At 44.4% G+C, this 288358-nt stretch overlaps 6 protein-coding genes, 1 non-coding gene and 2 pseudogenes across 12 annotated transcripts; 5 read left to right on the forward strand and 4 right to left on the reverse strand.

Moving 5' to 3' along the window:
• Positions 1-9899: 9899 nt before the first annotated feature.
• TRIM67 (tripartite motif containing 67) lies at positions 9900-54231 on the forward strand. Of its 2 annotated transcripts, none has more exons than XM_032313664.1 (10): positions 9900-11810; positions 34693-34788; positions 35886-36008; positions 36980-37090; positions 38228-38387; positions 40431-40576; positions 42837-42975; positions 44295-44598; positions 47149-47311; positions 48313-54231. In XM_032313664.1, the coding sequence occupies exons 1-10, from the start codon at positions 10773-10775 to the stop codon at positions 48376-48378; spliced, it is 2346 nt and encodes a 781-aa protein (XP_032169555.1). In that variant the 5' UTR covers positions 9900-10772; the 3' UTR covers positions 48379-54231. The 2 variants fall into 2 exon arrangements, with proteins under 2 accessions (XP_032169555.1, XP_032169557.1); XM_032313666.1 differs by having other exon boundaries at positions 38228-38381.
• Positions 54232-58316: 4085 nt separating this feature from the next.
• Positions 58317-74210, reverse strand: C14H1orf131 (chromosome 14 C1orf131 homolog). Of its 2 annotated transcripts, none has more exons than XM_032313672.1 (7): positions 74018-74210; positions 71440-71792; positions 61523-61579; positions 60717-60812; positions 60480-60566; positions 59670-59722; positions 58317-58616 (listed from the first exon to the last, which is right to left on the reverse strand). In XM_032313672.1, the coding sequence occupies exons 1-7, from the start codon at positions 74103-74105 to the stop codon at positions 58478-58480; spliced, it is 873 nt and encodes a 290-aa protein (XP_032169563.1). In that variant the 5' UTR covers positions 74106-74210; the 3' UTR covers positions 58317-58477. The 2 variants fall into 2 exon arrangements, with proteins under 2 accessions (XP_032169563.1, XP_032169562.1); XM_032313671.1 differs by having other exon boundaries at positions 71440-71798.
• A 13-nt stretch (positions 74211-74223) lies between these two features.
• Positions 74224-110088, forward strand: GNPAT (glyceronephosphate O-acyltransferase). Of its 2 annotated transcripts, none has more exons than XM_032313669.1 (16): positions 74224-74467; positions 84212-84394; positions 91862-92038; positions 94374-94503; positions 97163-97290; positions 97540-97615; positions 97854-98005; positions 98126-98256; positions 99912-100135; positions 102969-103211; positions 104605-104684; positions 105533-105673; positions 106758-106854; positions 106931-107024; positions 107965-108026; positions 109349-110088. In XM_032313669.1, exons 1-16 carry the CDS (start codon positions 74390-74392, stop codon positions 109390-109392), a joined length of 2040 nt encoding a protein of 679 aa, XP_032169560.1. In that variant the 5' UTR covers positions 74224-74389; the 3' UTR covers positions 109393-110088. The 2 variants fall into 2 exon arrangements, with proteins under 2 accessions (XP_032169560.1, XP_032169559.1); XM_032313668.1 differs by lacking the exon at positions 74224-74467 and adding an exon at positions 74503-74934.
• Positions 110089-127352: 17264 nt separating this feature from the next.
• On the reverse strand, positions 127353-131185 carry EXOC8 (exocyst complex component 8). The gene has a single exon (XM_032313667.1). The coding sequence runs from the start codon at positions 131058-131060 to the stop codon at positions 128883-128885; it is 2178 nt and encodes a 725-aa protein (XP_032169558.1). The 5' UTR covers positions 131061-131185; the 3' UTR covers positions 127353-128882.
• Positions 131186-131321: 136 nt separating this feature from the next.
• SPRTN (SprT-like N-terminal domain) lies at positions 131322-144873 on the forward strand. The gene is made up of 5 exons (XM_032313670.1): positions 131322-131901; positions 132898-132997; positions 138479-138607; positions 141325-141589; positions 142516-144873. Exons 1-5 carry the CDS (start codon positions 131681-131683, stop codon positions 143262-143264), a joined length of 1464 nt encoding a protein of 487 aa, XP_032169561.1. The 5' UTR covers positions 131322-131680; the 3' UTR covers positions 143265-144873.
• Positions 135569-136108, forward strand: LOC116573517 (annotated as a pseudogene).
• LOC116573806 lies at positions 135574-135683 on the forward strand (annotated as a pseudogene).
• A 10738-nt stretch (positions 144874-155611) lies between the features above and the next one.
• On the reverse strand, positions 155612-212034 carry EGLN1 (egl-9 family hypoxia inducible factor 1). 3 transcript variants are annotated; one of them, XM_032312265.1, is made up of 5 exons: positions 211138-212034; positions 162721-162840; positions 159603-159739; positions 156916-156983; positions 155612-155766 (listed from the first exon to the last, which is right to left on the reverse strand). In XM_032312265.1, exons 1-5 carry the CDS (start codon positions 212032-212034, stop codon positions 155702-155704), a joined length of 1287 nt encoding a protein of 428 aa, XP_032168156.1. In that variant the 3' UTR covers positions 155612-155701. The 3 variants fall into 3 exon arrangements, with proteins under 3 accessions (XP_032168156.1, XP_032168158.1, XP_032168157.1); XM_032312267.1 differs by lacking the exon at positions 159603-159739; XM_032312266.1 differs by lacking the exon at positions 156916-156983.
• Positions 177180-177264, reverse strand: LOC116573808. The gene has a single exon (XR_004279014.1). It is a non-coding gene; the product is annotated as a small nucleolar RNA SNORD35 (small nucleolar RNA).
• Positions 212035-288358: the final 76324 nt, after the last annotated feature.

The raw sequence follows: 288358 nt of genomic DNA on the forward strand, positions 1-288358 counted from the left end.
AGGGCTGGGGGACCTGGGGGAGGGGCATGAAGAAGGGCACAGGAAGTCATGAGCACCGGGTGTCACATGCCACTGATGGATCACTAAACTCTACCTCTGAAACTAGTAATACACTATGTTAAATCATTGAATTTAAGTTAAATTTAAAACATAAAAATAAACTTAAAAAACAAAATTTCTATCTCTTCTACATGGCCCAGAAGTTCTATGAAGATAGCAATCATATCTGTCTTTTTCACCAACAGTGCCTGACACAAAGGAGGTACACAAATACCTTCAAATGGAAGATGATATGAAATCAGGAAGTGTGTGTTAAATTTCAGTCCCACCACTGAATGGTCAAGCACATTTGAGTAATTAATGTTTTCCATTTTTTACATTCCCTTCTATAATGTAGAGTAAGCGTAATCCCATTTTATAGGAGTTTTGCAATGATTAAATTGGGGGATATTTGACTAGTATATGATTCTCATGGCAAACACTTAGGGGGACGAGAATGTGACTTTTTGTTGTCTCTGTAAGTGAATTCAGTTTCTATTTCAGCCCCCATTCTGCTGGATAATAGAAATTTATTATCTACTAGCTAAGTGTTTTTTCAGTCATTTCCAGACAAATACCCCTACCCCTCCCTCCTCACCTCCCTGGAGGTAACCTGAGTTCCACAGGGCTTTGCTCTATGAGAACATGTGTCTGTGAAAGGGCACTAAGCCTCTACTCTCATGTAACCATCATCTTCACACACACTGGCATCTACTGACATATCTAGTTTCCAGTCTAACTTCTGGTCATATGGTTCTTGTAGATTCTGACTAAAAGCTTTAAGTTTGCCAGCTTTCTGGGGGTAGATCTGAGCCACACAAAAAAACATTCTGGTGCTTCTGGACCACTTGTGGGGAGCTCAGGGGCCCAGCTGGGCTGCCTTGCCTTGTCCATCTGGACACCACATGTAGCTCTTTCAGCTCTCCTGCGTTTTCACCCATCTGGAACCTCCATGAAGCTCATGGCTTCTCAGGCGACTCCTGAAAATTAAAGCTCTGATTCTCTCTGCTTTCAGATCCTCTGATCTCCACGAAGGGTCTGTTCTTCCCATCCCTTCCTGCGGGACCGGTGTGGGGACAGCAGTCTGCAATACCTTCCTAGTGACAAGCCACACTCAACTCTCCAGCTCTCCTGATTCAGTGTTGTCTTCTTCTAAGGACACTTCTGTTGTTTGGTTATTGTTTCTTCCTAAAGCAGGAGAAACTGATTCCAACTGATCTTATAGTCTTATGACTATAAGACTGCTTATGACATAAATTAGGCACAATGAGTTATTTCAAGCTCAAAACTTTCTTACTCTCAAAGTTTGAAAATTATTCTTTTTCTCTTAAAATATTGTCTTTGCCTTGAATTCAAAACATTACTTGGAAGTCACAAGCCAAGACTTCACTCCCTTTTTTCTCGGTTCTACCACGACTACCATCCCTTTAAGATGGGTATGGAATTTCAATGAAAGGATCTTAAGATAAAGAGAAATAACTGAAAAGAAATTATTAAAAATATTGAGACTATTTGACTAATGTATCAAAATATCACCCAGTTAAACGTACATAAAAGATGTGTATGAGTTGGTCACAATTTCTTTATTTAGCACTGTTTCACTAAAAGCTTTGAAATCAATGCTCTTAAACTTTAATCAACGCACAGTGTAAGCACTTAAAAGTCTCTCTTTGCTCCCTTTGTTTAAAGAAAAAATAAAAACCCTGTTCTCTATTTTTAGTAAGTCCATTACTTCTGTGTTGGTTTTTTTTTTTTTTTTTTGGTTTTTGTGTTTTTTTTTTTTTTTTTTTTTTGCTCTGACTGTGATACCTGCCTTAGATATTAAGTTCCTCTGGAGCAGAGATAGTATTTTTCCTAAATACTACATCCATTTCCTGAGAGATTGGTTCTGATAGCTCTTCCATCCTCCTTTGTCACTCACACAAAGACATGTGGCTCACTTTCCCTACTATTCTCATATACAGTCCTATATTTGAGCCCAAACAGACTACTTTCAGTTCACTTATTACCAGTATCTGTTGAGACGTTAACATATAACACATGTTGGGGCGGCAGGAAATCGAGAGTAATAATACCTAATGTTTGTTGAACACTACATACTGCACACTGTTCTTAATGTTTTAGGTGTTTTGCTTCACGAACTTGTCCCAACTGTTTGAGGTTATGCTGTTATTATCTCCACCTACAGCTGAGGAATCTGAGTCTCTGAGAGATTAATTATCTTGTCAAAAATTTCCCAGCCGCAACCAGGATTCCAACCTGTATCATCTAGCTCCAAAGCCCATACTTACAATATCTGCACTGCCTCAAAACTCAGAAGGCTTGTCAAATTTCTCTTAAAACTTGAGGGATCCTTAGGTAGAAATAAGTCCACATATGATTGACATTAAGAAGCTACAGTCCGGGGGCACCTAGGTGGCTCTGTGGGTTAAAGCCTCTGCCTTCGGCTCAGGTCATGATCCCAGGGTCCTGGGATCGAGCCCCCACATCTGGCTCTCTGCTCAGCGGGGAGCCTGCTTCCTCCTCTCTCTCTGCCTGCCTCTCTGCCTACTTGTGATCTCTCTCTGTCAAATAAATAAATAAATCTTAAAAAAAAAGAAAAAAGAAGAAGCAGCAGCAGCAGCTACAGTCCGCTTAAGTGTATGGTGACTTCCTGCTCTAAGTGGATTGGACAGGTGACATGGTTTTGAGTTATCTCCAGCACTCTGCCATACAGAAGACTCCCTGCCTGGTGGCCTATGTGTTCTCTTCCCTTGTGGTATATCTTTGCTGGGGAGATGGGTGAATAAAGCTGAATTTGAAAGCACTTTCACATAATGGTCTACAACTTCTTCTCTGATCTTTCTTATTCCTACCAATTAACCAACTTGTTTACAAACCTTGAGGGTTGGCCCTTTGTATTATTATGGGAGACTGTTAGACTTTGAGGCACTACGAAGTACATTCTAGCATCCCATTGATTTCCTGTCTGAAAGAATATTGACTGCAGAAAATAAGGACACCATGGAGCCATGACTTCTGCTGTGGTCAAACAGAGGAAGCACAGAGCCCAGCAAAGGAAGTCAGTGGCCCATTCATGTTGGTGGTAAGGGTGAGAGCAAAGGGAGAGGTGAAATTTGAGAGGTCAAGCTATGGGCAGAAAACAGACTCCGAGAATTAAAAGAGCAAAAATAAAGAGTAGTCAAGGCTATTATTCAATAAAAACAGCTTGAAACCAGAAATATGTCAACATCCAGACAGAGTTGACTGAAGTCTCCAACTAAACAAGGGCATTACCTTAATCACTTGAATAAGCAGATGGGTCAACCCAATCTTGTCTTTTTGAACTCTTTTCTGAATGCCTACCTTTTCTGAAAGGAAAAGAAGGACATCATAATGTCATAAAGGCAGAGGGTATTTCATGCAACCTATAGATAGGAGCGTAGCTGGGTCTCAGAAATACAAAAGGTTGCGGGCCCCTGAGAAGACCCTCTTTGTTTTCTGTCTCTGCATTTCTGCTGGACTCACCACTTGTCTGCTTCTTTTGCTTTCTCTATGATCACAACAGCTCATTAACTTTGGTGTTGGAGGCCCAGCTCATCTGGATTCTTTCTCTGGATTCCAGTGCTACATTCCGGGAAGAGAAGATTCTGATCGACGCAGCCTGTTCAGGTGACTACCCTTGGACTAAACAATTGTGCCTAGGTTTGGGGTCAAGTTGTGTCAGCATTGCTGATGAGACTCCACCACACAGGCCAGCGCCTATCCTTCAGTCTCACCATCTCCCAGGCCACTCTGCGCTGCGGTGAGGGTAAGATTAGATCGTATATATGAAAGGGTGCCATGAAAATGTAAAGCACTATTACAATTTTCGTGGCTGAAATTTGTAACCGTGGGGAAATATTTGAAGTTGTTTTTATGGTAATAATATTAGTTTCCACGCAGTATAAAGATACTCTGGATATATATATATATATAAAGAGCCCTGTAAGCTGGAGTCAATTTGTTTCATCTGACATTTTGTTCTGAACCTTTTTGCTTGCAAAGGATGCAGTGAGAGAAGGTGGGGCTTTCCAAGACCATCCTGATCTGTAGAGAAGAGACTCAGCCTTGGAGGAGGGGTGAGGCAATCACCATGTAATCACCACGTGGTACTCACTTGAAACAGAGACTGTTAAGCACCAGTCAAGGGTATCTGAAGAGGGAAGTGGCTGGATTTTTAGATTCCTGTATAGAATCCGTCTTCTGGAGAAGAGGCCAATTGTATGCCCTGGAGAGATGCCTTATGTTGCTAGTGGTAATTGTTCCTCATTAACTTTGCCACAAAGCAGCTTTGGTGCACCGTGCATAGCAGTGGATGTGGCTGCTTTTTTTCTAGTTAAATTCAAACTACTTTACACCATATGGTTCCTGGGCTGTAGATTTTTATTAAATTTCCTGAATCATCCTGCACTGTAAAAAACAAACAAATACTTAAAAGAAAAATATCGTGTTTTTTTTTTCATTTAAAAATTTCAGAGATTCTTATGCTTGAGAACACAGCACCTATTTTTAATTGATAAAGCCTTAAATACCCTTCTATCTCATACTTGAAATTCAAAGGACAAAGAAGATTGTTTTACTTGTAACTTGCTGTGTTACTTTGAGTAAATTACTTTTTTGGGTGGAGAGGCAACACCATCCTGCCTCCAGAGTGTTCTGGGGACACTTAAGCATAAAAACCGTCTGGGAGGAGTGAATCAGTTAAGCATCTGAATCTTGATTTTGGCTCAGGTCAGGATCTTAAGGTCCTGAGATTGAGCCCTGTGTCCAGCCCTGCTCTCAGAGCAGAGTCCACTTGTCCCTCTCCCTCTGCTCCTACCCCACTTGTGTTCTCTCTCTCTAAAATAAATAAATAAAATCTTTACCAAAAAATCCTGGAGCACAAAGAAACTCATGGCAGAATGTTTTCCTCTGCCTTGATGACAGTGCATTGTGGAATTTTAATTATTAATGTGCTGCTCCAATGTGTCCAAATGTTTATTTATTTATTTATTTATTTAAGAAACGAGGCTATGGAAAATAGAGTACTTAGGATGACACTAGAGGGATTCATGTTCATAACGAGGAATTAAATATGGAGCCATCTTTTTAAAAATCCATAATTAGTTTTAAAAAAATGTTGGAGATGAACAAAGGAAAGAGAACCACATAGAAATAATTAAACACTAAGATGATCAGAAGTAGGGCACCTGGGTGGCTCAGTGGGTTAAGCCACTGCCTTCGGCTCGGATCATGATCCCAGGGTCCTGGGATCGAGCCCCCACATCTGGCTCTCTGCTCAGCGGGGAGCCTGCTTCCTCCTCTCTCTCTCTCTGCCTGCCTCTCTGCCTACTTGTGATCTCTCTCTGTCAAATAAATAAGTAAATTCTTAAAAAAAAAAAAAGTTCAGAAGTAAAGGACATTAAGAGAAGATATGCATTCCTAAAAAACAAAATTCAACTGAGTAAATTTTAAAAATCTTATTGGTTTTATTCAGTGATTTATGAATAGGGCAGTATCTCATCAAGCAGATAGAAAGGAGTTCTTTGGAGCTATGCAAAATGAAAGATTTAATAGGCAGAAGGGAGTGGGAACAAGGAAGTTATATTTGGACAAAACAATGGGTTGGTTATTACAAGGTGACTTTCTCTAGGGGATGACAAGTCTCCATTAGGCAGATTACCTAATGAGTGCTAATCAGGCAATTTCTGATTGGTTCCAGACTCAATTTCTAGGACAGCCAAAATTGTAACGAAGTCTAAGTTTGGTGATGTGGGTCTTAGCATAAGTGACTTTATTTGGGCCTATTGTCTTTAACAGCATGTGCACACACAGACACACACACACAAGAACAAAATGAAAATAACCTACCTGAACCTGAGACTTAAAAGGAGAAAATTTCCATATGGATCTGTGGATACCTTCTGCAGGAAAAAAAAAAAGAAAGATTTCCACTAGAGCTATACTATAGGTTATGGGGATGGATAATCTTGAACCTACAGCTAGTCAGTTGGTCCACAAAGACAGAAAACTTAGTAGGAGCCAGCCAATGGTGGAGAAAACACAATGCAGGGGACAAGACAGACATGATTACATCTTTGAGGAGCTTCTTATCTAGAGGAGAGAGATACACGAATAAAATGGCAGATGATGATAGCGCTACAGAGAAATAATACAGGGTGTTTCCAGGAACATATTAGAGGCACACACAACCTGGAGAGTGGCAGTAGCCTGGACAGCCTCCTGTTCAACAGTGCTGAGTGAGAACAGAGAGCATAGCTTGTCTGCATTCCTGGCCTCCCCTCTACCAACCACCAATCACTCAAAGCTCAGAGGGAAGTTGGCAACTGTGGCTTAAAGAAAATGCTTGAATTTGAAGTCAAACCAGCTCTAGGTCCATCATCGCAAGTTGCAAGACCTCGAGCTTCCTCATCTCAGTTTCCTTGCTTATAAAATGGGAATAGTAAAATATGTCCAAGATTCTAAGTGATTATAAGATGCCTATTAATTTAATAAAAAATTTTCAAGGACTGGGTAAGGAGAGGGAGAAATTTCTCTCAATTATAGGGACTTCCTGATTTCAGCCACATCAATATGTAAAAATATGCCCATCATAAGTTTGAGGAATTATGGTGACCCAAGATTGTTTGTGAAGATTATAAGAGATTGGGGCGCCTGGGCGGCTCAGAGGGTTAAGCCTCTGCCTTTGACCTTAGGGTCCTGGGGTCAAGCTCCACATTGGGCTCTCTGCTCAGTGGGGAGGCTGCTTCTCCCTCTCTCTGCCTACTTGTGGTTTCTGTCAAATAAATAAATAAAATCTTTGAAAAAAGAAGAAAAAAGATTAAATGAGATTATATGTGAGACTATACTTCCACACTGTGCTATGAACTGAGCATCTGTGTCCCCCCCCCCACATACAATTCATATATTGAAATTCTACTCTCAATGTGGTGGTGTTAGGAGGCAGGAACTTCAGGAGGTAATTTGGTCTTGAGGGTGGAACCCTCATGAGTGGGATCAGTACCCTTAGAAGAAAAGACATGATCGCTTGCTCTCCTCACTCTCCTTCCCCATCCGTGTAAGGACACAAGATGAGAAGTCTGCAGATGAGTAAATGGTGTCAGCAGACACCAGGTCTGCCAGTGCCTTGATCTTAGACCTGCCAGCCTTACTCGCCTCACCCTCTGCATGGCCCCACCTTCAATAATATACAAGTGACTTGAAAAAAATGGATAGGACATTCGATCCTGGGATCAAATTTCTTCATGAGCCACTCTTATTAAGTATGACATATTGCTATTAATTACCAATACACAGAGTCTTTTAGAACCAAAAGGAAATGTAAAGTTCAATGAGTTCTTTCCTTAAATTTTATCACACAAAAAACTGAGAAACAAGACTTTTCTACCCCTATGGCATATGGCAAATTTGGGACAGAAAGAGGGCTTTTTTTTTTTTTTAAGATTTTTATTTATTTATTTAACAGAGAGATCACAAGTAGGCAGAGAGGCAGACAGAGAGAGAGGGAGAGAGGGAGAAGCAGGTTCCCCGCTGAGCGGGGCTCGATCCCAGGACCCTGAGATCATGACCTGAGCTGAAGGCAGAGGCCCAACCCACTGAGCCACCCAGGTGCCCCGGAAAGAGGGCTTTTTATAGGCAATGTTGACAATTGTTAGTAATTATGGTTCTATACAGTGAAATGGTGGATCTAGCTGGGTAACCTCAGCTCATATAAAGCAGCTGTAGAATACCAATCCCCCAAGTGAGCAATGCCTTAGCAACAGTGCAGCATGAGACTAAGCTGATAGGTTGTGGAACTGGGGTGGTGGGGATGGAGGATGTGTGAGAAATGCCGAGGTGTTCAACTCTGGTGTATCAGATGAGCTTCCTCCCCAAGGGAAACAAAATCATGCTCAGCCTGAGTGACAGGGTTATTGGAATTGTAGGTCCTCTGTAGAGGGAAAGATTTACGTACCCCTCCAGAAGCCCTCCTAATGTCCCTAAGCAGTTTACCTTGGTCTGAAAATGACAAAGAGTGGGCCTCAGGTTTATGACTGCTTGGGGAAGGGGTCTGTTTACATTGGAATTGTAAGAGGTTATTTCTTTCTTTGTAGTCACCAGGAGGCTGGGCTGCACCGAGCAATCACAATGCGGAAATCACAAGAAATGCATCTTCAAGTGCATTCAGTCATAGACCCACCTATACTCATGCCAGGCTTCCACAACTTGATACTGTAGCCACTTTACTGAAGGCTTATCAAAGCGCTGCAGGCAGGATCCAGCTCATTATGGCTTTATCTATAGACGGTGGATTAGGACAGGCTTGTCACCATCTCCCACCTTGGGACTTGATACCTGGTTAAATAATTATTCTAAGCTCTCTGTAGCTGAAGGGAAGTCAAGTCAGGTCTCTTATCCTCCGTGGGGCTCTATCTGGCAGGAGACTGACCTGCCTGCGCTTCAACCTTAAGACAACCTGAGGCCAGGCGGCTCCATGCAAAACCACACGTTAGAGTCGCAGGATGTTGAAGCCGGAAGTAGGCGATACAATTTGTATTCAGGATTACTTCATTTAGTTCACATACATAATTTGACTCGCTTAACAGATGCAAGATCAGAGACTAGGAAAGCGTAAGCAAGTTGCTCCGTGTGGGGCGACAGGTCAGTAAAGGACCTGGCAGTCCCAAAGGTGGGGGCCACCCCTCTCCCCCAGTGGTCTACCTGTGAGGGATCCCTGTCCTTAGACACGGAGCCGGAGTCAGGGCTGCAGCCTTTTCCTGCTATACCCCGCCAGCCAGAGCAGCCTCCTCGCCGGGTGACTAGCAGATGCCTAGTCTCCACGCCTTGCTCGGTGGCGCCTATCTTGTCTTTGTTTGGAGTAATGGAAAATCTGAGAACGGGGGAGGCGTGACTTCAATATTCATATCATTTTTAAACAAACGATTTCCTAATTTGTGTGTTTCGTCCCTGGTGACTCTTCCGTAGGCAGAGCCTGCCGCGCCGCGAGCCCTTCCTTCTGCCTATCCCCACCCACCGAGCCCGCGGCCTCCCCCCGCCATCCTTCCCTCCGCAGCTGAGAGAGAACAGCGGAGAGCAGACGAAACAGCTAGGGCCGCGGGTGGGAGGCTGTTCCCGGAGCTCGCGGCTGGCATGGAGAGTTCCCCATTCATAAAATTAACACCTCTGCTCGCTGACTTCCCGCCGGCCCCAAGCAGCCCCATCCGCCGCGGGCTAGGACTGGGTCCCGGGTGCTCTGTTCCAAGGGCCAAGGGGCCTAAACTGACGCGTTTCCGCGTTTCTCCAGGGAGTCCCGTTTTAGAAATCCTATCTTGTCCTCAGTCTGTATGGACGACTGGAATCGACCGCGGATGAGAACTCGGGGTTGAAACCAAGACCGAAAATGGCTTGTGGTTCCATCCGTAAATAAAACCTCACCCTTTGACTTCAGGCTGTCCGACATTTTGTGACTTGCATTTTTTGCTCCATCGTAGATTCAGGAAGCGCCTGTCAAACCATGCCACCTATCCATTTGTAAACAACTGGCTTTTTAGGGCCCCTTCTACCCTTGTATGGTGATGGGTGGGAGCGCGGGAGCAGGCACCGGAGAGGACGGCAGGGTTGGGGCGGGGCAGGGCGTTGCACTAATTCGAGGTGCAATCTCCATCCAAATAATACATTAGTATTAACAATGATCCTCTCCACGAAACCCTTAAAATTGGCCCTTGACTCCCGTCGCAGCAAAAGGCGAGCCCTATTCGCTGAGCTGACGCCTCCTCGACTCCCCCCGCCCCCCACTACTCGCTGCTCTGGAAATTACAACTCCTCAGCACGCCGCGCAGGGAGGCGGCGGCGGCGGCGGGAGGGAGGCGGGGAGGGGATTCCCGAGCCAGCCGGGCACTCGCCCTCCGCCCGCCGGCTGCAGCGTCGCGCGGCCAAGGTCAGAGGCGCCGCAGGAGCGGCAGCAGCGAACCAAGGAAGCGGGTCAATCCTTGCGGAGAGGAAAAAGCCCCAGGGCGCATTTGCCCCGCACCAGCAGCCGCCGGAGAGGGCGGCGAGCGAAGGTCCCCGAGCCGGCCGGGCTCCGCCGAGACAGTCGCTGGAGCTGCGACCCCGCACGCCAGGTGGCGGCCCCTCGGTCCGCGCCCGGGGAACCGGGGCTCCACCGCCCGCTCTGGGCGCTGTCCGTCGCCTCGTGGTGCTGAACCCAGCCCCACGGCCGAGCGGCCTGCTCACCCGCCTTCTCGCCTACGGATCGCTCTGATTGGGGCGGGGCAGGGGCAAAAGGGAGCCCTTGAGCAGCTGCCCACTGGAGACGAGGGGCTGAAACAGAACAGCTAGAAACGGCAGCCCGGCCGCTGGTCCTGATGTGCAGAGGAGACGCGCGCTGCAGCCGGCGGCGGCGCTAGTGCTGATTCATCACCTCGAGCGCCTCACAGGCCATCGCGAGGGCAGCCGACTGGCTCTGGACTCTGCCCGCAGGTTGAAGCCGCTGGCGCAGGAGCCTCGCAGGCAGGAGGTGAGGACCCCCTCCCGTCTCTTGCCCCCAGTGGTCCTAGGCGGTGGCCCCAGGACAGAGAGAGGGGCGTGCCCCCGGGCTGTGAAGTGGTCATGTCTGTGTAATGCCCTCGCTTGCAGTCTCTCCGGTGCTAACCACGCTTGGTCCCCTCCGCCTGTCTCTGGAGCTCGGGTCGTTCCACATCCCACCCTGAGCAGCTCGGTCTGCCCGCGCCGCGATGGAGGAGGAGCTGAAGTGCCCTGTGTGCGGCTCCCTGTTTCGGGAGCCCATCATCTTGCCCTGTTCCCACAACGTCTGCCTTCCTTGCGCTCGTACCATCGCTGTGCAGACACCGGACGGTGAGCAGCACCTGCCCCAGCCACTCCTGCACTCCCGGGGCTCTGGGCTACCGGCCGGCGCCGCTGCGGCGCCCCCTCTGGACCACGACGCTGCGGCTGGCCCAGCCTGCGGCGGCGCGAGCGGGAGCGCAGCTGGCGGCCTGGGCGGCGGTGCGGGAGGTGGTGGGGACCACGCGGACAAGCTGAGCTTGTACAGTGAGACAGACAGTGGTTATGGTTCCTACACCCCGAGCCTCAAGTCCCCCAACGGGGTTCGCGTGCTGCCCATGGTGCCTGCACCGCCTGGCTCCTCGGCCGCAGCGGCCCGGGGTGCCGCCTGCTCCTCGCTGTCTTCCTCCTCCTCAAGCTCCATCACGTGTCCGCAGTGCCACCGCAGCGCGTCCCTGGACCACCGAGGCCTGCGCGGCTTCCAGCGCAATCGGCTGCTCGAGGCCATCGTGCAACGGTACCAGCAGGGCCGCGGGGCAGTGCACGGGGCGTCCGCAGCCGCTGCAGTGGCCATCTGCCAGTTGTGCGACCGCACCCCGCCTGAACCGGCCGCCACGCTATGCGAGCAGTGCGACGTGCTCTACTGCGCTGCCTGCCAGCTCAAATGCCATCCATCCCGCGGACCCTTCGCTAAGCATCGCCTGGTGCAGCCGCCGCCGCCGCCCGCGCCTGCTGAGGCCGCCTCAGCATCCCCAGGCGCGGCCCAGGGCGCCCCCAGCGGAGGCGGCGGCTGCAAGAGCCCGGGGGGCGCCGGAGCGGCGGGGGGCAGCGTGGCCCGCAAGTTCCCTACGTGCCCCGAACACGAAATGGAGAACTACAGCATGTACTGCGTGAGCTGCCGAACCCCGGTGTGCTATCTGTGCCTGGAGGAGGGACGTCACGGCAAGCACGAGGTGAAGCCGCTGGGAGCCATGTGGAAACAGCACAAGGTGAGCACAGGCTGGGCGGGGCGGGGGCGCACAGGTGCAAAGAAGAAGGTGCGAGAAGGGTGCCTGGCCTCTTCCCTGGAGAGATGGCAGAAGGCAGGATTTACTTCATTCATTCATTCCCTCATCATTTATTTGACAAACGCTGAAATGAATCCAGATACTCTGAACCAGGTGTGGGGAAGGAGAAGATCATGGAAAGATGACTTAGGCGATCCCCTTCCCCCTGACAGTGTATGATTCTGCACAGAGGGCACCCAGAATGCAGAAGCAGAGCTTTTTCACTCCCAAAGTTGACTTATAAATTACCCTGACAGCCCTTCCGGAATTATGATATTCAGGGCCCCCTTCCTCAGTGGAAAAAGATTTTTTAAATGCAAGTGTTCCCACCCACTTGCAGGAAAATGTCTGATGTTTCCCCACTCTTGGTTCATCTTCCCTGAAGGCAGCAAGGATTCTATCCTAGCCGTCAGTGAGAGGACACACTAATTCCTACAGAGCAGAATTCCCCTCAGCTTCCAGAGCAGAAACTTGCCTACTTTCTCAAGAAGTCTCCAGCACTTTCTAGCCCCAGAACACCTCTGGGGAAGACATAATTCCTTGTGGGCCTTATTTGAGAATTTGGGTGTGTGCCCTTTTAAGAAGGGAACATCATTTCCCCCCAGAGACTTTGCCTTGCTGGGACTCTGCCCCTAATGGCAGCAGAAGTATGGGGGCCCTGCAGAGCAAGCCATACTTTCCTCTGCAGGCTGCTGCACACCTTCTTCCCCAGTGACTTGCCTGGGGCTGCCACCTCCCTAGTGAAAAAGGAACAGACTCTAAGTGCCAACTCTTGCCTGTCAGTGTGTCCTCGGTACCTGTCCTTGGGAGGGAGAATCCTCAATATCAGGTCACATCCTTGTTCAGGTTCCCAGGCAAGAGTGGGGTCAGTTCTCCTAATGAATTTTCACCTTAATTTTCTATCCAAAGGCCAAGCCATACAACTGGACTCACAGTACCCAAGGTCAATGATTCTGGCCTAACAGAGTTAGAGTCCCTTGTCTGATGAACACAACTATATCTGAAAATTTGTACACTTGTCATTCAATATCCTCTTTCCAGTAAACTCTCACCCCCCAAAGAGGCAGAGGTCTCTGAATGGCCCATCAGGAACTATGTATTCTGCTTGAGGAGGAAAGACATGGGAAAATAAGCAATTTGCCATGCTTACCTTGCATCATCCAACTGGAAATGGACAAAAAAGGTAGCATAGATGAGAAGAGAAGGAACTAAGCATTCCTCTCATAGATCTGCTATATTTAGTTACTATATCATTTCATCTGCTACAATGTGTGTGCTATTATTATAATTTAACATTTTCAAATAAAAAATCAGAAAAGAAATGGGGAAAAAATCAGACATCCACCTTGGAGTAGGAAATTTGCAGAAGAGATATCATTTCACAAATAAAATCTTTTGCAAAAAGGCTGTGATCAAGACAAGAGGTGTGGGTTCACATTCAGATTTCACGAGCTCTTACATTTTCACAGCCTAGAGGCCAGAATTAACTCTAGGTGTTGCCATCTAAATCTTTAGGCTTAGTGGAGAGTGGAAACCAACATGAATTGAGAGGAGCATGCAATCTTAAGAGACTAAGATTCTTGCCAGGAAAAGTAAGTTGGATAATGATCTATGGTTTCGAGAACCAAGATTATGCAGGAAAAAAAAATCACTGGTCATCCCTCCCTTGGCATCCATAGCACTTTTAGAATATTTCTATCCTCAACCAACAATGCAAAGTTATGAGGAAATATTTTAAGCACAGGTGATATTTGCTCAACAGAGTGGGAAAGTTATCTGTGGGAAACAGGACTACGCAGAGTCTGGTGTCTCAATTTTATATGCAATGCCACAGCTTCAAGGAACTAAGACATCCTCCCAAATCCAGAAGGAATGATGTGAGATACTTTTCAAGAATGAATAGAAGTTCTCCTGTTATCTTTTAGCAGGTGCCATTCTTCTACAGAAAGGACAGTCATTGAATGCTCACTATGAGGAGCTCGATGAGAGGCCAGGGAGCGCAAGTGGAATGTTTGGTCTGGTTTTGTGGACAGGCTTCTAGACCTCCACTGTGAGGGTAGCTACTTTTGAAAGAGAAACTGGAACACTCAATTTCACAGGCCCACCGGGACAGTTTAAGTTCAGTGAAACTTAAAGCCTCTGTTTTTATCATCCAAAAATCCCAGCAGCCATGACAAAGCCTTGTGGTACTATCAGAACTAGATTTGGGACAAAAATACTTCCCTAACATGCCTGTGACTTCAGAAGCCTTCATTAAGGCTCTGCTCTAATTCCTCACAAGCGTGACCAGAGTTTGTCATCTAATTAGTGATTTTTTAGCAAAGAGACCTCTAAGTGACACTGAAATCTATTTTAAAACAAGGTTGATTATCACCTTTTGAAAACAGTGTAAAAACTTTAGGTTTAGGGCCACCTGGGTGGCTCAGTGGGTTAAGCCTCCACCTTCAGCTCAGGTCATGGTCTCAGGGTCCTGGGATCAAGCTCCGCATCGGGCTCTCTGCTCAGTGGGGAGCCTGCTTCCTCCTCTCTCTCTGCCTGCTTCTCTGCCCACTTGTGGTATCTGTCAAATAAATAAAATCTTAAAAAAAAACTTTAGGTTTGGGCTAAACACATTTTTACGAATTTAATTTCTTATTGAAGTATAATTGGCATATGATATTCTATTAGCTTCACATGATTTGACATTTATATACATTGTGAAATAACCACAACACATCTAAATTACCATCTGTCCCCATACAAAGTTAATAAAATACTATTGACTGTATTGCCCCAGCATGTACATTATATCCTCATGATTTAGTTAATTTATAACTGAAAGTTTGTATCTCTTGATTCCCTTCACTCATTTCACACACACCCAAACCCCTTCCTCTCTGGCAACCACCCCTCTGTTCTCTGCATCTGTAAGTCTGAGTTTTCTTTTATTTGTTTTTTAGAATCCACTTTTAATTAAATCATGTGGTAGTAGTCTTTCTCTGACTTTTCTTTTTTCTTTTTTTTTTTGAAGATTTTATTTATTTGACAGGGAGAGAGAGAGATCAGAAGTAGACAGAGAGGCAGGCAGAGAGGGGGAAGCGAGCTCCCTGCTGAGCAGAGAGCCCGATGTGGGGCTCGATCCCAGGACCCTGAGATCATGACCTGAGCTGAAGGCAGAGGCTTATCCCACTGAGCCACCCAGAAACTCCTCTCTGACTTATTTCACTGAGCATAATACCCTCAAGGTCCATCCACGTTGGCAAAAGTGGCAAAGTCTCATTCTTTTTATGGCTGAGTAATATTCGCATGCGTGTGTGTGTGTACACATGCATGTACCGTATCTTCTTTATCCATTCATCTATTGATGGACCCTTGGGTTGCTTCTATATGTTGGTTATTGTAACACATTTTTAGATGGTTCTTCTGGAAAAGTATTAATCATTTCAAAGAACTTCTGATGTGAAGAAACATGTTGTGAAAGATAGGACACAGAGGGGAAGCTTTCAGGAGAGCTTCTTTTTGCCTATTCATGATGGAACTCTAATTGTCCTGAAGCAGGGGGAAAGGATCATTGTGAGCTCTTTCTCTCCCATAGAGTGACATGTCACAGAATGTCAACCAAGTCTTCCGTAACATCTGCTGGGTGCAAATGGTTAACCCTGAAATTAAAATGAGTAGAAACTGGGGCACCTGGGTGGCTCAGTCCTTAAGCATTTGCCTTTGGCTCAGGTCAAGCATCTGCCTTCAGCTCAGGTCACGATCTCAGGGTCCTGGGATCAACCGCATCAGGCTCCCTGCTCAGCGGGAAGCCTGCTTCTCCCTCTCCCACTCCCCTGTTTGTGTTCCCTTTCTCGCTGTCTCTCTCTGTCAAATAAATAAAATCTAAAATAAATAAATAACTAAATAAATAAAATGTAAAATGGGTAGAAATTGATTCCTGAACTGAGGTATAAAATGCAGGATAAATCCTTCTTTAGAAACCTTTGGAGAACCCTGGAAAATAAGACAGTATTAAAACGAAATCTTGTAGGGTGCCTGGGTGGCTCAGTGGGTTAAAGCCTCTGCCTTTGGTTCAGGTCATGATTCCAGGGTTCTGGGATCAAGCCCCACATCGGGCTCTCTGCTCGGCAGGGAGCCTGCTTCCTCCTCTCTCTCTCTGCCTGCCTCTCTGCCTACTTGGTATCTCTGTCAAATAAATAAATAAAATCTTAAAAAAAAAAATCACCCTGAATAAGGTCCAGTACATGAAAAAAAAATAATAAAAATTAAAAATAAACGAAATCTCGTTGATACCCTAGGATTACCGTTCCTAATGAGTCATCACAAGAGCAAAGGAGGTGATAAGGTCTGGAAATCTCAGGGAAAACAAGATGTCAGGCTCCTCTCATGTCCTGAGGTTCTGCCAAATGGCACGTGGCTTCTCAGCACTGTATAACTACCTTGTTTTATAAAAGGGATAAGGAAAGGCATTTCCCCTTTAGCGCCTGCGAGGAAAGATTCCTCCATTAAAAGAAAAAACACAAAAATAAGAAAGGCAGAACATGTAATCATGGCTGAACTATGATCAGAAGTACACTTACTTGAATACTGGTCGTACATTCTAATTTGGAGACGAAAAAAATTGGTTTAACTTTTTCTTGTAGAATTCTATCATACATTTGTATCTTCTTTTTCTTTAATAATACGATATAAATATATTTCCTGTCAGTTAATGTACATCATTTCTGATGACTGCATGCCATTCCTTCATAAGGATTTAATATTTTATTTGATCAAAGAGTCAGTGCCGGACTTTAGGTTGTTTTCAGTCTTTTGCCGCTATAAACATCTTTCTAATCAAATCTATGCCTATGCTCTTAATTATTTCCTCAGGTTAAATTTCTAAATATGGAGATGCTATGTGAAAAGATTGCTGGCCTTAAGATATTTAATGTTGCCAAATTGCCTTCCATAAAGTTTATACCTATTTTCTCCCAATAGAAAAACTATGTAAGTAATAAAAAATCCATGTAGAAGGAACCATGGGGAGTGAAAATAAGGTGGATTACCTTGTTTCTCATAATTAGTTTCCTATTTTCATCACATTATTGTTAGATCGATTTTTAAATCTAGATCTAGATTTTTATATTTTTAACTACTAGTTGGCAATCTGCCTTCTCTCAAAAGTTGGTTTGATCTGAGCAGCTATTGCCCAAGTACCCCTCTTGATTTGAAGGCCTATGAAAAGACTAAGCCTTCAGGGCTGACCTGAGGGCATTTTAGGGTGGGGTTGGATGGGGGATAGAGAGTTCCGTAGAAAGAAGTACTTGGTAAAACTCTTTGGGGAGGTCTGAGTCCTACCACTCTATGGCTGATTGCTGTACACTAGCTGCCGATTCTAAGACCAGTGCTTTGGAAGGGCAATGCATCAGGGTCCTCAAAGCACGTGGCATGGAAATATGCACAATCTGAGGGAAAACCTAGATTTTTGAGAGGTTGAATCTTTGACCACCTCCGAAGTTCTCAGAAATGAAGGCTAAGGTTTAAATGGCTTCCATTCCACCTGCCCCAGGTTGGAAGAACCAATGGGTAATCTGCTTCAACTTCTGGAAACATGAGCTTATTCTTATAACTAAAGTCTACCACATCCTCTCAAACCACCCTCTATGCTAACATCACCATGTTTTCAAAGCCACCTGGGCTATAGCCCAGCCCCACGTTTGATTTAATTCCAAGCAGGTTGGGAATTCCGGAAGAATTATTAAAAAGAATCCTTATGTTAACAGCCTTTGGAAGGTATGCCTCCCTCAGCATTCCACACATTTGGAAAACAGAAAGTGGGTTTCAGAGAAGAAGGCAAAAACCCATAAACTTGAACTGCTTTTACCTTCTTTTTGAAGACTGTTCGTAGACATAGAAGGGTTTAGAATTTAGGAAAACCTTGAGGAATGTGAAAGGACATTACCAGTGGTAGATCTACTTCCTACTGTCATACCGTGGTGTCATTCCATGGTTGAGGTTTCGTATTTTAGGTATCCTTTGCGTGGATAGATATTCATGGTGATGAGACTTTAGCTGTGGATGTTAACCATGTGGAGTGTTCCAGAGGGGAGCTTTCTCTTCCTCTCTGAGACAAATCAGGGAAAGGGTTGACAAACTATCGCCCACCATCTGTTTTTGTAAATAAAGTTCTATTGGCACACAACAATGCTCATTTGTTTATATATTGCCGAGGGTTGCCTTTGCCAGCAGTGGCAGTTGGAAGAGGGGAGTAGCTTCAACAGGGCTCTGTGGACTGCAGAGCCGAGAATATTTACCATCTGGTCCTCTGTAGGGAAACAGTGTTCTGACCTCTTGACTAGGACCTGTGACCACAGTGTGGTCCACTGAGCAGCAGCACCCAGGAGCTTGTTGGAAATGTAGACTCATGAGACCTGCTGCAGTCATAATCATGGACTCAGGATTTGCATGTCAGCAAGATCACATGTTGACTCGTACGTACTTTAGTATTTGAAAAACCCTGATGGGGATGCTTTCTGGGGCCCAGGGCACTGGGCCCACCATTCTAACTGTGCAAGTCATCTGAGAAATGGGGTGCCCCCTCAAGCCTGAAGATACTCGACACATGGACCCTAAGGAGTCTGCATAGACTGAACCAGAGAGTCTTACTTATAATTACTCTGGCACTAAACAGAATCTTTGGTTCAGCAAATTCTGCATGCGGGTAGACAAGGCAGTGTTCAAGGACCCAGAGGAGCAGGAATCTCTGAGAAGTCGAAGTGTGTGCAGAGCCATCTGGGCCCTCCTGGGCTCCAGCATGGGTGTCTTGGGAGAAAGAAACGCTGGACAACTGATCTTTGCTGCTTTCCTGGATTGAAGAGAAACCCACTGACTGTTGGCATCTCTGCATTTCCCTTTGGTTTGCTAATTAGTTGTTCTATAAAGAAGCAAAGAGAGTGCTTTATCCACTCTTGAGCCAGTTCTGAAGGGCCTGCCTAAGGAGTGGTAGAGGTTGGAAGTATCAAAACCATGGAACCTCAAGGGGCAAGGGAGAATCCAGGTGACATTGGAGAGGAGGTGGGGGGGGTGTGAATTTGCCCCTCCCCACTTGGAACTTCCTCTTAGAAAGCAAGAACTGTGCAGGGTTTACAATTTTTAATTCCTGGAATAGGCTGTTTTCCAGCAGACATCATAAATTCCAGCCTCCTCATTGTGCAGATGAGGAAATCCAGGCACAGGGGCTTGCTAAAGTTGCACCGCAAGTTGTGAAATGATCCTGGAAAAAAGATGATCCTTTAAATTTCTTCACTGTACATTTTGATTAACTATAAAAATGTAATAGAATGCTGTGTACGTATCTGAACAAAAGCACATGTGTACAGCATCATCTAAAGAGTAATTATGAATGAAAGAAATATTTTTAAAGGTACAGAGAGTGGGACACAACCCCTCTTTCATTCAACTGTAATGGAGCAGCAGAAAACGGAAATTAACGGGTGAGGAAGAGACAAACATCCTGTTTAGAATAAAAAGCATAAAAGAGTTTGAGGAGTGCCTGGGTGGCTCAGTTGTTGAGCGTCTGCCTTTGGCTCAGGTCCTGATCCCAGGGGCCTGGGCTCCTTGCGCAGTGGGAAGCCTGCTTCTCCCTCTCTTACTCCCCCTGCTTGTGTTCCCTCTCTCACTGTGTGTCTCTCTCTGACAAATAAACAAAATCCTTTAAAAAAAAAAAGAGAGAGAGAGAGAGAGAGAGAGAGACAGAGTTTGAGGGCTGGAGAGAACAGAACAGATCACATAGCACCCCTTCTTCATTCTCCAGGTGGCTCTAGAGGGGTTAAGTGGTTTGGAGGTGAGAGTAGGGAATGGTCCAGAAGGGACAAAGACAGGTGAGGTGGGGCTAGTGAGCTCGACAGTGTGGAAGAGGTCTAAATGACAGACATAGCAGACAGGAACCCTGGCACCTGCCAGCAGGGGCCTTGGTCACATGTCATTTGAAAAATCTGTTCAGATGGTACATAGTTTTTTAAAATGAGGTCAAGGTTGTGCTAGGAGAGTAGGCAAATATTTGTACAAATATTGTCCAAACTCTCAATCCTTGTTAATAATTTGATTCTAGGTGGCAGTAGTAAAATAGGAAATCCAATAAAACATGAATAATCAGAAATGAGAGACCTCTTAAAATGAAAACTGTGGCTTATCATCACTCAATAAAATATGTGTTGCCATATGGCTAGCAATACCCATCAGCTGAGTGGTATACCCACATAACTAAAAGTAATTTCTAGTACTTAACTATGGGTAACTAAAAAGCTGATGGTGCCTTTTGACCTTTAAGTCCTTTTTCTGAACTTATGCTTCTAATGAGCATTTATTCTTCAATTCAACTAATTATTTATTCAATCAACATGTAAATCTTGAAGGTCTATACCATACCAGGTACCATTCTAAACACTGAGGCCACGGAAGGATGTGTTCTCTTCCCACAAAGAGCATAAACATAGTTCCAAGAGAAAGACGATCAACAAATGCACAAATAAATAAATTGGGCAATTTTTTATATTGCATGATTTCTTAGTGGATATTGGATAATTTCTGATATCCATTAAGATGGGAGTAAAATAATGTGATTAGAAGGACTTCTTTGGGGGAGGAAGGTTGAAAAAGCAAGACTTGAAAACTAGATGAGAATTGGCCAGGCCTGCCCAGTTCTAAAGGCAGTGTGTGTCACAAGGTAAAGAAGAAACAAGAACCAGAGATGGAAGATGCCTGATGTGTTTATAGAACAAAAATGGGCCCCTGTGTTTGCAGTGTAATTTTTAAAAAGATGAATAAGTAGCAAGAGCAGAGAGATAGGCAGGGTGAAGAGGACTCAGGTCCTGGCAGGCCACAGGGAACAGGTTGGATTTTATGGTAAATGCAGGGAGACAGCTGGAGGCTCTTAAGCTGGGGAGTGATGTTTATTTAAGTTATTCTAATTGCTGTTTACAAACTGCATAGTAGGGGGACAAGAGTGGAGGCAGGAAGACCAACTGGAGGGCTGGGCTATAAAGATGGGGATTTGAATTAGGAGACAGCAGTAATGGAAAAAAGTTTACATGATCATATCCTGCTTGGGATTCTCTGAGCTACTTAGATTTATGGGTGGATGTCTTTTATTGTTTTTGAAAAATTCCCTTATATTAAATCTCTAGATAATTCCTTTGCTCTGTTCTCTCTCTCTCGTCCTTCTGGAATTCCAAGTACACTTATGTTACACTGATATTGTTCTATAGATCTTGGATCATCTGTTCTTTTTTCTTTAATCATTCCTCTTCTCTGTGTTACATTTTCAACAATTTCTATGGACCATTCTTAGAGCTCACTGATTCTTTCCTAGGCTGTGCCATGTCAATTGATTAGCCCCTTTCCAGATTTCCTGGGCATTTTCCAGTTGTCCTCGCCTTCTCCGGCAGTAGGGAGCTTCAGACCATTTGGATCTATGACTGTTTTCTCCATCTCCCCCAGAAAGATAGGTATTTTCTCTTTTCTCTTTCTCTAGCTACATGGTGTCTTCACCTTGCTCAGAGTAATGGGGTAGATGGATGGGAGTTGCTGCTTGTCCCTAGTGGCTTAGGATTTTTTCATGGAAGGGAGAAGGGTCCTCATGGGGCTTTGTACTTCCTTGCAGTGACTGTCACATTCCTCTTGCAAGTCAACTTCTGGGGTGCAAATGTTTCCCTTTTTTAATCTGACGGTCTCTTTAGATTGTGTAACTAATCAGGTTTCACTTTTCTCTTCAGCTGCTAAAAATGCTTAGAGCCAAATATTGGTGCCTACATAACAGCTTTAATTATGTTACAGATTCCAAGACTTGTTTCTGGCTTCCTTTTATGTCCCCACCCTTCTCTTTCTCTCTTCTAAGGTAGGCACTATTGAATTCTACAGACCCTTGCAAACTGCCTTAAATACCCTTTTGAAACAGACTCATAAAGAAGCAAACAGTGGCCTGCTTGAATAAATGAAAGAGAATAACAAACCTCTGGAAAATCTCATTAAGATAGTACCCTACTTCTGAGCAGTAGGCAGTCACTGCTCAAGAAATGCTGCTTGAAAACATTCAGATCAATGAACGGGGACCTTGCCAGTCGTTGGGACATGTGACTGCTCCCTTTCAGTCCCATAGAACAGACCCCAAATGACTGTACCTGCTCTGGACCATAGGATCATTCACCCTATTTCACATCTTCCGTGGGGACATCACCACATACCAATAGCTTGTTGGAGGGTGTGATAATTACCCCCAAATCGGTTTCCTTTACAAGTATTTGCAGCTTATCACTGATGAGTGTTTGTCTTCCTCACAGAGGGGCAAGTCAGGACACATTAAAGGCAAGAAATCCTGGTGGGGGTGATAGTGTCAGGAGCTGTGAGAGGTGTGACATTTTTGCCTCTGTACAACTATCAAATTCCCTTACTGCAAGTTCGTGGATGCACACAGAGGCCGTGAGACTCCCAGGTCCGACAAGAAGAACAATCTGTCACTCATAGCAATAGCAGTAGTCAGAGTGTCAGCGTGCTTACTCTAAGCCCCTGCCGACACTGGGGTCGTATGATAGGGCCAGATGCCACCTGCACGCACAGTAGGTTGTATCACAGGAGAGGAACTCTGAACCTGTGGAGCCTGAATCCTTTATAAAGGGTGGTCAGTGTGGGGCACCTTGCTCCAGAGCGGGACGGCATCTCTAGCTTCCAAGAGGGCTGTCTATACAAGCATTCCTGGAAAGACTTTCCAGAAAAAAGGGTAAGCTGTGCCTCACTGGTCAGACTTACAGAAATGAGAGACCCATGGAGAAGTCTCTTCCAATAGTATTAAATCAAAACTGAAATTTTCCTTGAATGATTTCTGCTTCATGTACATCCTGGGTGACACAGGCCCTCTGGCTCCCAAAGCTGCTTCTTTCCGTTGGGGGACACAGGCTTCAGAGCCATCTGGGCAAAACAGGCAGGACTCATGCTATCATCTGCCACGTTTGGGGTTTGCTGGGTGTCATGAGGAGGATGGCAGTGGTGGTGGCGATGGTGATAATGATGGAATCTCTGTGTGGTCCCCTGCGCTGTTAAGGTACCTTCATTCCTGAGTCTATTTATGTTTTCTCTAGCACATGAAGGACAAATGTCATCTCATGGCTCTCTGTACTATCCAATCAAAACATTCCATTGGAAAAGCATTTCTTGGGCACCTTTACAACTCACAGGCTGTGATGGGGGCTGTGGATACATATAAAATAGGCCACAGGACAGCTCACAGCCAACTGGAGGAGGAGGATCATTTTATAACCCATCCAGTGTACATTAAACCAACACTAAAAGTGGAATGAGTGCCATATTTGAAACATGAATGAACCAGGGAGGGAACAGAGAGGAGAAGGCAGTTAATGCTGCCTAAAGTTTCAGGAGGGGAAGAGGAAAAGAGTAGTGAGGGGAGATTGAAGAGAAGATGATGCTTGAGCTGGTGTCTTGAACAATGAGGAGTTGTATTAGTCAAGAAAGAAAGAAGGAACCTAAATATATAGCAATGTGTGAGGTGTTAAGATGTTTAAAATCTAGTTCCTACTTTCAAGCAGCTTATTATCCGCTGATTGAGTGCCGGGGATTAACATATATTCACTTGAGGCAGAGGGACATTGAGAAATATGATGTCATTTCTGATTTTGGGTTTTTTTTAAAGGGATCTTCAATTACCTATTTTTTAGTATCCAGGACTTACTGAAAACATCGTAGATATGGAGTGGTAAAAATAATGATGTGATACATGGATTCCAGAAGCCACATTAAAGGGGATATCTAGCCTGAAAGGCTAAGAAAGACTGAATGTTAGCTAGCTTTATTTCAATTTCAATGGAGAGCAGGAGTAGACTGGCTATATTCCTTTGGAAGATTCTAGTAAATTTTTATCATTTTTTCAGATTGTTATATTTACCCTGTTTGCCAGTAAAACCTGGTAGTAAAAACCTCTGACCATTTCAGCTTGTTTTGCTCAGTGATAAGGGTGGGAAGAGAGGAGACCAGAAAAAAAAAAAGTGAGACAGCTAGATGAGAAAAGAGGAAGAAGGAGGCCATGAAAAGGAACAGACGGAAAGGTGGATGAAGAGGGTGATCTGGAATTGGTCCTCAGCTCCACTCATTAGATAGACGGAGGGTCATGTCTCCACTGATGCATAAGAAATAAAGAACAACGTCAGAGCACAAGTCACCAGTGCTGAAAGCGTATGGAACCAACCACAAGTACGAAGGAGCACAGAGTAGGGGGTCATACCAACACAAGGGACGACTGCGAGAAAAGAGGGGAGTTGAGGCGGGTTTAGACAACTGGAAGAATTTGGAGAGGTGAAAAGGAAGGAGGTGTCCCACCGAAAAGGCAAATGTACTTTTCTGTAATGTGACCATGGAAAGGAAACTCTAAGGCCAGTCAATTCTTGTCAGATATGATTTTCCCAGAGACAATTCTATTATGGTGACCGGTAACTGCAGTTGACCTGATCCTAAAAAAGCAGTCTGGGCTACTGGGTGATAGTAAAGGTGACAGTCACCTGCCTTTGCTCAGCGAATGGTTTTTGTTCATTGGCAAAGATAGGATTCTAGTCCCAGGGCTTTGTGGACCTGACATCCTACCTCAGCCTTGTTAGGTACCATCCACGCATGATCAGAATTACTCTCTTGTCTCTGGGCTGTCTTCATGCAAGCATGGTCTTGGCCATGTCAAATTTTACCAACTGAGTCTTCCCAGTCTTTATAGCCACTCATTTTAATACTTCAGACAGCTTTAAAACTAAAATCCCATCTCAATTAGCTTTTTCTTATTTATACCTATCAGTGGTGTCTTGCAGCTTACAGACCTACCAGGTGTCTGTCTTTATTTAAACAACTTTATACATCACACGCATAAATAGCACTACGCTGAACATCCTGATGGCAAGAACTGTGTCTTATTTATCTTTGCATTTGCAGTACCGAGCAGAGCAGCTGGCACCCAACAGGCCATAAGAAACATTTATTTCATAAAGGAATAATGATAACACCAAAATGTAACACCAGCAATGATAACACCAGCAATGCCACAAATGACTATTTTGGTGCAGTCCCTATTAACTCATGGTGAATCAAGAAAGGAGTGATTCATGAAGGGGAGAGCACTCCAGCCAATGGCATGGAAAATGAGGGGAGGAGGGATTTTGCATTTTTCTGGGCCCCTGATGGAAAAGAGCCATCCACACTCATTAGCATGGCAACCACCACCTCCACCTGCTTCCTTATATGTGGAAGTGGTATCAGAAGAGGGAGCTGATCTCATAGCACGAAAAAAGCTAGCTGGAAATGTTGGTGTGACTTTTCCCAGATGTTAGCATTGCGATGTCTTTTTTTTTTTTCCACTAAGTTCTTAAATTGTAATTCCAGTATAGCTGGCATACAGTGCTGTATTAGCTGCAGGTGTAGAGTCTAGTGATTGAACAATTCTAGATGTAATTCTACACATCACTTTAGCACTGCTGTATCTCATCCCGAGACTAGACCGGGCAGAAGTTGCCTAAAGTGACATTACTGAAATATTTGGTGCTGTGGAATGTGAATGCGGGGAATAAGAACATTCATTTTAGAGACAACAGTCCTAAAACTCTATCTCTTGCCATGGAATGACCCTGTACTAAATGTGATAATGCACTTGAAGAACTTAAGGCAGTGCACACCTCGTAGTGCACACCTCGTAGTAAGTGTTCAAAGGCAGAAAGCCACCCTTGCCATCATTGTCATGATTATCAGTGTGAGGGTCAAGGCCAAGGGTGGTGTGGCAGGGCACCAGGGCAGAGGCCATGCCCAGGAGTCCTCCTGTGGTAGGGCTGAAAGGCAGCACCATCCTTGGTTGGGACCATCTCATACCATCACATTAAATGGGTGCCCCAAAAGAGCCATCCCAGAATTGCCTACACCAGCCATTTAGTTCCTCACTGGCTGAAGTAATGGGGAAGACAGGAATTGAAATCAAAGTGTCTAGGATGGGCTTGTAGCTCTGTCTTTGGATCAGTTTCTGATGCCTCTGTGCATCAGTTTCCTCATACTGGAAAGGCTGATGTAGGACGAAGTGAGATGAAGTAAGTAAAGGTATATACCGTACCTTCAAGACACTCCTTCGTTACAGACCCTGACTCCTTTCCTGAAGGTACCAGGAAGTTGACCTGCTTCCCTTTAACCCATCACCCATATTTATGATGTGAGACAGACTGTGTGTGAAATGATTCCATGTCGTGAATATGTATGAAAGGGTATGTGGCTGTATAGGGGTGTATACAGAATTGTATGTGCTTGCTAGGGTTGCTGAAACAAATGGTCACAAATGGGTGGCCTAAAACAGCCACAGTTTACCAGCCCTGCTGACACCTTGATTTTAGCCAAGACTCCAGAACTGTAAGAGAATAAACCCAGTACTGATCTAAGCCTCTAAGTTTATGGTAATTTGTCATAGCAGCAACAAGAAACTAATACACCCTAAGGACTCACAACCAGGGCAATTGAATAAGTCTGAGAAAACAGGGAAAGGGAGATCCCCTCAGAGGATTCTTTTACTTTGCATTAGCCCTGGATGGGGGCAGTAAGGGGGAGTGGAGTCTTCACAGATACAGTTCTTCAGTGCGGACACGGTCATGGCAGCAGCCTCCATCTAGAGGTTTCAGGTTTGGATGATCACAGAACAGAGCACTGGATCAATATCTAGAGCCCCATTCAAATACCATGTCTCCTCCTTAGTGGCCCAATGGCCAGAAACACAGGATTTGGTCAGTGGGGACAGAGCATATCCTCTACACTGTCTTGCCTCAGGGGATCCCCCTCCAAATCTGGGCCACATCCTCTGGAAAGAAGCTGCCTAGTAAAGTAAACCAAAGATATTTTCTGCTACTGGCGGGGGGGGGGGGGGGGGCGGATGCAGGGGTCCCCTTAGCCTGTGACCCACAGTAGACACAGAAGAGGCCTGACACCCAGCCTTGCTCCCCTCACAGAAAATACTGGTCTAATCTTCCCCTAAGCAGACTTCTAGCTAAGGGTCCTGACTCCTTGGCATCAATCCTTCACACCCTGTGGAACAAAGTCTCTATGACCTAGCCCCTTGGGAGTGGGCATTGGGTCCTGGGAGCCAACCGGGAAGGATAGATCTTACAGGATCAATGAATCTGGGAGGTCTGGCTGCCACTACCTCATTAGGGAGAAGGGGTGTTCCCATTACCATCTTAGCACCCTGTGTGGGTCAAGCTCTCCCATCTCCCAGGACCTCCATGCCCTTGCCTGTCCCTATGAGTTGTGCCCTGGGAGAGGAGTGCTAGATTTTCCAATCTCTGGCTCTGTCCCTACATCTGTTTTAATAGTTAAGGCCCACCACTGGGTTTCTAAGCCTCAATTCAGGCTGACCACTAGGACAATTTTGTTTGTTTGGCTACTAAGCTCTTAAAGCCTGTGGCTAGTTTTGGAGGAGACTGGGAAACAGAGCTGCTCTCTGACAGCTGGAGAGGGGATGCTGCTATGGGACAGGACTTCCCCAGCTGTTGACAGGTCACTCAGAAAAGGGAGTGAGCAAGGTAAGGTGGAAGAACGCTTCATCTTCAAGCAGAAGCCAGGCATAGAAGGGCATCAGTATGTCCCACCTAGTATGATGACATCTGGTGGGTCAGTAGTGGAAGAGTTAATACCCAGAAGTCATGAAAACCATCTCAATCAGCAGGGTAGGATCAGACCACCAGTGCCCAGTACCATATGGGGCTCTGTGCCCTAGAAAGCAAACGGTGGGTTTAGAGTGGCCACATGGCCATTTTAATTATGCCCAGCATGTGGGAGAATTGAATCTTGCATAGCTCAAGGGAGCTAGTCAGACAAAATCTAGAACAAAATCAACTCACTGACACAGATATTCATGCAGCACATTCTAGGTGCAAGAGATGGTACTGCCCACACAACAGGCACAGAACAAGCTTTTCAGGCATCAGCCAACAGAACAGGAAAGCTAAGGCACTTCTGGGCCATGTGTCTCAAAGGCAGTGAGCTATGCCCTAGAAGCTAGCCCTGTTTGAGATCAAAGGGCATACTTCATTTGGGGAGGGTAGCAAAATCTTCAGAGGGAGGTGGCATTTGGAAAGGGTCTTTACAGATGGATGGGATATTAGCAGGCAACAGCAAGCAAAATGTGAGCGAGAGAGCTTATGAGACAGAGGGCACAGCAGGAGCCTAGGTGGGGAGGACAGAAGCTCAGGGGTGGCAGAGCTCAGTTTGACCAAAGGTGGGGAACCACATGGGCAGCCCTGGGAGGTGATGCTACAAGGAAACAACATCCAGAGCCTTGGATATTGAGCCAAGGGCTGGACCTTGACTCACTGCAGGGTAGAGAATGTTGGTGGGAAGGGAAATGACATGGTCAGAGGTGCATTTGAGAGACAATGGTCAGGAGGTTACTTGGATATGCGGGATTCAGTTTTCTGGCATGACCTTTAAGTGGTGATCTTCAGCATGTAATCAGACTTTGCCCCCATCATTGCATGTGAGCAGCACTGAACTCAAAGGCCCACCTTACTCCCCAGTAGTTGGGCACTAATAATTCTTCTGGGGGCCTTACCTTTTCTCATTTAGCAGTGGGGTCTACAGTGCTAAAAGGAAGGATCCCCTAGCTCATGGGGAAAATGTTCTTCAAATTTGTGATGATGTTACATGCACACAATTAGATGTAGTGATAAGATGGGTCTGGGGGCATGTGGGTGGCTTAGTTAAGTGTCTGACTCTTGATTTCTGCTCAGGTCATGATCTCAGAGTCATGGGATCTAACTCCCTGTTGGGCTTAATTAGTGCTCAGTGCGGAGTCTGCTTGAAATCGTCTCTCTCCCTCTGCCTCTGCCTCTTCCCCTGCTTGTGCTCTCTACATAAATAAATAACTAAATGAATAAAGAAATAATAGATAAATAAAATCTTTTTAAAAAAATAATAACATGGGTCTTATTCCTCCAATCTCTTCAAACCCTTGGACGATACGTCCTTGAGAGGGGCATCAAGTTTCTAGAGCTTTTACATTCAAACAAGAATGGCTTCTAGTAATCGGTATGACCTTGGGCAACATTCAGTAAGCGTCCACTGTGTGTAAGACATGCCACTTTCTACCATCTAAAGGTATGCACTAATCCATGTGTGCACTCCTTTACAGTCGCCTTTTACTGGAAGCTCGGTTTCTCCCTGTGTGAAATGAGAGGCTGGAATGAGCCATGTCTAGATCCTTGGTTCTAACCTCCTGCCCTCCTGCCAGGTAACTGGATATGAGACAACAAAGACCAGGTTGGAAAGGAAGCAGTTTAGGAGCCCATGCACAGACACCATAACAAACATAGGAGAATTATCTCTGAGGCCATTTGAACCCTAACTTTAATAGATCCCAGTTAAAGATGCTATGTATTTATCTGAGAGAGAGAGGGAGAGAGAGAAAAAAAATAAGCAGGGGTGAGGGGCAAACAGAGAGGGAGAAGCAGACTCCCTGAGCAAGGAGCCTGATGTGGGGCTCCATCCCAGGACCCTGAGACCAAGACCCAAGCTGAAATCAAGAGTCGGACACCTAACCGACTGAGCTATCCAGGCATCCGCAGTTACGCAATTTAGATAAATGCATGCCTTCAGCTGTTCAGGCTGCTAAACAAAAGGCTTCAACAACAGATTCAACTCTTCCTATTCTGGAGGCTGTGAGTCCAAGATCCAGGTGCTGGCTGAGTCAGTTCCCACGGAGACCTCTCCTCCTGCCTTGCCGACGGATGGCCAGCCACCCCCCGACTGTGTCCTTACATGGCCTTTCCTTGGTACATGTGCAAGAAGAGAGAGGGAGTTAAGATTTCTCCTGTCTGTCCCTCTGAGAACATGAATGCCATCATGGGAGCTCCAGCTCATGACCTAGCTACTTCCCAAAGGCCCATGTCCAGATATTGTCACATTGGGGGCTTAGGCCTCAACATATGGATTCTGGGGGAACAAAAACCTTCAGTCAGCAACAATTCATATATAACAGGCCCAGGTTGAACAATTAAAGAGGATTTCGGAAATGCTTGGGTTACATTACAAAGCATAATCATGAGACATCTTTGGAGGGAGGTGTTACGACCATCCTTCCTATCTTACAGGGGAGGACAGTGTAGAACAAAGAGATGAAGATAACCCAGCTACCCAGTGACAGAGCCAGGATTTGAACCATACTAGCCCAGAGTCCTTGTGCCTTGTGCGTTATAAGGCCCTGTGCCGCCATCCAGAATGGAAGACGTGGGCCCTGTGTTCCCAGAAGCTGCTCCTTGGAGAACTGCTGCTTAAGATGTGATGCTGGGCCAGACAGGCTGTTGCTCTGACCCAGCTAGGAAATGCTTATATTAAGCTGTCTGTATGCACAGGCTTTACAGGAACGTAATTCTAACCTTAAAAGAATAGGATAAAATGCAACTTTTCAATTCAGATTAAAACCATTCAATCATGGGGTACATGGGTGGCTCTGTCAGTTGGCTTTCCGACTCTTGATTTCAACTCAAGTCTTGGTCTCAGGGTTGTGAGTTTGAGCCCCACATTGGGCTCCACCGGGCGTGGAGCTTACTTAAAAAAAAAGAAAGAAAACCCATTCAGCCATGAATCACTATATTGTACACCTAAAACTAATAGAACATTGGCTGTTAACCATCCTGGAATTAAAATACTTTCCAAATCCATTCAGTCATAAAAAAACATTCATCTTCTGCCCAGGTATTTCCTCTCTTTTCAAGAGTTTGGTATAGTCACCATATGAAGAGACAACACAATCCATTCTCATTTCTCAGACCACAGGCTCTTCTCTCAGACCAGAAAGGGACAATTTTCAGTGTCCACTACTAGTACTCCAAACAGTCCCCGTGGAAAAGGAGAAGCACGTCTTAAAAAAACAAAAAAAGGAAACAAAATACAATATGCTGTAAATCCTTAATACACAGCCAACAAATAAACCACTTGCCTCTTAAGAAATGATCTCCACATTCACCCCAAAAACCTTTGTTCTTTTTCCACTAGAACACCCAGGTCCAGCTTCCATAATGCTGTCCCCTGCAGAGGTAGAGGTACAGAGGTGACTTGTGCCCATTTCACACATGGAACAATCAGGGTCAAGACAAGTAAAAGTGTGTGCTTATAGGGCATCCCCTAATGCCCACCCCTGACCCTGGCACTCATATTGTCATCAGAGGTTCTTCCACACTACTGGGCCCTGGGCTGGTTTGCGCTCAGGTAACCCCTCCAGAGGACATTGAGAAAAAAGGGCAGGAAAGATAAGACAGCAAGGCTGGTGGGCCTGGCAGCAGTGTCTATGGGCTGTGAGATTATTCCCTTTTGAGCTGGATATTGGCCTGAGGTCACTGGTGTCCTTCAAAACCACTCTGTTCTTGGGCTCCCTGCCAGGCTCCTTGGTCTACTTGCCAAGGAGGAAGCAGGTGGACGGGCCCTGCGGTGGGTTAGGCTGCTGGGAGGCTGGCACTGGCTGGCCAGAGCAGGGACAGAGTGGAGCTGGTGCCAAGGGCCAGCTGGAGGGTGGACAGCCCTCACTGAGGCAGCCTCTCAGGGCTTCTCATTGGCGAAGGGTGAGAGCAGTAATGACGGAGCTAGCAGGGCCTGTCCTACGTTAGCATGTACCTCCTATCAGGCCATCACTCTGCTTTTCTTAATCAGCCAATGAGCATTTTCTGAGCCCCAAGTTTGTGGTGGCACCACTGGCTAGACAAAAGACAAGCTCCCCAGCATCAAGGACTATATTGGTTCACGGGAGATGGGCCCCTCCCTGGGGAAGGAGCTGGTGAAGCCCCTGTGGGCCCCACGCTTTGGGAGACTGGAACGGGGAAGGAAGTGCTATGCTTTTCTAGACACTGATAAACTTCTATTAAAAAGACTTGTTGTTGGGGCGCCTGGGTGGCTCAGTCGGTTAAGGGTCCAACTCTTGATTCCAGCTCAGGTCATGGTCAGAGTCATGAGACTGATGCCCTCATCTGGCTCTGCGTTCAGTGGGGAGTATGCTGGAGAGTCCCTCTCCCTCTGCCCCTCTGCCCACTCTCATGCAATCTCTTTCTCTCTCTCTCTCTCAAGTAAATAAATAATTTTTTTCTAAAAAATAAAAAAATAGGGGCACCTGAGTGGCTCAGTCATTAAGCATCCACCCATGGTTCAGGTCGTGATCCCAGGGTCCTGGGACTGAGCCCCACATCAGGCTCCCTGCTTGGTGGGAAGCCTGCTTCTCCCTCTCCCACTCCCTGTGCTTGTGTTCCCTCTCTTGCTGTGTCTCTCTGTCAAATAAATAAATAAAATCTTTAAAAAATTAAAAATAAAAAATAGGAGTGCTTGGGTGGCTCAGTCGATTAATATCTCTGCCTTCAGCTCAGGTCATGATCCCAGGGTCCTGGCATCAAGACCCACATCGGGCTCTGCTCAGCAGGAAGCCTGCTTCCTCTTCTCTCTGCCTGCCTCTCTGCCTACTTATGATCTCTGTCAAATAAATAAAATCTTTAAAATAAATAAATAAATAAAATAGAAAATAAATAAAATCCCTGTTAAAGATCCCATGGGGGCCCATGAATGATGCTGACTTCTCTGTCTCCTTTGTGGGTGCAGCTATCTGGGAACGAGCTGAGTCGTCCTGGGACCTGTGCCCCTCCCAGGCCGGGTGGAGAGACCTGGCTGGTCCAGAACAGTAGTGAGGGGCCACCTGGGGGGCTTGAAGCTTGCACTAAATAAAATGTAAAATGAGGCTCCTCAGTTACATTCGTGGCCTTTCAGTGCTCAGTACCACCCATGGCTGGGGGCTGCCGGCTGCCGAATTGGACAGAGCGGACAGAACTCTTTTCTCATCCCTGTAAGTCTCATTGGCTCATCTCTGTGCATCAATCCTTGCAGCAGAGAAGGGCACACACTCGGGATGGGGATTAAGGAGGGTGTGTATTGTGATGAGCACTGGGTGTTGTACGTAAACGAGGAATCACCGAATTTTACTCCAAAAAACAATATTGCACTCTCTGTTCACTACCTAAAATTTAAACTAAAAAAAGGAAAGAAAGAAAGAAAGAAAAGGGCATACCCTGGGTGAGCCGTGGGGGGAGGAGCCTAAGCCACTTGGGGCAGGGGTAGGGATGGGGAAGGCAGTGGAGAATGCAGAAGCTTCTCCGAGCAGGACTGAGCCCAAATCTCACCTTGACCTCACCTTGAGTGTTGGTGCTCCCTACATCTGAGGCCTCCTGCTTCTCTTTCCACATGTCTCCCTGAGTCATCTCCTCCACTCCATGGCCTCACTGCCTAGTCCTCAGAGATGCTCAGGCAGACTGTCTGTACAGTTCAGTGGACCTCAAAGTACATGAGATCCCCTTTGAGAGTTTCATAAAAGACAGGCTCATGGCCCTTCCCTTCCAGTTTCTGATCAGCAAGCCCGGGGATGGGGCCAGAGAAGTTGCATTTCAAACAAACCCCAGGTGACAGGTGCCCCTGAGGCTGCTGGTCCAAAAACCACACTTGGAGGATCTTGGTATGGTCTAAAGATCCTGTTCATTGATTCATTCCACAAGTATCCACGCAATGCTACCATGCACCAAGGGCTCCTTCTAGATGTGAGCAAACCAGGCAAGTTCCCTGTGCTAGGGGGCTTACATTTGAGTGAGGGGAGACAGCCAGTAAACAAAGCTGTGTGGAGGGGTGATGAACGTTATGAAGAACAAACCACAGCAAGGGAAAAAAGCTGTTTTATAGGATCATCAGGAAAGGCCTCGCTGATCAGGTGACATTTGAGCAAAGACCTCAAGAAAGCAAGGGAGGTGCAAAGATATGACCCTGGCCTTTCTGCCCATCTTCAGCTTTTTAATCAGAACAATGTGACTCATGGTTAATATGCTTAACAATCAAGGTCATCAGTCTCTGTGACAGCTAGGTTTGAAGGCAAATTCGATGGTGTATGTGTGTGCATTTTGTTAAAAAGAAGCCTGATGCTAAAGGCCTTACATTTCATCTGGGCGGGGTACCTGGGTGGCTCAGTCATTAAGCATCTGCCTTTGGCTCTGGTCATGATCCCAGCTTCAGGCTCCTCCCTCCGAAGGAAGGCTGCTTCTCCGCCTCTCACTCCCCTTCCCCCTGCTTGTGTTCTCTCTCGCTGTGTCTCTCTCTCACTCTCTCTCTCTGTCAAATAAATAAATAATCTTTAAAAAAAAAAAAAAAGATTGCATCCGGGCTGGCAGTTCCACCTCTGGGCCCCATCTGTCCACACCCCTCTCTGTGAGGTGAGAGGTCCCAAAGGTGATAAGGGGACTGCCGCAGAGCCGGTTTCCCACTTCTAGACGAGGCCTTAGGGTTCCCAGGGCAGATGGCTCCAGCCCATTTCTAGGGCCTTCAGGCTTCTTCCCTGCCCACCCCCACCCCAGGCAAAAAGGCGACTGAATAGCAGTGGGGCAGCCTGGGACCTGGGATGTCCTTACACAACCGCCCCAGGTCCGACCGACGAGACACAGAACGGCCACGGGAGGAGAGGCTCGGTGTGCCTTGCCGTCCCGGTTCCGCGAACGTCTGCGGCAGGCCGGCCAGCCTCAACCGACGAGCCGAACGCTCCATACCTACCTGCAGCTCTGGGGTCCAGACAGGAGAGGGTGGGTCAGTCACATGTGTCCACCGTTGCCGGAGGAATAAGCAGTGTTTAGGGCCACGACTCAGGAGCCTCTCCACCCGCACGAGGAACGCGGGCTCGCGGGTGGCCCCGGCCCCTCCGGCTGCCCCGGCCCCTCGCCCACGCGCAAGCTTCGCCGGAAGCGCCACCCCTCACTCTCCTTTTCAACACGTGGTATCTTTTTAGGCCCAACTGTCCCAGGCCTTAAACGGGGTTTCGGATAAGGCGAAGGAAGCAAAAGAGTTTCTGGTCCAGCTGAAGAACATCCTGCAGCAGATCCAGGTGAGCCGAGCCCAGCCCCGGGCCGGGCGGGCAGGGCAGGACGCAGGCGGCAAGGGGGAAGGGGGAAGGGACGGTCCCTGCGGCGAGCATGTGGTCGGTGAGGAACATAGAGGGTTTAACTGTACTACCGCGTAGCCGCAAAATATTTGTGTGTCACTTACAAAATCCATGCGTGTGCGGAGCACCCACGCTGGGTCACACACGGAGCCGAGCACAGGTCACGCAAGCACCGTCCCCGGCCTCAGCGGCCCGTGGGCAAGAGTGCGCATGCGCCTGCGGTACGTGAGTGCGCATGCGTGGAGGGCCTGTTCACAGCTTTGAGGAACTCGGAAGGTATTTCCTTGTCTGCACGGAGAGGGGAGACCCAGGGCACTGCGTTCTTAATCTTAGATTAGGTCCACACTCGTGACTGCCTTTTAGTTTAAGCAGCTCTCTAAAGGCCGTATGTGCCAACACAGCCACACTGTGGGGTGCGGGGAGTGAGAGCCGCAGCGCAGGTCACCGCGCGAGGTCAGAATCTGTGCTGGTCTCAGAGACCCCGAAGGATCCTAAGACGGAGACAGATCCTGCAGCCAGAGCTCTGTATTGGGGGTTGTTTTCCCGTCTTCCGATTACAGAAAGCAAAAGTATATATTGTACAAATTTTGGAACGTAGAGAACAATAGACAGGACTAAGGAGTAGTTCACCATCATCTCCTCACCGTAAAAGAGTGCTTCATGCTTTTGATAGGTTCCTCGTGACTGACACACATGTGCGTGCAAGCAGTGTGGAATTGTGCCGTACGTGTGCGTGCAAGCGGTGTGGAATTGTGCCGTACGTGTGCGTGCACGCGGTGTGGAATTGTGCTGTACTTCACTTACAGCCTCCCTTTTTCCCCTTTCCAGTCTTTCATGAACATTTTGCACGGCTCCAATGAACAACGTTTGAACTATGTGCCAAGATTCGTAGTACCCCTGCCCTGACTCACATTAACATTGTTTCCAGTGTAATAATGTGACAGATGTCTCTGCCAAGAACTTCTCTGAAATACTTCTCTGTGTCTCGCTCTGGGCACAATTCTGCGTGTCTTCTCCCTAAAGCTCTCTGCCTCCCCCAGGAGAACGGACTGGACTATGAAGCCTGCCTGGTTGCTCAATGTGACGCTCTGGTCGACGCTTTAACTCGGCAGAAAGCCAAGCTGCTCACCAAGGTCACCAAAGAGAGGGAGCACAAGCTGAAGGTAGGTACCTGGGTGATGACAACCTGGCCCTCCTCACAGCCTCTGTACCGCACTTGCGGATGCACCCAGTAGGTGCTGGGTCAGTATTAGGTGAGTGAAAGAATGGATGAATGAACGAATGAATGAATGAGGCGAAGAGGGAATGAGCAAGCTGACCCCGCACCTGCTCACACTCACGTGACTTTCCCCAAAGCCATGCTCTCCCTGCAAAGCTGCATTCAGGTGCCCTGACTCCTGCTCAGATCAGAAGTACCCTCTCCCATCTTCTCTGAGGTCCTGTTGTTTGTCTAAGGGACTCTGCTTCTCACCTTGTAGAGCAGAAGGGACCAGTGATGGTGGCGAGGCCATGCTTTGCTCAGGTCATCAGCTCAGCCATCTTCTTCAGGCCCTCTCTAATATCTCACACCCTCAGTAACGAGCAGTAATAATATGACCAGTGTCCCCCTCACAGGACACTGGGCTCCTGGTGTGAGCAGGTTCACGAACACTGCATCATTGGAGGACTGCTTCATTGTCTTGCGGGGGGGGCGTTCAACCTATTTTGTAGATATTTCCCAAATGAATTAGGAAACAATACTTCAAGGAAAGAAGGAAGGAGTGTTGGGGATGGTCTGTGTGTTCAAGTGAAGCAGCTGAACCGATCCAATTATCCATGACCACCAACAGGAGAGAAGAAAGACAAGAAGTTGGTCACTGGTTCCACAGGCAGTTTCAGACTGTGTACTTTCTCGGCTATCCAGAGCTCAGGAGCAGAGTTCATTCTGTTGGGCATTGGGTCAGCTTCTTGGGAAGTGAGTCCATTTATCCCCCAGGAGAGAGGGCCCATGGAGCTCAGGAGCCAGCACCCAGAGGAGAGGACACAAGGTGGTCCCCTCTCCCGGGGCTTTCTCCGTGCGACTTCTCCAACCCCCACTACAGCCTGGCTCTTCCTCCTCTGAAGAAATGATTACTGGGGGTCCTTTTCATCGCAGATGGTCTGGGACCAGATCAACCACTGCACGTTGAAGCTGCGCCAGTCGACAGGGCTGATGGAGTACTGCCTGGAGGTGATCAAGGAGAACGACCCCTCCGGCTTCCTGCAGGTGAGGCTGGGCTCGGAGAACAGAGACAGGCTTGGCTTCCCACCTCCAAGTCCGCCACCACTCCCCAAACTAGCTGAAGTTTGGGGAGAATCCCTTCCAGTGAATTGAGCAGATACTCCTTTGCTCAGAGATTCCGGAAGACCCAGGTTCTCATCTTGGCTCTGACTCTCACTAGCCGTGACCATGGTTCTGGGTCGTTGTTAAAAGAGGGAGTCAGATGTCATCATTTCTAGGGCCAGAATGTTATGAGTTTGTGCTTTGGCTTCCAGAGACCCCTGCTCAACATTTTCCCCACAAATGGGAGAGGACAGTCTTTGCCAGACAAGCTGGAAAGACTGTAATGGAGGAAGTGAGTTAGCAGAATCCTCATGGCCCATTATCTCAATGGGCAGATGTAGACGGATGGCCACTGCCCACAGAGCCCATGCAGCCTTGCTGGGGCATCCCCCCAACAGCCAGGCTGACTCAGGGCCACGAGCATCTCTCAGGAACATGACAGTGATTCAGATGGTGGCTCAGTCCTCTGTCTGTGGGAAAAATGATGAATCCCCTTGGCTAGTCCCCAGAAAGGGCACACGGGATCATGGCTCCTCAGGGGCACGTGCAAGTGTCAGAATGAGCAGGACTTTCCAGCAGAGGAGAGCAGAGCTGGGAGCTTGATGGGGAGTTTGAAACAGAGCAGCTTGGAGAGAACATTCTGTGGAGAATGAGCTTCAACATTCTGGGGCTATAGGAAGCACTTCCTTCAGACCCCGGAACAAATCACTTTTATGTTTCACTTTGCAAAGTACTAGATCTAACAAAAGCAGTACAGTGAAGAAGGCTTTTACATATTTAAAAAAAGTATCATTGGCTTCCCAAAACGGCTTGGCCTGATATCTTTCAACAGCAAGTTCTTCACATGTCGATGATCACTTTTTCAGAATACGATTCAAACAGTAACAGTGCATTTTTATTTGCCCAGTGTCATGCTGGCGGGGATCCTATCTTCTCCACTGTGGCCTGAGAGCCCATGGCCAGTGCAGCCCCTTCCCTGTCCCCAAGCCACAGACACCAAGCGCCTCCTCCTTTCCCACCACTTACTGCATGATTTTTCCTCTGCAAATCAAAACCCTGAACTCTGTGCTCCCCTTCAAGATCTCAGATGCTCTGATCAAGCGTGTCCAGGTGTCTCAGGAGCAGTGGGTCAAAGGTGCCCTGGAGCCAAAAGTGTCTGCGGAGTTCGACTTGACCTTGGACAGCGAGCCGCTGCTGCAGGCCATCCACCAGCTGGACTTCATCCAGATGAAATGTAGGGGTGAGCCGTGGTTGGCCCAGTTCAGGCCACGCTTCTTTCAGAAGAGGCATCCACTCTGAGGGGCAGCTCAGTGTCACTGGTGACAGGCAGAGGGAGCAGAGGGGGAGGGGAGGGGATGCCAAAGTCACAGGGCCAGGTTCAAGTCCCAGCTCAGCCACCCACTAGCTAGGTGGCCTAGGGTGGGGAGCACCCCAGTCTGAGCCTCAGTTTTCCCATTTGCAAAAGAGGATTCGTTATTTATTCAGACACTTAGTGAGTGTGCCATGTGTCAGTCGCTATTCTAGGTGTAGGACACAGCTTTGGACAAGTCAACAAACTCCTTCGTAAGATTGAGCTGATATTCTAAAAAAGGAAATAGACAGTACCCAAATATATCATACAATGTCCAATGGAGAGAGACGCAGTACAGGAGAAGAATATTCCAGGTGGCAGAGGGATGGCAAATGCAAAGGTCCTGAGGCAGGAGTCCGTTTTCTGGGTTCCAAGAAGAGCAAAAAGGTCAGAGGTGAGAGCAGAATGAGTAAGACGGAGGGTGCTAGGAGGTGGAGGAGAGCCATGGGAGACACAGGCTAAGGGTCAAATATTGCGTGACTTGCACCATGTCGCAAGATTAGCAAGTAATGGCCAGAACCAAAGCCAGAGTCCTATTCAAAAGGCTCTCTCTCCGGGGACATCAAAGGTACATTCCAGAGAGGCCATAAAGCTGTTTGGTTTTTTAAAACCAAAATATCAAAGGACAGGGTGCCGCTCCCACAGAATCTATGAGGTCAGGAAATCCTTACCTGCAAAATATGTAGCCATTTTTACACTAAGGACGATACAAGTGTCTTGCACATCTCCGTGCCCACTCCCACACTCGGTTTGCACCTCAGGCAAAGTTTGGAAATGCCGCCTGCGAATGGGATGTTGTGCGGAGGAACGGGGAGCCTGGCAGAGTGTAGGGAGGTGCGGCAGAAGAAGGGGTGGCCCTGGAAAGGGCGGTGTGAAAGGAGGAGACTTTGAGCCGCTCCCAAGGCTCAGATGCTGCTCTGGGATTGGGTGGTGGGTTCACACGGGAACTGGGAGAGGCAACAGCAGAGTCTAGGACGGAGAGAGGACCCCTCCATGCTTGTAAACTGAGGCCCGGGGAGTTGGCTCCTCTCAGCCAGCCCTGAGACCAAGTCTGTAAACAAGACAGGGCTGCACCCAGCTAAACTACCAGTGCCACTTGGAAGACGGCCCCAATCACAGGAGCCAAACCGAAATCTCTGGTGTTTAGAAATCCGGTGTTGTGATTTTCCCTTTGGCAGCTGTCGGTGTGGACTGGATTTATCTCTAAAATCTCTTGAGCCTGAACAAAGCTAGAATATAAACACTTTCTCCCAATCTTACCATGATAGAACTTAGGATACATTTGATTCACATCCCTAATTCCAAGGGTTGGCTGTTGGCTACTCCAGGTTGCCTCTCCCTCCCGCATCTGGATCCCTGGGCCTTTAACGTTTAAATGTGTCTCTGGGCCAGATGTTTAAATGTGTCTTCAAATTCTGCATGCCCCCCCACCGCAAGGGCACCTTCCCAAGCTGCAGTATAAGCCGCCCGTTGGCCCCACAGAGAGGGTCCACACAGGCCTTTGCGTTGCCAGGAGGCATGCGGGGACATGTAGAAACTGGGTCTGTGGGAATCCCTCGTGGGTCCCTTGTGGATCTGAGAATCAAAACCAGGGGTTCTCAGTGGGCACATGGGGAGGAGGTCAGCCCTTCCTTAGGGCTCCAGACACAGAGGCGCAGAGGCCTCTACCATGCCTTTCCCATCCCCCAACCCGACTCCAGGACACGCTGGGAATATGCGGTCACCAGTCACCTGTGCTTGCCCTCGCCCCCACCCGCCTTGAGACAGAGACTCCCGGGCCTGAGGTGTGCCTACGAGAGGTTGGGAGGGACCGCAGGGTGGCCACCATTCTTTCTGAGGCCTGGGGGCTGCTGCCTTGGGGGAGGAGAGTCGACATAAGTGTCCAGTGCCCTGCGAGGGATCTGGGCACTGAACCAGCGGTTCCTGTCACAGTGCCGCCCAGCCCCCTGCTACAGCTAGAGAAGTGCTGTACCCACAACAACAGCGTCACGCTGGCCTGGAGGATGCCACCCTTCACCCACAGCCCTGTGGACGGCTACATCCTGGAGCTGGACGACGGCGACGGGGGCCAGTTCCGGGTGAGGCCCTGCTGCTTGTTTGGAGGGTTCCTAACTCTGAGGTCTCTGGACTAGCCTGTGGGGCTGCCCTCAACTCCAGTGCTGCCCCCAGAGGGCACTGGCCCAAAAGCAGAGGGCTGGTGGGTCTGGACCCTTGGGAGCTGGTGCCATTCCAACAAGGGCTAGGTCTGGGCAGCCCCCGCAGGCAGAGGTGGCAGCCACAAAACATTTAGGACAGCTTTCCTGTGAAGACTGACACAGGTCTGAGGCCAAGGAGGAACTCAGAGAAGCTGTCACCTGCGCGATTAACTTCCCAGTTCACCCCACCAGTGTAGTCTTACCTGTTATTCCATGTCCTCCCAGATACCCCCATTCGCGCAGGTCCCCACTCCCTCAATGCCCTGTCACTCCCTGCTCTGTCTGCCTCGTGGATTGTTCTACCTGGCGAAGTGCTCTGCGTGTACAGACAGATACTTGGTAAACGGTGGTTGGGTTGGAATGACCTATGCTCATGTTCCCTGTGATGAAATACCATGGGGTTAATAAAGGCTCTTTGTGAGCCGGAGATGGTCTTCTACTCCCCCATCTGGTAGAGACCCCAGCCCAGAACCCCTAATAGAGCTCTACCTTGAGATTTCACACAGTGAAGCTCAGGTCACTGCCAAGGTGCTTTGTGGGCAGGAGACCAGGGAGCACAAACTCTGAGTCTTCTGAGAGTTGCCCCTTTTCCTTCCTGAGGACACTAAGACACACTAGAGCAAACCAGTGCCACCACGATAGTTGTTCTGTCCTCGGGAGCTGTGCCATCTAACAAGTCTTGCCGAAGACCAATACTCCTTTTGTTTCTCTCAAAGGAATTAAGCATTTGTTGTTTCATTTTGTTTGTTTGTTTGTTTGAAAGGTCGCCTACAAGAACATAAGACTTGGGGAAAGAACAACAGCATTCCCTTGGGAATTGTTGGGTCCCCTGTGGCTCTGGGCATTTTAGGGAAGAGAGGAACAGAGGTCGGGTCAGCAAGGAATGGCAGCAGATCACTCACTGGGCTCAGAACCTCAGAGGTCTGGCTGTGCAAAGGAGCAAAGACCGGAAAGAGCTCCTGGACCGGGAATAGGGAAAAGAGCCCCTGTTTCTGAAATGGGAAGAGAAGACTGTTTTAGGCTGTGCAAAGAAGCAGCCACAAATACTGATGGCCTCTCTGCTGTGAGACATGACCAATAACGAAGGCTAGATACAGGGGCTAGAATTGATGAGGAGTCACACGTTATAGGAGGGAGAGTGTTGGCTTTGAATGCAGATAGGCGTGGACTTGAACCCTGGCTTCCACAGTGGTTCACTCTGATGCTGGGCAGGTTTCCTACCTTGTCCGTGTCTCCTCATATATAAAATATAAAAAAAAACCAATAACACCTTTCAAGGATTGTGTGAGGATTAAAATGCCTGATACAGAGCATTGCACACAGCGATTATTATTAATAACTTGGAATAACAAAGGGAGCGCCAACCCCCATAGGAAATATGTTCAGACAAAGTAGAAACAGTGGCACAGGAGGAGGGCCAGGCTGTGCATTGGGGGAAGTTAGGTGGACAAAGGTGAGTTTGAAGTGAATGGGGAGCAAAGTAAGTCCCTACTGAAGGCTCTTTGGGGTCCCGTTCAGAAATGTGTCACCCTCTCAGGAGGCTGTGAGCAACGCAGTTCTGGGGGGAGGGGTGGCAGAAGAGGGGGAGGGGGCGTGCAATGCCCCTTTCAGTCCAAATCAACTTGAACCCACCTGTGCTTGGTCACACGCTTCTGCTGTCCGCTTCTTCCCATTGAATGTACTGACCCTTCTAAAAATATTGGTGATTTAGTCTAGTTAGATGCCTAGCACATGTTTCCTAGCTTAAATTCCCAGAAAAACCCAAAAATCTTCTCTTGCTCCAACCAAGAAGGAAGTGAGGTTTCTGTACCTCCACCCCCTTGGGGAGTCCTGTCTGACTGGCTAGCCTCAACAGGGCCAGGACATCCTCAGGCACCATGCTGGCTGGCTGCAGACCCGCTGTCCCTCCCTGCCTCCCTAGGACCCCCTCACACCTCCGCTCCACACAGGCAGAGGGGCTGGCCGGCCAGGGGTCAGACTCTGTGCCCGACTTGGACACGGTCTGCAACCCTGCAGCCCTCATCCAAATTCCTCTGATTCAAGAGCTCTGTGGGGGCACTAGCTCTTTGAATGTCAGTATGTCGCTAAGAGAAATGTTCCCACTAACTGAGGCATCTCCTGAGTACTCTTGGCTGTCTTTTAGGAAGTGTATGTTGGCAAAGAGACCCTGTGCACCATCGACGGTCTGCATTTCAACAGCACCTACAACGCCAGGGTCAAGGCGTTCAACTCCTCTGGCGTCGGGCCTTACAGTAAAACTGTCGTCCTGCAGACGTCTGATGGTAAGCACTCAGGGCTCAGGGTAGGATCAGATTCAGGCACTGGGGACAAGCTTCAGAAGGAGAACAGGTGGGAACACTCAGCTGCGTAGGACAGAGGAATGGAGGGATGGAGGGAATGTGGCAGCAGAAGTGTGTGTCTCCTCTGGCTCCATCCCTGCCCTGCTCACTGTGGCCCCTTGCCTGCACGTCCCCTCCCCCGACAAGCCACCAAAAAAGAGCCGGTTCTTCACCCCACTTGCTGGACTGGGAAGGGGAACAAGCAACTGAGAAGCTCAGGGTGATCCAGGGGCTGAGAATGGGTAAGCAGTCCTGGAGAAAAGGCCACTGGTCCCTGGGCATGATGATCCCTTGAATACCTAGTGTGAGAGCCCAGATCTGAGGCTTTACACACCTCACCGCAACCTTTCAGGTCTCTGGCAACGAGAGCGCATGGGCATTCACGGGATTTTGGTCATCTGAGTCCTTAGCAGGGAGTGATGACTTAAATAAAGAACATGTTCCAAAAGCGTCCTTCCCACTCACCCAGACATGCCCCAGCTTCAGCTGCAGCGTCCTGGCATGGTGCCAGTCCTGTTTATTGTCATCGTGCATCCCAGCGTATCCTCTGGGTGCCCTGAGGGAAATGTGACACGCCTGGTTAGTCTCCCAAGGACGGAGGGGAGAGAGGGCAGCAGCAGATGCTCTCGTCAAGGGCACAACTGGAGATGCTTTTCTGAAAGTGGTGCAGCCCGCAGGCTCATTTTAGAAATCATGAAGAGGTCACCAGCTCTCTGCCCTCGGGGGCCCCCTAGCCTGGAGAGCAGCGGTTCTTGCCCCACGCACTGTGGTCGTAATCTTAGAGCAAGTGCCTCATTTCCCCCAGTTTGAGGGCTTGGAGAATGGAGGAGGCCACTCGATGGGCTGCGGAACAGGAGGATGGAGCTTGGTGACTTTGGTTACATCGCTTCACTTCTCTGGATGTCATATCTCACACCCACCGTCTTTAACTTAAAACCGTGTGGCGCATAAGGGAACAGTGTCCAAGACCCGGACTGCACAAGATGCATTTAGGTCTGGTCTCTGACGCCCCAATGTCTGCATTCCTTGGCAAGGTTGGGCTCATGGGATTGAGACGCTGGATGAACACAGATCTGAGAGAGAGAGAGACAGAGAGAGAGTGTGTATGTGTGTGTACATGTGTGCCCAGGTGTTACTCCTACAGGGAAGAACATTCAACACAGGATGCCAACTTTCTGAGAGATGCAAATGAGGCTTTCTCCGAGCCCAGGGTAGAGACCGCTAGAGATTTCCATCCCTGACTCTGCTTCCCTCCTCTCCAGTGGCCTGGTTCACCTTTGACCCCAACTCTGGGCACCGGGACATCATTTTATCCAATGACAACCAGACGGCCACGTGTAGCAGCTACGACGACCGGGTGGTGCTGGGTACAGCAGCTTTCTCCAAGGGCGTGCACTACTGGGAGCTGCACGTGGACCGGTACGACAACCACCCGGACCCCGCATTCGGGGTGGCCCGGGCCAGCGTGGTCAAGGACATGATGCTGGGCAAAGACGACAAGGCCTGGGCTATGTACGTGGACAACAACCGCAGCTGGTTCATGCACTGCAACTCCCACACCAACAGGTGCGCCGTGGTGGGGCATGCAGGGGCGAGGGCCCTGCCAGCAGCGCGTCCCTGCAGCCATCCCCGAGGTCAGGCATCGGCGGGAGGTTGGAGGGGAGAGGTGTTGCAGCTACTTGGCTGTCCAGTGTCCCTGTGGAAGTGAGTGTTTGCCTGCAGAGACTAGAGCAGCCCCAGGGCACGTGGCTTTATGGGACACTCAGCAAACCCCACAACCAGGTTTTGCCAGGCCCCTAGGCTGTCCTTCCCTTCCCAGTTCTGCTCCCCTTTCCTTTATGCACTGTTAGCTGGGGCCCAAGTCCCCGCGCAGCCGGCGCCCTCGAGGCTGTGACCAGGTCTCTGCAATGGGAGCAGGTGCCATTAGCCAGCTGCCTATTCACAAACCACAGAGGGGCCCGGTCCAGACCCCCCAGCTCTGTCTCTACCTGCGTAAACCAAACAGGGCCCAGATACACTGCCCACGGGAGGAATAACAGGAAGCACTTTTTATTTTATTTTATTTATTCAGTGTTCAAGATTGTTTATGCACCACACTCAGTGCTCCATGCAATACGTGCCCTCCTTAATACCCACCACCAGGCTCACCCAACCTCCCACCCACCGCCCCTCCAAAACCCTCAGTTTGTTTCTCAGAGTCCACAGTCTCTCATGGTTCATCTTCCTCTCCGATTTCCCCCAACTCACTTCTCCTTCCCTTCTCCTAATGTCCTCCGTACTATTCCTTATGCTCCACAAGTAAGTGAAACCATATGATAATTGACTCTCTCTGCTTGACTTATTTCACTCAGCATAATCTCTTCCAGTCCCGTCCATGTTGATACAAAAGTTGGGTATTCATCCTTTCTGATGGAGGCATAATATTCCATAGTGTATATGGATCACATCTTCCTTATGCATTTGTCCGTTGAAGGGCATCTTGTTTCTTTCCACAGTTTGGCATCTGTGGCCATTGCTGCTATGAACACTGGGGAACAGATGGCCCTTCTTTTCACTACATCTGTATCTTCGGGGTAAATACCCAGGAGTGCAATTGCAGGGTCATAGGGAAGTTCTATTTTTAATTTCCTAAGGAATCACCACACTGTTCTCCAAAGCGGCTGCACCAACTTGCATTCCCACCAACAGTGGAAGGGGGTTCCCCTTTCTCCACATCCCCTCCAACACATGTTGCTTCTTGCCTTGTTAATTTTGGCCATTCTAACTGGCGTAAGGTGGTACCTCCCTGTGGTTTTGGTTTGAATCTCATGGCTAGTGACAATGAACTTTTTTCATGTGTCTGTTAGCCATTTGTATACATGGCGCCTGAGGCTTACAGTATCTCATTCAGTTCTCACCAGTATACAAAAGTCCTTTTACAGATTCTAGGTTAAACAAGTGTCCCAAGTCACAGCACTACCTCGAGGCGCTGTCAGAGCCCCGCCAGAGTCCCGCCTCTGCTTCTCTGTGGGGTTGGGGAGCAGGTGGGACCCTGGGTAGGGGGCTGCGATAGCGGAGCCCTGCACCGCCCCAGGGCAGAGGCCCCACTTGGATGGGAAGCCCGTGTGCGCACCTCGGACCGGTCTCTACCGCCACCCGGTGGTCAGTGTCTGAATAGCACCAGGGGCCGGCTCCAGTTCCTTTTCTCCACCCTGGGCTCAGCACACCCTGGGGGAACCTGCCCTCTTGGGAAGCCCTTTTCCAGTCAGCGCCCCAGGTTTTTCCCACGACCTTCCTCATGACCTTGCTCTCTGCCCTGCCTGCAGCTGGTGAGCTTCTGCCCCATCAGGAAGAGGGTAAAAATGGGTTTTTTTGTCAGCGTGGAGCCTCTGAGCTGTGGGTAGAGACCTCAGCCCTCAGCTGAGGGAAGGGCGTCTGGTGGACCTGCTTCTAACACGGAGAGGAGGCAGGTCGGCCAGGGCCCCCGCAGCACAGTGCAGCTCACCGATGCTTCTCGCAGAGCGGACGTGAACTCCCACCGTGGCCAAATGTGGGATCAGGGATGCTTATCAGAGCGTCACAACTTAGCCTCAGGCTCCACCACTGGTGCCCACAGGATGGCGACTCCAACAGGGGACTTGGTCGCAGGTGTCTGGGCCGTTTCTGAGATGAGCTGAAGCCCCATGGACCTTCTGAAATCTCCTGGAGGCCTGGCTGTCTGTCTCTTTGTGGCTCTCAACTTCTCACGGGTTAAAGCTGTCTAGGGCACCAAGTTCGTTCCTTTCCTTGGCAGATAAAGGAGCCTTCCCTCCCCACTCCAGGTTTCTAAGTGGGACCTGCTCATCAAAACCCGAAAACTCCCTGGGGGTTCAAGTCTCAGGAACTGTGAGGGTAAACGGGACAGAATAAGCTGGTTCCCCCAGGGTAAGGAAGCAAACATGAGAGGTAAGGCCTTCCTGTGTGGCCCTTAACTGGTGAGTGCGCTTCAGGAAAAGTCTCAGAAGAGCTCCCTGCATGGCCAGGGGGCTGTGTGTCGGGGAGGATATTCCGAGCATCCTTTAAGTGACTCAGAGCCATCACCTCCATCCCAAGCTCGGTGTGGTTGGTGATGGGGCTTCCTGGGGCTTCTCTTCCCAGGACGGAAGGTGGCGTGTGCAAGGGGGCCACTGTTGGCGTGCTCCTGGACCTGAATAAGCACACTCTGACCTTCTTCATCAACGGGCAGCAGCAAGGCCCCACCGCCTTCAGCCACGTGGAGGGGGTCTTCATGCCGGCCCTCAGCCTCAACCGTAACGTGCAGGTAACTGTGTATCCTCGAGGCAGGAGCCCATCTGGTGGCTCCCCTCGGGGCTCGGGGGCTTCCAGAGGGCACTTGGATGACGTGGGCTGTAAGGCAGCTGACTGTCGTGTGCCCAGGCAGAGAGCCACCTCCCCTCAGCCCACCTTCCCTGGAGACGGTCTCTCCGGCGTGATCAAGTCTCACTTACTCACTTGAAATAAGCAGAGGCTCTAAGCCGGTGGCCAGGTGTGTGCTGGGCCTTCTGGGTGAGGCTCTCCCCTGAGAGGAAAAACACACAAGTGGGCTGGAAGAGACTCGTCCGAGGGGCTGTGAGTTTCCTTCTGCTCCCTCTCGCCCTTCTCTGCTCCCTCTGGCTCCCATATGAAGTAGGCAAGAAAGATGTCCTTTTAGATCTCAGGGCTGGGCCGTCCCCAGGGAGGGCTCAGGAGGCTGCAAAAGGATAGAGACAGACTGGGAGCCCGGATGGGTGTGTGTCGGGGGGAGAGTAAAGTGGAGGCAGCACCCTTGGCCTCTGGCAGAGCCCTCCTCCCACGGGGGTCCTGCTTTGTGGTGCCCACTGGCTCTGAGTACTGACAGGGCTGCGTCCATCACTGATGGATTGATTTGTACCCCCGCTTGCTCACGGGAGGGCTTTGAGGCAGCCTGAAACGTGGGCTGTCCTCCCACCTGGTTAATAGAACAGGTGCCCGAAAGGCACGGGGGCCACGGAAAGAAAGCAGAAACAAATACATAACTGCGAGGGCCATACGCCTGCTGCAACAGAGCCTCGGCCTTGTCTGGGCTCCTGGCTGCCAGGACAAAGTGGGCTGTCCGGGCACAAACCAGCTCCTCGGGGCAAACTGGTGGACACTGCAGGAGTGAAATTGAGCCACACAGCAAACAGTGTAGCCTACGAGAGAGAGAGAAGCCCTTGGGATGCTGCCTGTGGCCACCCACTGTGCTCTGTGAGGGATTCTCATGGTGGCCTCCCCAACCCTCACTCAGCCCGCCTTCTTTTTCAGGTCACTCTGCACACAGGACTGGAAGTGCCGACAAACCTGGGACGGCCCAAGCTGTCCGGCAACTAGCCTCCCAGCTCCAACTGCTCACCGGCATCTGGGAAGAGCCCCTCCGCCCCTCACTACGTTCAAAGAACCCACAAGGGTAGGACGATCGTGTCACAGGTGCAGCCCCAGCAGCCACTGAGTAACTTAGAGAAAAGTTTTCTTTGGGAGATGCGGAAGAGGTCTGCGAGCCATGCCTGTTGGGGCGACTGGTTAAACTGGCCACTTGTGAAAGTAACCACTGGTTGATGGTGAACGTGGGTATGTGTCCCTATCATATCTCCTGGACGTTGCAAATACTCCCAAAGAAGGACCTTTCTCATGTTTCCTGCCATCTGTTTTCAAAGCTTGTCTTTTGGGGGAAGGAGGCACCAGGAGGGCAGACCGGCACCCCGAGAGCAGGAGGCAGGAAGACAGTTTGGATTCCTATGCTCCAAGTGTTGACCCTTCGCCGGGACACCACTCAGTCCCGAGGCTACAGGTTCTCACCTTCGCCAGGAAATGTGATCCTTTTGCTTGTAGGTCCTGGAGGTTCCACTCGGTTATGCCCTTGCAAACCTCATCCAAGGTCGATAGAAAGGGGCACTGATTTGGACCTTCACCACTCCCACTGAACTGCTGAGAACCTTTTAAAATGGTTTTCTTTGGTCCTTCATTAATCAACCAGTCTCTCTCTCTGTCTCTCTCTGTCTCTCTCTCTTTCTTTCTCTTGCACGCATGCGCGCACACACACCACGCACGTAGTTTGCTAAAATTCATTCACGCGGTTGTTCGTTCTTAAACACAAAGGAAAACACGGACATCGGAATGATAATGTGAGGAGTCGTCACCTGGTGGCTCTTTCTGGAACTGCAAGCCTGTCTGAGTTGCTCTCTTCCAGACCGGGGGTCCCCCCTCCCCGACTCAGAGCAGGAAAGGTGGGAGGCCCTGGGGAAGCCGCTTAGAGCCGCCGCCCCTTGCTTGGAGACCCACCCTACTGTCATCCTGGAAGCAGGAGGTGGCCCCAGGGGCAGGCGTGGTTCTGCTCTGGGGTGGGGGGTGCAGTTCCTCGAAGAAGGCAGGAAACAGCAATATCAGCGAGTTCCTCGCCCCTCAGTCTCCTGGGAGGAGCTTGGGTGTCCAGATCTCTAGAGGCCCAGGTGGTGCCTCCTTGCTGGGAACACAGACCTTCTCCCAGGAGACGCGCAGGAGTGATTTGTGTCTCTGGGAAAGAGAGCTCGCTTTAGGGGCTCTGAGCCTGGAGCCTGCCTTGCTCCTGTCCCTAGAGCACCTTCCCGTCCTCTTCTTTTCCTCCTTGTCACCTGCCACCTCCACTTTCCATCTGGTAGTGAAACGTTCTGTCTCCTTTTTAAAAGAATCTATTTTATCAAGCATTTTATTTTGTCCACTTGTTGGTTCGGATTTTTATAAAACTCAGCTCGTAAACCGGCAGCAACTGTGTTGACTCAGTTCTACCTGCTTGTTGAGACGCTGCCCTTGCTTTCTGAGTCTCCCCGGCCGATGCTGTGTAGACCCTGCCCCTAGCAGCAGATCCGACAATCCTACCTCAGAGCCCACGCCCTTGGACTGCAAGCCTGCCTTGTCTCCGCCTTGCGGGCAGGTGTGGCCAGCTAGGCCAGCCACCGGCGTCTTCAGGAGCTGCCTGGTGCTGTCTCAGCCTCCGTGCCCGGTCCTGGTAGCCACCTGCCAGGGATGCTGAGGTCCTGCCTCTTCATTCTCTGCCTGCTACGTGGTTCCTTGGGTGCACGGAGGCACTCCTTGTCCTGTCCCGGAGCTCTGCCAGATGCCCCCCGCTGGGGATGTCCCTCCAGGACCCCAGGCTACCGCCTGTCCTCCCAGCAACTGCCTCTCTCCTCTTTGCTTCCACTTGCCTTTGGTTCGCTCCTTAGCCATAGCTCCGGGTGGACTCAGCTTGGAAGACGGAGAGGATTCCTAAAGATTGGAGGACACAGAGGAGCCATGGCCTTCCTGGGGCTGATGAAGCTTGGCTGATGGGCCCAGACGTATCGGCTGTGGGAGAAGAACCACCAGTGCCCTGGGAGTGACATCAGGAGTGAGTGTGGCTGGGAAGGCGGTGGTGGCTCTCCGTAGCAGGGTCCCAGTGTGAGGCTGGGGAGCATCCAGAGTGCCTGAAGCTGGCCCCGGCTCTGCCTCATTGGAGAGGAGCTGCTCCAGGTCAGTCAGCTGGACTTGGTACCACACTCAGGACAGCCAGCGCCTCGGTCAGAGGGAGATAGGAACAAGGAGAAGGGAAAGTCCCACAATGGCAGGGGGTCTCTTTGGGATATAAAAGGTGGTTTTCCAGAGGGAAGCTTCCAGAATCCCTCACTCCTGTGAGGGCCCAGAGCAGGCACCTTGCTACCTTTGCCAACTCTTCCAGGAGCCCAGCAGCAATACGGCCGATGCCAGGCCCCCTGTCAGGCTGTCCTACAGCCACCTCTCCTGTCTTCAGCACAATACACCTTTCAGGGACAAGAACGGACCGAAGAGAGAAGGCAGGTCCATGCCACACACCTGTGTTTTTGAGCGACCAGCAAAACGAAGAATGAATCATCAACAGCTCGGGGCTTTATGTCACCCTCCCAGGAGGGCCCTGGTATGTGGAGTCGAGATGACCAGTCATGGGTTTCTTATCTGCCATCAAATTCCCTGGCCCTTTACAATGAACGTGGTGGCATTTTTGTACATAAAATTATATTAGGACGATGCTTGTTTGTTGGCTAGCCAAGGGATAACTTGGTGTTTGTCGTTGAGCAGTTTCGGTGAGAAAGGAGTTCAGAGTAACTTAGATCGTCAAGTTCCACTGCGTTGTAAATAATGGCTAACATAGTTCTGCGGTTTGTTCTTTGCTGGTGAGCAGGTTTGGTCGAAGTGTATGCCTTCCCTTCTAGAACTAATCCTTTTTAAAAAGTGTTCCCATAGCAAGTCACTGCATAGCATCCTAGCTCCCAATTCAAAGCAAGGTACGACAGCACATGCAGCCCTGCCTCCCCCTCTCTGTCCTGTTTAGGAAAATAATGATTTTAATTAAAGTGGACATCAGTAATCCTGACCCACAAAGCAAATGACCTAAAAGCTATAAAACTGTATATAGTTCTAGGCTGAATCCTCAGCCATATATGAACTCCATGGTTGTGACAGCACTGTCAAGCGCCCCGTGGCCCGCTGACAGGGAGGAGGCTGGGGAGTGAGGCTGGGGATGGGAACAGGCCCGTCCTCCTTGGTCTGGGTGCCCAGGAATGCCCCACCTTTCTCTGCCCACCAGAGCACTCCCCGGACAGGATGAGGACGCAGGTCCTGTGTGTCATCCTTCCGGGGATATTTGCATTTTAGCCTTAATTCTGACTGCAAGTGAAAGGCTTGCCCCACAGCCCTTGAAGGTGTGTTTCAGCAGAGGGGTGGGCAGCTCTTACACAAAGCTGTTGCGGGTTCGACCCCGTGGCCTCCTGCTCATGGTGAGGTAGTGAGGATAGGGAAGAGCCCTGGGCAAGGCGGGATTCAGCATGGTAATGCTGGGAAATGCTGTCACAAGGCCCGTCGATGATGCCGGGTTTCTCGGTGTCAGCAGTAGTGACATTTTGGGGTGGGTAACTCTCTTACTGTGGGCGGTCCTGTGCGCTGTAGGATGGTTAACTGCATCCTTGGCCTCCACCCACAAGAGGCCAGTAGCGCCCCCCCTCCCAAGTTTGCTGCGATGACTACGCGTCTACAGACATTGCCAGCCGTCCCCTGCGGGACATCCTGGGCCGAGAGCCACTGGTTTGTCCTGTGTCCACATGTAGAGTGACGGGTGAGGCTTCACCCCAGTGTTAGACAGAAAGCCTGTATCACTGGGCTGTGGGCCTTCCTCCTAACCCCCAAGCCCAGGATGCGCCAGAGGGCTGCAGCATTCTGCCGGCGGGGGAAGGTGGGGAAGATGGCGTGAGCCGCAAAAAGAAGCCGAGGGGTCAGGTCTCACTTCGTACATCCTGCGGATGCCCCCCCCCCGCTCCGCAGCCCCACTCCTAGAAGGCAAACACTTGTTACCTTCTTTTTCCTTGGCCACGTTTGACCAGAAGCAACAGGAAATTCTTAATGGATTTGTGGCCTTTCTCTGGTTTTAAAAATCAAATCCAATCTCCTTAAAAGGTATTTAAGGTCTGCGCTGATTCCAGGACATCTCCACTTCTGTTTCTCAAGTAAGCCGTGTTCAAGGGATCGCATGCCTTGGCAGTCCTCCCTGGAGAGAACAGGATCCTGGTGGCTTTAACTTTGAATGGACTGGAAAATCATGGCATGGGTGTGGGCAAATGTCTTAAATCTTTCTGTGCCTCTGTATCCCCACCCGAAAATGGAACGAGTCATACTAACCTACCTCCTCTGATGTATTGTGAGGATTATAGAATAACACTTTTTAAAGGAAAAAAAATAATAGTCTTTCATCTATTGAGTCTAGGCTAATGGTTCCCATTCAGTGAATCAAGCCTGTGTGGTGACTTTTCAGAATGTTCTCTGACCACAGACAGTGTCTTCCATCCCAGCCTAGTAGGACCAGGAGCATGTGTTTATTACACTGTTGCCTGGCCTTGAGGAGGGGAAATTTCGACATGTAAAATAGGCTTCACATGACCATACAAAGCAACAAAACACCCCAAATGTTCCCATTGCCAGTGAGGCCTGTTTTAATGGTACTTTTTGTACAAAGTGCCGTAAACAGGCTGTGTATCAGCATCTCATTGTTCGTCCCAAAGGCATCTGAGTGCAGAAGCCCACATAAGACCTGGAAAGAGGTTAACCTGCCTTTCCGGCCACCTCGGTCACCTTAAGTTCTAGTATCTAAGGTGTCCCCCACCCGTTGTGTAACTCCATTGTCTCCCAAGATGTCAGGCAGGGGAGCAGCTCTGAGAACCAATGTCTAAGAGTAAGGCGGGAGGCCCCTGCTGGGCGGTCATCCGGCCCTGGGACTCCCCTTGTTCTACCTGCTAAGGGGGGTCTGGGCAGGGGGTACTCCAGGCTCTCTCAGTGAACGAGGCTGACTTCAGCCAGGGTTTGGGAGTCGAGACCTTACAGGGGAGTCTCGTCTGGAGGCGTCACTATTCTCTCAGAGTGCTGCTCCTGGAGGGAACAGGCTGCCCACCCCAGTCCTGGGGAAGACCTGGGCAAGGCAGACACCGCTCATCAGGCCAGGCCCTCAGGCAGGCAGGCTCCGAGGAGAGCCCAGAAACAGACTTCGGGTTTGAAAAGTGACTGCCGCGGCTGTGGGGAGTGGGAACATGACTGGCGTCTGCTGGGTGAGAGCCCAGCATGGGGCCAAGCTGGACCTTTCCAGTTCCTCCCATACCCGGTGACTGGGCGTCCCTCGCTCCCAGCTTCCTCGGCACCTAGAGGACGCACAGAGGGAGCAAGGCAGAAGATGTTAAATGCATGAGGTAGAATTGCTGCTTTCCCACTAAACTGTGTATTAAGCATGAGAGATTTGTTTAACGTTGGCAAAGGAATTTTAAAAAGTAACAAACTTTGTGTCCTTGTTTTGACTGCCCAGAGAACATCCCGTGCCTGCCTTTCTTTACCTGTTTTCTCCCTGCTCCCTGCCCTCGCATCCACTTCCCGTGAGAGTTGGTATCCGGAGGCAGCTCTTGGTCCGGTTCGTGTTCACGTCCCACTGGAAACACAGGGAGTGGCGGCGGGCGGGAGGGAGGAGGCGGGGGAAGGGGTGGGGAGGAAAGCAACTTTTTTCTAATTTTTGTATTGGTACCCACAAGCGTTTGTATTTTTTGAATTGCAAACACTGTGTTTTCTGGTCTTTGGGGGTCGGTTGAACTTTGTGTATTGCCTTTTGGAAAACCTGAGTTTTATCACAGTCTTACGCAGATTTGAAATAAATTCTTTTGACACTGCCAACACCTGAAAGACGAGGCACAGTCTGTAACCCGCGCTCAGCCACCAGGTGCGCTTCTGGCCGCCACGGGCCCTGCGTGCAGGGTGGAGGCTGTGGGAGGGGAGGCCACAGGAGGGGAGGTGGCGGGAGGGGAGGCCACCTCTCCCCCAGAGGCCCCAGGCCTTCCACGGCGCCAGAGTCAATCCTGCCGCCGCTGCGCGCAGACCAGGTGTTGGGGCGGTTCATGGCACAGATGATAGGGTCCATCTGAAAGCACAGGGCGCTCACGAATCCATTCCTACAAGAGGTGACAGGGCTGGCGTTGATAGCAGGGAACATCACGGTGAAGATACAGCCATGAATAAAATACTGATCAGGGCTTACAAGACACTGGGAGTTGGGGGAAGACATCCTCATCTCTGAGCTCCTAGAAGACTGGCCAGCCCCTTCAACCACACAGACTGCGCCCAGGGGGGTCCACCCTAAAAGTTCCCTCCCTGCGGCCTGCCTCAAAGTGTGATCCCCAGGAACACCCGCCCCGCATGCCTCCTGCCAGCCCCTTCGGCCGGGCCTCAGGGCTCAGTCACCTGCCGGATCCCGGGACTGCTGACCGCAGGGGCCGTTGCAGACTGAGACGGGGCAGCATGGCATTCACTCGCAGGGGCCCTGCAGGGCACCCCCCTTGAAAGCAAAGGAAGCAAGACCGGCCACGGAGAGGTCGAGCTGTGACACAGACCCAGTGAAGGACCCAGCCGGGCTTTGATGGCCTCATGTCAATCCAGCACGGACTGTGCACCCCACCCCACCCCACCCGGCGAGGGAGGTGACACGATCCCTGCTCAGAACAATGAAGTGACAAGCACTTGTTCCTAAAAGGGGATCTGAGTGAGAGGCATCACAGCGCCCACCACCACCATCCTGGTGCCACAGACCCACCCTCCATTCAAGCCTGGGGAGAAGCTCTTCCAGAATGCCAGTGAGGGAGGCTTAGGGAAGGCCAGGGACTCAAACTACATTCCCCGTCACTGCAGCTGGCCTTGGAGCTGCACGGGACGCTCACGGTCTGTCAGTCCCGACTCCACTCGCCCTCACCTAGTCCCCCTCTCTTATTTGTGATCCAGACCCTCATCCCAGGGTTCCAAGCCTCGGGTCACCAGGCCCTTTTCCCCCCGGGTTGCTGCGTTTGTCTATTTGCCATCAAAATCAGGCAAAAAGAGTATGAAGAGATGCCTGAGGGGACGGCGGCCTGGGTGCAGCTTCCTGCCTGCCCCACTGGTGATAGCAGCCCTGACAGTCAGGGTCACCCCTGCCAGTGCGACTCTTCTTATAGGGACAACCACCTTGGTTCAGTGGGACATGTGCTGTGCTGTTTCTTCTGGGAAGCAGGGGCTCCAGGTCCATGGGGCCAAGAGCTGTGGGGACAGGAATCTCAAGGTCCTTAAGTGGGTCACTGGGAATAACGGTAGGCGGGGTGTCGTGTGGAGCGACACTGATCCACCAGACAGTGTCCAGGACGGGAAGAAACCCCCGCGAAGGAGAAACAGCAGTGTGCAGGCTGTAAGGGAACACGGATGCAGTCACTGGTCTATTCCGTTCTGAACTGGTCTGAACTGGTCCGTTCCCTTTGTGGCTTCTAGTTAGAATCTTCCTCTTCCTTTGGATGGCTGTTTTTCTTTCTTCCTTTTTTTTTTTTTTTCTTTTTAAGATTTTTATTTATTTATCTGAGAGAAAAAAACATAAGAGAGCTTGCACGAGCAGGGGAAGGGGCAGAGGGAGAAGCAGGCTGGGAGCCTGACAACCCGGGACTTGATCCCAGGTCCCTGGGATCATAACCTAAGTAAGCCAAAGGCCGACACTCAACCACTGAGCCACAGTCACCCCTGGATGACTGTTTTTCCTGGGGGCTTCTCTCTGCTGCTCATCTTGCTGGAAGAAACCTTCTCAACAGGGAAATAAAAAGCATGGTCTTAAGCCGGATCTCCAACCCTTAAAATACAGGTTTCTTTTAGCCTCTAAACGTTTTAGAGCTCCCAATGGTAACAAAGCCACTCTTTAAGTATTAATTCAGTAAATTACAAAGTGAAACCCAAACAAGGTGAGTAGTTTATACATGAACTTTTCCAGAACTGAGCAGCCTGTGGGTCCAGAGTCTTGGCTAAGGGCTCAGCTGTCTAAGCCAAACGGTTCCTGGAGGTGGGGGTGAGGCGGGGCTGCCTCGGAGCCTGATCTCTCTGTAGAGAAGGAAAGAACTGACAGGTCACTCCGACATAAATTAAAATCCTCTGTTGTGTTAAAAGTCACAGCTACATATACCACAAAATTGTGTTTTATTTACATAACTTTTTCTTTTAAAGAGTTTATTCATTTATTCGACAGAGAGAGAAATCACAAGTAGGCAGAAAGGCAGGCAAAGAGAAAGGGAGAAGCAGGTTCCCCACTGAGCAGAGAGCCTGATGCGGGGCTCGATCCCAGGCTGCTGGGATCATGACCTGAGCTGAAGGCAGAGGCCCAACCGAGCCACCCAGGTGTCCCCTATTTATATAACTTCTAACGAAGGACCTTTTGTATACTTAGGATAAAAATTACAACTGCTTTTCCCACAAGTCAGCTGCCAAATTTGCACACTGTTGGTTCTTTCATCATACAGTAACATTACACAACTTTTATTTTTTTGTCATTGCTAGTCCCCATACAGTACATTAGTTTTTGATACAGTGTTCCATAATTGTTTGCGTGTAACACCCAGTACTCCATGCAATCTGTACCTTTAATACCATCATGGGGCTCACCCATGTCTCTGCCCCTCTCCCCTCTAAAACCCTGTTTGTTTCCTGGAGTCCATAGTCTCTCATGGTTCGTCTCCTCCTCTGATTCCCCACCTTCATTTTTCCCTTCCTTCTCCTAATGTCCTCCATGCTATTCCTTATGTTCCACAAATAAGTGAAACCATAGGAAAACTGACTTTCTCTGACTTATTTCACTCAGCACAATCTCCTCCAGTCCCACCCATGCTGATGCAAAAGTTGGGTATTCATCCTAATGGCTGAGTAATATTCCATTGTACATATGGACCCCATCTTTACCTGTTCGTCTGTTGAAGGGCAGCTCAGTGATTTCCAGTTTGCCTGTTGTAGCCATTGCTGCCATGAACATTGGGGCACATATGGCCCTTCTTTTCCCATCTGTCTCTTTGGGGTAAATACCCAGTACTGCAATTGCAGGGTCATAGGGTAGCTCTGTTTTTAACTTTTTGAGGAAATCTCCACACTTTCTTCCAAACTGGCTGCACCAACTTGCATTCCCACCAACAGTGTAAGAGGGTTCCCCTTTCTCCACATCCTCTCCAACACATTGTTTCCTGCCTTAATTTTTGCCAGTCTAACTGCTGTAGGTGGTATCCCCATGTGGTTTTGATTTTTATTTCCCTGATGCTGAACATTTTTTCATGTGTCTGTTAGCCATTTGTATGTCTTCTTTGGAGAAGTGTCTGTTCACGACTTCTGCCCATTTTTTGACTTGGTTATTTGTTTTCTGGGCATTGAGTTGAGAAGTTCTTTATAGATCTTGGACACCAGCCCTCTGTAGCGACATTTGCGAATATCTTCTCCCATTCTGTGCATTGCCTCTTTGTTTCGTTGACTGTTTCCTTTGCTACTAAACCATTTTTAGAAAATAAAAGGCAATCTGGGGGCACCTGAGTTGCTCAGCTGGTGAAGCGTCCGACTCCTGATTTTGGCTCAGGTCACGATCTCAGCGTTGTGAGACAGGGCCCTGCATTAGGCTTTGTGCTCAGTGGGGAGTCTGCTTGGGATTCACTTGCCCCCTTTCCCGGCCCCTCTCCCTGCTCATGTGCTCACTCTGTCTCGCTAAAATAAGTAAGTCTTTAAAAAAGAAAAGGCAATTTAAAGCTATTAGCATTTACATATCAATAAATTATTAAGTTTACAAAAAATCACATTACAAGCAAATGCCCAAAACACCAGGGAAAGCAAATCTAGTGCAAATCTCAACGGACAGGATTAAGCATCCTTTTCAATAGGTTTGCTTTCTACGCCCAGTGCAGCTGGCCCTTCCCACCACACACTCATTGCCGTGAAACAGACACTTTAGGAACGACACATTTTATTATTCCTGAAATTTCTTCTCTAAAAACAGAAAAGCGGCCTATGAAATATAAAATAAATAAGAAGAATCTGGAAGTCTTATAGGGGTCCAGTTTCAGTGCAGCAGCATTTTGCTGTTCCTCTCTTTATTTTATAAAGGACTTCACTTCGCCACTCGGGAGGAATTTATTTTCTTGATATCAACCTGACTCAGAATCAGCGTCCCATTTTTGAATTTTCCAATCTGCCCAATCCGTCCGCTGGACAAAATACTGGGAGCTGATTTCTTCTTTTTGGATTTCCTGCAGTTAAAGGGAGAGAAAAGTACCAGAGTTAAGCTTATGAAGAAGGACAAGAGGATGGCAACACCAGCAACCAAGTGACCACGGTCCGTTCCTGCAAACTCCTGGGGTCATCCTGTGCACACCACCCTCCACCACCACCCACCTTCCTGTGGTCCCTGAAACATGCCAGCCGCCTTCCTGTCTCGGGGCCCTTGCACTGGCTTCTTCTGCGGAGAATGTTCTGCTACTGATCTTTCTAGGCTGTCCCCTCCTCTTCACTCAGTTTTCAACTCAGAGGTCACCCCCCTGCCGAATGACATCCCAGCCCTCCCACCCCCAGTGATATTCTTTTATAATGCTTTACTGCAACCTCCTCATAGAACCTGACATTCCCATGCTTACCTGTTCGTAGGTTTTGAGGTGTTTCCCTCACTACAATGTAAGCTCCCCAAAGGCAGGTATACTGCCCCCCACCCCGGGCGATCATGGCTGAATTCCTGACACCTGACACCTAAGACACCTACGTGCCTGGCGACAGAGGCACGTGGCCAGGACAAACGACCACCCATGCACAAGCTCACTAAAGAGTCCAAGAAAAGGGTTAAGACAAAAGAAGTCAATTTTGAAACGGTAATTCAGGGAGCAAGGAAAGGCATGTTTGGACCAAAGCTAAGACACCAGCAAGAAGAGACTCAATGATCTGTTCCTCAGGTCACGGCGCTCTGCCTCCTGCGGTACGGCAGAGAACAGGACACGGCCCTGGACCCCGGCGCCACACAGGCAGGCTTTTAGCGCGGGCTGGGAATGTCAACCTCAGTTTCTCCATGAGTCACCTGAGCTGTCTGATCTTTGCAAATGGGAGCCTGGAGGAGATTCCTGATTCAGTTCTGAGGCAGCTGTTCAATCTGGGACACTGTCTTCCCCCTACCCGGGACTTGCTCGGAACGCATGAGGGGCAGTGAAGCACTCTACCGGGCTAGAAACACCAGGTAAACTCCAGGCGTTAGTTTCAGAACTCATCAATAGGTTTACCCAGATCATTCCTCCCCAGTACCTGAGGATGTCACTCACCTGTCTTCCTGCCCTCTCCTCTTCTTTTTCTTGAAGATATCTGTGTCCTGGGCCTGATTTCAGAATTTAGGATAATATACGGGTCAATGGTGGATAATGGAGATTCAAAAACAGATAAGAAGTGTGTGATCAAAAGCCAGTGAGGTGGGTGCCTGGGTGGCTCAGTGGGTTAAGCCTCTGCCTTTGGCTCAGGTCATGATCTCAGGGTCTTGGGATCGAGCCCCGAATCGGGCTCTCTGCTCAGCAGGAGGCCTGCTTCTCTTTCTCTCTCTCTCTCTCTCTCTCTCTCTCTGCCTACATGTGATCTCTGTCAAATAAATTTTAAAAATCTTAAAAAAAAAAAAGCCAGTGAGGCACCATTTACTTTTCATCTTTTTCTCAAGCAGGCATATTAAACATATACTCAGTTTCATCCTAAAGCTCTTTCAAGAGTGTCAAAGGTCATTCCAAAAAAAACTGACAGGAGAAACATTCCATCTTTCACTAAAGGGGAAAAGGAGGGTGCACAGCATCTACCCCTCTGTCATCTATCATGAGCCCTTGTGTTCTGTACACTGTAAAACGCAACACAGGAGAAAGACCACAATAGCTGATGGGATCTGAGCAGGAACTCGCTATTTCAGAGCAAACCCTTCACATGAATATGCCGGCTTCCCTGGCTAGTGTTAGAGAACAAAGCTGACTTGAACAGGGGAAGGAACGATCATGTCACTCTCTACCCTACTGTGGCCACTGCCTCCCGACTCCACTGCAGCCAACTGCGGTCACCTCCTCGTTCTAGCTTGGTAACAAAATGGCTTTTACTCGTACCATTCTCTTTTCTTCTTCCTTGGCTGCCTTCTTTTCTTTGATTTGCTCCTGCAATACCTTGTAATTCACGTAACTGTTTTTGGGAGGCTGAAATGCAACAGGAAAAATAAAACCTAGAGATACCATTTTTTTATTTTGCAAGGATCTCCCAGTGACCTCACCTCCCCCGCCTTGCCCTGGGTTCTCCCCTTTCCTGTAGGTATCCCGTCTGCTGATGAGACAGAAGCAGCCCCTCACCTGCGCACCCAGCATGATGGCGCGTTCCCGTTCCAGGAGTCGTTCCTTCCCTTTTCCATAACCCGTGATCCCGAACCGGTGCACTTCCAAGCGAGCCTGTGGACGCAGAGTGGAATGAACCCCAAGTGCATTCCAGAGAACCCCGGGAAGAGATCTACCTCTGGGGTAGCCCACGTCAGACACGATGTGCTGGAGCGGGAACTCTGTCGTGCTGTGGTTTACAGAGCTCTGTGGCGGTCTTACGTAATTTCTTACCATAACCTCCCAACACTCGTTTTCCCGTGTTGAATTTTGGGCAGGTGAAGCAACAGACCTAGGATTAAATGCTGAGCTCTGCATACTAGGATTCTCTCTGAAACAAGCTACTGCCCCTCCAGACAGGAATTTCCACTTAAAAGCCCCTCTGTACACTCGCTCCCTCTGAGAAACCACTTCTCATAGGTGCTTCGAACACAGATTTGTGTTTGTTTGTTTAAAGATGCTGCAGAGGAAGAGAAATGCCCCTTCTCAGCAGTTGAATTACCTCCTCCTATCTTTTTTCTCATGCATTTTAAAAACGTAGTTACAACTGCAGAATACACACTTCCCTCCCTGCTTCTCGACTTACCTCTGCATCATGGGCCCTGCAGCCACAAACCAGTGTGTTTTAAGTGACAGCCTAGTATTCACCACCGGAAGGCAGGGGATTTGCTTAACCATTATTTCAACCACTGGACATGGAAATATATATATATGCATATATAAACATATATATTTGGGGGGGGCACTCCAAAACTGAAAAAAATGAACAGTTTCAAAACACATACCTTCTCTAAGTTAAATTCTTGTCTCTCCACACCTTTCTCAGGGATACTAGTTTTGGTCTGAAAAGAAAAAAAATTCTTATTAAGATCCTCTGTGACTGTATCATGGGAGCATTTGTCACCAACAGAGCAGTCATGTTTTAAAAAGCCTTGAAACTGGCCCAGATGCCCAAATACCAAATGATAACACAAGCATGTTGCATGGAAGTCTTCATCAAAGAAAAATAGAGGAAAAAAATGTTAAGGTATCAAAGCTTAAGAAAGGATGAGAATTTTTTTAAAAATACAAAACTAGACAAACCATAAGTAACTCTTAATCTCAGAAAACAAACTGAGGGTTGCTGGGGGGAGGGGAGTCGGGAGAGGGGGGTGGGGTTATGGACATGGGGGAGGGTATTGCTATGGTGAGTGCTGTGAAGTGTGTAAACCTGGCGATTCACAGACCTATACCCCTGGGGATAAAAATATATTGTATGTTTATAAAAAATAAAAAATTAAAAAAAAAAACAAAAATTAAAAAGATGATGAGAGAGACCAACGCCTCTCATAAACCACATGCAGAAGATTCTGTTCAGTGGGGGTTTAGAAGAGGGTTAGTGAGCAGGGATTCTGGAGGATAAACATTGTATATCTTTTTATTATTTATTTTTTTAGAGGAGAGAGTGTGTTTGCATGAGCGGGGGTGGGGCAGAAGGCAGGGGAGAGAGCGTCTTGGGCAGGCTCCATGCCCAGCACGGAGCCCACTGTGGGGCTCTATGTCATGACCTAGATCATGTCCTGAGCTGATATCGAGAGTCGGACACTTAACCGACTGCACTGCTCAGGCGCCCCTTAAACATTGTATTTAAATAACTCACTCCCTCTTTCTTCCCATTCACCCATTAAAATAATGGCTAACAAAACTCTCTTAACTAAATATTTTTACAGGAACACCACATTTCTAGAAATGGAGATTTGGTTTATAAGTCTCAATACAAAATAAAGGTGCTGCAAATGCCTTCAAAGCATGTGACTCTTCACACCGACACAGCCACTAGCTATGGTTACCAGCCCACAGAACTGACCAGAAGCTTGAGATCTGAAGGAAATGTACTGTCACATCTGGCTAACAGCAGTGGTCACCACTCTACCCCAGCCACCAAGTCTGGGCCAACAGAAAGCAGGGTCTGAAAGCTGGGGAGCCTCCAGACGAAGGACCCTTGCAGCCGACCGCCCACCAGGGCAGCACCTCCCGCCCATCCTGCTCAGCAGGGGGCGCTGTGGAGGGCCGCAGCAATGCTCTGCACCACACCCTGCTGAGACAGGGGCCTCTATCACAGCTGTCTGCAGGTCTCCAGGTCCCTCCTACCAACGGAAGCTGGACTCTGGCAGATCCTGGTTGTATTGTGGGTGTGTGGGCCGATCACTGAACGCTTCCCCAGGTGACAGGCTCTCTCCGTGAGGCCATGTCCTGACTTCCCAGAGGGGTTCTTACGAAGTGGAAACAGCGCTCACTGCTAAACGTTATCGGGGTCCGGGAAACGGGAAGACGTGGCCAGTACTCTCAGTGTTGACTGATCCACTACGAACGACGGCCCCGCTGGGCAGTCACCACAGTGCTGCTCACCCACTGGCACGCTGCACAGTGACTCCTGGCAGGACAGACAGAACACGGCACTACGAGGAGGTCTGCCACGCTCCAAGCGTGTGGCCCCGGTCTGTGCTTACAGTCACAGTAAATGCATCTTCCACGTTACTTTACCAAGATTCCTGACTTTGATGATGCTTACGATTTTCCTCACTCCTGTGTTTTCACAGAATCAGATGCCTTAATTAAGACCACGGGCACACAAAGGATGCCAGGTGCTTCCGTTCCTCTTCCCCAGAAAGTCTTATTTCCTGTTCCGTGCCTGGAAAAAAAATGTCTTTACCCTGAAGTTAAAAATCCTTTTCTGCTGGCATGCACACCCAATCTATTTACTATGATAAACAGTACTACTTCTTCTGGCTTAAGTCTTAATGACTTCGGGATCACCCAGATCCTCAAACACAAAAGGTAAGTTAAAGAAGAGAAACTGTGTGCGGTTCACAGACCTCCAAAATCCTAGGGAACATTTACCTCCTTTTCTAAAACTTCAAGTAGTTCTCTCTATTCTTCCCGCCCGTCCATCCAACGAGGCACCGGCTAACCAAAGTTTTCTGAGTTGAAAATTTCGTTCAGGAGCATGAGATTCCCGGCGTTACTGGAGATGGCACAGGTTCCCTTGGCTGCCCCATTTCCAGAACACCGGCGTGAGGAAGGAACATCTAGGAGGACCTAAGCGCTGTAATAAAATACCTGGCTACCTGCGTGACTGTCACCGTGGGGCTGAAAGCCTTGGGTCTGGGGACGAGAGTGGCCCACAGAGGAGAGGGCCATGGCTTCCGATGTCCCTGCTTTCCCCAACACCAACCCCACAGAACACCCCAGACGCCGCACGCAGGCCTCAGTTCACCCCGGCCATGGGGACACCGGGCCGAGGGCCTGTGCAGGCCTGGGTCGCAGGTCTGGTGGGACATAGATACCTTGCCATTTTCAAGCCCTCTGTTTACATTTTGCCAGAAATATCTCCGCTTTGCAGCTCTCAATTTGTCTGAGAAAAGGTCTGGATTCTAGATCCTTGTTTACCATAAAGGCGAGCATTCTTAGCTCACTATTTGCTCAGTTCATAGGCATGACCCTGTCAATGTCTAACTTTTATTCACAGTTTTAAAGAACTTTCAGTCCATTACTTAGCATGTATTACCTGATTTAGAAACCACCAGGGCTCCTCCCTGTCAGCTCTCCCCTGGTGCTCACTGCAGCAGGCAACACTGGGTCTCCCCTGCTTCTAGGCTTCCCTGCCTACCTGAAGTTAGGTAGGGCTATGTGAGTTTCTTTGGCCAAAGACACGTGAGCAGAGGGGAAGGATGCCCCTTCCATAAGGAACCTCTAAGAGCCAACCATCGACTCCCCTTCTCCGCCAGAGCAACTGAGAGCCTTCCAGCTGGCAGAGTTCCTATTATCCTGGGCCCCTAGACAACGACAGTGTGTGACAGCACACTGTCCTTGCCAACCCTGATGGACATGTAAAAATAATTAACTTTTGCCTTCAAACCACTAAGATGTAGGGACTAAACTATCGAACCACAGACTTATCTATCCTGACCACTAGAGCTATAGGGTCCCACACACAGGAAAGAGAAAGCTTTGCACATTTTGAGAACTTGCATGTCAGGCTCTGAAGACAGAAGAAAGCTACAAAACGAAGGAAGAGTCTGGGGTGCGAGATGAAGGCCGGCAGGCCCCTGGGGCTCGGTGAACGTGTCCATGGGCTGACTGGCTGCACTGGTAAGATTCTTTTCTTCTACTAGTTACTGCCCAACCTTTGTCCAGAGAGAGAGAAGCTGGGTAAGTAAACACTTTCTTTTTTACCAGCCCTGGATTTGCTAAAGAACAGGGATGTGGAGCAAAGTTACAGGGTGCCCTGGAGGGTAGAGGATTTCAGGGTTGAGCCGCAGGGAGGGATCAAGATATTGCAGAGGTCATGAGAACAGTAAGCACTGCGGCGGTAACATGGGGGACAGGTCTTTCTTCCTGGTGAAGATTCCCAGTCCACGCGCTTCTGTTACTCAAAGGACAAGGAGCCTAACCTAATCTGCTCGCTCTCCACTCGCTTGCTCTCTCTCTCTCTCTCTCTCTAGCGGAACAGCTTTCAACTCAGAAAGCCTGGGGTCTGAACCTGAGCTCTGGTTCTTACTTCACATCCACAGTCCCTTCTGTGGAATCCTTAGAAAATTCAGAGGCTTTCACATTTTAGGAAGGTCACGCTGCCAACGCACTGAAGACAAAATACCACTTGGAGCGGGGGCCGCGGCAGAAGCCCGTCATTAAGGACATCTGTATCTCTGCCGCACGATCTGTGGATATTCAAGCCAAATGGAACAGACAAAAATAATGCCTAAGCCTCGTATGAGTTCAGGTCAGGTTTTGCTGCCAAATAAACCTGCACCAAGCTTCCAAACAAAATCAAACCAAGGCTGTGCCTTCCAAAGCTCTGGGCTTCTGTAACTGCAGAGAGGGGGCAGCTGACTGTTGAAACGTGGGGCAAGTATCTTAGCATCTTAGCCTCTCTAGGCAGCGATGAAGACAGGGAAACTTGTCAGGATTCAGGGAGATAAGGAATTAGCGACCAGACTAAGTAATCACTCGAGCGACGGACAAGCCCCATAAATGTCAGGTATTAACAATGATCTGCTACGTGCTTGGGAGCGGTCTGCACGCACCTGTGTGCGGGCCACAGGTGGCAAGAGGCCCTTCGGATCTAGAGTCCACTGTCCTCGGATTTCTAGGATGTCTTTTTTTTTTTTTTTTTTTAAGATTTTACTTATTTATTTGACAGAGAGAGGTATCACAAGTAGGCAGAGAGGCAGGCAGAGAGAGAGGGGGGAAGCAGGTTCCCTGGCAAGCAGAGAGCCCGATGTGGGGCTCGATCCCAGGTTCCCAAGATCATGATCTGAGCTGAAGGCAGAGGCTTTAACCCACTGAGCCACCCAGGCGCCCCTAGGATGTCTTTCTTATCTCTTTCTATGGAGGCTACAAAGGAGGCTAAGGTTCAGGACACAGATGATGCTAAGGGCGAAGAAAATACCGAGAAGACACATCAGCCAAGCAACTCTCGGCTCTTTTCTAGCCACTAACCTGGGGCTTTCACTCCCCCTCACAGGCAGCCTCGCACTCGGTCCTTAAATCCCAAGTCCAGGTCGGCCCCGGCCTGGCCCTGCACCACAGCTCATCTTCTCTCCCCTCTGTCCTATACCGCTACGCTTCCAGCTCCCAGACCCCCTCAGGCCTTCTCACCCCCCGGGCACTCTTCCAGTGTGTTGGCTCTTCCGGCTCCTCAGGGGCCAGCGTTAGCAGAGTGTCACCTCGTCCTGAGACTGCCTGCCCACTCCACCGAAAGGACGCTCTGTCTCTTACTCTCAAGACCCTATTTCTTTCCCTTAGAGGGTTCAAAACTTTTTTTTTAAAGAGTTTATTAATTTGAGAGAGAGAGGGAGGGAGGGAGAGCGAGCAAGCTAGCATGAGGGGCAGAGAGAGCGGAGAGGCTGACTCCTGGCTGAGCAGGGAGTCTGAATATGGGCCTCGATCCCAGGACCCTGGGATCATGACCTGAGCTGAGAGCAGACACTTAATCGACTGAGCCACCCAGGTGCCCTTTAAAACTCTTTTTAATTATATTATTAATTGACTTGGGATCTGACTCTAGCAGTAGACTGTATACTCCACAAGGGCAGAGGACTGTATCTCGTTCACTGTTCACTGCTGGATCTAGTGGGTCTGGCAAGTAGTGGGCACCCAATTATTTGTGAATAAATGAGTTAAGTGCATAAATGATCTGTTACCTACTATTTCCTACCAAACTACTTCTATAGTCACTGCTTTATAAAAGGGATAGGATCAGGAAGTCCATTTATAGGTTAGACAGTTGGAATGGGTAAAATGTTCTATAAATGGTGGCCAAGTTCTCTGATTAATCCATGAAATGGAGTGATGTTGGGGATGGGTTTCCCCACAGAGCCAACAAGCAAATGCTCCCACACCAGCTACAATTCAACTCAACTGTGACACGCTCCACCTGGAAATGGCATCAGATTGCACAGGTTATGGGCTCAGTCCTACAAGACTGCCGCCCACATCACTCAGCAGCGACAAGCCCACCCACAAATCCCCTCCTTGGGTTCGATTAGTTTGCTAGAGTGGCTCACAGAACTCAGGAAAGCCATCCACCTTACAGCGCACTGGCTGACTGTAAAAGGATGTAACTCAGGAACAGGCAGATGAGGGGACGCACAGGGCAAGGTATGTGGGACAGAACGAGGCACTTCCATGTCCTCTCTGAACGTGTCACTCTCCAAGCACCTCCACACGGTCACCAACCTAGCTCTCCCAACCGTTTGGGTTTCTACGGAGGCTTCATTACTTAACTATGCCAGATTAAATCACTGGTCACAGGCAGTCAATTCAACCTCCAACCCATTACTTCTCCCCAGAGGTCAGGGAGATGGCACTGAAAATTTCTAAACCTCTAATTGTGCAACTGATTCTCCTAGCAACCTGCTCCCACCTTTAAAGCATTTCCACATCACTTGCTAACAAAAGACACCTTTACATCCCCTAGGGAATTACAGGGGTTACAGGAGTTCTGTGCCAGAAATGAGGCACAAAAACCAAATATAAATATATTTCTCATTATAAATCTCCATAGTACACCATGGACCCTGTTTCAATACACAATGATGTTTAATCACAGTATATAGGTCACAGGTCCAAGTTCTAGGGAAAGAAGGTCACTTCCAGGGTTCAGGCAGGGCCAGCTGGGTTGTCCAACTTGTATCTCTCAAGTATTCTCCAAAGACAACCAGCGGACTCCATGTGGGCTGTTATTACCTTACTAGCTATTTGGGCAGATTCCATGTCTGTCTGAACTGTCCTACAATGACCCGAAGCTTTCAGAGAACAGGGACCACAACTATTATTTACTACGTTATACAAACCCTTGGCATAGCATGACTTATCCTAATTACTCCCAGCTGACATCCTTAGCTGACATCCCCTTTACCAGGATATGCCATTAATACCCAGCGTTCTCTTCCTCTGTATTTGTTTACAAGTCACAATACGACATCGAGTCTTTTATAGGCGTATGTGTTTTTATTGTGTTCGTTTTTGGTCTCCTTATCCAGACACATTCATGTGTTCAAAAGATACATTTTAAAAAGAAGGAAAGGGCAGGATTGCCTGGGTGGCTCAGTGGGTTAAAGCCTCTGCCTTCGGCTTAGGTCGTGATCCCAGGGTCCTGGGATCAAGCCCCACATCAGGCTCTCTGCTCAGCAGGGAGCCTGCTTCTCCCGTCTCTCTGCCTACTTGTGATCTCTGTCAAATAAATAAATAAAATCTTAAAAAAAAAAAAAAAAGAAGAAGAAGAAGGAAAGGGCAGAATGCCAAGAGCAACTGAAAATTTTCATTAAGGTCAGAAAATCCAAAATGTTGGATAAGCCGAGGTTCCCAAGAAAAGCCAATGAAAAAGGGGTCAATCAGAAGAGGATGAAAAAGGATCTAACAGCTGGAAGCAGATGTTCTGTTACTAAGAGATAGAGAAATGCACTCATTCAATGCCAACGTTTTTGTGCTATGAGAAAACTTTCCATTCTAGAAAGAACCCAACGAGTGTAAGAGGAAAGAGAAGACCGAGACACCTGAAGAAATGAGAGAGGTACACAGATGTTTGTTTGTTAAATTCCCCAAACCAGAATTATATATGATGCAGTGTTCAACCTTTTTCACTGCATGGCACACACAGAAAATACTATGGTACACAAGGTTTGGTGCACAAGGGTTTGCTGTCGTAATACTGACCACTGTAAGCTTCCCCGGCTGGCCAATGTGGTGACTCTGACCAGCTAAATGGCCAAGGAAATCCACTTCCTGGCCTACCTGTGACAGCTCCCAGTGTTCCAGTATTTGGAGTTGGAAACTGACCTAGAATCCTAAAATAAAGGTAGATGATTACAAAAAGCACTATTAGTCTTTGAGGAAGACAAGCTGGTGAACCTGACATGAAGAGCTACCTGAACGCTAGGAAAGATACCACAGCTGGGTTTTTTAAACCACAAACAAGATGCGGTAAGCACTAGATGCTAGCACGTGCTCACACACGTTCACCAAGAATGATGCAAGCCTGACTATCTTTGCAGTGGGTTGAATTGTGGTCTCCAAAAAGAGATGTGACCATGTTCTAATCCCCAGAATCAGCGAATGGATCTTATTTCTAAAAAGGGTCTTTACAAGGGCACCTGGGTGGCTCTCAGGTGGTTAAGGAACTAACTGCCTTCGGCTCAGGTCATGATCCTGGAGTCTCGGGATCGAGTCCCGCATCAAGCTCCCAGCTTGGTGGGGAGTCTGCTTCTCCCTCTGACCTCTTGCCTCTCATGTTCTCTCTCCCTCAAATAAAATAAAATCTTCAAAAAAAAACAAAAACAGAAAAGGGTCTTCACAGTATAATTAAGAATCTCATGACGGGACCCGTCCTAGGTTTCGGGTGGGCCCTAATCCCAATGATAGCTGTTCTTCTAGGAGAAAGGTAGAGGGAGATTTGAGACTCCGATGAGGAGTTGACGGTGATGCAGCCACGAGCCAAGCCTAGAGCCACAGGTGGAAGAAGGAAGGATTCCCTTTCGGAGGCGAGTGTGCCCAACCAACACCTTGATGTTGGCCTTTCTGGCCTGCAGAACTGTAAGAGAACAAACATCTGCCCAGCAGCCCTAGAAAACCAATACAGTCCCCTTTTCCTCTGATGATAGACAAAAGTTTATAGGACATGAGGAATGCAACAGAAATAGAATGCCTGGATTTTTGCACGGATCCTTAATACCCTTGTGGGGAAAGTTGGATAGGCAACTACACCTCTCTCCTGGACTGAATTTTGCGTGAGACTTAACACATTCAGTCTGGGATAGATTACTGCTCAGTGAAATCTAGCTGCTTTCCACCGGAATGCAAGTTCCTTGAGAAAAAGCAGTTTTGTCTCTTTTGTTCAATGCTGTATCCCCATGACTTGAGGCCAGAAATAGTTGACTGACTTTTCTGAGCACCATCAGGCAGAAGGCTTATCAGCATGGAAGGGTACATTCAGCAGGCTTATGTTCCTCAAACTCAGTACATGCCTAAGGAAGTCTTGTCTTCAGAACTGGCCCTCCTGGTTCCTGGGAGCTGACCAATTGGGTGATAAGAGTGTTTTTGCATCCCCACGGCCCTGAGCCAAGCTGTACTAAGTTTGCCCAGATTATTTATAGCAACAATGTGATTGATGGTTAATATCTACTTGTTTCCTGGGTGCCTAGAGCTTCAGTAACTACTGTCAGTCTGTATGTCTACGTAACGCATTTCTCAGTGAAAACTGTGGACACCCAGGCTGGGGTGAAATTCCATGGCTGGCCAACACCCCACAAGCTGTCACATGTTGCCACTGGGGGAATGAAACACATCCCATGCAATTCCACTGGGAGGGGACATCTACACACTGACACCTGGTTTCCTCCAGGCCTCCCTCCCTGCACTTTTTTCCTTCACTGCTTTTACTCTGTATCCTTTTGCTGTGGTAATTGGTAACCATCATGGTGACTTCATGCTGAGTGTTGAGGCCTGTGAGTGCTTTTCGCAAACCATCAAGCCAAGGGGTGGTCTTGGGGATCCCTGACATGGTCTAAAAAGACAGTCATCTAAGGGAGTCTGGCAGGCTCAGTTGGTACAGCCTGCAACTCTTGATCTTGGGGTCATGAGTTCAAGCCCCATGTCAGGTAAGAGTGCTTAAATGAATAAAACCTTTTATATGTTTTTTTATTAAAAAAAACTTTTTTTTTTTTTAAAGATTTTATTTATTTATTTGACAGAGAGAAATTACAAGTACACTGAGAGGCAGGCAGAGAGAGAGAGAGAGAGAGAGAAGGAAGCAGGCTCCCTGCCGAGCATAGAGCCCGATGCGGGACTCGATCCCAGGACCCTGAGATCATGACCTGAGCCGAAGGCAGCGGCTTAACCCACTGAGCCACCCAGGCGCCCCTAAAAAAAACTTTTTGAAAAACAATTTATTTATTTGAGAGCGAAAGAGAGAGAGACAGAGAAAGCACTAGCAGAGGGAGAAGGAGAAGGAGACTCCCCGCTGAGCAGAAAGCCTAGCTCCCAGCACCCTGAGGTCACAATCTGAGCTGAAGGCAGCCGCTTAGCAGACAGAATCACCCAAGCACCCAAACCCTTTAAAAAAAAAAGAAAATGGAAAAAGAGAGAACAAAGAAAAGATGCCTCTCTAAAACTGCGATATCACGGTTTTCACCATATACACAGGAACTAACCAACTCATTACCTGTGTATTTTCATCTCGATCCAGCTTCTCTTTTCTTTTCTTATTTCTGCTGTGAAATTCTATCACTTCTACTGGCCCTCTGGGGTTCTTCAGGGTTGGGGGAGATACCGCAGCATTAGGGGCTTCTGGTCCTGAAGGGGAACCAGTGGGGGTCACAGCAGGGGAACACCGCAGCTCTTCTTGGAGTTCCTTGAAGAAGCTGGAGGCACTCTTCCTTTGACCTCTTCCAAAGGAACCAGGTAGGGGAGCTGGCTCTGCTGCCGCCACCGGCGAGACCGGCGTTTCGGCACCTCTCTTCTTGGTTTCTCCTCTCTTCCTGATCCTTTTCTGTTCTGGTTCATCTTCTGTCTCCTCTGTTTCTTCAAACACAGAGCAGGAAAATAAATAGCTTTGGCTTTATCAAATTGTCAAATCATGTGAATGTGTCTGTATGTACACCACGGCTATCAATATCCAGAAATACAAAGAAACAAAAGATTTCTTTTTCTTCAAATGGGGGGATTTTTGCACAATTCTGGGGCAGGGGTATTTTTATTTTCTTTTTTAATTTTAATTCAATTAATTAACATATAAGTATTATTGGTTTCAGAAGTACAGGTCTGTGATTCATCAGTCTCATATAATACCCAGTGCTCATTATATCACATGCCCTCCTTAACACTCATCACCCACTTACCCCATTCCCCATGCCCCTCCAGAAACCCTGTTTGTTTTCTATGATTCTCTTACGGTTTGTTGTATTTGCACAATATGTAGAATCCAAGACACAACATCTTTTGCTAGGTAACTAACTATGGTCATGTCTCTGACCCACGGCGCAATTACTTCAGCCCTGACCTCAGTCCATACTAAGAGCAACCTCAAGGCAACAGTCTCCAGGGAACTGGTAATCCCCATTGGCTCACACTTTGTGCGAAAAATGTCTGCCACTACAGCTGACGTTTTATTTTTTGATACTCTCTAGGGTTGCGGGTGGGTATTACAGTCTTCCCATTTTTTTTTCAGTTATGCATTAGGATGAACCTACGACAAGTGGTTCAATGTGAACACATTTATTTTCTACGAAATCCCTGTATTGCCTCTATGTTTCACCTGTTCAATTCTGACCAGCCACCTGAAGGCTCTGACATCAAGTGCTCACCTGCACCGCAAGTATCACAGCGCTTTCTAAATACCGACTGATCATTTCTGTTTACTTATATAAAAGGTACCTAAACTTTGGCATTGGGCACCTAAAAATGGGTAGTTACGGCCCAAGCCTTCAGAGCTCCTTGAATAATTTCAAGCCTGTGCTAACATAAACTATATTTAGGATTTGGCAGAATTTTCTTTTCCTCTAGTTTTTAAACCTCTCAAGGCCAGAGACTAAGTCTTCTCTGTCCTCTGATATATTCCCAAGGGGGTAGAAACGTCGTGTCCACAGGCCAAGTCAATACAAGGCGAGGGGCAGGGGCTGGACAGTCTGGAGACTGGAACCCACGCTCTGCAAATTAACAGCTAGGTGAATTTCGGTAAGCATTTTAACCCCTACGGCTTGTTTCTACATTTGTAATAAATGGGATTAATGACTATGTATTTCACCAGAAGTGAAGATTAAATGAGTAAATACATGAAAGACGGGAACTAGATGGCAAATTCTCCATACTTTTTAGCAATTATTTTTACTGTGTAAGTGAGCTTAGAATCTTTTTTTTTAAAGCGTTTATTTATTTATTTGACAGAGATCACAAGTAGGCAAAGAGGCAGGCAAAGAGAGAGAGGAGGAAGCAGGTTCCCCACTGAGCAGAGAGCCCGGTGTCGGGCTCCATCCCATGACCTGAGCTGAAGGCAGAGGCTTTAACCCCAAGAGCCACCCAGGCCTCCCTCCCCCACCAGCTTAGAATCTTGAGCAATGGCTCCCAACTACAATAGCTTTCGCAACAGCACGTTACAAATTGAAGAAATGTTTGCTCCTTAAAGACACCAATGCCCAGGCTATCTCTTGCCTGAACAAGGGATGTCACCTAACCTGGACCAAATTCTCCAGAATGTGTGGAACTGTCCTTTCCTACTAACGTGCCAGGCGGTGGCCAATCTCAAATAACCGTTTTTCTTTCCTTCTCCCCAAACAAAAAGAGAGGACGGCCAACTTAGTGGAAGGAAGTCCGCGGGGGAGGAACGCACTGAAGGTTGGGGAACTACCGAGACAAGGTGGCACCAGGGCGGAGTGGGGCAAGCGGGCTTCCCAGACGGCCGGGAAATGTCCACGGGGTGGGGTGGGGGGCTGTGCTCGGGAGCCCAAGGTCCTGCGCGCATCACACGCTGCAAGCCTGAAAGCCTCGGCGCTTCCGACGAGCAGCCACGCCGTTGCCCACACCCAGGGACGGCTCGGGAGGCTCGGTCCAAGAAGAGCCACGACCGTGGGGCGCGGGGAAGGGGACCTCTGTCGGAGGCGTGTGCTGCACCCACCCCGGGAACCAGGTCGAAAAGCTGAGGGGTGCTCCACGTGCAAGGGCCGAGGACGGCCCAGTCTCGAAGGTACAGCAGACCCTCAGCGGCCAGTCCGCCTCCCACGTGGGCCCCGAGTTCCCGCACTCACCCAAATCGTAGAGGTTCCGGAGCAGGGCGTCCAGCAGCGTCTGCGAGCCGGGAAGCGCGCGGTCCCCCAGCCCCTGCTCCTGAGCCATCCGGGGCGGAGGGTGGGGTGGGGGGCGCCGCCGCGGTGCCGCCCACAGCCCGCGGGGCACCCACACTTCCGAGTTCCGACGCGCTGCGCGCGCGCGTCGCAGGTCCCGGCGCGGCTTCCGTCCTGGTTAAGATGGCGGCGCCCGGGGTCCTGTGGAGCGGCCGCAGAGGGTGCCGCCGCCCTAGGCGAGGTCGGGCCGCCCAGCGCGGAAGAACCGCCCCCAGCAGCAGCACCACCACCGCCTAGCAAACATTTTCAGGCCCCGCCCGGGACGGCCGCCGCACCATGGATTCTTCCAGTTCATCCAACTCTTGTTTCTCCGTCGGCTCCGCCAGTCCCGGCGCTGTCGTGCTCCTCTACTCGGTAGGCGCCCGGGGGAACGAGGCCCGGGGCGGGGCCGCGAGAGAGGACACCCCCACCCCCAACCCCGCTCGGTCCCGGCCTCCCACGGACCACGACCCCTGGCCCGAAAGAGTGGGTGCCGGGGCCGCCGAGGAGGGGTTAGGTGGTTGACTTGGTTTCCAAGGCAACGGTGTCTCGCCGCGCGTGTAAATGCGTGTGTGCTTTTAGAAGTTTCTGCGGGCGATGGTTCCTCCGGTTCCTTTCCACTCGCTGCTCCTCGTTTCCTCTGCCACGCACGGGGCCTTCGGAAAGCCCGTGGTACAGGAATGAGGCGTGCGAGTTGGCTCTCCGTCTCCGGCGTGGGCTGCCTTTTGGTTAAACCTGAGAAACCTGCGGGTCTGACCTGGCCTGAGCTGCATAAGCGTGCGGCTCCCCACCCCGCCCTTTTGTTGCTGCCGTTAGGTTCCTGGGAGAAGAGTCTTTGGCTGGTATGTGGGCATAGAGTTTGTAAGACGTGAAGTGTTTAATCTAGAAAGATTGGGAACTTCTGGAAATTTTTATTGCGTTTTTGTCTTCATCCGTACTTTTCGCGAAAGTCATTCTGGAAGACACTTGAGGCCACCCAGCCTCTCCCAGCTTGCCCTACAACCCCCAGCCCCGTCCTCCCTCTCCTGATTTTAACTGATCTTTTTTGCCGCCGCAGTGTTGGTCACTCACAATTTATGTGAAGAAATTATGAGGTGAGCCCTTTGTAGTTCTCAGGGTGGTACAATTATGGGGGAACTGATCTTTTTCTTTTTAACCACTAAATTAATTTTTATCTACTTTACAAGGAAATAAAAGAATGCATTTTCAAAGCATGTTACTGTGTCCTGCAGGTTAGTGCCAGTTTCTGACTTTAATGTTAATGTGTGTAAGAAGGTCATAACAGGGAGAAGATGAAACAAGATAGACGAAAAACTTGGTCTCAGAAGAGAGCCAATATATACCGCTGTATATCAGGGAAACAGAAGTTTCTCCATGTTCCAAAGAATACTGGTGTCTCTGTTTCCGTGATGTAGAGAGCTCTGGGCCTATAATTGCTGTTAACTGTCCACTTCTGTAGGGTTAGTACTTTAACCTGTCTTCTCATCCACCTTCTTACCCCACACCTCTGTAGTAGAACTATTTTGACCTCGTTTTCTGACTCTGGTGGTATTCCAGAGCCAAGGTGCAGGGACGCAGCTTGCTGTGTACATCCGCTAGCTTTTTCTGCCCTAAACCGGTTTGTGAGTTGACTGCAACTTTGCACCTGTGTGTTAAAGGAAAGAACTGGTTTTTTACTTCCCCATTTACCCCTGGTTCTTTCATGATAACACTTTTGCCAACTTTCTCACATGAAAAGTTAAAGCAATTGTATGTGAGCTTTTTCTGCTTCTGAAGCTGGACAGAACCCTCACTACTGCCTAGTCTACTTTGATGATGACCTGAACTTTTTCTTACTATTTCAGGCAGGCCTTCCTTCCTCAGCCACAGGTACTGTACAATACTCTAATATGAGAGTAGTGCTCAGAGATATTTAAGATACTCCTGATTGCAGCAAACATTACTGCACTCCTTACCTGTAGCATCCTGCTCATTCTCCACTCCCAAGATGTGGACGTGAAAGATCCACCCCATGTGTCCTTGGACTTGAAGTCACAGCAATAAACAGTTAGAGTTGAGATAAGGGCAATGACCGAATCTCGCACAGTATGTTGTTGGAGGAAAGAGAAGGAGCACCGGACCTGTTCCAGGCTTCAGAGAAGGCTTTTAGAAGAAGGTGATACCGGAGCTGAGTTTCTGAGGTGTGACTGGGAGATGAGGGAGGAGAAAAAGACTGGCCCAGGCATCCCTGTAAGAAAGCCAGTTCTTTGCATGTTTGGGAGAACCAAGAAGTTAGGTAGGGGTCAAATAAAGGAGACGTGAAAAACAAAACTAAGGAAGTAGGCAGAAGGTACTTCCTAAGGGAGTTTTATATACCAGGTTTATACCCCTTAAGGATAAAGTCTTCACTTTCTGAGGGAGCATTTCAGGATGATCAGATTTGTATTTTTGAAAGTGTAAGACTAGGTTTCCAGAGTGGTTGTTTGTGTGGATAACCTTTACTTGAGCACAGACTGTAGAAGGAGAATCTGATTGGAGAAAGGAATCGGATGCCAAAAGCGTGGAGATCAGCAGAACACTACTGCAGTAATTCCAAGAAGTGATGAAAGCCTGAGGCAATGGCAGTGAGCCTGGGGAGAGGGGAGATGGGCGAGTGTGTGTGATATTTAGGACAGGGGAAGTGCCGTGACTAAGGAAGAGGAGGTTTCTGTGATTTGGCCTCTGGGTGGATGTTGATGCCTTTTGCTGATAGGAAATCTGGGGAGAGGAACAGGTTTAGTCGGGGTAATATAATAATTTCAGTTTGGGATGTGTTCAGTGTGAGACGCCAGTGGTAAAATGAATGACTTTTAACTAATGGATTATTATTATGGACCTGAGAACTCACAAAATGTAGGGGGAGACATCCAGATAGAGTTAGAAATATGGTACCCGAGCAAACAAGGTCTGGCCTAAATCTATGGATTCGTCAGACATCAGCCAGTAGATTGTATGAGAAGCCATAGGTCTGCCAGAAATCAATCTTTCCTCAGAATGAAAAAGAAGAGTGGGGAATTACTGGTATATCCAGAACCCAAACTATGATTTCCTGTTAAAGTCTGAATGAAAAATCTGGACTCCTTACAACATCTTACAAGACTATGTAATTGCTACCTCCCTGATTTTACCTATCTTGTGCACTGGGCTTCAACCACGCTGGCCTTCCCGTTTCTCAGACAGTAAGCCTGCTCTCTCAGGAGGGCACGCCGTTCCCTCTGTGTGGCATGCTCTTTTCCCAGAAATTGGCATTGCTGCTTTCCCCTCTACCTCCCCACCCCAATGTTTTTTTGAGGTCGCAGCTCAAATATCACCTCTCGAAGAGGCCTTACCCAATCATTCGGTCTAAAGTAGCTCTCCAGTCACTCCTTCTCCTTACTCTATTTTCTTCATATTCCTTTTCCAGGGTTGTGCTGCTCTCAAAGCTCATTGTTAATTTTCCATGACGTTTATGAGCCCATTGTTGGAACACAGCCGCCATTAAAAATTAAAGATTAAGTTTTACAAATTTACAGTTAAAGAAATTGTTAAAAACAAAAGTAACAAATACTAAAAACTCAGCACTTCCTAATTATTTTACTAGATTTTACTGTTATGTATGCTTTTAGGTTATTTATGTCCGAGACGCTGGGAGATGGCTATCCTATGTAATCATGGCTACTACACAGCTCTGCCCAGCTCCTTGTTCACTGAGGTCATGTTGGTAGCTTGAAATCTGCCATGGTGGGAGTGTAAATGCCACCGAAATTGGCAAGTGCTATAAATCAGAGCTCTCATGTAGTTAAACACTCACCGGCATGCTACCGCTAGTACGCCTAAGTAAACTTGTTTATTTGTTGTCTGTCTTTCCTTAAGGGAGTGTAGGCTCCTTCAATACACATTCTTTATTTTTTCTTTAAGTTTTTTTTTTTTTTAAGATATTATTTATTTATTTGGCAAACAGAGGTCACAAGTAGGCAGAGAGGCAGGCAGAGAGAGAGGGAGAAGCAAACTCCCGCTGAGCAGAGAACCCGATGCAGAGATCGATCCCAGGACCCTGGGATCATGACCTGAGCCGAAGGCAGAGGCTTTAACCCATTGAGCCACCCAGGCGCCCCTTCAGTACACATTCTTTGTCTGCTTTGTTCATGCTTTATTCACAGCCTGTGGAACAGTGCCTGGTACATTGTGGGCTCTTCGTAACTCTGTTGAATGAATGGAGCCTCCAGAGCTTCAAAAGAAAGGTATGAGGGGCGCCTGGGTGGCTCAGTGGGTTAAGCCTCTGCCTTCAGCTCAGGTCAAGATCTCAGTGTCCTGGGATCGAGCCTGGCATCGGCTCGCTGCTCAGTGGGGAGCCTGCTTCCCTTCTCTCTCTCTGCCTGCCTCTCTGCCTATTTGTGATCTCTTTCTGTCAAATAAATAAATAAATCTTTAAAAAAAAAAAAAAAAAAACGAGAGGTACGAGGAGAAGCCTGTTTACTCGCAAATAAGGAGGGGGCTGCTGTAAAAAGTAAGAGAGAAACAAAGTGGAGAAATAACCTAGACCTTTTTTTGGGCTCCTCTTTGTATTGTGCTCCTGGGTAAGTAGCCTTGTAAATATATATATCTTATGATGGTAAATACTTCTCCATCATGGTTTTGGGAAGGCCAACGAATGAGTAGTTAACACTCAACCCTAGCTGCATGTAAGAGTCACTGGGAGTACTTTTAAAAATCATTCTGATGCCCAGGTACCATTCACAGACCAAATTAATCAAGAATCTCTAGGGACACCCGGATGGCTCAATCATTTCAGCGTTTGACTCTTTATCTCAGGGGTTGGTCTCAGGGTGTGGAGCCTACTTAAAAAAAGAAAAAAAAAATCTCAAGGCGCCTGGGTGGCTCAGTCATTAAGCATCCGCCTTTGGCTCAGGTCATGATCCCAGGATCCTGGGATGGAGCCCACATCGGGCTCCCAGCTCGACCAGGAGCCTGCTTCCCCCTCTCCCACTCCCCATGCTTGTGTTCCCTCCCTCGCTGTGTCTCTCTCTGTCAAATACATAAATAAAATCTTTAAAAAAATAAAAATAAAATCTCTAGGGGGGCCTGGGCATCAGTACATTTTTTAAGTGCCTAGGTTATTCTCATGTGCAGCCTGGGTTAGAAACTGCTGGATTAGACGTCAGCTGGGCCAGAGTGGGAGAAGTGGGAGCGTTAGCCTGGGAGTACTAGGGAGCCCTCATCTGCAGGGTCCAGGAGGTGGCTTCATTCAGTAATTTATTTTTTTCATTCTACAGTGATTGAGTGCTTACTAAGAAGTGAGAAGACAAAGCATATAAGACACATTACCTACACAGACAAGAAGTTTATAGGCATGTAGGGGAGATACCAATCCAGGCTAATGAAGTATTTTAGATGCTGTTACGAAAGGCTCAGTCAGGACTCAAAGAAGATGATCAATTCAGTCTCGGTTGAGGGGGGAATTGGGAAATGGTACACAGAGGTAAACATGAGCCATGTTTGATGGCTGAGTATTCCCAGGTGAACAGTGCAGAAAGGGTCTCTCCCTGTTTCTCTGTCTCTCTCCTCTCTCCCCCTCCCCCTCTGTATATATGTATATACACACGTATACTTGTATTTTATGTATTTTGTATGTATTTTACATATTTGTAAACATATGTAACCTGTTTATAAATGCCTGTATGTTAATATATATAGTATATATTTGTCTCCCCAGCTGATTCTGATCCTTTTCTCTTTCCACCCCCAGGACCACTAAGTGGAAAGTCTCTGAGTCCCCTTTTATCTCTAAAATTATATAATTTATGATAGCTTGTTGCATTGTACCAAGTTTGAGTCTATATATAAACTGCCTTTTGTTTTTCTAATGAGAAATGTGAAGTTTGAGAAGGTTCTTGAAACTTAGAATCAAGAGCATAGTATAGGGGCGCCGGGGGGGCTCAGAGGGTTAAGCCTCTGCCTTCAGCTCAGGTCATGATCTCAGGGTCCTGGGATCGAGCCCCACATTGGGCTCTCTGCTCGGCAGTGAGCCTGCTTCCTCCTCTCCCTGCCTGCCTCTCTGCCTACTTGTGATCTCTCTCTCTCTTTGTCAAATAAATAAATAAAATCTTTAAAAAAAAAAAAGCATAGTATGTTACAGGGAGTTGCTGTTTTCCACCAGAATTCTAGCAGTTAGATTTTTCCCATGTATATTTTCCATATATGTGTTGATGTTTGCATATTCATATGTTTTACGTGCTACCCTTTTTATGTTGAAACTCACAAATGGTCTTCTGTTTATATTCTTATTAACCTGGTCGTGTTCTCAGTTTAACATTCTGTATCTTTTTCATTACTTCAACATGTAGTTGTTCGATTATGCTATATTCCAAATGCAGCTTGGTGTTGGGAAATACACGTGTTTCCCACCTTCAAGATAATTGCATCTTAGGGAGACAGACATGCAAATGATTGCAGGGTTATGACTACATACCCTAAAATATGTAGGTAGTAAGCAAAGACATTGTAATGAGAAAGGCAGAGTGCATCCTTGTGGGCAGCTCACAGAGGGTTTTCATAGCAGGGATGCTTGAGCAAGAATGACAGAGGAACAAAAAGGCCTTCAGGGCCCAGAGATGAGCAGGGACCAAGGCCCAGAAGCATGTCCACAATGGATTGTATTAGGGAAAGGTGAATCACTTGCTATCGAGTAGACCTTGAGCATGGTGGGCGGTGAGTCTAGAGAGGGAAAGGACAAGCACAAGTTCATAGAGTTTCTTGTATGATACCAGAAGTGCCGTAGGCCATAATTCTGAAGGAGGTGGGGAGTCATTGAAGTATTTTAACCAGGGAATAATTTGGTCAGAATTGTGTTTTGAAAAGAGCACATGGCAGCATGGAGGGTTGATTCAAAGGGGCAAGGAGTGAGGGGGTTAGAGTGATAAAGTGCACAGGCTAGACCTGGGACCGAGGAGTAGTCCTGCTACATCCTGAAAGGCCACCTGGACAGGATTAGATGGATCATGTGTAAGGGTGACGGAAGAGGGTCTGGATAAGGCAAAGGGATGTATGTGGCATGGCCGTTGTTGAGATTTCTGGGAAATAATCAGGTTATAGGATCGTACTGAGGAGAAATGAGATCAGTTTGGGAAAGACCAAAGGTGAAGTGTTTGCAACTAAATGTGTCTGTCAGGAGCTCACATGGGTGAAGAGAACAGAGCAGGAAATTCAACAGCGTGTATAATTAGGATCTAAAGCCAGCTGAGTAGGTGTGAGGACTCAGCACCGTGTATGAAGATAGGAGGGTTGGAGATGTTAACATTAAGGGAAGTGGGAAGAAAGAAGACATATTTTAGTTTGGGGGGGGTGGTTTTCCCTTCAGGTTGAGAACCACTGGGGTAGATCTTCTGCTGTGACAAGAGTAGTGAACTAAAAACCAAAGTAGGAAAATTTCAGGATGGTTGGAGATGGGGAAAGGAAGGAGCCTTTGAGAATGGCGTCAGGCTGGAGGGAGGTCTAGGAAGTTGAAGACTAGAAAGAGACCAGGGTTGAATGATTAAATTTGAAAGAAGTAATAATGTGTGTTGCATTTTCTTCTAATAGCAACGCATGAAAAATAATTCACATGTCCATTTAAAAAAAAATGTGGTGGAAGGAACTTAAAAGAGAGGGAAGCATTTATAACATAAGGTGGAAAAATTAACGTGGGCAAATCAAAATGTATGTGTGTCAGGGGAGGGAGTGTGTCTACATGCCCAGAAAAAAAAAAAGCATCCTCTAAAATGGACCCTGGGTCATTGGACAACAGGTGATTTTAATTTTCTTCTGTGTGTTTTACTGTATCTTCCAGATTTTTATAAGCGCTTTGGTAATTAGGAGAATTTTTTTTTTTTTTTTATGAAACCGTCTACCTGTTTGAGATAAAGTAAAGAAGTAAAAGTGACCTGATTGCTAAGCATATTTTCTCCAGTAAGTTGACAGCTGCCCCATAGGTTAGTGCAGGATAGATGTTAAGTTCCTAGGGTCTACCCAGCCCCAGATGGAAGACAGCCTTGTGTCAGCAAAACCCATAGTAGCCAGGGAGAAGGGATATGGCTCTTGGCTTCCCATCACAGCCCCATAGATGGAAGTGGCAGGAGCCATGCATGACCAGGCGTCTCCACCATCTCAACAGCACTTCTCCAGGAGGGTAAAGGCCAAACCCCAGCCCTTCCGTCACCAGGGAAAAAAGTATTTGAAGAAGTTGAAGTTGCCTCCACTAAAATGCTTTAAAACAATAGTTAATACAGGAAAATGTGCATACCATATTTGAAAAGGCAAGATAAAACTATATTTGGTATGTCCACATTTTGAATAAAAACTGTGTATTTGTGTAGCTGTGAATGAAAAAAAAAAAAGGAAAAGTAGGAAGTGGTAAAGAGTTGTTATTCCTGGGGTATAAAATTGTGGGCAATATATGTTTACCTATATGTTTCCATGTTTCCAAACTTTCCATAGTTAATATGGTGAGTAGTGTGGGATAGAGGTTAGGAGCAAGGTCTGTGAAGCCATAAGGCTCAAGTTTGAATCATGTCTCTGCCCTTTGCGAGCTGTAGAACGAAGTAAGTTATTTGGGTTCTTTGTGCCTTGGTTTTCCCATTTTTGTGAGGATCATGCCAGTATTTAGGAATAATGCCTTAGAATAGGGCATGACATTTAGCAAACAACTGCACACGTTAGCTAAAATTATCATTATTACTATTATTAATTTTATAATCATAAAAACAGAATTTTAAGAATTAACAATTCAGAAGTCATAGGTAACCTGATAAATAGCGGTTTCAGGGGCTGGTTGGATGGAAGCTAAACTGTCCGGAGTCAAAAGGGGATAAGAAAGTAGTCCTAGCAAGAACCGAGTGCTCGCCAGTAGCTTCTCTGGCAGCACTTTTTCTTTTCTTTTTTTTTAATATTTTTTTAATTTTTTTATAAACATATACTGTGTTATTAGCCCTAGGAGTCCAGGTCTGTGAGTCGCCAGGTTTACCCACTTCCCAGCACTCACCATAGCACATGCCCTCCCCAATGTCCATAAGCCCACCACGCTCTCCCTACCCCCGCCCCAGTTTGTTTTGTGAGATTAGGAGTCTCTTACGGTTTGTCTCCCTCCCGATGTTTCGTTTATTCTTTTCCTAGCCCCCAAACCCCCCACGTTGCCTCTCAACTTCCTCATATCAGGGAGACCATATGATAGTTGGGAGCACTTTTTTCTTAAGTGAAATTTTCTTTTATTTGCACCCATATATTTTTATTCGGTTTAACATATTTTTGAATTTCTGTTGTATGCTCTTATTTTTTTTTTAAAGATTTTATGTATTTATTTGACAGAGAGAAATCACAAGTAGATGGAGAGGCAGGCAGAGAGAGAGAGAGAGAGGGAAGCAGGCTCCCTGCTGAGCAGAGAGCCCGATGCGGGACTTGATCCCAGGACCCTGAGATCATGACCTGAGCCGAAGGCAGCGGCTTAACCCACTGAGCCACCCAGGTGCCCTGTATGCTCTTATTTTAAAGCTAAATAGAAGAGACAAACAAATTTCATCAATGTGTTTGATAAAATTGATGAAATAAAATTGATTGTAAAGTTAATCAGATTATTCTCGAGCTTAAAGTCTCAGTCTTTGCTCTCTTTCTTAACTTCCCTGGAGGGATCCTGGATTTACAAAGACAACAAGCAGAAATAATAAAATATTATACTCAATATCCATTTTGTGACCCAAACTATCATTACATTTCCTTTTCTTTTTTTTCTTTTCTTTTAAGATTTTATTTATTTATTTGACACAGAGAGACACAGTGAGAGAGGGAATACAAGCAAGGGGAGCGGGAGAGGGAGAAGCAGGCCTCCCGCCAAGCAGGGAGCCAGATGTGATACAGGGCTTGATCCCAGGATGCTGGGATCATGACCTAAGCCAAAGGCAGATGTTTAACGACTGAGCCACCAGGCGCCCTTATATTTCCTTTCCTTAGTATAGAAAGACGTGTTATCAGTGTATTCATATGTCATAGCATAAGAATGTGGGCAAAGATGAAACCTTACCAATGTAGTCTCTAATCTATCCTGATTTACTTTACATTGTAAGCTTTACTTTCTCTCATTTGCCTTACCCACAGAAGGAGCTCAAAAAATGGGATGAATTTGAAGACATTTTAGAGGAGAGGAGGCATGTCAGTGACTTGAAATTTGCAATGAAGTGTTACACACCTCTTGTCTATAAGGGAATTACTCCTTGCAAGCCAAGTGATATTAAATCTAGTGTTCTCAGTTCCGAAGAGGTTCATTATGTCATTAAACAGGTAAGTGATTCCGTCTTCAACCACAGCCGGACTTGTTCATTGTCAGGAAGGAATAACACAGGTTTGAACCGCACAGGTCCACTTATACATAGTTTTGTTTTGGTTTGGGGTTTTTTTTAGTGTTTTTTTTTTAAATACAGTACAGTACTGTAAATGTGTTTTCCTTATAGTTTTCTTAAAAACACTTTTCTTTAAAAACAGTCTATAATGCATGTAACATCAAAAATATTTGTAAATCCACTGTTGATATTATCGGTAAGGCTGTCAGTCAAGAGTAGGCTATTAGTCACGTTTTGGGGGAGTCAAAAGTTACACGTGGATTTTCAACGCACATGGGGGATGGGCACCCAGCCCCCATGTTCTTCAAGGGTCAACTGTAGTCTGACAGGGAAGGAGACTCCGCTGCTGAGCAGAGACCCTGATGTCAGTTGTACAATTACAATGAAATATGATACAAGACACGCCAGTGGGAGCCCAGTGTACAGGGGCAGTAATTATAGGGCAAATGATTTTGTGTAAGGAATTAGAAAAGTGATTTTTTTTTTTTAAATGATGCCTAAAAGATGGTTAGTGGTTTTCCAGATGAAGTGGGTGAAGAAGTATTCCTAGCAGAGCAAATAACTTTTTCCCCATGGTTAAATCTCACTGCACATTAAAATTGCTGGAAAAAGTGTCAAGAATCCCTGTGCATAGATCTCACCCCCATATGAATTAAATCAGAATGTTGGGGAAGGAGCCAGACATCCTAGTAGTAGTTTTTAAAGAAGTCCAGTCAAGGGGTACCTGGGTGGCTCTTTTGGTTAAGTGTCTGACTCTTGGTTTTAGCTCCGGTAAGGATCTCAGGGTCGTGAGATGGAGCCCCTCGTTGGGCTTCATGCTGGGCGTGGCACCTGCTTAAGATTCTGTTTCTTCCTCCCTCTCTCTCTCAAAAAAAAAAAAAAAAAGAGAGAGAGAGAGAAGAAGGAGGAGGAGAAGCCCTGTTGGTTCCAAAATATAGCAGAGCTTGGGAACCACCAGCACATTTTAGCAACTAGAGAACATGCATACGCAGAGTCCTAGAAGCAGTTTGGTATGACCGGACCGAAGAGAGCGAAGACAGGGTACAATGGAAAGAATGTAGAGAGCCAAACGGGGGCCACATCACAGAGGGTTTTATAAACTACCCAGAGCAGAGGGAGCAGCTGGGTATCTCAGTCAGTTAAGTGTCTGACTTCAGCTTGGGTCAGGATCTCAGGGTCTTGAGATCAAGCCCCACGTTCTGCTCCTGCTCAGTGGGGAGTCTGCTGGAAATTCTCTCTTCTCCACTCTCTCTCCCTCTGCCCTCCCCCTACTTGTGTGCGCACGCCCTCTCTCTCTCTCTAAAAATAAATAATAAATCTTATAAACCATCCAGAGGAGTTATATTGAACCCACATACAGTGCCAAGCCAATGAAAGGTTCCAGGTTGGAGTGTGGCCTGATCAGTTAATGTTTTAGAAACACCAACGAATGGAGACAGGAAGTCAGGTTATGATGCTCTTCCAGTAATCCCTTTGTAGGATCACAGTTGCCTAGACTGCGGTTGTAGAAACAGAGATGGACAGATTTAAGAAATTTAAGAGGTAGGGTTGCCTGGGTAGCTCAGTTGGTTAAGTGTCCGTGTCTGGATTTTGGCTCAGGTCATGATCTCAGGGTCGTGAGCTAGAGCCCTGCGTCAGGCTCTGTGCTGAGCATGCGACCTGCATAAGATCCTCCCTCTGCCCCTTCCTCCTCCTCTCTCGCTCCATCTCTTAAGAAAAAAGAAGAAAGAAAAATTTCAGAGGTGGGGTAGACCTTATTTATGATCAACTGGATGAATGATGGGAAGGAAAAGAGAGACAGGATGACAGAAGCAGTCACTGAGATAGGGAACTTAGGATAGGGATTGGGCTTGGGAGAAAAGCTAGGTCTGTTTTGGGCATGTCATTTGAAGACATCAGATAGAAGTATTCAGGGGGCGCGATTACAGCTTCCTCATGGCCGGCCCTCTCTGTCACATTGTCCAGGTGCTCCCAGGCTTTGAGGTTTACCTGTAGAGACTGTGCTCCATTGACTTTGTTTGTTTGTGTGTTTAAGATTTATTTATTTGAGATAGTGAGAGAGAGTACACGAGCAGGGGCTGAGGGAGAAGGAGAAGCAGACTCCGCTGCTGAGCAGAGACCCTGATGTCAAGCTCGATCCCAGGACCCCCAGATCATGATCTGAACTGAGGGCAGATGCTTAACCTGAGTCACCCAGGTGCCCCTCCACTGATTTTTTTTTTTAAGATTATTTATTTATTTATTTGACAGAGATAAGAGAGAGAGATCACAAGTAGGCAGAGAGGCAGGCAGGCAGAGAGGGGGAAGCAGGCTCCCTGCTGAGCAGAGAATCTGATGTGGGACTCGATCCCAGGACCCTGAGATTAAGTGGGTTAAGGCAGAGGCTTAACCCACTGAGCCACCCACCAAAGTGCCCCCTCTATTGATTTTTAAGTGGAATTTAGTCAGGCCTACAACCTCAGAGAAATTCTTTATCTCTGCTGTCTGTTTTCTTCTTTTTAAAAACATTTTTTAAAAGATTTTATTTATTTATTTATTTATTTATTTATTTGAGAGAGAGAGAGAGAGAGAGAGAGAATGAGTAGCATGAGGAGCAGAGGGAGAAGCAGGAGCCTGACCTGGGGCTCAAGCCCAGGACTTCCAGATCATGACCTGAGCTGAGGGCACACTCTTAGCCAACCGAGCCACCCAAGCACCTCTGTCTGCTTTTTTATGATTTGAACGTATGACCTGTGCTCCTAATCCTTTTGGTTTAATCTGCCTGTCGTGATTTGTCTTGGGAGAAACTACTAGTCCTGTCTGACTCAGGCTATTTCATAAGTGAAGTTAAGTTTCCTTATCAGTTAAAACCTAAAGACAGTGGTTCTCAATACGGCTCTTTGTTAGAATTACCTGGAGGGAAAAAAAAAAAAATTACCGCAGAACTTTCATAGGAAGGTTAGCTATTATTTTCTACTAGTACGTAAACTCCATGAAGGCAAAAATTTTTATCTCCCTTATGACTCCCTTTTTTTTTTCTGTATTCTATATATTTATCTCTGTCTCCCTCTCTCTCTTTTTGCTGTATTATAGTGCCTAGCACATAGTACACTTCCAATAAATATTTCTTAAATGAATGAATGAAAAAAAATGCTTTTGTCCTTTCCACAGTGATTCTGATATAAATTGGTCTGGAATAGGATCCAGGTATCTCTTTCTTCTTTTCCTTTTTTAAAAGTTCCCCGAGGAATTCTCATATGCAGGCAGGTTAAGCCTGACTGATATAGACCAGTGTTTCTCAGACTTGGCTGTTCTACTGCGGAAAAAAAAAATAAATCACTCAATGTAGGTAGATTGGAATTGCTATAAATTCAGGATCATGCAGCACAGCTGGGCCTTCTGTGTTACCCAAGAATTCCTTGTTTCCCCAGGGAACCCTCTCCCGTTCTCCGAACTGGAGTGTCAGTGTCAGTCCTCCAACCGAGGACTTTCTGAACCTCCAGCCTCCGCCCCTTACCCTCAACAGGTGACATTTCTTCCTACTTCCCAAAGAAAATGTATACCATTATATGACCACTCTCAGCTTCATGCGATCAAGCGACGAATTTACCTGCATCCGATACCCTCATTCTCTTCTTCCCTCCAGGGAAAACAGGACAGGATGCTCTCTCTCCTGTTGGAGTTCAACCCCTCCCCTCTTGCTGAGCTCTGAACTTGACCGGCTCCGTCCTCCTCAGGGACTTTGCTTATGGTCTCTTCCCTCAAATGTCTTCAACCTCTTCCTTTTCATTGGCTCTTTACCATCATCCCTGAACTCAAGCAGTCCTCTTCCTGCCGAGATCAGCCTCATTTGAGCAGATTCCTTCTCTCCTTGTGACTTGGCTCTTCCTTTCCCGCTTCTCTACTCCGGGAAGAAGTCGGCTGTGTTTGCCATACTTGGGGCTCTACTCTCTCACCCTCCTTGTACACGCAGCTCCCAGGCATCCGGTTTCTAACCCACTGTAATTGCTCTTTCCAAGACTGAGAATGATTCCTTCCTGATTTCTAAAATCAACCTTGTTGACACCCTTTGTAGCCCTTGGCACACTCTCCCTCCTTTCTTTCTGTGATACCATATTCTCCCCCTTACCACCAAAATTTTTTTTTAAGATTTTATTTTTAAGTAATTTTTACACCCGCTGCAGGGCTCGAACCCACAATCCTGAGATCAAGAGACACAGGCTTCAACGGAACCAGCCAGGTGCCCCCCACCACCACCAAATCTTTTTCATCATTCCTCAGTTGTCTTTGTGGGCTTCTTTCCCTTTGCCTGTCTCTTTAAATGCTGCTGCTCCTCAAGGTTCTGTTCTAATCCCTTCTTATTCTGCCTACTTACTGGGCTGTTTCATGTATTACCAGAATTGTAAATACCTTCCTTATGCTGATGTCTCCCTATTATATTATTATATTATTATAAATAACAATATGTAGTAAATAATAACTGGTATCTATTGCTTCAGCCCAGATCTCTTTTGAGTTTCATACATGTATTTTTATGTCCACCGGAATCCCTACTTGGAAAATCCAAAAGCATCTCACATGCGGGATATCTGAGTCAAAGTCTTCGACCCTCCCACACGCACCACTATACCATGTACATCCCCTACACCCACTTCTGTATATCTCCAAGAATGGCCCTTCCATATGCCTGCTGCTCCTACCAAAAATCTCCACGCCGTCTTCGGCTTCTCGCTTTTCCCTTCCTGTGCTGTGGGTCACTAAGAGCTGCTGCCAGTTTGCTCTCCTCAATAGCTCTTGTCTGTTTCTTTTCATCTCTGCTGCCAACTCAGGCTGCCTCTGTCTCACAGAATGCCATACAGCCGTTGAAGGGCTTTCAGCCCAGGAAAGATGAGATTACTTCTGCATTTAAGATATGATCGCCGGGGGCGAAGGGCTGGCTCGGTGGGTTGAGCATCTGCCTTTGGCTGAGGTCATAACCCCGGGGTCCTAGGATGGAGCCCCATGTCAGGCTCTCTGCTCAGCAGGGGAGTCGTCTTCTCCCTCTCTCTCTGCCTGCCTCTGTTCCTGCTCATGCTATCTCAAATAAATAAAAATCTTAGAAAAAAAAAGAAACCACTCTGGTTTGTGATGTGGAGAACAGACTGAGAAGGGACAGTGCTGGGCGGGGAGTTACAGAGCTAATGCTCATCTTTTAATCTTATCTTAGGTTTCCAGGAAGAAGGATCTGGAAGGGGAGACATATCTGTTGCGTGAATGAGAAGCCCGATTGCACAAAATAAGAGAATAGGTCATTCTCTGCTTCTGTGCTTTCCTCCATTCCTGGAGAAGGCCATTCCTTCTGAACTGACCAACCTGCTCACCTATGTTCTTCCATCTGTCCGTTTCCTTTAGATCCCCTGAAGACTTGTCTGTCCTCCTCTTCAGCCTTCTGCATGGGCCCAGCACTTCCTGGTGGGGGGAGGGGTGGGCAGGAAGCCCCTTTCAGCCATGTATTTTTTTTTTTTAATGCTCCATTTCTCTTTCCCTTCTCATCCCACCTCCTCAAAGGTGTCGTGCTTCCTTCCCGTGCACCTTCCACGTTCAGCAGGTCGCTGCCCTTGATTCCCGTAAAGGTTGCTATGCATCTCCAAGTGGCCCGGTCCAGGGGGTCCTTTTAGTCTGCACTGTGTTTCTACTGTGTCCAGTTTTGTTGGACACTCTCCTGCAGGACCTCTCTTACCTTCACATCATGGTATCACACAGTACAGTTCTCTTGCCATTTTCCTTGTTAGTCTCTTTACAAGTTCTTCTATCCGACGGGTAAGTGTTTTTCAAGGTTGAACCCTCAGCCTTCTTATCTTATCTTCATCCTGCAGCCTCCCTGGTCCATTTTATCCACTCCCGTCATTTCCATTTTTATCTGTAGTCTGCTGATTCACAAAGAGGACCTCTAGCCTTGGCTAGATAATCGGGGTTCAGACTCTTATCTCCCACTGTCTTCCCCTCTGCAGTTACTGTATACGTCTCCAAACACATCAAAATCAGTATAGCCACCTTCTCAACCCCTGCACAACACTGTCTTCTACACCTGCTCTCCATCCCCAATTTCAGGACGGCCCCACCATCCATTCTGTTGCCCGAAACAACCGAGCATCTCACTGCCCTTCCCCTTCCCTTCAGCCTATTATTGCCTTTTGGGGGCCTTTTCTGTTTCTCCCCTGAACTGTCGTGATGGCTTTCCAACTGTATTCCCTTTTCCTACGCTTGTTTCCTGAAATCCATCCTTACCACCAATCCATTGATTCCTCTGTTCCCCTGAAAAAAGATAAAATACGAAGCTAGGGAGAGGTTGATTATCCGTTTGTGAAGGTACCAAGCGCCACAGAATTTACCTTGAAATGGCTAATTTTATGTGTGTTAATTTCACCTCAATTATTTTTAAAAAAAGAAGCTATTTCTCCACTGCATGTAATTGAGGTAACTGGGACTCCAGCATCCTACCCTCTCATCTTCTGGCCCACATCCTGGAACATTCTCCTCTGTGAAGGATAAATACAGTTTATCACATAGACACCGTTCTATCTCAGCGTGCTCGCTTAAGGGGTCAAATTGGAGTTCCTGAAGACAGAAGCTGCCTTACTTATCCCCGTCCCCAGGCCTAGTATACAGCCAACATGTTGTTCTCTTTAGAAAAAGATGTGGTGCCCTTCGGAGTAAAGAGAGTTCTAGTGTGAGGGCACTGGCTTCACTAGTTACGTGGATACTTTGGAAAGATTTGTCCCAGTGACCTGTAGATCTGATACAGTCTGAATGGTTACTTCAACCTGATCTTCTATTTACTTTGTGTATTACCTTGTACGTTTACCTTGTGGTAGCAAGGGGCAGGACGATGAGCGGCAGCAATCCGCTAAACGCACACTGGTTCATGGGCAGCAGCTTACTTCAGAGAATTTGGCTGTCAGCTTCTTTTTTTTTTTTTTTTTTTTTTAAAGATTTTATTTATTTATTTGACAGACAGAGATCACAAGTAGGCAGAGAGGCAGGCAGAGAGAGAGGAAGGGAAGGAAGCAGGCTCCCTGCTGAGCAGAGAGCCCGATGCGGGACTCGATCCCAGGACCCTGAGATCATGACCTGAGCCAAAGGCAGAGGCTTAACCCTCTGAGCCACCCAGCTTCTGGCTGTTAGCTTCTTAACAAATCAGATGGAAAGGTGAGATGCTTTCCTCGAGGGCCTGTTCTCTTTGAATTACCATTTTTGAAGTTGTCTAAATAGGATCATTTATCTACTTGAGTTATGTTGGAAAGTAAATTGCGCCGGTTGAAATGAAAGCAAATGTAGCATTTTTGAGCTATGTAATAAGGGTCGGTTTGGAACTAGTTGTAGCGGTTTGAGTGAACACGAGTTCTGGCTTTTCTTCAAAGACACATCCCTGCTTTCCCTTTCTTTCTAGCTTTCCAAGGAATCCCTTCAATCCATCGATGTCCTCCGAGAGGAAGTCTGTGAGATTTTGGATGAGATGAGCCACAAACTGCGTCTGGGAGCCATCCGGTTTTTTGCCTTTGCCCTGAGCAAAATATTTAAACAAATTTTCTCAAAAGTGTGTGTAAATGAAGAAGGTATTCAGAAAGTAAGTATTGCTTGTTTAAAAAGAAACCTCTTCCCCCTCATGATTTAGTCAACTTTAAGACCTCTCACATTGCACGAAACAAGCAGGCCCTCGCCAGCTGGCTTCCTGGCTGGGCGGAGGAGGCTTTGTTTCTCTGGAGAGTGGTACTTGTTTACTTTCGGACCTACAGACTTCAGACTAACTCACTTGGTCCAGTAAGACTTCCAGACTAACCTCATGTTAGGTATCTGCAAAGCTACAGAAGTAATACCAAGAATTTCTGTATACGACCCACCTGGATCCCCTTACAACATTTCCTTTATCCTCTCCTCAATACTCTGCTATGTTTTTCCCATAAGCAAGGACATTCCCTTATGGTGCAGTTATCAGAATAAGCAAAATGACATTGATACAACACTAGTACACAGTATTATACAGCACTGATACAACACTAGTATACAGCAGTACAGACCTCATTCATATCTCATGGATCACCAGTTTTATCTTGTATAGTGCAAGAAATCCTACATGGGATTAACATTCAGCGTCTGTATCTCTTTCGACTCCTTTAATGTAGAACAATTCCTTAGTCTTTGTGTTTAGTTTAGAAAAAAAAAAAAAAAAGACGGGTTATTTTGTAGCATGTCTTGATTTGGATTTGAGTGATGTTTTCTCAGGATTAGACTCACTCTGTAGAGCTTGGGCGGGACACAACATTGTATCCTTCTTCTTCAAGGAGTGCGTGGTGGCTGTCTGTCCCCTTACTGGTAGTGTTCACTTTCGTCATCTTGTATCAGCCGCTGTGAAGGTACCCTGTTTCCCTTGGCAATGAACAAGAATCATGTGAAGAGAGACTCTAAGGATGGTGAGGGGTCCTGGTTTCCAGCAGAGTCTCTGCCACAGGTTTCACACTGATGATTTTTCCTGATTGCCAGATGGCGATTTTTCTAATTGCATCACTCCAGAGTGATTTAACAGGCACGGTGTAGTCTTTTTTCTTCTGGAAAGAAGAGCTTTTCCTATTTTTATTCATTTATGATTTTTAATGTTTTGCCTCTTATTAAGAAGCTTTTACCTCTGTTGGCCTTCTTCCATATGTCTTTTAATGTTTTTTTCAGTCATTTACTTTCATGTATTTCTTGTTTTCCCCTCTAATGACTATTCTGTAGTTTGCTGGGTTAGTCTCTGGCTCTGTCTCAGGGAATGTTTGGGGGGCACGTGGCTGGCTCAGTCGGTTGAGTATCCAGCTCTTGGTTTCGACTGGGGTCATGACCTCATGTGTCATGAGATCGAGCCCTGCGTCTCTGTGCTCGGCAGGGAGAGTCTGCTTGAGATTTTTCCCCTCTGCGCCCCACTGCACGTGCTCCTGCACTCTCTCACTCTCTCAAAGAAATAAATAAATCTTAAAAAAAAAAAAAAAAGTGTTTGATACAGCCATCCAGAGAATGTTGACTGGCCACGTCTTCTTAACTGATCTGACCTTGCCTTGGTGAATTTTATCTAGATTTTTAAAAAAACAGATAACACACTGATCCCAGTGAATATTTTTGAGGCTCAGAGCCTATGGAACGTATCTGGAAGTTCAAATTCCTTCTAACTAAGGGCACCCATTCTTCCTGGTGGAAAGTCCGGTATATAAATAGAGAAATACCATACCACTCATTTGTTCTACCAATGCAGATTTGTTTTTATTAATCTACCTGAGAGACAGTTTGTTCTCTCTTACTGCAACTCAACCGGTCTAGCACACTGCGTAACAGCTGACTTGTTTTTTTTAAAGATTTTGTTTATTTATTTGACAGAGAGATCACAAGTAGGCAGAGAGGCAGGCAGAGGTGGGGCGGGAAGCAGGCTCCCTGCTGAGCAGAGAGCTCAACACGGGGCTTGATCCCAGGACCCTGAGATCATGACCTGAGCCGAAGGCAGAGGCTTAACCCACTGAGCCACCCAGGCGCCCCAACAGCTGATTTTTTAATTCAGACTCACTTCAGTTCCACTTGCAGCTTGGCCATTGATGAGATGCGTGACCATGTCACAAATGGGGAACCTAGTGCTTAGGCCTTATTTACAAATATGTGATATTAAACAGTGCATGTAAAATGCTTAATATGGTGCCCAATTAATATGTTAGTGATCATCTCTCTTATGATGATCTATAAAATGTACATTTTTAATGTTCTTGCAGTATGTGAGGTAATTTAACTAGAACTCTGACATAAGTTTTCTGTATGTATTAGGGAGGCATGGGTAGTATTCTGTCTGCCCATATATACCCGTTCTTCCGTTTGCTGATGTGACATGTGATTTTAATAATAGGAAAACTGAGAGTATTCGAACTGTAACTTTTCTTTTAAAGCTACAACGAGCCATCCAGGAGCACCCAGTCGTCCTGCTGCCCAGTCATCGAAGTTACATTGACTTTCTGATGTTGTCTTTTCTCTTATACAACTATGATTTACCGGTACCCGTCATAGCTGCGGGAATGGGTGCGTATTGTTTTTCTCCTCTTCTGCTTTCATTATTAGAATGAAAATAGTCACTGAAATGATTTTACTGGTGATTGAGAATGAGGATGCAGATCCCCTCTCCCTTCTGCCGTCTGACCCCATGTCACAAATATAATAAATATATTATAAATATTATAATAGATAATTAATATAATATAATAGATATATTGTAAATATAACCCCAGATAGTCAGGATTAGGTCTCTCTGTGCTGTGCTTCATTACAGACAGAAACAAGGACAAGTGCACACGGGGGTTTTGGTTTAGATTTGTAAATGAGATACCACTTGTATATATGACCTGCCTTTGCTTTTTTTATTTGTTAATTTATACGTGGTTATCTCTAAGGTCAGGAAATCTAATTTTTTTCTTTTACATATTTTTAATTATGGTAAAATACACAAAATGTTATGTCTGCCACCATAACCATCTTAAAACATATAGTTTGGTGGTATTAAGTACATTCACGCTGTGAATCCACACACGGATCTCCACCTACTTTTCATCTTGCAGACCTGAAATTCTGTCCCCAGTCAGCACTGACTCCTTCTGCTCTCCCCCCAGCTGCTGGCCACCACCATTCTACTTTCTGTCCCTAGGAATTTGACTGCTCTAGATACCACATACGAGTGGAACTTACAGGATTTGTCCTTTCGTGGCTGGTTTCTCTCACTCAGGGCATGTACTCAGGGTCTACTCATGTTTCACCATGTTTCAGAATTTTCTTCCTAAAGGCTGAGTCCTGTTTGGCTGGACTTCAGAGCACATGTTGTTTATCCGTTGTTCTGCCCGTGGATGCTTGGGTGGCTTCCACATTTTGGCTATTATGAATAACGCTGCTATGAACATAGATGGGCAAATGTCTCTTTGAGTCTCTGCTTTAACTCTTTTAGGTATATACCCAGAAGTAGAATTGCTAGCTTATGTGCTGGTTTTATTTTTAATTTTTTCCTTTTTTCTTTCCTTTTTTTTTTAATTTTTGATTTTCTTGAGGATCACCGTATTGTTTTCCATAGTGACTGTACCATTTCACATCCCACCAATGCAGTGCCCGAGGGTCCAGTTTCTCTGCATCCAACACTTAATTTCTTGTGGTTTTTGTGTTTTTGTTTTTTGGTTTTTTTAAGAGGAGAGAGAGAATGCAAGCAGGGAGAGGGACAGGCAGAGAGGGAGAAACAGGTTCCCTGCTCTGCAGGATTCAATCCCAGGACCCTGAGATTGTGACCTGAGCCGAAGGCAGACACCTAACCAACTGAGCCACACAGGAGTCCCTGTTTCTTGTTTTGTTTTGTTTTGTTTTGTTTTAATCACAGTCATCCTAATGGGTAGGACATGGTACTCAGTGTAATTTTGATTTACATTTCCCTGATGACAAGCAGTGTTGATCATCTTTTCATGTACTTTTGGCCATTTCTGTATCTTTTTTGGAACAGTTATCTATTCAGGTCCTTTGCCCATTTTTGAATTGGGTTGTTTCTGTTATTGTTGTTCTTGAGTTGTAGGAGTTCTTTAGGTATTCTAGAGAATAATCCCTTATTAGGTACATGATCTGCAAACATTTTTTCCCTTCACCCATCGAATCTCTCCCAAAGTTGACTCTGCAGTCTGTCAGTGGATCCTCTGATGCACAGAAGCTTTTCATGGTGATGTAGCCCAGTTTCTTTGTCAGTGTCTTTTGTCCTCTGTGCTTTTGGTGTGCTGTCCAAGAAATCATTGCCACATTTAACACCATGAAGTTTTCCCTCTATGCTTTCTTCTAAGAATTTTATACTTTTAGGTCTTACATTTAGGCCTTTGATCCATTTCAAGTTAATTTTACATGCAGTGTAAGATCAAGGCCTAAATTCATGTCTAACATTATAACATTCAGCAGCATAGATGTACTGTGGTTGCAGTTCTACAGTATATTCTCATATCGGTACTTTTATTTCTGGAGGACTGATTCCTAAAAGCAGGATTGCTCATGCAAACATTATTTATCTTCTCCCTTTGGAGGGAGCCAGGAAAGTTGGGATTCAGGCATACACCTTGGTTAATAAATGCAGTCAACAGTAAGGTAAAAATTGCCAGGGACTTAAGTACTTTAAAAGCATTTTCATCCATACAGACACGTGAGGAAGTTCTTTGAAAGTTAGGGAAAATGGGAAAAAGGAGGGTTTTAAAATCGATGGTAGATGCTTTATTTAATCTGTGCCACTAAAAGAAGGCTGATATTTTTACCTCCTGGGTTAAAAACAAAAAAAAGGAAAGTGGGAGCTAATCTGTCCAGCTGTCAAGCTTGGAAGACACAGGCTGCTCTGTCATCAAGCAGAAGCAGTAGCTAAAGAACTCGATTATGGTGACGTCACCGAGCTTGTCAGGTTGCCTGTCGTGGCCCCCATCTCAGGTCGGTTGGGTTGTAAACACGGAGGTGTGTGGGGGCACATGAGGTAGCCTCCCAGTAGGCCTGCCCCCACTGTCCCTTCTCTCCCATGATTCTATTAGATACTTCTTTGGACAGATATTCAGCTCAGGAAGTATAAGTAGTGATATCATCGTGTGGTCTTCTGCTATTTCTTTACAGAATGTGGGTTTAGGTATTTATAGAAAGTTTCAGGATCTGCAAATACCGATGAACCCCTTCTCTGTGTTTTGTTTAGACTTCCTGGGAATGAAGATGGTCGGGGAACTGCTGCGGATGTCGGGTGCCTTCTTCATGCGGCGCACCTTTGGTGGCAATAAACTCTACTGGGCAGTGTTCTCTGAATACGTGAAAACCATGTTGCGGGTAAAGGCAGATAATATCCCAGTACCTTCGAGCCACATTTCCTTTTCACTCAAGCTTGAGCTTGCCATAGGATCTTACTTAAATTCTTCACTCCCGAATGGCCCACTTGGCTGCTTGTCCCCCACAGTGTGTTTCAGGCTAGGGGTGGGGGACAGCTTGGGGAAAGGAATCAAAAGAACCTTTTCTCACTTTGAGAGTAGGCAAAGGGTTTTGTGTTTTGTTTTGTTTGTTTGTGTTTTCTCTTTAAAGAATGGTTATGCTCCTGTTGAATTTTTCCTCGAAGGGACAAGAAGTCGCTCTGCCAAGACATTGACTCCGAAATTTGGTAGGTCCTTTAGAGATCGAAAGAATACACGTCCAGGTGTGGGGTCATCATAGCTGCTAAGTATGGCTGGACACTTTTTTTATGGCAAGATCATTTTTTTCTTTATAAGTGTAACTGTTTCTTTAAGTTGTAACTGTTTCTATTGTATGAGCTGGATATAATGTACACTTCCTGTTTACGGACCCTCATTCGCTCCACATTTCACTACATACAGAAAACCATTTCTCCCTGTTGACAGGTCTTCTGAATATTGTGATGGAACCATTTTTTAAAAGGGAAGTTTTTGATACCTACCTTGTTCCAGTCAGCATCAGTTATGATAAAGTATTGGAAGAAACTCTTTACGTGTACGAGCTTCTAGGGGTTCCAAAACCAAAAGAATCTACAACTGTACGTAAAGGAAAGCGAAACTTGATTTTCCTTGAATTTAGAGAAAATGCTAGTTTGTACACCAGCTTCTTTCTGAACTTACTCTTCTTTGTTCCATTCCCTCTGTTTTGATACTATTAGGGATTGTTGAAAGCCAGGAAGATCCTCTCTGAAAATTTTGGAAATATCCATGTGTACTTTGGAGACCCGGTGTCACTTCGATCTCTGGCAGCTGGGAGGATGAGTCGGAGCCCTTATAATTTGGTTCCAAGGTGCAAGACCTGTGTTTTCATAACTGATGTAGAAATAAGAATGAGCATCTGGAAGTGTGGTTGGGCTTCTTGAGTTGACCCCTCCTAGGACTGAACCTGGTTATCTGAGATCACATAGCAGGGAAGTGGAAAGCTCCAGTTAAAGAACTATGTTTGCGGGGCGCCCGGCCACTCGGCGGGTGGAGCTTGTGACTCTTGATCTTGGGGTTGTGAGTCTGAGCCCCACACTGGGTATGGAGAATTACATAAAAGGTAAAAAAAAATTTTTTAAGAAAAGAATTGTATTTGCCAATTATACAGCCAGCCGCAGGATATATATGTCGAATACCCAAAGTCAGACGGTGCTGCTTGTTCTTCTCAGGAGAACCGGTACCCTCCTGCCTATACTATACTCCGCCACTTAGTACCCTGCCCATTCTGTGGGCAGGGCAGTGGCTGAGCACTACTAGTAGGTCAGCCAAAGTATATGGTAAGTATTATTTTTGATCCTAGAAGGGATTACATGATAACGAATGAGGGTGATTCCCTACCCTCAAGGTTACAGTTTTGTTTTGTTTTGTTGTTTAAGATTTTATTTATTTATTTGGGTGGGGGATAGTGGGAAGGTGGGGGAGGAGAGCAAAGGGAGAGGGATAAGCAGACTGTGCACTGAGCACAGAGCCGGACACAGGCTCGTGACCTGAGCCGAAACCAGGAGTCAGATGCTTAACCAACTGGGCCACCCAGGGGCCCCCAGAAGGTTGTAGGTTCGTGGGCACAGATACGTGTTAGGTTCTTTCAGGCTGCAGGTACAGATACACACCTGGGTTTTCTTAACCTGGAGAAGCACACCTGGGGAAGTAAGGAGACAGAACCCCTCTGCTCAGCCAGGCTGACTGTGACGACAGCATCACTCATCGTTTATCTGTCATGCCGGGGGCCCATGGCCACCGGCGTACGTCACTAGCAGCTTCCTCTGCTCTCAAGCAGATGTTAGCTTTCCCTCTCAAGCTCTCAGATTGGGTCCGCCAGGTGTTCTCTAGGACCGGGCGCCCTCATTGGTCCTAGATTTCACGTGAAGCCACCTTATTGTGGGGCTGCTTTAGGTCCTGTGCCTATCCCTGCTTCATCCCGCTCTGCACAGGCTCCGGAGAGCGTCTGATTCCAAGGTTGCTGACACAGGCCTGAAGAATCTGTCAGGCGAGGATGGTGGCAGTACGTGGCATGCGACCTTGTGCTTTTTAGAAGGGTAGGGCGGCTGCCAGGCAAACTGGATGGCCTGTGCAGCGCAGACATGACTGGTCACATGTTCCCTGGCACGCGTGTTCTGGGAGACAGGTGTTCAGAGCACAGAGGATTCCAGGGACCCTGTCGTTCAGTCTACTGGCGGAGGCCTTCGTTCTCACAGGGGAACTGATGGATCCATTTATACAGCAGCAACAGTTGTGGTTTTTGTGGGTTTGTTTGGTTTTTTTGCCTGGAACCCAAAAGAATAGGACTCTGTCCCGTTGGGCAGGCTACACTGTAGTGAAGTCAGGGTGTAGTCTCGCATTGTGACCTGAGAGAATTCGGTTGGCAGAAAGTCGGAGAAGCCTTCCCAAGGGTCTGTCTCCGCGCCCCCCACCCCCCGGCACTCACACCGCAGAGCGGTGACTCGGTCTTTGCTGTTCTCGTAGGTATATTCCTCAGAAGCAGCCGGAGGACGTGCACGCCTTCGTCACAGAAGTGGCCTATAAGATGCAGCTGCTGCAGATCCAGAACCTGGTCCTGAGCCCCTGGGCCCTAACGGCCGCCGTTCTACTCCAGAACCGGCCAGCCATGGACTTCGACGCCCTGGTGGAGAAGACTTTATGGCTCAAAGGCTTAACCCAGGCCTTCGGGGGCTTTCTCTCTTGGCCTGGTATGTATGTGGGGTGCATGTCCTGAGAGTGCTTTTTGTTTCCTACTCTAGAAGAATCCTTGCCCAGGCATGAAAAAGCCTATATGGGACACGGAGCAAAGCTTTGCTCCAAGAGAAAGAAAACTTTACTTGTCTGTATCACTCTGGAACATTGTGCAGCACAGTGATCCCTCAAGAATGAATAGTAGTTCACATGCCATGTCCTCCTGGAGACTCAGTACCTGGAGAGGGAGAACACGGTCTCCTCGGCACCCAGCGGCCCGGAGAGTAAGTGGATCTTCTCGTCCTCCACGCATTCCTGCCTCCATGCCACCTCTTTATTTTCATTTTTTCTAAATTTTTGTTACCGAAACACGGCATAGCACGTCCCACTTGTTTCTGGTGTGCAGCGCTGGTGTGACAGTTCCGTGCACGACTCGGTGCTTGCCACGACCGGGGTGCTACGCCCTCCTTTTAAACCTTCTTGTATTCGCAACCCATTTGCCTCACTGCGTCCTAAGGACTAAAGGGCCAGTCGTATAGAACTTTATACAATTCTCTGAAAACAATAGCTTTGTAAAAGCCTCATTAGAGTTATAAATACTATGCTGGAAGTTTGGGATGTTATATGACAAGTGTTAGCTTTAGTCCCATTTTCAGTCTCTCTGGGTTAAAATTGCAGAGACCGCCATCAGAAGTGGGATCTATTTATACGCAGCTCCCTGCTGTTCAGTCATTAAACCTCTTGAGTCTGGTCGGTGCTGGGAATGGCCAGGGATACAAAGGGGACAAGCTGCAGCCTCTTTGAGGTTCTCCTGGCTTGTGGAATTCAGGGCTGGGTGACCTAGAGACAAGGTCCAGGGAAGTAAACAGAGCTATGGATCTGGGCACCTGGGTGGCGCAGTTGGTTAAGCGTCTGCCTTTGGCTCAGGTTGTGATCTCAGGGACCTGGGATCGAGCCTCAGGTCAGGCTCCCTGTTTATCAAGAAGTCTTCTTGTCCCTCTCCCTCTGCTGCTCCCCGTATTCATGTGTACTTTTTCTCTCTTTCTCTCTAATAAATAAGAAAATATTAAAAAAAAAAAAAAAAAAAGAGCTATGGACGGACCACAGACAGTTGCTGAGAATACTCTGTAGGGAAGGGTCCCCGCTCTGGGAAGGTTTCATAGAAGTGACTTTTGATGTCAGGTTTCACCTTGATGGAAAAGTGGGAGCCGTTCAGGAAGACGAGTGGGTGAAGGATTGCTCACACAGGAGCAAATTTTAAGCAGGGAAGCATGACTGAAAACAGCTATAGCAAACAGCCCATGTCAGCTTTAAAGGTGGGCCACGGTGTTGGGGGTGGGGACGGGAGGCTGCTCGGCCGTGGTGAGAAGGACAGGAGCCTGACCCAGCTGCGGCAGAGCCAGGGACGAGCTACCAGATGTGTAGGCGGAACTGCTCACAGAAGGGACATAAAACTGGACGGCGGTCACTAATGAGGAAATGAAGATGAGTCAGACACGTGTCCCAGTATTTTCATGGTCTCCTGGGAGTGTGATTCAGGTGGGAGATCCTGGAAAAGAACTGGTAAAGTGCTGACTCCTGCCGGCCCGGGAGCCCATGAGAACACAAACGCCTCCTTCCAAGTACTTTGCTCTTGCAGGGTGGGGTCGATGCGTGGCCAGTCCATGGCTGAGAGTCTCTGTTGAGCAGCTAAAGTAACTCCAGCTACCATGTGGGTATTAAGTAGCCGTCATGGAGAGTGATTGGGCACATTTCCTAATTCAGTTCCTTTTTTCTTCTTACTCCACTCATCTCCCCTGCGATCTCAGGGCTGGAGCTCTTTGCTGTATCCTATTGTCCTGGCATACTGTTCCATGCTCTGTGATGTGTGTAACAGTATCATAGGTTGTATCGTTACCTCGAACAAGCTGGCCCAAGGCCTGTGAGCCTAGAACGGTGTGGTGGAGCTCAGAAGGAAAGCCACACCCCTCGGTCGACCTCGTTGGCCAGCTGGAGTGGTCCCTATGGTTACGTAGCCTGGCAGCCTGCTGTGTGGCCCAGGGTAACAGGAAAATGATCTCCCTTGCCAAGAAGGCTGACTGTCACCATGTCTCCTTGTGCTTTGGTAGTTCTAACTCCTTGGCTATCTCCAGGCTAGTGAAGTGTCAGTGGAGTGAGTTACCAGGATCTGAACGGGCCCCGTGTTTTGTTTTCTCAGGTGTGGGAAAACCAGAAGATCTCACCAGGGAGGCCTGTGCTAGGGGAGTGCCTCTTGGGTTGCTCTTTGGTTCACCAGCAAAGTTGCAAAGCGATATTCTTGCAGTCTTGGAATTAATTGGTCTAAGCAGGGAGTGTGTGTGTGAGCGAATGAAGCACATTCTAAGCGTGAACCTTCTGGTATGTGATTTTCTTGTCCTGTAACTTGCTTTTACAGTCCTTGGGACACACTTGGTTCCTGCGGAAGTGTTGGTTTTCAGAGTGGGGATCGATATGTATTTCAGAAGAGCGGACAGATTGGGAGTAGATAAGAAGGCGTGTTAAATGTCTTTAGAGAGAGAGTTACAGTACTTTCATAGTCTCTTTCACAGGGCGCCCAGCTGGCTCCGTTGGAAGAACATGTGACTCTTGAGCTCAGGGTCATCAGTTTGAGCCCCACATTGGGCACAGAGATTACTTAAATGAATAAATAAATAAATAAACAGGGAAAAAAACGTGTCTTTCCCATGGGGTCTCATTACTTCGATTGGTAGAGCCCAGAGCTCGAACCTGGCACTGGAAAGTGAATGTGCCAGGCCACTAGCATTGCTGGACACCCAGCAGAGGCCCGTCCTGTCCCCGCCGCCTGCCTGAATGCCTTGTCTCTGTGTGTAGATAATGAGCCTGCTGAGGAAGTTATCCAGTCCAACATTCTCCTGCACTCCAACATCGCTAGCCTCGTCAAAGACCAGGTGGTTCTGAATATGGACTCTGGAGACTCCGAAGTGGTCGATGGACTTATTTTCCAGCATATCACCCTCCTCATGTGCTCGGCCTACAGGAACCAGTTGCTCAACATTTTCGTCCGCCCTTCCTTAGTAGCTATGGCACTGCAGATGACCCCCGGGTTCCGGAAAGGTAACTCGTGGGAAAGTGGTCTTGAACTTTGGAAGAGACCTGGCCTTCCAGTTCCACCTAGGGAGCAGCATTTGAAGCCTTACAGTGCTCAGCCACATGTGTGCACCTCAGACAGCAGCAAAAGTGGGGCCTGTATACTCAGAAGCAGTTAGGTTTGTGCCCCCAGTACATGGCCCTCTGCTTCAAATTTGGGAATGAAAAGGGACGGAAGAAATTAACCTAGGCCTCTCCTTTTATAAATATGGAAAGTGAGGCTTAGCAAGTTATGTAATTCCCTGAGCCTGGCTGTGAGATTAGAGCACAGCTCTCCCTCTCCTGGCCTGAGGCCCTTTCTCCCTTACCTGACAGAAGGTGGGGGGGTGGGGGAGTGGGTAAACAGTCCAGCAGTGCAGGAGTGCCATGTGGATACGCAGGCGTGTTCTAGTGGCACTGAGGAGCGGAACCATGAATAACACCCTTTTGTTCCCAGGAACCTCTCGTCAAGGTCCAGGGTGTTCTACCCAGGCTCCCCTGGAGTTACTGGAGGGTGAGCCCCACCTTTCGATTGGTCCAGAGTGGGGTCAGATGCTGATGTTCTCATTTTTGGTTTTCAACGCTCCATAGATCATTCTAAGGAAGAGTCAGACTTTGACCTTTAGCCTCAGAAGGAACTTCAGGTCCTGTGTCCATGCCCTCATTCGTGAATGAGGAAACGGGCCAGAGAAGTCAGCTTAGTTCAAGACACAGAAAACTTAAATCTTGGTCTTAGTTCTGAGGTTTCTTACATCGGAGTTTGTTCACAGCTGCGGGGATGGTACCTGCGTGGTCTTCTAGAATGTTGGGACCACCCTGAACATGGAGACAGCACTTCGTGTCCAGATGTCTACATACTCTTCTAATGAGAGTGTTCATAGCATGTGTCAGAAAGACGAAGAAACCTCTGTTCTTCATTAACTAATGGGCAGGGAGACCTATGTTTCTGGAGAATGAAACAGTATTTTCTGTTGTGTGCTGGTGTATTCTAGTGCTAAAGATATGGGAAAGACAACAGGAAAAAGGACTAGAGAAGGAATCGAAGTAATTCATTCCTTTCCTTCTCTACTCGGGAGCCATGGGCAGGGGAACGTGAGGCACCCTAGCTTCTGAGAAATGTAGCCTCTCACACGTCAGCACACTGACTGGGTAGAGGCCTGGCTGTGACTCAGGTCTAGCTCTTGGCACTGCTACACTATAGTGCGCTCTGTAGGTAAAATTTGGATTGGCTCTATAACTTCCTTTGGGGGCCTGCATTCTCGTCCTTGGCATTGAATAATATGCCTTTGGAGTGCTGCACTTTGAAGAATTGTAGACTTCTTGGTACTTCCTGAAAGTTTAAAACCAGCATTGTAATTGGATGTAATTTATTTATTTCCAGAGGATGTCTACAGTTGCTTTCACTTCCTGCTCAGTGTTTTTTCAGATGAGTTCATCTTCCTTCCAGGAAACACACTAAAGGTAAATCTTTACAGCCAAAGAGCACGAGTGTGTTCACAGTGTGAGTTCTAGAAGTGGTAGGCTTGGATTCACACGTGCGACTTCCCTTTCCCCAAGGCTGTATGCAGCAGAAATAACAAAACTCTTGGAAACTCACATTTCATGAGCTCTGTTTTGATTCTTGGTCAAGGTTAATCAGTAACGTAGGGATTATTTGGTGAAAAGAAAGTCTTAAACCTTAAACCTTGAGTGTAGCCACTGTAAGTCCACACTGTTTGGTTAAAAAATTTATCAGCCAGTACACATTTTCCTGTTAACAACTTGTTGCAATGTACGGGGCCCTTTGCTTTGAGATTAGAGAGCAGTGGTCTTGCCTGACAATATAGACAGCTCGTGAGGGATTGGACCCTTGGAGCTGGTGTGCTAGGGCGGGGAATATACCAGGATAGACAGAAGGTGGTCAGGTTTCTGTACACTGTGCCGAGGAGCCCAGGTTTTACTCTGTTGAGAACGAAGTCAGCAGTTTTTTGAGCATAAGCATAATTCCACATATTTTTAGGACCAGTTATATGCTCTATTTAAATTTAAGGAATGTGGCTGTGCAAAGTGAGAAAAAGCCATCACCCAGGTCATGGTTTCTAAGGCTCCTAAATCTCTTGTATGTTTGCTGTGTTTGGGGTTCAGCATTTTGAGTGTTCGAACACATGCTTCTCTGGCTGCTATCTAATAAGCAGAACCTTTTGGATGGGTTGTGGAATTAGCTGGTGTTCTCTAGTTCTGAAGACCCATGGCTGTGTTTACTGAGACCAGCAGAGTTCCTGTTAACCTAAATTAGTCGATGCTCCCTGTCTTCTCCCCTCCCTTCCTAGGACTTTGAAGAAGGCTGTTACCTCCTCTGTAAAAATGAGACGATACAAGTGACGACAAGAGACATCCTAGTTACAGAGAAAGGAGATACCGTGCTAGAATTTTTAATAGGTCTCTTTAAACCTTTTGTGGAATGTTATCAGGTATGTATCTCCTTTGCAAGTTCTCCTTCATTCCCCCGTATCCAGTATAACTAAGACCTCCCACCCTGTGGTCCGGAGGGCAAGTGCCTTCCCCAGGTGAATGGTGGAACTAGAGATTGCTCAGCAGGTTGGAAGAGTCACTTTTCAGGTGGAGACCTTGCTCCCCTAAAGGAGTCCCTTACAGACCCCAGGATGCCCAGAACCACACCTAGACCCGAGTGCCATCATACTGTCCCTTCGAGGCTTTTCTCGGAGCTCGGTGCTTGCTACATTGCAGGCACTCAGTCAGTGCAAGACTGGAATGATTCGTCATGTCAGCGATTGTATCACTAAAGGCTAATGGAAAGGGAAGTCAAGGTTCAAGTGCAAGTGTCCAGAAGAGCTTGTCAGAGCTCTAAGGAGTGGTTAAACAGAGGGGGAGGGTAGAGATGCCGGGCAGGAATGGTGCCAGGATTCCAAGGGCAAGGGGAGTTTGCAGCAGAGCCCCTCACAGGGCCTGTGTGTATTCACCAGAAGCAGACCCTGGCTCTGAGCTCTGAGCGCTCAGCACTGGTCAGTGGCCCCCGGGACTGACATTCTGGCAGGGGGTGCTCTGACCCCTGACCGAGTGAGCCCTTGCACCAAGTCCCGCACTGAGCGGGCAGCTGAGAGATGCTCCTTCTACCCGTAAGCACTTTCTGCAGTGTAAGTCTTCATGCATCTGGGGGCCCGACAGGCTCTTAGGTGTTTTTAGGGAAAAAACAGTTACACAGAATCTGGCCACTTTCTTCCTAAGCAGTGTAAGACCTGTTCAGCTGATGGTAATTCACTCAACTCGTAACCATTCAAGTGAGGAAGTATATTTTAAACAATGTCAGTACAAGTTCACGCTCTTTGTTTTCCAACTATAAGCAGTGCTACCAGCTCCAGGGCGACCTCCTAAGAATTCTGTAGCTTCTCTGTGCTCCAGCATTAGAGAGGCTTTATTCTGCTCCCACACGACGTAGCTTTCTATCATGGGGGCCACGGCACAGCCGTCGCCAGTGCAGGGTGTTTGGCTGCCTTTTTCTCTTTCATTTCCCCTCACCCTTTCTGTTAAAATCAGATAATTTGCAAATACCTCCTGAATGAAGAAGACTACTTCACTGAGAAACAGTACTTGGCTGGAGTCCGAAAGTTCGCGGGTCAGCTTCTGGATCAAGGTTAGTCACACTACCGTGCATGGCGACTTCTTGCAGTTGAGAACAAAAGGGTCCACTGACTCTTTCTCCCTCGCAGGTGCCTCGCAGTGTTACGATGTCTTGTCCTGCGACGTGCAGAAAAATGCCTTAGCAGCTTTTGTGAGGCTAGGTGTGGTAGAGAAGAAGAAAGTGTAAGTACCGCACACGGGACCCGGTGAACGGTGGCGGCTAACGGCCACTGAGCACGGAATGCAGAGCAAGTCCTCGAAACAGGATATCCTGCTTCCCTCCCCTGCCTCCCGATGAGTTATGTCAGTATGGGTTACTGTGCAAGTTTTATGTGGTTATGAATGAAGACAGTATTGAAGCAAAGACAGAGTATTCTAGGCCAGCATTTTGGCCTTGACCTACTATTGAAATGTATAGATGAACTATATAAGAGAGATTTTTGGGGAGTGTAGTAGAGAGAAAGAGTGTGTGTGTGTGTGCGCGCGCACACTTATATGCACACAAACATGCATGTATAGTACATAAAGACACACCTGTATGTGCAGATAGTTCGCGGTTTCCTCTCTGAGTGAAGGAATTGAAGAGTGACCCAGCTTCGCGGGGAGGGTCTCGTAGTATATCTCTCCTGCCATCAGGGGATGAAGCGTGAAGCCGGCGAGTAGGGCAGAAGCGACCGGATTGTCGGCTACTGAAAGACTTGGCCTTCGAGAAGTAGTCTTAGAGAACCTGGCTGGCTCAGTTGGTAGAACCTATGATTCTTGATCTTGGAGTCATGAGTTAGACCCGACATGGGATGTAGAGATTTTAAAAAAATAAATAAAAATAATAAACTTGAAAAGTAGTCTTGGTACGCCTGGGTGGCTCAGTCAGTTTAAGCATCTGCCTTCGGCTCAGGTCATGGTCCCAAGGCCTGGGATCAAGCCCCGCATCGGGCCTCTTGCTCAGCGGGGAGCCTGCTTCTCCTCCTGCCTGTCACTCCCCCTGTTTATCTTCTCTCTGTGTGTCTCTGTCAAATAAATAAAATCTTAAGAAGAAAAGAAGTCTTACTATATAAGATAATAATGAATGTCGACTTCCCCCACCCCAGTTTATGTAATAAGAGCTTTTTGCCTTTTTCCCCAGAAATAGTGACACTGTATTTAATGTGAACGAACCTGCCCTGACAAAATTAGAAGAAATGCTCGGTAAGTACAGTTCAGGGACCCATGGTGGGTTTTCACTTGTATTTATGACCATCCAGTAAGACGAGAAAGTAGACTGTGGCACTGGATACTTTATCAAAATGAACCAACAGAGTTTTAATACAAACAGAATTATTTATATCATCTGGGTTTTTCTCAAGGGAAGTAAGGAGAAAGTGCAGAGGAAACACAACAGGCAGAACATGGTCGATCTTCTGCAACATAACTGTCAGCATCTACCATAACTAATGAGGGTCTGAGATCCGGACCCTCACATCCCGTCTCGGTGGACATGGAGAAAATACCTCTTGTCTGAGTCCTTGGATTTATTCTCCTCCTCTCGACTCTTGGATCCCTTCTTTCCCTGGCAAAGGGTTGGGATCAGTGTTTACGGCATATAGACTTCCTGAACTCAGAATTGGAGCTGATAGCGTATCCTTAGGAGAATAATCCAACCCTTACTCTTTTCCAGACACCATCAGCTTATCAATAGGTAGTTCAGTCCAGAAAGGCAAGGTCATTTGTTTGCAGTACGAAGAGAGAGTCAAGAGTGTGGATGTAAGGAAAGAGATCTAAGAGGTCAGAGGAAGTAGCGAACATTTCTCTTAGGAATGATGGGGTAGTTTTGGAATGGGAGGGTATCAGTATTTGAAAGAAAAAAAATACTATCTGCTGACTGTATTGAATAAGCACGACATTTTTGAATGGATATTCTTGTAAGTAATATTCTTGTACCTAACCCAAATGCAGTACGTTTGTTAAGCCTGCATGGAAGAGCTTCAGGTCGACGTCCAGTGGGATGAGTGAAAAACGTATGGTAAAGCAGAATGGCTGAAGAGAAAGGGTAGAAGGCAAAGAAATGGTTGACATCAGTGGGGAAGATTGGAAATACTAGTTTCTTGTTGAAGAAAATGTGAAGGTTGAAATCTCCGTCTTCTGTTTATATTATGTCTGAATTCTGAGAATATGTACCCTTGAAATTCGATTTTGAGTTTGGTGAGAGGAGCATCTAGCTTTGAAACAACCTCCAAAGCCCTCATTCTGTGAGGATGACAGAACTGATTTCTTAATCACAGGTGGCAGATATGACATGGGTATGAATGTGCTAGAACATACTAGAACAAAAGTCCCGAAGGCAAACTGTTCTGATTCTGGCTCTGCTCCTGGCTGTAGGCCCGTGGGTGGGGGCCCCTGCTGCTTCCCCCGCAGAGGGGCGGGTGTTCTCCCTCGCTGCTTGGTCAGCCTCTGAAACCATAAGGCTTAAACAGCTTGGTGAGGAAGGGCAAACTCAAGGTCATTTCATGGGCTTTTTTTTTTTTCCTTAGGTTGTAAGACACCAGTAGGAAAGCCAGTGACTGCAAAACTTTAATATTGCCAAACAGTTACAGGAAATTTGGTCACATAATTGCTGTCATCCAAGGACTCACTCCAGCAAGCAGGGACATGAAGGAAGAGAGCCATCTGCTCGTGCTTCTTAGGACATCCTCGGGCTCAGCGGAGAGGAAGAGGTGACCGGTAGAAGGGCAGTCCGTGTAATGCTCTCCACGACACTTAAAAAGGCTTTCGTGTCCAACTCTGTGTGTGTTTTAAAATAAAATAGCCTTTGGAAACATGTTTGGAAAAACAAATCCCAGTCCTATTTCACTAACAGTTTTTATCTTACCATCACGTGTATTAAACTTGTTGTGCCGACTTGTGAATTACACTGTGACATGGACACTGGTGGCGCGGCGGTCAGGAGAAAACCACCGGGAAGGGCACAGCTCCGTCTCTCGTGGCTGCCCTTCCGTGCAGAGGCCTCAGTCCTGTCCAGGTTGGGCAGAGCTGTGTAATCACTTCGCTAGCTTCCGTAAAAGTTTGCCACCCAAGGGCCTCATCACTAAAAGTGCTTCAGAGGAAGTACGTGCGACAAAGAGAAGTTGGTGATGTAGCAGGAATAGGCTTAAGGGGAAAAAATGGGCCTAAGAATTTGGGGGGGGGGGGTGTCTGGCTGGCTCAGTAGAGCGTGTGACTCTTGCTCTTGCTGTCGTGAATTCAAGCCCGATGTTGGGTGCAGAGATTACTTAAACTGTCGGGCGCCTGAGTGGCTTAGTCGTTAAGCATCTGCCTCTGGCTCAGGTCATGATCCCAGGGTCCTGGGATCGAGCCCCACATCGGGCTCCCTGCTCAGTGGGGAGTCTGCTTGTCCTTCTCCTCTGCCCATCCCCCTGCTTGTGCTCACTCGCTTGCTCTCTCAAATAATCTTTAATAAAAAGTAAACTTTAAAAAAAATTTGGAAAAATTTGAAATAAGATGGGTGAATACCAAACGCTGTGACAGCCACCTCTGGGAGTGACATTGAAGTCGAGCACTGAGATGAGCCAGTGCCAGCCCTGTGTGGGATTAGGAGTCCGGGGGTGAGCTGTGCAGAGAGAAGAGAGATCAGAGTATCCCGGGGCGGCTTCTGGAGCACCTGAAAGACCAGCGTGGCCGACACAGGAAAGGCAGGGGTGGTAATGGGCTTGGGCTGCCACAATGAGCTACCAGATGGGAGGAGGGTGGCTTACACGGCAGAAGTTTCTTTTCCTCCCAGTGTCCGAGGCTACAAGTCCTCAGATCAAGGTGCCAGCAAGGTGGGATTCCTTCTCAGGCCTCTCTCTGGGCTCACGGGAGGCCCCACCTTGCTCGTGCCCCCACGGCGCCGCCGGCCTCACTACTTGGCACAGTCCCAGCTACTCCCCAGAGGCTCCATCTCCGCAGTGATGTGGGGGTGGGGTGGTTAGGGCTCCAAGATCAGAATTTGGGGGGCCACAAGTCAGTCTGTAGCAACAGGGTCAACACAGATGAGGGCTTAGGGACTCGTAAAACATCGGAACGGGAATATAAGTGCTTCGGAAAATGTTGCAGAGTTTCGGCATGTGGCGCCGGGGCTGGCAGTGTCCAGAGCCCTGGAATGGGCACTGGTTTTGCAAAGGCCAGGCTGTCTCTGCTGCCCACACAGATTGTGGAAAGCCTCCGGGCCAGTCTGTGCGCCAGCATCAGGGATGTCCTCTGTGTCGCTCTGCTTGTTTGGGAAGTTGGAGATTCATGTGTGTTGATACTAAGGTGGCAATTAAGCAATGTTCCCTGGCAAAGGATTTCATGGCACGCCAGCTCGACGGGCAGGGGCACCCAGCTGCTGCCGCCCAGGTTGAGAGTGTGAGTCCAGACAGCTGAGAGCCTGGGAGCCGGGCAGGTCGTTGCTGACCAAGTGCACCTTAGACTGAATCCCCATTCACCCAGCTCTGGTTATTTGGTTTTCTCCGTGACAGTCATACTGTGCATCTAAGGGCTGAAGGCAGGGTAAGATGACTTGTTTACACTAAACACATTTCAGGTCTGGGTGGCAAATCCTGGAGCTCCGGGAGCCAGCCCCTGTCAGCTTGCTCCTGGCCAGCAGCTAAGCAGGTAGTGGAGGAGCAGGAAGACGGGGTGCGACCAAAACCAAAGGTGGCCTCGGTTGCTGTGAGAGACGGACCTCTGTCTCTTCCGACCCTCTCAAGCAACTTAAGGAAACCTAACATCTTAGAGGCTAGCAGGCGTCCTCTGCTAATGTACTTTCAAAGCACATATCCCGGGCCCTACCCCACACACACACCCGTACACAGCCATAGTTCTAAGCCATATGCTGTCCCTCAGCTCTTCTGCTCCCACCGGTCTACAGATTGTGAAGCTACCACTGCTTTGAAAGAAATAAAAAGACCCACAGCAGGGCACCTGGGTGGCTCAGTGGGTTAAGTCTCTGCCTTTGGCTCAGGTCATGATCCCAGGGTCCTGGGATGGAGCCCTGCATCGGGCTCTCTGCTCAGCGGGGAGCCTGCTTCCTCTTCTCTCTCTCTGCCTGCCTCTCTGCCTACTTGTGATCTCTGTCTGTCAAATAAATAAAATCTTCAAAAAGAAAAAAGAAAAAAGACCCATACCATGTGGCTTTCCAAGAAAGTCTCCTCACCAAACACAATATTATGAAGCACCTGAAAATGCAAGGTCCGGAGCCCAGCTGGGGTTGAAATCCAACTCTGCCATGCACTAGTCCTGTGTTCTGGTGTGATTTACTCATACTCAAAGCCTCAGGCTCCTCATCCGTAAGCTAAGGATGATGCTACTCCCTCTTGGGCTGTGAGAAATGGGAACGCGAAGGGGCTCGTGGCTGGCTCAGTCTGTAATGCAGGTGACCCTGAATCTCGGGGTCCCGAGTTCAGGCCCCATGTTGGGCATAAAGCTTATGTAGAAAAGAAAAAAGGAAAGAGGGGTGTCGGTCAAATATTTGAAACCGTCTTTGGCAATAAGTGTCATCTGTTGCTACCATGGCTGATGGGGACCCTCGCTGGCTTCTCTGACAAGATCGGGTGCTGTCCAGAGGACGCTCAGGCTGGAGGTGCTCGTGTCCCTGACCTTGAGGGCCTGCCTCAGCCCAACGGCGTTACCCTCTGTGCATCGCTCAGTACCTCACGCAGACACACCTGCCACATCCCAAGTTCAGCGCAGCCATGATAGAAATCACATAGTTTCCTTACATCTCAACGTCCACTAACAGAATAGAAACGTTCATCTTGAGGTAGAAAATAGATTCTGATGCCTTGTTTGACTTTGTTTATTTCTTTCTTTTCCTCAATTAAAATTACCAACTTTGACAGAAGTACAAATCTCCCGTCGATAGATTCAAATGTCGTTTTTTTCTAGAACCCACTCTGGGCCTGCTGGGCTCTCAACCTGGGGTTTCCCATCACTGCCCCTCTTGGTAATTCCTTTTACCTTTCTGTGTTGGATTCTCCTCTTTTGGTCCCATTTCTTCCTTTTTGATTGTTTTTCAATTCTAGTGGAGGCCTGTCTTTCAGCTGTATGAGGGATTCATGTTTTAGACCTCACCTGTTTAAACATGTCTTTTTCCTACTCTCATAATTGTCTGACGACTCAGCTGGGTGAATTCTAGGTCATTTTGAAAATTCTTTCTCCATTGTCTTCTAGTTTCTAAAGTTATTCTTCTCAAGTCCAAAGAGCATTCTGATTCCTGAACACAAACTATTTTCCTTTTCAGAAATCTTGAGGATCTCTTTTCCTCGCTTTTTGGAATTTTGGATGACATGTTTGTTGTCGGTGTTGCAGGTTTTGTTTTCTGTGGCTTCGATAAATTGATGATCTTACCGTTGAGGAGGTCAAAGCCTAAAAGGAATCTCCCTGGGCTAAAATCGGGGTGTCAGCTTGACCAGGAGGCTCGAGTGGGAGAATCTTTCCTTGCCCTTCCCAGCAACTCGACGCAGCCCGCCTTGGCTCCCGGCTCCCTCAAATGCCGAAGCGTTGGGTGGCGTCCTCATTCTGGATCTTCCCAGTTTTCTCCTCCATCTTCCCCTCCCACTTTTTTTTTTTTAGGTGAGCTATAACTGACACATTAAACTAGTTTCAGGAGTACAACATAAGGATTTGACATCTGTATATACTGCAAAATGATCACAACAAATCCAGTTAATCTGTCACCATAAAGGTAAAAAAATTGTTTTTCTTGTGATGAGAACTTTCAAGATGTGACTTGTCTACTTTTTAAAAAATGTTTTTAATTTCTTTTAAAGATTTTATTTATTTAGTTATTTTGAACATTTTATTTATTTGACAGACAGAGATCACAAGTAGGCAGAGAAGCAGACAGAGAGGTGGTGGGGGTGGGTGGGGGGAAGCAGGCCCCCTGCTGAGCAGAGAGCCGGATGCCGGGCTTGATCCCAGGACCCTGAGATCATGACCTGAGCTGCAGGCAGAGGCTTAACCCCCAGAGCCACCCAGGCTTGTCTACTTTAAAATATGTGATGCAGCAGTAAATATAGTTACCGTGGTGTGCATTACCTCTTCATGACTTTATTTTGTAACTGGAAATGGGTACCTTTTAACTGCTTTCAACAATTTTGTCCATTGCCAAGCCCTCTTGAGGCAACCCCCAATCTCTTCTCTAGGTCTGTGAACTTGGTTTTTTTTGGTTTTCTTGGGGGGGTTGGTATTTCCTTCGATTCCACCTGTTAGGGAGATCATGGAGAATTTATCTTTTTTCTGTCTGCCTTATTTCACTTAGCGTAACACCCTCAAGTTCTATCCATATGGTTGCAAATGGCAAGGTTTCCTTTTTAACGGCCGAATAATGTGTGTGTGTGTGTGTGTGTGTGTGTGTGTGTGTGTGTGTGTTAGAACGTTGTTATCTGGGCCATGGCAAATCACGTTGCAGTGAACATGGGGCTGCAGATGTCTTTTCAGGCTACTGTGTCCATTTCCTTCAGGTAAATCCCCGTAAGTGGAATTATTAGGTGATATGGTAGTTTTCTTGTTAATATTTTGAGGAAGCTCCACACGGTTTCCCACAGCGGCTGCACCAGTGACACTCCCACCGACAGCCCACAAGGGTCCCTTTTCCATATCCCCGCCAGCACGCATTCTTTCTCGGATTTTGAGGCAGCCGTTCTACTTGATGTGAGGGCGTCTGTCACTGTGGTTTTAACTTACATTTCCCTGATGATGAGTGACACTGAGCCTCTTTTCATGTACTTGTTGACCTTTTTGGGGAAAAAATGTTCAGTTTCTCTGCTCATTTTTTAATTGGATTGGTTTTTTGCTATTGAGTTGTGGGAGTTCTTCATGTATTTTGGAGAGTAACCCTTTTATCAGAAATGTGATCTGCAAACATTCTCTCCTATTCAATAGGTTGCCTTTTCATTCTGTTGGTTGGTTGTCTGTGTTTTTAAATCCTTTATTCTGGGGGCATCTGGGTGACTCCGTGAGTTGAGCATCAGACTCTTGACTTTGGCTCAGGTCATGATCTCAGGGCTATGAGATCGAGCCCCACATCGGGCTCTGTGCCCAGTGAGGAGTCTGCTTGAGATTCTCTCCCTCTCCCCCTGTCCCTCCCCCCGCTTCCTCTCTCTCTCATAAATAAATAACGTCTTTAAATCCTTTATTCTGGGGTGCCTGGGTGGCTCAGTGGGTTAAGCCGCTGCCTTCGGCTCAGGTCATGATCTCAGGGTCCTGGGATCGAGTCCCGCATCGGGCTCTCTGCTCAGCGGGGAGCCTGCTTCCCTCACCCTCTCTCTCCATCTACTTGTGATCTCTCTCTGTCAAATAAATAAATAAAATCTTTAAAATAAATAAATAAATAAATCCTTTATTCTGGGCCTTCAGTGGGTTCTTAACAGATGCGTGTTCTTCAGTTCTTCAAGAATGTTCTTGTGGGGACACCTGGGTGGCTCAGTTGGTTGGACAACTGCCTTCGGCTCAGGTCATGATCCTGGAGTCCCAGGATCGAGTCCCACATCAGGCTCCCAGCTCCTCAGGGAGTCTGCTTCTCCCTCTGACCTTCTCACTCATGCTCTCTCTCACTGTCTCTCTCTCTCTCAAATAAATAAATAAAATCTTTAAAAAAAAAAAAAAAAAAGAATGTTCTTGTGTTACTTCCTTTATCATTGGCTCCCTTCTGTTTTCTCCACTCTTTGTTGCTAAAATTTGTATTATTTTATTTTAGGGCCTCCTGGCTTCTGACTTTCTAACCCCCTGTCTTTGTCCCCCAGACGGGCCATCCTCTTCCTCTCGCTGATTACACTGATGGTTTGTGGCATTTTCTTTGCCTCTTGAGTCACATCTCCGCCAGGGTTTTGCTATGTTTTCCCCTTTCTGGTTTGAAATCCCCCAGAGCATCCGGTGGCCTTTGCCTACCCATTCACACTCAGCCCTGAGACACCACGGAGCGGTGGGCAGCTCTCTCCGCGGGGGCAGGCTCCCCAGAGTGGGCTGCCCAGGGAGGGCCTAGGACAGAAGCCTGGTGGTGTTTTGTTGAGAGATCCAGAACTTCGGTAGATTGTGGTCTTTTTCTGTTTGGCCAGTCAGTTTCCCCAGAGAGGAATCACTCCATCTCTGCAAGTTGCTGCCTGCACTGGGGGAGGCGGCAGCTGGGGTGGGGGGTGGGTTGCTGAGGGTCTCATCCAGCAAATATGCTTACACAACATCTAGACCCAGCTGCGCTCAGTGACTCTAAGACTACTGAAAGTTTAGTTCAACCTCTTCAGAAAGCATGTTTCTCATCTAGAGGCAGAGGAACCCCCACCCAGAGGCTGTGTGGGGCACGTACTGCTTCTCTTACAGACTCCTAAGAGCAGACCTCCTCCTCATGGCCCTGCCTCTCCTGCACACCCAGTGTCTGAGCCCTGCTCGGGTCCTCTGGCCCATGGTGGTTGGCTTTGTCCCCAGCAGGTTAAGGCTGGGACCTCCTAAGTCAGTGAAGCCAACCGCTCATTTGTTGCCTTTCAGCTTGCAAGGATCCAGCTTGCCTGCCTTCTGCCGGTGTTCTCTCCATCGCCTACATGGAGAAAGCAAAGGCTTGGTCATTGAAAGCGGGCATGTTATCTCCTTGTGAAAGAATGGCCCTTCTGAACTTTTTTTTTTTTTTTCATTCTTACTGTGACTTCTAATAGGTGACCGTCTGTAAAACCAGTTTGCCCATGAAGGGAAAGGTTTTGGCTGAATGTACTATCAGAGTCTGCACCAGCATGGTTGGAACAGTCTAGAAGGCCACTGGGGGCCCCCAAGGCCCAGCTTTTACGGATTTGCAAACAGCTGTTGAACCCACACGTCTCTGAGGCCGAACTGTGCTTACTGGGCAGGTAGGTTCCGGAAGCTTGAATTAGCATCTTCTGCCTCGTCTGGAACAAAACCAGATGGAGAACAGTTCCCGGGAGTCAGGAAAGAGAAACCTGTTAGAAGGTATTGACCATGAAGTGAGAGAAAGAGGAGAGGAAAGGTCACAATCCTCTCACGGGGTGGGGGAAACGGATTGTGGGGTCCGTAAAGTGCTGCTTCCGTGTCCCAAACGTGCTTTCTTTGGAAACTGGGCCACGGAATACGGAGAGCAGAAAGGAAACAACCCCACAAATCGCAAACACGTGAAAATGAAATTTCTTAGAGTCTGAGCCTGCCTCTGCTGCTTGAGCTGGGAACAAAAAAATGAGTTTTCTGACAGTTTCAGTTTGACAAAGAGGCAAAGAGATTTGTCCAGCTTTTTGGTCCCAGAGGTAGAACGACTCCTCAGTTTCTTTCTTTCTTTTTTTAAATTTAAATTCAACTAGCCATCCTGCAGTACATCATCAGCTCCCGTGTAGTGGTCAATAATTTATCAGTCGCTGTAACACCCGGGGCTCATCACAGCCCTCATCAGTTCCTTAAGCCGGGCTTGGGGAGCACATCCCCACTGACCTTGCATACAGACCACGTCTGTAGATTTGGTTGTGAGTCGCCCCGTTTCACGCTCTAGCTAGTGCGCAGGCGGCGCGCCCGGAGAGCTGGGGGGGCGGGGGGGGCCCATCTGTGTGCACACGGCCCGCTGGTCCCCCGCAGGCATAGGGGCAGGCTGGGGTGTAGGTGTGGTGCCCAAGTCTGACGGCTTTCGGGGGGCATCCATCTCCATCCCAGGGATACGCTTGGGAGCACGTGGAGCTGAGCCAGACCAAAAGCTCTGGCGGTGCGCTGAGCACACCATCCACGTGCAAGGAGGGGTGGGATCTGAGACCCGGGCTGGGGGCGGGGAGAGCAGTGGAGGCACATGGCACCCCTGCGCGCATGCGCTCAGTGGCAGCATCGCACATGCATTTGAGGCTAATAAACAGGATATTCTGGGACCCGAGCAGGGCACTTGTTGGTTCACGGGCCAAAGCAGAATCAATAGCTACATGTTCTGAAAGGCGTGGTTTTTAACAACAACAAAAAAATTCTGATCTGATTTTTCCTTCTGATGTTTCTTTTGGGGATGGGGACTAGACTCCTTCAGAATGCATTAAAGGGTCGCCTGGGTGGCTCAGTCCCTAAAGCCTCTGCCTTGGGCTCAGGTCATGATCCCAGAATCCTGGCATCGCCTCCCACGCTGGGCTCCCTGCTCCTCCCTTTCCCTCTGCCCCTCCCCGGCTTATGCTCGCTAGCTCTCCCAAATTAATAAATAAAAATCTTTTTTAAAAATTAAAAAAAATAGAAGTGCCTTAAAAGGTTTAAAATTAGGAAATCTCAATCCCCTTTCGTGTTGGAAGTGCCAACTTACGTATTTTCCAGCTGCGGGTTCTCGGCGCGCCGCACCAGTGTTCATAGGAAACAACACTGCTCCGTGCTCGCCAGCAGCTGCTTTGTTTCTCTCTGCCGACTTTGTGGGAACAGGACATGGGGCCAAGCAATGCCCGGGCTCCTCTGAGCCTCGGGAGGGGGTGTTGCCGGCGCCCTGGCGCTCAGATGGCAACAGCCATCACAGCAGCCAACGCATGTGAAGCCCCCGCTGTGGGCTTGATTAAACTGGACGGTAACGTTAGGCTCAAAAACCTGCAGCTTGGGGCGCCTGGGTGGCTCAGAGGGTTAAAGCCTCTGCCTTCCGCTCAGGTCATGGTCCCACATCGGGCTTTCTGCTCATCAGGGAGCCTGCTTTCCCCCACCCCCTGCCTGCCTCTCTGCCTGCTTGTGATCTCTCTGTGTCAAAGATATAAATAAAATCTTAAACAACAACAACAACAACAAACCAACCTGCAGCTTTAGCCCAGCCCACGACCTTGGGCAACAGTTGCGGGACTGAAGCGCTTAATTTGGGGGCAGTAGTTGGGGGGGGGGGTTGGATCCCTCTCTCTCTTACCCCCATCCCCTCTCCCCCCTACTCTCTGTACTTAAACCCCTCATCCTGGTGAGAACTGGTGTATATACCTATTACATATAAGGGTGAATAATATTTTTTTATGTTCTCGGTTTTTTTCTCCTGGTATTTTCCTTTCTCCTTGTTTACCGTCGGAGCACACAGTTAGACTTCGTTTTCCCTGTCTTGAGGGAAGTTAGCAGCCAAGGTGGGAGCAAGTCGCCAGCAAACTTTTGTTCCTGTGATTTAAACAAAACCAAGGCAGGAGATGGAATTTACAGAAAGAAGTGGAGTGCCTTGAACAGAGCGTGCAGGGAGAGACGCCGCCCCCGCTGACCCCCACGGACCCCGCAAAGGAAGCAGCTCCTAGGGGCTGGTGGAGTGGCTGCCGTCGTCGTTGGGCAAACTGTCTCCCAGGCCACATCAGAACACAGCAGGATGCTGGAGGGAGCCATCTCCCCGAAAAGGGTCCCCCAATGCGCATGGGGCTGTGGCAGCCTCTGAAGGAGTCCCTGGGAGGCGCGGGGTGTGTGGGGGGGGGACACCGTGCAGTAACCCTCGGGACTTGGGGCCGGTGACCACACCACACAAAGCGCTGTGCCGGGTGTCCTGGGGACAGCAGCCCCAACAGCTGCTTAACCAACAGGTTAAGGTTAGAGTTTATGATGATCCTGAACCAGGCGCTGCTCCTTTCTTAGGTCTGGAGCTCCTTGAGAAAGAGACCCGAGTGTCGGATGGAAGGAGAGCCAAATAGTTTTATTCCTGATAAAACTGGGTTCCAGACCATGCATAGGCAGAAGCGGGTTTGTTTCTCTTCCCCTCATGCCAAATCCCAGCCGGTCAGGAGGGGCTCAGCCAAGGCCCTGCGTCCTGCAGGCAGCTAGCCTGGAATGGGGTTCTTCTTTATTTTTTTAACCTAAGTATAGGGATGCTCGTATTTGTCCCAAGTACGGCAATATTTGAGACATACTTATGCTGAAAGTTGTTTATCTGAGATTCAAATTGAGCTGTCCCTTGTATTTTGTCTGGGGAGCCCGCCTGTCAGCCAGATGCCTGTGTTGCCCTGGAGACCCAGGAAGGTAGGGGACAGGTGGTAGGGGACTGGGAACCCTTTCACAGCAACAAGTCAAACGGGGTGGGGCAGCAGGTAAAAAGAAATGAAACACAAAGACAGGAATGATCATTTACAAGGAGGAACTGAGGGTAAAAGGGCACATTTGGGGCAAAGATAAAACTTGCAGCATTTGCTTTTAGTTCTGCATTTTGCAAACTTCACTTTCCATTTCTTTGGTGTCTCACCCGTCTTTCCACCTTTCTTGGATGAGCACTGTCTGCTAGAATATTCTGTAATGATGGAGATGTCCACTGTCTGCATAGTCCGGTGGGATGCCCACTGCCACCTGTGGCTATTTAGCCCTTGTAATGGGGCTAGGATATCCGAGGAACTGAGTTTTATTATGATGATGATTATTAGATAATTTGTGGCAAAGGAACTACATACCGGACAGTCCGACCTTAGACTGGATGTTTCATCATTTAGACTAGAACCTCCCACCTCACATTCCCCTTGCATCCTTCCCAGCTTCCCAGCATACCAAGAGCTGCAAGTCTACAGCTGTAGGACTGTGCCTCGTACCTCTGTCGATAAGGCTCCTCAGAATAACTCACCAAGACCTTCAACCTCCAGGCAACACGGTCTAAGAGTTACAACTTTCAATTATGTAGGAAAACATGATTTTCTTTTCCAGAAAAATAATCTAAGGTACAGGAAAGAACATGAAGAAGAGCTATGCAGGAGAGAGGTGACACCCTCATCACCACATGGAGAAATGAAAACGGTGGACATCTTTACTGGGGAGTTGTTACGTAAGTAGATCCACTTTCTAAAATTTTAGAGCTAAGATTCATACATCACAATGTGTGTATAAGTTTATCTCCAGCAAAACTGTAGGTAATAATAATAATCAACAACAACCCAGCGGGGTTGGGCAGGGTGTGGAGGGCATGGGCCATTGTTGGGTATAATGACAGAATGTTGACAGTTGTTGAAGCTGGGTAATGAGGGCATGGGATTCTTTCTTCTTCTTCTTCTTCTTTTTTTTTTTTTTTTAAGATTTTATTTATTTATTTGACAGAGAGAGAGAGATCACAAGTAGGCAGAGAAGCAGGCAGAGAGAGAGGGGGAAGCAGGCTCCCTGCTGAGCAGAGAGCCCGATGCGGGGTTCGATTCCAGGACCCTGAGATCATGACCTGAGCCGAAGGCAGAGGCTTAACCCACTGAGCCACCCAGGCGCCCCAGTGTTCAAGGATTCTACTGATACATCCTCCAGCTCAGATTCTTTCCTTAGCACGGTCCAGTTTACTAGGCAGGGCATCGAAGTCGCTCTTCATTTCTAGTACAGTGTGGGTCTTTATTGTTGTTTTATCTCTAGCATTTCTTTTTTTTTTTCTCTCTAAAGATTTTGTTTATTTATTTGAGAGACAGAGAGAGAGAGAGCAAGCACGCACACATGAGCCGTGGGGAGAGTCAGAGGGAGAGGGAGAAGCAGGCTTCCCACAGAGTAGGGAGCCTGACGGGGCTCGACCCCAGGATCCTGGGATCATGACCTGAGCTGAGCCACCCGGGCGCCCGGCTAGCCTTTCTTCTTAGTACTTTCTTCAGATTTCCATCCCTCTGCTAATATTGCCTATCTGTTCTTGCAGACTGTCTATTTGATCCGTCAGAGGCCCTGGGGTATGAATCGTGGTTGTTTCCAATTCCCAGTTTGGTAGTTCCACTACCCCTGTCATGTCTGGCTCTGATGCTTGCTCTGTCTCTTCAAATTGTGTTTTTGCCTTTTGGTGTGCCTTGCAATTTTTCTCGGTAGCTGGATGTGGAGTTACCCGGAAAAGGGGACTGCTGTAAATAGGCCTTTCCTGAAGTGCCCCTGAGTGTGGGGGAGCAGAGTGCTGTCATCTAGTGATTAGGTCTGTCAATGAATTTCGTGAGAGTTTCTCAGCTGTTTTCTCCCCCTTCGGGGGACAGGATGGCTAGAGTGGGCTGGGGGGTGGGCTAGTTCCCTTCTGCTGGTCAGCCAGGCTCTGCTACTCCCCAGCAGGTTAGGCTCAGGTTAACTAGTCGGGATCCCCTAAGGGCAGGTCTTGTTCAGAAAAACAGAGGGCTCTAGTCCGTTTCAGAAGGTTCCCTGTCCCGCCCCCTGCTGGAAGCCCGAGGGGTTTCCCTCTGAAACTTCAGTGTGAGAACCTGGAAAGGGTTCTTTAGTTCACAATATTGTGGGGTTTCCCCTTAGGACTGGATCCCCCTGGAGTTTTAAACTCTGAGCTGTGGGCACGGAGTCTCCAGCTTTTGTCGCTTACGACTGAGGTTTCTGTATGGCTCCCCCACCCCCGCACTGGGCTCCACAGTGGTTTCTCCCTGAGCCCCTGCTCCCTTAGGATAGGACTTCCTGCATCTGCCCACTGGGCTCTCCGGTCTCCGGCTGGGGTTTGCTTTGTGTCCCGCCCCGCTCTTGTGGATCCAAGAAGGCTTGTTGATTTTTCGATCTGTTCAGCTTTCTCCTTGTCAGGATTGAGTGCCTCTCCTGAGCTTACACGCAAAAGCGGAAACTAGAAGGGTTCTTCAAAACTTACTCATAAATCACATGAATTTCATGGGTAAATTTAATTTAGGAAGGTTTTTTTTTTTTTTTTTTTGGTAGAATAAATCTCCAGAAGTGGGTTGTGGGGTCAAAGGGTTTGTATAATTCTGTGGTTTTAAGGCTTGCCAAATAGCCAGTGCCCAGTTTACAGTAATTCCCACCAGCAACGACTGAGACGACACACACAAATATTTTAGAGACTTGTCAACACTGACTTGGCTTATGTAACTTTGTTTAATGTGTTTAGTGAGGTAGGTGTAAATCTGAGAGAAAGTCAGCATATTAGTTGAAACTAATCAAGCGTGACATTTAAAGAAACAAGCCCTTGTCCGGCAACTGTCCTCTATCAGAGACACACACCCAGCCGTTCCCGAGCTTGGCTGCTTACCACAGGAGCTAAGTTACATGAATCTTTTTTTTTTCCCATCAAAATTTAAGAATTGGGGCGCCTGGGTGGCTCAGTGGGTTGAGCCGCTGCCTTCGGCTCGGGTCATGATCTCGGGGTCCTGGGATCGAGTCCCGCATCGGGCTCTCTGCTCGGCGGGGAGCCTGCTTCCTCCTCTCTCTCTGCCTACTTGTGATCTCTCTCTGTCAACTAAATAAATAAAATCTTTAAAAAAAAATTTAAGAATTTTATGGAAGCAGGATTCCCCAGAATGCATCCCATGCTGGTAATGTGTGTCATGTTAATCAAAGAGAAAAAATAGGGTTGAGCATTTCTGAAACTTATTTGCCCTGAGAACTTTTTCATCTATTAAAGGTCAGTGTAATTATGTTCAACTGAAACTACTTTACCAAAATCCATTGAGAAAGCAAGGGAAGGCTCTTTGGGACCCTTTTCATATCTCCCAAGGCAAAATGGCCAGTACAGAGGTTAGGGCAGGCAATTCCCGTTGCTTCGTTTCTCATACGTGCACCAATTATGAACATCTGTGCCAAGCAGAGAACTTTGTCAGAACTTTGTGTAAGAAAGAATTACCTATAGAGCTTGTTATATACTCAGATGTGTGGTTTTGGTCCTCAAAAACTCTGATTAAGGAGACCCAGGAATCTGCATTTTTATAGAGCACTTCCAGTTATTCTTTCTAAAATTAACATATAATGTATTATTTGCCCCAGGGGTACAGGTCTGTGATTCATCAATCTTACACAATTCACAGCACTCCCCAATGTCCATAACCCCACTACCCTATCCCTCCCACCACCACCCCCAGCACCCCTCAGTTTGTTTCCTAACAAAACAAGACAGAGGATCATAGGGGAAGGCAGGGAAAAATGAAAGAAGATGAAACCAAAGACAGAGACTCTTAATCTAAGTTATATGTATCTTAATGCCCAAAGAAATTTCTTCAAGTTCAAGGCTACTTAATTTTACCAATTACAAAGAATTCAGTAATGTACAGATTGATGATAATGGGGCAGGTGACTGGTTCAGTCCGCAGAGCACGTGACTCAAATGGGGTCATGTGCTTGAGACCCATGTTGGGCATGGAGATTACTTAAGAAAGAAAATATTTTATTTAAAATTTTTTCAAGATTTTTTAAAAAATTAATTAATTTATTTGACAGAGAGGGAGAGAGCATAAGTAGGCAGAGAACCAGGCAGAGAAAGAGGAGGAAGCAGGCTCTCCGCTGAGCAGAGAGCCCGATGCAGGGCTCGATCCCAGGATCATGACCTGAGCCAAAAGCAGAGGCTTAACCCACTGAGCCACCCAATATTTTATTTTTAAGTAACTTCTACACCCAAGGTGGGGCTCAAACTCACAACCCTGAGACCAAGAATCGCATGCTCCACTGAACGAGCCCGACGGACACCTGCCCCTCAATGAAATGTTTTAAACAAAACCAAATTGGTGTCAATGGAAACAATCTGGTTTGAACAATCTCATTAACTCAAGTCTGCTACTTTATTTTTTTAAGGCAGTTATAAATTACAATATCCTGTGACAGGGGCACCTGGGTGACTCACTTGGTTAAGCATCTGCCTTCCTCTTAGGTCATGATCTCGAAGTTCTGGAATTGAACCCCACGTCAGGCTCCCTGCTTGTCATCTCCCTCTCTCTCTCTTCCTTCCCCCTGTTCATGCTCTCTCTCTCAAATGAATGAAAAAATCTTTAAAAAAATATCCTGGGGCGTCTTGGTGGCTCAGCTGGTTAGGTGTCTACCTAGGGCTCAGGTCATGATCTCAGGGTGCTGCAATCGAGCTGTAGCAGCTTCCCTGCTCGGCGGGGAGCCTGCTTCTCCCTCTCCGTCTGCCGCTCCCCCTGCTTGTGCTCTTTCTCAAATAAATAAAACCTTAAAAAATCTATATATACTGTGACGTAACACCTTTAATTTTAACAGAATACACTTGTGAATGGGTAAGTCTTCGAAATAAAGAGCACCTGCCCTAGTGAGATGTCAGCCAGCAGACACAATCCAATAGTATGGCTCAATGGCTCAGAAGCCAGCCCTAGATAAAGTCCGAGTTCATATCCCATCCGGGCCACTTAGGGAACTCTTTGTAGGTTGAATTACCTGCAAATTACTTCACAAAACTTCAACTCCTTCCGTAGACCGATGTGAAGATTAGATAAAATAACCCGATAAAGGTGCTTATCACACTGCTTGAAACACAGCAATCATTAGTAAGTGATTCCCTAAAGGAAGGTTCTCACATCGCTTCTCATACGTGAATTTTTTTCATGTCAAATATTATTTTTTTGTCTCAAATGCCAACAATTCCACGTAGACTCTCCAAACTCCTCAAAAACACATTGCCCTCTTCCTTCTCAGTATTCCCATGAAATACTGAGTATGAAAATGACAACACACAGGGTTGTTGTTTTTTTGGCAACACGCTGTCTGCATTCGATTATTTAATTAATGTAATTTGCAACACACTATTGTGTATTTGACTCCCTAACCTAGTTTTTCCAACTTTTTATCCTCCATCTTTTCCAATTCTCAAGAATTTCACAGCAAGCATGCTCAAATTTATTTTGTCTTCCCCATCCCACATTATAGTCAATGTAAGGCATAACACTGAATATTTTTTTTTTTTGATAAATAGCTTTAAATCAATTTTATGTAAAAGTTCCCTCAGGGTCTATATGTATTAAAAAACAGATCCTTGTCATTGATGCTCCCAGTTCTTAGGTCATATGGCCTCCATTATATTTTCTTCATTTAGGGATGTGCAGATGACATAAAATCCACTTTTTGGAGCAAATTCATTTTATGTATCTGAAATTTCTCATTCAAAGGAGTCCTTAAAAAAAAAACTGAGATATGATTTAATCACAATTCTGACAGTAAGCAGAACATATATTTAAATTAGCTAACAGCTTCCTGTCATCCCCCTAGACAAAGACAAAACAAAACAAAAACCACCTCGGCTCTTAAAACAGTATTTCAGGGGCACCTGGGTGGCTCAGTGGTTTAAAGCCTCTGCCTTCGGCTTGGGTCATGATCCTGGGGTCCTAGAATTGAGCCCCGAATCGAGCTCTCTGCTCGGTGGGGAGCCTGCTTCTCCCTCTCTGCCTGCTTCTCTGCCTACTTGTGATCTCTCTGTCAAGTAAATAAATAAAATCTTTAAACAAACAAACAAACAAACAAACAGTATTTCAGGGGCACTCACGTGATGAAGCGACTGCCTTCAGCTCAGATCATGATCCCAGGGTCCTGGAATCGAGTTCCACATTGGACTCTGCTCAGTGGAACCTGCTTCTCCCTCTCCCTCTGCCTGCCACTCCCCCTGCTTCTGCTCTCTCTCTGTCAAATAAATAAATAAAATCTTTAAAAGGCTCGGTACTTCTGTAACAAGAACCTAAGAATATCGAATCCTAGGGGCACCTGGGTGGCTCAGTGGGTTAAAGCCTCTGCCTTCAGCTCAGGTCATGATCCCAGTGTCCTGGGATCAAGCCCCGCATCGGGCTCTCTGCTCAGCGGGGAGCCTGCTTCCTCCTGCCTCTCTGCCTACTTGTAATCTCTGTCAAATAAATAAATAAAATCTTTAGGAAAAAAAAGAATATTGAGGCCTAATTAAAGGAGATACAACACTGTAATGCCAATTTTATCCAGTGTAAGAAAAATTTTAAGCTTTATTTTGATAAACATTTCAGGATCCCTCATATCACAGCATATCAATAAGCAAAATGTACATATACTGATTTTACACCTTATGTCAAGTCCCAAATTCCCAATCCTAGGTAAGCGAATTGCAAAATACAAGTGCCGGTTATTTAACTAAAGGTAGTCTTTTAAACAAAAGTAAGTGTTCAGCACTTTAAGTGAAATGAGGCTTTAATCAAAAAGAGACTTAATTCTACAGGGTGTCTTTTTCTCAACAGTAATTAATTCAATCAAGTCTGTGATTCCAAGCTCGAGTGACAGTGTGATGTGGAAAGCAGACAAGAAGAGGCAATCAGGTTTACAGTGGTGGATTACAGTATGTGCTGTATTTCTGGACAATCTCTAACTGTATTCGATTTTTAGGACTTGTTTTGGAGTCTAATGAAGCAAGAACGAGGGAAGAGCTCCGACTCCACTCTGGGGAATGGTACACCATGACTCTGTCTTGGCACAAAGATACATTAGGACACTGAGGGTCTCTGATCCACTTCCCACACTAACTGAATCACCACCGGCTGACTTCCTCCAGCTACAACTCTGATTAAGCAACACACAAAGTTTACCCAAAGAAAATTCTGTACTTCCAGTTTTAAAAAGCAGACAGTTCTATGGAGAAGCAACCATTTAAATATCTGAGTATACACATTTACGTTTTTACAACTTCATGCCTTAAGTGTTGATTTCAGAAGTATTGTTTCATGGACCCAGCATCAGATATTTACACACATTTTATACAATATAGTTTTAGAAACTAACTTGCACAAAATAATAACATTGTTATCAAATTCAAGTTTCCAGTGATCTTAAAAAAGGCAAATTATAACTGTTTTTGCTCAGCTGAGATATCCAGTTATGGTTATTGTCTAGAAAATTCTAAATTTATGTGAAAAAAATTAAAGAAAATCTGTAACTTTGATAATTTTCAACCTTTAAAATGCATAGCTAAAAATACATAAAAGGGCTCCTCTGACAGCAAGTAACTGAGTCATGGAGCTTCACAAACCCTAAGCCACTCTTGGAAGCTATTTTAGTTTTACATAATTTCCACTTAATACCACTATTTTAATTCAGATAAAAGACAAGAACTTTGGAAGTCCTCGGCATCAGAAATGGCACTTTTGGACAAGAATCACAACTGGAAAGAGGGAAAAATGGTGGATCTTAGCACAATTTCTCTTCACATATGGGGAATCTTATATAATCAATGCACAATGGAAGCAGTAGTTCAGAAATCCTGGGAAGCTCCAATTTCTTCAGCTATTTTTGTTTTACGAAACAACCTGAAGTAAGCATTATATTTACTTTTCATAACAAAGGAAAACACAAAACAAGAGAAAGGCAGTATGTAGCATTCTAGTAGGAGTCACCAAAAGTTCTTTTCTTCCCTTGGCTTTGGGCACATTGTCTCACCTTTTTGTTCTCTACTTTGCTACAAAAAATCAAAAGCCAAATCTCTGCTCAAAACAGTCATACTTGAGTAGGGTTTGCATATGATTTTTTTCTAATTTCCCATCCACCCAGGCCCTGAAATCTCAATAAATGTTTCACCGAAAACTTTCCTCCCGTTTCCATGTAGTCTGAGTCATTATATGTTACAGGGAGATTGAGGGAAGGCAGCTAAAAGTCACTGGCCATTGCCAGGTTCCTCAGTCTGTCCTGTTTTGGTGGTTTTCTTTTAATCATTTTAATTTTTTTAGTATGGTAAGGACAAAAGCTGTGGCTAGAAATTCACGCAGTTCAGGAATATGTTGAAAGAAAAGTTACCATAGTCCTTAAGATTCAAGTAAATGCTCCCCAATCAAGTATTAGAAAGTTGCTAATTAGCAGGTGAAAATAATTAGTCACTCAAATCACACTGGCAAAATGTTTGCGGAGCCATCTCATGAAAGCTATCCAAGTATTTGAGTCCACAAACTGGCCATTTTCAAGAAGGAATTTTTTTGACCAAAATTTATGCTAAAACCAATGCTCTCAACTCCTCCCCCCGCCCCCCAAAATTGTTCAGTCACATTTTAAGGTGGGGAAGTGTGTGAAGCAGGGTGTTTGTACGGCACTGTACTCTTTTAAGAGACCTAACATTTTAGCGAACTGGGAAACCTCACGACATACTTAAATTCTACGTATTTATAGATATGATTTCTCTGAGCTGCATAATACAGACTGGAAGAAAGTGTGTTTTGACCCAAAAGGATACACTGAAATGCTGTAGTGTGACAACATATTCATTAGAGAGTTAGCATAATTTAAAAGGAAAGCGTATATTTTAATAATTCCACTGTTTTGTTATTTTGGCTTAATTTTAACTTTTTTTTCTTCTTCCTTTTGATTCTGCATTTCTGTTTGAGAGGGCGTCTTTTATTTTTGATCTGTGTTTAAGACTATAAAGAATATGCTAATGCAACTTAATATAAATATAAATAACGTATAAGCAATATATAGGCATACATAGACACAGAGCCACGGGCATCAGACCACTGACGTTGTACTTTCAGGGTTCACACGAATAAGTCTGGATGCATTCCTCAGGTCCTGGAGTTGCTTGGCGGGTTTCCCCACGCCTTCTTCAAACCTCTTCTCCACCACAGGGAGGACGGTCTCATAGAGAAAGGATGCATTCTGTCTGATAAAAGCCTTTTTCTCCGGATCCTGCTCGCACCGAAGGCTGTAATCCACATGCTGCACGGCAACCAAAATGATTTCCACCAGGCTCTCCAAAAGTACCATGTGCAGCTCTGGGAAATAGAGCTTCAGGGCTTCTTCCAAGAAGCCCATGGTCTGTTTGGTGAAGGCAACCACGGTGTAACTCAGGTTCACCCAGCAGTCATCCCCGGTGTACTGCTCAAAGTTTCGGACCCCACAACTCTTCATCTCCTCTTTGAGCTTGCCCAGGGCCTCTGGGGTCATCAAGTTCATCCTCCTCCACATCTCCTCAGAGTTGCGATGTTTAGTGGCTTCGATGATGATTTCTTTGTAACTGTGCAAGGCCCCTTGGATGTCCTTCACCAGAAGGGCATGGATGATGAAGGTGAGGTCGAGTCCAATGTCCCCCAGTTGCTGACAGTGCTCCTTCGCCACTTTCACACACTCGGCCGCGGTAGAGAGGCTCTCCTTACTATCAAACACCTGCTTGCTAAAGGCATCCACAAACATGCCCATGGCTGATCTCGCCCAGACCACAAAGGCAGAGTAGCAGCCACTGTCTGTGCCTGCAAAATCCGTCTCAAATTCCCGTGCGGTTTCAAGAAGGCTGGTAAAGAAGACATGGCACAGCTTATGAATGTAGAGTAAGGTGGCACCCTCGATGCGCAGCTGACGTATTGCAGTGTGCACAGCCGCTGCCCTGTTTCTCAAAAACAGCTCACAGGCCTTTGTGCACTGGCCCAGCCGGATCAGTTGAGAAACTGCTCTACGCGTAGCCTTCGGACCACCTCTCAGGGAACGATCTGGGGAGAGTTCAAACACCAGCACCTCCGTGAGCTGCCGGACACGCTCATCCACTTTGGCCCTTAGCTCTTTAACAGGAGGTGGACTGGGCTTATCCTCTAGGTAATGGTTTAATTTATCCAGCAGGTCAACGGCTCCTTCAAAGTCCCTCTGGGCAATACAGACATCCAGGTCTTCAGGTAACTCCTGGATCCATTCCATTGAGAGGTCCACCTTCTCCTCTTCTACCTCAGGAACGGCCGGTTCGTCGTCTTCTTCATCCTCAAATGGGTTACTGGCCTTGGAAGTCACCTGGGGTGGTGCTCGAGGGGCCGCTGCCTCCTCCTGCTCCCTTCGTCTTTTCTCACTGAGGGCTCTCTTGGTTTCCTCCAGCACTTCCAGCCACTCTCGTTTGATTTTAGCATTTTCCGCCTGAAAAATACGGCTCTCGGGAAACATGAGCAGCTTGAACATGTCCTTCATGGGCGGGTTGTCCTTGACGTTGACCACGGCCAAACCATCCAGGGGATAGAGGGCGTTGTAGCGGTACATCCCCCGCCGCTGGGGCAGCCAGGTGGCCACCAGCAAACAGTCGTTCATGAGAAAGCCGTGCACCCGCTGCAGCTGGGCCATGTGGTCGGCCTCGTATTCCACCAGGTCCCCGTTGTACACCAGGTACTGCCCCGGCGTCTCCAGCAGGTGCCTGCAGCCTTCCACCTTCTCGAGCAGGGTGGTAAGGGTGCGCTGCTTCCCTTCCTCGCCGGGGCCCGAGCTGTCGCGGGAGGCGCCCCCGGGAGTGGGGAAAAAGCCTGCCTGGCCCCGCAGGTGGTCTCGGCCCCCCGCGCCGCCTCCCCCTTCCTCCCCGCCGGAGGCCGCGGCAGCCCCAGCGGCGGCGGCCGCCGGCAGCAGGGTGAGCGGGATGCTCTCCAGGCTGCTCTTCTGCTCGGTCAGCAGATGGCTGAGCTGATACATCTCGCTCTCCAGGTAGGAGATTTCGCGGGCTGTCTCGATGAACTGCCGGTAGTTCTGGTAGACGTTGCGCTTCAGGTTCTGCGCCGTCTCCTCCGCCAGCGCCTGGATGCGCTGCCGGTGCTCCTGCAGGTCCCGGTCCCCGTCCGACTGCTGCGAGAGCTGCTTCACGTACAGCCGCGCCTCGAAGCCCCCCGACTCCAGCTGCCGGCGCAGCCGGGTCGCCCCACTGTCTGACATCGCCATCGCCATTTCCGTCTGAGTCTCACGCAGTCACTGTCACTATCGCCGCCACCGGTGCTGCCGCTGTTGAGACCCACCCAAGCCCCGCGGAGCTCCAGGGCTGAGGAAGCAGGATGGAAGGGAGACGAGTACGCCTGCGCCCGGGTCTGAGCTTCGGACACCGCGCCTGCGCAGGGGCCGGGCGCAGGGAGCGCGCTTGCGCAGGAACGCCCGCCACCTACGGCTCATGCGCCAGAGGCGCTATTGCGGAAGAGAGTGGAGGGCGAGGCAGAGGGACGTGGGTACTGCGCATGAGCTGAGCGTGACGTAAGTGTTTGAAGTTAGCGGCGAAGCGTAAAGCCGGTAACCAGTTTCCTGAAACCCTCCTGGAGTCCAAGCCCTGGAGACCCAGGTTTTGAGCCCACTAGCAGGCGTCTAGCCGAGTTCTCTTTTTTAAGCCCCAGAATCTTGGCTTGGGGCAACCTCAGTTCTCGTTCTAGAGCCAGTTATTCCTGAGTTCTCGCGAGACCGGCGGGCCGACCCGAGAGCAGCCCGAGAGCCGGTATCTCCTAGGAGCTCGGCCGGCCCTCGGAGCTTCGGAGACGCGGAGCCCCTAACGCCGGCGCACGCCGCCTGGGCTGCCGGCAGAGATGGATGAGGATCTTGTGCTGGCGCTGCGGCTTCAGGAGGAGTGGGACCTGCAGCGGTCGGAGCGCGACCGGGCCCAGGCGCCCCTGTCGCTGGTGGACGCGTCCTGGGAGTTGGTGGACCCAACCCCGGATTTGCAGGCCCTGTTCGTGCAGTTCAACGATCGGTTCTTCTGGGGCCAGCTGGAGGCCGTCGAGGTGAAGTGGAGCATGCGAATGACCCTGTGAGTCCCGAGCCCCGCTGGGGGAGCGAGAACGGCTGGCAGCCCCTCCGCAGCCCCCGGCCCTAGGCTCCCCTTCTCGCTCCGCCCCGATGGGCCCGGGGGGCGGGGCGTGAAACGTGGGGTCTTGTTTGGGACCGGCAGCCGCTCTCGGGGTTCCTCTCTCTTCCTGCTCTGTCTCTCTCCCGCTCCAGCAACTTGCAGGAGCTGTGTGGCCCATCCCGGTAGCAGTTTGATGTGTAGAGGACACAGTGAGGGAAAAGGAAGTGTCTTTGGATCTCCTCCAGTTTGAAAGTAAATTAACACATTTCTGACCCAGGAGGGAGAAGCATCCAGAGTCAGTCGCTAAGAAAGAACGCCGAGGAGGCGGGGAAGCCTCCCAAGGACGTGCGTTGTCCTGTTCCACGCTCTTGGAGATAACACCACTCTGTAGTGAGCTCCGGTGTTAGAAGGGGGACGGGCTTGACGTTTCCATATTTCTGCACCCAGAGGATCTTCGGGGATGCCTCCAAAAGGATGTACACTGAGGTTGAGAAATCCCGATTTGAAAGAATCTGTTCCTGCACCTGAAGGGGGGTTGCAGGTTTAGGATGGAGTTTATACCACGGTGGTGCTTGTGTTCCAAGTTCCTAAAGTAAGACAGATTAAAATCAGACACAGAACTGTGTGTAAAGAACCAGTCTCTTTCACAGAGGCTTCTGTTACAGTTTTCCAGTCGTGCTGTTGGAGATCTGGTTGTTAACACAAACTGATTACAGTTTGGAGGGAGGAGACTGGGAGCCACAGAACAGGATTGTCCTCTTTGGGGCCCCTGCAGCCTGGCGAGGGCAAGGGATGCATTACTGTTGACACATCTCACTGGGGTGAAATGCAAATATCTCCTAACCAAGAAGGTACTTGGTGTGACCTGCCCAAGAATGTATAAGGATTTCCTCTTTCATCTCTATTTCTTTTGTTGTATATTAGGTAAATAATGTTTTTGTGGTGGTTGTTTTCCAGGTGTGCTGGGATATGCAGCTATGAAGGGAGGGGTGGAATGTGTTCCATCCGTCTCAGTGAACCTCTTTTAAAGTTGAGACCAAGAAAGGATCTCGTAGAGGTATTCTTTGCATAAACTTGATTCTTAGCTGAGTAATTTGAAAATGCTTATTACTGATTTAGACTGCTGTGACTTAACCTGTAATGTAAAACCAAAACCAAAATCTCTTTTTTGTCATTGCAGACTTTAACTGCAGGGTAAATGATAACAATTACCTTATGTTTTTATAGTTTTTCACAGCTAAAGGCTTTCAGGTGTTTTATCTGATTTGATCTTTGCAACAACCCTGTTTATGTACTACGTGTGTTGTCCTCTTTTTTGTAAATGAGGACATTAAAGCTCAGGGAGGGTAAGTAACAGGTTTAAGTTTCATACTTAGCAGCAGAGAAAAAATTAGGACCCATATCTTCCAACCAAGTCACACAAACTTTGATTCTCTGTTCAGACACTGTGGTGCTGCCCTCCCAGAATATCTAGCTGAGCTGGTATAACCAGCCAGCACAAGCGAGGGCATGCGTCACTAGCAAAATGGAGGAGTAGGGGCTCCCTGATTAAGGTTAGTTGAGTCTAGAACACGCCTGAAGTTCCCTAAGATGCCCCCAGTGTGACTGATCTTGCCCCAGTTATGTCACTTGAAGCATATGCATTATAAAGAGGATAGGGTGGTAGAGATTGGATGGGAAATATGTTAAAACATGCTCGGAAATAAAAAAGATGGTGTTTTTAAGGATAATAGAAGGTGATGGGTTTCAGAACAATGGGAATATACTTCACATTCCAGAACTGTACACGTAAAAATAGTTCAGCTGGTAGAATTTATGTTACGTGCTTTTTACCACAATTAGAAAAAAAAAGTAAATGGCTACTAAGTATAGAATGGTATAACAGAAATAATTTAAAAAAGGAAGGAGGGATAAAGGAACAAAGTCCTGCAAAAAAAAAAGAGGTAGGCATAAAGACAATATCAGTAGTTATATTACATATAAACAGACTAAGCACTAAAGACTTGGAATGACATACTAGATGAAAAGAGATAGGCTTAAGATAAAGACACACATACATTACATGTAGAAGGTTGAAAAAAGTACACCATCTGAACAATAACAGAAAGCTATTGTATCAGACTAAGGATTTTAAGGGAAGAAGTTTTACTAGAAAAAAAGGTTAACATTTTAGAATGATAAAATAATCTATTAAATAAAAACACATAATTTGACCCTTAAAGTAATGATACAGCTTTAAGCTACATGAAACATAAATTAGTAGAAGCAAAAAGAGAAATAATCCACAATCATAGTTGTGTGTTAATACAACTCTCTTGGTAACACAGTGAATAAGCAGAAAAGTAGGCATAAAAAAAATTTGAACATGATTAAACCAAATCAACCTTATGAGGAGCTCTAATTAGAACAGTAGTTGCTTAATGAGTATTTATTATGTAAATGATTAAACACACGAACAATTTTTTTTTTTAAGGTAATGGGTGAGAAGAGAATGGGAAACGCGTAGTAATGCTATCAAGGGAGCATTCTCTGTCGTCAGAAAGTTACACTATCAAATCAGGGTGAGAAGGACTGAGAAGGAACCGTGTGACTCTGGTCTGTACATAGAGTATGACCTAAGTTATCATGAAAAGGGTTCAGGAAAGGAAAAGATATTGTGTGGTCGAGGACAAAGAAGAAAAGCTTCCTGGCTATGTATTTTGTGACTACTGACATCGCCACTCCTCCCACTCACTGTTGAGCACATATTGGCCACATTTTGGAATAACAATAGTTAATCTAGTGTGTATGGCCCTGCAAGGCCAGGACATCCCCATTTTAGGCGTGAGGAGCACCTTGTAACTGGTTCAGGGTCTTGAGCGTGATAAGTAACAAATCCTTGGATTAGGTCCCTGACTCCAAAGCTCTTGTCCTATCCCCTGTACCACTTGACCTCATTACTACCACTTTATAATTATTACTTCTGCTAATTAGAACATGGAGGTGAGCCTTACAGGACGGACTGTATTCTGACAAGCAGATATGGTGGAGGAAAACTACCCTTGGCATGGAATGAGGCATGCAATGAGGTGAAAGCGAGGCCTGAAATTAGGGCATATTGAGGACCAGAAGTAGTTGCTTTTGTCCAGATAGAGGACAGTGGTGGAAAGTAGAGGTGTTTTGGGACCGTGCTGATTAGAGCCTTGAATCTAGCCTAAATGTGGAAAATGGTGGATATATAAAGATAGAAATGGTTCGGTATGGTGCCATGGGCCATTCCATTTTCAAGGTATTTAAATTGTACCCAAAATTAGGAACTAAGTTTCTTTCCCTTTATAAGAATAGTTGCTCATCATTACTTTAGAATGTAGGAAAACCTTTGAAATGTAGAATGCTCTTTGAGTTTAAGTCCCAAGAGAGAGGCATTTACTTAAAACGATTAAGTTCATTTTCAGAGATGGAGTTGATAATTTTGGGATGTTTTCAGAGTGACCAAGTTAAAATGTTTGATTCACCCATTTTTTCTGTTCAGCAGAATTTGATAAGACTACAATTCATTAGTGGCAAATCTAGTTCTTCTGATAGAAATTCTTTGTAAAAACATTACGAACAAAGTTTGCTCTTGAAGACCTTCATGACTTTCACTTTTTAAAAAAGCATATATATGGGGGCCCAGTGTGCCATGGCTGCAAACAGTAGCCTCCTCGGTAGTGTATGCAGCCTGTTGATTGTATGGGTTGCCCTAAGGGACCTTGGAGACAGCCCTTTTGGTGGATGCTGGGGTCTGACCTCATGGCTATCTCCAATTTAGGCTGCAGACAGGTACGCGGGGTGCCTTTGGAAAGCCCCAGGGCACAGTAGCCAGGGTCCACATTGGCCAAGTCATCATGTCCATCCATACCAAGCTGCAGAACAAGGAGCATGTGATTGAGGCCCTACGCAGGGCCAAGTTCAAGTTCCGTGGCCGCCAGAAGATCCACATTTCCAAGAAGTGGGGCTTTACTAAGTTCAATGCGGATGAATTTGAAGACATGGTGGCTGAAAAGCGGCTTATCCCAGATGGCTGTGGGGTCAAATACATCCCTAACCGTGGTCCCTTGGACAAATGGAGGGCTCTGCACTCATGAGAACCTTAGCACTACCCCTTCCCGTCATATTCATGCCCACCAATAAATCCAAGTTCCTGTCTAAATAAATAAATAAATAAATAAATAAATAAATAGAAAAATAAAAAAGCATATATATATTTTAAAGATTTTATTTATTTATTTGAGAGAGAGAGAGAAGGAGGGCACAGAGGGTGAGGGAGAGGGAGAAGCTGGCTTCCTGCTGCCCAGATTCCGTGATGCAGGGCTCGATCCCAGGGGCCCAAGATCATGACCTGAGCCGAAGGTAGACGATTAACCAACTGAGCCACCCATGTGCCCCACTGATTCTCACTTTGTAAAAAATGTATTCATATTTCTTTGGGATACATTATGAAACTGCAACCTTAAATACTTCTCTGAATTTTGCACCTACACTTTGGCATCCTTGGTATGCAAATGAGCAGTAAGCTGGTTTTTTTTTTTTAAGTTTTTATTTATTTATTTGACAGAGAGAGATCACAAGTAGACGGAGAGGCAGGCAGAGAGAGAGAGAGAGAAGAAAGCAGGCTCCCTGCTGAGCAGAGAGCCGGATGTAGGACTCGATCCCAGGACCCTGAGATCATGACCTGAGCCGAAGACAGCGGCTTAACCCACTGAGCCACCCAGGCACCCGTTGTTTTAATTCAAACAAGATTTATGTAAATTCAGTTGAAATTTGGGCCAATCACAGGATTTTCCATCAGATGCTATTCACTAGAGCAGTAGATTTTATTGTTTGTTTATTCTGAAATTTTCACGATTCGAACTCCCAAAGCTACCAAAAGCTGTATACCTAGAAACGTTGTCCTACCCCTTCCCTCTCTGTGCTGAACTCCCCAACTACTATAAGATACTCGTGTTATTAGTTTCTTTGTTGTTTTGCTGTTCTGTTTTGCAAATTTTTTTAAAAGATTTATTTATTTGAGAGAGTGAGCATGAGCCTTTGGGGGCGGGGGGAGCAAGGGAGACAACCTCAGGCAGACTGCGCTGTGTATGGAGCCGGATACAGGGCTCGATCTCACAACCCTGAGATCATGACCTGAGCTGAAACCAGGGGTCAGATGCTTAACTGGTGCCACTGTTTGCAAATATTTATGTCCATTCTTATTTCCTCTCCTGATCACTTGACATACTTCTCATACAAAAGACTGTGTACATTCTTCTTTGTACTTTGCCTTTTTCATTCAAAAGCATACCCTGTAGGTTTCTCCAGATGACTTCATAGAGATCTTTGTGTTCTTTTTTAAGTCTGTATAGAATCCTGTGTTGTGGATTTTCCGTAGTTCCTTCAGCCGGGCCCCTGTTGCTGAACACTTATTTCCGGTCTTAATATAATAAACAATGCCGCAGTGAAAATGCCTGGTACATGTGACTTTTCCTGTTAGTTTCAGGATTGCTGGGTCAGAGGATAAGTGCATTTGTAGTTTTGTGAGATGTTACCACATTCTCCTCTGTGGGCTTTGGCTTATTTTGCTGTTCTACCGGAGATAGACAGGAATGTTTGTTTCCCCTTAGCTTTTCTAATGGTATCAAACTCCAGGAGTTCTACTAATGTAGATAAGCAGAAGTGACCTACTGGTGTAGCATTAGTTTGTATTTGTTTTATAAATGAAGTTGCCCAGTTTTTTCATGTTTATGGTTTATCCTAATTTTTGATCATTTTACATGAAAACTTTCAGGGTTGATAGAGGCTTTTTTTTTTAAGATTTTATTTATTTATTTATTTGATAGAGATCACAAGTAGGCAGAGAGGCACACACAGAGAGGGAGAGAGAAGGAAGGGATGCAATCACAAGTCAGCAGAGAGGCAGGCAGAGAGACAGAGAGGAAGGGAAGCAGGCTCCCCGCTGAGCAGAGAGCCCGATGCGGGCTCGATCCCAGGACCCTGGGATCATGACCTGAGCCGAAGGCAGAGGCTTTAACCCACTGAGCCACCCAGGTGCCCCTGACAGAGACTTTATATTTCTTTCTCTGAAAATCCATCTATGACCTTTGCCCACTTAAAAATGGGTTATTGGTCATTTTCTGTTGACTTTAATAGCTCTTTATAGTTTAAGAATAGCCTGAGGGATGCATTGCACATACATTGTTCTGAATTAGTCTTTTCAGTCACCGTGTTTTCTCCCCCACACAGAATTTTAAGATTCTTATGTAGTTGAGTTCATTGATCTTTCCTTTTGGGTTTCAATGAAGAGTTAAAAAGCCTTTCTTGGAACACAGTTCTTAACCTGGGATCTGCAGAGCTTCGGAGAATATATGCAAAGTTTTGTCAATGTATGTGTATGTAATTTTTCTAGAAAGACAGTTTGTGACTTTTGTCAGTCTTTGAAAGGAGCCTGTGATCTAAGCAAAGTTAAGATCCCACATAGAGTAAGAAAATGCATTATTATTTTCAAAAGCACCCTAACAAATTAATTTATTTTCTGTTTCAGACCCTCTTGCATGAAATGATACACGCCTATTTATTTGTCACTAATAATGATAAAGACCGGGAGGGGCACGGGCCAGAGTTTTGTAAACACATGCATCGCATCAATCGCCTGACAGGAGCCAATATAACGGTATGTGAGTTAAATAATAAATATAACATTTATTAATTTAATCAGTTAGCTTATTAAATATTAAATAAGTATAATGTTTATGATTTTTAATAGTTATTTATTCAGTAATTCTTGGGATTTAACTAAAAATAGACACCTGGGTCGGAACAAATACTATTTTTGAGGCATTTCCACAGTAAATGGTAGGACAAGTGAAAAGAAGCTGACCAGTCCGTCTTGGGCTGGGTGTCCCTGCGGCCCCTGCAAGGCCTCTGAGCATGGCTAGGGCGACACTGTACACACATTGGCTGCAGGCCTGCCCTACCTCTGGGTCATCACAACTGTCCCTCATCTTCGTTTCCATGTGATAGTCTCCTTCGATCGCTCCTGTATCATGTGTCGTTCCCATCACCTGAAGTCTTGATTCTGCAAGACTTGTCCCTGTAAGACTTGACCCTGTAGGAAGCAGAGCCTGGGGTCAGAAAACCCAGGAGTCTGAGGCTGGGGTTCCGAGGCCGGCTCCGCGGATGCCGGACGGTGGGGCGTCTGCATAGCCTCCTATGCAGGGCCCTCCTACGAGGGCCGTAAGGACACTTACCTTTGGGTCCTTGAGGATTAAAGGAAAAAAATACACACAAACATTCTAGCCCAGTTTGAGTACAAGGTAAATACTAGAAGTTTTTATTTATTACGGATTCATTTGATCAGGTGACCATCCTGTTCCTTGTCTTTTGCCTCCCACAGCCACAGCTTGTCTTGATTCTGAGAGAACTTTCCTGCCCCCGTGCTGCCCCTCACACATGCTCTCCCTCCCATGTGCCACTTCCTCTGTGCTGTCACATGCCCCTTGTCTTTGCGGCAGGCAGGACTGCTTTGTCCTTTGAGTGTCCTCAGCAGCTCCTGGACCTTCTCCAATATTTTGTTCTGCTGTCCAACCTCTGAACACAGGGCGGCTCTCCTGGTTTCTGCACCTCCGTAGAAGCTGTGTGGTGCAGCGTCCCCACGAGGGCCTAATGAGTACGGCATCAAATTGAACCAAATAGGATATTCATTCCTGCAGAGATTTCCTGCCTTTGAAAGGCATAAAGGCCGGTGTGGTGGAAAATGGAAAGTGCTCACCTTATGTATATTTTTTTTCCAGCCATTGGCTTTAATAGTCTAGAGAGCTCATTTAATTATTTAATAGAGTTACTTCATCATCAAGAAAGTGGCTTGCATTGAAAGACAGTCACATAAAGTCCTGACTAGCAAAAGAATTGTGGAGGTGCTGGTGCAAAAGGCTTTTAGTTTCCTCATCAGCGTGTTCACTGTAAGCAAAGTCCTCGTATACTTCCTACTGTCCATTTGGAAGAGGATATATTCTTTTATCTTGCACATCTGTGTGTTTTCATTGAGGAGCGGTTTTATCAAGTGGACACCCCTTGCTTTTACAGGTTACATCCTGTTATAACAAACTCCACAGGGCATCCAGTTGCACAATTTTCTTTTAGTGACGACATCGTTAAAGAAATCACATCCCCAGGCTGTAGGAGTTACAAGACTTGGAAGCAAAACAGATTCAGTGCCCTGGCTGTTTGGCCAGTGAATTAAGTGCAGAACTCTCAGTGTAAGGGAAGAGGGTGTTCTGTACATCTTTGTCCCCAAACCCCCGCCCCCCGGTGTCTCGTGCACCAAACGTAATACGCACTGTTGGGCGAGCTTGCCAAGTAACGCAAGGGTTTTGCTTAAGACGGCCAGGATGAAACCTCGTTGGAGAGTGACCAGAGGCTTCACATTCTTTTCCTCAGGGAATTCATGAGAAAGTTAAATGTCTTTGGTTAAAAAAAACCTCATCCATGGATGCTGCTTATCCTGTACAGTAGTAATGGTTATTTAGGATTTATTTAGGGTTATTTAGGATTAGCAATTTTTTAGTGGTGCCCTTCTATCCGCAGGGCCACCGCGTGGGAAGGGCTCACTTTTCTTTCAGACCACTTTTCCCGTAAGTAAGGTTCCTTCTAGAGGGTGAAACTAAAGGATCCCGTGTAAGGACTGAAAAGCACATTCGCAGAGAATATTCTTTGGATCAGTAATGAAGCTTTTCCTTTAGGCAGGCGGCAGATGCGACTGAGCACCTTGACTGTGCCAGAGCCTGTGTTAGCCACGAGGGACACAGAGATGAACCAGTTGAAATCTGGGGCGCTCTTTGCCTTAAGCAGATAAAAATGATGCCCCGTGAGGGCTCATTACAGAGACAGGAGCAAAGAGCTGCGCGCATGTGGTGTGGGTGTAGCGGAGGCTGCATCCGGCAAGGTGCTTGTGCTGGTAGGGGTGGAGCGTTTATATTCCATATAAATGAACCCTTGGGCGGTGTTACTCGTAGGAGAAAATTCGGTTCAGCAGTAGGAACAATTCTTACATGTTATGGCTTATATAAAATTGTGTCTTTACCCTAAATTTTGATAATTTTGAAACTTGGTTTCTAAAGCTTTTAGCATTGATAGGGGTTTTTGTGTGTTAAAAAAATTTTTTTTCTAATCTCAGATTTTCCTCTCTTTAGACAGTTTGTGAGGGATTAGCTGCTGCTAGTATATTAAAATGAACTTTTGCACAGAAGCTCAGTGTAGTCATTGTCTTCCCCAAAGTGTCACTGCAGAAAGTTCACAGAAACAGGGACCTTTCGACAATAAAGGCTGCTTATCTATTTTCTTAAACTGGTTAACGTGCCTCGTTAACACTGAACACGCTCTCTCGCCCAGGTGTACCACACTTTCCACGATGAGGTGGATGAGTACCGGCGACACTGGTGGCGTTGCAATGGCCCGTGCCAGCACAGGAAGCCCTACTACGGCTACGTCAAACGTGCCACCAACCGGGCGCCCTCTGCTCACGACTACTGGTGGGCCGAGCACCAGAAGACGTGCGGCGGCACTTACATCAAAATCAAGGAACCAGAGAATTACTCCAGGAAGGGCAAAGGAAAGACGAAACTAGGGCAGCCGCCAACACCCGCAGAACATAAAGGTACCTTGCTGTCTGGTCTTCCCCCTTTGCTGGGACCTCGGCTAACCGGGTAAAGCCAGTGGTGACCTCTGCAGGCTGGGGGTTAGGATGAGCTTAAGGATTCTTTCTCGTATAGATATTTTTAAGTGTGGACTTAGGAAAAACAGTTCCCATTTATGAAGTGAGAGTAGAAAAATGTGCTTTACTCTATGCAGATGTGAGTTAAAGTAGCAATAGTTTCCACGGATAATACTAGAGGGTAAAGTCCCTTTCCCTATCTTGACTCTGAGTCATTGGGAAACAGAAGGCAAAATGATTGTCAAAATAAAAACAACAATTCAGATAACAATGCCCGGAATTAGTCCTAACTCCACCCCTTCCTATCAGCTGGACTGTAGCCGAGAGACTTCTGCTGCTGATGTATGTATTTTCATTGGGAGAAAAATGGGAAAAGGATATGACATATATGCGCCGGTTCTTCATCTTCCAGATTTATCTCTTTCCTATGAAGTTCAGAGTAACCGAGTTTTGACAGGGGACCCAGGTCACTAAAGTTAAGGCTTCTTCCCTTGGGAAGTTGTTGGTTGGATCCAGAAACATAATAAACTACTGTTCCTGAATCCAAAATGTTGAGAGGAGCTAGGGAAGAATACGTGGTGAGATTGTATATCCTCATTCTGTGGGAGTACGAGGAAAGGTGAGAATGTGGGAGCGTACTTTTCCCTCTGGAACTAAACTTCTAGAATGCTAGGGGATTTTCAAGGTAAAAGTTCGTTTGCTGGTAGTGTTTGGCTGCTGGAACTCCTTATCTGAATAGGAGAAGATGTTTTTTATCCTTTGTGTCCTCTCCATCCCAGAAGCTCCCTGACCTCTGCAGAACGTCCATCAGCTTAACATCGGTTACTGTATTGATTTCGAGTCAGGAAAAACCTTTGCTTCTTTTGCAGATAAGCCCAACAGAGGTGAGACCCAACTGGTAATCCCTTTCAGTGGGAAAGGATATGTTCTGGGAGAAAGGAGCAACTCGCCTTCATCTGGGAAGTTTGTCACTCCATATACAATTAATAAAACCCAAGATCTTTTAGGTCAAGACCATTCAGCAAAAGCCCTCAGACCTAACACTAAAATTGAGGTGAAATTTGAACATAGTGGTTCGAGTAAAAAATCTCCTCTTGTATCCCCTGTTCTGACTACCAGTCACCAAAATGTCTTAAGCAACTACTTTCCTACGGTCTCAGTTGCCAGCCAGAAGGCCTTCCGAAGTGTGAGCGGCTCTCCCACGAAAAGCCTGACAGTCGGGGACACCCCTAAAAACTCGGTCTCTTCTGGTTCTCAGAGAAGGGGCACCTCGTCGAAGATACCCCTGAGGAATTCTTTAAAAGCCCCGGAATCGACATCTGTGACTGCGTCCCTGGACGTGAGTGGGTCCGAAGAGAAATTCCCAAGTAAACGACCCAGGCTAGAAGACAAGACTGTTTTTGACAAGTTTTTTATCAAGAAAGAGCAAGTACAAAGCAGTGGAAATGATCCAGAGTGGCGTTCCCATCCTACAGCGGCAACTCCGAGTCCCAGCAGCCCGGCCAGCCACCTCAGGATGGTCGATTGTCCCGTTTGTCAGAATGAAGTTTTGGAGTCTCAGATTAATGAGCACTTGGACTGGTGCCTTGAAGGTGATAGCATCAAAGTCCAGAGTTGAAGAGCTTTGAAGAACCAATGGGTGCCACACACTCACCTGTGTTACCCCGCAAATATAGCATCAACTGCTCAGGAATCTCTGGGGAGCGTTGAGATCTGTGGGTTATGAGCTAGTTCTGTTTCCCGTGCACATGTATGAGATTGTAATGGAAAATATTCTGTCAGAAGGTGCTGTATTTTTCACTCTTGCCTCGCATATCCTGTGGCCGAGTTTGTTCTGCTTGTACACATGCATAATTTTTAGAAACTTTTGTTCTTTCTTGCTCTTAAAGGTATTTGGATCTGTTAATCTTTTTATTTATATACTTTCTCAAAATACTCACTGAAGAATCCTGTTAGGTATTCGGTTAAACTGAGTATTTTTTTATTAGTATTAAAACTCAGTCCAAGAACTGTAATTCAGTATTCAGAACATGAGACACATTGACCAAAAATACAATCTAGAGGACAAAGTATATCAGTTGTTTTAGGGCAGTCAGAATTTTGGGTTTTTTTGGTTTCTTTTTTTAAACCTTAGCAGGAAATACATTTTCTGTATTTTAAAGAATTTTATTCCTGTCATCACTAAAAGGTGGCAGCAGGTTTTAGGTTAAAGTACAGAAGGAATATAGCGAAATAAAAATTCTAGACTATGACTCCTGCTGTCCTGTAGGCCAGAGTTGAGCGGTTTTCTCACAATGTAACCAAATGAGTGGGTTGGGAGCTTAAGTAACCGCATAAGTAACATCACAGAGTTGCCTAATTGGCGTTAAGAGAGGAACATTATCTGGAAACAGTATTATGAACCTTAAACCAAAGCTGTAACCGTTAAAATAAAAAGGAATACCGTTTGTGCATTTTAAAAAGTATACAGTTCTTTTAAAAAAATTCTTTTCCATGTTTTACAGCAAAGAGACAAAGATACTTTTATCAGTTTTCTTTCTGGAGGCTTTGCCTCTGGCATGTTGGCATTTTCCCAAGAGTTTAGTTCACAGGTTTTCTTTTTTCTGACCTTTGTCGCAGCGTGAGCCTCACACACCTGAGGGGCCAGCTCCTAAGTGTGAACTTGCACATCGCGCTCTCCTGGGCGACCGCTGCCCAGGTCAGGGAGGGAACGCTGCGGCTCCCGCAGAAGGCGGCCGCGTGGGCGCCTCTTCCCGGTTCCCAGCCATAACCTCCGGACGGATCCACCGTTTACACCTCCTGCCACCGCGTGTTGCTGGAGCTCGTTTTTGAACTTCACGAAGCACCACCCTCGTTGCCACGTGCGGAAGTTCCTTCTGTTTCACTGCTCTGTAGTGTGAATATGCCAGAGTCTGTCCCACCATTCTGTTAACTACTCCCCGTCTGGAGCTGGCTACGATCTGTAATGCTGCTAAGAACATTCTTGCTCCCGTCTGCTGGGTGTACACCCAGGGTTAGACGTGCGGGGGCACAGGGCGTACGCGGGTTTGGCTTGAGTCAATACTGCCGGCGATGCGGGAGAGCTCCGGCTGTCCCACTGTCTTGACACTACTGTCAGGGCCTTTTCGTTTTAGCTCATCTAGTTGAGTGTTTACAAGTTTGGTATTTTTTAAGTATGAAGTTGAAAAATAGTATTTAATAAATATGTATAGATAAATGACTTAAAACGTGTGTATTATGTTGGATATATGCAATTATGTACTTTCATAGAGGATCATTTTTTCTTAATTCAGTTTAGGAAATGACGTGCAGGTAAACAGTTTTTGAGTCTCTATGACGTTCTGGGGCAAAGAACTAAACAAGATAGTCCATGTCCTCAAGCTTTCTAAAACGGCCTAGTTGGGTAGTACGATGAGAGCAGATTAATCTGAACACAGAAAGGGCTCTTGAGTGGTTTCTGCTGGGAGCTGCGGGGATTGCAGGGCCATCAGCACAGCCAGGTCATCAGGGCAGCTTCCTGGAGGAGACAGCTCCCGAGCTGGATCTTCTAGGGTGAGTCAGGGTAGCCTGGTAAGGAAGGATGGAAGGGGCCTTGCAGAGGGAAGGAGCACGAGAAAGGCACTGGAGCTAGACCAGCACGTTCTACTGGGGGACCAGCCGTTCCACATGAACAGACCGAGGTGAGGGGTAAAATGGCAGAAGGACTGCAGACAGACCCAGCCAGGTGGAATTTAGAGGGTGGGGCCATGTCCACTTTATGTTTGGTTTGTGTGGTCCCCGATAACACCCATCTGTCAATTCAGTGGGTGTGGTGCTTGGGGAAGGAAGGGGGCAGGGAGAGGGGTTGTAAAGGTTTGTAAGCTGTTCAAGAACATTTGAAAAGTGTTTTTATGGCTTCTCTGGGGGCAACATACATGGGAGGAAGAAGGGCAGTGGCAGGGCCAGAGAGAGGATGGGTTGAGGAAGAGCTAGGTGGTAAAATCAAGAGTCTGTCAGTTTTTTGGAGGGGGGAGGGTCAGAGAGGGAGAGAATCTTTTTTTTTTTTTAAGATTTTTATTTATTTATTTACAGAGCATAAGCAGGAAGAGAGGCAGAAGAAGCAGTCTTCCCGCTGAGCAGAGCCCAACGCGGGGCTTGATCCCAGGACCCCAGGATCATGACTTGAGCCAGAAATCAAGTCAGTCGATTAACTAACAACCACCCAGGTGCCCCGCGAGTTGGTCAGTAAGGGATGATGACAACATGTTAGGTGGCAAGAAAAGGGAAGTTAATTTTAAATTTGGAATTAAACAGGCTTCACTTCAATTTGTGTTAAAGCTTTTGAGAAAACTTGCACCAAAAGAATTGTTAACCTCAACTCTGAGTCATTATTATAAAAGAAATAGTGTTCTGTTGGTTTAGTTTTTTTTACCCTTTAAAGTACACGTCCTGCACTAGTAACAGCTCGTAACCATGGGTCAACCTTTAAATGCTATCAGCATGCTATCAGCATGCATTCTGGAGAGATGGGGTTGGGGAGAAGGGTGGTAGACTGTGTAAGAATTCAAGTCAGGGCTATCCCATTATCTACCTAATTTTAAATTTGGAAAGTTCTCTGTCTTGCTTTGTAGACTATAAATGTGTATCTAAAGTGGAAAGTACAACAAAAAACTCATACTGTCCCATTGTCCTAAAGCACTGAGCTTGTTTTCTTCAAAGTTTAGAGGATTTCTTTATTTTATTTTTTTTTTTTTAGTTTACAGGATTTCTGTTTATTACTGTGCTCAGTTAGCTAACATGTAGAACATCACTAGTCTTTGATGTAGTGTTCGACAATTCATTAGTTGTGCATTAACACCCAGGGCTATACAGGATGTATATTTTTTAAGACAGATTGATTTGAGAGAGAGAGAGCGAGCATGAGCGGGATGGGCAGAGGGAGAAAGACTCAAGCTGACTGCGCTGAGCACAGAGTCCAACATAGAGCACGACCCTGAGATTAAGAGCTGAGCTGAAACCAAGAATCAGAGGTTCAGGGCACCTGGGTGGCTCAGTCATTAAGCATCTGCCTTCAGCTCAGGTCATGATCCTCAGGTCCTGGGATCAAGTCCCACATTGGGCTCCCTGCTCAGCCTGCTTCTCCCACTACCCTCTCTTCCACTTGTGCTCTGTGTCTCTCTCAAATAGATAAAAAAAAAAAAAAAAAAAGAATCAGAAGTTCAACTGACTACACCATCCAGGCACCCCGCAAAGCTTACAGGATTTTTCAGTAAATTTCACTGTCAAAGTGAAAGGGCGACTGTGTATCTTCCTGCAAACTTGATGCCTCCCTGGGATCCCGCACCCGGGCACACACACGACCTCCTCTCCCAGGGCTGCTAGGAACAACGCTGAGCTCTGCGTGGTTTGTTTGTTCTCACTGAAGGCTGCTGGCTTCTTGTTCTCCGTTGTCTTGCTTTTTTAGCAGTTTGTTTTAGTTGTTGACTAGCAGCATATCCACCACTGAAGTGAAACTCTGATATGACAATTACCATTACAGATTAAATTGCCTAAAGAGTTAAAAGAAAAGGATGCCACGGGGAGTTTAGTGCTGGCTTCTTTTGGCTAATATTCCACCAGAAGGTTACAGGATACATACTTCATCATCATTATGTCTTTTGAAATAAAAAGACTGTTCTTTTTGGGGGACTCTGCAGTTAGATGATTATTAAAGTTCACAGTGTTGTGTGCTGTAATCCAGAAACAAGCTGCTGTTGGCTGCCTTGTGTACCGGAGCCAACCCTGCCGAAAGATTTACCCCCGTTCACTGAGCACCAGGGGGCGCTCTTGGGAAGTTCAATTTCTCAAAAAAACCCCAAGTGGAGGCCAAACCAAATGGACAAGAAACTTACCAACAACTGGAACAGTAATTGCCAGTTCTGATTCCTAGCAAGGAAAGGCTAGGTATGATGGCAAGTCCTGTGAGAAGAGACCCGGCAGGCCAAGAATGTGTGCTTGTTCCAACAAACAAGGAGTGATGTATAGGGCACCCTAACCTCCTAGCCTTGCTTTCATTCCACCTGTCACTCGCACTCTGCAAGCAGGCAGTCACCCACACATACGGCAGAACGGGGCGGTTCATAACAGGAAGCCTTCTAGACAAGGCAAGACCTATGCTTTTCTACTATTTCTGAAATTACAGCCTGAGACAGTGCACTTTCCTCCGTGTCGCCTACAGCAGTCTGAGGGCTTCCCAGGACACCAATACTGTCCTCTGCCCCGACAGTGGAATTGAACAGAACATGGAGGAGCCTCAGATTGTTGGGTGTGGAGTGGCTGAAACGGCTGGGCATTGTCAAGTTCCGTTTCTGTGTGCTTTCTTGATGATACGCCCATGAACACCGAATCTTCTCCATACCTCTGAAGAGTCCAAGGCTGTGTATTGCCAGCTAGAACACTCTTTTAAGACCCAGATCATTCCAGGGCTAAGTGTTCCTTGCAAACTAAATATAGGAAAATCGGTGCCTGTATGAAAGAAACAGGGAAGGCATTTGGTTTTTTGTTTTCACAGAAGATTCCTCACATGATTCCTTTATGTATCTGTGTACATTTAAAGTAGCTCAGTAGAGGGGCACCTGGCTGGCTGAGTCAGTAGAACATGCGACTCTCGATCTCAGGGTTGAGTTCAAGCCTCATGCTGGCTGGAAATGTTACATGAGAATAAGATCTTAAAAAAAAAAGGCAGTTCAAGAGATGAACGTGTGTGTACCTACACATACACACAGGTACAAAATGGTTTCCAGAAATGCATTTATTTTTATCTTTAAAAGATTTTACTTAGAGACCAGGAGTCGGGGGAGGGTTAGAGGGGCAGAGAGAGAGAGAGAGAGAGAGAGAAGCTGACCCTCACTGTGCAGGGAGCCTGGCACAAGGCTCCATCCCAGGACCTGAGCCCAAGGCAGACCTTAACCGACTGAGCCACCCAGGTGCCCCAGCACCGCATTTATAAAGAGGGACCCCCCCCACACACACACCTGCTCAGTTCCATTCTTACCACCATATAGGCAGTAGCCACACCTACAGGCTCCACAAGGCGATCTTCTTAGCACGTCTGGGAGCCCTCCATGCTGTGTGTCGGCCGACTGTCCGTGCTCGCGGCTGTGTACCAGGTTGCTGTGCGAGCTGCCCTCACTGCACACGCACTCGTGTGCGCCCACTCTACTCTCTTGTAATTTTTGTTATGTATTCTCGGGTGCTTTTCTTTTTCCAGTGCCCGTCACTGTATTTTCGGCTGAAATGTATTCTTCTTGGCCACCCTATAATTTAATCTTGAGATAATTTTGCCTTTTTCAATTTTTTATAGGTTGTTGCAGGTTTTCTTGGTTTTTGTTCTGACATTTTGAAAAATTTTTTGAAGATTTTATTAGAGAGCGCAGGGGGAGGGGTGGCGGCAGAGGGAGGAGACTCCCCGCAGAGCAGGAAGCTTTGACAGGGGGCTCGATCCCAGGACCCTGGGATCAATACGTGGGCTGAAGGCTCACCCTCGACGGACTGAGCCACCCAGGCGCCCCTGACATTTTGCATTTTTAAGTTCCAGTGTTAAGTTGAATTTCTGAACAGTCCAGCTTAAGGATGTCTGACTCCGGCTCGCTCTCCCTGCGGTTTTCTTCGGCCTTCTTGCTGAGGAGAGACTTTTGTCATCAGCTGTCAATGACTCTCATTTTGTTTTCTTCTAATGGCAGTGTTGAGAGATGCCATCTTCGTTGTTGTGCTCGTTTTGGAAGGCATTCTCTTCCTAAATGGCAGAGCTAGCTGGTTCTACCCAGGCAGAGAGGAGGGGTCTGTGTGGCCGACTGGGTGGAGTCACAGGCGCTCTGTTGGTTCAGCGAAGTGCAGTGTTGCCCAGAGAGAGCACTTGTATTTTTGAGCTGGAAGGGGTTGTTCTCTTCGAATTCTGTGAGACTCTCCCCCACGCCCCACCACGAGACCCTTGCTTCCTTCTTGCATTTGACCATCAGGCCTCCAGGAGACATTGACGCCTCCTCCCAGGAACAGTACTTGTCCAAACGTCTTCCTCTTGATGACCCAGTGGCTAGTGCTCTGGTGAACCGGGCTCCGATTCATCAACACAGATCTTCCTCCGCTTACAACGGAACGAACCCGTCGTAAGCTGAAGACGCCCTTACTTAGTACACTAACCTACCGGGCATCACAGCTCAGCCCCACGGACTCTGAACATGCTAAGAGCACTTAGGTCAGCCTACAGGGAGGCAAAGTCACCTACCACACGGCCTGTTTAGTAATGACGCGCTGCGTAGCTCCTGTAAGCGACTGAACACTGTGCCGGAAGTGACAAGCAGAATGGCCGTAGGGCTACAGGAGGCAGGAAAGGTGTTGGTTGTTGACCCTCGTGATGGTGTGGCTGCCTCGGAGTTGGAAGGCACTGCTGTCACCTAGCATCACGAGTGACTGTACCACAAACCACTGGCCTGGGACCAAAAAAGACCAAAAGACCCGAACTCAAAACCCCAGGTATAGTTGCTACTGAATGCCCATTGCTTCCGCACTAAAGCCGAAAAATCCTTGAGTCAGCCACCATCAGTCGGGGACTGTCTGTATTTGCATCACTCCAGGTGGGGCCCCTGCTTCCCTCCGACCCTCGCTGTGTGCTGCCATCTCTAGGCTTCTACTGCCCTGGTCCCTTCCATTGTACAGTTTCCACCTGACTCTGCCTTCACATGGGGCCTGACGCTAGCCTCGGAGGTGGATTTCTCTGCTCCCCTGCAGGCTGAACTTCTGTGTGTCACTCCCGGTTGTGGTGCAGTCATGCGCTCTAGGTGACCTGCTCGGTTCTCCTTATCTGTGTTGGGAAGACTATGAAAGAGATTCCGATTTAGGCCGCTGCCAATATTTCTTGGAAAACCAGAAGCTCAAGTACCTCCCCTTAGACACGAACACCCAGCAAAAATGACTAGACCTGTGAGCCAAAACCTCTGTGAAACAGAAACATTAAAATGGACGCAAAGCAAGGTTAGATACTGTATCTCTTTTTTAAAAAAATATTTTATTTATTTATTTGACAGAGAGAGCGATCACAAGTAGACAGAGGCAGACAGAGAGAGAGGAAGGGAAGCAGGCTCCACGCCGAGCAGAGAGCCGGATGCGGGGCTCAATCCCAGGATGCTGAGATCATGACCTGAGCCGAAAGCAGAGGCTTTAACCCACGGAGCCACCCAGGTGCCCCACAGATACTGTATCTCTTAAGTGGAACTGATTCTTCTATACTAACCCCAGGGCTCTAGGGACAAGGAGCGATTCCGCGAGCTTCCACAGAGGGAAAGCGGCCTCCTTCTGAAGAGTCAGGCACATAGGAATGGCGTTAGAGTTCTTCGCATCCATGCTGGAACCTAGAACCAGTGAGGCGATGCCCTCCAAATGCTGAAGGAAAATGCTTTCCGGACGAGAGTGGGAAGCTTGGGCAAGTTACCAATGAAGTCTGAGGGTAAAACAAAGACACGGGTCTTGAGAAATTTACCACCCACCTACTCTTTCTCAGGAAGACATGTGAAGGACACGCTCCCCCTCCCGGACTGAGGAAGTCGACCAAGAAAGGGGAAGATAAGGGATCCAGGAAACCAGAGACCCAGCAGAGTGGTGGAGGGGGTCTCCAGAACAATGGGGAAAGGAGACCTCAGGAAGACGGCTGTGTAGCAGGCAGAGGGGACAACGGCTCCAGACAACCCCAGGCGAGAAGCTGCAGGAAAAGCAGGAAAATCAGGCAGGAGGATACAAGCAAATCGTGGATGAAAAGTCACCATGGTTTACTCTGTGTCCCAGCTCTGAGTGTCACAACAGTCCGAACGATCAACCAGATCTAAGTTACAGCAGAATTCTATGAGGAAGGCAGGGGATATGAAGTGTGCTGTCCGTGCATAGGCGGGGGGCTGACCTGGGGGCTGGATAGGGACTTACAGTCGTATCTTTCGAGTGGGGAACCAGTTAGCATATAAGCCCTCACCCTGGAAATCCAACATGTGGCAACGTGATTATGTCACTAAGAACTAATCAGGCAACTAATTACATCCAAAGAATCACTTAAGAGTTAAAATTTGTCCTCAGGGGAAGCACATGAGGGGCTCATTTCCTTAAAAACCCTTCTAGAACAAGCTGACTTAGCTACATATACAGTAGAACTTTGACTTTTAAAAAAATTAAACAAAAAAAGGACATCCACGCTCAAGTCCTGGCTCTCTTCCACTTCCTGGCTACGCAGTCCTGAACGAGTCACTGCTCTCAGCTGCTCTAACTGTCAACGGAGATGACGTTCGCCTACTCCGTAGGTTCTGAGGAAAAACTATGGAGCGATTTCACAGAACTCATAATAGTCATTAATTTTGGCAGAAAATGTCCTTAATCTCAGTAAAAAGATGACCTGATCCAAAAATGCCCTAATGATCTTTATGACCCCTGACCCCTTATTTCAGAGTCGAAAAATCATCCATTTAATAAAAGGAGCTTTGGCTGCCGGCAGCTGGGAAGGCTCTGCTTATCTTGTGAAGTGGTTTGTCTTGAAGTATTTTCTCCTCACAAAACTCCTTCCAGCTACCCAGGCCCGGCCCTTCATATAGGTCATTTGTCCAGTGGTTCATCCTTGGGCACTTGCCAAATTTCAGGTGAAATTTACTCGCTGGCGATGAGGAAAAGAATCTGCATTAAATTCAACAGCAGCATGGGGGGGAATGGATTCCTGACCCTGGATGTCCAAAGACTGATCCTGAAGCAGTGGAGTCTGGGCATTTCCTCGTGAGTGTAAGTGAATTAAAAACCACCTACACACAAGGACATGGTTAAACATACAGTATACATATTTACCATGGTGGCCTCTGGCCACCGCAGAGCCCTCATGCTTGGGCCACGCGCACCTTGGAAGTAATCTGTACTTCATTTAGGTCTGGCTCCAACAGTCACCTAATTAAGTGCCTGGACCAAAGCTAAACAGATTTGTCAGTCCTGTGCTCTCTTTACAACACTACCTCATTAAATTAGTCTTCATCTCTGACTCATCTGCCCTCACCTTTAATCCAGCCCACTATATTTCAGTACCTTTTCCCACATGCCCCACGACAGGCTAGAACACAACAAAACCACCACACCAAACGTCCCTTAGCTAAGAGATCAATGAACAAGGACACTGATCTCACATTGTAAGAGCTCTTACATTGTAGGCTCTGACCACGATTACATGAATTAAACTTCCATGCATATACACACAGGACACCTATGACAATTGCAGATCTATGCCTAATGCCCCTTCCTGTTTGCTGCAGAGGGGTGACACAGATGTATCTGACAGCACTGGTGTTGGGAGTAATTTTTAAAAATCCTATTCAAAGGGCAAGAATCCAAATGTTGAGAATTCAAACAAAGAACTCATGGATTCCGTGGACAGGCCAATTACCCCCCAGGATGTTTCTAGAATTGTTAAGACTCCTATGTTTACTGTTCTCTCTCTTTCCCTTATTATCATTTATAAAGAACAATACCAAACGTTCTGGACTATGCCAGAGATGTGCGACAGAAAAGGACCTTATCTGATGGAAGGGCCCATTAAGAAAGTCAGTGTATGAGGAAGGATTAAAAAAAAAAAAGACAGCTGGAAATAACCACCATAGTTTTTCAAGATCATTTATACATCTTTTTAATTAGATTAGCTTTACAAGCAACTTGAGAGCTCCTTCATAACGAAACACCACTTTTCAAATTACATGACTTCACCATCTATCTGTGTATGAATCCTGAAATTCCTTGCCTGCTGTTGATAAAGGTCTGTGTTTTACAGCTGGTTAATGTGTTGAAAAACAGCATTAGAAGCTTCATCTTTAACCAGGATTAAACACATAGAGGCCACAAATAGTTTTAAATAGAGTCCTGCTTGGTGACAAGTTAATGGTCCCACTAACATGAAATGAACAGATTTTAAGTGGATACTAAAGAAATGGCTATACTGGATTTCTTGATCCTTTCACAACGATCTCCAAGAAATTAGATACAATTTTCTGAAAAATACCGATTTTAAGACCTGTCTGGAAAGCACACGCACAGAGAGTAGAATCTGACACTTTGCACAACTGCAGAGATACACACGCGAATGACCCTGGGGCTCCCAGATGGCAAGGCTGCTGCAGGACCCCCCTGACGACCACACGAACCTCCTCCACAGAACACAATCTCTACTAGACCTAAGAACGACAGTGCTTCCGAGTGGCAGCCTAGCGCAGCGCGCCGCAGACCAGACGGTAGAAACAACCCGCACCCCCAGGTCCGGCTGGCAGAGGCACTTACTACAGAGATGTCACATGGCATTGTCTGGAACACAGAGAGGAAGGGGAACAAAACCGAACAAGGGCAAGGAAAAACAACAATAAACTCTAATTTTCTCCCACACGTTCCTAAGTGAGTTCACAATACTGAAACCTTTCATCCCACCCTAAGTCTATACTGTCAGTTTCACTAAACAACTTTTTTTCATGTTTTACATGAACAATAGCAATCTTTTAATAAAAATTACTGAGCTTTCCATAGAAAAGGTCTCTAATTGAATACAAACTATACAGATGCTAAAACTGTCATGAGTTGAAATATACAGAAGTATTTCTGTGCACACATTTTGGCAAAGATCAAGGGTAGATGTAGAAAACTGAAGTGGGCAAGGTCTGACCCATGATTCATGTTAAATATGGATCCACCCTTTGGCCTCTGCTAAAGACTGGCCGAGGAAAACGAAGTCTTGGATGTCTATCCCAGTTCATCCACCAAAAACCAGAAGTATGGGAGGCCTCGTGTGTTACTGTTAATAGTCCCTTTTTTTTCTGAAAAGTAAAGAAAAGTCACAAAACAAAATAATAAAATTACCTGGTTTTCCACTTCTTTTGTATTTTTAAGCTAAACATCCAGCTACTGACAAAGAGGAGAGCATCATGTCACGCCTGGGGAAGGCCTGCCCTGGCTCGGGGCGGAGGATTCGCTAACATCCGGTCTGTGCTAACACCGCCCAGCCCTGGCGCTCCGTCTCCCCCTGATGCTAGCCAACAGAAGCCAGGTTCTCCACCGCAAATCACGTGCGTCGCAGGAGTGGGAAGGAAACGTTAACAGCAAAATTGGAAGTCCGATCAACTTGACAGGAAGCAAAAGGAAAAGTCTTAGGAAGGGGACGTCACCTATTACGTCTATAGGATAGACCTGAAAGCATGAGAGAGCCCTTTGTCTTGGGAACTTGATGCTGAGGACAAACTCAAGTTCATTTAGTGCCAGTCACTTTAGTCTTTTAAAAATACTAACTTAAAAGAATAAAACCTGGGTATTTTTCCGTATAAAACATGAACTGAAAGTTATTGGTAGTAAACAGTGATGGTTTTACTGTTAACGTTTCGTTACGAACAATGTCAAAAACACAACAGCAGCAATCTTTAAAGAGCTCAAATTAGTGTAAAAGACAGGACTACAAAACAATCTGAGTTTTCAGTTGGCGATTAAAGTGCTCCTTTTCTGACGGTAAGTAAAAAGGAAAGGAAAGGAATCATCAGTCACTGGCAACAATCATGATAAGAGGTCTTTTTTAGGGCAAAATTTAATAGTACGAAGAAGTTTACAAAAATAGATCGATGCTATTTGGGGGAGTAATACTGTACTTTTTTCTCAATTCAGTTTTGATGTATTGTACCTGATCATACAAAAATTACTTCAAATTCAAACTTGACTATATAAAAAAGGGAGAGATGAAATGAACTCATCTAGATGACAGATCTGGCAAAATATAAGAATGAAAAACTTCTACCTAGGGCACTTATTTCACATCCAGGTGTCACCCCCATTTTCCGCCGGTAGCTTGTATCCTTCCCATGAGATCACAGGTTTGGAAAGTCATGCAGTACAAAGTCACAGTCACAATCTTCTTTCTGAGGCAACACGACCAAGTTGTTTCTGTTTCCTTATTAAAATGCCAACTGGTTGTCTATTTTTCTTTATTCATATTCACAAGTTAACAAAGAGCGTCAACAATTCTTGTAGGTGGAGTGGGGTATTGCTGGATTGAAGGCTCTATAAGACGTCTTTACTGATGGAATCGGAAGGCTTATTGAGTTCAACCCTCACACCTTTTTCACCTGTGAGGTTAAAAAAAAAAAAAGTCATTCATTCATTCATTCATTCATTCATTCATTCATTCGGCACCAGAGAGCTTTTGTTATTCTGTTACAGCTTCCCACTGAGCTCCTACCAGTGCACACACCGCCACAGCTTTGCAAACATACATCATCTGAAAACTGTCAGACTTGCTACCCTGCAGCACTGCTACAATGAACGAGTTACTCTGAACTGGTAAACCCTCACAGGGGAAAGCCATTCTCTACAGAGATAATAATTTTATCTCCTTTTTACTTAAAAAGCAATTTGAATTGCTATAAAATAGCAGTGTGTTCGGCGTCACTGAAAGCACACCACTAGGGTTCTGCCACAAATAATAACTTTAAAAATACATAGAAAAAGCAAAGCACATCCAATTTTATAATTTTACAAAAGGATGATATGGGATTACCAATGGCTCATGAAAATACAGCACATCAGTAATGTGAGGATGGAGGACTTTTGGAGATATAAGATAGGGTTAAAGGAAAGAGGGAAGTGGTCCATCTGATGGAAAACTAAGACCCCCTGCTCTCAAGAGACCGCTGGTGGTGGGGGGTGGGGGGTGGGACTGGCATCCTGAAGGATCTTCAAATTCGGTTCGAGCGTGTTGATCTACGGACACCACCGGCTGGCAGGGACGGCCTCGACGTGCTTGGCTGCCTTACTGATTTCGGCATTTCAATTCGTCTCCTTTGTATTCACTTTCTTCACGTCCACATTCAACGTGGAAGACCCGGATATTCTCTAGAGAGTGTACGTTTAACAGGGAAAGGGTATTTACTGACTTCCTTCTAACGGGAGAGTGAGACAAGTCAGACGGCATTACCACGAGCTGGGCAGCCGGTGACTGGGAAGGGTAATCACAGAAAAACTCAGCTTGTACTTGAATCATTTTTTCAGGTTTCTGGCCTCAAACTTTCCTCATCTTCGGACAGTGTTGGTTAAAGAGAACAAGGAAGATGACTTGAGAGAAGTCTCCCTTTTACATCAGGGAACTAAGGAATCTGACAAAAACAAGGGGCAAGGCTTCGTGGAGTTAATAAAGACCGTGCGTGCGCTCAGGGACAGCAGCGCGGGACTGTGGGCTGCCCGCCTTACGGTTGACCCTGGCCCCAAATAACGTTTACCTGTTAGATATTTTACTTTAGCTCGCGCTCTCTCATCTGCATCAAAATACCAAACAGTTATTGCGTACCTAAAAGAAAATTTAGAATAGGGTAAGAACGATCACACTGGGGAAAAAAAAGAGTGGTATGCTCTGGCAATGGTCTATGACAAGGTGTAACGCCAAAACAATGCCTCGACCAAATGTTATCAGAGGACACCGAGCTCAGTGACGACCCACCTCTTCAGGAACCTCGCCGCTCAAGAGCGCTGCGGAGAACCAGAAGTAGCTAAAATAGATGTTGCGAAGCTGAGTTTTGGGGCTCTTCTTACTACCTGCTTAACCTACTGGATTACTGTTGCGAGCCCACAGAAGATCAGAAACAGACAGGAAGAAGGGAAAAGAATGGCCCCGACAGGAAAAGCACAGCATCACTAGCGAAAGTTCTCAAAAAAGAGAAGAGAAGCAGAAGAGGAGTCACGGCCTGGGGCCTTGTGGCAGAGGGGACGGCTCCCAGTTCCAGCAGCTTCTGAGGACACCACCGTAGGACAGCGAAGACTAACAGTGGGTGTTTATAATTTTATAATCTGGTGTCATCAAGAAAGAGGTAAAACTCTTATGCTAAGAGTTTCGGGGATTTTTATCAACATAATTTTACACTGTGTTTTGACATGTGAAGTTTATTTAGCTAAAATTAATTCCTCCAAAAATGTCACTTGTTTGGAATAGCTAGTTTCCCAAATAAAGGAAGAATCTCTGGTTTATTAAATACTACAAAGCACACTGTGACACCTCCTGGTCCCAATAATGGGGAAAGTGTTCACATGCTACAGGAAGCAGAAACGCACTAGACATGGGGACTGCTCAGCAGAACCAACAGTCAGAGTATCTTAACTAGGGCCGGGGCGGGGACTCTGGGGGGGCATCAGTGATTGAATGAAGAGCCCGTGCGTGTGACAGACCTGCACCAGGTAACATATATGAAGGAAGGAGTCAAATGCAGACTGGAGGCAGAGTCTGGGAGTCTGGGCCAATGGGGAAAGTGAGGCCAGCAGATCACTCAGCTGCTGAGTGACCAGGCTGAGGTCCGAGTCTGGCGTCCTGACTTCCAGATTCTGCTCCCTCCACGTAGCCTCTTCTATTTTCCCAGGTGGCCATGGGAAGGGAAAGGGGCACAGACAGATAATTTTCTTTTTGCCCATGCCCCAAACTTCCAGTTACTTAGTAATTGGAGTCTTGAACAACCTTGACCTTTGTCCCAGGGCTTCCCTAACACTGTCATACCCCTTGCTTCTGGTCATTCTGGGCCCAGCTGAGCTCCTGTCTTCATGGTGACACCTGGGCCATCTACTCCATCTATTCCAATTAACACCCAATTTCTCCCTCCTCGAGTTCTGTAGTATGTACCCTCCACAACTGTCTGACATTTACTACTTAAAAATGTTTGTCATTTCTTCATTTAGAAATGATACAGGCAGACCATACGCAAGACTCCTTAAAAGGAAAGGTTTGTGGTACAGCTTCTAGGTCAAAAAGGGTTTTAAGAAGCAGCACAGGCAGAGATGGGTGCTGGGAAGCCAGGAGAGATGGGGGATTTAGGACAGCACATCGTGTGATGGGACAGGACGCCCCCCCGGTTTCCATTCATGGCTTCTTAGGATCTCCAGCCACAATTACTCAGCTTGCTGCTCACTACGTGAATGAGGATTAGGGCAACACAGCTCAGAAGGAGGCAAGTTGAAAAGGAGTGCCTGGCTGGCTCAGCTGGTGGAGTGTGCGACTCTTCATCTTGAGGGTCATGAGTTTGAGCCCCATGTTGGGTGGACGGAAGGGAAAGAGAATAGAAAGAAAAGGAGAGAAGAGGAAAGGAAACAAAAGAGAAGAAAAGGGAAGGGAAAGGGAAAGGAAGAAGCAAGAAAAAAAAGGTGATCAAGTTTTGGAATTGGAGCCTCATTAGGCTGGCCCATGCCGGATACCGCTGGGAGAAGCCAGCTCTTCTGACTACAGCTCGGCCCCTTCTCACCAGACCTAACCACTGCTGGCCAGTAACTCACAAGATTCAAAGTCCCTTCTACAGTGAAAAACAGGTATTTGCAAAATAGTGCAATTTTTCTACAAATATTTGTAACAATGTCTACAACATCTTCTATTTTAAGAGTCTTAACATTTCAAAGTAGAAAGTGTCAAAAGTATAACAAGGCTCCTAGGTACTTCCTTTAAAGCTGCTGGGTCATTTTTCTGCCATGAACTCCCACACGCGACAACCTTTCTTCTCCTCTCTTCATTTCTACTCCCCACGTGCCTCTTACTTTTCTGTTTTGTTTAATTTTTCAACATCATCCCTCTCATCTTCCTCCCTTTGAAAAGCTGTCCTTTTCTTTCCCCATCGAGCCCTTCTGTCCCCCAAGTGAGTGCTCTCACAGAATCGGAACAGGTTATAGGTAGAGATGCACAAAACAATGAGACAGGGCGTAGAGAGGAGAGGGCCTGTACTTCCAGTTCTTACCCCAAATGGAAGTGGTTACACAAAGAAAGACACAAACATTAAGCACTAACCAAGAATAAATGGTAAATAAAATTATTCAATTTTAAAAAGTCACGGCTGAATAAGGAACAGAAGATGCTCACTAGAAAACTCTCAGGTACATCATCCATCCCTCCTCTCCTACCACAGTCTTTACCAATTTTTTCTTAAAAGAAATACTACACCTTGTAGAATATGCTGGTTGTACTTCATGAGGGTTGCGACGGTCAGACCAGAAAAACAGCAGTCTATCAAATTTGGGTTCAATGTCAGCAAACTGGGCTTTGCCTTCTGGAAAAATTCGAAGTATACCTCCACTTACCTAAGGAAAAGAGCCCAGTATGTAAGTACGAGAGCAAGAACTCTACAAAATGAAATTTAGGGAGGGAAAAAAAAGACCATTTCAGAATCAATACTCTTAGCTGGATTATTCGCAAAATAAAAGGTATGACGAGAAGCTGAGATTCCAAGTACACTCACTGATAAAAGGAAAAATTCAATTCTTGTTTTAGGGATTTCTGTAAATACCGATGAAACAGATGAGTATTATCTGAATTCAAAAGGCTTAAAATGACACTGGAAGCAAGTTTTAAAAACTAGCACATGTCTCTTATGTAGGTTATGTTTATGATGTGCTTAATTAGCCTAAGCTTTTAAAATGTGTCCATTTCAAATTATCTTGAAGTGGTGATGTCAACTCAGCAGTTTATTGTGTTTCAGGGTTCAACAGTAGTAAGACAGCAACAAGTTTAATGCCTCTTATTTAAAGAATTCAACTAGGGACACGTGCACGCCCAGCTGGCTCAGTCAGTTAAGCATCTGTCTTGGGCTCAGGTCATGATCCCAGGGTCCCGGGACTGAGTCCCGCATAGGGCTCCCTGCTCTGGGGGGAGGTTGCTTCTCCTTTTCCCTCTGCCCCTCTCTCTGACTCTCGTGAATAAATACATAAAATCTTTTTAAGTAAATAAGGAATTCAACTACATCAGTAGAAGGTGTCATCACTTACTGTCATCATCATCATCACTGTGGTCATTACCAGAGATTATAAGTCTCCCTTTCTAGCCTGGGCCTGACACACTGATGGCCACCTGTGTACAGAATGGGATTCCATCCAGAAAGGATAATTACTATTTACCCGAATACCCATCCGTCTCTATCTGGGATTAGATGGACTCAACCTATTCATTCCAATACCGAATGAGTGTTCTGGGACCTGAGGTGGACCCTGGGTATAGAGTAGGGAATAACGTACACAAACGTCATCCCCCTGATAATTACAGTCTGGGAGGAGTGAGAGCAAGGCATGATCCACCCGCAACTGAGGAGCTCTTTACCCTTGAAGAACTAACTCCTAAGCAGGTAGATACTCGAACTGAAAGGAACTTTCATACTCAATCGAGACACCACGGACGCTGAGCCTAGAATGTCTAGCCAGACAAGCTATTCATCAGGCTCATCCTTAAGTTAAATTCAAACTACCCGAACCTTCCCCAGGTTCTGTTCAGACTGATTCCCACGGCACTCATGCAAACATCTAAAGAATCTCTAGACTGTGACCAAGAACACATCCTTTTCTTCCCCCGACCGCTGACTGTGATACTGGAGTATCACAGGGGATCTGCTGCAAATGTTTAAAGAGATAATTCAAGCTTCCAATCTTCCTCTGACCCCTGAAGCAGATGTCCCCCCCGCCCCCCCCCCCCCCCCCCCCCCGCAGTCGGTCTCATAGCAATCTGTCCTGCGCTGGGCAGAACCACGGATCAGTCGGTCACTGTTCATCTGCCGCTAGCTTCCCTCTGCCAGATCCCAGGCTCTGTGAGGGCTGCTGTATTTCTGCTCTACCTCCAGCACCCACAACGGTATCTGACACACTGCACACATTCCTGTAATCTTGCAAAGAAGTTTTCAGTTCTACCTACAAAAATACTTGGGAGTTTTCTAAGCTCAGGCACTAATTTAAAAACTATATTATTAATGACCTTGGCTAGGTCAGAACAAAACTAGAAAGAACCTAACAAAATACAGAAGTTAGGAGCTGCTCAAACATTTTTAGCTTTTAAGGTATTCACAAAATTGGGGAAAAAAATAAATTTTGCAGTTTTAACCAAAGTAACACCAATCTGTTTTGTCCATTGGGCTCAAGGTGAATGACGAGATCTATGTTTCTATTTTAAACTCTGAAAACTAGAACAGAAAAACCAAAATTTACTTAATTTACTTAGCAATAAAACTTACCTCCCTTTTGAACTCGGACTGAGGAGAATCTTTAAATCTGTATGACACAGAAAGATTACTGAGCCCTGTGGGCATATCCTACTAGGTTTTTACATATTTAAGACTTGGTGGTTTTCCCTCCTGTGTATATGTTTGTGTGTTGGGGGCAAGTGTTTTAAAGGTTATTTGATTTTTAAAACTTGCCTTGGCTACCCAGGTATGTTCATGCTGCGAAAATCTACTGAGCTATATACAATGTGTTCACTTTTCCATCTGAATTTCTTGCTCCAATGAAAGTAAATAAGGATTTGTAAAAATCAACCAAACATTAGTTTAGACAACCTCCAAAGTAATATAAAAGCATGACATACTTCTGAAGTTTCAATCATTTAAACTCAAGTGAAAAAGGCCAATATTAAGGAAATAAACATTTAAAACAAGAGAAAATTAAATGTATACTCTAATTGGTTTTAAAGGATTTGTCAGTATTGATAAACTTCAAGTTTTTTTCCACAGTCAGAAAAAGAAGGAATCCTGCCTCCAATATTCGACTCCGCAATCCAATGCCAGATAAGATCTCTGCAAGAGGAGTAGGCAGGAAATAATCCGCAATGGTTGTTTATACATAATCTCTCTCAGAAGCCATTATAAAACAGTTATTCTCAGCAGAGTTTTTTGTAAAAGCTATTAAAAGGTATATATTTTAATGAAATCCACTGTGGTAACAGTTAAATTCTGGGGAGCACCTGGCTGGTTCAGTCGGTGGAACGTGTGACTCTTGACCCCGGAGTCATGAGTTCGAGCCCCACGCTGGGCGTAGAGCTTACTTAAAAAACAAAACGAAACAGCAACAAACAAAAAAAGTTAAATTTTGGATGCATGCCTCAGTATCTGAAAATAAGGGAATCTACTTTTTGAGATAACATAATGTTTCAAGTTATAAAGATACACTCCTAATACCCAAAACCGAAACAAATATAAGAAAATTTTAACTATTCTATGTGTTAAAGTAAAGACAGTCTCCCTAAGAGGAGTATGAGTCTTAACAGCTATGGGGAAAAAAAATAAATGGTCAATGAAGTTGCATACCTTGGCATCCCAGTCTTGATTAAGGTAATATATACACGTCACACATCTTCCATCTCCATTTGGATTATCAACATGACGCACATAACCCGTTCCATTGCCTGGATAACAAGCAACCATGGCCTGTAATAATAACGATGGGGATTTTAAAAGTCTATACATTTATGACTAAAAAGGCAAAATACCTTATAAAAGGAATCTCTGATTTTTGGCTACTCTAACACTTAAATTCTTCTAAATAACGATCATATCTTATAGATAAGAAGGGGTCAAGATAGCCTATGTTGAAACTTACGAAGAACACACAGGTAGGCTGGTAAATAACCCAAGGCCTGGTGAGGGCCGCTTCACCGTGAAGGGAGAAACCAACATGAGAGGGAATCGGAGGCCAGAAGGATCGCAGGACACACTTCCAGGATCTTTATTCATACTGATGATTAAGATCAAGTGAGGTTTTGTTCTGCTCCAGGGGAGACTTCTATCCTCCCTGGGCTGACCGCAGACAGAACACCAACATGACGTCTGACAGCCAAACACCTCATCTAACAGTCTCTGAATTTTGAAGGTCAAAACAGTCACTCATTTAATGTCAGTGATTAAAGAAAAGGCCAAGTGACAAATTAGCATAGGACTAACTCCTCTTCAAACCAGAAAGTCATTTTTTGCTCACATTGTAACAAGATGTAGTTCAGAAGATTGATGGGTATTAATAAGCATAAAGGCGGAAAAAAGGTCCAAAATAAGCACCAGAACTCACATGTTCTAGGACTGTAGTACATAATAATCGACTGAAATTAGAAAGCATGGTTACACAGAAAAAAACCCAGGAATTATGAAGAAAACAAAACAAAGATGGTCAAGGTTATCACTTATTCTGAAATCTTTTATTTCATGTTTCCTCATGTATATAATTTCTTCATGTATTGAAGTCAACTGGTCAGTACTGTCAATGAATTAGTACAAAGCTATCAAACAGTAATGAAATTACGTTATTTAACATTATATTACATTATTAATGACATTATTTAACATAAAAGACAAATGCTAACTTGTAAAACTCATATGCAACTGATTAGTGAATAGGTAACTCGGTGTTCCATCTCTAAGAGACTAGGAAGCGTTTTAAAACTGAAAGCTTAAAAAGACTTACATGCTTTCTCTTGGGACTTAAGATAATAATAGGCAGAAGAGCATGGGTTTGTGGATTTAATAATACTCAATAAAAGAAAAACTCAAACAATTTCCCTGTCACCAGCTGCTAATGGTATAGCACATGCAAGAGACCTTGAACAGGAACTATAAGAAGATACCTGCTTAACAGTGTAATTAATCCACCTGTGATTAATAAAGACAATCATCGTAAATCACATGATACATTCTTTTTTTTTTAATATTTTATTTATTTACTTGACACAGAGAGAGAGAGAGATCACAAGTAGGCAGAGAGGCAGGCGGAGAGAGAGGGGGAAGTAGGCTCCCCGCTGAGCAGAGAGCCAGATGCGGGGCTCGATCCCAGCACCCCGGGATCATGACCTGAGCTGAAGGCAGAGGCTTTAACCCACTGAGCCACCCAGGCACCCCCACATGATACATTCTTATCCACAAAAAGGATGGAAAAACAAAAAACAAAAACCAAAAAACCCAATCCGAATTCTTTCCTAAAGTGGTCTCATCTCAAAAAAGTTCACTCAAGCCTCTCCAACTATCTGGTAACCTCAGCGTCTCTTGTGCAAAGAGCAAGGGGGGAAAATCTTCCTTTGTCCAGCCACCCCACCCATCCCACAGCAAACACCTCCTGAGCACCAGCTGTGTATCTGAGAGGCCCTGGTGCGAGGAGAGGGGAGCGGTGACTACAGTGATGAACAGAACAGAGTCCCTTGCTTTTATTCATTAGGGAACCTAGTGTGCTGAAATAAATAACCGGTTAACAAACGTGTAATATACTGTTAGGTAGTTATCTTTTCATAAAGTCGAAGGATATGGAGAACAGGATGATTTCTAGAATAGCAGTAAAGGAAGACCTATGTGAGGGGCTCACATCTGAGCACAAACTTCAATGAAGGGAGTGGCAGGTCGTGTAAATATCTGTGGGGTCAGCATTTCCGGCTGAGGGAAAAGGAGAGCAAAGGCAGAAGTGGCTGGGCCAAGTGGAAAACCACAGCAGACCAGCAGGCCTAGGGGAGCAAAGGCAAATTATGGTGGGCTCAGCAAGCCATGGTCAGGACTTTGGATTCTGTTCTAAAAGTGACAGGAAGCCAACGGAAGAGATGTCTGATCGATGTTTTAAGAAGGTCAGTTTCAGTTCTGTATGAATAAAAACTAACAAGTGCAATGACCTCCATATCACCCACTACCTAATTATTTTTCGGATGCTGTTTGCCACACACTATTTTAAGTAATCTGTGTCTACTAACTCATCTGGCACAACCACATGAGGTAAATTAGTATCATCACCCCCATCTTTATTTAACTGATAAGGAAACTGAGGTCCTGGGGGCCCCTGGGTGGCTCAGTCAGTTAAGTGTCTGCCTTCGGCTCAGGTCATGATCTCAGGATCCTGGGATCCAGTCCTGCATCGGGCTCCCTGCTCAGCGGGGAGCCTGCTTCTCCCTCTCCCTCTGCTCACCCAGACCCCTCGTGTTGTCTCCCTCTCTCAAATAAATAAATGAAATCTTTAAAAAAAAAAAAAAAAAAGGAAACTGAGGCCCAGAAAGGCTACTTGGCGTTTTCGGTGTCTAGGACAGAGGAGCAGGTCGGAATGCAGGCAATGTAGCTTCGGAACCCACACAGCTAGCCGCTACTCCAGACTGTGGGCAGGAGGGAGAGAGAGAAGGCGGCTAGCTGGCTACTGCAGCTTCTGGGAGAGAAACCAAAAGGAGGCCTGCCCAGGGTGACAAGGTGGGGTGAATTCTGAAGGCAGAAAACCAACAGGATCCACTAATGGATCAGAAGTGGTGAGGAAGAGTCAAGGACGGCTCTGAGGGTCTCTCCCATGGAATGGAACGCACTGGAGTTCGCGCTTTCCAGAAATGGAAATACAAGTGGAGGGTGGTTTTAATAACATGCATCCTGGAGGAAGGAGTTTCTCAGCAATGCCCGTGACCCCCCAGAACAGAACCAAGCTGCAGACATCAGGTTGATGCCTCAACATGGGAGCCGACTGTATCGGTCATTTCGAACCTGCCTTCCCAGGAGCCCCTGGGGCATGGGGAGGTACCTGGGGGTGGCCACCGGTGGAGGGCTGCAGTGAAGTAAGAGACCCGACAAGCAGATTCTGCCCCAGCCTCCAACTAGGGCAGCAGTTACCTGCATGTAGGGACATAGCTAAGACAGCAAGGCAGGAGTAGGAGTCCTAGAACACGGACAGACAAGCCCCTCCAGCCGTACAAGGAGAGACTACAGGAGAAGGACAGAGCCTAATCACACCCAGAAAAACCACACTATCACAGAAAATCTGAGGCCCGGGGGGCCGTACTCCTAGACAGATGATCTGGGGAAGGACAAGCCCTGTAGGAAACCTGCAAAGGTCTAGAAGGGTCATGAATTTATGCAAACAACTGCACAGCCCAATAATGACATAGTGACACTGCATTTAGTAACTGATGCATGTACCGAGACTCTTCCCCATTGGGACCGTAGCAAACATAAACAGGTGTATCTCTCGGAACTGGGACCAAGGAGTGCACTTGGGATGAGCCCCGGGGGACGTATGGAAGTGCTGAGTCACCACTATACAGCACACCTGAAACTGAGGTAACCCTATGTGTTAACTAACTGAAATTAAAATTATAACTTAAAAAAAAAAAAAAGGCATTTCTCTAAGTCTCATGAAATCTAGCAGCTACGAAGATTACAACCAGTACTCATACTTAAACAGTCATCCTTAGCTATGATCTGCATCGTCAAAATTTAAAGTTCCTTAAATGTAACATAGCTTTTCCAGTTTTGAAATAATATTCATGTTCTGTTTCTTAACTGGTAATTTTGTTTTCCTGGTGTCTTTTACATATATGTGCATGACGAAGACTCTGATGTTGCTGTTCCGGTATTGCTCGCTTTTAATATGCAACTAACATACTCTTATTCACAATACTTTCAGTAAATTCAGTTTATTTTCTATTAATTTCTTGGTAAAGCAACCGATAACCACTCATTCTCTACTCATAAGATGTGCTCAAACACCTTATTAGTCTAGATGTCATGGAGAGCGTTAAAAAATACTTACGGCATTGACAGGAACTTAAATAAAAAGTCTTAAAAACGTGGAAAAATACAGATATATTTTTATACGTAGATACGGCATACCTACCATATCACCCTACAACAAGGGCTGTTACGGTATCTATCTGAAAGGACCTACATGGAAGAGAGAAGAGAGGAGAAAAAAAAACAAAAGAAAAGAGGAAAGTGGGCGCACACAAAACGAATGATGAACTGAGTAGTATAAATAATAAAAAGAATTTGGAAAAATGTTGGGTAAAATAAAATAAGGGGACGAGGCTTTGAGGTACATATAAGAAAGACCTAAGGTTATCTTTAAAGGACAGATGTGATTTGATACAGGTGAAGAGAAGAAAAGCAAAGTGTCTGAAGATTACAAATACATCGTGTTAAGGGACAGTGGGGTCACTTTTAAGAAGGCAGCTTCTTTATTCTAGGATTTATACGGAAAATATTATGTAACACGCTGCTTGGGTCTGCATGTGGACGTCCCCCCAGATTCACAAGCTGAAATCCTAACCCTCAAGATGATGGTAACAGGAGGGGCCTTTGGGAGGTGCCAAGGGAACGACGGTGGAGCCCGCAGGACTGGGATGAATGTCTTATAAGAGGCTCTGCAGGGATCGCTGCCCCTCCTAACCCTGGAAGACAGTGGGAAGTCGATGGCCATGAACCAGGAAGAAGGCCCTCACCAAAGGTGACCAGCGTGGTGGCCTTGATTTTGGACTTTTCAGCCTCCAGCACCGTGAACAAATAAACTTCTGTGGTTTATGAGCTACCCAATCTGCGGTTTTTTCATTGCTGTTTTAAACGCAGCCCAAATGGACTAAGACACACCTATAAAGGATAAAACTGTTCCAACAGATTTACGTCAGAGGTACCGGTTCTAAGGCTAAGGAAAGGCACTAGTGTCTATCAAGGAAAATTAAAATGAGACTTATTATAAGGACTGAAGTGATACTCCAGGGCTGTCCTGTCCTTTCTCAGGAGAAGCAGGACGAGGAAGGACTCTGTACTCCTATAAGGTCTGGGGTAGAGGACAGCAAAGAATCTAGGCATTTGCCTGAAAAAGAAACAATGCAATTGCTCCTTTACAATTCTGCGTATGTTCCTAATCTGCCATCTCTTTGAGATGCCAGCTTTAAATATTTCAATTTCCCACTGGGAAAAAGCCTATTTCAACATAAGCAAAACAATTAAATACTATTTTTTCCTTTTTGATATGAAAATATACATGATTGAGGATGTTCTTAAGATAAGAAACACCATAAATTTGTTTTTCACTCGGAGAATAAAAGGAAGGAAGAGGTTTGTGATACCACTTTGGAATCTGAAGACATTTATTTCTGGCATTGGAAGACTTGTATTCAGTGTGAAGCTGAACCAGGAAACTTTAAAAAAATTTTTCCTTTTTGAACAGAATTATTTTAAAACACTGATTCAAACCTTCAAGAACGAAAATTTTACGGGCTATCAAAGTAGTATTTTCCCTGAATGAGGGGAAATGGTGTACTATATGAAAATTTATCCTATTAAAATGTACTTCCTAGGGGCGCCTGGGTGGCTCAGTCTAAGTGAAGGGTCAGACTCTTTTTTTTTTTTTTTTTAAAGATTTTATTTATTTATTTGACAGAGAGACAGAGAGAGAGATCACAAGTAGGCAGAGAGGCAGGCAGAGAGAGAGGGAGAAGCAGGCACCCCGCCGAGCAGAAAGCCCGATGTGGGGCTCAATCCCAGGACTGGGATCATGACCTGAGTTGAAGGCAGAGGCTTAACCCACTGAGCCACCCAGGTGCCCTGCACCTGACCTTTGAAGCTTCTTCCCCAACTATCCCGAAAGCACATCCACCCACCACTACTGCTGCCTCTGGGTTACATACATCTGTCTCAAATATGAGGAAAAAGAGGTCACCAAAGGAAGTGAACTAAGAACAGGCTGGTATTTACTGCAAGAACAACCAAATTTTAAAACTGCAGACTTCAATTATACCTGTTTAGGTAACTCTCATTTCCAAAAAAATACAATTAAAAACTTTATAAAAAGTCATGTATTTTGTTCATTAGGGTGGGAGGGGTAATGGAGATCAATCTAGGTACATTAAAAATTTTACATCTCAACTTAGTTGCTAAAACTTTAATATTATCAATAAATATCCCACCATAAATGCCTCAGGCTGTGTGTTTTGGGAGGTACATTTTTCAAACCCATGTCATGACAAAAATGAAACTCACACTGATAAACAGTATGCGGCAAGAAGGACAAGGACAGTTTCTCTCAGTTCAGACCTCTAGTCCACACAAGGCAATGAAGCCTGTTCAGAGATCAGCACTGCCTGAACGAACTAATTCCAGTAGAAACAGAAGACTCTGAGGAGGTCCTGAGAAAGCACCATGAGATCACCGCCAAGTGTACAGATGAAGCCGTATTTGAACGAAGCGGAAAGGAAGTATGTAAGCTGTAGAGAGGGTATTTCAAACAGAATGAATTATGTAAAGCAAGTTCTTTTTTTTTGAAAGATTTTTATTTATTTATTGAGAGAGAGGCAGCGAGAGAGAGCATGAGCAAGGAGAAATCAGAGGGAGAAGCAGACTCCCCATGGAGCTGGGAGCCCGATGTGGGACTCGATCCCAGGACTCCGGGATCATGACCCGAGCCGAAGGCAGTCGTCCAACCAACTGAGCCACGCGAGAAAATACAGAACCATTTGGTGACAAGGAATATTCAGATTTGCTAATAAGCACAGTTCTCCAGAAGGGGGAAGAAAACTGAAAAGGTGAGAGGGGTCAGCCTGGGGACACACCTGAGTGCCTTCTTATTCTACAGGGAGAGGAAAGCCAGTACTGTGGAGCAAGGGAGCGACATGATGAGAACTGTGGGTCAGAAACAGGGTCAAGCCGGACAGAAGAAGCCTTTGGGAAAGGGGGCGGGAAAAAACAAGACAAAAAACAAGATCAGGGGCACCTGGGTGGCTCAGTGGGTTAAAGCCTCTGTCTTTGGCTCAGGTCATGATCTCAGAGTCCTGGGCTCAAGCCCCACATTGGGCTCTCTGCTCAGCAGGGAGCCTGCTTCCTCCCCTCTCTCTGCCTGCCTCTCTGCCTACTTGTAATCTCTGTCAAATAAATAAATAAAATCTTAAAAAAAAAAAAATCAGACAGAACCCAAGTGTTACAGACAAAGGCAGCAATCTGATGTAGGGGAGGGGCTTTGGGAATGGTAGGGAAAGAGGGAGCAAGAGCTGAGTGGAATGGGGAGGGGTCATGGCCATGAGATAAGGGAGGGGACTTCGTAAGTGCTTTCATAGTCGGGACAGGGGATGTGGCTGATGATGGTTTCTGAGAGTCTGTGCCTGGTTAAGAGTAACAGACCATTAACGGAAGCAGGGAGCATGGGCTGGGGGAGGCCAGTTCAATTTTTGGACATTCTGGACATCTGCCATGCTGGTGGACCCTCTGCGTGGAGATGTTTAAGGGCGGTTGGAACGCAAGTCATGGCTGGAGATGCAGACTCCGAAGCCATTTTCACATGGGATAGCAGGAGCCATGTGGCTGCTAGAGACTGCCAAATACCAGAGTGTAGGGAGAGAAGAGACCAGAGGATAGGTTCTTAGGGAACAAACTCATTTAGAGTAAAAATGGATTAAACTTTGCTTTCCTGATCACAGCAAAACCAGTTTAATAACCAGGCAAAAGCTGACTAATCGTAAATAATAAATACGCAGTACAAAACCACAGGACCACAAGGGCATTCAGGTTGTTTCTGTAAAATGTTTTAAGAAACTTCTTGCCATTATAAATAACACTGCAATCAACAACAGTTCTGTTGATCTGTCACTGTAAACATCCTCAAGGCCTCCCTAAAATTAAATTCCTACAAGTGAAATTATAAGTCTTTAAATGTTTTTATTGCCGCAATGTTCTCCTGAATGGTTCTATCAGCTGATACTCCCGCCAGCTCTGCAGGAGTAGACACATCCTTCCCACTCACTTGCCAATCCTGGCTGAATTTTATTCTTCTAAAAACTATGTAATTTTTTTGGTAAAAATATTAGGTAAAAATCTGTATCACTATTTTAGTTACATCTCAATTTGTGAAAGCAAACATTTTTCGTATTTTTATTGGCCATTTGGTTCTTATTAACTGCTTACTCACTTTCCTCTTGGGCTGGTCATCCTTTTCTACCGATTTTTTTTTTCTACCGATTTTTAAGAGCTCCTCAGCTACTAGCCTTCCATCCTGTGACATGACAGCAATTTCAACATTTTTACTGCACTCCTACAGAATACTTTAATACAATATAGTTATTATTTGTGCAGGAAGGCAGAGTATAACCATATTAATTATTAACATAAACTAAAGTTTTAAAAAGTCCAAGAGACTTTCTGACTATATTCATAGGAATGTGAAAAATGCAGGGGAAAAAAAGCAAAGATAATAAATAGCATTGTTCCAAATTATTCCCCAAGTGGCCCAGGAATGATGGACTGTTTTAACACCACACACACTACCTTCCTTACTGGGCCCTCATTCTAGCCCAAGAGAAAAGAACTTCTATATACATTTGAAAATCAACTTGCTTAAGGGCAAAGCTTCCAAGAGGCAATGTGATCTAGAGATATATAATGACGCCTTATTAACTCTCCCTTTTCGGAACTGTAGTTACATACTTTATAAATTAGGAAGCCATCTGGTGAAGCTGTTTCTATTTGAGCTGTCTAAGCCCTACTGTCAGAACAGAGACCTATAATTTGCTAACCTTGGTTCCAATCTCACCAGCTACACACAACCCTTCCCTGGGCTCCTAAGTGGGGCTCTGTATTTATGCCACTCACTGCCCCCGCCCCCAGCCTGCCCCCACTAACCACAAACTTGAGGAGGAGGACACAGCAACCTCTCTCCCATGAGGGCTGGGGATCCCAGGCAGGCCTCAGCTTGATCCCCACCCAGGGAGTGGCGTGATTTCATTCGAGCCCATGCCAGGAGGTATCACTGGTAAGACACATACTCAGACAGCTAGGGTAAACCTGTTATGTTATTAATACAGCTCCCTGGCAGAGTATGCAATTTAGCATTAAAAGAGAAACAAAAAGGGAACAAACAAAATACTCAGCTGTTTCACATTACAAACATCTGCTTCAGCACTTCCCTTGGCCTCCTGAGCCGGCACTGCACTCGGCACGGGGATACAGGGATGTGCAGTTCAACACCTGTTTCAATCCCAGAGTCCAGAAGAGAGGTGTGATTTTAAACTCTTCTTTATACATTATTTCAGCACAGAATATAATGCATATTTACTTATTTTAAATGGACTGGCAGGCATAGATTAGTGGTTCCTGACATGACTCCTGGAGCAGGAGGTTAACATCTGCAAAACCCCTATGGAGATACATAATCACTAGTTAATGCTGAAGATGCTGATAAAAAATCTCAGTCCAGGGGTGTCTGGGTGGCTCAGTCGGTTAAGTGTCTGCCTTTGGCTCAAGCCATGATCCTGGCGGCCCCCTGCTCATGCTCTTGCTTGCTCTCTCTCAAATGAAAAGCAAACAAAAATCTTTAAAAACCAAACAAACCAAAAAAAACCCAACTGTCACTCCAGTGGGATAAGCCCAGTTTTCTCTTCTCTGTTCAAATCCAGAGGGTATGGTAGCTTGCCTAACAGATACCAGAAACGACTACAGTAGAAAAGAGTGGTGTTCAGGGTATGTGGTTTGGCTCCAGGTATCACAAAGGGGACCGCTGCTCCTGCGTGAGCACATGTATACGACTCTAATGAACCCTGTGGCGTATATATTTGGAATGTACCCCAGGCCTTGGAATTATTGCTGGTTCTGTGATTAGTTCCCTATCAGGGAATTTTGTTGTCTGATCCCAACAAGGTTAAACTGAATCCTACAACCAGAATAGCACTTCTGCCTGGAATAAAATTCTCAGAAAAGGTACCTGCTAGACTTCCTAAAAGATTGGGGACGAGGGACTTTATCCAGTTTAGAAAAGTTTGTAAGACTAAGTTTGCGCTGAGGCACCTGGGTGGCTCTGTGGGTTAAAGTCTTTGCCTTCGGCTCAGGTCATGATCCCAGGGTCCTGGGATGGAGTCCTGCATCGGGCTCTCTGCTCAGCAGGGAGCCTGCTTCCTCCTCTCTGTCTGTCTGCCTCTCTGCCTACTTGTGATCTCTGTCAAATAAATTTTAAAAGAAAGAAAAAAAGAAAAAAAAAAGATTATGTTTGCGCTTACTGGCTAATACGTGTTTGTATGTGTGGCAGAGCTCCAACTGAGTTCTGCTTTCACAGTAACGTGACTTTTGAAGATTTTACTTATGTGACAGAGGGAGACACAGCGAGAGAGGGAATGCAAGCAGGGGAGTGGGAGAGGGAGAAGCAGGCTTCCTGCTGAGCGGGGAGCCTGATGTGCCCCAGCAACATGCCTTTTGAAAGTCAGGTTTGGGGACAGTAGATCCGTCATCCTCACTTCCCTATACCTTGCAAACATGCGCAGTATCTCTCAAAAAGAACCTACTACTCAAACAACTGCAAGCTGGGTCATAACAGGTGACATCGTGCAAAAGCATCCAGGCCAGTGGGGTAAACACAACAGTCGCACTCACACAAGGTACCCAGACAGCCAAGATGATGAATGCTCTCACAGGAACCGGTGTCAGAAAAGACTATGCAGTCAGAGTGACAGAGGAACACGATTTTGAAGGATAAAAATACAAGTTTTCCAGAGTAGGGGAAGATTCCCAGTAAAGGGAACAGAACAGTTGCAAAAAGCAAGAACGAACATGGCACCCCGAGAGAAATGCCAATGGGTAAACAGTGTTGGAAGAGGAAGTACGCAGTGCAGGGCAGCTGGAGACGGGGCAGAAAAGACAGGCAGGGACAGGGCAGAAAGGCTCTTACTGACTTGCTGGGAAGCTCTGTTTCATAAGCTCGTGTAACCAAATGTGTTCGGCAAGAATCACTTGGTGATACATGACGCCCAACCCCTCCACCTGAAATCATCATGCAGTGGTACAGGATGATCCCAGGTACAGACCAGAGATCTTTGGAGTGTTTGTTTAAAATTCCGAGATCCCAGGTCTGTACCTGGGATCTCGGAATTTTAAACAAACACTCCAAAGATTCGGAGTAGCAGAGGGCCAAACCCAGTTATCGGTAGCAAAATAAGCCAATTTCAATCTTATCAACGTCACTTGGGCTACTGGTAGGGAACAGATGGGATGGCGTGGGATCAGGGGTTACCGGGAGGTGAGAGACGAGAGCCTGAATGGAGGGGAGTGGGACTGCAGGGGCCAAGACAGCCGCAGCAAAGTTAAGAATGTGAAAGACAGATTTGGGGGTGGTGAGACAGAAGCCAGAACTCACTGAACAACAAAACAACAACAGCAACAACCAGGGCATCTGGCTGGCTCGGTCACAAGAGCAGGCAACCCTTGATCTCAGAGTCATGAGTTTGAGCCCCATGCTGGGGGTAGTTTACTTAAAAAAATAAAGAAACAACTACCACAACTTAAAATATATCCACTATTTGTTCACTGAGCGAATATTTTCCAAGCACCTACTATATGCCAGGCACTTTTCTAGATCTTAGGGATACGACAATGGAGAGAACAAAAAAGTGACTGCCTTTAGGCAATACATATTCCAGTAGAAAAAATGACAAACTAATTACATCAGCATTGAGTATAAAATATAGTCTGTTCAAAGATCAACACTACAAGAAAAAACAAGAGTGGGGAATACAAGGCTGGGGCATAATTATCAACAGGGCTGTCAGGTCAACCTCATGGAGAAGTTGACATCTGAGAAAATGCTAAGAGATGAGGAAGTGAATGTTCCACGCACACCTTGCGCCTGACATGTCTGAGGAAATGGAAGGTCAGTGTGGCCAGAGAGGAGAGCAAAGCAGGGGAGACTGGGAGATGAGATCAGAGAGGCAAGGGTTGGGGACATAAATCACCTAGGGTTTCAGGGACCACCGTAAAGATGAAGCAGAAGGGGAAGTCACTGGTGGGTTTTGAGTAGTCAGGCTGCCATGCAGAGCAGAGACCGGCAAACTACAGCCAAGTGTCCTTGGAAGTAACATGTTATTGGAACACTCCTTCGTTTACATTTTGTATGGCTGTTGTCACGTTACAACAGCAGATCTGAGCGGCCATGATAGAGACTGTGTGGTCCTAAAATGTTTACCTCTTGGCCCTTGGCAAAAAATGTTTGCTGACCCCTGGTGCAGAAAATGGAGAGAAGGCAGCAGGAGTGGAACACTAGTGAGGAGGCTACTGTACTACACCAGGAGAGGGACGACTGCTTGGGCCAAGGTGGTAAAAAGCGACTGGATGAAAAAGCAGGACTTCCAGAAAGACTGGCATGGGCTGTGAGAGGCTGACTCTTAAGATTCTGGCTTGAGAAGCTGGAAAACTGTAATTACTGTAAACAGATGAAGACAGCAGGTGAGGGTGGGGGCATGTGGGAGATCAGAGGTTCGGTTCTGAACATGTTCAGTTAGGTACGTAAAGCACTGTTGGAGGAAGGCAGTCCCTGCTTTTAAAAGACCTTAAATTCTAGTGGGACAGAGAGGAAAACTAGAAATTTCAACACAACTAACAGTAAAGAGGACCAAGGCAGGAACGGGATACCATTCCATGGCAAGGGAAGTTGGGGTCAGAGAAAGCTTCTTAAAAAATGGGCCTTGAGGGGCGCCTGGGTGCCTCAGCAGGTTAGGGCCTCTGCCTTCGGCTCAGGTCATGATCTCAGAGTCCTGGGATCAAGTCCCGCATCGCGGCTCTCTGCTCAGCGGGGAGCCTGCTTCCTCCTCTCTCTCTCCCTCTGCCTGCCTCTCTACCTACTTGTAAAATAAATAAAATATTAGAAAAAAGGGGGGGGCCTTGAAAGAAGAGTATGAATTAGCCAGGCAAAAGAGGTCAGGGAGATTGTTCCAGGAGAAGAAAAAGTCATAGACGAAGACAATAGACAGCACGGTGTGTGTGCGCATGTCTCACGTGTAACAAACTGCAAGCAAGGGGGAGCCCGAAGCACCCAGCAAGTAGTGTGACAGATGATATCCAAGGCCACCCCCTTGGAAGTTTAGTGTTCCCTGATAATCAATTTGGACTTTATCTCAGGAGTAAGAGGGAGCCACAGAAGAGTTTTGAGCAGGGAAGTGACTTATCAACTCTAAGTTCTCATTCCCTTGAGCGGGTGACTGCGAGGCACGTTGCTGAAGCACAGCTAGAAGTCACGAGCCTGCTTTTCTTCCTGGAGCTGGAAAACCACAGCTATTTCCTTTTGTGGGGTACTCTCCAAAGGAATGTTTGTGTTTTTAGTTTGATATTCTTGATGCAGAATCAATGCAACAATAATAAAGAGCGGATTTTTAAAAATTTCCCAAAATGAATGAACGCACTCAAATGAAGTGCTTCGAAGTGTCAACTTGGTCCTAGCCCTACTGCTGGGAGAGATATTCAGTAATTGCTAATACGCTTCTTTCAGTTTAGGACTTAAATGGGCACAGAATGGGACTCCTTCTTAGCTGAAAAGACTGGTCAAACACACAAATCAGACCCTTAAGAAATCAGTAAGTCCAATAATGAACTAAGTCTTTCAGTAATAACAGTAAGGATAATGATGATAATGATGATAATAATAACAGCATAACTCCCTTTGCAGACAGATAACCAGAGACTTCTGGAACGTGTTTGTGGTGTGACCAACAGAGATTCCAGCCACGGCCCTTGTAGGAGCATGGATTTATTTTATGGGACTTTAGTTTACAGAACTTGCATCTGGGGCAGCTCTCTTCAGTCCTGCCACCCTCGACCTCCGAGTGATGCTGCGAAGTCCCGTCTCCATTTTACCGGCAGTGCCGAAGCACGCTCTCCGCAGAGCCGTCACACTACCGCACAGACGTACAGTTCCTGCAAGCACCAGATCTGGTCCCAGAAAACAATGATGGACCTGTTCCAAAGAACATTAACTTCTACTCTGTCTTTACCACTTTGAACGAGTTTAATGTTCATTGCTTTCTGCTGAATTACTTATAAATCGCCATACCTAGACACCCCTGTAGTATTTATTTTCTGGGTTTCCCCCATCAGATTTTGGACTCCTACAGAATATGAAGCAGATCTTATTAATCGGTGGCCAAATATAGGTGCTCATACCTCTGTTGAGTCAATCAATTAATGATTAACTGTAGAGAGAAAAGGGAGAGTAACTTCGACAATTTTAATATGATTTATTATTTTTTCTTCTGCCATCAGCTGTGGAAGTGGCTTTCTCAGCAGTGCCCAGGGTGAGCACCTGAAGACCATCGTGAAAAGACATCATCTGCACTTTAATACAAAATGCAAGTTGAGTTTTACCATCTTCTGCTAAAAGTTGACAGGATGACAAAAATAATACACATACATTATACACATGTGTGCGTGTGTACATACGCACAGAGGCGTAGTTACTAAATTACGCCAATAGACTGGTTTTCATTCAGTACCGCATGGCTTTATTTTGGGGCTAGGCACAGCTTATCTTTAAGAATGTTCCAAGTAGGAGGCGCCTGGGTGGCCCAGTGTGTTAAAGCCTCTGCCTTCAGCTCAGGTCATGATCTCAGGGTCCTGGGATCAAGCCCCACATCGGGTTCTCTGCTCAGCGGGGAGCCTGCTTCCCTCCCACCCCCCACTCCCCCTGCCTCTCTGCCTACTTGTGATCTCTGTCAAATAAACAAATAAAATCTTAAAAAAAAAAAAAAAAAAAAGAATGTTCAAGTCAGGGAGCATGGCGGGCTCAGTCAGTAAAGCTTGTGACTCTTGATCTCAGGGCTGTCCGTTCAAGCCCCACGTGGGGTGCAGAGCCTACTTTCAAAAAGGATGTTCAAGTGTACCTAGTGAATGGTTGCGGAAAAGAATCTAAATAGAATACAAGATTTTCATAACAAGCATTAAGAAGTTAAGTTGTCTAAGCTTTCACACCTACGGACTTGTAGACATCTTGCCAGGAACCAGGAACCTCCAGTGTCTGTCTCGAGCCCGTGTTCCCACAGCCCATCAGAACAAATGTCTGTACCAGTCTGCTGCTTCTCCCCAGCTCTTCCAAGCCACAGGCTTCTTTGGGCCCCAGTTTTCTGCTGGCCCAGGCTTAGTCTTTCCGTCACAATGTTTACTGAATCCTCTTAAAACCTCATCTACCCTGCTCATCGGATCAACATTACGTGTCAGTCCGCTACAGGTCAAGTTCCACAGACTGTCATTCAATATTATGTCTAAACAGGCTATTTCTTCTTATTATGTTCCATTAGCCAGCATACAGTACATTTTTAATTCTGATGTGGTGCTCAGTGACTCATCAGTTGCATATAACACCCAGGGCTCATCACAGCACGTGCCCTCCTTAATACCCATCACCCAGTTACCCCATCCTCCTCCCCCGCCCTTTTGTAACCCTCAGTTTGCTTCCCAGAGCCCAGACGCTCTCATGCTTTGTCTCCCTGATTTCTTCCCATTCAGTTTTCCCTCCCTTCCCCTGCAGTTCTCCACGTTATTCCTTATGCTCCACACATGAGTGCAACCATAAGATGCCTGTCTTTCTCTGCTTGACTGATTTCACTCAGCACAATAAATGTGCTGTTGATAGGAGAGGAAGTTGTGTTTTGGTCCTAGGTGGGGCTCAGGGACTCTCTAAGCAGAGCAACTCACCGGCCCTAAGATAGTAACTGAGGACGGACGCTCTAAGGACAGGAATTTGAAGAGAATGTTGCGAGTCTTAAGGTGGAGTGTTAAAGGTCAGGCTCCCCTTCTGCATATAACTTGAGAGACTTTTAAGTAAACTAATTATGAAGAACCAACCAGATACATTTGAAAGAGTCTTGAGGAAAAATCCTCCCCCATGTGTGATTGATGGTAAGGTGGGAGCTGAGCGAAGTGACCATTCACTTCTTTGAATCCCCATCCACGCCTGTGTCAGCAGGGAGGAGAGCCTACTCTCTTTAGCCTCTGGCCAGTTCAACTAGATTTCTAAAAGATTCTATTTATTTATTTGACAGAGAGAGAGATCACAAGTAGGCAGAGAGACAGGCCCAGAAAGAGGGGGAAACAGGCTCCCTGCTGAGCAGAGAGCCCGATGTGGTACTTGATCCCAGGACCCTGACATCATGACCTGAGCCGAAGGTAGAGGCTTAACCCACTGAGCCACCCAGGTGCCCCTAAGCTACATTTCTATCAATGATTTTGAATGAATGAGCATAACTGTTCTGAGGAGGAGAAGCTGAGGTAAGTGCACTTTACAGGAAACCCACCACCAAGGACTGAGTATCACTGTGTGCCAGTCACCTCACGAAGAACTTTACGTTCATTCTTTCACTTAATTCTCAGAATCCCTGTGAGGCAGGTATTATGCTCACTATGTGGCGTAAGCTACGCAGGGGGATAAGATGGTTTAGCAGAAAAGATACCTTAAAAAAAGAAGACAAAACAAAAAACCGAGGCATTCTGGTTGATCCTAAATTTCAACTAGCCACTGGGTTGCTGCTAAAAAGCTCCAGCCCCATTAAGCTACATTAAATAGCAGGACGAGACTCCATATTTCCCAGGCCCTATTCGCTTCTGAGGATGCAACAGAGAGTATTTTTTTTTTAAATGGCCAAAGTGCTGAGGGCAATGTCCAGTAAGGAACAGGGCAGGATGTGAACAGGTTTAGCCTGGAGAAGACACATTCCCTGTAGACCGTAATCTCCAGAATACAGGGGTTGAGTCACATAAAAATAGCACCACATTTTATGCAGTGTTTTCCAGCTTGCAAAATGGCTTTTACTTTCCCCAAAGGCCGCCTGAAAGAAAGGCGGCACACTGAGATTCAGAAGACCGGGATGTGAAGCCTGACTGCCTGCACTCAAACTGCAGTGCTGCCCCTTCCGGGCTGCGTCACTCTGGACAAATCATTTAACTTTTCTGAGCCCGACTTCCCTTATCTGTAAAGGGAAAATAACAACAGTATACCTGCATGGCGAACGAACTAGTACACAAAACAGTGCTTAAAAACACTGCCTACGCCATAGTTAATGGTAGCTACGACCGACACCTGCGGGGCACTGGATGAACGCCAAGCTTCCAGAGCTGTGTCCTCTTTCGAAAAATTAGGATTATCACTACCTACTTGTGAGTAGGAAGGGCTATGAATTAAATAATGCAAAAAAGGAAAGTGTTCTGTAAATCTTAATGGCTTTGTTCTTTCATAAACACCTTCACTATAATCTCTGAGAGCCTACTATGCACCACGCACTATGCTAAGCATAACCTGTACTATTATCTCATTTAACCCTTCCCACAGCTATAGGAAATGTCTACTTCTACTAGCCTCGCTTTACAGACAGGGAAAAGGCCTTGGGGTGGCTAGTTTACACGGGGCTCAGAGCTAAGTGGTCAGCAAGACTGAGGACCCAGGTCTGCTGGACTCTGTATAGCCCAGCTTACAGCCTCTGCTACGTGGCTTTCCATACACATTCCTGCATTTACACATCTCCGCAGCTGGCAAAATGCCTCAGACGTGTAAGCTGTTCAATAAAGTCCCTTAGTCAAATAAAAGAATGTTAGCTGTCTTCCCCTGGTACGAGCATTGTAAGGAAAGAGGAGCTGTAGTAAAGCCTCTACTCCAAGCACCCGCCACTAAGTGTGCAGAGATCCGACATCGCCACACCTGAGCCATGTTTCTTCATTTCTAAGATAAGGAACCTGAACTGTACAGACTTCCAATCTGGTTCCAAGACAATATGGTTCCATCTGGCAACACTACGCTTTTAAAAATATTCTACTTATTTATTTATTTGGGAGAGAGTGAGTGAGAGAACACAGGCAGGGGTAGGGACAGAGGGAGAAGCAGAGTCCTGGCTGAGCAGAGAGCCTGACGTGGGGCTCGATCCTAGGACTCCAGGATCATGACCTGAGCCGAAAGCAGATGTTTAACTGACTGAGCCACCCAGGTGCCCCTCATCTGGCAACACTTCTGACAGAGCATTCTAAAGACTCTAAAATTTCAAATTGAAAGAGCCCATAAGGGTCTGTCCCACACTCTTCAGACATAAGAATCCCCAAAGACAAAAATCTGGGTTTCCCAATCGATTTCCAAACCTACATTGCTTCTTTCGTAATGACACAGAACAGACAGTTCAAACAGGATTAAAGGAAATAAACTGGCATCACAAAGTCCAAAAATAATGGGTTCCAAAGTTAAACAGTACCTAGTAAATTGTATATTCTAGAAACTCAAACTAACTAAATAAAAACTTGTTTTATTAGTCACTACAAAACACCAGGTTTCATTGCTTAAAATACCACCTCAAAGACACATTAAGATACTATTTTCTAATTTTGTGAATACCCAATTCTGATAAACAGGCAACCTCAGAATAAATTATTTTGATAATAGAAGCCTTGCAGTAGCACTAACTACCTTTTGAAAGAGTTTTTAAGGACTTTATTTATTTATTTGAGAGAGAGAGCACGAGAACAGGGAGGGTCAGAGGGACAAAGAGACTCCCCAACGAACAGGGAGCCCAATATGGGGCTCAATTCCAGGACTCTGGGATCATGACATGAGCTGAAGACAGAAGCTTAACTGACTGAGCTACCCAGGAGCCCCTAATTAGCTTTTTTTAAAAAAAAATTTTTTTGAAAGAGTGTGCAAGAGTTGGGGGGGTGGAGGCAGTGGGGCAGCAGGGAGGGACAGAGGAAGAGGGAGAAAGAATCTTAGGACGAATCCCTGCTGAGCAGGAAGCCCAATGTGGGGTTCATCCACAATCCTGAGATCGCATCCCTTTGGGGTGTATACTGTTGTTATGCCCACCCTGTTTGGATTTTAGTTGGAGCCCCTTGTAAAGAGAAGCTCTCTTCCTATGTACATCTCTAGGATGTACAGCTAAAGCTATCGTGGCCAACTTGCTGTCACATGAAGAAAGCTTGCAAGAGAAGAACCAACAGAAGAGAAGAGCAAAGAGAGCACGTTTTGATAATATGATTTGCGCCCTTGGTTCCAACTGTGCCAGAGGATGAGTCTTAGAATCTAATAATCATGGGTACCAATAAATTTCTTTTTTGGTTGCTCAAGCCCATTTAAGGGATTTTTCATTTTGTTTTTGACATTTGCATCTGAGATCTAACATGTCTGGCACCAGTCACCTCCCAGAAGCTGGTGATCAAGGATGTAGTAAGAGTTCTACCATGAAGGGCATGGATTTGAAATCAGCAACATCTGGCTTCTCATCCTGGTTCTACCACTCACTAAACAGGTGAACCATGGGCAATCTGTTTAGGCCTACCTCCTTAACTGTGAGGGGATTTGATACCTGCCTCAAAGGGTCCATTAAGAGGGGTACCTGGCTGGCTCGGTCTGAAGAGCATGCTACTCTCCATCTCCAGGTCATGGGTTCGAGCCCCATGGCAGAGACAGAGAGTACTTAAAAATAAAACAAATAAATAGGGGCACCTGGGTAGCTCAGTCTGCTGAGCATCCGGCTCTTGGTTTCAGTTCAGGGTATGATTCCCAGGATCCTGGGATCAAGCCCTGTGTGGGGTTCTGCGCTCAGTGGGAAGTCTACTTGAGGATTCTCTCCCTCTTCCTCTGTCCTCCCCCTGCTGCCGCTCTCTGAAATAAATGAATAAATCTTTAGATAAATAAACATTAAAAAAGTAAAACAGGTTGATGGGAGGATAAATGTGGCAATGCTTTATAAACTCCTCAGCCTTCCACCTGGAGGGAGTAACACTCAATTAGAAGTTATTATCGTATCATTGATCTCAAGTCGATCCTCTGACATGAGTCCCATGTCTGTATTTCCAGTGTTACCTACACAGTCACCTATGCTCAAATTTAACATTGCCAAGTCTCCTCTTAACCCATCTCCACACTGTCCCTTCTCTCCCCTTGCCCTTCCAAAAAAAAACCCTCATGAGAGATCAGTTCTTCACCAATTAATAAGTATGTGTTCCTGGGATCCTAGGAGTCATTCTAGAGACTGATCCTTCTTCCCTGTTAGCCGATCCGTGCCCGAGTCCCGCTAAATCTCTGTAGCCTGACAGGAAAGAAAGTTCCTCTTCCTGGTGGATAAGAACAAGGGCAGGCTCCCTCCCACTCCCGGATGTACTTTCTCACTGGCTTTTTGAGGAGACCTCCGGTCCTCTTACCCCTTCTAAACCTCACCTTTCTCCTTTTGGCTTCATCTCTTTCCAGATCCAGGACAGAGGCCGTACCAGCCCTCTGTACGTTTTCCTTCACCTCACCCTTAACACTAGCAAGTTTAAACGAATCCGATCCTCGTAGCTCCTGCACCCAAGCTACCAAGCACCAGTGCAGGCTGTCTCAGCCGTTATTTCAGTGCCAACATTTTAACTCACTAGATGGAGATGTCCCCTATTTATCTCAGGTACTTAAGGCAACCGCGCAGAAACTTTCTCAGCTTCTTCCTCCCATGTGTCTCAATGCATCTAAATGTAAAAGCCCCATCGTCTCATTCCCCTTATCGGAATGGCTGGTGTGTACCAGATACACAGTGTGGTGATGAAATAGAAGACGTGTCCTTTCCCCTGTGCAGGGCTGACCCTGCCTCCTACAGTGATTCTGAAATGTTAACATGCACACACATCACCCAGGGATCTTACCGAAAATACATACTCTGATTCAGGAGGTTAGAAGCTGGGGCCTGACATTATGCATTTCTCCCAACAAAACAAGGTGGCTGGTCTGAAGCAACATTCAGAAAAGCAGGATCTAGATTCCATCCTGTTCCATCTCCTCAGAGACGGTTTACTCCAAGTCAATACCTTTATCCCTGACTCTTCAGCTGCTCCTTGCCCCAGCATATAACATACCTGTCTCTTCTACTTTAAAACAAACCCTCCTCTGCTCCTCTGCTATTAACTGCCATCCAGTATTTTCAACTGTTAGGCTCCATAGTTTCTAGGAAGTACAGTTTATGTCAGTGGTTCTCAAACTATCTTGGTCCACAGAGTAATTAATGTCTCAGCAATTTTTTTATGACACTTGTAAGCCAAAAAAGTATTTATTAATTCTCTTGATTAAGTAGTACAGGCCAAACCACTTGGCAGGTAGGAAGGTCCTAACAATTTTGCACCTTGGGGGCCTGCGTAACTTTTCCAACCCTGGAATCAGACTGGACACAACAGCCTCATTTCCTGCCTTGCTGTTATTTTTAGGCAGCACTTACTTTTTTATCAGAACGAGTACTGAAAACCTAGGTTCCAAAGGTATGACATCAAGCAAAGGAATACAGTGATTTAATACTGTACCATCCAAGAGATGCTGCCATATTTCCCTTGAAGTTTAAAAATATTCCGAGGCACCCCTGTGAGTCTGCGGCAGTGCCCTGGGGGGCCCGATGCACATTGAGGGAACTGTGGGTCTGGGCAGTCCTCTGAATAGCAGCATCCCCACTGCCGGCGAGGTGGCTGGAAATGCATGATCTGGAGACTTCCCCCAGACTCAGTGACTCAGACTACTTCCACAAGATCTCCGAGTGACTGAGACAGCACTAAAGCTTGAGAAGGCTGGTCTACAGTCCCTGCTGCCATCTTCTCACTTCTACAGTTCCCACTCAACTCACCGCATTCCAACGGACGCCTCACCAACTCCCGTAAGTCCCAAATTATAACCTCCCCCACCTTTTTAATAAAAGCAACACATGTCTTCCGATTCCAATCCTAACGAACCCTGTCTGTTGTGTCTGATACTAGAGATCTTTTTGTACCTCTATTCTCCCTTGGTTTCAAAAACAGTCTTCCGAAAACGTTCCCCTCAGAGGACTGCATTCCATCCTGTGGTTTTAGCAACCATCTATATGTCAACCCCAACAGTCCAGATGGCGCTCTCGAGTCTTGTATATACAGCCCACAGGCAAAGGAAGCTCCACCCTGGCCTTCAGGTGCTCTTCTTCATAAACCCTTTCCTTTCCCCTCTCTATGTCCCTTCCTTGACACAACAGATCAAACGGAACATCCTTGCTTTGACTCCAATCTGTCTCAATCTCTCCATCTTTGTTACCCCTATCTTAAAAGAGGTCCTTATCATTTGCCTGGGTTCATGTAACAGCCTCCTAACTCGTCTCCCTGACTCCGGGATGGCCAGCTCTTGCTCCAAATTTTTCTCTATGCCCCACTCAAGTTAGCCTTCTAAAATTAAAATCTGGGGTCACTGCCTTCCTCTAAATCCTTCAATGGCTCCAATGCCTAGCAGCACTTTTCAAACTTTTCCAACAAACTGCAGGAGAGTTTGCAGATACAGATCTAAGCAGCTCACCACAAGCAAGATACTTCTTGAAAGCCTCAGTTTCATCTCCAATAGTCCTTTCAATTTTACATTCTAGTCTAGGGGTAGCTTACTTATGCTATTCAAAGAATCCTTTAAAATTACTTACCAATTAAAACCACTTAACTTTTTCCATATGTTAAGGGGGTAAAACTGACACTCAAGGAAGATACACTGGTTACCTGTGGTTTCAAATATTCTTTGGCACAATGCCACCAGGCCAGGGGTTGGCAAACTACAGTCTGCAAGCCAAATCTGGCCCCCTCACCTCTTTTTGTAAATAAAATTGTACTGGAACACAGCCAAGTTCAGTCATTTATGTATCATCTATAGCTCTTCTCAAAGTACAACAGCAGAGCTGAGAGATGCAACAGAGACTATGTATACCACAAACCCTAAAATACTTACTATCCCACCCTTTGAGAAAGTCTACAGATCCCTGTCCTTAAGCTAGGACTGTGTTTTACTTATCTTTATGCCCCAGCACAGGTCTAGAGAAAGTACCAAGGAAATATTTAATTTGAGGCATTAGAATACTGCCAGGAAGATTTCCAAGGCCCCATAAGGGATGTGCCCACAAAGCCGACGTTGAATACGTCCAAGCCCTAAGGAAGACACACAGGGCCAGCGGTGTTCCTGCCTCACTCAGGGGACTTAGAACGGCTGAGATGAGGCAGGGAAAATAGTATCCTACTCTATGGAGGTCATTACATGTTCCGAAGAAATTGACGGGCCCATGAGACCTAAAGCTGCCTTCCCAAAGAACTTCATACAGTTCCGTATCACTAACACGCAGGACTGGTTGCGTCGAAGAGTTAGGAGCGAACACTGAGAGCAGCTGCTAGGAGAACTAGTCTTTCTAGAGCCTGTGCAACCACATCACATTTTTCTTCTCCAAATGGTGGAAAGCAAAATGCTTAACACCAAAATATTTTAATGAAGGCTAAGAAAGTGGAGCACTAGGAAGACTGTCTATCCTACCTTGCAATCAATATTAAAAAAGAGAATCATTTGAAGAAATACTGTATAGAGTGGTCATTAGAGAGGGAGGCTTGGAGGGAAAAATAGTAAGGAAGGATGCTTACTCTAGGACCTTGACCAACAAAAGAACCACGAGATGCCCTAAAAATCATGGCATTTCCCAGGAATAGGAAATAGTTCCATTTGCTAAAATAAAGAATGTAGGGTGCCTGGGTGGCTCAGTTGGTTAAGTGTATCCCTTCAGCTCAGGTCATGATCCCGGGGTCCTGGGATCGAGCCCCTCACTGGGCTCCCTGCTCAGTGGGGCATCTGCTGTCCCTTTCCCTCTGCCCGCCCCCACCCCTGCATGCATGCTCTCTCTTCAAATAAATAAAATATTTTAAAAATATAAAAGAAAATGAAGAATGCATGATGAGTGTACAGAAAAATAAAGTGAAATCAAGGCCACATAACAGCAGATCTTACATACTCTGTGCTAAGGAATTCACGCTCCATTTTTCAAGCTACTGAACGCCTGAAATCATGTAAGCAAGCACAGATAACAATCTGAGTGGTCATTTAGGACAGGAGTCAGCAAACTTCTGGCCTGTGGGCCAAATCTCACCCACCAGCTGTTTTCTAAAATAAAGTTTTATTGAAATACAGCTGCTTTCCCATTAGAACAGCAGAGCTGAACAGTCGCAACAAAACATACGGATCACAAAGCCTGAAATATCTATTTAGCCCCTTGAGGGGAATCTGCTGTTCTCCCACTTCAGTAATAGTACTCTGATAGGGGAAAACATAATGGAGGTGGGGAGATGACATTCGTGGCTACTGGGGAAAAAACTCCCAAAAAAGGTAATGAAGGTCTAAATACGGTAGTGAGAACCGCAGGCCAAATACAGGCTGCACCTGGTGTAGGTAAGCATGGAGCCTACACCGACAGGAACCAAAACCAGATTGAACCGCACCACGAACCAACCCAAGGGTGTAACCAAAACCCGGGTCTCCTTGATACCAAAGCCAGTGGCCAAGCTACATATTCCATGTCAAGAGAAAAATGCTGACACCAAATCGGAGGGGAACACCTACATTTCGTGAGAAGGCAGGCAACAGAGGCCCGGTTCAAGAGATGACAGAAAGCCAGACCAGCGCAGCATCAGGACACCCAGGGTAGGAGAAAAGGAGGAACTGGGTGCACAGCAGACCGCGGGAATGCTGACAGCTCCCTGCGTGTCAGGTACGATGTGCCACACGCATCGGCTCAGTTAGTTCTCACCAAGATCACGACGGAAGCCCCACTGCTTCCCGCAGGACAAATGTGAAAACAAAGCACGTAACTCGCCGGGATCACACAACCGGCCGGTGGCAGAGCTAGACTGTGAATCCAAGCACTGGATGAGTCCTACACTATTGCACCACACTACCTCGGGGGTCCAGCGCTACAGAACAGCTAAGGAGAAAAAAGATGGGAGACAGCAACGGACAGGTCCTCTTGTAAGAGCGAAGAGTCGCTTTCAAAAGATTGGTTTCGGAACAGCGCTTGAAGACACTTGTCATTTTATCAGCGAGGTTAAGGAATAAATACCTGAAGAACAAGTAAAGGCAGATGATACCAACTACTTGTAAAAGCCCCGGGGAAAGGTGAGAGAGTATCAATTTATGGGAAGAGAGTATCAATCAAGAAAATGCAGACCAGCTATTTTCGTTAATTACAGATCTTTTTTCCTTTGCCAACCTTTTTGCTGTTAAGAGGTGTTTAGAATAGTTATTCAACAAATCTCCTTTGGGTGTCTAATATATCAGACATCACATTTTTAAGACCCTTATCGATTAAGAGTATGCTCTAAACCAGTTTTCTCAGACGCAAATGGGAATTCGAAGCTCCCCTTAAGTTCTAAGAAGTCGTCTGGTCTTCACTCTCGATCAAAATCTCTGATTCCGAAGCTCTACAGAGGGCGCCCGACACTACTGTCACCTGGAGGACCCTCTGCCCACCCTGCCTGTTGGAAGACAGGAGCGTGGTTAAGTGTCTGAGGTTCCTATGAACTTACTATTTGATCAATACTCTTTACATGATTTACGTGAAAAAACCAACTCAAAGAACTGTACACTCTATCTGTATACTATCAAAGGAATGTTCCTTTAAGTGAATGGTTGGTATTCTTCTTGACTGTGAGTGTGCCTGTGTTGAAATTAAACAACATTCTGTGCCTCAGTTTCCTCAACGGAACAATGAGAAAAACAAGTACCTATACATTAATATGGTTGCTGGGAGAATTAAATGAGATAATCCAGGTAGAAAGAGTACTTTTAATTGTGGTTGCTACATAAACATTCGGTAATGTTGGCCATATACATATATAAAGATCTACTCTAACCCAGCAGTTCTACTTCCGGAAATTTCTTTTAAAGAAACTGCAGACATCTTCAACGGTATCTAATGCAGAATTACTTGTCACAGCAAAACACCAGAAAGAACACCAACTTCTACCACAGCACTAGTTAAATAATTACTGTACAGTATTTACTTAGCACAAGGTTTCTGAGATTCCCCCGTGTTGTTGCCCCAGAGAGTACAGGTCATTTCATTCTGTGGCTGAACAGGATCCCGCTGCATCATGTACCACATCTTACCGATCTAGTTACCAGATGACAGAAACTTGGGCTGCTTCCTATTTTTGCCTATAATGAATAATAAAACTCAAGTCTTTGTGTGGACAGGTTTTTCTTTCTCTTGATAGATACAGAGGAGTGTTAGATACTTAGAGCCATATGAGTCTGTATTTAACTTTTTGAGAAAAGGTCGACCTGTCTTCCAAAGTGGCTGTACCATTTTACATTCCCACAAGTAATGAATGTATCCGTATGAGTATTCCAACTGCACTACATCCTTACCAAAATCTGGTATTGTCAGTATTTAAAACTGAGCCATTTTAGTGTATGTATAGTGACATCTCATTGTGCTTTTAACTTTCATATCCCTAACAACCAATAATGCTGAGAATCTTTTCATATAGTTGGTCATCTATGTATCTTTTTTTGTGAAATACCTGTTCAAATTTTTTGCCTCTTTTCTCTTAGGTTGTTTCACTTATTACTGAGCTGTAAGAAATATTCATACCTCTCTCCCTCTCTCACTCGCCCACTCTGAGTTAAGCCAGCTGCCATATTGTGAAATTCTGTCATGTTCCCTACCCTATAAAAGGTCAAGGAAAGGAAAAAGTCCCCCAGCTAACAACAGTCAGTGAGGAACTCTGGCTTTCAGTCCAACAGTCTTCAAGGAACTGACTGGATCCTACCTACCACCAAGGAGGAAAAAAAAGAGAGACAGACATTTATGGGAGAACAGAAAACAGTATGATTTTCCCACCAGCTCTTTGCTGCTATGTAAGTGAGCCATCACTGACCGATCTCCACGACTTCAATATCCAATAATCATCATGACCACTTTCCCTTTAAAAATATTTTCTTTTTTTTTTTAAAGATTTTATTTATTTATTTGACAGAGATCACAAGTAGGCAGAGAGGCAGGCAGAGAGAGAGAGGAGGAAGCAGGCTCCCCGCTGAGCAGAGAGCCCGATGTGGGGCTCAATCCCAGGACCCTGGGATCATGACCTGAGCCAAAGGCAGAGGCTTTAACCCACTGAGCCACCCAGGCGCCCCTAAAAATATTTTCTAATAAAAGATAACAGAAGCTAAGTGACAAAAACTTAAGAGCAAATTATAAAGAAGAAAAAATTAGCTGTAACAGCACAACCCAGAGAGAAAAAAGGAATATCAAGACATTAACAGTGGTTACTTCTTTCCTTTTATCTCCATGTATGTAGATTATAATATAGGTTTATATCTAAAAAAAAAAAAAATTATATATTCCAGATACAAGTCTTTTGTCAGATACATGTTTTGCAAATATTTTGTCCCCAAAGGAGATAAAATAACATCTTTTAAGTGGTGTTTTTCTATAAGCAAAAAACTTTAATGTTTAGAGTTCAATTTGCCAGACATTTTCTTTTATGGTTCATCTTTTTGTTTTGTCCTAAAAAATCTCTGCCCATCTCAAAGTCACAAAGATTTTCTCCTATGTTTTCTTTAAAAATTTTTATGGCTTTAGGTCTTACATTTAGGTCAATGATCCATTCTGAACTTAGATGTGTGTATGGAGCGAGGTATGGGTCATGTTTATTTTTCCAGATAGATATCCACGTATTCCAACACCATTTATTAAAATAAAACAAAACAACCCTGTACTGCATTACCTTAGTATCTTTATAAAAAACAACAACAACAAAAAATATCAATTGATGTTTTGAATATGGGTCTATTTCTGGACTCTTAATCCTGCCCACTGACCTAGATGTCTACATCTATTTCTTATCTGACTCCTAGATGACTTAGGAATGTGTTGTTAAATTGCCACAGATGTGGAATATGCAAGATTTCTATTATTTATCTACAAAATAATTCCATTGTGGCCCAAGAATATATTCTGAGTGATATTAATCCTTTCAAGTTTATTGAGACTTGTTTTATGGCTAAGTCTACGGTCAATTCCTGTGATGTCCCATGTGTGCTTGTTAAGAATATGTTTTATTCAGTCATTCGAAGAGTGTTCAACAAATGTCAGTTAGGTCAAGTTGGTTGACAGTGTTCAAGTCTTCTATACCCTGGGTGCCTGGGTGACTCAGTTGGTTAAGTGACTGCCTTTAGCTCAGGTCATGAACCTGGAGTCCCAGATTGAGTTCTATAGTGGGCTCCCTGCTCATTAGGGGGTCTCCTTTCCCTCTGACCTTCCCCTTCTCATGCTCTCTCTCTCAAATAAATAAGAAAAATCTTAAAAAAAAAAAAAAGTCTTCTCTACTCTTACTGATTTTCTTCTACTTGTGAAATCTCACCTGTAATTTTTGTCCATTGCTTTCTACTTTTTTTTTTTTTAAGATTTTATTTATTTATCAGAGAGAGAGAGAGAGAGTGAGCACTGGCAGACAGAATGGCAGGCAGAGGCAGAGGGAGAAGCAGGCTCCCTGCTGAGCAAGGAGCCCCATGTGGGACTCGATCCCAGGACGCTGGGATCATGACCTGAGCCGAAGGCAGCTGCTTAACCAACTGAGCCACCCAGGCGCCCCTGCTTTTCTACTTTTTAAATAAAGATTTTATGTATTTATTTGAGAGAGAGAGAGAGAGAGAGAACACAAGAGGGTAAGGTCAGAGGGAGAAGTAGACTTCCCACTGAGCAGGGAGCCCGATGTAGGACTCAATCCCAGAACTCCAGGATCATGACCTGAGCCAAAGGCAGTCACCGAACTAAATGAGCCACCAAGGCACCCCTACTGCTTTTTTATTCTGTCAGTTTCTGCTTCATGTATTTTGAAGTGAAGCAGCATCTGCTTTTCAACATGTAAGATTTTTACAGTTCAGATAAATATGCAATTCCCAAATTGAAAAGATAGCAATCAGGGCACTTGGGTGGCTCAATAAGTGTCAAGACTCTTGATTTTGGCTCATATCATGACCTCGGGGTCATGAAATCAAGACCCACACTGGGCTCCATGCTCAGGAGGGAGTCTGCATGAGGATTCTCTCTCCCTCTGACACCCCCCTCCACCCTGTCCCCACATGCTTGCATGCGCACCACCACGCACTCTCTTTCCCTCTCACTAATAAAGACAGCAATCACTAAAATTACCAAGTATTTAAACTATATTAAATTATTAAACTATGATATAATTCAAAGCCATTATTCTTCTATATGCTATCTAGATAGATAAATTTCTGTAAGAAAAATTCAAGTTATGGACACATGCAGTTTAACTTCACTCGCCCTTCCATTTCTCCTTTTTTTAAACTAGGCTCCATGGAAACTCAATGCATGGCTTGAACTCATAACCCTGAGATCAAGACCTGAGCTGAGATCAAGAATCAGGCACTTAGGGGCGCCTGGGTGGCTCAGTGGGTTAAAGCCTCTGCCTTTGGCTCAGGTCATGATCCCAGGGTCCTGGGATTGAGCCCCACATCGGGCTCTCTGCTCAGCAGGGAGCCTGCTTCCTCCTCTCTCTCTGCCTGCCTCTCTGCCTACGTGTGATCTCTCTCTCTGTCAAATAAAAAAAATAAAAATAAAAAAATAAAAAAGCCTCTTATTAAATTACAGACTATGTGGTAAATAAAAGAAATACTAAGTAATACCAAATTATGAAACTATCTAATCTATGTGTACCTCAATAAAAACTATAAAGTCAGTATAAACTCATTTGTGTGAGATCTAATCCAATTGTTTTATAGGAACTAGCTTATTTATATGCATGACTGGCTTTCTAAATTAATACCTAAGAGTTTCAATTTTTTTAAATGCACCTTAAGTAATTAATTTACTAATAAACAGAATATTCACTGCCATCTGACTTCGTTATACTAAGAGGATATGGTGATGGTGAAGGGGATGGTGAAAGCAAAATGGGAGTGGGGAAGAGGGGCAAGAGAGAAATCCTTTGATCAAGGTATCCCCAGTCTGTTATTTCACATCCTGGCGTAACACAACAATGTGAAATTCAGCGCAAGACGCCCTTATCAACTGACCATTTCTTTTTTCACAGTGCCAAAGCTATGTGCCAACTGCTTAATCAGCAACAGATTTGTTTTGATTAAAAATAAGGTTCTGCAAATGTTGTTCGGAAAACCAGACTGCTACCTGTGAAAGAATGAAACTGGACAACTTTCTTACATCATACACAAAAATAAACTCAAAATGGATTAAGGTTCTAAATGTGAAACCTGAAACCATAAAAATTCCAGAAGAGAGGACAGGGAATAATTTCTCTGACACTGGCCATAGCAACATTTTTCTACGTATGTCCCCTAAGGCAAGGGAAACAAAAGCAAAAATAAACTACTGGGATTACATCAAAATAAAATGCTTCTGCAAAGCAAAGGAAACAATCAACATAACTAAAAGACAGCCTGCTGAATGGGAGACAGTATTTGCAAATGACACATCTTATAAAGGGTTAATATCTAAAATATAAAAAGAACTCATATAACTCAACACCAAAAAGACCCCAAATAATCCAATTTAAAAATTGGCAGAAGGGGACGCCTGGGTGGCTCAGTTGGTTGGGCGGCTGCCTTCAGCTCGGGTCATGATCCCAGTGGCGTGGGATCGAGTCCCACATCAGGCTTCTTGTTCGGCAGGGAACCTGCTTCTCCCTCTGCCTCTGCCTGCCACTCTGTCTCCCTGTGCTCGCTAACTCCCTCCCTCTCTCTATCTCTGACAAATAAATAAATAAAATCTTAAAAAAAAAAAAAAAAACTGGCAGAAGATGTGAACAGACACTTCTCCGAAGAAGGCATACAAATGGCCAACAAACATGTGAGAAGATGCCCCACGTCACTCTCCATCAGGGAAACGCAAATCAAAACCACAATAAGATATTGTCTAATGCCTGTCAGAATAGCTAAAGCCCAAAACATAAGAAACAACAAGAGCTGGTGAGGACACACAGAAAAAGGAACCTTCATGCACTGTTGATGGATATGCCACCTGGTGCAGTCAAAACTAAAAATAGAATTACCATATGATCCAGTAAATTCCACTACTGGGTATTTACCCAAAGAATACAAAATAATAATAATAATAATAATAATTCAAAGATATATGCACCCCTGGGGCATCTGAGTTGCTCTGTCAGTTAAGTGTCTGCCTTAGGCTCAGATCAGACCCCAGGGTCCTGGGATCGAGCTCCAAATTGGGCTCCCTGCTCAGCAGGGAGTCTGCTTCTCCCTCTCCCTCTGTGATCTCTCTCATTCTTGCTATCTCTTAAGTAAATACATACAATTTTTAAAAAACAGATATATGCAACCCTCAGTTCACTGGAACATTACTTACAATAGCCAACTTACAGAAGCAGCCCAAGTGTTCATCGAGAGATAACGGGTAAAAAAGATGTGGTGTATACATACAAACAATGGAATATGACTCAGCCATAAAAAGAATGAAATCTTGTCATTTGCAGGACGTGGATGCAGCTAGAGAATGATGCTAAGTGATATAAGTCAGAGAAGACAAATACCATGTAATTTCACTCAGACATGGAATTTTAGAGACAAAACAAATTATAAAAAAAAAAAAAGACAAACCCAAGAACTGTAGCTGCAGAGAACAAACTGGTGTCACCTGAGAGGGATGAGAAGGGGGGATGGAGGAAATAGGTGAAGGGAATTCAAGAGTGTATTTATTAGCAATTTAGAGAATTACTGAATCACTGTATTATACATCCGAAACTAAGAGAACACTGTATGTTCACTATACTGGAATTAAAATTAAAATGAAACAAAAATAAATAAATAAAAATAAGGTTCTGATATCCCATTAAAAACAACTCAAGAATTCTGACTCTGAAACTTAAATTTAACTTGTGATTCTAATGTTAACCAACACAACTCCGGGAGAACAAAGGTCTCGAGTTAGGGGCAGCGAGCCAAATCCCAACAATTTGGTAAGGCACGGCTGAAAGCTCAAAAAGTATAATCACTTTTAAAAAAGCTTCTTACGGGGGAGCTTGGCAGGCTTAGTCAGCGCAGCATGCAACTCCTGATCTCAGAGTTGTGGTTCTGAGCCCCACACTGGGTACAGAGATTACTTAAAATCTTAAGGGGCGCTGGGTGGCTCAGTCAGTTAAGCATCTGCCTTTGGCTCAGGTCATGATCCCTGGGTCCTGAGATGGAGCCCTGTACCAGGTTCCCTGCTTAGTGGGGAGTCAACTTCTCCCTCTTCCTCTGCCCCTTCTCTCACTCATGTTCTCTCTCGCTCACTCTCTCTCAAATAAACTAAAATCTTAAAAAAAAAAAAAAGCCTTAAAAAAAATTTTTTTTATTAATAAAAAGCTTCTTACAATAATCGACTGTTCAATATTTCTCCTGTTAATTAGATCAACACGATTCCCATTTCATAGATGAAGAGACTGGGAGAGATGCTGAGTGACTGGCTCAGTGCTCAGAGAGCCAGAGGACCAGAACCCAGAGCAGAGCAGGGCTATCCCCATTCCTGGCTCCTGTCAACAATCACCTCCTTTTCCCATTCCTGAGACAATTCTAAGACAAAGAAAAACCTGCAAGAATCTCTAGAGTGCATTAGCGAAATACCTTACTGTTATTTGCCACATCAAAACACAGTTCCTGAAAACTAGCAATGTGAACAAATTATTCTTACATATTTAAAAAGATATTTCCTACCAAAACTATCAAGAAGTCCTTCAGATCTAACAATTACAGGAACTATTTTTAATATAAATAAAACCAACCAATATGAATTCCAGTTTCATTTTTGTGAGAGTACCCCTACTCCTGGGCTCCCAGGGAACTGTTACTAAGGTGGGGTTTTTTTGCTTTTGTTTTTGTTTTTGAGTTTTTGAGAGAGAGCATGAGCTCACAGGGGGAGCAAAGGGAGATGGAGAGAGAGAATCACAGAGACTCCCTACTGAGCAATGAGCCGGACCTGGACCTTGATTTCACAACCTGAGCTGAAATCAACAGCGGGGATGCTTAGCCAACTGAGCCACCCAGGTGATTCAAGGTTTTTATTTTTTTTTAAATATAAATTAATCTTACTGATGCCACATGTAAAAAACCAAAACAGAAGCAAAACAAATGAACTTACGCAATGAGAGCAGGGAATAAGACAGTATAAAGAGAAGAGAAAAAAGAGAAAGAATCACAATCCAGTGTTAACCATGAGTGATAAAAGGTTCTCAGTCTTCCATGGTAGAACTGCATACCTAGAATTCTAAAGCAAGGTTTAGCCTAGCAAGATGTGCTTGGAGAGGTAGTAAGGTCATGGTTTCGACCTTGGTACATACCAGTTAACTTTGTTTTATAACCAGACTGTACGAGGCAAACATCTTTCAGAAGTCTGTACGTACAAACCACCAGTTTTAAATTAAAATGTGTATCCCGGGGCGCCTGGGTGGCTCAGTGGGTTAAAGCCTCTGCCTTCGGCTCAGATCATGATCCCGGGGTCCTGGGATCGAGCCCCACATCGGGCTCTCTGCTCAGCAGGGAGCCTGTTTCCTCCTCTCTCTCTGCCTGCTGCCCTGCCTTCTTGTGATCTCTGTCTGTCAAATAGATAAATAAAATCTTAAAAAAAAAAATGTATATCCCTTCATCTGGGTCTCTGGAGCTTAAAATGACTACTACCGGCGGCGGGGGGGGGGGGTGGGATCTAAAAATAAAATAAAATAAAAATAAATCTAAAACATAGTTTTATAGACATGGGGGAAAAAGAGCAACTGAATAAAGAAACCTCACTCTACCATAACCAGATATTAAATGCTTAAACAATGTTGTTTTCTTTTATTCTTTAGAATGCTTCCTGTAACATGTTCTTAATGTAGGGTCTATGGATGGGCCTTATTATAAGCAAAACATTATGTGTATGTTCTTAATTAGGGTGAGAAGGTACACAGCAAAACAAAGTTGTGAACCACTAACCTATATCATTACCTTGAAAAAAAACTACTAAGCTCTTGGTGAGGGATGCTATTTTATTATCATACATGATTTTTTTTTTTAAAGATTTATTTATTTGACAGAGAGAAATCACAAGTAGATGGAGAGGCAGGCAGAGAGAGAGAGAGGGAAGCAGGCTCCCTGCTGAGCAGAGAGCCCGATGCGGGCCTCGATCCCAGGACCCTGAGATCATGACCTGAGCCGAAGGCAGCGGCTTAACCCACTGAGCCACCCAGGCGCCCTCATACATGATTTTTTTTTTTTTTTTTTTTTTTTTTAAGAAACTTTTTTTTTTTTTTTTAAGATTTTATTTATTTATTTGTCAGAGAGAGAGAGCGAGCGAGAGTGAGCACAGGCAGAGTGGAAGGCAGAGTCAGAGGGTGAAGCAGGCTCCCTGCGGAGCAAGGATCCCGATGTGGGACTCGATCTCAGGACGCTGGGATCATGACCTGAGCCGAAGGCAGCCGCTTAACCAACTGAGCCACCCAGGCGTCCCTCATACATGATTTTTAACCCAAATTTTCTTTATTCAAAAAATCTGATACAAAATAATCTGGGTTGCATGCACCTAAAACTATAATCATTCTTTTTTTTTTTTTTAATGTTTTATTTATTTATTTGACAGACAGAGATCACAAGTAGGCAGAGAGGTAGGCAGAGAGAGAGAGAGGGAAGGAAGCAGGCTCCCTGCTGAGCAGAGAGCCCCATGTGGGGCTTGATCCCAGGACCCTGAGATCATGACCTAAGTCGAAGGCAGAGGCTTAATCCACTGAGCCACCCAGGCGCCCCAAACCACAACCATTCTTTTGCAGATAAATTATCTTTAGTAAATATGAAATCTCAGGACACTTTCCTTACCAACCCAAAAATCGTACTCAGAGAATGAAAACATTTTAAGTTCCAAACTTCAGCAAAATTAGGAAGTGCAATTCCTTTAAAGCATACAAATGTTTGAGTGCATTTTAAGATCAAATTCGAACGACCATTACACTGTCTGTCCAGGTACTATCATCTACATTACCAGTTCCCTCTCTGAACAGTTAAATCAACTCTTTCTCCCAAGCTGATGAAATGCTTGAATGCAGTTAAAGCCAAGGGTCTTCTGATGATAAAGAAATACTATTCACCTTGTTTACTCCATGCCCTCTCTTATTAAATATCACTCTTAAACCTCCTTTAATGTTACTTGAAAATCTGAATAAATTATAGTTCTAAAACCAAATCAAAACCATGGTAATTTCAGAAGTTTAAAATTTTGTTCTTGAAAATTTTTACTTTGTACACGAATCATGCGGTATCAGTGTTGAACTCTCTGTCCGTTTGCTAGCCACAAGAGGTCACTTTCAACATCATGCCTATTATGTTGCTTTGTTTTGACGTGACACGGGTTCTCTGGGGAGTCCCATGCCACTGGTGGGGGCGAGACAGGGAAGACATGCTGGCCCTTCCCCTGGAGGTTCATGGACGTGCAAGGTCCCACCACAGTCTGTAACCTGATCCACTGACTTTGGGCCTAGGCAATGGCATGAAACTTCACTCCACCTTCACAGCAGAACTTTCTCCCCCTACTTGCAGTTAAAAATAGTTTAGGCCTTATTGGCCTGGTTATTTTTATCTGGAAAATAGTGACTAGAAACAGCATAGTAAGCATAAAAAGGAGAGTTGACTGCAATAGGACAAAAACCCTCACAAGACTTTCAAAAAGTGTAGTTTTCGAAATCCGATGGAAGTAACGGGAAGCAGGGTAAGGTACCTGGTGGGGCAGTTGAGTACCATTCACTAGTGTTAACACATGAATAATAAAAGCCATGACAGAACAGAAGGAGCTTTATATAAGACAGAGTACTATACACAGTACCCTGCCCTTTTAACTTTCTGGAGGAGACACCTTGGGAACAAAAGGTATACATATGAAGTTTTAGAGAAAAAAAAAGACTGGTGGAGGTACAGCATTCAAGGCAGTATTTGAGAATGGGATTTGAGCTCTATTTTAAAGACTGAAACTGCTGGAGCAAGGGTGTTGGAGTCATAAACCAGTCAAAGAATTCGCAGATGTGCTGGGAGGAGGAGGACAGCAACAGAAGAAAACAATCTGGCAGAAAAAGTGGTGTTTTTCCAAGAGGAGGAGCAATTAAGAATGGACAGACGGTGTGTGCCCCAAGCAGTTGCTGGGCATTAGGTGCACAAGAGTCAAACTGTGCCCTTGTAAGTACAACTCAGGAAGGTTTTTGAGTACGATTTTTATGAAGGTCGGTAAATTTATGTAAGATGGATAGAAGTGCTACATAGTAAAGAATAAATTAAGGAAAGATTAGTAATGCTGGGAAACAATCCAGGTATAGAATGATCAAAATCCCAACCGGAGCAGCACAGTGAAAATGCGAGTCACATACATGATGCCTGATGCAAGGAGCAGCACGGACAGGGGAAAGACAGGTCCTATCCTCGGGTGGCTCACAGTCTGCAGAGGAAACCCATTGGAGAAAGGTTCTATCAGCGGTAAGAAGTGTCACAGCAACAGGCAGGTTAAAAGTACAATTCTGCTTAGAGGCACTGGGACAAGAATCAACTTAGAGAAACCTCCTTACCACCTTTCCACACAGCAAGCACCAGGGAAATGTGCTGAGGCAGAAAGCGAATACAGGTTCAAGGAACCTGCAAGAAAGCTCCAGTGCCTGGAGGAGAAAGAATGAGAAATGATTTTTTTTTTAAGATTTTATTTATTTATTTGACAGACAGAGATCACAAGCAGGCAGAGAGGCAGGCAGAGAGAGAAAGGAGGAAGCAGGCTCCCTGCTGAGCAGAGAGCCCGATGTGGGGCTTGATCCCAGGACCCTGAGATCATGACCTGAGTTGAAGGCAGAAGCTTTAACCCACTGAACCACCCAGGTGCCCGCAATTTTTTTTTTTAAAGTCTGTATAGCATACAAAGACTTTGGGGGAAACAATGATACGGACTATGATATGATCTGTGTTTTGGAAATATAACACCAGGATAGAAAGGACTGAAAAAGAAAGACACCAAAAAAAAAAAAAAAAAGGCTTTTGTAGTAATCTAGACAGAGAAGAAGATACATCTCAATGGGAGAGAGTAAATGTAAACAGGAACAGGAGGGATAAGGAATAATTTTTAAAGGAAACCAATTTCCATATTGATAAAAGAAGGTATGTTCTTCTAGAACATCATGCTCTCTTTGGACTTGGAGACTTTGAAAGGACTTCCTCCACTGGGAATGGACTGAAAGCCTCAGTCTAAATAACCCCTCCAGGAGACCCTTCCTGGCTTGCAGACCAACTTGGGCCCCCTGATGGGCTCTTGTGGGATCCTGTCCATCTCAGGAACACCCACACACATGCAGGCTCAAGGCTGTCTTCCGCTCCAGAATGGCAGAGAGAATTACCTTGGCTTGGGCGCTCTGGAACTACCAGTGCCCGGCACTCTGTAAATGGCTATTAAAAAAAATAAACGCAGTCCACAGACAGAATCAATTTTGAACCTGCTCCCTCCTCTCCCCACCAGACAGCCCCATCAACTCTCGTCCCCTCTGACAGGAAACTTGGGAGGACTTCAGTCTCAATCATGCTGAGTTTGCAGTACTTTGAGGACATTCAGGTGGAGATGCCCCTTAGTCCTCTACAAACACTAGGGCAAGGCACAGATCAAGGAGCTCCTACAAATCCCAACAGCTGAAGTCAATGGCTGTTCCTCTCTCATCCTCCTCCTGTTACTAGTACAGTTTCAGCTAACGTTAAATGAGCACTAACTGATCTGCTGAGCATTTCTCATGCATTATCCCCTCTATCTTCAAACAAACCTTGTGGAATTACGTGCTATTAACTCCTGTTAAACCAGAGAGGAAACTGATGCTTTGTAAGAAAATTTGCCTCAAATCAGAGTGCAACTAAGCAGCTAGACAAGGTTCTGAACACTGGCAAACTAACTTAAGAACCTGTGCTTCCCAGGCTCGTCATGGTATCAGCCAGGGAGGAAAACTGTTCACTAGAGCAAAGACAGAAGACAAAGCACAGACCCTTAAGAACAATAACATTTAAGGGCAGACACTGCAAAGGGAGAAACAACTCAAGAAATGGCATTCATAGCCCGATGTAATTCTTTCCCCTTGAATGTGGAGTCGATCTAGGGACTTGCTGCTAACTACAGAACATAGAGTAAGTGTCTCTCCTGCCGCGAGGCCTGGGAAGAAGAAGCCTGGGACCTCAGTCTTGCTAGAGCGTTTCTGGCTTGCATACTTCGATGAAGCGAGCTGCTATGTTGGGAGAGGCCCACATGGCAAGGAACTGAGGCCCTCAGTCCAACAACCCACGGGAAAACGAATGTTGCCAACAGCCACAGAGTGAGCCTGGAGGCAGACAGACCCCATAAAAGCCTTGGAGACCATAGAGACCATAGACCCTGGCCGACACGTGAAGGATGAAGCCCGGCTGTGCCCAGATTTGTTTGAAGTCAATACAGTCTGGGGTAGTTTGTTATGTAGCAAAAGGTAAGTAATACAAGTGGAAAAGAAAACTCTAGAAATATAGATGTTTTGAGTTCTTCCTACCTGTGGCTTCTGACAGTGATGAGGAGAAAGTTAAGAACTGAGCTGCAAGAAAAAACTACGGTTAGAAGTTGCGAAAAGAGGGGCTCCTGGGGGGCTCAGTCCATTAAGCGTCTGCCTTTGGCTTAGGTCATGATCCCAGAGTCCTGGGATCATCGGGCTCTCTGCTCAGCAGGGAGGCTGCTTCTCCCTCTCCCTCTGCCTGCTGCTCCCCCTGCTTGTGCTCCCTCTCTGTCAAATAAATAAATAAAATCTTAAAAAAAAAAAAAAGCTGCAAAAAGAAGGAAAACTCTGTTAAGGAGGGCAGGTGATATGATGAGCACTGGGTGTTATACGCAACTCAAGAATCAAAGAACACTACGTCAAAAACTAATGATGTACCACAGTTGGCTAACTGAATTCAAATTAAAAAAAAAAAAAAAGGAAAACTGAAAAATATAATGATGAAAAATAACTGAAAGGCTAAGACCCAGACTAATGAGCAAATTGTCTGGGATTCTAGGGGCAGTGTGGTTAATCGTGCTAGTGAAGCAACAAGAAGACCTGGTCTAAGGGGGGAAAAGATCACTGAATTTTCTAATTAAAAAATTCTGGAGGCACCTGGGGTGACTCAGTCAGTTAAGTATCTGACTCCTGGTTTTGGCTCAGGTCATGACCTCAGGGTTGTGAGATGAGCTGTGTGGGCTACTGCTCAAGCATAAGTCGGTTTGAGATTCTTTCCCCCTCCCTCTTTGCTCCTCTCCCCACAACCTGCATGCTCTCTCTCTCTCAAATAAATACAATTTTTTTTAGATTGTATTTATTTGAGAGAGAGAGAGACAGAGAGCCTCAGTGGGCAGGGGCTGGGGGGAGAGGATCGGGCAGAGGGAGAGGAGGAGCAGACTCCCTGATGAGCAGAGAGCCCATGGAGTTTCATCCCAGGGCTGTGGGATCATGACCTGAGCCAAAGACAGATGATTAGCCGACTGAGTCACCCTTCAAATAAATAAAATCTTAACATAAATATAAAATAACTTTTAAGGGGTGCCTTCAGTGGCACAATTAAGCATCCGACTATTGTTCAGGTCTTAGTTAAGCTCCATGTTGGGCATGGAGCCTAATTAGCAAGAGAGAAAGAAAGAAAATTTTTAAGACATCTATTTCAGAGAAATAGTGCTAAGAAGTCAGTGAAAGACACAACAGAAAGTAACAAATGCCTAGACCTAGAATGAAAGACACTTATATAACAAAACTACAGACTCAGAACTTCTACTTACCACTTATATACCAGAGCAGAGTACCAATACTGAGAAAAAAAATCAGATGCATGGTCAATATCTGAAGACTCCAAAATCCTGATCAAACCTTTTCAATTAATTGGCTAGATTTGATATTTTCTACCTAAGTTTTATTATACAAAATTCAGTCTTAGGGGTGCCTGGGTGGCTCAGTGAGTTAAGGTTCTGTCTTTGGCTCAGGTCATGACCTTAGGGAAGTGGGATCGAGCCCCACATCGTGCGTGCTCTCTGCTCAGCAGGGACGCTGCTTCCCTCTCTCTCTGCCTACCTCTCTACCTATTTGTGATCTCCATCTATCAAATAAATAAATAAAATTTCAAAAAAAAAAATAAAGGTTCAAAATTCAGTCTTAAATTGAAGTTGTCTGAATTAAATTGAGAATACAGATTCCTGGGTTCTATAGCTCATGTTTAACTTTTCAGGTTTAAATTTTTTAATTTTATTTTTAGTCTTTTTAAAGAATTATTTATTTGAGAGAGAGAGAGAGCATGTGCACAAGCAGGGGAGCAGAAGAGGGAGAGGGAGAAGCAGGCTCTCCACTGAGCTGGGAGCCCAAAGCAGAGCTCGATCCTAAGACCCTAGGACCGTGACCCGAGCTGAAGGCAGATGCTCAACCAACTGGGCCACCCAGGCCCCCTCAAGTTTAAAATTTTTAAAAGCCGTTTCATACACGATCACCTAATGTTTATCTATACTTCTATCTGGAGTCAAAAGTGAGGCTTTCTATCCTTCAAAGTCCTGGATACAATATTCCAATTTTAACACCATTAGCTTCCATTTGATAGTTGGTACTTTTAGTTCTAATTCCAGTATCAGGATCCACAGCAAGAGGATGAGAACACTAGTTTCTCTAGCAATTTTAAGATCACTGAATATGGAGCCTAACGCTATCCTCAACTTATCCCCTCTTTCCTTACTACTACATGAAGCTACCACATCGTCCTAGGTACATGTCAACGGGATTATTTTTTTAATTTTTAAACTTTATTTATTCTTTTTATTATTATTATTTTTTAAAATAGCTCCAAGCTCAACATGAAGTCCAATGTGGGGCTTCAACTCATGACCCTGAGATCAAGACCTGTGGTGAGATCAAGAGTCAGAAACTTAACTGACTGAATGAACCACCCAGGTGCCCCTCAATGGGATGATTTTTGGTATTTTATATTCATTCCTCTACTTCTCAATTTTCTACAGTAGTTTTATTTTCAACAGCATTTTTAAACCAAGGTGTTTTATTTCTGACTTTATGTTGACATTTAATCTAAATCTATGTTTGTCTCTCACATGCAACCCATTTTCTCCAATGTTTCCCTAACAATTTCAGAATTTGTGTTAATTCTTTTTTTTTTTTAAGATTTTATTTATTTATTTGACAGACAGAGATCACAGGTAGGCAGAGAGGCAGGCAGAAGAGGGAGGGGGAAGCAGGTTCCCCGCTGAGCACAGGGACTGACGCAGGGCTCAATCCCAGGACCCTGAGATCCCAGGACCTGAGCCGAAGGCAGAGGCTTAACCCACTGAGCCACCCAGGCGCCCCACTTGTGTAATTCTTTTTACATGATTTGTATCTATAAGCCATCTTAACTGAGCAATTCATACAAGACACACAGCCTCACTTGCTGACAGCACCAGAAATGCTGTAGTAATTCCCAGACAGCATCCAAGGCAGGGCGGATGAGAGCACAGCGTGTAAAGAAGCCATGCAGCCTCTGCAGAAGAGGAGGATGGGCTGTAAGGTCCACAACAGCAGCAAGCACAGGCAGTCAGAAGGAATGTGCAAAGGAAGAGCAGAGAACTTTTCTCTGTAGCTCTGGCTGCAAAATAAGTGTCAACCACCCTATAAATGGAAACTGAAAAAGTGGGGCAAGAGAAGAAAGGCAGAAGAGTTAGGGCAAGACAAAATAATCATTATTTCCTTCCCACTGCCTGAGCCAAAAACCCAGGAGTCATTCTCGACTCCTTCCTTCTTGTCTTTCAGAACTCACATGAAATCCATCAGCACATCTCAATGACTCTACTTTTAAAATCTATCCAGAATCCAACTCGTTTCCACCATGTGTGCAGAAACTCCCCATTGCCTACAGGATAAAACCCAGTTCTTGCCATGGCTTATAAGGCAAAATCCTACACCACGTGACCTTAATTCCACACCACCACTTCCAGGATCACATCCTTACCCTACTCCCTCCTCCACTCTCCTATAACCAGAGTGGCCCCCTTCTTGCTGTTTTCCAAACCCATCTAGCACATCCTGTGTCAGGGCCATAGTATTTGCTATGTAATCTTCCTTTGGAGTGTTCTCCTTGCACGTATCCACATAACCCAGGTGTCTACTTCAGTGTCTACTTAAAATATCATCTTAGTACTTTATCGATCCTAAGAGACTACCCTCTGGTCACTATCTTTGTTTATTTTTTGCTTTAATATTTGCCACCTAACACGTTACGTATTTACTTACGCATCTGTTTAGTGACTGTCTTTCCCCACCTCTCGCCCACCTCAAGCAGAATTTAAGCCCCATGAGAACAAGGGCTTTTCGGTGTTGTCAGTGCTCAGACATTCCTAGCTCCTGTAACAGGCAAGTCCTCGCTTCATATTTGGTGAATGAACAAATGAATGGAAGGACTATCAAAACAGGACTCGGAGAATACAACAAGGCCAACCAGGAGCACATGCATTTTGCTTTGGCCAAGAAATGGGGTTTGGGACATTGAATAAGGAAAACGAGGATTCCAAACTCATGAAAATTTCATAGTGGCCTCAATGAGCAAACACAGACCACAAATAATATCCGAGCTCTTTGGAAACAGAACTGTGAGTCGGTTCTGGGAAAATGTGATAATGAAGTACAAAACATTCCAGTGAAGGTGGGAGAACAGTTCCCCATTTGGACTAGGAAATACAAGTGTGGTAACAACGATGTCAAGGGAAGGCTGTGTTAACCATCTGTCAGTTTTCTGTTGGTCTGTTGTATTTATTTATTTATTTATTAGAACAGAAAGGTTTTAGCTGGAATAACAGTCAAAGACCATCTATGAATACAGTTCATAACTGATAGAGCACCATCCCATAGTTACAGACAGTATTTCAAGTGCAGAAACAAAGGCACAGTAGGAATGGAGGTAAATGCAAGCATAATAAAAACAAGGCAGGCATAGCAGTAAACTGCATCTATGAAAACCGTCTAAGCATCTGGTCAAACACAAGACTGGAACATTTGGTGTCACTTTAAAGGCCTAAAGCAAAAAATTAAATAACGAAGCTGATAACATCTATCCAAAGGCATACCAGAAAGGCACAAGCTTCAGAAAACGCTGGAGAAGATGAACAAAGATAGATATGCAGCCTGATAGTGGGGGAAAAAAGTAAAGGAAAAGAGAGAATAAATGTGTAAATCACAGAGGCAGAGCGGAAAGATAGTTCCTACTCAGGAAACAAGAGAGGGAAGGCCTGATTCAGGAAAATGGCTTTAATGCTGGAGGAAAGAAAAGAAGGTGAATAAAGAACATCTAGGGAAATTAGGGAGGAATTAACTAAAGAAGGAAAATTTAAAGAAAACTTTTTCAAGATTTTATTTATTTATTTGTCAGAGAGAGAGAGCATGTGTGCCAGCACACAGCAGGGGGTGTGGTAGGCAGAGGGGGAAGCAGGCTGAGCAAGGAGCCTGTCCCTAAGGAGGAAAATTTAAACTAGAATGTCAGGTAAGCTGTACTGTATAATGACAGGAGTAAAAGGGAGAAGAAAAAGGGAAGCTATAAATGGTCAAGCAATTCTCAAAAAATGGCCCCAAAATACCCCCAAATTTAGCTAAGTAGGAATATGTCATTTTTACACAAGATCCAGCATAAAGTTGCAGAGAATTGATAAGAATCAACTGAATCAAACATCAGTCAGTTTTGTCAGTCAGGAACTCTATGACCTTGAACAAGCCGCTTAACCTCTCCAGGACTTATTTTCTCCGTTTAAAAAGAAATGTATGTGTTTTGGGAGGAGTGGTCAGATAAAAAATGGGTGATCATTCTCAGTCTTTTTTCCCTCTAGCTTATAACAGGAAAGACAGGAAAAGCTCATTCTTACAGAAAGATTCAGCAAAATAGGAGAACTTTCAGATACGTGGAGTAATAGTTAACAACAGTTTAACACTAGGCTTTACAATTTAGAAAGCACTTTTACAGGCATAATTATACGTACTGCTCACAGCAAGCCTGCGAGGCAGGAAAGGCGACTACGATTTAACAACAGTGGACAAGTGGAGTCCCTGAGATGCAGCGGTATGAAGCAATCGGCTCAGGGACACAGAAGCAGCAGCCGACCCAGGATCCCTGCCAGATGGACCAGCAGCGCCCAGTCTCCCAGCATTCTCAGTTCAGATGCCGTCCTACCAGGACTAAGGTCTTACAGGGTATTCCTGGGGCTTACTAGGTAACAGGTGGATGAAGAGTTAAAAACGTCCAAAAAACACAAACCCTTTTAATTTAAAATAGAATTCTTTAATAGTTCAAGAAATGACGTTATATGTGAACTACATGTATACTAATTAGCTATACAAAATGTTTTCCTACAATGTTGAACTTGGTTCAGTCACAAACCTATGAAGACGGCTTTTTCAGTCCGCACATCTCTCTCTTAAACTGTAAAGCGCTACGGGAAACTTATTACTGCACTTGCAATGTTTTTGACCTTTTCACATACGGAATAATGGACTTTGATCTTTAAGACTGATAGACCTATTAAAACATTAAACCAGCTGCTCCCCTTCGTGCATGGTGGATGCCAAGAGTACAGAGAAAGTGGCAGAAGTGGACCGAGAAGGAAGTTATGTTTGGTTTTGTTTGTAACATCTAAAAGGCCTGTCACCACATCTCTACTACAGTAGTGAGAATAAAGCCAACAGTATTTTCCTCATCCTATTCTTTGCTCTGAAAACCATCACCAGCCAGAGCCGACTAAGGGCGACACTAACGAAAAATCTTAGGAATATAATCTGCTTCTTTTTAGTGTCAACCCATTTTACCATTCCTTTTCTTTATGTACATTTGAACTGAACAGAGTAAGCTTCAGATGGATTCCAAAAATACGTATATGATTCTGGCATTTCCACTCTAACAGGCACATCTTCCTTCAGAGTAGCTGAGAAACTCCAACTGCATGGGTCAGCATTTTCCCATGATCCCCACTCATCTGCATTCCCTTTCCTCCTCTCCCCAAGTGGAGACACCTATGATTTCTTAGAGCCCATACGACACTGCTCTTCACGATGATTTCTTCCTACTGAACTCACTGCTGACTGAAGGAAGGGTGTGAGAAAGGAAAAAGGATCTAAGGTCAGCTTAAGGGCAAAAGACGGGAAAATCCCGAAAAAAGGACCAGAGAAAGTGGAAGCTGCAGCTCAGTTTTGTCCTAGGGCATTACTTCATCCTTCCCCACAGTTCCTCTTTTAAAGGAGCTGGACAAACAGTGGGCCAGATAAGCATGTCTGAAGTAGAAACTTGGGGGAAATCAAAGTCTAACACTGAATGAGCCACAGCCGAGTATAAATCACTGATTATCAGGCCCTCACACACACAAAGACCACTCAGAATAGATAATATAAATAAAAAAGGATATTTGATCTTGGTCAGAAAACTTCAATTTAAGTCTTGATATGTGGCATAATTTCCCCAAAGCGCATGATTTCCTGAGGCTCACCTTTCTAACTATGAACAGGAAAAATATATCAACAATCTACCTATTTTACAGTGTTACTGTGAAAATCTAAGTGAGAAAAACAGTACACGTTTGGGGCAAGTAACTTTTTAAATTACTACAGTGGTGTAAAGAAGAACAAAATTCTTAACTGAAGATCCTCTCTTCAATCCCATTAGTGCCCATATTCTGGCTCTCTTAAAAGTTACACAGAAATGAGCAGGACTCAAATGGGTAACTATAAAGCGGCTTTTCAGATACTGAAATATATACATCGGAAATAAACACTGAGTAGTCATCTACTAGAAAGTTTATAGAGGCCAACCATAAAGTAGTTATTCACACACAAGGCTAATGCTATCACCATCAATAAAATATAGCAAATTTTAGTCCCAGTCATATGCTAAGTAATCCACAGCTCATCTACTATCCTACCTATATGCAGTATAGTAGAAAAAGCCTGGGGCTTGATATCTGAATCACCTAAATATGAATCCCATCGAGGTTAGTACAAGTGGCAGCCCTTAGCCAAGTCTGACCTGAAATATCCTCAAATGTAAATTAGCAAAACTACCACTTACACTTCAGAAGATTAAGATTATGGTGATCACGTCTGTATTGGGCCTACTCCAGTGCCTAGGCCACAGTGGTTGCTCACTATATGGTGGCCAACAACCCGACAGCCCTCCCATTCCCCCAAAGCAAGATCTTCGTTTTTTTTAGGAATACTAAAATTACATGATTGAACACAATTAACAAAAGCGCTCTCAAACAAATACAATGAAAGAGGTTCCCTAAAACCATTCATGGATTCTCAAGCTGTGTGCTGAAAATTAATGTAAGCGTTAAGATCAATCTAAGGAGTTTAAAATCTGCCCTTCTGGGACGCCTGGGTGGCTCAGTCAGTTAAGTGTCTGACTCTCAGTTTTGGCTCAGGTCCTGATCTCAGGGTCATGGTGAATCCTCTCCCCCTCTCCCAATGCCTGGCTCCGCCCCACTGCCCCCCCCCCCCCCCCCCGCAAGCTCTCTTTCTCTCAAATAAATAAATAAATCTCTTAAAAAAAAAAAAAAAAAACAACGAAATAAAATACATACGCTAGAGTGATTTAGGATCTCAACTACTGTTCCCTTCAGGCACCAGGACACCTGATGCAGAGGTGGCTATTTTCTAACAACCTCCCGGTGAGAAGCAACTGCTCTAAGATCTTGCCGGGCTAACTACTGTCCCTTCCCTGAGGCCACACTGAAAACAGGGGGTCAGGAGAGGACTTTAGCTCGGAAAGCTAAATTAACCAAGGAAAGCAGATCAAGGAAGATTTAGGACATTAACTTCCTCGTAAATTAGCCTTAAGTTTATACCCCAACTAATGCATTACCAGTTGGGATCTTCCCGCTGGCCGGTTTCCTTCCTGCTCTAGAGTTCATGACTGTATTAAGATTTGATCCATGACAAAAGTTCTGTTTTTTTTATATAAATGAAATTCTTATTGCAAACTGAGACTGAGGTCTAATCAGGCTCCCTTTTCCTCTTCTAGCTTGATATTAAGCGACTGTTCACGTTTTTGAAACTACATATGAAGACATGTGCCTTCATCCAGTAATGAAGTGGCAATATATAAATTAGAGTTTACACTGTATTTTTCCCCACAAGATTTTCATGTTTAGAACTTTCCTCACTGCCTTATGCTCCGCCTTCAGGCAGCCTGAGAGTCACCCATGATGACTGCCAAAATAGATGCCTTGACAACACACAAAAGAACCAGTGGGCAGAGTCTGTGTGTGTGCACAAACACACATGTGACGGTCTCCTAAGACAAGCTCTTAAAACTCAAACTATCAGACACAGATTGATGGTGGAGGAGGGTGGAGCAGGGCGGCCTGGGGAGGAGCTGGATACAAAGAAAAGATTAAGACCTGGGAAGCAAAATGAAAAAGAACTAACTGCTAGAGAGAGCATTAAGGAGGGAAGTCTCGGGTTTACCACAGAAAGGAGGGAAGAGGGATTAGACTAGGTACCAGCAGAAGAATCTTGGGGGGTGGGGGAGGTGGGCGCGAGAACTACAAGAGTAAAGAGAAAACAAAGAGATTCCACCAAACTGAGATTTTAGAACGAGCCCTCCCTCCTGCTCCAATTCCGTGGGTTTTGTTTTTTCCTAGCAGGAAGCTACAACACACTTCTGTTTCAACAGAAGGATTATATTAACAAAGCAAATAAAGGAAACCTATACTAAAAATGTAACCCACCTACACTGCAAGGTCTAAAAACGGAAATACTTCTTTCCCCGTTTTGTGGGGGTTTCAAAACAGTAGGGACAGGGAAGGGGAAGGAGATAGGAGAAGGGAGGGGGGCAGGCAAGCTCTTCCTGAATACAGGAGTCTTTTGACCAAGTACTGATTTCAAATTTACCTTTTCGCGGTCAGGCCGGCACCTCCTTAAACCAAACACAGCGTTCCACTCTGTAAACCAGAACCTGCTGAGCGGCTCCGGCACCACATGGAGAATTTAGGGGTGTATGCAAACACTGGGCAGATGCAGAACCAGCGCTGGCTTTGGGAACTACTCTACTACCCGCAATGGGAGGCTAAAACTCCAGTAAGGTTTGAACGGACAGTGCACTGGAAAAGCAAAAACAGCAAAAAAAAAAAAAAAAAAAAGCAAAGGGGAAGGGGGGGCCTAAGGTCAGCCACAAAACCATGCCCTCAGACAGAGACGTCTGTAAAGGGGCAGTAAGTGGAAAACAGTGGGCAAGAGAGAAAGGATATAAGCACCCATCTCCGGACTGGAACCGTTCTCCTGATGGGGTCTACATACACAAGAAGGAAATCACTTTCTGCAGAGAAAGCACGCCCCTGCCGCGGGGCCGGCGGCGGCCCGCGCAGCTAAGGGAGGCCCAGCGCACCCCCCGCGCTCACTCACTTTCGTCCGGCCGTTGATTCTGTAGTTGCCCAGCTTCCCGTTGCAGTGGCGGATCAGGTCGTCCATGCTGCTCATGAGCAGCCCGATGGCTTCGCAGCCCGGCTCCTTGCCCTCGATCCAGGTGATCTTATCGCCTCGGATGTCCTTGGACGAGTCGCTCTTCTGGCTGACCAGCTGGCCGTCCGTGAACTTGCCGGTGTCGTGCAGGGCGCGCACCTCGTCGCCGATCTGCTGCCCGGTCTCCTTGCCCAGGAAGTCGTCCACCACACAGATGCCGTGCTTGTTCATGCACGGCACGATGTACTCCAGCGCCAGCTTCAGCGCCGGCAGCGGCTTCGTCTGCCCGTTGGGCCGCAGGCCGCCGCCGGGGCTCAGCCCCTCGCCCGGCGTGTGGCTGGGCGGGTACAGGTTCGTCTTCTCCGGGTCCTCCTCCTTCGCGGGCTCCGCCTCGACCGCCGCCGCCTGGCTCTGGCCGCCGGTAGCCGCGCGAGGCGGGGACGCGGCCGCCGCGGGGTCGGCCGCGGGCTTGGCCTTTGCCATGGCCGCGTCCCCGGCGGCCCGCGGGCCCGCCTTCTCGGCGGCGCTGTCCCGGCGCGGCGGTGCCTTCCTGGCCTCCCTGGCCCCGGCCCCGCCGGCCCTGGGCTGCGGCGCGGAGGCGGCGGACGCGGGGCCGGGGTGCCGGTGCTGGCCCGCGCCGTGGCCGGGGGCGCCCTCGCCGCCCTGGCACACGAGCTTGTGCTTCTTCCAGTCCTGGCGCTGGTGCTCCTTGCTGCAGTAGAAGGAGCTGCGGCAGCGGCTGCAGCGCAGCAGGTTCTCCATCTTCCCGCACAGCTCGCAGTACTGCCGGTCTCGCTCGCTCGGGCTCGGCCCGCCGGGCCCGCCGCTGTCATTAGCCATGGCGGCGGCGGCGGAGGCGGCAGCCGAGCAGGAGAGGTGGCGGCCGGAGGGCCTCGCCCGGGAACGGGGAGCGGGCGGAGCGACAGAGGCCGTCACTGCACCATGCACCCGCCACTCCCCGCCTGAGGGAGGCCGGCGCCCAGCGCCCTCGGCCCGGCCGCTTCCTCGTCCTCGGGTCCCGCCGCGCAGCGCCGGCGGCCGCCTCAGCGCCTCATCGCTGCCGCGAGCTGGGGCACCGCGGCCTGCGCGGCGGACAGCGACCTCCGCTCGGGCAGGCGGGGGCCGGCGCGCGAGACCGGCCGCCGCCGCCGCCGCCTTAACGTCCGCGGTCGCCCGGCCGGGCCTGTGGAGGAGCGCAGGGCGTGCGGGCGCCACTCGCTCTGCGCGCTCTGCACGTACACCACGGCCCCGCCACGACCCGGGCGGGCGGCGCGCGAGGGCGGAGGGGGCCGAGGGGAGGGCCGAGGGGAGGGCCGAGGGGGCGGCGGCCGCGCACACGCGCTCGGGCGCGGGCGGCGCCGGGGCCGCCTCCGCTCGCCCGCACTCGGCGGGGCTGGGCTTGGGAGCCGGGTCCCGGCAGCCTGCGCACCCCCCCACCCCGCCCCTCTGCGCGCTCCGCCCGGGGCGGGCCCGGGACGCGGAGGCCGGCGCGAGGCCACCGCCCGCCGCTGCCTGCGCGGGGACGCCGAGGGGCAGGCCCGCGAGAGCGGAAGGGCGGGGCCGCCGGGCCGCAGCCCGGCCCTGCGCGGCTGACGGTGCCTACACCTGCTGGGGCGAGCGCGGGGGCGGGAGCTGCGCGGAGCGGGGCACGGAATATGGCCGCAGTCGGTTTAGGACCAGCCGGGTGGGGTCCCGGCGCGCCCCAGCCTACGCTGCAAGGTGGCTCTCGCCGTCCCGGTCTTGCATAGGAGGAAACGGAAATTCAGAGAAGTAAAGTAACTTGCCCAAGGTCACGCAGGACTGGGACTGGATCCAGGAATTAGGCTCTGTCAGATTCCAAGGCTGCTTTTTCCATGACACCAACACGGCCTCTATTTCGAGGCCTGAAGTGGTTAAAAACAAAAAGTAAGTCTCGCTGCAGCGTTCATCCCAGCCCCTATGCCCCGTGTGAGCCACATTTACAGGTACTGAAATTTTACTTTTTTTTTTTTTTTAAGCCATTTCTAAGCCTTATGAGATGTTGCCGAGCGTCAAATCCTCTGAAGAAATTTTTGGCTGCCAAGTTCAAGTTAATCAATGGTCGTTCCAATATCCACATTCAGGCACTTAAATTCAAAATGATGGAATTTCTCCTGAGAATTGGATTTTGGCGGTCAATGAGCATTAACGACTTCTTAGATTTAAAAAATCTCGTGTTAGAATCTGTGCTACGCCCAATGAACCTATTTTTGTTTTGTAAGACATAAAAATCTTATCAGAGATAAAGCCAAAGATTTCTTTCCACTTTGCCATTTAAGAATAAAAAGCTGCAATTTAGATTTTCACAATTTTTATTGAACGCCTGCTACTGTGAAAATGCTGTGCTAGGCTTGCATATCATCTGAACAGATTGACAGTAACATCAGTCCTCGAGATGACAGCCCTTCAACTGTACAGAACTTAGAAGTGTCACTAAATTCTTCTATTTAACTAAACAGTCTCCTGGCGATCCAGTCGTCTGTCCTGGGGACTGAGGACAGTAATTCCAATTAGCTTGGACTTTGGGAGACTGAGGTAAATGTTACACTTACAGCTTCAAATTCCAAACCAAACTAAAAGTCCAACTTTCTGGAAAGAATCAACAGCTGAATCCATCTCAATTGTGTATCCAGCTTTCCCAGAGCTTAATTAAATGCAGTAAAATACTGTTTCAGATACTGCTAATTAGGATTTTTCAACAAATGCCTTAGAAGCATGCTGTGTGCCACACTGTCCACAGTCACACAAATGTGACCTGTGCTTGGCACACAAATGAACTAGTTCTACTATGTACACTCGACAGGTATATGGTCCAGTGCACACGCAGACACGTAAACAAATAATGACAACCTAGAATTTGGACTGTTTCGTAAGAGAGAGGTAGATAGAAGAGAATCGGAACAAAGAAAGGAATTGCTAGGTCTGCCTTTTGCACTAAGCAAGATTCCAAGCAAATTAGTTAAGAAGTTCTTAAAAATGTAAAGAAGCTGTTCAATGACTTAAAATAGCAAACTTTTAAAACATTTTTGATATACATAAATTATATGAATTATAATTCCAATACATGTAAAAGCAAGTACTTCATAGGCCTCCTTTTGCTAGAGTAATTATAAATGATTCTTAACTATCCTCAAGGGCAGGAACTTTACTGACGAACGCTCATTCCACAAACATGTGATTCTTCTAGATTTAGTTATTTGTAGGTACCAAAAGTAGCCCAACAATTTTGTTTAAAATTACTGTTTAGGTCTATGGTGTTCAAACAAGTATATTTACATGCCTGTATGCTCTTTTCCTTCATGTCTAGTTAAAAGAACAGATACTCATATCAAAACTTTCAGTAATGGGTCACCTGCGTGTCTCATTCGGTTAAGAGGATGCCTTGGGCTCCGGCCATGATCCCAGGGTCTGGAATTGAGCCCCATGTGGGGCTCTCTGCTCAGTGGGGGAATTGCTTCTCTCTCTACCTATCTCTCCGCCTGCTTGTACATGTTCTCTCTCTCTAAGAAATAAATACAATCTTTAAAAAAAAAAAAAAACCTTCGTTAGCTTCCTTTTTGTTCTAAGTACACAAAATCACAAACTGAACATGTATACCTTGAAAATACTTAATATGACACTTCGAAAATTTTCATGAACTGAGCAAATATAAAATAATATTTCATATATTTCCAAAGATCCACAATTTCTGAATTTTCACTTATGTAGGCTCAATAATCCATGAACTAATTCCAAGTTAGTGAGAATTTCACCAAACCATCTACTGGCAATGCAACAGCCAGCCAATGAGAAGTTCACCAACAAGGTTCTGGAACTCTACCAACATTGTAGCAGTGGCCACTTACTCAGATGTTAAGAGATTTACATTGTCATGTAGGAACTTATAAACACTTCTAGAGTGCTTATGTCAGTCTCTGTTCTAAGCATTTTACAAATACTCGTTTAATCCTCATGAATACACTATGAGGTGTGTACTGTTATGATGCTCATTTACAAAGGGTGAAACCAGAGTCAGGCAATGAATGAGTGTCCCTCTCAATTCTCAGGATTATATGATTAGTAGCATTAGGAGTGTTACCGAATACTCTGGGGAGAACAAAGGCTTGCGTCTCCCAAAGCCAGGAATTATTACAAGTTTTTTCCTGCCCCCAACCTAATCCAGATCAACTGTTCTAGAAACGGAAGGATGAATTGAAGTAAAAGTGCTGTCATCCCCATACCTCACTGGCTTGGGCCAAAGCTAACCCACCACGGACCTGGCTTCCTTTGCTCTTTCTGGCAATGTTAACGTAAACTATTAAGCAATCATCACTACAAACTGACAAGAGACTGACAAAGACTGCGGCAAAGCTGGGAGTCAATACGCAGGACAGACTTAAGTGAGGACATGAATGTACAAATGGTTGTGTTGACTCTTGAGGAAAGCCCAGGGAACAATTTACCTTCCAGGGACTAGCCCCATTTCTCCTTTAAAAATATGTTAAAAATTCACAAGAAAGTGTATCTTGGCTGTTCAGGAAATAAAAATCAAACATCTGATTGTTAACTAATGACCTCTTGTTTCCCCATCTGTGACGATCTTGTTTTAATATGTTACAGAGAACAGAAAAATTGCAAGTATAACATAGGCATCCCCCCAAGATAAACAGGAAGACGATCTTTGAGTTCTGGGAGAGCAACTAAAAATCTGAGCCATTTTCTAACTATAGTATTGGGACGCGCTCAAGAAGGTGTTGTTAGGAAATAGCACCTGGTCTTTTCTGTACTGGGGGTTCTGCCAGGTGCACACGCAGGCTGTGTGCTTCCCCACGTATGTGGAGCCGGCACTGCTGTCTACTAAGATTTCTTTAGAAAATTAGATATTTCAAAAGACTTTTTATGTATTCCAGAAAATGAATCTATCATCCAACTTTATCAGCTTATGATTTAAAACCTACCAATCCAGTTAAAAATTGATCAGTTCATCTCAAGAAATAGAACCTAAACTTTAAACCATTTCTCTAGTGATTTTTTTAATTACTCAGAAACACCGGTACTCTGTTACATGTTACTGTAATTACACAATGAGCCCCGCCCCCCCAACAAACATTACCTAACGTTGAACTGACTTTTAGTATATTCCCAGTAAGTAACTTAAATCAATCCAGGTCAGAGACAGCTAAATAATTTTTCCGTAACATTGTTTGATGTGAAAAAACTGTAAACATACATAAAAATAGAGACAATCGTATAATCAAACTCAACCCTGATTAGTTCAACAGTTATCAACAGCCCAATCCTGCCCCCATTTTGCCTTTTTAAAAAATTATTTCTTGGGGCGCCTGGGTGGCTCAGTGGGTTAAGCTGCTGCCTTCGGCTGGGGTCATGATCTCAGGGTCCTGGGATCGAGTCCCGCATCGGGCTCTCTGCTCAGCAGGGAGCCTGCTTCCGTCTCTCTCTCTCTGCCTGCCTCTCCGACTACTTGTGATTTCTCTCTGTCAAATAAATAAATAAAATCTTTAAAAAAAATTATTTCTTTACTGAGATATAATTGACATAGAACCTTGTATTAGTTTTAGGTCTACAACGTAAGGATTTAACACATAATTATATTGTGAAATGATCACCACAATACGTCTAGTTAATATCAATCACCACACATGGTTACAATCTTTTTTCTTGTTACAAGAACTTCTGAGATCTACTCTCTTAGCAACTTTGAAATAGTTACTTATCTGACCTGGAGAGAGAGAGAGCGAGCAAGAGAGAGAGAAAGGACAAGCAGGGGAAGCCAGAGAGGGAGAAGCAGGCTCTCCACTGAGCAGGAAAGGAAGCCTGATGCAAGACTCAACCCCAGGACCCTGGGATCATGACCTGAGCCAAAGGCAGACATTTAACCGATTGAGCCATCCCCGGGTCCTGGTTCCTGTGTGTTTCAGATGTGTTGACACTAATCCTTGATAATTTTCTTGTCTTCTGGTATAAGATGGCCCAGACTTATCCTGTACATTTTCCCGCTCCTGACCTGAAATCAGTCATTTCTTCAAAATCCCTGGGTTCCTTCTAGAAGGAAATGGTAGTTAGAAACCACCATCAGTAGTACTCATTGCTACTGGGTTGTTATTGCTCCTAGATCTTTTCAGTGATTAGAGCTAGGAAATAGGTAATTTTTTTCAAGAGAAAAAAATCTTGAATTCATACTAATCTTATATATTACAATTACATATTACAACATATTACAATATTGCATAGTACATCCTTGAACATAGTACATGTTCAAGAAAAAATCTTGAATTCATACTAGTATTCCAGTTCAAATGTAACATTATAGGGTTGTATCTTAATTTATTTGATTTTATATTTGTGTTTCATTTTCTCATAGGAAACTTTTTTTCCTGATGACATTTACAAAACTACTTATCTGCTTTATTCCACCTAAGAGTTTATTGTATTCTTTTTGTTTATGTAATATGTCCCATTAGGGACAGTTAGTGAAAACAGTGTGTTTTAAAGTCACCTGATCTAATTATTTTCTCTGTATGACTGAGCCATCAACTTGAGATGTGGTTAGTTTACTTTCAGTTCTGTTTTCAATTTTTAGGGGATTGATTTTTTTTCCATTTTGAAATTATTCCTTTAATTATGCAGTACATAGCATATAGCTAGATATTGTTCTGAATTCTTCCCAAGCATCATCTAATTTAACCCTCACAGTAAACCTATGGGTGGGTATTACCACCTCTGCTTTATGCCTAGGAAGAGTGAAGTACTAACAAGTTCCATCATTCCCTAGATCACAAGGGGCAGGATAAGGATTTAAACTGAAGGATCTGATTTATAATCTCCTGGCAAAACATGATAAGTTCCATAAGAGAGATAAATGTGAATTAATATGGGGGAGTCAAAGAACAGAAACTGCATTTTTAAAATTTTATGACAGTCATCCTAATAGGTGTGAAGTGATTGCTCACGGTGGCTTTGATTTGCATTTCCCTGATGATTAGAGATGTTGAGTGCCTTTTCGTGTTGGCCTGTTGGCCATTTATATATCTTCTTTGGAGAAATATTTATTCAAGTCATTTGTCCATTTTTAAATTGTATTGTTTGGGGTTTTTTTTCTATTGAGTTGTAGTTGTTCCTTATGTATTGTGGATATTAACACATTATCAGATATATTGTTTGCAAATATTTTCTTCTGCTCCATAGGTTGCCTTTTCACTCTGTTGTTTGTTTCTTCTGCTGTGCAGGAGGTTTGAGATTAATGTAGTTCCATGTAGTCTCCTATTTTTGCATTTGATGCTTGTGCTTTACATGTGATATCCAGGAAATTACTTTTTCCCTATGTTTTTTTTCTAGGAGCTTTGTGATTTCAGGTCTTACTTTTTGTGAGTAGTGTAAGATAGGGGTCTGATTTCATTCTTCTGTTTTTGGCTCTCTGGTTTTCCCAATATCATTTATTTAAGAGACTCTCCTTTCCCCATTATGTGTTGTTGGTCCCCTTGTCCAAAATCAGCTGACCATATATGTAGGGGTTTATTTCTGGACTCTCTATTCTGTTCCACTGATCAACGTGCCTGTTTTATGCCAGTGCTATACTGTTTTGATTGCTACAGCTTTATACTATAGCGTGAAATCAGGTACTGTAATGCCTCTAGGTCTGTTTATTTGGGGTCTTTTGTGATTACATATACATTTTAGAGTTGTTTGTTCTATTTCTGTGAAAATAACCACCCCTGGAATTTTGATTGTGATTTCTTAAATCTGTAAATTGCTTTGGACATTTTCGCCATATGAATTCTTCCAATGCAAGAATATGGGATATCTTTCCCTTTATTTGTGTCTTCTTTGATCTCTTTCATCAATGTCTTATAGTTTTCACTATACAGGCCTTTCATTTCCTTAGTTAAGTTTATTCCTAAGTATTGTTTTTCATGCTATTTTAAATGGAATTGCTTTCTTAATTTCTCTTTCATACAGTTCATAGTGTATAGAAGTGCAGCTGATTTCTATATATTGATTTTGTATTTGTATTCTTATTGTACAATTTCAGTGAATTTATTTGTTAAATTCTAACACTTTTTAGTAGGGTCTTTAGGGTTTCTATATATAAGACCACATCATCTGTGAACAGAGATAACTGTTCATCTGTGAACAGAGATAATTCTTCCTTTCTGATGTGGATGACTTTTATTTCTTTTCCTTGCCTACTTGCTCTAGCTAAGACTTCCAATAGTATCTTGAATAAAAGTGGTGAAAGTGGGCATCCATCTTCATCATGGAGGAAAAGATTTTAACTTTCACCATTGAGTATCACTGAGGGCCTGTTATATATACGGCCTTTGAGGAACATTTATTTCTTCGAAACCCAATTTGTTGAGTGTTTTTATCATGGGGAAAAAAAAAGGATTTGTCAATTCTTTTTTCTTCATTTATTGAGATGATCATATGATTTTTGTCACTGATTTTGTTAATGGTGTATCACATTGATTGATTTGCAGATGTCGAAACATCCTTGCATCACAGGAATAAATCCCATATGTTCAAGGTGAAATGATCCTTGTGATGTGCTGTTGAATTCGGTTTGCTAATATTTTATTGAGAATTTTTACATTTACATTCATCAGGTCTGTAATTTTCTTTTCTTGGAGAATCTTTTTTTTTTTTTCCCAAAGATTCATCCATTCATTTGACAGACAGAAATCACAAGGAGGCAGAGAGGCAGGCAGAGAGAGAGGAGGAAGCAGGCTCCCCACTGAGCAGAGAGCCTGATATGGGGCTCGATCCCAGGACCCTGGGATCATGACCTGAGCCGAAGGCAAACGCTTTAACCCACTGAGCCACTCAGGTGCCCCTTCTTGGAGAATCTTTATTTGGCTTTAGCATCAAGGTAAGGCCATCCTCTTAAAATGAATCTGGGAGTGTTCCTCTTCTTCAGTTTTTTGGAAGAGTTTGAGAAGCATTGGCATTAATTCTTTTTTTAGCAGAATTCACCAGTGAAACCATTGGGTCTTAGGCCTTTCTGTGTTGGGAAGTTTTTTGATTACTGATTCAACCCTCTTACCCCTATTGGTCAGTTTAGATTTTCTTTTTCTTCATGATTCATTCTTGATATACACTATGTTTCTATGAATTTATCCATTTATTGTAGTTTATCCAGCCTATTGGCATATAATTATTTATTGTAGTCTCTCATAATCCTTTGTATTTTTGTGGTATTAGTTGTAATTTCTCCTGTATTTTTATAAATAAATCTATAAGTATAATAATAAACTTACAAATATATAATTCCCTTCCTCTTCTCTTATGTAAAAGGTAGCATATTACATGTCCTGATTTGCATTTTACTTATTTTACTTAATATATCCTGGGAACCACTGTACATTTCTTCCCCAGAGACCTTCCTCATTTGTTGCTATAAATGGATGGGTCTCCATCATGTGAATATGCTGTAGTTGCATTCAACCAGTCTCCTGTGTTTAAATGTTTAGGTAGTTTCCTTATATTGATAATTTTATTTTCTTTATTTTTTTCCTGATTCATCTAGCTAATGTATTGTGAGATTTATTGGTCTTAAGAAAACAATTTTTGCTTCATTGATTTTCTTTATCATTTATTTTCTATTCACTGATTTCTGCTACTTTCTGAGTAATTTCCTTTTTCAATTCATTACAGATTTAACTGTCTTTTTCTGGTTTGTTAAGGTGGAAACCTGGGAACATGTTTAGACTTTCTTCTTTTCTACATGAACACTTAAAGATATAAATTCCTCTATAAACATTACTTTAGCTGCAATCCATGTATGTTCATACATTGTGTTTTCATTTTCATTCAGTAAAAATGTGTTTTGAGATAATATCCCTTGTGATTTCTTCTTTGACCGATGACTATTTAGAAATGGGTTATTTAATTTCTAAAGTTGTGTGTGTGTGGTGTATTGATTTTTAAATGTTTGGGATTTCCAGGTATCTTTCTGCTGTTGATTTCTAATTTAATCCCATTTGGGATGGAGAACATATTCTTTATTATTTCAATTGTTTTTCAATTTATTGAGACTTGTTTTATGACCCAGTTCTGGTGAATGGTCCATGTGTGCTTGAAAAAAAAACTATTTTCTACTATTGCTGAGTAGAATGTTCTGTAGAATTTAGTTGGGTCAAGTTGGTTGACAGGATTCAAGTTTTCTATATTCTTACTTATTTTCTATGTATTATCAGTTGTTGAGAAAGGAGTGTTGAAATCTCCAGCTATAGTTATGTGGGGTTTTTGTGTTCTCTCTTGTCTGAGAGCTTTTGCTTTTACATTTTGATGCTGTTATTAGATACAAAATTGAAATTGTTATTTCGTAGTGAATTGATCCTTTTTTTTTCTTTTTTTGCCAGAGAGTGAGAGAGAAAGCACAAGCATGAGCAAGGAGCCTGATGTGGTACTTGATCCCAGGACCCTGAGATCATGACCTGAACCAAAGGCAGACACTTCACTGACTGAGCCACCCAGGTGCCCCTGAATTGATCCTTTTATCTTTAGGAAATACCCTCTTTATTCTCTTTATTCTTTATTCAAAATACTCTTTTATTTTTATTTTATTTTATTTTATTTATTTATTTGATAGACAGAGAGAGATCACAAGTAGGCAGAGAGGCAGGCAGAGAGAGAGGGGGAAGCAGGCTCCCCACTGAGTGGAGAGCCCGACGTGGGGCTCGATCCCAGGACCCTGAGATCATGACCTGAGCTGAAGGCAGAGGCTTAAACCACTGAGCCACCCAGGCGCCCCCAAAATACTCTTTATTCATATTAATTTTACCTATCACAATGTTCACTTTGATACTAATATAGCCACTTTATCTTACAAATAATGTTTGCATGGTATAGAATCTTCATAGTTATATTTCTGTGTTTGAAGCATGTTTCTTGGAAATTATATTTATCTAGTGGGATCTTACTTTTATATCCAGTGTGATAATCTCTATATGAGATATATAAACTAGACTTTAGCAAACATTTCCTAGTCTCTGTCACAACTACTCAGCTCTGCTCTTGTCGTGTTAAACTATCTATAGGAAATACATAAAAATATGTACGTGGCCTCTTCATTTACAAAAAGAGGAGGCTCTCTCTGCTTGTTTTGCTTCTCTACCTGCTTATTCTGTTCTTGCTTCAACTTTTCCTCCTCTTCCTTCTCTTTCTCCTCTACGTCCTCTTTTCTTCTCTTCCTTTCCTTTCCTTTGCCCCTTCACTTCCTCTCTTTGTTTTTCTTCTGTTGGTAGAGTGATGTTTTCTTGGTATAATTTTCCCTAAGCATAATAAACATCCATAAATATCTCCGTAGTACAAGTCTGGCTGTCAAAAAAGAGAGAGAGAGAGAGAGAGATTTTCTCAGTGTTTTGTCTGAAAGTCTTTATTTTACCTTTATTTTGAAAATTATTTTTGCTGGATATAGAATTCTAGGTTGAGAGTTTTTCTTCTGGCAAAATAAAGATGTCATTTCATTGTGTCCTGGCTTCATTGTTTCTGAAAATAGTCTTTGGTATTTCTTGCCTTTGGCCCACTACTATTGAGTTTTGTTTTCAAATGCTTTTTAGGGCATCCAGGCTGACTTGGTCAGTTAAGCAACCAACCCTTGATTCTGGCTCAGGTCATGATGTCAGGGTCCTGAGATCAAGCCTAATGCTGGGTATGAACCCTGTTTAAGAGTCTTTCCCTCCCTCTGCCCCTCCCCTCCCGGAGGCATGTGCATGTGCTCCTGTGTGCACTTGCTCTCACTCGCTCTCAAAAAAACAAAAACCCAAAAAGCTTTTTTTTTTTTTTTTTTTAGATTTTATTTATTTATTTGACAGACAGAGATCCCAAGTAGGCAGAGAGGCAGGCAGAGAAAGAGGGAAGCAGGCTCCCTGCAAGCAGAGAGCCCGATGAGGGTCTCGATCCCAGGACCCTGAGATCATGACCTGAGCCGAAGGCAGAGGCTTTAACCCACTGAGCCACCCAGGTGCCCCCTAAAAGCGTTTTAAAGTTTTTCTTTTTCACTAGTTTTTAACAATATGATGAATATGTCACTTGATACTGTTTTATTTGTTTTAATTCTAATTAAGGTTCATTGAGTTTCTTGGATATGTACATTTATAGTTTTTATCATATTAGGAAACATTTTGGCTCTGACTTCTTTAAATATTCTTCTGCCTCCATTTTTTTTTGATATTCAAATTATACATATATTAGATAACTTAGTGTTTCACAGATTAGTGAAGTTCTTTTCTTCCCCTAAACCTGATCCTTGCTCTCTGCTTCCATTTGAAAGCATTTCTATCACTGTAACTTCAGGTACATGATCTTTTCTTTTGCAGTGTCTAAACTTCTGGTAATTCCATCCAACGAATTTCTTCATTTTGCATACATCATCTCAGCTCTGAAATTTCCACTTGACTTTTTCTTCCAGTATCTTCCATTTCTCACTTCATTATGCTGTTTTCCTTTATATCCTTGAGCATATTTATAAAGATGTCTGCTACTTTACATGTGATGTTTGGGTCTCTTGCAATTGGACTAATCTTTCTTTGCCTATGGATTACATTTCCTTGGCTCTTTGCATGTTTAGTAATTTTTAATTGTATTTTAAACATGAGTATTTTGCTATTGAATGCTATTTTGTTGTTTTTTCTTAAAGAGGGTTAAATTTATTCTGGGATGAATTTATATATTTTTTGAAGCTTTAAAGTTCTGTATGTTGCTCTTGAGAAATCTGATGTCAGCCTAATTTTCTTACCTTTATAAGTAATTTTATCTTTATGCTTTAAGACTCTCAGCCTTTTTCCTTTGCTTTAAAGTTTGTTGATTTTTTTTTTTCTAAGATATGACTCTGAGGTCATTATAACAGGTCATTTTTCTCATGCATGTGGTGGGCCCTTAAGTGACAAATTCAAAATATTGAAATATATTTAAATCTACTTCTGAAAAGCTTTAAAAATGTTTTTAAATGAGTTTTATTCTGTTGTTTCATTTCTCTTCTTCAGAAATTCCAGTTATGTGTACATTGATTTTTTTTGTTTGTCTGTTTTACACTCCCATCACATTCTCTTGATTTCTTTAATATACCTTCATCTCAATTTCATTTGCTTGTTGTTTTACTCACTTTCTTTTTTTTAAATTATGTTCAGTTAGCCACTGTATAGTACATCATTAGTTTTTGATGTAGTGTTCAATGATTCAGTAGTTGTGTTTTACTCACTTTCTTCAATGTTTCTTTCTTTTTCTTTGTGACAAGAACTCTTAGGATTTACTCTTCACAAATTTCCTTTGTATCATATAGCAGAGCTAGGTATAGTCATCCTTTTGTACATTATAGCCCTAGTACTGATTTATTTTATAACCAGAAGTTAGTACCTTTTGACCACTTTCCTGAAATTCCTCTTTCTTTACCCTTTACTTTTGGTAACCATAAATCTGATCTCTTTTGTATGAGTTTGGTTGTGTTGTGTGTGTGTGTGTTTTAGATTGCACATGTAAGTAAGATTACAGAGTATATATCTTTTTCTGTCTGACTAATTCATTTAGTATAATGCCTTCAAGGTCCATCCATGGTGAATTTTTTTGATTTTTTTTTTATCACTGAATGATATTCCATTCATACATCAATGGATTCAATGTTTCTTTTAAATTTTTATTTGAATTCCTTCTTCCTTGGGTACATTGTAGTTTATCCTTCATTTTTTAAGACACACCTTTATCTTCAACTACTTTCCTGAGTTTGATCAATTCTTGTTGCATTTCATCCTGAATTTGTTTGTTTTTATTTCTTCTTAATGTTGAAATTAATCATTCTAAGTGGTTTTATTTTTTTTAAGATTTTATTTATTTATTTGAAAGAGAGAGACATTGAGAGAGGGAATACAAGGAGGGAGAGTGGGAGAGGGAGAAGCAGGCTTCCCACTGAGCAGGGAGCCCAGGATCCCAGGATCCCGCCCTGCTCCTCTAAGTGGTTTAAAAAAATTGTCTTTGGGGGCACCTGGCTGACTCAGTCAGTAGAGCATGTGACTTTTGATCTCTCAGGGTCATGAGTTTGAGCCCCTCATCCGGAGTAGAGATTACTTAAAAAAGGAAAAAAAGAAAGAAAAATCAGTTTTAGACTTGCCAAATCTGAAATGTACATTCCTGGTCTGAATGGTGATTCAAACAGACAGTTGGATACACAGGTTTGGAATGTGGGGGCAAGTTCCGGGCTGGAGATACACACTTGGGAGTCACCTGCATATAGACGGTACATAAAACCGTGACACTCAGAAAGGGTCACCAAGTGAATGGGTATAGATAGGAAAGAGAAGACCAAGGACTGTGGTAGGGAAACTAACATATCCAGCATGGGGAGATGGGGAAGAATATGGGGGAAAAAAGACCGAGGAAGAGTGGGCAGGGACATGGGAAAGGGACCAGGAGAGGAAAGCGTCCTGGAAACTAAGAAATGCAGGTGGTGCGGGGAGGCAGAAGTCGCCAGCTATGACAAATGCTGCTTATATGGTGACTGAGATGAGCCTTGTAAGTGACCGGTGGCTCTGGAAAAGTGGAGATGATGGGTGACTCGAGGTGAGCAGCGTAGGAGTGGAGTGGGTGCACACCTGAGTGTAACCAGTTCAGGAGAGACTGGAAGGAGAGAACTGCTGATAATGACTATAGGACCTTTATTCTAAAAAGGGCAGAAATAGGGCAGTCATTAAAATGGGTCGTGGAGGGACGCCTGGATGGCTCAGTTGGTGAAGCATCTGCCTTCAGGTCATGACCTCCCAGGGTCCTGGGATCGAATTCCACATCAGGCTCCCTGCTCAGCGGGGAGTCTGCTTCTCCCTCTGTTGCATGTGTATGCACTCTCTCTTTCTCTCAAATAAATAAATAAAACTTAAAAAAAAAAAAAAGGAAGGAGTCATGGAATGGAGCAAGGGATATTTTTGACAGATGGGAGAAAAAAGTATTTTCTGATAGGAATGGCCTAAGGAATCCTTATAAAAAGAGTGTCTAAGAGTGACCTGTGAATTTCCTTGAAATGTTAGGATGACAAAAGAGGCGGGGGAGAGAGTTAAAGTGCAAGTCATTCTCCTGAGGATAGCCACAATGTGTACTACAAAGAAGCTGTGGTTGTGGTTGTGGCTGGTGATTAAGATTTCCCTCACAATTAATCATGGTCCATTTGTTAAAGAGCCTCATACACTATGTAATGCTTAAGCTTTTGTTATTACCTCTCTAGCTGTCTGTAAGACAAAGTGGAGTTGCTTGCATTCCATCTACATTGGAAGTCATTAAACATTGCAGTAGTGAATGATAAATGCATATAGTGTATACATATAGCTATATACTGTGCATACTCCAGTGTGTAATAACTATACAGCTATCTGTATACATATACTCTCTCTCTCTATTATATACAGATATATACATACATACATATCTATACATCAAATATGTAAAATTGAGATTCTCATAGCCATATACACATATGCACGCGCGTGCGTGCACACACACACACACACACACACACAATGGGTGCTATATATTGCTGTGGTGGGTGCGTGCTATATGTCTGATGCAGATAGTTGAAAGCCCCAAATTCCTTTCCAGTTCCTTTTTTTTTCCCCCTTTCCAGTTCTAATAGTTTTTGAGCTTATCACAGCACATAGAACATATGGATCATTTATTAAAGTGACAAGTGGAAAGTATACAATATGTGGGGAAGGGATGGAAAATAGATCAAAGGCATAGACAAGAGCCAAGCACATGTGGCCACAAATGGTCACAGCATGGGTGAGGAGTGCTGAAATGTGGGTACAGTGTTAGGAGTTTGCAGAAGAGCCACAGCCAATCCACCTTGCAATGGCCCGGTAAGGTTTTCTGGAAGAGGTGACACCAGAAGCTTGGTATGGTACTGCCTGTCCTCTGGGAATGGAGCTCTCCTTCACCGAGTTTCAACTGTGTCCTTCCCATCAGGGCTGATAATAATCTCTTCTCTACTGATGTAGAGAAGATAATAAACTCTCAGCATAAACTTTAAAGGATGCATGTTGATCTTGGCACCATGAATTCACAGGTTCATCACGGATCCAGATTTGAATTATTGAGGCAGAGTATAAATAAATCTAAATAAAATCTATGGTCACACCACTTCATTTATAAAGCATTGCACACACGAACACAGTAGTTCAATATTATGCTGAAGGCACTGTGACTTAAGACAGACTTCAAAAGGATCATCATCAGCCTATATTAAAAAATTCAAGAAGTTATTTATGATACAAAGCAAAACAGTTAAAGCAGTTTTAACTATGTAGGTCTGCTTCTCACAACAACTGCTTTGAGCCAAGCAGGGCAGCAGTATTAACTTATTACCACTTTTAGGGACAGACGATAAATTTGGCAACTAAACAAGGTAGTCTGTAAATTAGCGAAGGGGGTGCAAACTGGTTGGCCAGGAAGTGCCCAAAAGAGATACCAAGGGCTCAGTGTGAGGGTAAAAGGTTGAAATTCTGGGAAGCCCATAACAGAAAGATAGAGGGTGGGGCACATTCTGTCAGTCTTGCAGACAGGAAGCCTCCAGATGGGCTTTTTACGTACAGTCTAACAGGACATGTGGGCACTAGTCAGGCTACTGAAAATTCCGTCTACATCCAGTTGTTTCCGTGATTTCCCCGTCTTCCTCACAGGCACTCTAGGCTGGGTCTCTCATACGTAGATCAATGGAGCTTTCCCCTTCAGTGTTTCAAAGATGCTGCTTGAGCTGGAACAGAACTGACCTTCCCCCAGGTCTCTCTAAATTACTGTAGCTATCTTCTGGCCGGTCTCCCTCCTTCCAATACCTGTCTCCCACTATCAATCCACCTTCTGAACCTAGTTCAGAAGTATCTTCCTCAACACAGAAATTACGCCGTGCTCCTGTGTGAAAACAGATAGACTTAGATGGTTGTCCATTCAGCAGGATAAGTTAGACTCCATAGGGTTGGACCATATTGGACCCTCCCCCAGTGGCTCCACTGATTTTCCACTCAGGCTCCTCCACAGCTCCCATTATGCTCCCATGAGTTCTTCCCAAATAAATGCAGTTTCCTCATGCCTGTTTCTGGTTACATTCTTCTGCCTGGGACTCCCTTCTTTTTTCTTTTTCCTTTTTTTGTTTTTTTCCTGTCTGGAAGATAGAGAGGAGAGAGATAGGGAAGAGGGAAGAGAAATAGATTTATCAACTGAATAGGAATTTTGCTAGAGTGAAAACTCCATGGAAATAAACATTTTCAACCTTACTAAGAAGCCTAACATAGAATTCTTTTAAGTATGTCATGAGAACTTGAAGACATTCATAGATTAAAAAGAAAAAAGAAATCAATCAATTCAGCTTAAATATAACCTGATTACCTGCTTCTATAGGGTAAAGAAAAAGTACTCCCATGAAAGCACTGCTTATAATAAAGACATCTTGTGTCGACAAGCGGACTATATGATAGTTCCATAAGTATATTAGTTCTCCACATTCGTCCTAATTCAAGTCGCGCTCCACACCATTAAGCCAAAGTTACATTTGTCCAGGAAGAATGTCTAGCCAATAATATGGGAAATAACTTGGACAGGAACTTCAGTTCTTTAAAGAAATACATTCTGATGTAATGAAGAAAATGAGAAACTTCCAGATATTTGAAAATCAAGGTCTGAGGTTTTGATTAAAATTCTGGAGGGCAAACATCTTTTTAAGAAGATGGTATATTAGGAGTAAATATGTGAAGAAACCAATAAACAGAAATATAGATATCTCTACTAGAGGGACTGGTACTAAAGATAAAATCCTTAGGGGATAAAACCCTGGCTGGGTTAGTCAGTTAAGCGTCTGACTGTTGTTTTTGGCTCAGGTCATGGTCTTGTGAGGTCAAGCTGGGCGTCGGGCTCTGTGCTCAGGACAGAATCTGCTTGAGATTCTTCATTCCTCCCTCCCCTCTCCCTCTGTTCCCCTTACTTGTGCTCTCTTTCTCTCCAAAATAAATTAAATAAATAAAATCTTAAACAAAAACAAAACAAAACAAAAAGATGTGGAGCGCCTGGGTAGCAAGGTCGGTTAGGCGTCTGACTGTTGGTTTGAGCTCAGGTCGTGATCTCAGGATCCTGGGATGAAGCCCCACGTTGGGCTCAAACTCAGCCCCCAGTCGGCTTGAGACTGTCTCTCTCCCTCACCTTTTGCTCCCACCCCCACCACCCACACACTCTCTTTCACATAAATAAATCTTAAAAAAAAAAAATACAGCCCTTGGGCTTGATGAAGGTGGCCAAAACATGTTTGAAATATATGCTTGTCATCTTGAAACCAAGAAAGAATATAGTGTAAAGAACTGGGATAAAATATTGAAAAGATAGAAATCCATACACATTACGAGGAATTAAAAGGAATTCCACAAATTTTTCAAAAATATAAAAATACCCCTAATCAAGTAAAGGCAATAAAGACAATGTGAAGTTTAAAGTCCTCCTTCCTACTGGAGAAGAAAATACAAGACTGAAGAGGAGCATGTAGGAGGGAATAGCAGCCTGGAATTCAGAACTTACAGAGAGGACACACTTAATTAATTCAGAAGTCTCAGAACTACACAGAAGAACTCTTGTTTACAAGGAAAATGAAACTGAACATTTTAATCATTGCATTGTGCGACTGAAATAGCCAGATCTTCCATCTGAAGCAGGCGGCAAATACCATATAATAAAGGAGAAAATGAAAGGTGTAAATTAGTTGACAACTAGTAGATCATCAGAATGAGGTACTAAAAGATCAGAAAAAGAGGATTTATGTCCCATGTGCAGAAACTATATGAATATTAGTTGAAAAGGATAGATTCACATCACAATTCAAATCCCAGTCCAAAATGAGTGATAGGCTGCGAGCTGTACACATGGATGGAGAGAACAACATCAGAGAGTTGTTACCTTGAATTCTGACCTCTGCAATTAACCAAGGCACAACTGGAAAAGAAACACAAAGCCCTTTAGCTGAAAATAGAAGCTCTCAAAGAACTCCCTGAGCAGACACACATTCTTTAGAAGAGACTAATTTAGGAAGAGTACAAGGAATGAACTGAAATGGTTGATGTAGAGGGAACAGAAATTTACAGGCAGAAGAATTCAAGACATGGAGGATAATTTCAGAAAACAAAGTTTCCATGAATAGCAATGTTTTTTAAAGATTTTATTTTTTTATTTGACAGACAGAGATCACAAGTAGGCAGAGAGGCAGGCGGAAAGAGAGAGGGCGAAGCAAGCTCCCTGCGGAGCAGAGAGCCTGATGTGGGACTCGATCCCAGGACCCTGAGATCATGACCTGAGCTGAAGGCAGAGGCTTTAACCCACTGAGCCACCCAGGTGCCCCTCCATGAATAGCAATTATTAAGAGAGAGCCCATGACAACTGACTCCCTGGTTATGCTACAGAAAAATCCCTTTCTGGAGAAAGAAAAAGTAAGCAGCATAAGATAGAAAGAACCCCCCTTCCCCCCATTCATGAAGCTTCTAAAAGCAATGATCAGGAAAACCTGACCCTCCAGTCCCTCCACAAAGAAGTCTTCTGAGTCGATTCTTTTGAGATCATTCCTGTGTCAGCCTATACCACCCTCATTAAAAACAGATTCATGGACTCTGCCATCTACCCACTCCATGGGTGTGGAGCCCAACACAGGGCTTGAACTCATGACCCTGAGATCAATACCAGACATCAAGAGTTGGGTGCTTAACCAGCTGAGCCACCTCGGCGCCCCTGTCATCTCTTCACAGTTAAACAAATGTGACGAGAAGGATTTGAACACCATGAGTAGGACTCAATCTACTCTGAGGTCTTCTTAAGAAAGGCCTATATAAACATCTACCTCTGGTTCATGGTCTGTTAGCTTCATCATTGAAGTTGGAGGCGAAGGTGTCCACCATCCTCCCACCTCTTCATGGTAGAGCATCCCATAAGCCCCTCCCGCCATGCACCTTAATCAAAGAGATCTGACCGAAAGAGACTGGATAAATCTTTTTTGATTTGAGATCAGGAAAATACATCTACCACCTGCTCTTATGATGAGCTATGAGTAATCCATCTCAGCGGTCAGCAAACTTTTTCTGTAAGGGCCGTATAGAAAACACTGTAGGCTCTGAGGGCCCTGTGGTCTCTGATGCAACTACTCAACTCTACCATTGCAGGCAGCATTGGGAATGGGTGTGGCTGTGCTCCAGAAACCTGTATTTACAAACACATGTGGTGGCCTCATTTGGCCCTCAAGTAATAAAAATTATGCCTCATATCAATTTTGTGCTACTTCATTTAGGAAGAGTGATCACAGCATCCCCTTTAGTCTACCCACTATGGGTATTAGAGAGTCCTGTCCTCTACTGATCATGGACATAACTGTGACCAAACTGACCAAGTCACTACCTCATCAGAAGACCTGGAGGCAGATTTATGTCTTTTCCAAAAACAACAATAACAGCAAAACTGCAAAAAATATTTCCAGTCTTACATACTCTTGCAGAAACTTGCCTCTCACCCAGTTAATTGGTGGAAGGTCTTTTACCCTTCAATTGTGGTTCTCTGTGATGACCTCAGAAATAAGACCTTCAAAGTTAAGTCACAAAAGACAATACAGTTCCCATCTGGCTCTTTCTGTTTAGGACGTGTACCCTTAAATTTCAGTGCCATGAGGAAGGAACCCCAAGCCACACAAAGAGGCCACATGTAAGTCTTCCAGCTATTAGTCCAAGTGCGGTCAAGATGACAGCCAACATCAACCACCAGAAATGTGAATGAGGAAGGTTTTGAGATGATGCTGGCCCCCTTCTGACTATATAACTGTGAGATCAAGAGTCATAAGTACCCCTGAGTTCATTCAACATGCCCCCAACTATGGGAAATAATACAATAATGATTGTTTTAAGCCATTAAGAATGGGGTGATCAGAGGTGCCTGGCTGGCTCAGCCATTAAGCATCTGCTTTCAGCTCAGGTCATGATCCCAAGGTCGTGGGGTCGAGCCCCACATTGGGTTCCCTGCTCAGTGGGAAGTCTGCTTCTCCCTCTCATACTCCCCCTTGCTTGTGTTCCCTCTCTTGCTGTGTCTCTCTCTGTCCAATAAATAAATAAAATCTTAAAAAAAAATAATGGGGTGATCATTATGCAGGGTATGTAAGCGGGACAGATCTCACTAACTGTAAGTGGGGTGCTGCTATAATAAAACATGGAATGGCTTTGGGAGGAGGAAGCAAGACGAAGGAATAGGGCCTTAAAGATTCGGTTAGCTGAATCCTTATGGCCCTCAAGGAGGCTGCTGATGAAGACTTAAAGGAAGTGAGGAAAATATTAGAAGCTGGATGAAAGGAGACCTTTGTTATGTAGTGGTGGAAAGGTTAGCAGTGTTGCTACCTGTAGTAACATGGACAAGAGACGAAGTTCCTAATGAACCGATGGATCCAGCGAAGATTTCCGGTCAGATGTCAGAAGTGTTATCTAGTTTCTTTATGCTGCTTGTCATAAGGTACAGATAGAGATAAGCCAAGGAAAGAATTGTTAACTAGTAAGGACTGAGCAAAATTAAACATAGGACTACCATGTGACCCAGCAACCCCACTTCTGGGTATATATCCTAAAGAACTGAAAATGGGATCTTGAAGATCTGCACACCTATGCCCCCTGTAAGATGATTCACCGTAGCCAAAAGGTAGAAGCAATCTACATGGCCATTGATGGATGAATGGATACAGAAAATATGGTATTTATATTTTAAGGACCTATTTAGAAACTGTCCCTGCTCCCTTTCCCCCAGGGGATTTACTTGGAGACAAGTCCCGGAAACCAGCTTCAGGTAACAAAGCCCAGATACAAAGGTGGGTCAGGCCAGGTGGAGAAATCGGATCAGTGGGGGGATGCATACTGTCTCCCTGGTTACCAAGGAGTATGGGCCCCACCCTTTGGGCGCCAATCCCAATCAAGGTGTAATAGGCTTGTTCAAATGTCTACTAGGGTATATTGTAACTCAATTGGTCACCTAGCATCACTGTGGAGTTTCCTGTGTGTGTTACGGTCTCATTGGCCACCTGTGTGTGGCCAGGCCCAACCTCATGGCCTTTGCCCTTAAAAGCTAAACTGTGAAACAGAGAAGGGTTGCCCTCTCTTGTAAGAGGTGCATCCCCGAACGTTCGGTTAGATTCTTGATGCTTGGCACGAAATAAAGCTTTGCTTGACCTTCACTTTGTATCAGTCTCGCTCCTTTAATCATGGACCCATTATTGGGGCATAACAATATACAATGGAATATTCCCGCCCTAAAAAGAAAGGAAATCTTGTCATGTGCTACAAAATGGGTAAACCTTGAGAACGTTTGCTAAGTGAAAAAAGCCAGTAAAAAAGGACAAATACTGCATGATTCCATTTATATGAGCCGAAGTAGTCCAACTCATTGAAACAGAAAGGAAGGTGGTGGTTGCCAGGAGCTTGGGGCAGAGGGAGGGAGGGAGTTGTTGTTCAGTGAGTGTATAGAGAGAGGGTTAGTCAAGCCGCAGGGGCAGGGAGCCCTTGAGAGTTGTTACACAGCGTTGTGCAGGCGGGTCAACAGTATCGTACCCTTGGAAATTTGGGGGAGAATGAATTTTATGATATTTTACCACAGTAAGAAAATACTAAGGATCTAGGACTTAACAGGTTAAAACAATACACTGTTTCTTATTTTCAGACTCTCCAAGTGAAAAACGTGTTGAAATTAGGAAATTACTTTCAGGCAGAGATCAAGTCAAGTGCACTGTCAAGAAAACAAGATGTAGAGATGACACAAGAGTGTGACTATAAAACTTTTTGTTAAGATCTCAGAAAGGTTTGGGGCACCTGGCTGGCTCAGTCAGTAGAGCATGTGAGTCTTGATCTCTGGGCTGTGAGTTGGAGCCTTATGTTGGGCATGGAGCCTACTTTTTAAAACAGATAAAAATAGAAACATAAAAAGATCCCAGGAAGATTTAAGTGCTGCATTACAGACCCTCTCAAACAGAGAGAATTCTCTCTGAAATCTTAAAAACTTGCCTTAGGGATCCTCTGTATTAAACAATAGGGCTTCTAAGAATCTGAAAGTTGTAGTTCCACAGCAATCTTACTGGAGCCCAAGATAGAAAGAGCTTATCTTTGTGATATTTGTGTGTGGTGTTTGCTGAGTATAATAAACCTTGATAAGATTCTTTTTTTTTTTTAAGATTTTATTTATTTATTTGACAGAGAGAGATCACAAGTAGACAGAAAGTCAAGCAGAGAGAGAGGGGGAAGCAGGCTCCCTGCTGAGCAGAGAGCCTGATGCAGGACTCGATCCCAGGACCCTGAGATCATGACCTGAGCCGAAGGCAGCGGCTTAACCCACTGAGCCACCCAGGCGCCCCCCTCGATAAGATTCTTAGGAGGTCCACTAAGTTTGTAAGAGAATTGCATTAGTGGAAATATACTAGCTTTGTTTAAGAGGGACAGAGACATTACAAAACAAAAGGTGGCCTTTTGATCTCTGAACTACCACGATCAGGAAACAATTGAAAAGCCAAAAACTCCAAACCAGAAAAAACCTATTCAGCTGCAAGTCCCAGTCCCTCTGTTCCTTCCTTCCTTCCTTCCTTCCAAGTTAGCTCAATGTCCAATGTGGGGCTTGAACTCAGGACAGTGAGATCAAGAGTTGCATGCTTTACTGAGGGAGCCTGTTGGTAAAGCATGTGACTCTTCTCTGTGTTTCTTACAGAGAAGAGAAGATGACTTACCTAGAACTTGCAAAAATAGTAAAGAGAGTTCCTATGTACTCTTCACCAGGCTCTTCCCAATGGTAACATGTTGCATAAAAAGAAGGACAATTATGAAAACCCAGGAAACTAACATTAGTACAATACTATTAACTAAATGACAGACTTTATTTAGATTTCAGCAGTTTTTACATTTTATATGGTGCATCTTTTTGATACTACTCTAACTTTATATTTGAAGTGTATTTCTTATAAATAACATAAAGTCTTGCTTTTTGCCATTGAATAAAGCATTTTTTCTATTTACATGTAAAATGATTATTGATATGGTTGGGTTTAAGTATCCTATCTTGTTATTTGGTTTTTATTTTCCATTTGTTCTTTGTTTCTCCATTCTTCTTGTATTTTCTTCTTTTGTATAATTTCACGTATCATTTTTAGTATTTTACCTTATCTATACACTTTTTATTATTATATCCCATTTTGTATTATTTTTAGAGGTTGCTCTAGAAATTTTAATAAATGTTTTTTAGTTTCTATGGTCTATTTTTAAATAATATTAACTTTATGTATAAGAACCTTATGCTTGTATAATTCACTTACCCACTTCCACCCTATGTATTCTTATGCTCTTATATTTTCCTTCTACATACATCATAAACCCTACACTGTTTTGTTAATGTTTTAAAACATCACTAATTTTTTTTTTTAGATTTTTATTTGTTTGACATACAGATACAGATCACAAGTAGGCAGAGAGACAGGCAGAGAGAGAGAGAGGAAGAGGAGGCAGGCTCCCTGCTGAGCAGAGAGCCTGATGTGGGGCTCCATTCCAGGACCCTGGGATCATGACCTGAGCCGAAAGCAGAGGCTTTAATCACTGAGCTACCTAGGCGCCCCAAAACATCAATATTTTTTTTTAAGATTTTATTTATTTATTTGACAGAGAGAGATCACAAGTAGGCAGAGAGGCAGGCAGAGAGAGAGAGGAGGAAGCAGGCTCCCTGCTGAGCAGAGAGCCTGATGCGGGACTCGATCCCAGGACCCTGAGATCATGACCTGAGCCGAAGGCAGAGGCTTAACCCACTGTACCACCCAGGCACTTCCAAAACATCAATAATTTTTAAAAGGTAAATCAAAATATATTTAAGAGATGAAGACTGAAACAAAACATTTTTTTAAAACACATTTTAACCTTTTCTGCTCACTATTCTCTCCTGCATATATTGAGTTTCATCTGGCATCATTCTACTTCATCCTGAAAAACTCGTAATACAGGTCTCCTGGAGATAAATTCTCCTCACTGTGGTCTATTTGAAAATGTCTTTCTTTTCCCCTAGGTTTTGAATGATATTTTCACTGAATATAGAATTCTAGATTAAGTTTCTTTCTTTTAGCATTTTATCTTTCATTGTCATCTATTTGATGTTGTTCCTATGAAAAATTAGCTATTGTTTCCTATATTTAAAGATTTTTTTAAAAGAGAAAGAGAGAGCACACAAGTGGGCCAAGAGCAGAGGGAGACAATCGGTAGCAGACTCTGCACTGAGTGCAGAGCCCCACAAAGGGCTTGATTCCATTACCTTGATTTGAGATCATGGCTTGAGCCAAAACCAAGTCAGGCACTTAAGCCAACTGAGCCACCCAGATGCCCTTGATTCTTGTATTTAATGGGCCATTTTTTTTCTTTAGCTGCTTTTTATATTTGCCCTTTTTTTAATATTTGCCCTTGTTTCTCAAATTTTTTATTATGAGGTGCCTAGCTTTTTTCCTTTGGGGTTTATTCAACTTCTTAGGTTTATTAGTTGATACCTTTTACCATCAAATTTTTAAAATTGTCTTATCTCATTATACACTGCTTCTGCATTCTTTCTCTCACCTCTCCTTCTCACGCCTAATTACACATATATTAAAGCATCTGATATTATTCCACATATATTGGGCATTCTGAGTGTTTTTATTTTTCCTTATTTTTTTGCTACTTGGACACTTTCTATTATCCTGTATTCTAGTTCATTGATCCTTTTTTCTGTTCTGTCTGGTTTGCTGTTAATCCTACCTAATGAAATTTTCTTTTCTGATATCATACTCTCTACTTCTAACTCTTCCATGAGGCTCTTTTTATAATAGATTACATGTTTCTGCTAAATTTTTCTACATTTGCATGCAGATGTCCACCTTTTCTACTAAATCCTTAAACATAGTAACACAGTTATTTTAAAGTTCTTGCCTGGTCATTCCAACCTCATGCCCATCTCTGGTTTGTTTCTATTGACTTCTTTCTTTTCAATGGGTCACATTTTCTTGCTTCTTCATGCATCTTGTAATTTTTCATTGCATATTGGATCATGTGTATAAAAAAATCACAAAGGGGCACCTGGCTGGCTCAGTCAGGAGAGAATGAGACTCTTGGAGTTGTGAGTTCAAGCCCCATGTTGGGTGTGGAGATTACTTAAAAAATCTTAAAAAAAACAACAATAATATTTTCTTCTAGAAAAGTACATGCCCCTTTTATGCCAGGCCACTAGAGTTGGGGGCTGAATGAATTTATTCTGTAGTTGACCTGGGTCTCAGTTTTGTTGCATCTAGTTGGATTTAGTTCACCGTTGTCTCTAAATGTTTTGATGGTCAAATGAGGACTTTCCATTTTGCAGGGCATAAGGTCTGAGTAATGGCAAGTTTCCAGAGATTGCTTTGTACTTTATAGCTGGACTATTGGTTCTTTAAACCATGGGTGATCTCTTTCTGCTTTACAGCTTGGTTGCCAACTCTTGGGATTATTGAAGATTCTTTGCTCTCTAGAACTGACTCCAGCTTTCTATACATCATGAAATCTCTGTCCTTCTGTAGTGCTACCAGCCTTTGGATGACAGTTGCTTTCCACTCTGTGCAAACCTAGATTGCTTGAGCAGAGCAGTTCTTTTCTCCTTCCCTCAGCATTTAGAACTGAAAGTCATAGGTGTATACTCCTGCACATATTTATGGCTTTTTTTTCTTATAATGGGAACTTCCAAGATCCACTCTCTTAGCAACTTTCAAACATCCCATATGGTATTGTTAACTATAGTCACCACACTGTATGTTACATTCCCGTGATTTATTTATTTTATAACTGGATATGTGTACCTTTTTATGACCTTCACCAATTTTCTGCTATTGACTTATAGGAGTTCTTCATATATATTTTAGACAGTAACCCCTAATCAGATACATGAGCTGCAAATATTTATTCCTATTCCATAGACTGCCTTTTCATTTTGTTGACAGGTTCCTTTGTCATGAAGAAGCTTTTTAATTTGATGTTGCCCCACTTGTTTATTTTTGCTTTTGTTGCCCCCCCCTTTTTTTTAAAGATTTTTGTTTATTTATTTGATAGACAGAGAGAGATCACAAGTAGGCAGAGAGGCAGGCAGAGAGAGAGGGGGAAGCAAGCTCCCTGCTGAGCAGAGAGCCCATGTGGGACTTGATCCCAGGACCCTGAGATCATGACCTGAGCCAAGGCAGAGGCTTAAACCACTGAGCCACCCAGGCGCCCCTGTTGCCCTTATTTTTGGTGTTAAATTAAAAACACCATTGCTAAGACTAATGTCAGGGAGCGTATTGCCTATGGTTTCTTCTAGGAATTTTATGGTTTCAGGTCTTTATTCCATTTTCACTTGATTTTTCCTGTAGGGTGTAAGATAAGGATCTATTTCTTTCTCTTTTTTTAAGGTTTATTTATTTTAAAGAGAGTAAGAGGAAATGCAAGTTGGGGGAGGGGCAGAGAGAGAGGGAGAGTTTCTACCGTCCTCTGTGTTTCTGTGGTATTAGTTGCAATGCCTCCTGGTTCATTCCTATTTTATTTATTTGAGTCCTCTTTTTTTTCTTGCTGTATCTAGCTAAAGGCTTGTTGGTTTTGTTATCTTTTCAAAACTCCAGCTCTTAATTTCACTATTTTCTTTTGTCTTTTTAGTCTCTATTTCATCTATTTCCATTCTGATCTTTGTTATTTCCTGCCTTCAACTAATTTGGGGCTTATTTTGTTCTTTTTTTATAGTTCCTTGATGTATCATTTAGGTCATTTACTTGAGATCTTCTTGTTTCTTAATGTAGGTATTTATTGCTGTGAATTTCCCTTTTAGGACTGCTTTGTTGTATCCCATAAATTTTGTATATTCCCATTTTCATTTGTCTTAAGATTTTTATTTAAGATATTTTAAAAGTAATCTTTACACCCAGTGTGGGGCTTGAACTTACAAATGCGAGATCAAGTGTTATATGTTCTACCAAGTGAGCCAGGCACCCTTAAGATAGTTTTTGATTTCTCCGTTGATCAGTTGGTTGTTCAGTAGCAAGTTGTTTCGTCTCCACATAGTTGTAGTTTTCTGGTTTTCTTCCTGTAATTTATTTCTAGTTTTATAACACTGTAGTCAGAAAAGACGCTTGGTATTCTAATCTTCTTAAATGTATTAAGATGTGTTGTGTGAGTTAACGTATGACCTGTTCTGGAAGTTGTTCCATGTGCACTTGGAAAGAATGTGTTTACTGTTGCTTTTGTTAATGTTGATCTAGAATTTCTGATTGTTATCGTGACTGCCAAATTCATGTGATCATCAGGCTAGTGGTGTTGGAAATAGCAGCCTACTCCATAGTCATACTGTATGTTGGGCATGTACATATTACAGTGATGGTAAATAGTGCTAGGCTTATGCTGGCAGAGGCAAGAAATCATTCAAAGTTTTTCTCTGAGGAATTATCTACTTTGATAAGAGAATATTCATTTATGTTTTGTCAAGTATGTACAGAACAGCTTGTAGGAATCTAGAGGACGTGATAAAATAGTTCTAATTTTTTGAAATGGTGTTTTAGTGACTCTTTGTAGATGGGGGACCTGGGCAGCTTCCCTGCTCGTCTGTAGCTTAACCCAGTTCTGGTTCTACTTCAGGAAGTTCCCTCAAATAAATTCTTAACTTCCGTATTAGCCCCAGTAATCTCACTTAAGTCCACATTACTCTAATTTGGATTATGATAATACCCCCTTCTTTAGCCCCTGTCTCTTCCTGTCCATCATGCGTATCACCAGAATAATCCTTCTAAAAGTATTAATTTATAAATCAGTCTTTCCCACCAGACTGAGTTGTTTTATATTTGTGAATGTTTACCTAGGACCTAACACTGTGCTGACTATAGGAGAGATGTTTAAATGTGTTTGAGCGAAGAATGGACAAATTAATGAACTAATATTAAAAAGTTGGTATTTAATTTTGAAATGTTGGGACATCTGCCCAGTCCCCTTCCTCCACCATGCAAACTAAATTTTCTATGTGTAGGATTAAAACCATAGTCTTAGCTTTGTGTAACTCGCAATAGTCCAAAATTGGAAACTATAATCTAGACATGAGAGGGCATGGCCAATGACCAGTCTGGATGGGGAGAAAGTAAAAAAAAGAAAAGTGTCCCTGGATTTTTATTCAGACCATCCATCAAGTGAAAATCCTCTTGCAAGAAAGTGAGAATTAATTTTGACAGTATTTTTTACAGAACTCCGTAGTTTCTTATTTTGCATTTTTTATCCTGAGTTTTTTTTTTTTTAAATAACGAATAGCCCATATTTTGGACTATTAAAAAGAACTGATCTAGGGATGCCTGGTTGGCTCAGTTGGAAGAGCAAACAGAGCAAACTAGCTCTTGATCTTGGAGTCATGAGTTTGAGCCCCATGTTGGGTGTAGAGATTACTTAAACACAAAACAAAACCAAAAAAACCCTGATCTACAATAACACCATTGGGGCTGTCAGAATTCATAGTTTTATCTCTTAACTCTCTAGACTTGTATTTATCCCAGGTTGCATTCCTTCATGTGGAACTCCTCAGTACACACTGATTAGCAAGTAGAATGTTCTCTGACTTAGAACTCTATCTTACTTTACAATAAAATATTTCTGTTTTACAATATTGTTTATAGTATTTATACTATCTTAATCTCAAAGTTAATATAATCATTACTAGGAATAATAGCATGTAATTTTTTTTTAATAGTAATCTGTAGAAAATTAGGGAATGTCAATTAGGACAGCATCAGAAAAATGTAAATGGAAAGTTGAGTTCATATTCAGCTTGTGACATTTTCAGATGAAATTTCACACAAAGGCAGTAATGTTGCAAGAGAGACTTTGTTGAGATAGAGGATTTTTCAAATTCCTTCATTTCCCCCTTAGCGTATCTATTTTTTTTTTTTTAAGTAAACTCTACACCCAACGTAGTTTGAACCCACGACCCCAAGATCAAGAGTCACAAGCTCTACCAACTGACCAACCTGGTGACCCTTCCCCCGCCAATCCAGCATATCTTGATCCAGGCTTGAGGGAAAGACAGGAAGGGGAAGATGGAAGTGGGGGAAAGCTTGCTGTAGGTCTTGAAGTGCTGTGGAGAAGAGGAGACAGCTTGAACCAGGAGGAAGAGGATGGGTCCTGATCGCTGTCCCTTTTTGCCAACAAACCAGATCAAGAGCATTAAGAGCATTAAGAGCAGGTCACATTAACACTGGTGGAGGAGTGTGGCAAGGCAGATGAAAGGCAGCTCTTTAACTTTCCTTAGCTATCCTCAGTTCCTGGGTATTATGAGAAGGATATAGGAGTTCCTATAAGCCCCTAATAGAGAGGTAGGTAGCTGCACGGGGCACAACAGGGAAAAACAGTCATATGTGAAAAATAGTCTTAGCCAAGCAGTGGTTACCTGGGCCAGAACATAAAGGAAGGCAAAGTAAAAATGCAGAAGGATCTTCATTAACATGAAGCCCAGTTATACAGGGAGTTCCACCAGCATCCCAAAGCCAGGAGCCCCAACTATAAATTACACTGACTGCAGACCTCACCCCAGGGTGCTGGGAAAACAAAATATGACCAGAAGGGTGCTGTCGTCACTGCAGAGGCCAGAGAAAAGAGCACATTTCCAGTAAGCCACACATTTTCCTTTCTTGTAGAGAAGTAAGGGAAAGGCAGAGAGGAAATCTGAGACGAGTGATTTTTATCTTAAACAGACGAAGATTTATGAAAAAGCCCTCTTTAAAGTACTGCCTCAGGCAAAAATTACCGTATTAGGGTAAAAATTAAATGTTATTTCATACTCCTCAAACAATAAGGGCTTGTCAGGAAGACCAAGTCAGTTATAAAGATAAACATTTTTTTTTTCTGTTCATGCAAGTTCCATTGTGAATGAAATTTACAGACCCCCCCCATAAAACATATATAGAAATATTTTCAAAGTTTTACAACATATTCATATTCTAAGCAACTAAGTGAACTCTGAAAAATAAATCAAACTCATTTTTAAAAAGATTTTATTTATTTATTTGAGAGAGAGAGAATAAGAGGGAGAGGGGAGAGGTCAGAGGGAGAAGCAGACTCCCTGCAGAGCAGGGAGCCAGACACGGGACTCGATCCCAGAACCCCAGGATCACGACTTGAGCCGAAGGCAGTTGCCCAACCAACTGAGCCACCCAGGTGCCCCTCAAACTCATTTTTAACATGACTTACAGAGTGCAGGGCTCATGAAACACGAGGCAATCTGTGATATTGGATCAAGTTAGGGTAGGCACGAAAATCCTGAGCTACAATGACTTCAAACTGGTCACCGTAAGAACAAGGATACACTTTTCACCCTGCTGGAAATATTGCTGTTCACTTTGAGAAAAGAACATCTATCAGTTATTTCCACAGACATTACAAATCATCTTCCTTGAAATGTCAAAACAAGACAGAATGATCTAATAGTCTATCATTTGGGAAGTTTAAATCACTTCATTACATTTTTAATGGGTTTATAGATATTCATTGGGTAAGGACAAAGTTAAACAAGACCAGAATTTCTATTTCACATCAAGTCAATAATTATTTAAGAATTTATGACATATAAGGCATCTTTCCAGGTGCTGTAGAGGATCCAATAAGAACACTCAATTTCTATTTTAAAATATGACAATAAAATAGATGCCACAAGGCAGTAGGTAATTATTGTTAAGAGAATGTGTTGGAGGGGCACCTGGGTGGCCGAGTGGGCTGTGTCTGACTCTTCCAGGGTCGTGAGGTTGAGCCCCATGTCTGGCTCTGCGGGCTCAGTGCTCAGCAGGGAGTCTGCCTGAGAGTCTCTCTCTCTCTCCCTCTGCTCCTCCCCCTGCTCACAATCCCTCTAAAATAATTATAAGCTTGGCTATGTAACATTGTCTCCCCCACCCCCAAGAACTCTGAGCATGGTCCCTGACAACACTAGTGTGCTCCAGCATATCCTTGCCCGTCATTTAGTGTGAGTTTATAATTTTCTTTTTCCTGGGGTGCCTGGGTGACTCAGTGGGTTAAAGCAGAGCTCTGCCTTCGGCTCAGATCATGATCCCACGGTCCTGGATCCCCTGGTCCTGGTCCTGGCGTCGGGCTCTCTGCTCAGCAGGGAGCAGCTTCCCTTCCTCTCTCTCTGCCTGCTTCTCTGCCTACTTATGATCTCTGTCTGTCAAATAAATAAACAAAAAAAATCTTAAAAAAAGAAAAAAATTTTTCCGTTTTCCTCCTTGAGCATCTGCCATGACAAATAACCGTCACAAAGGTGTTTCTTGCAGCGTATCTGCTTTTGGGAGTCTTGCTTTTGACACTAAAAAGCCCATGTTGGAGACGCATGAACATTGCTCGTTGCTGGTTAATTCTCTTCTGGAGATAAAAATTATTCATTTAGGTACAGGCAGTACACCTTTGCCCAGTTTTTCAAATATCTAGCAAGACAGTAGGTGGGAGAATTCAAGCAGGAGAGGGGATGGATATTATTACCGGGTGGCCCCAGGGTGGCCCTATATGATAGCCCATTCTCTGGATTAGGAGTTCAGAGGCTTGGGTTCTATTCTCAGTTCTGCTCTCAACTCTCTGTGAGACCTTATTCACTAAAGTCTGCTGGGTGTTAGTTTCTTCATCTGAAAAAATGAGACAGTTGGGCCAGATCTGTAAAGTCCCTTACAACTCTGTAATTCAAACTGTACAAAATAATAATGAGATGAGGTTAAAAATTAGAAACATAAATATTACATCAAAATTATAAAGTATATACCCCAAATAATGGAAAACAGGCACACAAAGAACTATTTGCCCACCTGTGTTTGCAGCAGCATTCTTCATAATAACCAAAAGGTGGAGGAAACCCAAGTGTCCAATGGACAGATGAATGGATAAGCAAAATGTGGTCTATACATACAAGGAATATTATTCCGCTTTAATAAGGAAGGAAGGAAGGAAGTTCTGACTTATGCTACACACAAAGGAACCTTAAGAACATCATGTTAAATGAAGTAAACCAGTCACAAAAGGACAAATACTGAATGATCTCACTTATTTGGGGTGCCTAGAGGAGTCAAATTCATAGAGAGAGAAAGTACTGGTAGCCAGGGGCTGGAAGGAGGGGAAAATGGGGAGGGGTCATTTAGTGGATCGGAAAAAATCCTGGAGATTGGTTGCCTAACAGTGAGCCGTGCACTTAAAAACGGTTAAAATGGTAAATTTTATATTATGTACATTTTGCCACAATTTAAACATTGTAACAACAGCACCACCACCACATTATGAGGAAATTTTGTAGAAGTTTGGCAGTGATCCTGGGGCTTTGCCAAATCTGGTTCCAGAAATAGCTCTTAGTAGGTAATGGTAGGGCTTCATAATAAAGTCATGAGTATAAATTAACATCCTGGGGATTTCCAGTGAAGTTGTTAGGAGACACTGTTTATGTGATGACTAAACATAATATTCTGAATTTTAAACATTGGAGACGTACTGAGGTGAGGATCAACTAAAATTTGAAGTATCCGTTTTCTCTGATGAGACTGTACTGAAGAACGACTCGAAGACAAGCCAAAGCGGAGGAAGACAGACATCCAGCTGTGAATGTGTGTGCCCCCAGCTGCTGTGATCCGTCTCTTGCCGAATGCTCACGTGTAGGCAATTTAACCCTCCCGGCTGCTCACAAATCCCGGATGGCAGCTCAGGCACAGGACGGTGCCAGGCAGCCTGGCATCTAAGAGAAAGTTCTGAACATCTGGCTTTGTCCCTCCCGTGGTACATTCCTGAGTCACCTCTGCTGTAACAAAATGCTGGCTTTTTGGCGCAGTGTAACATTTCCTGAATTTTGCTCTTCACTATCTTGCAAATGAGGCATGTAAGGAAGGGGGAATGTCGGTGACAGTTTCCAGTAGTTTGCTTTTAGCTGCCTCTTCCACCCTGGAAGGCAGTGGCTATGTTGCCATCTAAGGTGATGTGAGGTCAAGGCCCTTCCTTTGAATATAGACTCACTGACTGGAGTTCCATGTCACCTTTCTTGCACAAAGTGCATACTTTTTATTTCCCGTTTTAGTTCTTGAAACTACAGCAACAGACAAAAAAGCACTGTGAAGAGAGGCATTTTGAATACAGAATTTATCCAGATTTTCATTTTTTCCCAGTCTCTTAAAGTTGTCCTACCCATACTTAGTTCTACAGAATGAAATTTTTTTATTAGTAATTCTTTTAGTCATTTGCCATTGTTGAATATACCTGAAACTTAAAAGGAAACGGGTGATTTTTTTTTCTTTTCTTTTTTCAAAGTTTTATTTAAATTCTAGTTAGTTATCATACAGTGCAATATTGATTTTGGGAGTAGAATTCAGTGAGTCATCACGTATATCCAACACCCAGTACTCATCACAACGCGTGCCCTCCTTAATGCCCATCCCCCATCCAGCCCATCCCCCATCCACCTCCCTCCATCAACCCTCAGTTTGTTCCCTGTCATTAAGAGTCTCCTATGGTCAAAGAAACAAGTCTTACTTCAGATGAGTATTAATTAGTTCTTCTAATGTTCACTTGAATGTTGTAACGATGGAAACAGATCAACTGACACAAGAGGTTTGGGAATAGATCCGGCTAAGTGATTTACAAGTCTTGATATATTTACAAAAGTCACAATATTTACAAGAATTCAATATTCACAATATTTACAAAATTCCCAGTTTTCTGTTGGTAGCTATGACAGAAAGTTGCAGACTAGCCCAGCAGCAAGCAGCCAGCTGCCTGTCTCTCCTCTATCTGCACTCACTGCCCAGATGAACTCTTCTTGTCCCACAGCTTTAAATGCCATCTATACAAGGATGCCTTCCGGAAATGTATCTTTAGCCTGGATCTCCCCCCTTGAACTTCAGTCTCGCATATCCAGCTCCCCACTCTATACTTCCATTTATATACCCATGTAGGAGGCACTTCAAGTTAAGCCAGTTCAAAGTAGAACTCTTCATTCCATGTCCCTCAAACTTGCGCCCCTCCCTTTTTCCCATCTTAAAATAAGTATTCGATAAAACAAGACGCAACCCCATTGTTCCCGTTGCTTAGGCTAATAAACCTGCCTGTCACATTGTACACTCAACCTGCAAGTATATTCTGCCAACTTTACTTTGGAGTTATGTCTTAACCCTAACACTTCTCTCTACTGCCAAGAGAATGGCGCATTGACCTCTTCCTGAGACCATTACAATAGCATCCTCACTGGTCTTCCTGCTTCTGCCCTCGACCCCTATCGTGTATGCTCTCTAGAGCAGCCAAAAAGATCCATTCTAACATGTTAGATCTTGTTACTCCTTCACTTGAAACCCTTCCATGAACTATCTTGTCATTCAAAAAAATAAAATCTAAATAATGTATTGTGATTTCTGAGGCTCACTGTGATTTACTTCTCAACCCCCTCCACTGAATCGCATTTCAAGGATTTACCCTCTGTAGTGTCACTGGGCCACACAGGCTCCTGGAGATCCTTGAATGCACTGAGTATGCCCTGCCCTCCCAACTCCAAACCCCTTCTGTTCCCAGGGTCTTTTCACTTTAGGATCTGCCTGGAATGGTCTTCCCTAGATAGCCACATGGCTCCCTCCTTCACCTCCTTAAGGTCTTTCTCAAATATCACACTCTCACCAGCTTGTGGATTTAACTGAGATGATGATGATATTAAGATCCACATTTGCTAGGCAGTCCTGAGAGGAAAATATATAGCAGTACAAGCCCTTCTCAAGAAACAAGAAAGGTCTCAAGTACACAACCTAACCCTACACCTAAAGAAGCTGGAGAAAGAACAAGAAAGAAACCCTAAACCCAGCAGGAGAAGAGAAATCATAAAGATCAGAGCAGAAATCAATGAAATAGAAACAAACAAACAAACAAACAGTAGAACAAATCAATGAAACTAGGAGCTGGTTCTTTGAAAAATTAATAAGATTGATAAACCTCTGGCCAGACTTATAAAAAAGAAAAGAGAAAGGACCCAAATAAATAAAATCATGAGTGAAAGAGGAGAGATCACAACTAACACCAAAGAAATACAGACAATTATAAGAACATACTATGAGCAACTCTACGCCAACAAATTTGACAATCTGGAAGAAATGGATGCATTCCTAGAGACATATAAACTACCACAACTGAACCAGGAAGAAATAGAAAGCCTGAACAGACCCATAACCAGTAAGGAGATTGAAACAGTCATCAAAAATCTCCAAACAAACAAAAGGCCAGGGCCAGACGGCTTCCCAGGGGAATTCTACCAAACATTTAAAGAAGAACTAATTCCTATTCTCCTGAAACTGTTCCAAAAAATAGAAATGGAAGGAAAACTTCCAAACTCATTTTATGAGGCCAGCATCACCTTCATCCCAAAACCAGACAAGGATCCCATCAAAAAAGAGAACTACAGACCAATATCCTTGATGAACACAGATGCGAAAATTCTCACCAAAATACTAGCCAATAGGATTCAACAGTACATTAAAAGGATTATTCACCATGACCAAGTGGGATTTATTCCTGGGCTGCAAGGTTGGTTCAACATCCGCCAATCAATCAATGTGATACAACACATTAATAAAAGAAAGAACAAGAACCATATGATACTCTCAATAGATGCTGAAAAAGCATTTGACAAAGTACAGCATCCCTTCCTGATCAAAACTCTTCAAAGTGTAGGGATAGAGGGCACATACCTCAATATTATCAAAGCCATCTATGAAAAATCCACCGTAAATATCTTTCTCAATGGAGAAAAACTGAAAGCTTTTCCACTAAGTTCAGGAACATGGCAGTGATGTCCATTATCACCACTGCTATTCAAAATAGTACTAGAAGTCCTAGCCTCAGCAATCAGACAACAAAAGGAAATTAAAGGCATCCAAATCGGCAAAGAAGAAGTCAAACTATCACTCTTCGCAAATGATGTGATACTCTATGTGGAAAAGACTCCACTCCAAAACTTCTAGAACTTGTACAGGAATTCAGTAAAGTGTCAGGATATAAAATCAATGCACAGAAATCAGTTGCATTTCTCTACACCAACAACAAGACAGAAGAAAGAGAAATTAAGGAGTCAATCCCATTTACAATTGCACCCAAAACTATAAGATACCTAAGACTAAACCTAACCAAAGAGGCTAAGAATCTATACTCAGAAAACTATAAAGTACTCATGAAAGAAATTGAGGAAGACACAAAGAAATGGAAAAATGTTCCATGCTCCTGGATTGGAAGAAAAATATTGTGAAAATGTCTATGCTACCTAAAGCAATCTACACATTTAATGCAATTCCTATCAAAACACCATCCATTTTTTTCAAAGAAGTGGAACAAATAATCCTAAAATTTATAGGGAACCAGAGAAGACCTCAAATAGCCAAAGGAATATTGAAAAAGAAAGCCAAAGTTGGTGGTATCACAATTCCGGACTTCAAGCTCTATTACAAAGCTGTCATCATCAAGACAGCATGGTACTGGCACAAAAACAGACACACAGATCAATGGAACAGACTAGAGAACCCAGACGTAGACCTTCAACTCTATGGTCAACTGATCTTTGACAAAGCAGGAAAGAATGTCCAATGGAAAAAAGACAGCCTCTTCAATAAATGGTGTTGGGAAAATTGGACAGCCACATGCAGAAAAATGAAATTGGACCATTTCCTTACACCACACATGAAAATAGACTCAAAATGGATGAAGGACCTAAATGTGAGACAGGAATCCATCAAAACCCTTGAGGAGAACACAGGCAGCAACCTCTTCGACCTCAGCCGCAGCAACATCTTCCTAGGAACATCGCCAAAGGCAAGGGAAGCAAGGGCAAAAATGAACTTTTGGGATTTCATCAAGATCAAAAGCTTTTGCACAGCAAAGGAAATAGTTAACAAAACCAAAAGACAACTGAAAGACTAGGAGAAGATATTTGCAAACGACATATCAGATAAAGGGCTAGTGTCCAAAATCTATAAAGAACTTAGCAAACTCAACACCCAAAGAACAAATAATCCAATCAAGAAATGGGCAGAAGACATGAACAGACATTTCTGCAAAGAACACACCCAGATGGCCAACAGACACATGAAAAAGTGCTCCATAACACTCGGCATCAGGGAAATAAAAATCAAAACCACAATGAGATATCACTTCACATCAGTCAGAACGGCTAAAATTAACAAGCCAGGAGATGACAGATGCTGGCAAGGGGAACCCTCCTACACTGTTGGTGGGAATGCAAGCTGGTGCAACCACTCTGGAAAACAGCATGGAGGTTCCTCAAAATGTTGAAAATAGAGCTACCCTATGACCCAGCAATTGCACTACTGGGTATTTACCCTAAAGATACAGACAAACGTAGTGATCCGAAGGGGCACGTGCACCCGAATGTTTATAGCAGCAATGTCTACAATAGCCAAACTATGAAAAGAACCTAGATTTCCATCAACAGATGAACGGATAAAGAAGATGTGGTATATATACAACGGAATACTATGCAGCCATCAAAAGAAATGAAACCTTGCCATTTGCGACGATGTGGATGGAACTAGAGGGTATCATGCTTAGCGAAATAAGTCAAGCGGAGAAAGACAACTATCATATGATCTCCTTGATATGAGGAAGTGGTGATGCAACATGGGGGGTTAAGGGGGTAGGAGAAGAATCAATGAAACAAGATGGGAGTGGGAGGGAGACAAACAATAAGTGACTCTTAATTTCACAAAACAAACTGAGGATTGCTGGGGGGAGGGGGTTGGGGGGGTGGGGTTATTGACATTGGGAGGGTATGTGCTATGGTGAGTGCTGTGAAGTGAGTAAACCTGGCGATTCACAGTCCTGTACCCCTGGGGATAAAATATATTATATGTTTATATATTAAAAAAAAATTCACATTTGCCGATTCATTAACCCCCTACCTCCAGAGGCTGAGCCCCCAGGCATTTCTGAGTCTGTTCAGAGGCAAGCCTAGGAGTTTCTTTCCACTCTGTCTGCCTCTTGGAGGTTAATTTCAGCAATGCACTTGAGAATATGGGTCAGCCCTGGTACATGTCTGCTCTCTCCTCTCAAAATACCAGGACCACCCTCTCCCATACCTTGTCTTGGCTTTGTGTTTCCACCTAGGTGCCTAAGCACAAAAAATGCTTCCTACCTCCATCATTCCGAAAGGAAAAGCCCATCTGGGGAGCACCTTTCAAAAGTATCAGGCTCAGAGGCTGGGGAGTGTGGACGAACACTCCACAAATAGTCACAAATTATTTCAACATATGAGAACCACAGAATTACTGAATTTGGAGCTAGAAAAACCCTAAAGAGCATCTAAAAATAAACGAAAACCATTATTATGAATATTTTTAATGAAGTTGTATGAGAATGTCAATGAACTTACTCTAAAATATCAAGTCGCTTGTATGCACAATAAATGCAATGCATCTTTGCTATTTATAGGACAGATGTAAAGACCTCAGCTAATAAGTAAAGCCATGCATCAAGTGGCTCCCTTTATGAGCATCTGTACTACCCCTATCTCCTTCTCTCATCTTCTCTTCCTTTGTTTCATCTTTCAAGTGTTTCTTCTGCATTCCACAGTCTTGTGTGAAAAGTTTAAGCTACTTCATTTTTGAATACCTTATGGATTGTCTTATTTTACTTAGCTAGAATGTTTTTAAGGGTGTGTACCATGCTTATTTCTTCTGTTGGCTCTCCTCCCAGTTCTATGTTCATGGTAGATGGTTAAAATAATTTTTTTACATGGATAAACTATCAAAACATTTCACCATTAAGCCCACCTATGAAATGTGTTCTTTTGCTATAAATCATTCATTAGTTCCTTTCATTTGTTCAGCCAAAAGTTTGCTGTTATGGGAGACTGAATAAGGGAGTGAAAAGAAAACTTGTGCAATGTCCATAATAGACAAACTATGGAAAGAGCCCAAATGTCCATATGTCCATGGGTATTGAATAGATAAGGACAATGTGGTGTGTATATATATATAACGGAATATTACACAGCCATCAAAAATGGAATCCTGCCATTTGCAACAATATGGCTAGAACTAGGGGATATTATGCTAAATGAAATAATCAGAGAAAGACACTTATCATAAGTGTCTCACTCACGTGTAATTTAGGAAACAAAACAGAGGATCATAGGGGAAGAGAAGAAAAAATAAAACAAGATGAAACCAGAGAGGGAGACAAACCATAAGAGATTCTTAATCCTAGGAAACAAACTGAGGGTTGCTGGAGGGTGGGGTGGGGATGGTGATGGACATTAAGGACATTAAGGAGGATATGTGAGGTAATGAGTACTGGTTATTATATAAGACGGATAAATCACTGATCTCTACCTCTGAAACTAATAGTACATTATGTGTTAATTAATTGAATTTAAATAAAGATGAAAGGAAGGAAACTTAGGGTACTCCTTTGACTTCTGTTTGACCAACTGTTTGTACCATTTATTGAGAGGGGATGACTAAGAGAGGGAGAAGCTCGAGGGCATTTGGGAATTCAGATTCCTTAGAGATAATTCAAGCATCCCGCGACATCAAGTTACCAGATCTTCCTTTGGACTGCCACATAGGTACAGAGCTCAGAAGAAATGTTCAATCCAGACAGTTTTGAGAAATAGCAGGGGTTAGATGGCTTCCAAGAAACTTCAAGTGAGGGACGCAGCCTTTAGACTATTGGTGTTAAAAGATAAAAACAAGATTGATAACAGAGAGGGGAGGAAGGGAAAATGATTAAAAAAAAAAGAGAAAGGACTGTAGACAGTCTAAATACAGTGAATCTTGTTTGCCTTTTTTTTTTTTTTTTTTTTTTTTTTTTAATGATTGCATGGCAGCTAGAAAACAGTTGGTCTGAGCATTTTGTTGTAGAGAATCCTACAGGGTATCAGAGATTTTCTAGCACCCACTGAGAGCCTAGCTATGGAGGGGGGCCAACTTGCTGTCCCAGTAACATCCACAAATATTCTTCCATTTGCACGGCACATTCCTACCATTTCCCTCTCAGGATTTCTCAGTGGAACTGAAAGTTGTGGAATGGATGCAATCACCTAGGGAGGGAGGACATACAGTGTGGGACAGAGGCCCACGTGGAGTCTAAATTTACTAGAAATGTTAGAGATCAAGTAGAGGAGGAAGACCAGCAAAGATAAAAAATAGTTGTCAATAAGTAGAAGGAAAACCAAAACACTGTCATGCCTTGGAAGTTGAGAGTGGGGTGTCTTACCAGAAGGGAGTGATCATCTGTGTCTAACGTTGCTGAGATGTCTGGGATTTAATTAATTCTCTTGCTCAGTGTATTAGGTAGCATTGAGATTTTCAACCCAAGGTCACAACACAGAGAAGGAAGACATTGATAGGTTTGTTTTCAAAAGGGTTTAGATTAATTAGATATGGAGATCATTGCAATGAGCATAAAGAAGCTGCTGTAATAAGTCAGATATTCCTTTATTTTAAAAATTCTGGTAAAATACACTCGTGACATAAAATTTATCATCTTAACCATTTTCAGTGTACAGTTCAATGGTATTCAGTACATTCCCATTGTTGTGCAACTATTACCACCACTATCTCCAGAATGCTTTATATTTTGCAAAACTGGAACTCTGTACCAATGGGAGACTTCTCCCATTTCCTACCCCCACTTCCAGCCCCACTCTAGGTACCTTTTTATAAATGGAGCCATACAATATTTGCCCTTTTGTGACTGGCATATTTCACTGAGCATGATGCCTTCTAGGTTCACCCATGTTGCAACATATGTCTGAATTTCCCTCATTTTCAAGACTGAATAGTTACCCATTTTGTTTATAAAACATATTTTCTTTATCCATTCAACAGTCAACAGACATTTGGGTTGCTTCCACCTTTTGCGAACAATGGTGTCATGGATATGGGGGTACAAATATTGCTTTGAGAACTTGCTTTTCATTCTTTTGGGTATATACCCAGGAGGGGTATATACTGGATCATATATTCTATTTTCTATTTTTTTGAGCAACTGACATACTGTTTTCAATAGTGGCTGCACAATTTCACATTTCTATGAACAGTACACAAAGTTTCCAATTTCCCCACATCCTTGCCAATACTTGTTTTCCATTATTTTGATAGTAGCCATCCTAATGGGTATGAAGTAGTATCTCACTGTGGGTGTTTTTTTTTAAGGCTTATTTATTTATTTTTTTGCATGCACGAGAGAGAGAGAAAATGAGCATGGGAAGGGACAGAGTGTGAAGCAGACTCCCCACTGAGCAGGGAGCCTGATGTGGGACTCGATTCCAGGACCCTGGAATCTCAACCCAAGCTGAAGGCAGATGCTTAACCAGCTGAGCCACCCAGGTGCCCCCTCTCACTGTGGTTTTGATTTGCATATCCCCAATGATTAGTGATATTAAGCATCTTTTCATGTGTTTATTGACCATTTTTATATTTTCCTTGAAGAAATGTCTATTCAAGTTTTTTGCCTAGTTTTTAATTGGTTGGTTGTTTTTTTATTGGCAAGTTATAAAAGATTTTTATATATTCTGAATATTAACCCCTTATTAGATATATGATTTGCAAATATATTCCCCTATGCCATAGGTTGCCTTTTCACTCTGTTGATTATGTACTTTGATGCACAGAAGTGTTTAGGGTTTCTTACCATGTATAAGATGGAACTCTCCATTCCCCCCTGGTTATTGAGAAATCATTTAGAAGTTTTTAAATTTTGATATAGAAAGTCATATATCCTTAAAATTGATTTATTCCATCTCAGTTCAGTGTGGTTTATGGATTATGAATCAAACAACCAGAAAAAAAATACTGGGTTCTTTCCACATTTTACTGAGAATGAATTTGACAATAGCTCTGAACATATTGTTGACCACCTGTGATTCTTTTCCCACCAATAAAATGTATGGTGTTTCTTTGGAAAATAAATATACAGCCCTTTCAGTATATTTTAAGAGAAATGAATACCTCAGAATAAGGTTTACCTTATTTTCCCTATGTTTTCCGAGCAAGTTGATTTTATACTTTTAAAAGTGGTCATTTAACAAAAATCTAATATTCTGAATCTATTTTCAAAACTTGCTGATGGTGGTGATAAGGACTTTGGATATAATAAGATGGACTGACAATACTGTCAATGTTGTCAACGTTGCTTTGGTAAGGAAAGCTGTTGACAGCATCTACTCCCCTACCCACAAGCCCCATCAGAACCTAGTGGCTTGCTGATGACTATCAATGTCAGGTTTTCCATTAAAGGTAGTCCTACACAGGATTTCTGGGGAAGATGGCAGTGTAGGAGGATTGTAAATTCACCTCATCCCACAGATACACTTAGATAACACCCACATAAGTGTAAATAACCCAGAAAATGACCCCAAAACAGGAAGAACACTCTCCACAGATAAACATAGAGAAGAAACCACATCAAAAACAGAAGGAAGAGGGAGCCTGGTGGCTCAGTTGGTTAACCATCTGCCTTTGACTCAAGTCCTGGGATTGAGCCTCACAACGGAGCTCTCTGCTCAGCAGGAGCCTGCTTTTCCCTCTGGCTTCTGCTCCCCCTGCTTGTACTCTCTTTCTCTGTGTCAAATAAATAAATAAAATCTTAAAAAACAAAAACAAAAAAACAGAAGGAAGGGTGGAGACACGGATGGGAACAAAATTGACTGACAAGAATGGCTGTGGGAGGGACACTGCAAGCAGGGAGAAGAGAAAAGAGTGGACCCCACACAGGGCACCCCAGGCACAGAAGATCTGCACTGGGAAGATAAATCCCCATAACATTTGGGTTTGAAAGCCAGAGGGGCTTAACATTGTGAGTTTTTACAATCAGTGGGACTTAACATCTGGAACTTTAAAAATCAGTGGCCTGGTTCTAGGAAAGGTGGAGGGTGGTAGGATGCTGAGTCCCTACCCTTAAAGAGACAGCACAACAAGCAGCCCTGCTGAGATATCGCATAGAAACAGCCGTTGGAAAAGTGCCTGGGGTATACTGGAAGATTTATCTACTAATCTCAGAACATGTGCAGGAGGGTTAGAGATCTTTAGGAGATTTCTTCAAGAACAAAAGAGCTGGGGAGCACCATTTCCTTCTCCTGGCCTCCAGGATAGATATAGACCAGCACCAACTCTCTCCACCCGGCTTGCTAACACCAGGCACCCCACCCTTTCTAACCTGTCCTTAGCAGGAATCCACCTAAGGCTGACATTGTGCAAGGAGCCCTGACAAGGGCCAGTACCATCCCAAAATGACTCCTACCCTGTAGAGAAGGGAAGATAACCACATACACTACTTCCACTGTGCCCCAGCAGTAGGTTGGGGTCAGACATATGGTCTGATTGCAAACCCTGCCCACCAACAAGTCTTCCAGGGGATGATACAGGGAGACTGCATTTTGATGCTACAGCAGCTCTGGTAAGTGCCTAGTCTGACTCAAGCCCAAGACAAACCCAGACTGGCCTACTAACAACATAGGGACCAAACCCTGCCCACAACAGGCAAAGAGAGCCATTGCAGATAACTGGATTGAAGGCAAATGAGGCTCAGCCACAACAGTAGGGTGCATGTGATGGACATAGGAGATACCTGGAAAGTGCCAGGTTCTGTTGAACAGGCAATACTGCATTACAGGGCACCATAGGACCTTTGTTCATAAGGCCCTTCTTTCCTCTCTCTCACTTTTACTTTCCTTCCTTCCTTCCTTGGCCACTACTTTCAAGATCAGGAGAGATAGCTACTTTCCTAACATATAAAATCTGACACAGAGAGTTAGACAAAATGAGGACATAGAGGAATATGTCACAAATGAAAGAACAGGACAAAATCACAGCAAGAGAGCCACATGAATGGAGCTAAGTAATATGTCTGTTAGAGAATTTAAAGTAATGGTCATAAGTTACTTACTGGACTTGAGAAAAGAGTGGAGGATCTCAGTAAGACCCCAACAAAGAAACAGAAAGCCTAAAAAAGAACCAATCAGAGATGAAGAACTCAATAACTGATATTAAAAATATACTAGAGGGGGCAACTAGCTCAGTTGGTTAGGCATCTGTCTTTGGCTCAAGTCATGATCCCAGGGTCCTGGGATCAAGCCTCTCATTTTGCTCCCTGCTCAGCAGAGAGTCTGCTTCCCCCTCTCTCTCTGCTGATCCTCCTACTTTTTCCCTCCCTCTCTCTGTCTGTCAAATAAATAAATAAATAAATAAAATCTTTAAACACACACACACACACACACACACGAGGGAATAAATAGGAAAGACTAAATGAAGCAGAAGACTGGACCAGCGACATGAAAGACAGAGTCATAAAAAGCAATCGAGTGAAAAAAAGAAGAAGAAGAAAAAGCAATCAAGTAGAACAGAGGAAAGAAAAAACAATGAGAATAGACTAAGGGAACTCAGTGACACCATCAAGCAAAACAACATTCACACTATAGGGATACCAGGAAAAGGGAGAGAAAAGGGGGCAGAAAATTCATTTAAAGAAATAATAGCTGAAAACTTCCCTAGTCTGGGTAAAGAAAGAGAAATTGAGTTCCACACCAAGGAGGTCCACACCAAGACACACAGTAATTAAAATGACAAAAAGTAGTGATAAAGAGAGAATTTTAAAAACATCAAGATATAAGAAAACAGTTACATACAAAGGAAACCCCATAAGGCTATCAGCTAATCTTTCAGTAGAATCATTGCTGGCCAGAAGGGAGTGGCATGATGTATTCAAAGTGCTGTCAGAATAAAGCCTGCAGCCAAGAATACTCCATCCAGTAAGGTATCATTTTGAATAGAAAGAGAGATAAGACTTTCTCACGCAAAAGGAATTCATCACCACTAAACCAGCCATATAAGAAATATTAAAGGAGATCCTTTGAGTGGAAAGGAAAGACCATAAGCAGAAGTAACAAGCGTATGGAGCACGAAAGCAATAAAATTAAGCAAATCTATAAAAATATATAAAAAGGATTCACAAGCCAAAAGGATATAAAGTATGATACTATACACCTAAAACATGGCGGGTAGGAGAAAAGTAAAAATCCAGTGCTTTTAGGATGGGTTCCAACTTAAGCTACCATCAACTTAATATAGACTGTTATATGCATAAGATGTTATATATAAACCTAATGGCAACCACAAGTCAAAACACTGGTAATGAATATGCAAAAAGTGAAGAAAAGAAATCCAAGTATAACACTAAAGAAGACCAGCAAACCACAAGAAAAGGAAGGACCAGAGAAGAATTACAAAAACAACCACAAAAAAGTAACAAAATGGTAATATGTATGTATTTACCTATAATTACTTTGAGCATAAACAAATATATGCTCTAATCAAAAGACATAGGGTGACAGAATGGATAAAAAAGCAAGACCCATTTACATGCTATCTACAAGAAACTCATTTCAAACCTAAAGACAAATGTAGATTGAGAGTGAAGAGATAGCAAAACATTTATTATTCAAATGGAAGTGAAAAGAAATCTGGGGTAGAATTACTCATACTGAACAAAACAGATTTTAAAATAAAGCCTGTAACAGGAGACAAAGAAGAACACTACATAATCATAAAACAATTCAACAAGAAGATATAACAATTTTAAATATTTAGGTACCCAACATAGGAGTACCCAAAGACACAGAGCAGTTGATAACAAAGATAAAAGAAATAATCTATAGTAAACACACTAATAGTTGAGGATTTTAACACCCCATTTACAACAATGGATAGATCATCCAAACAGAAAGTCAATAAGGTAACAGTGGCTTTGAATGTCACATTGAACCAGATGGATCTAACAGATGTATTCAGCACCTTCCAACTTAAAACAGCAGAATACATTCTTTTATTATTATTTTTTAAAGATTTTATTCATCTATTTGAAAGACAGAGATCACAAGTAGGCAGAGAGGCAGGCAGAGAGAGGAAGGGAAGCAGGCTCCCTGCTGAGCAGAGAGCCAGAGGTGTGGCTTGATCCCAGGACCCTGGGATCACAACCCACTGAGCCACCCAGGTGCCCCAGAATACATTCTTTTAAAGTGCACATGGAACATTCTCCAGGATAGATCACAAAAGAAGTCTCAACCAACTCAAAAAGACTGAAGTCATAGCATGCATCTTTTCTGACCACAATGTTATGAAAATAGAAATCAACCACAAGAAAAAAATCTGGAAAGAGCACACATACATGAAAGTTAAATAACATTCTACTAAACAATAATGAGTCAACCAAGAAATCAAAAACATTAAAAAAAAATACAGGGAGACAAATGAAAATGAAAAAAATAGTAACAAATCTTTGGGATACAGCAAAAGCAGTTGTATGAGGGAAGTTGATAGCAATACAGGCCTACCTTAAGGAGCAAAAAAAAAAAATCTCCAATTAACATTCTAACCTTACACCTAAAGGAGCTAGAAAAAAAAGATCAAGATCACAAATCAAAGCCAGTAGAAGGAAGGAAATAAAGGGAAGATTAGAAATAAATGAAATAGAAACTAAAAAACAATAGAGCAGATTAATGAAATGAGGAGCTGCTTCTTTGAAAAGATTAACAAAATTGATGAACCTTAGGCCAGACTCATCAAAAAAATAAAAACAAAGAGAGAGAGAAAGGAGATACCAATAAAATCAGAAATGAAAGAGGAGATATACCACCACAGAAATACAAAGAATTATAAGAGAATATTGTGAAAAATTATATGCCAAAAAATTGGACAATCTGGAAAAAAATGGATAAATTCCCAGAAACATATAACCTATCAAAACGGAAACAGGAAGAAACAGAAAATTTGAACAGACCAATTACCAGCAATGAAATTAAATCATTAATCAAAAAACTTCCAACAAACAGCAGCCTAGGACCAGCTGGCTTCATAGATGAATTCTACCAAACATTTAAAGAAGAGTTAATATCTATTATGCTAAAACTATTCCAAAAAATAGAAATGGAAGGGAAACTTCCAAGTACATTCAATGAGGCTAGCTATTACCCTGATACCAAAACCAGATAAAGACACTACCAAAAAAAAAAAAAAAAAAAAAAAAAAAAGACTTGGGCCGATATCTCTGATGAACATGGATGCAAAAATCCTCAACAAAATATTAGCAAATCAAATCCAACAATACATTAAAAATATCGTTCACCATGAGCAAGTGGGATTATTCCCAGGATGCCAGGGTGGTTCGATATTTGCAAATCAATCAACATTGACTGATTGCAAATCAATCAACATTGATTTACATCATGTAAACGAAAGAAAGGATAGAGGTGCCTGGATGGCTCAATCAGTTAGAATGTCTACCTTTAGCTCAGATCATGATCCCAGGGTCCTGGGATGAGTCCCACATCAGTCTCCCTGCTCATTGGGGAGACTGCTTCTCCCTCTACTGCTCCCCCTGCTTGTGCTCTCTCTTTCTCTCTGTCAAATAAATAAATAAAATCTTTTCTCAAATGAGAGAAAGAATAAAAACCTTTCATTTCAATAGATACAGAAAAACCATCTGACAAAATACAACATCCATTCATGATAAAAATCCTCAACAGAGTAGGTTTAGAGAGAACATGCCTCAACATAATAAAGGCTTTATATGAAAACCCACAGCTGATACCATACTGGTGAAAAACCCACAGTTGATATCATACTGGTGAAAACCGAGAGCTTTTCCACTAAGATCAGAAGGAAGACAAGGATGTCCTATCTCACCACTTTTATTCAACATAGTACTGGAAGTCCTAGCTGCAGCAATCAGACATCAAAAAGAAATAAAGAGCATCCAAATTGGTAAGGGAAAAGTAAAACTTTCACTATTTTCAGATCACATGGTATTATATATGGAAAACCCTAAAGACTCCACCAAAAAACTATTAGAACTCATAAAATGAATTCAGTAAGTTCACAGGGTTCAAAATCAATGTACAGAAGTCTCTTGCATTTCTTCTTCTTTTTTTTTAAGATTTTATTTATTTATCTGTCAGAGAGAGTGAGCACAAGCAGAGACAGAGGGAGAAGCAGGCTCCCCGCTGAGCAAGGAGCCCGATGTGGACTCGATCCCAGGACACTGGGATCATGACCTGAGCTGAAGGCAGCCGCTTAACCAACTGAGCCACCCAGGTGTCCCGTCTCTTGCATTTCTAAACACCAATAATGAAGTACCAGAAAGAGAAATTAAGAAAACAATCGAATCTGCAATTGTACTAAAAAGAATAAAATACCTAGGAATAAACTTAACCAAGGAAATGAAGGGACCTGTACTCTCAAAACCATTAAAACACTGACAAAAGAAATTGAAGATGACAGAACCAAGTGAAAGATATTCCATGCTCACAAATTGGGAAAACAAATGTCAAAATGTCCACATTATGCAACGAAATCTAGAGATTTAGTTCTATCCCAATCAAAATACCAACAGTATTTGTCATAGAACTAGAACAAATAATCCTAAAATTTGTATGGAACCATAAAAGACCCCATGTAGCCAAAGGAATCTTGAAAAAGAAGAATAAAACTGTGATACTTCTATCACAACTCTGGACTTCAGGTTATATTACAAGGCCGTAGTAATCAAAACAGTATAGTATGGGCACAAAAATTGACACACACATCAGTGGAACTGAATAGAAAGCCCAGAAATATATATACAATTATATGGCCAATTAGTATTTGACAAAGGAGACAAGAATATGCAATGGGGAGGGGGGGCGCCTGGGTGGCTCAATGGGTTAAGCCACTGCCTTTGGCTCAGGTCATGATCTCAGGATCCTGGGATCGAGTCCCACATCGGGCTCTCTGCTCAGCAGGGAGCCTGCTTCCTCCTCTCTCTCTCTCTGCCTGCCTCTCCATCTACTTGTGATCTCTCTCTGTCAAATAAATAAATAAAATCTTAAAAAAAAAATATGCAATGGGAAAAACCTCTTCAACTAATGCTGGGAAAAGTGGACAGCTACATGAAAAAGAATGAAACTGGACCACTTTCCTGCACCATACACAAAAAGAAATTCATTACTTTATTTCATTATTATTATTTCTTAAGTAAGCTCTGTGCCCAACATGGGGCTTGAACTCAAGACCCTGAGATCAAGAGTCACATGCTCTAGTAACTGAGACAGCCAGGTGTCTCACAAAAATAAATTCAGAGTGGATTAAAGACAAAATGTGAGACCTGAAACCATAAAAATCCTAGAAAGCAGAGGTAGTAATTTTTCCGACATAGACTGTAGCAACATTTTTCTAGATATGCCTCCTGAGACAAGGGAAACAAAAGCAAAAATAAATGCTTGAGACTGTATCAAAATAAAAGGCTTCCGTGCAGCAAAAGAAATAATCAAGAAAACAAAATGACAACCTATTAAATGAGAGAAGATATTTGCAAATGATATATCTAATAAGGAGTTAGTATCTAAAATAAAGAACTCATACAACTTAACACTAAAAAACACAAATAATGTAATTAAAAATGCGTAGGAGACATGAACACACATTTCTTCAGAGAAGACAAATAGATGGCCAATAGACATGTGAAAAGATACTCAACATCATTAATCATCAGGGAAATGCAAATCAAAACCACAATGAGATATCACCTCACAACTGTCAGAGTGACTAAAATAAAAAAACAAAACAACAAGTGTTGGCAAGGAAATGCAAAAAACCTGAATACTTGTGCACTGTTGGTGGGAACGCAAACTGGTGTAGCCACTGTGGAAAGCAGTATGGAGGTCCCTCAAAAAATTAAATAGAATTACCATATGATCCAGTAATTCCACTACTGGGTATTTACCCAAGGAAAATGAAAACATTAATTCAAAAAGCTATGTGCACCCCTATGTTTACTGCAGCATTATTTACAATAGCCAAATTATAGAAATAGCCCACGTGTCCATTGATAGACGAATGGATAAACAAGTGGTATATATATATATATATATATATAAAATGGAATATTACCCAGCTGTAAAGAAAGAACAAAATCTTGCCATTTGCAACAACATGGATTGATCTAGAGAGTACAATGCTAAATGGACTAAGTCAGAGAAAGACAAACACTGGTATGCTTTCAGTCATATGTGGAATTTAAGAAACAAAACGAACAATTAAAAAAAGAGACCAAAAAAGAAAACTCAGACTCTTAACTATGGAGAGCAAACTGGTGGTCACCGGAGGCAAGGTGGGAGGGGGGGATGGGTGAAATAGGTGAAAGGGATTGAGAATTCACGTCTGGGGGCGCCTGGGTGGCTCAGCGGGTTGAAGCCTCTGCCTTCGGCTCAGGTCATGGTCCCAGGGTCCTGGGATCGAGCCCCGCATCGGGCTCTCTGCTCAGCGGGGAGCCTGCTTCCTCCTCTCTCTCTGCCTGCCTCTCTGCCTACTTGTGATCTCTGCCTGTCAAATAAATAAATAAAATCTAAAAAAAAAAGAAAAAGAATTCATGTCTGGTGATGAGCACTGAGTAACGTATAGAACTGCTGAATCCTTGAATCACTACACTCGCCACATGAAGCCAATCTAACACTATGTTAACTTTACTGAAATTAAGAAAATAAGTAAATTTTGGGGGTGCCTGGGTGGTTCAGTGGGTTGAGCCCCTGCCTTCCGCTCGGGTCGTGATCTCAGGGTCCTGGGATAGAGTCCTGCATTGGGCTCTCTGATCAGCGGGGAGCCTGCTTCCCCCTTCTCTCTCTCTGCCTGCCTCTCTGCCTACTTGTGATCTCTCTCTGTCAAATAAATAAATAAAATATTAAAAAAAAAGAAAATAAGTAAATTTTTAAAAAAGCAGCCCAACACAGGCATACTTTTATAGATTAATATAATAATAATGATATAAATTAATAAATTTAATAATTTAGGACTACTTCTATAATCCTGTCAAATTTTTTCACACTGGTAAAACCAAGAAATTAGATATCTTGATATTCTCTCTACTTATAAATCTAGTGAAAGGCACCTGGGTGGCTCAGTTGGTTAAGCAACTGCTTTCGGCTCAGGTCATGATTCTGGAGTCCAGAATCCAAGTCCCGCATTGGGCTCCCTGTTCAGTAGGGAGTCTGCTTCTCCTTCTGACCTTCTCCCCCTCTCATGCTCTCTCTCTCATTATCTGTCTCCCATAAATAAATAAATAAAATCTTAAAAAAAAAAAAAAAACTAGTAAGAAGTGTCACAGCAGAAATCAAACTCTATAAATGCAACGTAGCTATTATTATGCTACATTGGTAACTTTATGGACAAAGCTATGGGAGCTGCCATCTCTGTTACAGGGCCAGAGATGTTTCCAGAACATGCACTCTATCAATAAAATGGAAACGGATCTTTTCCAGTGGAAAATTCCACTGGGATCGTGATTTACATTATGCTGCTCCTTTTCAAAACTATGATTTGCTTCTTCATCGAGCTGGCTAGTTTAAAATGGTTAAATATTTGTATCAAATAATTAGATTCAATGACTCTAACAATTGAGCTATTCAAACAAGAGCAAGCTGTAAGCGTTCTTAATTTTTTTTAACCACATTCCAAAATTAGGATGAACGTTTCACATCTGCTAATAGTCAGATGGAGCTAAATGTGGTGGAGGTGGGAAAGAGACAGGCTAGAAACTGGACTTCTGTCTATGTCCTGAACTCTGCTTTTGCTACAGTTCAACAAGCCCCCAGCCTGGAGAAGCAACAGAGGGGAGACAAGGTGTCTGGGAAGCTCTATTACAGAGTAGAAAGATCATGATCAACCTTGAGACATCCAAGTTCAAATCCTGACTTGACCAAGTAGTTGGTATGCGAACTTAGGCAAGTTATTGAGCCCTTCTAATCTTAGTTTCCTCGTAACTCAAGTGAGGATTCAATGTTTACTTAACCAACATGGGCAAGGGTTGACCGTGAGCAGGACAATCTTGGGTGAAGTCACTTTTTCTCAGGCAAACTGGGTGTCTAGAGTCCCACTCCCAGGATGGATACCCGGCCAATCTGTACTTAAAAATCTTCCAGGGACAGTCTATTTAAGTTAAATGTGAAACCTGGTGCTATATAATCTTCATGTTTAGGTGATTCACATACATTTTTTCCAAAACCGTTTACTGTTTTTTTTCTTTTAAGATTATATTTTTTTTTGTCAGAGAAAAAAAGCACAGCAGCAGAAGCAGGAGGCACAGGGAGAAGCAGACTCCTCGCTGAGCAGAGTGCCGGATGATCCCAGGACTTTGGGATCATGACCTAAGTCAAAGGCAGACGCTTAATGGACTGAGCCACCCAGGCACCCGTGTTTTTAACGTTGGGAAGAGTATAGCATATTAGCTTAGAGAATGGACTTTTGAGTCAGTCTCATGCAGCTTCAAGTACCAAAACCACTGTATTAAAGTAAAGTGAGTTGCCTTTACCTTATCTGAGATCAACCTTAATTTTCAATGGCTTCATGCAGTAAAAGCACCAGCATCTTTGCTAAGCCCTGGCTACACGTTAGTGCAAGAGATACATATGGCCCTTAGTCCCCAGTGGAATAATAGCACTAATCTCCTGGGGCTCAGTACAAAAATAAAAATAATAGTAATAATTGTTACCAGTAATTGAGTGCTCTCAATGTGCCAACTTTAATCATTTTATGTAAATAATTCATTTAACCTGACAATAACCTTATGGGTTGTACATTCTAATTACCTTCCTTTAGCAGATGGGGAAACTTAGGCTGAGAGTGGTTAAAGTCACTTGTACAAGATCATGCATCTAAAAAACAGGAGAGCTGGGATTTGAACACAAGAAACCTAGCTTGAGAGTCTGTTCTCTTAATTGTGTTCAGAGGCACCTCTAGAGGCTTGGGATCTTTTCAGTCACCCCAATACCACACTTAGAAGCATCTTCACAAGGCACCTGGGTGGTTCAGTGGATTAAAGCCTCTGCCGTAAGCTCAGATCATGAGCTTAGGCTCATGAGCATCAGGCTCTCTGCTCAGCAGGGAGCTTGCTTCCCCCTCTCTGCCTACTTGTCATCACTGTCTATCAAATAAATAAATAAAATCTTTAGAAGCATCTTCACTTAGTTACATGTGCTGCTGTTGCCCTCTTAAAATTTTAAAGAATTTTGTATAAGGGACCCTGCCTGCATTTCCATTTTGCAGCGGGCTTTAAGAATCATGTAGCTGGCTCCTTACTAAGACTATCAAAGCCGGAGAAGCCAGGCATTAAAAAAGTCAGAACATACCAGTCAACTCTAAAAACACAATGTAAATTGATTTTTTTTTTAAAGATTTTATTTTTTGGTTGAGAGAAAGCACAAACAGGGGGAGCAGCAGAGGGAGAGAGAAGCTAGCCTCCCACCAAGCAGGGAGCCTGATGCGGGGCTCGATCCCAGGACCCTAGGATCATGACCTGAGCTGAAGGCAGTTGCTTAGCCGACTGAGCCACCCAGGTGCTGCGTAAATTGATATTTTTATTTAGTCAAACATTTTCTAATCTACCCTGTGCCATGGACAGTAATGGGCACGGCCAGCAAAAGAGATTTGCCCTTGTGTAGACCCCAGGTCAAAATAAGACTTAGCAGAGTCTCTATTTCATTTTCCATACATCATCATTTCATTTTCCGTAACATCAGAGAGAACTCATTTAGTCTACTTTTACAGATGACGAATTTGCAGCTTAAATGATTTTCGCAAGGTCACATCACCTTTGAGAGCAAAATCAAGATTAGATTGCTGATACATTTCCCACCGCTGTATATGGCTTCCAATTCTTGGAATGTCAGAGTTAATGCGAATTTCTGAATAAGAAAACTATGGGGAACATGGATTTGCTGGAAATGATATGTTACAGTAATTCTCATGATCAAGATCTAGTTTCTACTTTTAACTCAATACCTAAGTCAAAGCCAGAGAGGTTTTTAACATATGTAATATAATATATAATATTATGTATATAATAAATATAAGATATCTGCAACAGGAAAACCTCTCCACTGTAGTTTATCGAGCAAAATGCACAGACCAGGCTTATCTTCTTAACAAACGGTCTCTGTTACGGCATCTGAACAAGCAGATTTGTAGAGAACGGTTCATAAACGTGTTTCAGGAAATGTCATTATACTGGAATTGCCAAACTGTTATTACCTGGGTGGTTGCTTGTAGAGGTTGGGTGACAAAAGAGCAGGAACTGAGTGTCTTAAAGCACCTTCTCCGTAGGTTCTTGTCCAGAATGTTCCAAAGATAGTGTGAGACAAGAGTCTAGGGGTTAAGCTTGAGCCAGTGACCCAGGGCCAAATGTAAGTGGGAGGGTCTTGGGTGAAGTCACTGTTTAGGCAAACTACGGGGGCCTCCAGTTCCCACCTCCAGGATATACAGAATGGTGGATAATGTATACATGCGCAGAATACAGGTAAGTAAGTATAGAGGTAAATGTGGAACCTGTTACTCCATAATCTTATCGCCTAAGTGAATCAGATTTCTCACAAACTTTTCCTGGTTTTTTTTTTTTTTTTTTTTTTTCTGTTGGAAACAGCACAGGATTGTAGCTCAAGGCATGGGCCTTGCTGTCAGTCTGACACAGCCTCAAGGACCCATACCAGTGATTTAGTTAAAGTGATGTTAGTGGTCATTGCAGATAGATCTCAGTTTTGCGGCTTTATAGTAATGATTCATTTGCCATTCACTCCAGAGTCTGACGTTCCTGGTTAGGCAGCTTTCCATGTTCATGGTCATCAGGGCCCCATACTCCTCTTGCGACATGGCTCTCACCCTGTTCCAAGTCCTTGGACTTCTCTCTATTCAGCCAGCAGATTACAAAAGAGTCTATGGAAGAGCACGAAGGAGTTTTTTATGGGCCAGTTCCAGCAGAAGTCTGCATTGCTGGTCCACGTTGTTAGGCAGAATAGTCACAGGGATTCGCTGACATGCAGAGGAACCCGGTGGGGGCACTTTCCAGAGAGGCAGCTGCTTCCCAGCAGCTGTGGACAGGAAGCATGGGTCTTTGGTGAATACCTTGGCATCTCAGCCACAATGACCTTGGCTGCTTATCATCAACATGGCCAAAGCTATGTTTCTCATCTTCCCTAAGCCTCAGTTTTCAATCTGTGAAATGGGAATAAAATTCCAACCTATTGTGCTATGTGTCTGTTTCTTTAAGGCAGATTAGTCCATATGCAACTGGTAAACCAAGTAATTCTATCTCTGAGAGCAGAAGTAGCATCAGCCCACACTGTGTACCTCCTCACAATAGCAGCTGATTGCAAATCCACCAATGCGGCTGGGTCAGCCAGGTACCTTCAGCCCACATGCTTTCTCCGGGCTTAGTCCCACCACATGCTCTGTCTTGGGATTTCTTACTGCGTAGTTTTCCCTGATTCCTGTATATTTTCCCCTTGTCTCCATAAATCATCAAACTCAACTTTTCTTTCCATCCCCTTCCATGAAGCTGCCTTCACTCTTTCACATTCTTTTTTTGAAATAATTTCAGACTGACAGAAAAGTATCGGTAATAATACAAAAGTTCCCACATATCCTTTACCCAAATTCCCTAAATGTTAACATTTTACCATGTTTGTTCCATCCATCCATCCATCCATCCATCCATCCATCCATCCACCCATCCATCCATATTGGTTTTTTTCTGAGTTGTACAAAAAAATCCCTAAATCCTAATTGTATATTTCCCCTAAACAAGGACATTCTCTTCCAATGTACTGACATTGAGACAAGGATACTTTTTTCTTTTCGAGTTTTATTTAAATTCCAGTAAGTTAACATACAGTGAGGATTTAGTTTCAGGTGTAGAATTTAGTGATTCAATACACATGATGCCTAGTGCTCACCAAAAGCGCCCTCCTCAATCCCTATCACCTATTTAACCCACCCCCTACCCACCCGTGATAACCATCAGAAACAGACTCTTAACTATAGAGTCTGTTTCTTGGTTTTTCTCTCTTTTGTCCCCCTACTAATCACCATGTTTGTTTGTTTTGTTTCTTAAATTCCACATATGAGTGGAATCATATGGTATTTGTCCTTCTCAGACTGGCTTATTTTGCTCAGCATAATGCTTCCTAGCTCCATCTACATCACTGCAAATGGCAAGATTTCTTTCTTTTTTATGGCCGAGTAATATTCCAGCACACACACACACACACACACACACACACACACACACCCCACAACTTTTTTTTTTCCCCCAAAGAGAGAGAAAGCTCATGAGAAGGGGAAGTGGGAGAGGGAGAGAGAGAATTCGAAGCAGGCTGCATGCTCCAGTGGAGCCTGATGCAGAGCTGGAACTCAAGACCCCAAGATCATAACCTGAGCTGAGATCAGGAGTCAGATGCTCAACCAACTGAGCCACCCAGCCACTCCAGTATACCATATCTTCTTTATCCAATCATCAGTCAACGGACATTTGGGCTCTTTCCATAATTTGGCTATTGTTGATAATGCTGCTACTGGGATGCTAGACATTGAGGTGGATGTATCCTTTGAATCAGTATTTTTGTATCTTGTGGGTAAATACCTGGTAGTGCAATTGTTGGTAGTTCTATTTTTAACTTTCTGAAGAACCTCATACTGTTCTGTACAAACTTGCACCAGTTTGCATTCCCACCAGCAGTGTAAGAGCGTTTCCCTTGCTCCACATCCTGGTCAACACTTGTTGTTTCCTGTGTTGTTAAACAATTTTAGCCACCCTGACAGGTGTGATGTGATAACTCATTGCAGTTCTGATTCACATTTCCCTGATGATGAGTGATGTTGAGCATCTTTTCATGTGTTTATTGGCCATCTGAATGTCTTCTTTGTAAAAATATCTTTTCATGTCTTTTGCCCATTTTTAAACTGGGTTATTTGTTTTCTGGGTGTTGAATTTTATAAATTCTTTATATCTTTTGGATACTAACCCTTTATCAGATATGTCATTTGTAAATATCTCCCCCCATTCTGTAGGCTGCCTTTAAGTTTTGTTGATGTTTCCATTACTGGGCAGAAGCTTTTTATTTTGATAAAGTCCCAAGCTTATTTTTACTTTTGTTTCCCTTGCCTCAGGAGACAAACATATCTAGTAAAAAGTTGCTCTGGCTGGTGTCAGAGGATATTGCCAGTGTTCTCCTTTAGGTCTTTGATGGCTTCCTGTCTCACACTTAAGTCTTTCATTCGTTTTGAATTTATTTTTGTGTGTGGTGTGAGAAAGTGGTCCAATTTCATTTTTTGAACACTGCTGTCTATTTTCCTGACCCCATTTGTTGAAGAGACTGCTTTTTTTCCATTGAATTTTCTTTCCTGCTTTGTCAGAGATTAATTGGACATATACTTGTGGGTTCATTTCTGCATTTTTCTAGTCTGTTTCATTGATCTATGTGCCTATTTTTGTGCCAGCACCAGACTGCCTTCATCACTGGAGCTTTGAAATATAATATGAAGTCTAGAATTGTGATGCCTCCAGCTTTGTTTTTCTTTTTCAACATTCCTTTGGCTACTTGGGGTCTTTTGTGGTTCCATACAAATTTTAGGATTGTTTGTTCTAGCTCTGTGAAAAAAGCTATTGGTATTTTGATAGGTGTTACATTAAATGTGTAGATCACTTTGGGTAGTATAGACATTTTAACAATATTTGTTATTCCGTCAGCATAGAATGTTGTTCTATTTCTTCATGTCATCTTCAATTTCTTTCATCAGTGTTTTATAGTTTTCAGAATGTAGATCTTTGACCTCTTTGGTTAGGTTTATTCGCAGGTATCTTATGGTTTTTGGTGCAATTGTAAATGAGATCGATCCTTTATTTCCCTTTCTGCTGCTTCATTACTGGTATATAGAAATGTAACAGATTTCTATAGGTTAATTTTGTATCCTGTGACTTTATTGAATTCATGTATCAGTTCTAGCAATTTTTGGTGGAATCTTTTGGGTTATCTATAAAGAAGATCATATGATCTGCAAACAGTGGAAGTTTGAGTTCTTCCTTGTTGATTGGTATGCATTTTATTTCTTTGTGTTGTCTGATTGCTGTGGCTAGGACTTCTAGTACTATGTTACATAACAGTGGTGAGAGTAGCCATCCCTGTGTTGTTCCTGAATATAGAATAAAAGCTCTCAGATTTTCCTCATTGAACATGGTGTTAGCTGTGGTTTTTTGGTATATGGCCCTTATTCTGTTGACTTTGTTTCCTCTAATCCTACTTTCTTCAGGGTTTTTATCACGAATGGATGAATGGATGTTGTACTTTGTCAGATGCTTTTCCTGCATGTATTGAAAGGATTATATGGTTCTTATCCATTCTTTTATTAATGTAGTATATCGCATGGATTGATTTGAAAATATTGACTACTCCTGCAGTGCAGGAATAAATCCTACTTGATCATGGTGAATAACTTTTAATAAACCATAGGTTTCATTTTGTTAGTATTTTATTGAGAATTGTTGCATCCATGTTCATCAGGAATGTTGGCTTGTAGTTCTCTTTTTCAGCATAGTCTTTGTCTGATTTTGGTATCGAGGTAATGCTGGTATCATAGAGTGAATTTCTTTTTAAAAGATTTTATTTATTTATTTGTCAGAGAAAGAGAGAGAGAGAGAAAGAAAGAAAGAACACAAACAGGGGAAGCAGCAGGCAGAGGGAGAAGCTGGCTCCCCTCCAAGCAAGGATCCCAATGCAGGACTTGATCCCAGGACCTTCGGATCATGACCTGAGCCAAAGGTAGACACTTAACCAACTGAGCCACCCAGGTGTCCCCACAGAATGAACTTGGAAGTTTTCCTTCCATTTCTATTTTTTGGAATAGCTCGAAAAGAATAGTATTAATTCTTCTTTAAATGTTTAGTAGGATTCATCTACGAAGCCATCTGGCCCTGCTCTTTTGTTTGTTGGGAGATTTTTTGATGACTGATTCAATTTCTTTGCTGGTTGTAGTCTGTTCAGCTTTGCTATTTCTTCCTGTTTCAGTTTTGGTAGTTTTTATGTTTTTAGGAATTTACCCATTTCTTCCAGGTTGTCAAATTTGTTGGCATGTAATTTTTCATAACACTGTCTTATAATTGTTTGCATTTCTGTGGTATTGGTTGTTATTTCTCCACTTCATTTGTGATTTTATTAATTTGGGTCCTTTCTCTTTTCTTTCTCATAAGCTTGGGTAGGGGGTTATCAATTTTATTGTTTTTCAAAGAACTAGCTCCTCATTTCATCTATCTGTTCTAATGTTTTTTAATGTTTTTATACCATTTATTTCTGCCTGCTCTAATCTTTATAATTTCCCTTTTTCTGCTGGGTTTGGGCTTCATTTGATGTTCTTTTTTTTTTTAAAGATTTTATTTTTAAGTAATTTCTACACTCGATGTGGGGCTTGAAACCACAAACTTGAGATCAAGAGTTTCATGCTATAGTCATGCCACTGAGAGACTGGGGGTGCCTGAGTGTGGCAGAGCTCCCGAGTATTGGAACGAGGAAGCCAGGTGCAAAGAGAGAGCTGAGGAAGGGACTCACAGCTTGGGGTTGCAATAAACTGTGATCTGCAGCACAGCTGGGCCACGGCTCTTTAAGCAGGGATCCCGCAAGTGGCTGAACCAGGGACACTCTCTTTCTCCTTGGGGAGAAGTAGCATGGGAGCCCACCATAGGAATCTATGAGGTTTGGAGACTCCAAACAGGGCCATGTGCCAGAGATAGAAACACTGGGTCACAAGCCAGGGGAGCATGGAGTGTAGCCGGAGACCAGAGAGACAGGAGGGATTGAGTGCTTTCCTCTGAGGGCACACTGTAGAGTGGGGCACCAAGTGCTTGGTTCCTTTGGGGCTGGAGATTGGGAGGCTGAACAAAAGCTACTGAGAGCAAAACCTGAGCAGATTACTTAGCCTGGCCCCTGGAAAGGGTGGTGCAATTCTGCCTCAGGCACAGACATTTGAGAATTACTGCAACAGGCCCCTCCCCCAGAAGATGAGGGGAGAACATCCAGTCAAGACCAAGTTACCCATCAAGGAGAACAGCAAAACTCCAGCACCAGGGAAATGCAGTCTATAAAACTCATGGTTTCCCACCCCACCCATGATTCTTTAGTCTTTCAAAGTTAATTTTTTATATTTTCTTTTTCAACCAACTTCTTATCAATTGCTTTTTAAACATCTTTTTAAATTTTCAGTTTTAGAGTCATATTCTATCCCTTCATTGTATTGAACCTTTTTTTTTTTTTGTACATATGTAAGTTTATTTTCTTCAAACTTTTGGGATACAGATTCTTCTAACAGACCAAAATATATCCTAAATCTAGTATATGACTCTGTTTTATTCAAGGGCCTGATCATATTTTTCTCCTTCTTCTTCTTTTTTCTTTCCTCCACATTTTTGGGTCTCTTCTGATTTGTTTAGGGTATTTTTTTCATTGTTACCCTTTTAGCATTTTGTTCTCTTGTTCATCTGTTCTTCTCTGGACAAAATGACAAAACAGAAAAACTCCCCTCAAAAAAAAAAAAAAAAAAAAAAAAAAAAAGAACAAGAGGCATTAATGACTGCCAGGGACCTAATCAACATGGGCATTAGTAAGATGTCAGAACTAGAGTTCAGAATAATGATTATAAAGATACTAGGTGGGCTTGAAAAAAGCATAAAAGATACTAGAGAATCCCTTTCTGGAGAAATAAAATCTAACCAAGTCAAAATAAAAAAGACTATTAATGAGGTGCAATAAAAAATGGAGGCTCCAACTGCTAGGATAAATGAGGCAGAAGACAGAATTAGCGATATAGAAGACCAAAAGATGGAGAATAAAGAAGCTGAGAGAAAGAGAGATAAACAACTATTGGATCATGAGGGGAGAATTCAAGAGATAAGTGATACAAGTGAAGCAATGTTAGAATAATTGGGATCCCAGAAGAAGAAGAAAGAGAGGGGCAGAAGTTGTACTGGAGTAAATTATAGCAGAGAACCTCCCTAATTTAGGGAGAGAAAAGGGCATTAAAATCCAGGAAGCAAAGAGAACCCCCCCCCCCCAACATCTAATAGTAAAACTTACAAATCTCAGAGAGAAAGAGAAATCCTGAAAGCAGCTTGGGACAAGAGGTCTGTGGTAGAAACATTAGACTGGCAGCAGACCTATCCACAGAGACCTTTTAGGCCAGAAAGGACTCACATGGTACATTCAGGGCACTAAATGAGAAAAATATGCATCTAGGAATACTATATCCAGCTAGGCTGTCACTGAAAATAGGAGGAGAGATAAAAAGCTTCCAGGACAAACAGAAACTGAAATAATTTGCAATCAGCATACCAGCCCTACAAGAAATTTTAAAAGCTTCTCTAAGCAAAGAGTAACATAGACCAGAAAGGAACAGAGACAACATACAGTAACAGTCACCTTACAGGCAATACAATGGCACTAAACTTGTATCTTTCAATAGTTACCCTGAATGTAAATGGACTAAATGCCCCAATCAAAAGACACAGGGTATCAGATTGGATGAAAAAATAAGACCCATTGCTATGCTTTCTCCAAGAGACTCATTTTAGACCCAAAGACACCTCCAGATTTAAAGTAAGGTGGTGGAAAACAATTTACCCTGCTAATGACCATCAGAAGAAAGCTAGGGTGACAATCCTTATATCAGACAAATTAGATTTTAAACCAAAGACTATAATAAGAGATGAGGAAGGACACTATATCACACTTAAAGTATAATTTAAGTATACTTTATACTTACCCAACTTCTACTTCTACTTCTACTTTATACTTATCCAACAAGAAGATCTAACAATTGTAAATATTTATGCCCCTAACATGGGAGAAGCCAATTATATAAGCCAATTAATAACAAAATCAAAGAAACACATAGACAATAATACAAAAATGTAGGGGACTTTAACATCCCCTCACTGAAATGGACAGATTATTTAAGCACAAATCAACAAGGAAATAAGGGCTTTAAGTGACACCCTGGACCAAATGGACTTCACAGATATATTCGAAATATTCCATCCCAAAGCAATAGAAAACACATTCTTCTCTAGTGCACATGGAACATTCTCCAGAATATATCACATCCTGGGTCACAAATCAGGTCTAAACCAGTACCAAAAGATTGGGATCATTCCCTGCATATTTTCAGACCACAATGCTTTGAAATCAAACTCAATCACAAGAGGAAAGTTGGAAAGAACTCAAATACCTGGAGGCTAAAGAGCATCCTACTAAAGAATGAATGAGTCAACGAGGAAATTAAAGAAGAATTTAAAAAAATTCATGGAAAGAAATGAAAATGAAAACACAACTGTTGAAAATCCTTGGGATACAGCAAAGGCAATCAGAGGTGGAAAATATAAAAACTTAAAAAAACATTAGAACAGATATATGAAACCAGGAGCTTGTTCTTTGAAAGAATTCATAAGATTTACGAATCCCTCCCCAGACTGATCATAAAGAAAAGAGAAAGAACCCAAATTTTTAAAAATCACAGATGAAAGTGGAGTGGTCACAACCAACACCAAAGAAATACAAACAATTATAAGAACATATTATGAGCAACTACATGCCAACAAACTAGACAGTCTAGAAGAAATGGATGCATTCCTAGAGATGTATAAACTACCAAAACTGAACTAGAAAGAAATAGAAAACCTGAACAGACCCATAACCAGTAAGGAGATTGAAGCAGTCATCAGAAATCTCCCAACAAACGAGCCCAGGGCCAGATGGCTTCCTAGGGGAATTCTACCAAACATTTAAAGAAGAATTAATATCTATTCTTCTAAAACTGTCCCCCAAAATAGAAATGAAGGGAAAATTTCCAACTCATTTTATGAGGCCAGCATTACCTCGATCCCCAAACCAAACAAAGACCTCATCAAAAAGGAGAATTACAGACCAATATCCCTGATGAACATGGATGCAAAAATTCTCACCAAAATACTAGCCAATAGGACCAAGAGTACATTAAAAGGATTATTCACCATAACCAAGTAGGATTCATTCTTGGGCTGTAATGTTGGTTCCACATTAACAAATCAACCAATGTGATACAATGTAATAGTAAAAGAAAGAACAAGAGCCATATGATACTCTCAATAGATGTAGAAAAAGCATTTGACAAAGTACAGCATTCTTTCTTGATTAAAACTTTTCACATTGTAGGGAAAAAAGGTACACACCTCAATATCATAAAAGCCATCCTTGAAAAACTCACAGCAAATATCATTCTCAATGGGGAAAAACTGAGAACTTTGTCCCTAAGGTCAGGAACATGACAGGGCTGTCCACTCTCACCAATATTATTCAACATAGTACTAGAAGTCCTAGCCTCAGCAAACAGACAACAAAAAGAAATAAAAGGCATCCAAATCAGCAAAGAAGAAATCAAACTCTCACTCTGCAGATGATATGACACTCTATGTGGAAAACTCAAAAGACTCCACCCCAAAACTGCTAGAACTCATACAGGAATTCAGTAAAGTGTCAGGATATAAAATCAAAGCACAGAAATCAGTTACATTTCTATACACCAAAAACAAGACAGAAGAAAGAGAAATTAAGGAGTCGATCCCATTTACAATTGCACCCAAAACCATAAGATACCTAGGAATAAATCTAACCAAAGAGGCAAAGAATCTGTACTCAGAAAACTACAGAATACTCATGAAAGAAATTGAGAAAGACACAAGGAAATGGAAAAATGTTCCATGCTCATGGATTGGAAGAAAAAATATTGTGAAAATGTCTATGCTACCTAGAGCAATCTACACATTTAATGCAATTGCTACCAAAATACCACCAACTTTTTTTTCTTTTTTTTTTTTAAAGATTTTATTTATTTGTCAGAGAGAGAGAGAGAGAGGGAGAGAGAGCGAGCACAGGCAGACAGAATGGCAGGCAGAGGCAGAGGGAGAAGCAGGCTCCCTGCCGAGCAAGGAGCCCGATGTGGGACTCGATCCCAGGACGCTGGGATCATGACCTGAGCCGAAGGCAGCTGCTTAACCAACTGAGCCACCCAGGCATCCCCACCAACATTTTTTTCACAGAAATGGAAAAAACAATCCTAAAATTTGTATGGAACAACAACAACAAAAAGACCCCAAAGAGCCAGAAGAATTTTGAAAAAGAAAAGCAAAGCTTGTGGCATCACAATTCCAGACTTCAAGCTCTATTACAAAGCTGTCATCATCAAGACAGTAGGTACTGGCACAAAAACAGACACATAGATCAGTGGAACAGAAGAGAGAGCCCAGTAATGGGCCCTCAACTCTATGGTCAACTAATCTTTCCAAAGCAGGAAAGAATGTCCAATGGAAAGAAAAATACAGTCTCTTCAACAAATCGTTTTGGGAAAATTGGACAGCCACAAGCAGAAGAATGAAACTGGACCATTTCCTTATACCACACACAAAAATAGACTCAGAATGGATGGACCTCAATGTGAGACAGGAATCCATCAAAATCCTTGAGGAGAACACAGGCAGCAACCTCTTTGACCTCAGCCACAGCAACTTCTTCCTAGAAACATTGCCAAAGGTAAGGGAAGCAAGGGCAAAAATGAACTATTGGGACTTCATCAAGATAAAAACCTTTTGCATAGAAAAGGAAACAGTCAACAAAACCAAAAGACAACCGACAGAATGGGAGAAGATATTTGCAAAAGACCTATCAGATCAAGGGCTAGTATCCAAAATCTATAAAGAACTTGTCTAACTTAACACCCAAAGATCAAATAATCCAATCAAGAAATGGGCAGAGGACATGAACAGACATTTAGGCAAAAAAGGCATCCAAATGGCCAACAGACATATGAAAAAGTGCTCCACATCATTTAGCATCAGGGAAAGGCAAATCAAAACCACAGTGAGATACCACCTCACACCAGTCAGAATGGCTAAAATTAACAAGTCAAGAAATGACAAGTGTTGGTGAGGATGCAGAAAAAGGGGAACCCTTCTACACTGTTGGTGGGAATGCAAACTAGTGTAGCCCACTCTGGAAAACAGTATGGAGATTCCTCAAAAAGTTGAAAATAGAGCTACCCTACCACCAACCAATTGCACTACTGGGTATCTTCCCCAATGATAGAAATGTAGTGTTCTGAAGGGGCATATGGACCCCAATGTTTATAGCAGCAATGCCCACAATAGCCAAACTATGGAAAGAGCCTAGATGTTGATTGACAGATGAATGGATAAAGAATATGTGGTATAAAGAAGATATGGTACACACACACACACACACACACACACAGGAATATTATGCAGCCATCAAAAAATATGAAATCTTGCCATTTGCAATGTGGATGGAACTAGAGGGTACTATGCTAAATGAAATAAGTCTATCAGAGCAAGACAATTATCATATGATCTCTCTGATATGTGGAATTTGAGAAACAAGGTGGAGGATCATGGGGGAATAGAGGGAAAAATGAAATGGGATGAAACCAGATAGGGAGAAAAACCATAAGAGACTCTTTTTTCCCCCTAAGATTTTATTTATTTGACAGAGAGAGATAACAAGCAGGCAGAGAGGCAAGCAGAGAGAAAGAGAGAGAGAGAGAGAGAGAGAGGAGGAAGCAGGCTCCCTACCCAGCAGAGAGTCCGATGCGGGACTTGATCCCAGGACCCTGAGATCATGACCTGAGCTGAAGGCAGAGGCTCAACCTACTGAGCCACCCAGGCAGCCCACCATAAGAGACTCTTAATCTCAGGAAACAAACTGAGGATTGGAGAGTGGAGGGGCCATAAGGGAGGGGTGGCTGGGTGATGGACATTAGGGAGGACCACGCGCTATGGTGAGCACTGTGAATTGTGTAAGAGTGATGAATCACAGACCTGTACCTCTGAAACAAATAATACATTCTATGTTAATAAAAATTTTTAAAAAATGAATGGAAAATATCAATATTTTTCATATACATGTTGAAATGACAACATTTTTAGAAATATTAGGCTAAATAAAATATAACATTTTAAAAAAAGTTGCATGCTCCAGCAAATGAGCCAGGCAGGTGCCTATTATTCTTTTTCTAGATCCTTAGGTATAAGATTAGATTGTTTGAGATTTTTCTTGCTTCTTGAGGTAGGCCTGTATTGCTTTATTTCCCTCTTACCACCCCATTTGTTGTACCCCAAACGTGTTGGACCACTGTGTTTTCATTTTCATGTGTTTCCATGTATTTTTAAAAATTTCTTCTTTGATTACTGGGTTGACCCATTTCCTTTTTAGTAGCATATTGTTTAACTTCTGTGTATTTGTGGTCATTCCAAATTTTTTCTTGTGGTTGACTTCAAGTTTCATAGTGCTGTGGTCAGAAAATATGCATGGTATGATCTCAATCTTTTTGTCCTTGTTGAGAGCTGATTTGTGACCTAGTATGTGATCTATTCTGGAGAGTGTCCATGTGCACATGAAAAGAATGTGTATATGGCCGGTTTAGGATGAATGCTCTGAAAATATCTGTTATGTCTATCTGGTCCAGTGTGTCATTTAAAGCCATTGTTTCATTGTGGTTTTCTGCTTCGATGATCTGTCCATTGATGTGAGTGGGGCGTTATTATTATATTATTTCCTATTAGTTCCTTTATGTTTGTTATTGTTTTATATATTTGGGTGCTCCCATGTTGGGGGAATGAATATTTACAACTGTTAGATCTTCTTGTTGGATAGTCTCCTTTATTATAATATAGTACCCTTCTTCATCTCTTGTTATAGTGTTTGGTTTAAAATCTAGTTTGTCTGATGGTGTTGCTTTAGGACCTAAATTTTCTTAAATGCAGTTGTGTTAGTTATAGACTGCCTGGAGGAGGCAAAGGGATTATGTACCCATTCTGCAGATAGAAAAACTCATAATCTTCTCTAAATTCCTCAGAGCCCAAGAACTCATTTCTGTTGTTAAGAATTTACCCAGAAGAAGGGTGTCTGTGTGGCTCAGTCAGTTAAGCATCTGCCTTCAGCTCAGGTCATGAGCCTGGGGTTCTGAGATCGAGTCTCAGGATGGGCTCCTCAGTCGCAAGTCTGCATCTCCTTTGCCTTACCCCTATCCCTACCCCTATCCCTGCTCGTGCTCTCTCTCTCTCTCAAATAAAATCTTAAAAATAAAATCCAGTTTGTCTAAGTATTGCTACTCCAGCTTTCTTTTGACATCAATTTGCAAGATAAATGTTTCTCTATTCCCTCATTTTCATTTTTTTTCCACAAAATTTTATTTATTTACTTGACAGAGAGAGTGAGAGAGCACCAATAGGGGAAGCAGTAGAGGGAGAGGAAAAATCAGGCTCCCTGGGAGCCTGATGTGGGGCTTGATTCCAGGACCCTGGGCCCTGGGATCATGACCTGAGCCAAAGACAGACACCTAACTGACTGAGCCACGCAGCCCTCCTATTCCCTCACTTTCAATCTGCAGGGTGTCTTTAGGTCTAAGAGGAATCTCTTATAGGCAGCATAGAGATGGGTCTTGTTTTTCTATCCATTCTGACACTTTATGCCTTTTGATTGGAGCATTTAGTTCATTTACATTCAGAGTAATTCTTGATAGATATGTATTTAGTGACATTTTATTATTTGTTTTGTTGTTTCTGGAGATTTTTCTCTGTTCCTTTCTTCTCTTTATCATTTTTGGTCTTTCCTTTCCACTCAAAGAGTCCCCTTCAATATTTCTTGCAGGGCAAGCTTAATGGTTATAAACTCCTTTATTTTTCATTTGTCTGGGAAACTCTTCATCTCTTCTATTCTGAAGGATAGCTTCACTGGATAGAGTATTCTTGGTTGCAGATTTTTCCCACTCAACATGTTGACTATATCATGCCACTGTCTTCTGGCTTGCTAAATTTCTGTGGAGAGATCTGTATCTAGCTTTATGGGTCTTCCCTTGTATGTAAGGTCCTTCTTCTGTCCTGATGCTTTTATGATTTTTTCAAAAATATTTTTAAAAAAATTATTTGTCAGAGCGGGGAGAGAGAGAGAGAAAGAGAGAATAAGACCACAAGCAGGGGGAGTCGCAGACAGAGAGAGAAGCAGACTCCCTCATGAGCAAGGAGCCTGATGCAGGACTCGATCCCAGGACCCTGGGATCATAACCTGAGCTGAAGGCAGATGCTTAATAGACTGAGCCACCTAGCCATCCCCAAGATTTTTTTCTTTATTGCTATTGTGCAAATTTAATTATAATATGTTTTGGTGTTGGCCTGCTTTTGTTGATTTTGATGGAAGTCTGTGCCTCCTTGATCTGGATGTCTATTTATTCCACAGGAAAAAAAAATTTCAGTTATTATTTCCTTAAATAAATTTTTGCCTCCTTTTATCTGTCTTCTTTTTCTCAGTCTTGTATAATACAAACGTTACTACATTTGATGGAGTTACTGAATTCCCTAACTATATACTCTTGTGTTGGAAAACTCTTTATCTCTTTTGCTCAGCTTCATTATTTTCCATTATTTTATCTTCTTTTTTTTTAAAGACTTTATTTAGAGAGAGAGAGCATGTGCAAGAGGGTAGAGGGGCAGAGGGGGAGGGAGATAGAGAATCTCAAGCAGACTCTGCACTGAGTGTGGAGCCCAACATGAATCTTGATCTCAGGACCCTGAGATCATGACCTGAGCTGAAACCAAGAGTCAGATGCTTAACTGACTGATTCACCCAGGAGCCCCCCCACCCCCCGCATTGTTTTGGCTTCTATAGCACTTATTTGTTCCTCTGCTTCTTCTATACTTGTGTTCATTGCATCCAGTCTGTTTCAAATCTCAATTATTTTTTCTCATTTCTGACTGATTGTTTTTTAAACTCTTTTATCTCTATACTAAGGGCCTCCCTAAAGTTTCTTTTTAAAAGATTTATTTATTTTATTTGTCATAGAGAGAGGGAGAGATAGCACAAGCAGGGGGAGGAGCAGGCAGAGGAGGCAGAGGGAGAAGCAGGCTTCCGGCTGAGCAAGGAGTGTAACATGGGACTTGATCCCTCGACCCTGGGATCATGACCTCAGCTAAAGGCAGAGGCTTAACTGACTGAGCCACCCAGGCACCCCGAATCAAAGATTTAATATTCAGTTGAGCTGTCCAAATACTAAAGCTATAGAAAAAACAGTTTCAACACGCAAAATGTAGGAATTCTGTATCAGTAAGCCCCCTGCCTTTTTAAAAAGATTTCTTTATTTATTTGAGAGAGAGAGTGTGTGTGAATGGAGGGAGGGGCAGAGGAGAGAGACAATCTTATCTCCTAGCTGAGTGCAGAGCCTGACATGGGGCTCTGTCCCATGGTCTATGAGATCATGACCTGAGCTGAAACCAAGAGTCCAGCACTCAATCGACCAAGCCACCCAGGCACCCCATTAAAAGCCCTTCTTGAGGAATTTACTGGAGAATGAACTTCATCCAACCAACTGATGACTGGGGGGCAAAGGGCTGAGGGTAAGCATTCAGTAATCTATAAATACATGTGTAAGATAAAAACAAAATGGGATCTGAGGGTGGACCACTGACATACAAATATCATATATCATGAAAGAGTAGAAATGATGCATTTTTTTAAAATGGGAAAGATAAGGAAGAGGGAAAAGGAAAATAGAAAACTCTCATTGTTAGATAGGTATTAGGTGGGTATTAAAAGATACTGAAAAAATTGTGGTGCCTGGGTGTCTCAGATGGAGGAGTGTGCAACTCTTGATCTCAGGGTTGTGTGTTCAAGCCCCATGTTGAGTGTAGAGATTACTTAAAATCTTTAAAAAAAAATACATAAAAGATAGTGAACAAATTAAAAACCCTGGTAAACCAGATAATAAAAAGTTGGGACCTTAACAAAGTGGGACCAAGAGCATTAAAAAAGGTACAATTACAAAAGTAACCACTAAAACAAAAATATTAACCTTCTTAAAAATTAAAAATAAGGTGGGCTCAGTTGGCTGGGCGACTGCCTTCAACTCAGGTCATGATCCCGGGATCAAGTCTGGCATCGGGCTCCCAGCTCCACAGGGAGTCTGCTTCTCCCTCTGACCTTCTCTTCTTTCATGCTCTTTTTCTCTCTCGCTCAAATAAATAAATAAAATCTTTTAAAAAATTGGTTTAAAAATTTAAAAAATAAGGGATGCCTGGGTGGCTCAGTCTGTTAAGCATCTGCCTTCAGCTCAGGTCATGATCCCAGGGTCCTGGGATTGAGCCCTGCATTGGGCTCTCTGCTCAGCAGGGAGCCTGCTTCCCCTCTCTCTCGGCCTGCCTCTCTGCCTACTTGTGATCTCTCTCTGTCAAATAAATAAATTAAAAATAAATAAAAATATTTAAAAAATTATAAATAAGAGAGCAAAGAATGCACATCTCATAGAGAAAAAAGCAGGACATAAAATAAAATAAAATGTTTTGATAGAATTAATATCAAATATGTTAGTCATAATAAATGTGAATGGACTTAATTTATTTATTAAAATGAAAAGATTTTCAATTTGGCTCACAAAACTAAACTCAACTATAAGCTATATACAAGAGATAACACCTAAGACACAGTGACTCAGAAAGGCTAAATGTAAAGGGATAAACAAAAGTACACCAGGCACAAGGAGATAAAAGAACCTGGAACTATAAAAACAAAACCTCATATTAACCCTTGGCTAAAAGAAAAAATACAAGCTGAAAGTATATTACTTTAAATAAATAATAGGCAATGAAAGCACTACATATCAGAATCTATGAAATGCATTTGAAGCAATGATTAAAGGAAAATTAATAGCACTAAATACTTTTTCAATAACAACGGAAGATCAAAAATGATGAGTTAGATTAGTAGTTTAAACACCTAGAAAAGGAACAGTGTAAGACAAAAGAAATCACAAGAAAGAAAATAAGAAAGATAAAAGCAGAAATTAATGAGGTAGAGAATAGAAAAACAGTAACTCTAATTAATATATCAAAATCCTGTTGGTTTTTTCATGGAAAAATTAATGAAACAGGGAAATCTCTAACTAGATGATCAAGAAAAAAGAAAGTATAAATATATAGAATAAGAACTGATGAGCGGGGGGCGCCTGCGTGGCTCAGTGGGTTAAAGCCTCTGCCTTCGGCTCAGGTCATGATCCCAGGATCTTGGGATGGAGCCCCACATCGGGCTCGCTGCTCAGCGGAGAGCCTGCTTCCTCCTCTTTCTCTGCCTGCCTCTCTGCCTACTTGCGATCTCTGTCTGTCAAATAAATAAATAAAATCATTAAAAAAAAAAAAAGAACTGATGAGGGAAAACCCTTTTAAACAGTAGAAAATATAAAATCGTTAAGATACTACTCTCCTAACCTCTGGGTAAATGGATTGGAAATCTAGATGAAATGCATAATTTCTTGGGGACATATCTATTTCCTAAGTTGATCCCCTTAGAGTTCAGACTTAATCAAACTCCACAGAATAAACAGAGACACCTAGTAAGAAACGATCCCCCTAAATGCAGAAAGTCCAGGTGGTTTCACAGGTGAATTCTACCAATTCTACTATTTTCCCAGTATACAGCTTATCATGCTGTATAGTGATCAACTATTTATTTGCCTGAATCCTCCCATAAAATTTAAGCTCAGGAGGGTCCAAACTGTGTCTATTTTGCTCACCATATGATTCTAATAGATGCTTTGGATTTATAAACCTTGTAAAATGGTCCTCGCTATCTCTGTAAGAAATACTTCCCTACAATCAAGAGGTCATTTACTCATTCATTTATTCATTACGCTACAAGCAGTCCTGTCTGCAGAGTTGTATCATTATGCATGAATTTCAGTTACTGGAGTTTATATAACGCCGGGGTATACCTATAAATAACACCAGTTTATATGTACTCCAGTTTATATATATAAATAACATGAGTCCTCCAACAATCTGGGAATAGTTTCATTTACTACAGTGCATTAACCGTGAGTCATCACACAAAATACAAACTTCTCCTCTAGATCTTCTGTCCTCTGAGCACTAGCTAAGTAACAGGCGCACATCATGATCAGTGACCGTTCACATCGCTTAGAGTCTTCGAAGACTCTTGAAGACGCTGGTCACTGTGCATCTGTTATTCAGTTCAGCACAGACTGCAAAGCCTGTAGTTTGCATTGCCTCCTTCTCCCAGGGACAAACCCACATGATATTTTACACAAATGGATAACTGAAAGAGGAACTGGCCAACAAAGATAAAAATGAAACAAAGGAAGGAAGGGGATAACCGGAAAGTGAAATTCGAATCACACATAAATAGTCATCAGAAATAGCTCATCATGGGAATGTTGAAATACCACCACTTGAAAAAAAAAATCCAAATATGCAGACGTAGCTGGTTATGAACGCATTCTTATCAACATAAAAGAGGAAAGTGATTGTGGCTGAAAAAGATGAAGATCCAGAGGAATTGAGGCTGGCAAAAATTTGATGTTAAAGGAACTGTCAGAGGTATCTCACCAGGTTGAAAGTTCAATTGTATAGAAAATTGATCCAGACTTTGAAAGGAGTATGACGACGAACTAAGGCTTAGGGAAGGTACTCACTCCCGCTGACAAGTCACACAATGAGAAGGTAAATACTATTTAAACCACTCTTGATAAACACTTCTTGCAGAGAAATAAAACATTTACTTTTCCATGTTTCTCATTTTTAAATTGCAGTAAACTAAATGTTAGTTTTACCATTTTTTTTTTTTTTCCAGTTTGCTCTGCCCTGATAACTGACATTAGAGTGTTTTAATGTTTAGGTAAAAAATTTGGATGAGAATGGAACAATTGTAACTTTTCCTATAGATTATTAAAAATCTTTTGCCTGGGGGCGCCTGGGTGACTCAGTTGGTTAAGCTACCGACTCTGGGTTTGGCTCAGGTCATGATCTCGGGGCAGTGAGACTGAATGGGCTCCCCACTCAGCACAGAGTCTGCTGTCCCTCTCCCTCTGCTCCTCCCTCTGCTCTTACATGCCTGCTCTCTTTCTCTCAAATAAATAAATAAATAAATAAATAAATAAATAAAATCTTTCAAAAAAGGAGGAGGGCGCCTGGGTGGGTCAGTGGGTTAAGCCTCTGCCTTCAGCTCTGGTCATGATCTCAGGGTCCTGGGATCAAGCCCTGCATGGGGCTCTCTGCTCAGCAGGGAGCCGGCTCCCCCTCCCCCCAGTTGTGATCTCTGTCAAATAAATAAATAAAATCTTAAAAAAAAAAAGGAAGAATGCTTTACCTGTTTATAATAGCCAAGATATGGAAGCAACCCAAGTGTCCATTGATAGATGAACACACATATATTTACATAGACACATACATATATATATGTGTATAAATGTATATTATGGCTGATTAATATTCCATTATATACAATTATATATGTATGTAATTATAAATTGTAATTTATGCAAGTAAGTCAGAGAAAGACAAATACCATATGATTTCACTAATAGGTGGAATTTTTAAAAAAGATTTTATTTATTTATTTGACAGAGATCACAAGCAGGCAGAGAGGCAGACAGGGAGGGCGAAGCAGGCTCCCCACTGAGCAGAGAGCCCAGTATGGGGCTTGATCCAAAGACCCTGAGACCATCACCTGAGTTGAAGGCAGAAGCGTAGCCCGCTGAGCCACCCAGGCGCCCCTAATAGGTGGAATTTAAGAAACAAAACCAATGAACAGCAACAACAACAACAAGAGACAAACTTTGTGTGAGACTGAGAGAACAGTCGCTGCTTACCGACGGGAGGTGGGTGGGGGAGGGGTGAAACTGGTGACGGGGATTAAAAGGACACTTATCTTGATGAGCACTGAGTAATGCACATAATTGTTGATTACTATATTGTATCCCTGAAACTAGTATAACACTGTCAATTAATTAATTATACTGGAATTTTTTTTAATTCTAGAAGTTAAAAAAAAAAAAAGAATGGTTCAGTCCTGTGGAGATCTTGAGAGATAAAAGTATAAACCCAGATCGATCGATAGATAGATAGATAAGTCTATCTATCTATCTATCTATCTAAATAAATCTATCTATCTATCGATCGATCTGGGTTTATACTTTTATCTCTCAAGATCTCCACAGGACTGAACCATTCATTCATATATATATATATATATATATATATGATTTAAATATATCTATATTTAAATTTTTTTTTTTTAAAGATTTTATTTGTTTGAGAGCGCAAGAAAGTGAGAGATAGTGAGAGAGAGTGAGAGAGAGCCTGATTGGGGTCCGGGGAGAGGGAGAAGCAGGCCTCCCACTAAGCAGGGAGCCTGATGCAGGACTCAATCCCAGGACCCTGGGATCATGACCTGAGCTGAAGGCAGATGCTTAACTGACTGAGCCAGCCAGATGCCCTAGAGACCAGTATATTAACTTATGAAAATCATAATTGGCAAAGTGATCTGACCTTGTGCCCTATGGACAGTGAATTTTTAAATTTTGATTTCCAGAAGGCTGCTTAAGGAGTGAATTTTAAAATTTTGATTTCAGAAGGCCTCTTAAGGAGTACAAGCAGCATAAAATCTGCTCTCCGTGCACCTGGCATCCGTTTTCCATCCAGCTCCCATCATATCCTTCCTAACAGAGCACTGGTTTTGTTCATACGCAACTTGTGTGATTACAGAGAAGCTGACTTCACCCTCAAATTGGCAGAAAGGCTCTATCTGGTCTAAGCCTGTAACATTAATCTATCCTCTTGTCAAATCATCGACTAAGGGATGACATAAGCCAACCAGCAGATGCCATGTCCGTGTTAATAACAACCAATGCAATAGTGGGTACCTGAGCTCTGTCCGCTTGATCAGACTGATGGGAAAGTTCTCTCTCCGCTCCTCCTCTCCTCTGCCCTCTCTTCCTCCCCTCCATTCCCCTCCTCTTGTAATAACAGTGGAAGACAGTGAGGACAAAGCTAATTCACAAAGGGCAGAACGATGAAATTGAGCAGAGCCAGAGCCTTCACTATGCTGTGTCTGGAGCCTGTCCTGCACTTACACTTCCTGTTTGGTGAAATCTTTCCTTTCCTTTCTTTCACATCTAGCACAGTCGGAGAGTTGTGTTACTTGCAGCCAAGAGCATCTTCTAGATGCATCTTTAAGATACAACACATGATCAGTTCAAAAGACGTTAGTTTACGGCTCTTCCACGTACTCTGCACAGTGCTGGACGGGCTCCCCACCCCAATGTCTCCCTCTCGGAAGCTCACCATCTCCTCTGGCTCCCGCCTTCTCCATTCAGACACATTAATACCAAGTTTTCCACAGCAGTTTTTGTTTTATTAACTCAGCAATAATTTACTTTCTCTTTCTGCCTGAGGCCTATCAGTTAAGATGACTTCATAGAATTGACACAATACCTATGTCTTTGGTTTAGGTCCCACTCACCCCTAGAACAGGACAGACCCACATATCAGTTGACATGGACACATTCCAAGGTAAACATCACTTTGTGGTTGATTCAAATTAAGGTCTTTATACAGTCCACTGAAATCTCTCCTCTTTATACCTGGCTCTGGTATGTCAGATTCTCTTATTTCGAAGCAAGATACTAGATATTTGAACAAATAAAAACTTCACTGTAGTTGATTTTGACCTGGAGTTTTTTCAGTTCCAAAAAAATAGTAAGTGGCTTTTCCTCAGATAATCTCCCGAACACAAACATAATGTCACCCATGGGACTGTTATGAGTAGATGCTACTAGAGTTCCAACTACAGATTCCAACACCAGCAAATTGTAACATTCTTTAGGATTAGCTGTCCCTTCTGTCAACTTGGCTCCTACGAAGCAGTTGAACCCTCATGATATGCAGGATATGTTCTGCTTATGGCTGTCCTGACCTAAAGACACTGTCCGATAAGAGAGGCCTGGGACAGTACTGAGTGTTGACTAAAGATACGAGGTGAGAACTTAATGGCAAGAATTAAAACAAAAACAAACAGCATGTGGATGTCTACAACAAGAAGAGCAACAGATGAATTACTGAATTCAAATGCCTTCATTTTATCCAGAACCCTATTAAATTTAGCAAAAGAAAAGCATTTCTAAATTAGTCAACAGCCAAGATTGTAAACTGATTATAAGTAATAGTATTTATTGTGCATATACTACGTATCAGGTGACATCATAGAAGGCTTAGCTCCGTTAGCTCATTCTGTCCTCACCACAATTCTGTGGCATAGATATTGTTTTCTAAACCTTAGTGAAAATGTCTTACCCAAGTCCCTTAACAAGTGCTAAAAATGACAGGTGTTAACAAGTGTGCCTGGCTCCAAGCTCTGTGGTGTTTCCCCATTTCCAAGCAGC

This window comes from Mustela erminea, chromosome 14, assembly GCF_009829155.1.
Source record: "Mustela erminea isolate mMusErm1 chromosome 14, mMusErm1.Pri, whole genome shotgun sequence".
In the NCBI taxonomy this organism is placed as follows: Eukaryota; Metazoa; Chordata; class Mammalia; order Carnivora; family Mustelidae; genus Mustela; species Mustela erminea.

Coding starts and splice junctions, on each gene's coding strand:
- C14H1orf131 (XM_032313671.1), bottom strand. CDS start 74,105: ATGGCTCAGGAGCAGGGGCTGGGGGACCGCGCGCTTCCCGGCTCGCAG. Junction 71,799..74,017: donor CCGGAACCTCTACGATTTGG/GTGAGTGCGGGA, acceptor CTGTGTTTGAAG/AAACAGAGGAGACAGAAGAT. Junction 59,723..60,479: donor AGGAAGAAGAAAAGAGAATG/GTACGAGTAAAA, acceptor TTCTGAAATCAG/GCCCAGGACACAGATATCTT.
- EXOC8 (XM_032313667.1), bottom strand. CDS start 131,060: ATGGCGATGGCGATGTCAGACAGTGGGGCGACCCGGCTGCGCCGGCAG.
- TRIM67 (XM_032313664.1), top strand. CDS start 10,773: ATGGAGGAGGAGCTGAAGTGCCCTGTGTGCGGCTCCCTGTTTCGGGAG. Junction 37,091..38,227: donor ACCCCTCCGGCTTCCTGCAG/GTGAGGCTGGGC, acceptor CTCCCCTTCAAG/ATCTCAGATGCTCTGATCAA. Junction 47,312..48,312: donor GCCTCAACCGTAACGTGCAG/GTAACTGTGTAT, acceptor CTTCTTTTTCAG/GTCACTCTGCACACAGGACT.
- SPRTN (XM_032313670.1), top strand. CDS start 131,681: ATGGATGAGGATCTTGTGCTGGCGCTGCGGCTTCAGGAGGAGTGGGAC. Junction 131,902..132,897: donor TGGAGCATGCGAATGACCCT/GTGAGTCCCGAG, acceptor GTTGTTTTCCAG/GTGTGCTGGGATATGCAGCT. Junction 132,998..138,478: donor CAAGAAAGGATCTCGTAGAG/GTATTCTTTGCA, acceptor TTTCTGTTTCAG/ACCCTCTTGCATGAAATGAT.
- EGLN1 (XM_032312265.1), bottom strand. CDS start 212,034: ATGGCTAATGACAGCGGCGGGCCCGGCGGGCCGAGCCCGAGCGAGCGA. Junction 156,984..159,602: donor CAACCAGCATATTCTACAAG/GTGTAGTATTTC, acceptor ATTTTCTTTTAG/GTACGCAATAACTGTTTGGT. Junction 155,767..156,915: donor TAAAGTAAAATATCTAACAG/GTAAACGTTATT, acceptor TTAACCTCACAG/GTGAAAAAGGTGTGAGGGTT.
- GNPAT (XM_032313668.1), top strand. CDS start 74,773: ATGAGGCGTGCGAGTTGGCTCTCCGTCTCCGGCGTGGGCTGCCTTTTG. Junction 74,935..84,211: donor GGGAGAAGAGTCTTTGGCTG/GTATGTGGGCAT, acceptor CCTTACCCACAG/AAGGAGCTCAAAAAATGGGA. Junction 103,212..104,604: donor GACCCCCGGGTTCCGGAAAG/GTAACTCGTGGG, acceptor ATTTATTTCCAG/AGGATGTCTACAGTTGCTTT.